The sequence below is a fragment of the Salmo trutta genome, chromosome 28 (assembly GCF_901001165.1).
Source record: "Salmo trutta chromosome 28, fSalTru1.1, whole genome shotgun sequence".
Taxonomy (NCBI): Eukaryota; Metazoa; Chordata; class Actinopteri; order Salmoniformes; family Salmonidae; genus Salmo; species Salmo trutta.
Window position 1 is genome coordinate 39445773 of NC_042984.1, and position 213096 is coordinate 39658868.

Below are 213096 nucleotides of genomic sequence, written 5' to 3' on the forward strand. Positions count from 1 at the left end.
AAACAAAGGAAACAGAATAACAAACCATTACACAACTAAACTGAGAAAAACTCAGGACATTAAAGAAGCTCTCTCTCTCTCTGAGCAACTAACACAGAACATAATAAGGTTTCTCAGCAACAACTAACTAAGTACATACCAAATTCTCTTTCTGAGAAACATACATACATACATACATACATACATACATACATACATACATACATACATACATACATACATACATACATACATACATACATACATACATACATACATACATACATACATACATACATACATACATACATACATACATACATACATACATACATATCCCTCTGCCATCAACCTCCTCTCTCAGCAAATATCTCCCTGCAATCATCTCTTTTTCTCCCCTGAGCAACAGCACACTGGCTTATATAGCTTTAGGTGGGGTTGTTAATTGGAGACAGCTGCGTCCTGACGAGGGGGCGGGGTCAGCTCTCCAATCAGCAATGGGGCCGACCAATCAGCTGCTTGGAGAACTTCAGGAAGCCATTACCTGAAACACACTCACAAATATACAAACTACAACACAGAAACTGGGGAACGTAACACCCCACTTTCAAAATAGGGATGCAAAAAATTATTATGATCCATTTGGTAATTTGTCATTGTCAAATGATTGGTAAAGTAAAATAGATACATCCATCTAATATATGATATGATAATTAACAGACCGCATTCCCCCCCATCACCACAAGCTGAATGGTTTTGCTCACTGGAAAGTGTTGCTTCACTCCCGCCCCACTATTTTGTTTCAGTGCAGTTAGAAAGCACTAGTTGCATAATTTTCAATTGAAAAGGCATCTGAAAAATACACGTTTTATCTATTTTGTTGTGCCGTTGTTGCATCTTTGTTTCATGTCCTGTGGTGTTAGATATCATTTGAGCTGCGTGCACCACCAGCAAATTCATTGCATCATTTCACTTTTCCTGTACGAACCATGATGAGCACGGCATGTTGAGATTAGGCGTCTCTGTTGCACAGACTCTGACTCTGACTCTGAGTAGCCTTCCATCAGCCTACCAAATGTTGCACATCAGCAGAAAACTGCATGTCCGGTAGCTTGTGGACTGTCAATGAGTAGCTTGCAAGGAGATAATGAGAAATAACCAGTATGCCTAATATTACATTATTAAATCTGTGAAATAATTTAACTCATCAAGCTGTTTGCAGGCATTTAACACCATTCTGCATTTTTACCATATATTTTCCCGACTTCAAATCGGTTAAATCACATTGTTAAAATGTTTACAAATTAGTTACAAAAGTAAGAGTCCTGGCTGAGTTCCATATGCGAGCGCACCGTGGATGTTTTGCGGTTAAAATGTAGCCAAGCTGTGTCTGTATGCACCAAATGAAAAAGCACAAGATATTTGTATCTTGATAAAAACAGCTCTGTTGGTGGGCTCCACAAGGGGGCAAAAGGAGGCTTAGCCCCCTCCGTTGAAACTTGTGCCATCTCAGTTTAAGTTTTGTGTCCCTAAATCAAAATAGCAAAAAGGTTCTAATGATTGAGTGGAAGGCTGTCCCCGACAAAAAAAACATTTGGTCGACCTAGAATCGTCGGTTCTTTCGACCAACATTTTTTGTGCATTTTTCACTATATAAACACACCCAACTGTATGTGTTTTAATAAAAGCAACTATATGTAGGCTACTGAGCTTGTCTGATGCTTTAAGCACACTGTGATTAAATAACTCTATATACAAAAGTATGTGGACACTCCTTCAAATTAGTGGATTCGGCTATTTCAACCACACCCGTTGTTGACATGTGTATAAAATCGAGCACACAGCCATGCAATCTCCATACACAAACATTGGCAGAAGAACTGCCTTACTGAAAAGCCCAGTGACTTTCAACGTGGCACCGTCATAGGATGCCACCTTTCCAACACGTCAGTTTGTATAATTTCTCCCTTGCTAGAGCTGCCCCAGTCAACTGTAAGTGCTGTTATTGTGAAGTGGAAACGTCTAGGAGCAACAACGGCTCAGTTGCGAATGGGTAGGCCACACAAAGCTCACAGAACGAGACCGCTGAGTGCTGAAGCACGTAGTGGGTAAAAATCGTCTGTCCTTGGTTGCAACACTCACTACCGAATTCCAAACTGCCTCTGGAAGCGACGTCAGCACAAGAAATGTTCTTCGGGAGCTCCGTGAAATGGGTTACCATGCCCGAGCAGCCGCACACAAGCCTAAGATTACTATGCGCAATGCCAAGCGTCGGCTAGAGTGGTGTTAAGCTCCCCGCCAATGAACTCTGGAGCAGTGGAAATGCGTTCTCTGGAGTGATGAAAAACGCTTCACCATCTGGCAGTCTGACGGACGAATCTGGGTTGGGGAAGGCCCTTTCCTGTTTCAACCTAACAATTCCCCTGTGCACAAAGTGAGGTCCACACAGAAATGGTTTGTCGAGATCGGTGTGGAAGAACTTGACTGTCCTGCACAGAGCCCTGACCTCAACCTCATCGAACACCTTTGGGATGAATTGGAACGCCGTCTGCGAGCCAGGCCTAATCGCCCAACATCAGTGCCCGACCTCACTAGTGCCCGACCTCACTAATGCTCTTATGGCTGAATGGAAGCAAATCCCCGCAGCAATGTTCCAACGTCTAGCGGAAAGCCTTCCCAAAAGAGTGGAGGCTGTTATAGCAGCAACGGAGGGACCAACTACATATTAATGCCCATGATTTTGGAATGAGATGTTCAACTAACAGGTGTCCACATACATTTGGTCATGTAGTGTAATTAATAAACAACCCATTTTCATTAACAACCCATTGATCTGGTGGAAACGTCATAAGATAGCCCTACCTGGTTTCTTCTTATCCCTTGCACAAATACCCTACAGCTATGTCCTGAGCTCACTAGAGCAGGAAACTCTGAGGGCCCAGAATATTTTATGCAATGTTGCAAGTTTGGACCCAAGTTCCTTGCAGACAGGCCATGCATAGCCAATGTGATTTATAGGATATTTATTTTTAATCAGGATTTTTTCTACCTGCAGGCTGCAATGTTTTTATTTGTTAGCTTAACGTAGGCTATTTTAACAAAGTTGTCAATGGCAATGGAAGTTACTTTTAGAATTTTGATTAACCACACGATAATGATTTTGAGATACAAAGACTTTATTATAAATTAAATGAAACTGTTCCACCTAAATGTGCATATAAAAATCTGAACTGGCATGTACATGGGTAGAAATGGTCAGATAAATTGGCTCTAGGTCATGGACAGCCCTAATGGAAACTGAGGTGTGAGCACATGTTAAAGACAGGCAGCTGTTAAGAATTCATTTTCCACTTTGACAAATGTGTCCAGTCAGCACAGACGAAGCGTGCTACACCCAAGAAAAGCTCAACTAATCCAGCTGGCATTTGAGGGGGATCTTACAAGAAGATTTTGGGGGAGAATTGAATGATCAATTACTCAGGAAGTTCAACAGATCGTCAAGGAGGCTGCAACTCTTCCGAAAAGGTACGAAACAATTTAGCTGGTAGATTTTGATCAACATATTGGTAGTATAAAGCCAGTGGTGTCATTCTCAGCAAAACCCTAGGGTAAGGAATGGCAAAATGACTTATTTAGCCAGCCTTTTATTTTCATTGCCAAAACCAACCTTGTCATGGTGCTAACCTTTCACTTCTTGGTCAAAAGCACTCAATGGTCTCGGCATTTGAACTTTTCTGTTTATTGTGGTATAGGGTGATAAAAGCAGAATTCAATATCATTATAATGCATAGGCATGTTTCATTATAGAAATAGATAACCATAAAAATAGAATGTAGGCTTTCTTGGTAGCCTATTGCTTTTCGTGGTTGTTAATGGAACTGTGCGTATTGGAAACGTGTTTGTGGTAGGGCCGGCATTGCTTAATTGATTGAGTAGGTGGGTCGAATTTGATCCACAGAAGTGTATTGTGCCGTATCGCAACATGTTGCTGAACTCATGAGCTGCATCCATGTTTGAAATAGGCCTACAGGTCTAATTATTTGGCAAGACAGCGGTGCATGACTGTGTCTCACTGTGGTAGGCTGTGTTTTGGTTATTTGCATTTGCCATTCGTTAACTGTTTTTTGTTTACTGTTAATGTAACTAGTCTAAATATAGATTGTGTTATGCCTTTATCGATCTGATATTTTGTTTATAGGCCGATAGTAGGCCTACCCCTGTTTTGTTCTGTTCACATTCATTTGTTTGCATTTGCAGTTGTGTCGGTATTCTAAGCCAAACTGCTATTCAGTATTTTTTGTTTTGCATGAGTAACTAGGTTTCTACTTTCAGCATTTAGTTTGCATTATTTTGGTGACACAGCTGTGTACGGCTGCATTCACGTAGGTAATTGACCTATTACAAACAGCCTATCTGGTAGCCTATATTAATTTCCAAAATGGCCTTTCTTTAGTGTGTAGGTCACTGTCCATTGTGCTGATACAGCATAGCGGAGATGGGCTACAGATTTGGCAGCAACCTGTCACTTCAAAAGCTCACAATGTTCTCGGAATTTGAACTTTATGTTTATTGTGGTATAGCGTGATAGAAGCAGAATTCAATATAATTCCAACGCAAGACCCCAAAAAATGTTTTCCCCCCTCACCGATTTCAACTGCACCCTTAATCACTTTATCCTGGCGATGGGTCTGTCTGCTTGGCTTGGTAAGTAATATCGACTGGTAATATACTCCGTTTCACGGAAACATGGCTCTCTCGGGATATGCTGTCGGAGTCGATACAGCCACCGGGATTCTTTGTGCATCGCGTCGACATATATAAACATCTCTCCGGGAAGAAGAAGGGCGGGGGTGTATGTTTCATGATTAACGACTCATGGTGTAATTGTAACAACATACAGAAACTCAAGTCCTTTTGTTCACCTGATCTAGAATTCCTCACAATGAAATGCCGACCGTATTACCTCCCAAGAGAATTCTCTTTGGTTATAGTCACAGCCGTGTATATTCCCCCTCAAGCCGATACCACGACGGCCCTCAAAGAACTTCACTGGACTTTATGCAAACTGGAAACCATATATCCTGAGACTGCATTTATTGTAGCTGGGGATTTTAACAAAACAAATTTAAGAACAAGGCTACCTAAATTCTACCAGCATATTGATTGCAGTACTCATGCTGGCAAAACTCTAGACCACTGTCACTAACTTCTGTGATGCATACAAGGCCCTCCCCCGCCCTCCCTTCAGCAAATCTGACCACAACTCTATTTTGCTCCTCCCTTCCTATAGGCAGAAACTCAAACAGGATATACATGTGACAAGGACTATTCAACGCATGTTCCGGGTAGCCTCATTGAATAATATCGATTTATACGCTGATTCGGTGAGTGAGTTTATAAGGAAGTGCATAGGAGATGTTGTACCCAGTGTGACTATTAAAACCTACCCTAACCAGAAACTGTGGATAGATGGCAGCATCTGCACAAAACTGAAAGCGCGAACCACTGCATTTAACCATGGAAAGTTGACTGGGAATATGGCCTAATACAAACAGTGTAGTTATTCCCTCCGCAAGGCAATGAAACAAGCGAAATGTCAGTATCGAGACAAAGTGGAGTCGCAATTCAACGGCTCAGACACGAGACGTATGTGGCAGGGTCTACAGACAATCACGGACTCCTAAAAGAAAACCAGTCACGTCACGGACACCGACGTCTTGCTTACAGACAAACTAAACACCTTCTTCGCCCGCTTTAAGGATAATACAGTGCTACCGACGTGGCCTGCTACCAAGGACTGTGGGCTCTCCTTCACCGTGGCTGACGTGAGTAAGACATTTAAACGTGTTAACCCCCGCAGGGCTGCCGGCCCAGATGGCATCCCTAGCCGCGTCCTCAGAGCATGCGCAGACCAGGCTGATGCGTTAACAGACATATTCAATCTCTCCCTATCCCAGTCTGCTGTCCCCACATGCTTCAAGTTGGCCACCATTGTTCCTGTACCCAAGAAGGCAAAGGTAACTAAATTACTATCGCCCCGTAGCACTCACTTCTGTCATCATGAAGTGCTTTGAGAGACTAGTCAAGGATCATATCACCTCCACCTTACCTGTCACCCTAGACCCACTTCAATTTGCGTACCGCCCCAATAGGCCCACAGATGATGCAATCGCCATCACACTGCCCTATCCCACCTAGAGAAGAGGAATACCTATGTAAGAATGCTGTTCATTGAGTACAGCTCAGCATTCAACACCATAGTACCCTCCAAGCTCATCATTAAGCTTGAGGCTCTGGGTCTCAACCCTACCCTGTGCAACTGGGTCCTGGACTTCCCGATGGGCCGCCCCCAGGTGGTGAAGGTAGGAAACAACATCTCCACTTTGCTGACCCACAAGGGTGCGTGCTCTGCCCCCTCCTGTACTCCCTGTTCACCCATGACTGCGTGGCCACGCACGCCTCCAACTCAATCATCAAGTTTGCAGACCACACAACAGTAGTAGGCTTGATTACCAACAACGACGAGACAGCCTATAGGGAGGTGAGGGCACTTGGAGTGTGCTGTCAGGAAAACAACCTTTCACTCAAAGTCAACAAAACAAAGGAGATGATTGTGGACTTCAGGAAACAGCAGAGGGAGCACCCCCTATCCACATCGACAGGACAGCAGTGGAGAAGGTGGAAATTTTTTATTTCCTCGGCGTATACATCACGGACAAACTAAAATGGTCCACCCACATAGACAGTGTGGTGAAAGCGCAACAGCGCTTCTTCAACCTCAGGAGGGTGAAGAAATTTGGCTTGTCACCTAAAACCCTCACCAACTTCTACAGATGCACAATTGAGAGCATCCTGTCAGCCTGCATCACCGCCTGGTATGGCAACTGCACCGCCCATAACCGCAGGGCTCTCCAGAGGGTGGTGAGGTCTGCACAACGCATCACCGGTGGCAAACTACCTGCCCTCCAGGACACCTACAGCACCCGTGGCACAGGAAGGCCAAAAAGATCATCAAGGACAACAACCACTGAGCCACTGCCTGTTCACCCCGCTACCATCCAGAAGGCGAGGTCAGTACAGGTGCATCAAAGCTGTGACAGAGAAACTGAAAAATAGCTTCTATCTCAAGGCCATCAGACTGTTAAAAGGCCATCACTAACACAGTGAGGATGCTGCCTACATACAGACTTGAAATCATTGGCCACTTTAATAAATGGATCACTAGTCACTTTAATAATGCCACTATAATAATGTTTACATATCTTGCATTACTCATCTCATATGTACATGCTGTATTTTATACCATCTTGCCTACGCAGCTCGGTCATCGCTCATCCATATATTTATATGTATATATTCTTATTCCATTCCTTTACTTAGATTTGTGTGTATTAGGTAGTTGTTGTGGAATTGTTAGATTACTGTTAGATATTACTGCACTGTCGGAACTAGAAGCACAAGCATTTTGCTAAACTCGCAATAACATCTGCTAACCATGTGTATGTGACCAATAAAATTTGATTTGCTGTATAGTGGTTTTACCTTCCATTGATAACGGGTAGGATGTGAGAGCAGTGGTAGCCAGAGGAAAGGACAATGCCGGTGTGTAGGGGTGTGAGGTCGCTGAGAGTATTGTTGTAGTAGAGGCTGTACAGGCCGTCTATGCCATAGGACACATGAGGAACTCTGTAGCACTCAAAGAGCAGCTCTGACATCATCTGGCGACTGTGCAGCGGGTTGCAGGGCGCCTCTGTGAGCACTATAGGATGTTCAACACTGCCCTAAAGAGGGGAGAGAACGGAGAGAAACCACATCAGATGTGCTTGAAGGAGCAACTATCTAGTTAGCTACCTTTATCAGTAAGTTATATTCAAGACTGAGAAGGCAGAACGGTCTAAACAGGACATGCAACATAGGAAATTGTGCAACATAACTTGAACACCTTACCTCATTCACAACTCCGAGGTGGCTGAATATGTAATCGAACATCAGCTCCTGTATCTCGAAGTTTACAACCACATTTCGGTCAAACTGGCTTTTCAGGAGCCAGCGCACCGGCTCGAGGTTAGAAATGTCATTGCCGATTTGGGTTTCACTTCGCGCTGCCCCTCTGCTCCTCGCCGCCACGGACTTGAACAGAAGCCGCGGTGCGCCTAGTTCGTCCCCTTTGCATGCCCAACCGGCCCTTGTTTGAAAAGAGCCGTTATCTATTATTATCGGAACTGGTGATGGTTGTAAGCATTCGGCAGAAATCTCGAAAATCGGATCGGGAGAGGATTTGTAGTCTTGAAAATAAAATATTTTGCATGTTGTGTCTATTTTGGAAGTCATTTTGAAAGGGTGTTACTACAAAATACGTCCGACTAGAAAGCTTGTACAAGAAACCAAGAGTTCCGCGTATCTCTCGTTACGTTTTGACAACGTAACAATTATTAAAGGGGCAGTCAGAAGTTGGTACATCAATTTTTTGACTTATAAAATAATTGTACCAATTGATTCTTAAAGAATATAACTTATACACGCCTCATGAGCTTAGTTTAACTGCTGTACCCCATCAGAACCCAAAATATAAGCTTATTTTACTCCAATGTTTGTAAACAAACACTGTATAGCATAAAAACATGGTTAAACTATACTTTTGATATCATGGATCCATGCATCCATAGCCCTGTCTATGAATTTGAGAGTGATTACATTTCTCCAGCCCCATCCCTTAGTTTTCTACTGAAACAGTGGCGGGGTACCTGTTGTTATTGTTTAAACTGCTGATTGGCCCTTCAATGTTAAAATATGTATATAGTACATCCTCTATTATAGTAGATCCCCTAACAACTATTGTTGTATTACTATTTAATGATCACTTGTGAAGTCTACTTCCTGATATTTTTATTTTGTTGTTTTATATGGATGGCTTAATTTATCTACAGCAGACCTTTTTTTTGTTGCCTCTATCTCCAGAACAGGTTACTGTGAGTACAGCCTGTGTGTGATAACCAGTTATGTATATAAACCTTGGATTACTGATATTAGCCATTGAGAGGCTTTGAAACCAACAGTCGGCCATATTGGCACTCCCCAGTCGGTGCAGTCCACCATAGGAATGAATGGAATTCTACAGTATTTCAATTAAATGTTTCAATACATGTATTTAAGTATCTTTGTTGTTGTAGTGGGAACAGTAACATTAGCAATCTCAAAAAAGTATACTTTGGCCTCCCGAGTGGCACAGTGTTCTAAGGCTCTAGCTGTGTCACTAGAGATCCTGGTTCAAGTCCAGGCTCTGTCGCATCCAGCCGCGACCAGGAGATGCATGGAGCGGCGAACAATTGGCCCAACGTCGTTCGGGTCAGGGTTTAGCTGGCAGGGATGTCCGTGTTCCATCGTGCACTAGCGACTCCTGTGGCGGCCGGGCGCAATGCACACTGACACAGTCGCCAGGTGTACCGTGTTTCCTCCGACACATTGGTGCGGCTGGCTTCCGGGTTAAGCGGGCATTGTGTCAAGAAGCAGTACGGCTTGGCTGGGCTGTGTTTCGGAGGACGCAAGGCTCTCAAAACTTTGCCTCTCCCGAGTCTGTATGGGAGTTGCAGTGATGAGACAAGACTGTAACTACCAATTGGATACCACGAAATTGGGGACAAAACGGGGTAAAAAAATAAATAATAATCAATTAGATATATATTTTAGCTCACATAATACAATTTAATATAATTTAAAAGTATGCATTAGGTGTCATTTGGCAAAAACGAATGTAGACATTAATAAATGCATTTCTATAGCTTCCAAAATATTTTTTACTATTTATTTTTTATTTTTTTATTTAACCTTTATTCAACCAGGTAGGCTAGTTGAGAACAAGTTTTCATTTACAACTGCGACCTGGCCAAGATAAAGCAAAGCAGTTCGACACATACAACAACACAGAGTTACACATGGAATAAACAAACATACAGTCAATAATACAGTAGAAAAAAAGTAGATATACAGTGTGTGCAAATGAGGTAAGATAAGGGAGGTAGGGCAATAAAATGGGCCATAGTGGCGAAGTAATTATGATATAGCAATTAAACACTGAAGTGATAGATGTGCAGAAGACGAATGGGCAAGTAGAGATACTGGGGTGCAAAGGAGCAAAATAAATAAATACAGTATGGGGATGAGGTAGTTGGGCTATGTACAGGTGAAATGATCTGTGAGCTGCTCTGACAGCTGGTGCTTGAAGTTAGCCTCCAGCTTCAGTGATTTTGGCAGTTCATTCCAGTTATTGGCAGCAGAGAACTGGAAGGAAAGGCGGCCAAAGTAGGAATTGGCTTTGGGGGTGACCAGTGAAATATACTTGCTGGAGCGCGTGCTGAGGGTGGGTGCTGCTATGGTGACCAGTGAACTGAGATAAGGCAGGGCTTTACCTAGCAAAGACTTGTAGATGACCTGGAGCCAGTGGGTTTGGCGACGAGTATGAAGCGAGGGCCAGCCAACGAGAGCGTACAGGTCACAGTGGTGGGTAGTATATGGGGCTTTGGTGACAAAACGTATGGCACTGTGATAGACTGCATTCAATTTGTTGAGTAGAGTGTTGGAGGCTATTTTGTAAATGACATCGCCGAAGTCGAGGATCGGTAGGATGGTCAGTTTTACGAGGGTATGTTTGGCAGCATGAGTGAAGGACGCTTTGTTGCGAAATAGGAAGCCGATTCTAGATTTAATTTTGGATTGGAGATGCTTAATGTAGGTCTGGAAGGAGAGTTTACAGTCTAGCCAGACACCTAGGTATTTGTAGTTGTCCACATATTCTAGGTCAGAACCGTCCAAAGTAGTGATGCTGGACGGGCGGGCAGCTGCGGGCAGCGATCGGTTGAAGAGCATGCGTTTAGTTTTACTTGCATTTAAGAGCAGTTGGAGGCCACGGAAGGAGAGTTGTATAGCATTGAAGCTCGTCTGGAGGTTAGTTAGCACAGTGTCCAAAGAAGGACCAGAAATATACAGAATGGTGTCGTCTGCATAGAGGTGGATCAGAGAATCCCCAGCAGCAAGAGCGACATCTTTGATTTATACAGAGAAGCAAGTCGGCCCGAAAATTGAACCCTTTGGCACCCCCATAGAGACTGCCAGAGGTCCGGACAACAGGCCCTCCGATTTGACACACTGAACTCTATCAGAGAAGTAGTTGGTGAACCAGGCGAGGCAGTCATTTGAGAAACTAAGGCTGTTGAGTCTGCCGATAAGAATGTAGTGATTGACGGAGTCGAAAGCCTTAGCCAGGTCGCTGATTACGGCTGCACAGTATTGTCTTTTATCGATGGCAGTTATGATATCGTTTAGGACCTTGAGCGTGGCTGAGGTGCACCCATGACCAGCTCGGAAGCCAGATTGCATATCGGAGAAGGTACGGTGGGATTCAAAATGGTCGGTTATCATCAAAAAGAAAGGAGGACCAAGGCACTCTTCATATAATTGATTAAAATGCTCCCTCTTCAAATTAGGATTAATTGGAAAAGCTGTTAAACAGAGAACATTGTATTATTTCTTTGTACACCCGGATGAAGGCCATGCAGCCGAAAACGCGTCGGTTTTTGAAAAACATTGTTTCTATTGAACATGCCATACTAATAAAGGCATTTTAATCAATTATATGAAGAGTGCCTTGGTCCTCCTTTCTTTTTGAAGACCAACTCAACCCTTTTACCAAAGAGCACCTTCTGTCTACCAACATTTACTATTGTGTACCCTAGTAGCGCTTCCCTTCCTCCTCTTTCTACTAAATGGTCGGTGATCAGTTTGTTAACTTAGCTTTCGAAGACCTTAGAAAGGCAGGGTAGGATCGATATAGGTCTGTAGCAGTTTTGGTCTAGAGTGTCTCCCCCTTTGAAGAGGGGGATGACCGCGGCAGCTTTCCAATCTTTGGGGATCTCAGACGATGAAAGAGAGGTTGAACAGGCTAGTAATAGGGGTTGCAACAATTTCGGCAGATAATTTTAGAAAGAGAGGGTCTATCCCAGCTGATTTGTAGGGGTCCAGATTTTGCAGCTCTCTAAGAACATCAGCTCTGGATTTCGGTGAAGGAGAAATGGGGGAGGCTTGGGCGAGTTGCTGTGGGGGGTGCAGGGCAGTTGACCGGGGTAGGGGTAGCCAGGTGGAAAGCAGGGCCAGCTGTAGAAAAATGCTGATTGAAATTTTCAATTATAGTGGATTTATTGGAGGTGACAGAGTTTCCTATCCTCAGTGCAATGGGCAGCTGGGAGAAGGTGCTCTTATTCTCCATGGACTTTACAGTGCCCCAGAACTTTTTGAGTGTGTGCTACAGGATGCAAATTTCTGTTTGAAAAAGCTAGCCTTAGCTTTCCTAACTGCTTGTGTATATTGGTTCCTAACTTCCCTGAAAAGTTGCATATCACGGGGGCTATTTGATGCTAATGCAGTATGCCACAGGATGTTTTTGTGCTGGTTAAGGGCAGTCAGGTCTGGAGTGAACCAAGGGCTATATCTGTTCCTGGTTCTACATTTTTTGAATGGGGCATGCTTATTTAAGATGGTGAGGAAGGCATTTTTAAAGAATAACCAGGCATCCTCTACTGATGAGGTCAATATCCTTCCAGGATACCCGGGCCAGGTCGATTAGGCCAGGCCAGGCCTGCTCGCTGAAGTGTTTTAGGGAGCGTTTGACAGCGATGGGGGTGGTCGTTTGACTGCAGACTCATAGCGGATGCAGGCAATGAGGCAGTGATCGCTGAGATCTTGGTTGAAGACAGCAGAGGTGTATTTGGAGGGCAAGTTGGTTAGGATGATATCTATGAGGGTGCCCGTGATTACGGATTTGGGGCTGTACCTGGTAGGTTCATTGATAATTTGTGTGAGATTGAGGGCATCAAATTTAGATTGTAGGATGGCTGGGGTGTTAAGCATGTCCCAGTTTAGGTCACCTAGCAGCACAAGCTCTGAAGATAGATGGGGCAATCAATTCACATATGGTGTCCAGGACACAGCTGGGGGCAGGGTGTGGTCTATAGCAAGCGGCAACGGTGAGAGACTTGTTTCTGGAAAGGGGGATTTTTAAGAAGTAAAAGCTTGAATTGTTTGGACACAGACCTGGATAGTATGACAGAACTCTGCAGGCTATCTCAGCAGTAGATTGCCACTCCGCCCCCTTTGGCAGTTCTATTTTGTCAGAAAATGTTATAGTTAGGGATGGAAATGTCAGGGTTTTTGGTGGTCTCCTAAACCAGGATTCAGACACGGCTAGGACATCCAGGTTGGAAGAGTGTGCTAAGGCAGTGAATAAAACAAACTTGGGGGAGTGCCAAGATGGAGGCAGGGTTCAACACAGTGCTTCCTACCAGTCATTTAGCGTTTACAAGTCATCGTTGATAACCTGCTGTATGACCCATAACATTTCATTTTTACAGTAGGCCTTCTGCAGTAAGGACTCCGTGAATGAGTGTCTACCACCAGAGGGGGCAATGAAAGCTGGTCTGCTGCATTAGAGTGTCTGAATGAATAAGCATCAAACAAAGCATGAATTTGTCTTTTGGACATTCAGAATTAAGTCCAAGTAGACATGAGCTCCTCCTATCAATCTATTCTTAGGTTGATATGATATACTATCCCTATCAACCCAATTTCTGAAAAGGCCTTGATTTAGTCTGGTCTGGCACTGGCAGTATTACTGTCAATTGACTAGACAAAGTGGAGCCTCAGCTGGTGATATAGGGCACCCTTGGCACTGAAAGGAGACACTCCACCACCAAAGGCTCTGGCCCCTATCACTCCAATGGTAAGGGGTCACATGAAGAACCTCTATCGTTCTACCCTTCTGAATCAGCATCAGCCCATATACTATGCTGCATCCTTTCAGCAATACCGTACCATGAGCTAGTCAATAAGAGGGGTACTTCACATTCACCTGTGCATTTTTCATGCCACCGTTGTTCTCAAACCACAGAATTATGCTCAAGGGTCTTACCTATCAGAGCATGCATGCATCATAATATCATTTCATTTAGAGACAACAGGCGTATTCTCTGTGTAATCAAACAAATGGTGGATACATTTTATATTTATTTCAGGGAAGGGACTTGATTGGTGGGATACCACATATTTGGGAGGAGGGAAGGCTGAAGCATGATGTTGTGCCACTGAATCAGAGGCACAGTTCACTGCTCAGACACAAAGCTCGAAGACAGGCAGTATCCTCTGATGCTACTGAGCAGATCTAGGTCATCTCCCACACATGCTCCCAGAAGGCAAGACGTGACATTGTACCGCTGTCCCTAACACGGAGAGCTCTTGCTTGTTGTGCATGTCATACTGTGATGAACAGCAGAGGAATTAATATGCTACATCCGCTTTGGGACTGCCATGATGCAGCTCCTCCATTTTGTCGGAGCAGAAGACTAGTTTTCAGTGGCAGCACAGGGTAGAGAGATCCTAATTAGCTTGTCATATTCAAGTGTTCCTGCAAGACTCATTAATGACATTTATTGGGTTATTGTCATGTTACTACAACGTTAATCTTATCAGTATTATAATATAGTTGCGGTAGTAGAATAGCAATAGCTGAAAGACTTGTTTTCTGCTGCAACTCTTTTTGCTCAGATCATGAGATGAAATGGTGAAATGTCATTTTGAATCTTTGTGCACTCAGGACTGGTGAAATAGAAAGAGAAATCCTCCAACTATCTGTGACATTAATGAATGAGGTGGAAGGGAACACAGTTTACATAATAGGGTGAGGCTTGCATGGAGATTCCAACTGCTGCCTCTGATATCAGAGCCACAGCAGCAAACCTAAACACTCCTCCATCCCTGCTCCCCCGCACACACAGAGACTGTCACTACCTCTCTTCTCAGTCTGAAGCCCTGTAAGCATAACAGATATTTTTAGGCCGTAGAGTGATTAATGTGTTTATGCACATGTCACTTTGCATGCGTCCCTGGCTGTGTAGAGTCTGTGTGCATACGTGTAAGTTGTGTTCATGTTTCATAGTGGATCCAAGTAAAGAATTAAAAATTATATGTGTGTGTGTGCCTGTGTGTTTATTTATTCCTATGTGAATTGCATGTCATTGTCAACCATTTTGTATAAGCAGCAGATTGCAGTTTTCAATTCTAAACAAAAATGCTCTGTTTTTTTCTCAATCCAGGAGACTATATTTTTTTCTTAGATCCCTCCCTGTTGTTAGGGCTTTAGATTGGTTCGAGTGGCTTCCCTCTTCATCCAGTGGGATTTTCAGACAGACAACCTGAGTTCCTTTTGAGTCTTGCCACCCAATTATTGTGGCCATGGCAACTATCTGAGACTTTTGCCCCCAGTTGGCTGTTAGCAGGCTATACGCCAACAGTATCTTTCCCCCTTCAGACATCCCTCTCTCATCTTCGCTGAATTAATCCTCGCCTCTGTAACCCGAAGCTAAATTGGTCATCACAAAAACCAATTTGATGCCATCTCAGTAATAACATGTCTGAAGATCAATTTCTTCTGAAGTTCCAAATGTGCAAATACGGATAGAGAACAAAATGTTTTTGTGTCCAGATTTGTTTGCACATTTCACTGAATTCAAACCCGTGTTCCATTATGAAGGTGCAGTTGCTGTTAATGTGAATCCAGTTGGGGGTGGTGGTGGTGTGTGTGTGACATTTGCAGCCTATCCTCTGTCCCAGTATTAGCCCAGGGTTTTGCACATGATGGGGGAGGGAGGCTTAGTCACTGAGATGCCCCAAGGACTCTCCCGGGAATATTCTTTCCTCACTATCCTCCACTAAACACACACACACACACACACATGTGCCTCCACACACATATAGAGATTAGCCCTATCTCACAAGGATGGTTGAGCCACACGCACACACACACATGTGCCTCCACCCACATATAAAGATTAGCCCTATCTCCCAAGGATGGGTGAGCCACATGCACACACATAGACATACACATACACATACACACACACTGTGCATGCCTGAACACAAATGGCAGCATGGCAAAGCAGCCTATGCCAAGCATGAAAATATGTGGAACTTTCCCTGTCCTCTGGGTTGATGCTAAATTTAGAGCTTTCATTGTCTTTCACGTTTTTGTCTCTTTCTGTCTTTTACCAATGCACGATTCAACACGACCAAAATGGCAGTTCCGTCTTTCAGAAGGAAATATTAGAAATGCTTTGAAGTCCTCTTCTTCAACCCTGTGCTAGAGCACATTTTGCATACGCAGTCACCAAAACCTGACGACAGTAATACTGCAATGCGTTGTGACATGTCGGAACTGAATACGAAGGAAAATATGAGGTGCCTCTTATCATCTGAGGGATTACTGTTGGAGGCATCAAATGTTTCAGAGATTTATCTATTCTTCTTAATTTTCTTCAATATTTCAGCATTTTAATGTCATATCGTAATTTGGGAGTTATAAAGCAGACGCACATGACATGAGTGTTGAATCAAACTAAAATGCCATGCGTATTCCAGACACCCGACATAATATATTAGCCATTTGGTTTCCAGGCCACCCAACCATGAGGAATTGAGTCATTCTGAGTAGGCTACATTGGAAATATAATGTACAACTACAGGGTACATTTAAAATGTACTAGGCTGTTACAGACGGTTTATAGCAAACATGCGCAAATGCAAAGCGCTAGTCTGGGTAGAACTACCAGTCTTTTTAGCTAACATTCCACTCTTTGTAGCCATCTCTTTGGCATATGACACCGAAGGAGTCAGTGAAACGTTACCTAAAAAGAATGGTACTAGCAAGGCCTGTCCAAGGTTCTGCAATGTTGAAACGAGTTGAATTTTCTCATGCCGATGCATGCGGCTCATTTTCTCTAATTTAGCAGCTGAAAATTGAATTTATTACATTTTAAGTATCTGACTCCATGAACAAAACTGTACTTAGGCTACGCAGGTGTAGCAGGTAGTAAGTAGCCTATTATCAATGAAAATGCTCGGACAACAAATAAGAGACAATATTAAAAACAAGTTTTGTTTTGCTATAAATTAGGCTACATTAAATATATATATTTTTAAGTGCATTGGCTACTTGGGTCAAAGGGGCATGAAACACCAACTTTGGATCCAAATTCGTATAGCGAATAAACTAAAACACAAAAATAAATAATCTAACGAATATACTAGGCTTTGATATTTAAATATTTCATATTTACTCCTTAAACATTACAGTGATTTTACACCTCTGATTTTGTTTTTGCATTAGGAATAAAAAGAATAAGACAGTGTGTGTGTGAGTTATAGGCCTATGAATGGTGCGCAGTGCAACTCCCTAATGTCTGATTTTGAAACGAACATAAGTGTCTGCAATTATAAACTAGACTTATATGAAACGTATATTACCTCTGCCGAATCAATACAATCATAACGAAAAATATTGGAACAAATTATGAATCAAATTGGAAAACTAATTTGATTTTTTTTTTTATAATTAAGCCTAATCAAATATGCAACATTTGCTTAATCGAATAAGTTAAATATTTGGTATAAATGAAGCGTAAGAGCTAGCATCCATGCCTCTGGTAACAAACACCCTTTTCTCCTTCCAAAATCTCAAAGTAATCTCTCTCTCTCACTCACTCACGCACTCTCTCTCTCTCTCTCTCTCACACACACACACACACCGCTTCAGAACCATGAGGGGTTTGTGCATGCTGAGCAAGTCATTGCATTGGCAGTCTATGAGGACACGTGCCTAGTCCCCCTCTAAGATTCTACCGCTTGTGGTTTGCACTTGTCACGGCTATAGCAAAACTGAGCGCAACATCAAGACCAACACTGACAACTGCATGGAGAGGTCACAAACAGGGACATTCGATCACATTAAGCAACATGATCAATTTGAATTAGGAGGAATTGTTTTACTTCGATTCTTCTGATGCCAAGAAAGTGACAGGGGGGATTTGAGAGTGACATGGATAATCAAGACCAACAGACGGGATTTTAAACGACAGCCTGTGTGGACGTAACCGTTGGGCAGCCGTTAAGAGCAACGTCGATACGTCTTGGCAACAGGCATGATTATCTTTCTCTCACAGCAGCAGCAGCAGCCAAAATAGCTCATAACCACACTGCATGTATTTATTCAACAATTTGCAAATTTGATCCAATTGATATCTTGAAGATTCACATTTTATCTCACAATGGCTCACTTAATTCGACACAAGCTCGGCAACAAGCTGACCAATGCAGCCAACACAGTGTCCAATAAATCGCAGGCCAAGGTCAGCGGAGTGTTCGCCAGATTGGGCTTCCAGGCCGCTACAGATGAAGAGGGTCTGGGGTTCGCGGACTGCGATGACTTGGACTATGACTACAGGCAGGGGATGCAGATGGACATAATGCAGGGCGACGGGGAAGGGGGAGAGATGGACGGAGGAGACGAGTTGACGGAGGGAGACAGCCACTACCAGAGAGATGGCACCGGCCCATCATCCTCCTCCATCAAGAGCACTGGGGCGTGTAACGAGTTGGCGTCAGAGGTCAAACCCAAAATTACGTCTTGGGAAGCGGGGTGGAACGTCACCAATGCCATTCAGGTAGAAATGATTTGAAGAATGACATGAACATATTGTCACTATGTCAATGTAAGCCTTTTGTCAACAATCGCCTTGGAATATACGCCGTACATAGCATTTCAGAGCGCAATGCATTACGCTATATCATTCAGAAGACCCCAATTTCCATTCTACAAAAAACCGAAACAGACCTTTAAAACGACTATAATTTTTCACATTCACATGTAAAAATAGACTTTCATTTATTTCTTGCAGATAAATGAATTGGCTTATTTTATGGCTTCTTATTTCAAAATCCCTCATTTAAAACAAGTGATTCCTAAATATATATATTTTTAAACATAAACAATGGCAGTTGCCTTCATTTCATCAGACGAGGATGTCAATTAAATACGAAGCATTTGAGATGTTAAAGGGAAATATGGATCTATTCTAGATAGCCTATTTCCTATCAGTAAAAAACAGACCGAACTCCATCTGGAATGAATACAATTATTTGGATTAGCCTCAGGCACAATAAGGACCATTTCATTATTCTTGATAACATTTCACAGTGGATTATATAAAATAAATCCGGTCTTGGTGAGGAAATATATTAGTTTTTACATTTTAAATTAAATCAACAAAAAATAAGCATCATTTCAAATCAAATTCCAATTCTGAGCCTGCACGCTTAGTGGCCTGACAGCTCTATACTTTTTTTCTCTCAACTTCAATCGTTAAATTTGGGGTTTCACACATGTAGCCATGTGATTATGCAAATAAATGTTGTTTGTTATAATTATGCAATTTTGAATGTCATTCTATTCTTGTATATGTGGTGTGGGGATTCTGTCACTTCGTTAAGACCATGACCCTTATGACAACTGTGCTTGTGTATCCGCAGGGGATGTTCGTCCTTGGTTTACCCTACGCCATTCTTCACGGAGGATACCTCGGACTTTTTCTCATCATATTTGCGGCCGTTGTATGTTGTTACACCGGAAAGATTCTTATTGCGTGTCTGTATGAAGAGAACGAGGATGGAATTCTGGTGCGCGTGAGGGACTCCTACGTGGACATCGCCAACGCGTGCTGCCAGCCACGGTTCCCGTCTCTGGGCGGGCATATCGTTAACGTTGCTCAGATCATTGAGTTGGTCATGACCTGTATCCTGTACGTGGTGGTCAGTGGCAACCTGATGGTCAACAGCTTCCCCAATCTGCCGGTCTCGCAGAAGGCCTGGTCTGTAGTCGCCACGGCCGCCCTCCTGCCTTGCGCGTTCCTCAAGAGCCTCAAGGCTGTGTCCAAGTTCAGCTTGCTCTGCACTATCGCGCACTTCGTCATCAACATCCTGGTAATAGCCTACTGCCTCTCCAGAGCCCGCGACTGGGCCTGGGACAAAGTCAAATTCTATATTGATGTCAAGAAGTTCCCCATCTCCATCGGCATCATCGTCTTCAGCTACACGTCCCAGATCTTCCTGCCCTCGCTGGAGGGGAACATGCAGAGGCCAAGCGAGTTCCACTGCATGATGGACTGGACCCACATTGGAGCCTGCGTCCTGAAGGGCCTGTTCGCTCTGGTGGCCTACTTGACTTGGGCAGATGCCACCAAAGAGGTCATCACGGACAACCTGCCGTCCACCATCAGAGCGGTGGTCAACCTATTCCTTGTGGCCAAGGCCTTGCTGTCATATCCGCTGCCATTCTTCGCTGCTGTAGAGGTCTTGGAGAAGTCTTTTTTCCAGGATGGAGGGCGCGCCATATTCCCTGACTGTTACGGGCCGGGAGGAAGGATTAAGTCCTGGGGACTGGGCCTCCGGTGCGTCCTGGTGGTGTTCACGTTGATCATGGCCATCTTTGTCCCTCACTTCGCACTCCTCATGGGCCTCACCGGGAGTCTTACCGGCGCCGGGTTGTGCTTCCTTCTCCCAGCCCTCTTTCATCTGAAGCTGATGTGGAGGAAACTTTTATGGCACCACGTGTTCTTTGACGTCGCCATATTTGTCATAGGGGGCATATGCAGCATTTCTGGTGGTATTCACTCGGTAGAAGGGCTCATCGAGGCATTCAAATATGGAGTCGAAGAATAAGAACATTCTCCCTCTGTAGCCCATACCTTAAAGTTGGTCATACTCTCATCAGTCGTTGGCGCCTAATGACAGACTGATTGACCGCGCATAAGGGATACTGTGTAATTGTTTTACTTCGTTTTTTGGTTTTGCCTTCTTGATGACAATGTGCAATAATAAACTTTATGATCATAGTGTAGAGTATTCAGTGCTGAAATGTTGTGTTAACTAGGAAGGGGGTAATGCAGTGTCCTTGGAGAATGGATCATCTCTGCATGTCATGCAATGTTTGATCAGGCAAGGTTAGCACAACCCATGTGAAAATGAGCGGTGCATAGGCCTCACTTATGTGTGTATGTGTTGATATCTGCATCGAGAATGAGTTTATTAGCGTTTTATTATACGGTTTCTAGCTGCTAAAGAATTAGATAACAATCTCATGCCAGATTCTGTCGACTTAAAGATAAAACACGCTCGGGGCACCCACGTGGGATGGAGCTATAGGATAAATGTAGTTGGTTAATCCAAACATTTCGATTCGTTTTCAACTGTACTTGGTTTTTGGTGTTTCAAGTGTCATTATGGATGAAGTGAATTATTCCAGTGCAAACCAGTGGCTCTAAATGTTTATATGAAACCATCTGTCTTCTGTAGTCTACCTATCTGTTGAACGTGAATTGTGCTTTCATTGAATTAATCATGACGTATAAGAAAAGAGTATGTGTTGAATTAGTAGAGAAATGAATCGAATATTTTATGCGTTATGTTCATATCTTTGGATTCATTATATGTCTATAATTTGTGCACGCTCGTGTTTGTGCGAAAAAAATAATCTATGGGTGAATAAAATCTATCTTTTTATGGATGAATATAGACAGTTTTGAAGGCTTTCTGTAAAACGGTCAAATGAAAGCAGTCTGTGGATTAGGAAGGCGGTATGTTGTGTGGAGGAGGATTCTGCTAGTTAACAGGCTCACTCACCCCACATGCACATGTGCATTGTCTGCCTGTATGCTTAGACTCAACATGCATTCAACATTTACTTGAATCATTTTGTAGCCGTAACACACAATATATTTGATTTAACCTTTATTTAACTAGGCAAGTCTTACAAATTCTTATTTACAATGACGGGCTACCCCGGTCAAACCCTAACCCGAACGACGCTGGGCCAATTGTGCGCCGCCCTATGGGACTCCCAATCACGGCCGGTTGTGATACAGCCTGGAATCGAACTAGGATCTGTAGTGACGCCTCTAGCACTGAGATGAAGTGCCTTAGACCGCTGCAAGTTACAATAGTAACAATTCTAATCTGAATGAAGATGTACTGATATGGGTCCCACATGATGCTTGTGAAAGTTCTGATGCTCTTATAGTTAGGGGGCCAGCATTTGATAGTTTGGGGACCTCAGTGGACCCCAAGGAGTCATCAGCATACATTTTAAAAATACAAAAATTAAAAGACATGCCCCCAGATAGCATATGATAGCAAAATGTGTAGAATTGCCAGAAATTAGCTTTACAAATGCAAACATTTCTCTCAGCCTCATGCCAAAAGGTGTAGAATTGCAGGAAATTAGCTTTAAAACTGCAACATCATCTCACATCTCACATTTTCTCTCATTTTCTCTCAGACCACTCACCAAAGAGGATAGGTGTTCAACAGTTTCACTTTATAATGAAAAAGGAAGCTATGATCCCTTATTGATGTCACCTGTTAAATCCACTTCAATCAGTGTAGACGAAGGGGATTAGATAGGTTAAACAAGGATTTTTAAGCCTTGAGACAATGGAAACATGGATTGTGGGAGAGGGTGAATGGGCAAAACAAAAGATTTAAGTGCCTTTGAACGGGGTATGGTAGTAGGTGCAGGCGCACTGGTATTAGTGTGTCAAGAACTGCAGTGCTGATGGGTAATTCACGCTCAACAGTTTCCCATGTGTATCATGAATGGTCCACCACCCAAAGGACATCCAGCCAACTTGACACAACTGTGGGAAGCGTTGGAGTCAACATGGGCCAACATCCCTGTGGAACACTTTCAACACCTTGTAGAGTCCATGCCCTGACGAATTGAGGCTGTTCTGAGGGGAAAAAGGTGTGCAACTCAATTTAAGGAAGGTGTTCAGTGTATAAATATCACATGATTTGATCGCAGTGTGAGTCCCAAATCAGAACTACAACCATCTAGACTAGAGCTAGGAATCAACTTAATCAACAGCCTGAATTTAACATGGATTAAATAGTTTTTTTGGCACTGGCTTACACACAATACCCCATCATGTCAAAGTGGAATTATGTTTTTCAACTTTTTTGTTTTTTACAAATAAATAAAAAATGAAAAGCTTAAATGTCTTGAGTCAATAAGTATTCAACCCTTTTGTTATGGCAAGTCTAAATAAGTTCAGGAGTAAACATGTGCTTAACAAGTCACATAATAAGTTGCATGGACTCACTCTGTGTGCAATAATAGTGTTTAACATGACTTTTGAATGACTACCTCATCTCTGTATCCCACACATGCAATTATCTATAAGGTCCCTCAGTCGAGCAGTGAATTTCCAACACAGATTCAACCACAAAGACCAGGGAGGTTTTCCAATGCCTCGCAAAGAAGGGCATCTATTGCAAGATCGGTAAAAAATCAAAAATAAAACATTGAATACCCGTTTGAGCATGGTGAAGTTATTAATTACACATTGAATGGTGTATCAATATACCCAGTCACAACAAAGATAAAGGCATCCTTCCTAACTCAGTTGCAGGCGAGGAAGGATACCACTCAGGGATTTCACCATTAGGGCCAATGTTGACTTATAAACAGTAACAGAGTTTAATGGCTGTGATAGGAGAAAACTGAGGATGGATCGACAACATTATAATTACTCCACAATACTATAAAGAAGGAAGCCTATACAGAATCAAAAATATTCCAAAACATGCATCCTGTTTGCAACAAGACACCAAAGTAATACTGCAAAAAACAGGGCAAAACAATTACATTCTTCTCCAGATGTGGAAAGCTTTTAGAGACTTACCCAGAAAGACTCACAGCAGTAATTGCTGCCAAAGATGCTTCTATAAAGTATTGACTCTTATGTAAATTAGATATTTCTGTATTTCATTTTCAATACATTTGCTAAAATTTCTAAAAACATGTTTTCACTTTGTCATTATGGGATATTGTGTGTAGATGGGTGGGCTTTTTAATTTTATTTAATCCGTTTTGAATTCAGGCTGTAACACAATAAAATGTGGAATACGTCAAGGGGTGTGCATACTTTCTAAATGCACTGCATACAGCATATCTCTTATGCAAAGCACTGATAACAAAAACATTTTTTATTTGTGATCTCTGAATATAGTTTTATTGTAACTAAAATGTTCATGGCATTATAGGAAAGCAGTGCTATTTCAGAGGAACAACCCAGCTAGCACATAACGTTCTGAGAACCATATGTTTCTTAGAGCTTGGTGAGACCGTGGTGGTCCTATGGTTTATTTGCACACAACCTTCCCACAACTTTCTCGGAATGGTGCAGGATAGTTGTTTGGCTTTGAAAAAATTTCAGCACATTTAAGGAACTTAACAAAAATACATTATTTTCTTGGCGTTTCATTACTTTAACAGAATGTTTCCTAAAAGTTCAAACATGGTTACATTTCATTAACATTTTGGCAATGCTCTAAGAAAGTTCTCCAACTGGTTTGACATTAGGAATGCTCTAAAATATTTCAGAGAACGTTAAGGAACAACATACTTCTGTGGGAATTTCAGTACTTCAGCATAACGTTTCCTTATGGTTCTATTTAGAGTCATGTTCTGAAATTGTTCCAAAAACGTTAAGAAACAATATTCTTCTGTGGAAATTTCAGTTCTTCAGCATTACATTTCCTGCAGGCTTCCTCATGGTTCTATTTAAAGGATAATTCTGACACTTTATAACCAGTTATTGTGCTTTTAGTATATATGCAGTACCGTAAGATTTGATACATTTTGATGTTTTATGGTTTTTGTTAGTAATACTGCACGATTCCTTGTTTTTGTTATTTTGAAGCTTCTTTATTTCCCTTGTCTACAGCATATTATATTTCCCAGGGGGCATTTCTTCACGCATTATGCAATGCTCTGCCTCGTTAGCCTGCAATTAGCTTAGCTAGCTGGCTATGAAGCCCAAATGAAGCTTAGTCTAAAAATGAAGCTTAGCCCAAATGAAGCTTATGTCATAAGTTATGAGTGCATTTCACATTACTTTTGGGTTGTAAATATATTATAAATCTTGCATGAATGTCATACTAAATACATGTTAATGTCATTGTCACGAATTAATTAACTGCAATACAGATAGATACTAAGTAGGTAGTTACAGTAACTCTGTGTTATGCTTAGTGTATCTAGCCAGTAAGCATGCTAGTTATCCTGACTGCTACATCCGAAATAATAGTATTTGCAACAATAACAGCCAAGTTTCATCTTAGCGGCTGTCTTATAAACAACAGTCCAAACAACATGAAACATTAGGCCTAGCTAAATAGCTAAACCTGCTGCATCTGAAATAAAGTGTTTTCAACTATGACAGTGACTTTCCAAGCATCCATCCAACAACACTAGATGCCTATTGGATATGGACGAAGCCATCAGTGACATCACCCTATTGTTTTCTATGAAAATGCTCAGTGGTGCGTTTGATGATTAAGAAATGTAATTTCAGTGTGTCGCCATCTTGCTACATGGAGGAGTTATTGGAAACATTGCATGCGCAGTTTGAGCGACTCCAGGAAGTGATGTTGTATTCTACCCCCTCTCAAGGAGTATCTCAAGTTGAAGGCCGACCAAAGTACTGCAGGCTGCCATTAGCAACTAAATTGTCCTTATAACTTTGTATGTGTGTGGTTTTAAAGTAATCGGTTCAAGGACATACACTACATGACCAAAAGTATGTGGACACTTGCTCATCAAACATTTCATTCTCATTCCAAAATCATGATCATTAATATGGAGTTGGTCCACCTTTGCTGCTATAACACTTTTCTGGGAAGGCTTTCCACAAGATGTTGGAACATTGCTGCGGGGATTTGCTTCCATTCAGCCACAAAAGAATTAGTGAAGTCTGGCACTGATGTTGGGCAATTAGGCTTGGTTTGAAGTCGGCGTTCCAATTTATCCCAAAGCTTTTCGATGGGGTTGAGGTAGGCTCTGTGGGCTCTCTCAGGGCTCTGTGCAGGCCAGTCAAGTTCTTCCACACCGATCTCAACAAACCATTTCTGTATGTATCAAGCTTTGTGCACGGTGGCATTGTCATGCTGAAACAGGAAAGGACCTTCCCCAAACTGTTGCCACATTGTTGGAAGCACAGAATTGTCTAGAATGTCATTTTATGCTGTAATGTTAACATTTACCTCCACTGGAACTAAGGGGCCTAGCCCAAAAACAGTCCCAGACCATTATTACTCCTCCACCAAACTTTCCAGTTGGCACTATGCATTGGGGCAGCTAGCGTTCTCCTGGCATCCGCAAACCCAGATTTGTCCGTCGGACTGCCAGATGGAGTGTGATTCATCACTCCAGAGAACACGTTTCCACTGCTCCAGAGTCCAATGGCTTTCCACCACTCCAGCCGATGCTTGGCATTGCACACTGTGATCTTAGGCTTCTGTCCGACTGCTCGGCCATGGAAATCTATTTTGTGAAGCTACCGACAAACAGTTTTTGTGCTTTGAGGGTGACTGTTGACGTGTGCAGAGGGTCCCTGGTTCGAGCCCAGGTAGGGGCAAGGAGAGGGATGGAATCTACACTGTTACAGTCAATGGTTGTTAGTCCAGGACTAGGCTTAATCTGTATCTGGGAAACGAGCCCTGCATGGATAAATAAAGAGATGCTAAATGTTGACATCACTCTTTTGCAGACCTGGAAAATGTCATGAAGATGTCAGTGTTATCTAGACCGAGCGGGAAGTTCTGTAACATATGCAGGAATAAAAGCACAACCCTAGTCCACTATAGTAGGCCTATTCATGTTCATATTGACCATATATACCGTACATCGTCAAATCACATCATCACGGAATTACTTTACCCTACAAAACCATTGTGTAAGCCTAGGCCTAATGACTGGCCTGCTGAAATAGTTACCTGAACCACTGGCGTTTGTGGCAACCAAACTGGAGGGCATTGCTGATTACCCACCACGCATTACATGGTTAACCCTATGCTGAAGGTCCAGCAGGTCTGTATCTCAGTCTTAATATCTATTAGTTAGGGTTATTCCATGGGTAACCCTGTGTTGTTGTATGTTGTCGAACTGCTTTGCTTTATCTTGGCCAGGTCGCAATTGTAAATGAGAACTTGTTCTCAACTTGCCTACCTGGTTAAATAAAGGTGAAATAAAAAAATAAAAAAATAGTGTATATTTTAAACCATTATTCTATATTTGATAGTAGTTTCATACTGTAGGCTGGGAAGTGTGTAATTATGTTTAAAGTACCTGTCCAGTGTTTCCAGATTTCTATGAAATATAACCTAACCTATAATTACTTACAATATGAGTGAAATAGTTTTCCTTAAAAAACAAGTATGTTAAAAGGAGATTGTGTTGGAATGGTGTGGGTGTACCCCAACAACAGAATGGTATGGGGGTATACCGGTCATAAAATTATATTCATGCGAGTAGACCACTGATTGGCCTAAGGGCAAAGAAATTCCAGCCTTTAGCTATGGCCACGTAAGAGTAAAAATTAACAGTATATCGATAAATACACAGCGTAAACTTTTAGTACTTGCCCACATCTTAGACACCCTGTTCATGAAACAATAACATTTTTTTATTGAGATCATTTCAGTGTTAAGTACTTCGGTTTGACATTCTCGGAATGTGTACTCATATATAGCCATTGTTTTCAAAATGTTCAGCGCATGACACTTCATTCCTGAAACAAGTGACTGATATCTGGAGTGCCACTCAGACTTCACCCAACATCAATGCAACCCTGACACAAGTGGGACAACAGTTTTTAAAAAGGGAGTTTGGGATGTTAAAGGGGAGTGTATCTGAATAGGCATATGTAGAACTGATTCTATGGCGTAATAATGCTGCATTCATAACCAAGTGGGAAGGTGGTATTTAACAGATGACTGGGAAAAATCCACTTGAAACCCCCACTAGTGGGGGAACTGTCATCCTCGAGCACCTTCTCCCACATGCTGACCTCTGACATCGCCTACTAAGGAAATTACCTCAATAACAGCATTTAAAAAAAAAACACCAATTTGTTTATATGACAGATTTTAGTTTATGGTTGACGCAGCTTGTTGGCCATTAGCCAATCTGCGTTTCTCAAAGCATGTGAATGCATCCAACACATGACTTTACAACGGGTAATTACAACCGAACACAGCACGTCACTGCTGGCGGGAGGAGACTGGTGAGATGAACCACTGCAGTAGGTTACGCCACTAAGAGCTTAAAAACCACAAATACTGTCAGATGACACCAAATGAGGGGGCAGAAACAATCCTGGTAGGTTCAGGATCAAATGTGATTTGTTTGTTTTACTCATACTTTGATGACATTTTAAAAATGGGTTGTTCGAGAATGCACAGAGTTAAAAACCAACAGTCACTCCTGTCCAACGATCCTGAATATACCCCGTCGTAGTGGCCACCGTTAACGTTCACTGACTGCACCCAACACTACTACAGGGCCACTATTCATAAGGTTGTGGAAATCACATACTGTTGTAACTGTTGAGAACCATTTGGGAGAATTGAACAAACGTATCCACACTTCTGAACATAGCGAATACAATGGTGGTACTCTTGTTACTTGGTAATAATACGTGCAATAACAATGAGTTAAAGAAATTGAAATTCACGTTGTCATTACTGAATATATAACAGTAACTTTACAACACCCCACAAAACAGACCCACAAACATATTAGTTTCTCTTCTCAGTAAGTTAATTGTAACCTGAAAATGACTGCTAGCCTATTTATGGTTGTAAATGCATGGCTGGCATAGGCAACACAGAATGATGTTCAAGTGAAACTTCAAGTGCCAGAGAGGAAACCAGCTCGCTGCAGAATAACAATAAGAGGGCAGGAGGAGAATAAATAAACCTGATGACCTGTAGGCACGGTGTGATTCAAAATGTTAGAAGACCAGAAATCCCATGAGCCTCGAATGCAACCCGGTTCAACCCTGTTCACTGCTGCGTTCATAACCAAGTGGGAAGTCGGAATATGCCACATACGACTTGGAAAAGCCACCTGAAAGGCCCACCGACTGGTAATTACTAGTGGGAAACAATCCTGAGCTCCCAAATGGAGACTTCTGACGTCACCTACTAAGGAAATTACCTCGATAACGACAATTAAATGCAACAACATTTATAAAAATGAATCTATTAATATGGTTTTTGAATACTATAATTTGTTTGCAAACATGATAGCTGTACTTTTAGTTTAAGGTTTACGCAGCTTGTTTGCCATTAGCCAATAGGCTTGTCTCAACAAGTTCAAAGCATGTGAATGCATCCAACTGGTATTTAAGACTTCACAACTGGTAAATTCCCACCTCCCATTTGGTTATGAATGCAGCATGCCGTCATCAGCTTCTCTCTGTGTACCCTGCTTGTATGGGCAGTCCGCTGAGGGAAGGATGCGTTCTTGTGATAGAAAATTAGTGGGCCAATACAGGAGGTGGCTGTGCTGGCAGATTAGGGAGAGGTCTCCCTTTTCAGGGGAAATGTCTGAGGTCCATTGAGATGGCGGCTGATCATTTCTCTGCGACTGCGGCTGCCATGGGGATGCGGATTGTGGCCTGTGCCGTTGCTGCCAGCTCCTCGATCTCTGTGTTTAACCGCCTGATGACCCACTCCATCGCCTCTCGTCCCTGAACAAAATACCAAACACACATGGGGAAGTTATGGGCTGAACATGGCCATACATGGATGAGATCGTTTTATCTCATACTGTTTCCATTCAAATATTCCATCCAGGCTGCAGTTGTAAAGTGAGAGGACTTACTTTGCCTGCGTTTGCCGAGATGGTTTTGGCCATGAGCCCCTCCAGGTAACTGCTCAGACTAATTCCTTTCACAGAGATAAGTGCCTCTTGTGTCAATATGGTCCTAAACATAAGGACAAACAGAAGAAAAAACAAGTTTAGCTGTGAAACTCAAACCCATTTATCAATTTTGCTGTATTTAACCTTTAAAAATCAACCCATAAAAAAAGTATATATAATCTTACTTTTTGGGATCCTCCGGATGCGGCCTGTATGTTAACTTCTCGTCCACAGATACTATGTTAGTACATGAAATCTGAAAGCAGAGGAAAGTACATCAATGTCAGTTTACAGGGCTAAAGGTGGAGTTAACTACACTATCCACACATGTACACTGAACAAACATAAATGCAACAGGTAAAGTGCTGGTCCCATTTTTCATGTGCTGAAATAAAAGATCCCAGAAATGTTCCACAAGCACAAAAAGAGTATCCTTCTCAAATGTGGTGTGCAAATTTGTTTACATCCCTGTTAGTGAGTATTTCTCATTTGCCAAAATCATCCATCCACCTGACAAGTGTGGCATATCATGAAGCTGTTTAAACAGAATTATCATTACACAGGTGCACCTTGTGCTGGGGACAGAATGCGTCAGACGTTTCAAGTTGAGGGGGTGTGCAATTGGCATGCTGACTGCAGGAATGTCCACCAGAGCTATTGCCAGATAATTTAACGTTAATTTATCTACCATAAGCCGCCTACGTCATTTTAGAGAATTTGCCAGTATGTCCAACTAGCCTCAACTGCAGACCACGTGTAACCACGCCAGCCCAGGACCTCCACATCCGGCTTCTTCAACTGCTGTATCATCTTGAGACCAGTCACCCGGACAGCTGATGAAACTGGGTTTGCACAACCGAAGAATTTCAGCACAAACTGTCAGAAACCGTCTCAGGGAATCTCATCTGTGTGATTGTCATCCTCACCAGGGTCTTGACCTGACTGTAGTTCGGCATCGTAACCGACCTCAGTGGGCAAATGCTCGCCTTTTATCGATGGCAATTTGAATGCACAGAGGTACCGTGACGAGATCCTGAGGCCCATTGTCATTGCATTCATCCACCGCCTCATGTTTCAGCCTGATAATGCACAGCCCCATATCGCAAGGATCTGTACACAATTCCTGGAAGTTGTAAATGTCCCAGTTCTTCCATGGCCTGCATACTCACCAGACATGTCACCCATTGAGCATATTTGGGATGCTCTGGATCGACATGTACAACAGCGTGTTCAAGATCCTGCCAATATCCAGCAACTTGGCACAACCATTGAAGAGCGGGACAAGATCACACTGGCCACAATCAACAGCCTAATCAACTTTATTCAAAGGAGATGTGTTGCGCTGCATGAGGTAAATGGGTCACACCAGAGAGACTGGTTTTCTGATCCACGCCACTACCTTTAAGATATGTGACCAACAGATGCATATGTGTATTCCCAGTCATGTGAAATCCATTGATTAGGGCCTAACAATTTCATTTCAATTGACCGATTTCCTTATATAAACTGTAACTCCGTAAAATCTTTGAAATTGTTGCACGTTGTGTTTACATTTTTGCTCAGTATACATCCGACAATAGGTTTGAACTCACATTTGTAGATTGCAGCTCAAAAGTCTTTTCCTTGGGGTCCACCACCGAATGTTCCTGGATGTATGTGTTGGTTCGTGTTATACCAATGAGCTGGGATAAAACAAAAAAAAACATGACATCACTGTCAGTAACATGTTTGACATCAATGACAAAACAATACATCCTCAGATCTGTTGATCCACAAGTTAAGGTTAAAGAAACATTTACCCGACAACTTCATGCGGTCTTGATTACAGAACACCAGTGTGAACCGTCAAGCTGAGACAAGCTTCAGTAAAAGGTCTAGCAGAGCTGAGGTCGTGGCAGTGCGCAATCATGTAACTACCACAGAGCTGTACAGACAGCCAACTGTTCTGAGCATTACCCACTTCCCCAGTTCACTGGAATGAGCATCATTCAATGTTTTGCCTAGTCTAACAGCAAGCCTACACATACCGACTTAGCCCCTGAACTAAACCTAACTGCTCCGATTCAATGTCAACATTAGTACACGCAACTTCTGATAAATGCAATGGATTTGGATTGTTGCGTGTGCAGAAAAGTATATCAATATCTACAGCAGTGAGAAGACAATGTATCCTCATTGAGACTGGTGACCTGCAATGCACTTATCAGGATAACCATATCAGCGGCAATATTGAGACAGGCATCCAGTGTGCTGAGGACTTACAGTCTTGGCCAAAGAGGGCAGTCCCCATTCTGTGCTGAGCAGTCTGTTGCTGTATAACCGGCCCTGTGTGTCCACATGTCTGTTCAACACATCCACCCCTACCACGCCAGGGTTCATTGGGTTGGGATACTTCTGCATTGCCGCCTTGGTCACAGTCTCCCACGGGTGGCTGTGGGGGGGGGGGGGGGGACGACAAAACAGGAAATCAATATTACTGTAATACTATCATAATGTGTGCATTTCATAATCTTACCACGTGGACATCCTGGTGTGCGCCAAAATGAATTCATTTGAAAACCTGTCCTGACATTTATCTGACTGAATTCCACGGTGAAGGAAGTTTCTGATGAACTCCAACAACTGAGTGGAGCAGAGACCAGGCTTTGGGGAATTCAGCTCTGACTAGCGATTAGCCCAAGGTCAATACTTATATTTTTTAATATATTATGAAACATTTACCTTGTACCCATGTTTGGCCTCTGTAGTTACATGCCTTGTTTGCTGCAATCCATACTTTATCAATAAATGTTAATCAAATACAACCGTCGAACTGTGGCACATTTGCACCGAGTCGTCATCTTCGAGCAACAGCAACGAGCAAACTGTCAATGGTTGTATTTGTTTAATGTTTATTTAAAAAGTAACGACTTAAGCAAATCAAAACAGACACGAAACGAGAGAGGACAAACATACGTAAAAGGTAAGCGTTTCAGAATTGACATTTTTTTAAGTATTGACCTTGGGCGAATCGATGTAGTCAGAGCTGAATTCCAAAGCCTGGTGTCTGCTCCACTCCATTGGTGGAATTAATCAGAAACATCCTTCCCTGTGGAGTGCTTTAGCCAGCTAGACATTGTACTGTGGGATGTGGATTATGAAATATTCATTATGGGTTCAGTAATACAAGTAAATGTACTTGGTTCGACCATGTGTCCTTTTTAATGTACAACAGAAGCTTTGTTTACAGTCGCATGCTAGGTTTCCATCTAATTGGCAACATGATTTATGCAAATATTCTAAAATGTGCATTTATCCACCACAAATGAGTTTCCATCAAATTGACTTGATGCAGATAAAAAAGCTGTGCGTGATGACGTAGTACACATACTTTTTGCAGTTAAATTCCCATGTACTGAATAAAAAACACAAGTTAAATGGGGCTTCGCATTTTCAACTCCATCGATGGTTCTCACAACAAAATAATGGTGTTATATAGCGAGTGTTGGTATTGGGAGGTGCACTCTAGCCAACAGGTTGCAGATAGAGTGCGGGTAGGCCAGCCTACATTATGAGATTATAATGGACAAAAGAGCAAGATTATTTTGTATTTGTCAAACAGGCAGCCAAGCATCGATGATCATGTCACCAGAATAAGACCCGCGATATTTATTGGAAAGGAACATCAGTGGAGCTCAACATGTGTCACTTTAACCTGTGAAGGTCTTCCTAAATGATTTTATCTGCCTAATAAACTGCATGCTTTCCCGACTAGTCGTTGTGGGAGGACCACACATTGTCGCGTGACTCCAAGTTCTTCGATATTATGGCTATTATATCAATATTTCTCACATAATTCATTTTAAAGATAAGGGATCTTTTTGAATTTTGTCGACATTTGGAAAGTTTAACGACAAAATGTTCCCATCAGTCCAGTAATTTAAAAAAAACTAAAAAACAAATACTTTACTTGCATAAAATGGTAGGATACAAACCTGGTTAGAGGCATAAACTCCAAGAGTATTAAGCCCTGGTTATTGGGACATAAGAACCATGATCCCACCATTGTGCTTCCAGTATAGTAGGTAGGTAGCTAGCTGGAATAGAACGCCCTTTATTCGAGTCAGAGTAAATGCCTGGTTTTTGCATTTAACAGGGGCAGCCAAACTGAAATGTTATGGCTTTTAACTGCCCCCCCTACGATGATATCGGGGGAGAGACAGTGGATCTGTCCGTTATTCACGCTTTCTCAGACAGCACTGGGACGATTGAGGACATTTGGGTGAACATAATTACACCGATTGGCTCAAGGTGGGAGCTAGTAATTAACTTAAATGTGTTAGTCACACTATATCTCAATTGGCCCAAGGGGTTGCGCTGCATCATTCGCGGGGTACGTCATGTTTAATTGTGCCATGTTTTAGCTTTCATTCCATGTTGGCTTGGACTGTTGCCATTCTTATTATGCCTCAGTGACCGTTACGTAATGAGAGAAACACCTTAAACGCTATTTCTATGCAGCTACGACCGGAAGTGACTTTTTCCATTGCAGATTACGAGAACATAATGAATTCGCAATACCTTACAAGTATAGGCCAAGCACCCGAATCCGGTGACATTTTGACAGTTAACCAGTTCGACCACAGCTGGATACTTCGACTGGAATGCATTGACATAGTTAATTAGCTACTTGTAATGTGGCTAACTAGCAGCGTTAGCTAACTAGCTAGTATTATTTGGTTAGTTAAAAATAAAAAATAAAACAATAGCTAGCTACAACAATGGACAGAGTTTAATGTGTTGGCTAGCCAAATAGCTTGTTAGCTAGCTAGCTATAACGTTAGCTGCTCTAACTAACACTCGATAACTTGTAATGGCAGCAGGCTAGCGTTAGCTGGCTAAAGTCAAAGAGCTGGCCGGTTGGGAGCCTTGCTACCACTACCAGCGCTAGCATGCTACAAACGTAAATAAGCAAGCAAGATAACACAATATCAAGCGTATTTAAAATAAGCACTTTATAAATACTTATTAATAAATTACTCACTTGAATATGTGTTCGGAGGTCCAGATCTTCATGTTTTGTCGGGGCTTGCGAGTCGGCGACTTATGACAGCTTGACCTCAGCTGTGAAGGAAGCGACGTTGCCTACTAGTGGCAAAATTATGGTCCGTCCCCCTCCACCCACTTCTATAAAAAAATTATCAACCAATCAGAGTAAAACATGACCGAATAAACTGCATTGAAATCTCTGGAATTTTTCTGACGCGTATTTTTGAGTGCATCTTATTTCATACATATCTCCTTACATAACGTGAAAGGCTGTGCCTACCAAATTTAACGGGCTGTCAATCGCAAAGCACAGACAAAGTCCCGCCCCAGAAAGCGAGTCAAAGCTAGGTTACAAGAGAAGATTGCGGAGAGAAGGCACATATAGAACAGTGGGTTAGTTATACAAATCTTTGGAGAATGTTAAGACACAGATAGAAAAATGAGCTAGAACAATGCGTTAGTTATATAAACAAAATATTTGGTTAAGAGATATTAATGAAAGGAGGAGATGGGGATCCCATTGGTTAATGAATGGAGGAACGTATAGCACCCCACCCAGCAGACTGTCGACCAATCGCGTTCACGTTGTCATGCTGCGTGACACGGTTGCTAAACTAATCCTCACGCAATACGTTCTCAGTCAGGGTATACATCGAGAATCCTGCCTATTTTCTTCGAAAGTGCATAATATCGCGATTCCAAAGCTATACGATATTACAGAAAACAGGCTAATTATCTGATGTCTCTGAAAGGATGTGTAATGTTGTACTTCTTTTTGACGAAATTATTCGTCTTCGTTGAGGTTTAACTGCGGTTGGCATCCAATATGTTGCATTACCGCCCCCAATTTAGATCCATTACACTTTGTGATACAAAATGGGAAAGGGGAACGCACTGTTCCTAGGCTGTCATTGTAAATAAGAATTTGTTCTTAACTGACTTGCCTAGTTAAATAAAAGGTTAAATATGTTTTTATATAATACATTGCAAGTTGAGGAATTTTCACAACAGTAGCCGGGCTATAAAAAGGATATTGTCCTGCTAATAGGAAACATTTGCATGGTGGCCTACATTCTTTATTGTAACCACAATGTCACAATTTGTATCTACCTTTCCATTTACTTTTAGAGTTTGGGATTTACAAATGTGCGCTTTTAATTTAATTACATTGTTTTAGTTCGAACGTGCAGACTTTTTTTCTTTAAACTATTGTAGGATGCTAAATAGTTGACCAGTTGCAATTGTAAGTAGGCCTAATAAAAAAAATCCTAGTTCTATTAGGCTGTTAAGCCTCATAGCCTACCTCAGCCAGTTAAGTTATATAGGTCTAGGCTCTATCTCCATCTGTTGGTGTGCAACACTTGCTTAAGTTAGCTATATTTTCAGCACCAGCCACCTCCTGATTACGCTGCAGTTGCCACCAGTTTTTTAATTTGAACCTTTATTTAACTAGGCAAGTCAGGTAAGAACAAATTCTTATTTACAATGAAGGCCTACCCCGACCAAACCCGGATGACGCTGGGCCAATTGTGCGCCGCCCTATGTCACTCCCAATCACGGATGAAGCCTGAATTCGAACTAGGGACTGTAGAACAGCCTCTTGCACCGAGAAGCAGTGCCTTAGACTGCTGCGCCACTCGGGAGCCATGACCAATATATACAGTTGAAGTCGGAAGTTTACATACACCTTAGCCAAATACATTTAAACTGAGTATCACAATTCCTGACATTCAATCCAAGTAAATAGTCCCTATCTTAGGTCAGTTAGGATCACCACTATTTTAAGAATGTGAAAATGTCAGAATAATAGTAGAGAGAAGGATTTATTTTAGCTTTTCTTTCTTTCATCACATTCCCAGTGGGTCAGAAGTTGACATACACTCAATTAGTATTTGGTAGCATCACTTTTAAATTGTTTAACTTGGGTCAAACGTTTCAGGTAGCCTTCCACAAGCTTCCCACAATAAATTGGGTGAATTTTGGCCCATTCTTCCTGACAGAGCTGGTGTAACTGAGTCAGGGTTGTAGGCCTCCTTGCTCACATACACTTTCAGTTCTGCCCACAAATTTTCAATAGGATTGAGGTCAGGGCTTTGTGATGGCCAATCCAATACCTTGACCATGTTGTCCTTAAGCCATTTTGCCACAACTTTGGAAGTGTGCTTGGGGTTATTGTCCATTTGGAAGACCAAGTCCATTTGAGACCAAGCTATAACATCCTGACTGATGTATTGAGATGTTGCTTCAATATAGCCACAAATTTCCTACCTTATGATGCCATCTATTTTGTGAAGTACACCAGTCCCTCCTGCAGCAAAGCACCCCCACAACATGATGCTGCCACCATTGTGTTTCACGGTTGGGATGGTGTTCTTTGGCTTACAAGCCTCCCCCTTTTTCCTCCAAACATAACAATGGTCATTATGGCCAAACAGTTCAATTTTCGTTTCATCAGACCAGAGGACATTTCTCCAAAAAGTGCGATCTTTGTCCCTATGTGCAGTTGCAAACCGTAGTCTTGCTTTTTTATGGCGGTTTTGGAGCAGTGGCTTCTTCCTTGCTGAGCGGCCTTTCAGGTTATGTCGATATAGGACTCGTTTTACTGTGGATATAGTTACTTTTGTACCTATTTCCTCCAGCATCTTCACAAGGTCCTTTGCTGTTGTTCTGGGATTGATTTGCACTTTTCGCACCAAAGTACATTCATCTCTAGGAGACAGAATGCGTCTCCTTCCTGAGCGGTATGACGGCTGCGTGGTCTCATGGTGTTTATACTTGCGTATTATTGTTTGTACAGATGAACGTGGTACCTTCAGGTGTTTGGAAATTGCTCCCAATGATGAACTAGACTTGTGGAGGTCTACAATTTTTTTCTGAGGTCTTGGCTGATTTCTTTAGATTTTCCCATGATGTCACGCAAAGAGGCACTGAGTTTGAAGGTAGGCCTTGAAATACATCCACAGGTACACCTCCAATTGACTCAAATGATGTCAATTAGCCTATCAGAAACTTCTAAAGCCATGACATAATTTTCTGGAATTTTCCAAGCTGTTTAAAGGCACAGTCAACTTGGTGTATGTAAACTTCTGACCCACTGGAATTATGATACAGTGAATTATAAGTGAAATAATCTGTTTGTAAACAATTGTTGGAAAAAGTGACTTGTGACATGCACAAAGTAGATGTCCTAACCGACAAACTATAGTTTGTTAACAATAAATTTGTGGAGTGGTTGAAAAACGAGTTTTAATGACTGCAACCTAAGTGTATGTAAACTTCCCACTTCAACTGTATATATTTTTTTCTCACAGAACATTAACCATTTGTAGGTAGATAAGTGTGTAGGTAGATGTGGAAAGATAGATACAAATGATTTGTTGCAAGTTGGGGGGGTTCACACCTAGCTCAGCTATTCGACAATTCTTTAGTAAAGGCTGAATAGTCTATTGTTCAGCTAATAGCCCATCCTGCTACGCTTGTGAAAAACTAAAATAATACTTTTTCCCCTTTCCACATGTTAACGAATCCAGTTGATGAAGTGTTTTTAGCCACAATCGGCCCCAACCCCAATTAATACATTTGGGCACAGTCAATAGCGTGCTGGACTTTGGGCTAGAATGTTGAGGGTTTGAAAACTGTTTGCTTCATTACATTATTATGCCTGTCTCAGAGCAAATACTCCCATCTCATTCCTCACATCAGTACATTTGTGGGGCATGCTGGCAGGATGTACTGTTTTTTGTTCTGTATATATGAATTACATATCAGCCTTTACTTAAATCATGTTTCTAGTCTATTGCATAGTTACAATGTGTAATCCTTTTTTTATTTAACTCGGCAAGTCAGTTAAGAACAAATTGTTATTTTCAATAACAGCCTAGGAACAGTGGGTTAACTGCCTTGTTCAGGGGCAGAACGACAGATTTTTACCTTGTCAGCTCGGGGATTCGATCTTGTAATCTTTCAGTTACAAGTCTAACGCTCTAACCACATGGCTACCTGCCACCATTGATGGGGCAGGAGTGTTGAAGTGTATAATTGTAATACATACAGTTGAAGTCGGAAGTTTGTAGTAAGTTTGTTTTTAACTGACTTGCCTAGTTAAATAAAGTTTAAATAAAAAATGCAATAATTTAATGGAGGTAGGCCGTGAACGGCATCACACACCAGTACAGTAGGTGGCGGTGTATGCACTCAAAATTTGGATGCGATCCGCCAACCAAATCCCAAAGAAGACGAGTCAACGCTAACGACGTCATCACGCACATTTCCGAGTTGTCCTTGAACGAAACATCGCTGGCAAAATGGTTGCATACTGGAGACAAGCTGGCCTTAGGTAAATGTATTGTATATTTAACACAATATTACATTTTGCTTGTATTCTGATTGTAAGGTGATGCACTTAAATTATGTAGTTACTAAATTGCATATTTGCTTGAGAGCTCTGGTGTGATGGATATGACTATCCAGCTAGCCGGAATGCTATCATGTTCAATGAACTTGACAAGCTAGCTAACGTGTTTTCCGTGAGTTATATCAATTGGTGTGGTACCACTCTTTTTGTTATACGTATCGTCGTGGTTTAAGAACACATGACAATTAATGAAGTATAATTCAGATGCTAGCCTCGGCCTGTTGGCTAAAGTGTGATTATCTGTGTCCTCTGCAGCTACATTCGCTTCTCTGCGATCTGCGCAAGTGCAGTGCGTGCGGCACTGAAACCCCAGTTCAAAGTCGAGGCACTGAAGGTTGCCGAGTCCAGCGTCAAAGTCTACGTACCAAAGGCTGTAGCATGTAAGTGTTGAAAAGACAAATCAGAAATCACTGCAGTATTTGGGATAAGAGGTGGAGATGCTGGACTTCAATTCATCTACCACCCACTAACGATCACACCATCTTGCCTCATCTGCTCTTGCTATCACGCCTGATACATTTTTTATACTTACTGCAGTTGCCAAGTAAGCGTCATTACCATAGACCTAGAACACTACAGAACTGCAGATTATCAACGCGCCCTTAATGCCCATAGTGGGACAACAGCTCTATATCAGATTGTCTATGGTTATTTCTCTGATAATCTGCAGTTCTCAACAAATAGCTAGCTACCATCACTAGTTCATAGTTTCTAAGATCAGTTTAACTTGACATGCTTTATCTTGCAGGATCTGAGTACGTCATCATGTAATGGATGTTCTTCGGGGCCAAGAGGATTTGTCACTGTCCCGGCGAACATATCTTTGTGATGGATGACAACGCAAGGGTTACATCTAGATTTGTCGAGAAACGGAAGACTTAACAGAATGGATTTTTCCCCTTTAATTTGTAATTAAGAAAATGAAATTAAACTTCCATATAAAAATAATTGTCTGCTAGATTGCTAAACTCCTGCCTTACCTGGCAACATTACCTGTGAGTGGCTCATAAAAAGTGAACACATGTAAAAGTTGGCTAAAAGCTCTGAACTTGGCCTTGTAGTTCAAATATTTTATTTATTGAATTAAATACTGTACATGAACTACAGTGTGAAATGAGAATGAATACTTTTAGATTAGCTTTTCAGTGGAACGAAACAGGGTCGTGTTCAGTGTGTAAAGTTACAGAATGTTGAGAAGCATGTGTGTTCTACATAATGTATTTCTATCAGCTTTATACAAGACATTTGTGTCTATGATGTTGCAACTAAACTTCAATTAAATTGTTTAACATTAGGAACACTTCTGATTGGCTTATGGTCTTCTGTTGTAAAATCATAAGACACTGAAAGAATGCATGCATTGTACAGGAGTACAATCAGAAGTGCAACTCCAGGGGTATATTCATTACATCTTGCAATGGAAGCTGTTTGGTTTTTAAACGAAACAGGGAGGGACCTACCTGAATTTGTCCAATAGAAACTAGTTGGTTAAAATACTTTTTTGAGTGAACGGTTTCTGTTGCAATAATTTTGCAACAGAATCGGCGCGATGAATACACCCCAGATAAGAACCAAAAGCCAAATCGTCTTCATAACAAATGTCATCATGCTCTTTAGTCGCTCTTCTCTCTGGTAATCTTGATCATGGTCTCCGGTGAGCGATACAGGAAGATGAGCTTCTCAAACAGTGTTTCCTCCAGCTCCATCTCGCCAGTCTCTCGCACAACAAAGATGTCCGTGCAGAGCTTCAACACTCGATCCACACACGGCAGCTCCTCAAACATAATGGAGCGGGATATCCCGTTGAAGAATTCCCTGACAAACTTCCCGACGACCAACACCACAGACATGTACAGGCCCACGATTCTGCCGTAGCAAGGTGGAATCAGGTTGAAGGTCGAGGCCAGACAAGCAACATTAGCATATGGGATTCCATGGAAAAGGGCAGAAAGAGACTTTATTTAGCAGTGAGAACAAATCAAGTTAAAGGAATAGTCCTATCAAAATGTAAATAGCTTTTGGGGCAGCATTGCGAGGGTTTTGTTTTTTAACCTACCCCTGTCCTGCAAGAGCATCCAGGCTTGGGGGGCTGACTTTGTCGTTGAACACCACTATCTCAATCTTGTGGCAGCTGCTCTGGACGTACCCCTGTCCAGGAGTGCATTCCTCCACAATCCACCACTGACCCACCTCTGCACTTCCATTGTCTTCTGCGCGCTGTAGTTTGAGGGACAGGGGCCAGAAGAAAGCAAAAGTCTGCAGGTCCTCAGGCCGATCCGAGTGTTCTGTGGTGTTACAGATGGAACAGGGAAGATTTGAATAAAACAAGAAGCAGAGACCATGACATTTTTAAGATCCCATCGTAATACAAGCATCTGCATTTGTTATGTTGATGTTCTATACCAGGGGTATTGAACTCTTACCATAAGAGGTCCAAAGTTGAGTTTGAGTGTTCTATACAGTATGATGGTTGGATAGAGGATCACTAACCTACTTTCAGACGGGTGGCCATCTTGGACACAGGTCCTCCGGAACCTCTGAGGAACTTGGGCAGGAGAGACTCAATGATCCTATCAGAGAGAATGAATGAGTGTTGTTGAGTATATCAACACCAATATATAATAAGCGTTGTGATCATCTCTTTTATAGTTGGGGTTATTCTGAATGTAATAAGTTCCTTTACATCTAGCTTTCAGAGTTAAGGTTATGTTATTGATGTTATGTAATGTTGACTGTGAACTCCAATAACATTTGATGATATAGTGAGAGTGCTGTGATGATTGAGACTCACACAGAGTCACTGCGTGTCCCTTTGAGCATCTGAACTATCTGATCCCTCAGGGCCCGGTCCTCATACTTCACAGTGTGTTCCCCCACGGTCTCCACGTTCATCGACAGAGACGCATTCCTTGGGAGGAGGGGCACATGTACACACTCACAGAGTGAAATAACAACCACTATCACTCACTGGTTACGTCTAGTTGTTTATGGCCGTATCATATGGCGTATGTTTATGGCACTAATCATACGGTCTTGGCAGTTACACAAAAGTAAAAAAAGCCGGTCCTTGAGCCTCAACGGTGTTCCACCCTGTTCACGTATAACCAACCCAGAGCCCTATCCAACCCTTGTTAGTAGCTGGTCCTGCTACACTGCATGTACCTGAGTAGTACCCATCGCAGGGTGATGTAGATATGGGTGGAGTTGCTGAGTTCATGGATCATAGCGTCACGGCTGGCAGGGCTGATGCTCCACAGCAGACTGGCATCACTCTTGATCTTTGCAATGACAATGTCCTCGGCCATGTAGTTCCCAAGGAACTGCATAGCTGACTAAGAGAGAGAATGAGACAGAGGTAGAAAGAGAGAGAGAGGAGTACATCAGAGGTCCTTAGGGTTGATTCCACAGCCCCTCAAACGTGCAACTTGTTGTAGCGAGATGGAGAACACTTACCGGGTGAGTGGCATAGAGGTTGTTGAGCCGGTTGAGGCGTGCAACTGAGTATGGTACCAAGTTCTGCTCCTGGGCACTCATTGTGAACAGTGGCTGTGAGAAACACACACAGAAAACAAACACCAGCACTGACAGTTTCACAGAAGAAGAAAAAACGTTACATAAAACAGCGATTGTGAGCTGATGGGGCCATCGCAAACCTCATATCCTGCTATGCTGAGCTGAAAAGAGACATCTAGAGGCTGATTGGTCACTCCAGCCACTGACTTGACCAATGACATGAAGAGGAGGGGGAACCAGATGACGCTGATGAGGAAGAATATGATGAAGCCGCCCATTCCATACTTCACCACCATTTTCTTCTTCTGCCCTGGGATGTGTGGGTATTTCTGTACAAATTCATAGTTCAACACAATTTCAAATCAGTTCAAGTTTAACACACAATTGTTCTTGATACAAGAATACTTAGTATACTCTAGTGTTCATAGACATCAAACAAACACGAAGACAGACAAACCCCTTAAATTCTACAGTGATTCACCATCGACTATCAATCAGATATACTCTACAGAGATGAGTTGGGAAGTGTCAACTGCTACCAGCCTATTGGCAGTTCGGCATCCCCGTTACCTTCTCTGACTCCCTCCAGCACTTGAGTATGAAGATGTTGGCATAAATGTCCTCGACACAGATCCAGCTGCCCAGGCTGAGGGTGGTGTCGGTCCAGACCCAGTCCATCACGGCACGCAGCTCTATGAGGAACGGAACCAGGCGGAACCTGAGGTGGAGACATGGACAACCCAATGCACTGGTATTATGGGATTATCTAAGACCCTTACAAGGAAATGAATGGCTTTTCAACTTGCCTTTGCTTATCTATCATAGAGCATCGACTGTACCCTTGAAAAAGGAATAGGTTGAGGTAATTGTAGTTCTTGGTCAGGAAGTTTCCCAGCACACAATTTGGGTAGCCACACTTGATCTGGTAGGCGGAGAGGCCAAAGTAGATGCACTTCACAAAGTACCATAACTGTGCCACCTGGTTCATGTTGAACCTCCTAGAACACAAGAGAATGACAATGAAAAAGATAAATTAAGCAGCTCCTTTTTTACATGTTTATTTACACTATAGTAAACATGAACTCTGACCTCTCAGTCACCCCAGGGAGTATGAAAAACATCCAAAAGTGGATACCAAACACCAGCACCACTTGGAAGACACATTTTCCCATTAGGGTTTTGCGGAGGTACAGAGCGCGGTCCACTATCATGGTGCCAAACTGGATGAGCAGCATGACCAGGAAGGCCGATGGGACCTGGTCCTCCCCAAGAGCATCTGTGATGTCAGCACCAGCACTGTGTTTCTGTTCCGACACAAAAAGAAAGCAGTGAAAGAAATCCAGTAGAAACAAATAGGCCTAATAGCTTTCCAAATACAATTTTGACTCAAACAGGCACTTACCCCAAAAGCCCAGTATCCAAATATGATGACAATGAAGTTGACCACGTCAATCAGAAACATGAGAGCGTAGACGTCACACACTGGGCTGCACTCTGGGTGAATTATGTCATAGAAGAACTGCCTGATGGGTAGGTATATATGTAGGGCACTGCGAAGACAAAAGACGACCATGGCTGAAAATATTTGTTCATTTTTAAACCAAAAATCAGTACTTAAAGATACATTCATGTCCAGTCAAAAGTGCTGCCTCCTGGACTTGTTTTTAAACTGCCATTTATCACTGGAGATGTGTAATTAAAGTAACAGAACACACCTACAATACATATCAGTACATGATAGTGCACTAAATGCTCACACTTCAATGATAGCAGCTTTAGCCTCCAGCATCCTTTCTCTAATCAGCTTTTTGATGCTCTCCGTCCTGGTCAGGGGAACTTTATTGTGGTGCCTCTTCTTCTTGGAGTGGCGCTTTGTGAGCCGCGTATCACCTGCAAGAATATCCCATCCACATCAAGAGACGTTCGTATATTCAGGTTGGGTAACGTTTCACATCTGTCCAGGCAACACCCCATTTCAACTTCAATACGCTTTCAAACAAACAAGATGTTTTCAGCACTATGCTTATGCTGCTGAATATATGTACCGTTTGTCTCAGTGGAGTTGGCTTTTCCACATCTGCAAAACAAGGACGCAGTCGAGGCCTGGAGAGGGAGGCAGGGCAGTCTTTGCATTGGCTCGTCCCCTTTTTTTTCTTCTCCACTCATCTTCATCTTCTCTGTCTTCTTCTTTAATTTCTTGAAGAAGTCCGGCATCTCCACCTCTTTGTTATCCCAAAGACCGTGGCACTACGGAGAGAAGAAGAAAGTATTGAGAAGTTGTGCTTTGGTATATTCTATATGATGTAACACAGAAACCACCATTCCCGTCAGTACCTTTAGAATGGAGCGATGGAAGAACAGAGCCAGCATTTGTATCAAGTCAAAGAGAACATAGCCATATTTCTTCTCTACCCCAATGATGTTGGGCAGAGCAAAGGGCCGGTCTGCATTGATGCCTCGGTAGACCGAGGTAGTCCAGGGGAAAAAGCCAAACTGGAAAAAATACTTGACCACCACAATCAGCTGGAAGAGATAGGAATCATCAATCAACCAACCAGCCAATCAACATATCACTCCGTTAGGGGTGCCTGCTGTGCGTACCTCTGTGTAGATGATGGCAGTCATCCAGAAGCGCTTGGTTGGGCGTGGCACAGACAGCATGGCCCAGAGGAAGATAAGGATGGGCAGGATCAGGCTGAGCAGGGAGGCAGACACCATGTGGTTCAGGATGATCACAAAGTAGCACAGCATCTCTGACTTCGACACCATGGTGTTGTACAGGGCAAACACCAGTCTCAGGTGCCTCGGGAGAGACTGGAAAAACTTATCAGACTCTTCAATTTCATCGTTATCAAACATGCTGCAATAGAGGGCAAAAGCAGTATGTGAGTATCCTGAAGTTTAAATTAAATTTGTGATACTCAACTTTAATTTACTACGAGGTAATGTGACACAACTGAATGGGTCCACTTGACTATACCACAATTGTAACCAGAAAAAACACAAAGTCCCAATCTCCCATGACTGACTTGTTGAGCAGCAGCTCACTAGCTGTGAGGTTCCTGGTCTCACTCAGAGGCTGGGGGGAGTCTGGGAAATCTTCGCACTTCTCATCACACTGGAGATAGTCCAGTGAGATAAATCCTGAAAACATCACAGCTTTTTCACCCTCTTCCTCTTCTTCCTCCCTCCATTCCTCCTTCTCCATTCTATACTCCTCTTCCGCTGTATACTCCCCCTCCTTTTTACATGCATCCTCTCCTTCACTGTCCTCCTTACCAGGAACAGTATCGTCATGGCTGCTGAAAAATGTAATTATAGAAAGATGGATTCAAAGACATTATTAAGATAGGAGAGTTTATAAAGGTATATAGAGAGTGAGTAGATATGAAACAATATATACAGTAAGTCTGGTATACAGAGTAGAGAAAACAATAAGTGCATAAGTGAAGTCACCACTTAGATAATTCATTTGATGACACAGTAGTAGCAATACAAGGATATAACATCTATAGAAAGACAGGAATACTTATGGGGGAGTTGTTGCTGTATATATTCAGAGCCATATCCCTGTAATGCTTAGAGAAGATCTTATGTCAAGTGTTATTAAGGTGTTGTGGTTGCAGGTTCACTTGGCACATCTAAAGCCTTTTCTTTTGGGGTGTTGCTATAGGCCACCAAGTGCTAACAATCAGTATCGAAATAATATGTGTGAAATGCTTGATAGTGTATGTGATGTAAACAGAGAGGTCTGCTTTCTTGGGAACCTGCATATTGACTGGTTTTCATCAAGCTGTCTGCTCAAGAGGAAGCTTCTTACTGTAACCTGTGCCTGTAATCTGGTTCAGGTTATTAATCAACCTACCAGGGTGTTTACAAAACACTACAGGAACAATATCATCCACATGTATTGATCACAGTTTTGCTTATACTTTGGAAGTTTGTTCTAAAGCTGTGTCTTTACCCACTGGATGCGGTGATCCCAATATAGTGGCTATATCCTGTTAGAACTGTTAAGGCTCCATGGATTGATGAGGAATTAAAAAACTGTATGGTTGAAAGAGATGGGGCAAAAGGAGTGGCTAATGAGTCTGGCTGCACATCTGACTGGCTGACTTACAGAAAGTTGAGTAATTATGTTACTAAACTCAACAAAAAGAAGAAGAATCTGTATTACGAAGCCAAGATCAATGCTAAAGAATGATGGGGAAAAAACCTTGGAGTACTTTAAATGAATTTATGGGCAGAAAGATGGCTTATTCATCACAAAACCATTTGATGTTGCCAATTATTTTAATTATTATTTAACTGGCACCCAAGTGGCACAGCGGTCTAAGGCACTGCATCTCAGTGCTAGAGGCATCACTACAGACCCTGGTTCGATTCCAGGCTGTATCACAACCGACCGGGATTGGGAGTCCCATAGGGCAGCGCACAATTGGCCCAGTGTTGTCCGGGTTGGGCTGGGGTAGGCCATCATTGTAAATAAGAATTTGTTCTTAACTGACTTGCCTAGTTAAAAAAAGGTAAACAATTGGCAAAGTGGGCAAACTTAGGCAGGAAATGCAAACAACGAACAGTCAGACATTGTTCTCATGCATAAAAAAACTAATAATGAAAAAAAAAGCATTGCAAGTTGAAAATTGTTTGTGTGGGAGAGGTGAAAAAAGTATTATTATCGATCAATAATGACAAACCTCCTGGCATTGACAACTTAGATGGAAAGCTACTGAGGATGGTAGCTGACTCTATAGCCACTCCTATCTGTCATATATTTAATATGAGCCTAGAGGAAAGTCTTTGTCCTCAGGCCTGGAGGGAAGCCAAAGTCATTCTGCTACCCAAGAGTGGTAAAACAGCCTTTACTGGTTCTAACAGCAGACCTATAAACTTGCTGCCAGCTCTTAGTAAACTATTGGAAAAAATTGTGTATGACCAAATACAATACTATTTCCCTGTAAACAAATTAACAACATACTTTCACCATGCTTATAAAGAAGGGCACACAACATGTATTGCACTGAAACAAATGACTGATGATTGGTTGAAAGAAATTGATAATAAGAAGATTGTGGGAGCTGTACTGTTAAATTTCAGTGCAGCCTTTGATATTATTGGCCATAACCTGTTGTTGAGAAAACGTATGTGTTATGGCTATTCAACCGCTGCCATATCGTGGATTCGGAGCAATCTAATAGAACTCAGAGGGTTTTCTTTAATGGAAGCTTCTCTAATGTCAAACATTTAAAGTGTGGTGTACCGCAGGGCAGCTCTCTAGGCCCTTTACTCTTTACTATTTTTACAAATGACCTGCCACTGGCATTAAACAAAGCATGTGTGTCCATGTATGCTGACGATTCAACCACATACGCATCAGCAACCACAGCTAATTGTAACATGTACACTGGGAGTCAGGAAGCAAGTACAGGGAGTGACTTTAATAATAAATAACACAAGGAACAAAACAAGAAACACGAGTAGCATACAGACATGAAACACTGAAACAGAAACAATAACACCTGAGGAAAGAACCAAGGGGAGTGACAGATATAGGGGAGGTAATCAAGGAGGTGATGGAGTCCAGGTGAGCATCATGAGGCGCAGGTGCGCATAACGATGGTGGCAGGTGTGCGTGATGATTAGACAGCTGGCGACAACGAGCGCCAGAGAGGAGGAGCGGGAGTAGACATGACACTAATGAAGTCACTGAAACCCTTAAAGAGTTGCAGTCTGTTTTTGGAATGGATGGCCAGTAATAAACGGGTCCTGAACATCTCTAAAACTAAGAGCATTGTATTTGGTACAAATCATTCCCTAAGTTCTAGACCTCAGCTCTAGACCTCAGCTGAATCTGGTAATGAATGGTGTGGCTGTTGAACAAGTTGAGGAGACTAAATTACTTGGTGTTACCTTAGATTGTAAACTGTCATGGTCAAAACATATAGATTCAATGGTTGTAAAGACGGGGAGAGGTCTGTCCATAATAAAGAGATGCTCTGCTTTTTTGGCACCACACTCCACAAATCAAGTGCAGGCTCTAGTTGCATCTTATCTTGATTATTGTCGAGTCATATGGTCAAGTGCTGTAAAGAAAGATCTAGTAAAGCTGCAGCTGGCCCAGAACAGAGTGGCACGTGTTACTCTTCATTGTATTAAAACTATGCATGCCAGTCTCTCTTGGCTAAGAGTTGAGGAAAGACTGACTATGTCACTTCTTGCTTTTATAAGAAACATTAATGTGTTGGAAATTGCTAGTTGTTTGCATAGTTAACTTACACACAGCACTGACACACACACTTATCCCACCAGACATGCCACCAGGGGTCTTTTCTCAGTCCCCAGGTCCAGAACAAATTCAAGGAAACGTAGAGTATTATACAGAGCCATGAGTGCATGGAACTCCCTTACATCTTATATAGCGCAAATGAACAGCAAACCTGGTTAAAAAAAACAAATAAAGCAACACCTCACGGCACAACGCCTCTCCCCCATGTGACCTACTTGATGTGTGTATGTACTGACATGTATGTGGAACTGATAGATGTACACACACACACGACATGTTAATGCTTTTAAACGTAGATACATTGTTAATTATTTTGTCTGTAATGATCTTTTCGTTATGTGTTGGACCACAGTAAGACTAGCTGTCGCCATTGGCGCCGTCCAATGGGGATCCTAATAAATCAACAACAACAAAAACATCACCTTGGTGGAGGGACTTCGCTGTCAAATGAGCCAAGGTCCAGGTTGGCAGTTTTCAGTAGTTTCCGTCTGAGTTGCTCAGCAGTTGGCTGGAGTCGAGGAGGGTCATCCAGCTCATCCAGAGTGGGCTGTCGAGACCCCAGCAGGGTCTCATCCGTCACGCAGCTTTTACATGACGACAGGGAAACATGGTGACCATCCTGGTCTTATGAGGCCATTTATAAATCCTCCATATAGAGGTTATAATGCAGAATAACATAATAATAGAAAATACTACTCCATAATTAATTCAAAAGTAATCCGTTCTGTATAACACATGCAGTCTACGTACGGAATAGAAATGAATTTCATGAATTCACTAATCATGACTATACTGTAGGTGTTACATCAATGCAGACCTGGACAAGCTGCTACCCCAGGAGATTTTGGAATGGGCGTGTTTCAGCTTTGAGTAACCTCGCGGTGATGAGGGTACAGGTGGTGGGGAGGAGATGGGGAGAACTATGTCATCTTGGTCTTCCAGCGAGCCCAGAGTGTTCTGCCTAGACATCCAGTTCTCATAGAAGCGCGTCACGCTCTCCTGTGACACTTCTTTCCCCTGTAGAAGGAACAGGGGAAAAGATTGTCTTTTATTTGTATCATCACTGCAGGCAGGACATCATTAAAGCAGAGTTCAATTGAGTGACGTCAAATAAAGTATCCCCTGCAATACACAAAAGCATCTTGGAGAGTTAGAGTGGATGAATGTTTCTTTCACCTTTTTCTGTTGCTGGCCTAGAAGAGCCCTCTCAAAGCGCAGCACTTTGGTGATGTCCTGGTTATCTTTGCAGAAAGAGTTAAGGCCCTCAGTGACATCATCCAAAAGGGACAGGATAAACACCCATAAAAACTTGAGTGAGTAGATGATCCTCTGAAATATATTTTCTGTGAGAAGACAGAGTCGTTAGAAACCTATCAAGTTAGAAGCAGTGCAAGGACTGAGTTAGTCTACTGTATATCCATGAAGGGTCTGTGGAGGTGGAATGTTTACCTTTCTCCTCCTCTTCATCGCTCTCTTCCACCTCCAACTCGTCCAACTCGTGAGACTCGGCTCTCTCAATGCCTTGGATCAGACAACGACACAAAATAATACATGACTTATTCTGTCTCTATGACAACATTATGCAAACAGCCCCATACAAACGAGCCCCTCTTACCTTGCTGTCTTTGCAGCTCTCTCTTTGCCCTCCTCTTCTCCTCATTTTTCATCTTGTTTTCTTCTTTTTTGTGCAAATCCAGGGCTGCTTTGGAACTTGTGGCCCATGCCTCATAGGCTATCTGTGGAGAAAGGAGGCATACAGTTTGACATCACATTCAAAAACATCTACAAATACTATTTTACTAGTCTTTATAGTTTGTCTTTTATGGCCCTCGCCTGAAAAGCAGATTTCTTCTTTAGTGGAGCCTCTTCCTCTTTCTTTTCCTGGACATCCTCCTCTTCCTCTTCACTGTCACTCTCAAAAAGATGGTAGCCACAGTTGTTCTCAACTGAGGGGAAACGACAGAAGTGTCAGACAACAAAGACAAACTCCTATTTATACATCCTACTTTATACTGTTGCAGTATATAAATGGTTTTGATTACTTGAATCAAAAAGTGTGCATTTATAATGAGATGAAATTAAACCATATCCTATTATATACACGAGGATTCAGCACCCGATCTAATAAGGTGGAATCAAGCACGTTGTTTATCTTCTCAAGCCATATCCATCCCATTTCCCCATTCAAGGTTCTTTCTGTAACTGACCAAATCGGAATCATGTTAGTTAGATTTATGGAACACTTACCGCCAGGCCGTGAGACCCATGGTTTCCACCATTTCCCCCGATCGTTCTCAGCCTTCTCACTCTCACCTGGAAAACATATTCACCCATTCATCCCGACATCATAAATGTATCCGTTCATTCGGTGAGAATGACAAGAATAATGATCATGATGAGCTGAGTCTCCCACCAACTTAAAATGATGTAAAGCAATTTGAGCACAATTTGAGCACCAACTCTAGTAGGGGGAAATACAAAGATCCGATCAAAGAGTATATGTTCAAGAACTGACCCTCCGTCAGTGGTTAAGGACAACTTCCACTAGCTAGCCCCATGTTGCTCACCCTTTGGCACTATATCAGCAGGGTGCGTTGCTGCGTCTCCCTGGCCAGGCTTACTCTTATGTTTGGATTTGATCTTCTCCATCCTAGAGGAAGGAATCAACACAGTGAATTCAAACAATGCAACAATAGCAAACCCATTAGACTGAAAACTAAATGAGAACAAACAAACTGCTGTGGCATAAGTCTTACTGCTTCTTCAACGTCGCCACAGACTTCCTCTCCATCTCCAGTCTGGCAGCAACCAGTTTCTTCAACTTGGCTTCAAAGAGCTCAGCACCCCTTGAAATATGAGAGACAAACAATCTATGAAGTCCTACTTTCAGTTGGTACCATTCCATAGATAAACATGACTATTTCCAATAGTACCAAAGTATTCTAAAAACATCTAAAATCATTGATAGGGAAGTGGTCAGTAACTAAATGATGATGATTGTTATTATTAACCTGGAGGCCAGGATCTTGGAGGCCCTGAGGTCAGACACCACATACAGGAAGTAGTAGCTGAGGAAAACCCTTCTCTGAGCCAAGAGCACGGTGAAGCAGATCGCATCCCACACAATGCCCGCCTCCCCCTCCGGCAGCTCACACTCATCATCAGGAGCAGCTGGGAACACACACACATATACACAACTGAGAAAACGCGCGCGCACACACACACACACACACACACACACACACACACACACACACACACACACACACACACACACACACACACACACACACACACACAGTGTGTTAATCGGTATTATCAGTCACACTTACAGACATCATAGCCTTTGACTGTGCAGACCATGCTGAAGGCCTGAATGAGCCAGCAGCCATTCTTCAACAGGCTGTCCAGATAGGCACACGAGCCAAGCTGTGGACACACATACAGCAAGACAGATAGCACAGAGGAGAGAGAAGACTGGACTTGAGACAGTGAGTTTGTGAAGTTTGTGAAGCACTAACACAGAACAGGCAGTTAGCATTGAACAGTGGTTAAAATCGACTGGGTTATTAGCATAGTCTGTGGTACGCTATGCATAATACAGTATATGAATGAAAAAACACTTTCAGCAACGAGGATAGGCTAGCCTAGGAAATTAGTAATTAGTTCGCTAACGTACAGATAGCAGGTTCTTCATGCCAATGACGAAGCAAGTGTATCCGATGAGGCAGTCCCAGAGCCTGAGGATGTATCGTACGGGCTTCATTAGCAGGCTTCCTCCAAACAGCATGAAGTAGAAGCAGGCTACCAGGTAGCCGAGGCAGAAGATGTTGATGCGGGTGGTGCCCGTGATGAAGATGAGGCACAGCACTAGCCAGAAGAAGTAGCTGAACACAAAAACTTTGGCGATGTCCAGATAGGACCTGAGGTAAGGAGAGACACATACATATCCATATAACCATATGAGTAGGTCCAAGATTTATTTCCAGACCATGTGACCTGACTGGAAAAAAACCCTAGTTCTAAATTCAAAGTTTTCCTAATCAGGCCACACTTCACGAAAATGATAAAGCAGTTGTCTAAAGCCCACGCTAGCGAAGAGAGCCCTCTGACCTGCAATGGAGGAAGTTGTTGACGGGAATGCACTGGTTGAAGGAACGCGGGTCCAGGCTGCGGCTGATCTCCACGTTCTCCCCTGCCATGAGGCGCACGGCGGCCCGGTTCTCCTCCTCAAACACCTGCCACTGCAGCGTGGAGCACAGCAGCAGGAGGTGGTCGTCTGGACACACAGCAAAACAAAATGGCTGCCTTGTTCACTTATGTAGGAGTTACTGATTGATGGTGTCTGAAGGGATTTACAGTACACACTATATATAGTAGACAATGGCCTGAATCCTTGAGATATCCATGTGACTCATACTTTCACGTAAATCAAGAATGAATGCCAATGCGAGATTTCCCCACAATTTGTGAATTTGGAAATGGCTGGGATGAACACAAAGAGACTCACAGAGGATGAAGGAAGGGGCGGGACGCATGGCAAAGTCAGGCAGGTAAAGCCACTTGATGAGGTTGGAGGTCAAAGCCTGACTGGAGGTCCTCCATGGATAATCTGACAGAGAGAAGAGATTGAGAAGTTACGCTGAACAAAAATATAAACGCAACATGTAAAGTGTTGGTTCAATGTTTCATGAGATTAAATAAAAGATCACAGAAATGTTCCATAAGCACAAAAAGCTGATTTCTCTAAAATGTTGGGCACACATTTATTTGCATCCCTGTTAGTGAGCATTTCTCTTTTGCCAAGATAATCCATCCACCTGACATGTGTGGCATATCAATATGCTGATTAAACTGCAGGATCATTACACAGGTGCACCTTGTACTTGGGAAAATAAAAGGCCACTAAAATGTGCAGTTTTGTCATACGACACAATGCCACAAATGTCTCAAGCTTTGAGGGTGCGGGCAATTGGCATGCTGACTGCAGGAATGTCCACCAAAGCCGTTGCCAAATAATTTCATATTCATTTATCTACCATTAGCCGCCTCCAATGTCGTTTTAGAGAATTTGGTAGTACATCCAGCCGGCCTCACAACCACAGACAGCGTGTATGGCGTTGTGTGGGCGAGCAGTTTGCTGATGTCAACTTTGTGAACAGAGTGCCCCATGGTGGCAGTGGGATTATGATATGGGCAGGCATAAACTACGGACAACAAACACAATTGCATTTTATCGATGGCAATTTGAATGCCCCATGGTAACGAGTTCCTGAGGCCCATTGTTGTGCCATTCATCCACCGCCATCACCTCATGTTTCAACATGATAATTCATGGCCCCATGTGACCTATACACAATTCCTGGAAGTTGAAAATGTCCCAGTTCTATCATGGCCTGCATACTCACCTGACATGTCACCCATTGATCATGTTTGGGATGCTCTGGATCGATGTGTACGACAGCATGTTTCAGCAACTTGTTCCAGCAACTTCGCACAGCCATTGAAGAAGAGTGGTACAACATTCCACAGGCCACAATCAACAGCCTGATCAACTCAATGTGAATGAGATGAGGCAAATGGTGGTCACACCAGATACTGAATGGTTTTCTGATTCAGACCCCTACCTTTTTTTGAAGGTATCTGTGACCAACAGATGCATGTATGTATTCCCAGTCATGTGAAATCCATAGATTAGGGCCTAATAAATGTATTTAAATTTACTGATTTCGTTATGTGAACTATAACTCATTAAAATCTTTGAAATTGTTGCATGTTGCGTTTGTATTTTTGTTCCATAAGGAGTTTCAGAGTAGGAATGCTGATCTAGGATAAGTTTTGTCTTTTAGATCATAATGAATAAGATTGTTGGACAGATCCTAGATCAACACTCCTACCCTAAGTCACTTTGTAGATACTGGCCCTGAAAGTTACTCTGGTGTAAGGCCTATGTAATATGCAATCGTGTGTGAGAGAAAAATTGCAAGATTATGTTATAATACTTTCACTGCATCAAATGGTTGTTTTATGCAACAGAATAGAGGGTTCTTATTACTCTATTGTGACTGTGTGAACTGAACGTGGGCCTCTGCGAGATAACACTGACAGGAGATTTACGATGTGTTTGGGGATACTGCATTCCAGAGCATGAGTTAATGTTTCTGTTCTATATGGTACCAGGGAGAGATGAGCCCTGGGCCAGACCTTGGTCTCTACACAATGAGATACTGTCTGCTGTGAATTATTAGTATCTTTCACACAAATCTTAACCTTGTGACCCATTCCATACATCTGTTGTTTGTCATGAACATCCAGGAGGATGGACTTTGCTATAAAATGCTGTGGCTCAAATCCGCTCGATGAGTTCTCAGTAATCACCTCCAGGGGTGATTACCAAGCAGCTCCATTACTGCAGTAATTAAATAATAAAGTTTGATTGTCTTGAAAAAAAAAATCTAAAAGTCTTTCCTTTTGTTTACAATAATTCCACCACAAGTTTCACTCAAATCCTAATCACACTTTAACTATGGTGAAGAAGACGGTTCCCACTAAGCATTTACCGTCAGGTGATGTCATTTGGACGTCTTTTTTTGCTCCTATTTGGACCAGGTGGTCTTTTTTAGGTATTTTTTTAGTGCGCATGGACCGGCCTTGATTTAAACGCCTACTGACGTTGATTTTTGGTCCTGTCCGGACCGGATCAAATCTGAACCAATCATGGACGTCTATATTTGGTACTGATTTGGTCCGGTCCAGACTGGCCTTGATTTGGCCCAAATATAGGCATTATTGATTGATCCACTAGGGTGCTTGCTTTTTACTCCATGACCAGGGTTTGTTATTCGCTACATTGGTGTCAGAAATGGGATGGCAGCCATGACCGTGAAACATCATGACTGGTAGCCTAAGCATTATAGTGGAATCTCCTTCAACTAGCCCAGAATTCCATTGATCTTGCTATTAAGTACTGTAGTGAACGAGTATAGACCTACACTTCCCATTAAGCAATTACCAACGGCAAAGTCTTTTGGGCATCTTTTTTTTGGCCATGTCTGGACTGACCTTTATTTGGCACAAATATAGACCTCTAGGTTTGGTTCAGATTTGGTCCGGTCCAGACCGGCCTTGATTTCAACGTCCACATACGTCCGGTCCAGCCTATATTTGGCCCAAACATAGACATCTATAATTGGTTCAGATTTGGTTTGGTCTGGACCGGACCAAATCTGAACCAAACACAGACATCTATGTTTCACAAGTTAGGACAGCACAGTACAGTATGGTAGAGCACAGCAGAGTACAGTACATTACAGTACACAGCCCAGTAAAGAAAATTAGAGTATAGTACAGCATAGCATAGTATAGTACAGTAGAGTACAATACAGTAGAGCACAGTAGAGTGCAGTAAAGTATAGTGTACTGAATTGTACCCTACTCTAATGTACTCTACTGAACTAAACTCTACTGAACTGTACCGTACCCTACTGAATAAAACTTGACTGTCCTGTATCGTACCATACCGTACCGTACTGTACTCTACTGTGCTCTACTGTGCACTACTGTGCACTACTGTGCTAAACTGCCATACTGTAATGTGATGTTAAAACTTGTGAAATATAGCCAAGACGTCTATGATTCATTCAGATTCGGATCTGCTCTGCACTGACCAAATGTGTACTTGTTTGGGGGCGGAGGTCATTAGAATAATACTCAGCATGCTTTGCAAGTGTTTGTCTTTACATTTACATTTTGGTCATTCAGTAGATGCTGTTATCCAGAGTGACTGACAGTCAGTGCATTCAACTAAGGTAGATAAACAACAACAACAACACAGTCATAGCAAGAAAATAAAATAATCTGTAACCGTTCCTAGAATGTTGCTGTAGATGAAGTGGCGTGTTGGTCTATTCTGTAAGTTAGACTAATTTCAACATCAACGCTGCCAATTTTAAAGCTTTTTTAAAAGCTAACATAAGTACATGCGGCAGATGGGAGCAATAATAAATATTCTGTTGCGTTCTTCAGTTGGCTCCTCTTTCCTATATAATTGTGATATAATGCTCACGTCATTGAGAATGTATGTGCAGTTGAAATTTGTCCATAGAATCAATGACCGGAAATACATATTTTCAACGTCCCCATAAGATGTCTCTTTGACATCCGGAAAATACTTATTTTCGATGTCTTGAAAAGACACCTGAAAATACGTCTTGTCAACATCCATTTGCGACCTATTTTCGACGTCCGGAAAATACATGTTCTAACCTTCCTTCAGCACCTGAAACGCATGTGATGTCAGCGTCATTTTGTCAGCGTCATTTACCATTTTGCTTACTGGGTTATCTCCAGATATCTCTCCTTACCGACACAGAGAGCGGGAGGGATGCCGATACAGAGCAGGTACTGCAGCACCATGAGGCTTGCAGTGAAGCAGCAGTACTTAGGCCACACCTCCCCCATGGCCTTCCTGCGTCGTCGTGACAGAACGGCCATCAGAGCACAGGAGTGCAGCAGCGAGTAGAAATCCATCCGCTGGCCAATCACATTCACCGCCACCACAAAGCACACCTGAGGGACAGGAGGAACATCTCAAAGAGCTATACAATCACCGTGACATGATGATACTACAAAAATGAAAACATATAGATCAACGGCAAAGACAACTATAGATAACTTCAGAAACTGTTTTTCAAATTAAAACACTACAAAGATCATACAAATCTCAAATGGAAGTCAACAGTAAAAGAGGCTATTGCAGCCCCAAGAATGGGTTAGAGCTACTGTACCTCCAGGCCAAACTTGTAGAAGAAGTAGTTGATGAAGTATTTGATGCAGGGCAGGATGCCATGGTCCAGGTGCTGGCGTGTGATGCCCTGGAAGATAATGCTGAAGGTGGGGACCTTGAGGTTGTTGTGAAGGCGGTAGTAGAGCTGGTGTCTATGGACCGTCACCTCAAACACCAGCAGCCCCAGCACAATCAGGTGGTTCTGACATCAAAGAAAACACAACCAAAAAACACTCAGACTACTGAACTATAGAACCACAGATCAATGAAGCTACCACGCTAATAATAGAGAGGATGTTCATTTATATGTGCCGTATTTACCAATATGCATTAATCTGTTATTAATATGCATATATCTCAAAATCTCTCTTTCAATTCATTTCACAGTTATACAGCAGGATTGACAAATGACGTCGATATTACTAAATAACCACAGACACTGAGTGAAGAGCTTGTCTTACGCTGAGACAGGGCAGGATCCTGTCTTCACACTTGCGCAGCGCTCCACACCACATGGCTGGGTCAACAGGCTTCACATACAGCACAGACCTCCTCAGCAGCTCTGCCATGTTCCCCCCCAGCCCTGTCCCGTTAGCTGACACCAGGCTCTGACACACAGAGACACATACTACTGTAAACGTAGATAGTCACACATGCGCAAGCATTGCACACGCACACACAGTCCATTGTATCTAAACAATGACATAATCCCCTTGGGTGTCAACCTTTACTGAGTATATATTGTTATGCCTGTGGAATAATTAGTGGATATTTGGTCAGTGTTTCGCATGCTAGCGGTAAGTGAACTCACAGCAGTGCAGTTGGAGGAGTACTCCAGAGGTTTGATGACCTTGAGCTGGTACAGCATCTTACACACCACCATGACACAGGCCCAGACCGAGGACACACTGGAGGCGATGGGGCGGAGCCGGGGGAAGGGCAGGGCGAAGGTCCACAGAACCAGGAACATGAAGTTCATCAGGGACACCTGGGGCACAAAGAAAAAAGAAAGAAAACAAAGGTTTAGTGCAGACCCTCTACACTGCATAACATATTAGGTGGTAAAATCAGGCCAGTGTAAATGCAGGAAATACAATATAAAAGGTACATAAATGGGGTCAAGCTGCAATGAGAATGTGGAGTTCAAGGGTCACATAAAGACATCTGACCTCTTGTAGGGACACCCAGATGATGCCAGTGGAAACAATCTTGAGGCTGTGAACCTCCAGCAGCCTCCAGCCCATCTCCTGAGCCCGCTGGAAGATAGCCAGAGCCTGGAACAGCAGCAGGCTGGCCCGGTCCAATATCAACCCCCACTGGGTCAGACGCTCCTCTGGGGGAACTGACGGACACAAAAAGGACATCAGACTCAAGGTCAGATATAAGATCTGAAATGCTGTGCTAGATTTCACAGACTTTTGTTAATGTGGCATATTTGCTTGTACTGTCTTTGTGCTGTTAAAATGTACTTTTCGTACAGTAAATTAGAATCAGAATCTCACAGTCTCAGTGGCACACACCTGTTCCCTCCTGCTCCTCCTCATGTTTCTCTGATGAGGCAGACAGGCCATCACTCTCCAACGTGTCCTGACTCCCCACACGTTCTGACTCCCCACTCGTCTGCTCACTCTGCTCCTTCGCCATCCTAGCAGAAAGAGGGTAGGCAAGTCCATCGTGGATTTAGTCATTTTAATACATTATACTGTATAATAACATTATATATGATGCCATACATTGCCTTTTTTCATCCATGTAAAGGAAGAAAGTGTTTTAAGAATGTACCGTTTCTGTAGCTTTTCAATGTTTTCTTTCATTCTGAGGAAAAATAAACATCAGTTAAACATTGCACTTACAGTGGTAAAAATGTATTCCATGAAATTATCTGAAAAATATTTATTTTAAATTACTCAGAATTAATGACGGACTGATGGAATTAAATTATATATCTGCACACTCAAATGGTGCTGCTTTCTCTGTATAATAACGCCAACACATTATCATAACATGAGATGAACATATTTGTACACTCCTTACTTTGATTTTGCCTAACTAAGATTGTTTAAGATGACTCAAACTCTGAGCAATCCACTTTGTGAAGCATGCCATTCATGGAGACAAAAATACAGCTCTTACATGTCAGCTATCACATTGACTGAGTTCCTCAGCTCCTCCTCTCTGGGTGAAGAGATGGACAGAATGGATGAGACACAACAACATAGAGATGGGTGGAGAATGACAGACAGCTTGTTTTTCCCCCAAAAAAGGAAAGAACACCCCAGCCCAGTATTAAACCATTTTTTTGGGACCAATCAGATCAAAATGTTCAATATCTCTCTGCAGCACAGGAGGTTGGTGGCGACTTAATTGGGGAGGACGGGCTCATGCTAATGGCTGGAGCGGTTTGATACCGTTCCAGACATTATTATGAGCAGTCCTCCCCTCAGCAGCCTCCACCACCATTGTACATATTTTTTTTATTAAGAAATTGTATGTCTCTAAAAAATACCAGTTGACATGAAAGAAACACTTCAATGGACTAATATTTCCCTCCTCCCTGATATAAAGCACATTATCCCAGTGGTTGCGATCAGGTAAGCTGTCCCACCTGGTTGGTCCATGGTGGACAGGTACGTTGTCCAGGTTGGTGAGATCCAGGAAGTCCTGGTTGAAGTAGTGAAGCTGCAGGATGCAGGCCAATAGGAAGGCTGCAGGGAGGAGGATCCGAGCAAACAGCTCCACAGTATCATATTGCTCCAACCCGAGATCACGCAGACTAGAGGACAGAGCGGGACAGGGGCAGCACTGAGCGAACAGATATAGGATCTTCATTTGAGCCAGTTTGCTATAGTAGGAAATGTGAATTATTATGTGGATTATGTGGACACTTTTTGTAGGGGTTGATACATTTTTCTTTAAGTTTCAAGTCTGACAAACTTAAAAGAAGCCTTTTTAAAACTAAAATACACTACAAGTTTGCATTTCCTGCTGTGCGGGAAAAATCGCAGCAACAAAATAGTGATAAAATTAAGATCCTACTACATCTGTGTAAGAATAACTCAGTCACAGTATGCAAAGACACTGTGAATCACAAATGTTCCTTAGCCATGGACCATCAGGGAGACTTCTAGACATAGGGTACAAGATATGAGTAATTTTGCGCCAAGGAATGAATCAATTAATCAATTAACAATGCAGTAAATCAAGGTCTTGGGATGACTACAACAATATGGAGGCATAAGCAGCGTTGTGAATGTACAGGGTTGGCCACAGTGCCACCATGCCCACTCACCCTTCCTCAGACATGCCCATGATCTGTCTGAACAGGCCAGAGACGGTCTTGAACTGGTACATGTAGATGGCAATCAGGACCACCATGGAGTAGCCCACCACCACCGCCCAGAAGTACTTCAGCACTCGCCTCCACACGTCACAACGGATCTGAGGAATGGTAACATAGATCCCATGATGCTAATCAGGTCAAATCACAATGAAATTTGTCTAGTAACCGAGGGAAATCAGAGGGTACGGTTGATCTTTATAAAATAACGTATTTTACTGTTAATATTGCTCCCCAGGATTTTTGGTATACCAATGATCATAGCGAGCAATATTAACAGTAAAATACGTTATTTTATAAAGATCAACCGTACCCTCTGATTTCCCTCGGTTACTAGACAAATTTCATATGACAACAGGCGACCACAAAACAAGTTGCCTTTTAACACCCATCTATTTTTATTGAACCTTTATTTAGCTAGGCAGGTCAGTTAAGAACAAATTCTGATTTACAATAACAGCCTACACCGGCCGAACCTGAACGACACTGGGACAATTGTGCGCCGCCCTACGGGACTCCCAATCACAGCCGGTTGTGATACAGCCTGGATTCGAACCAGGGTGTCTGTAGTGACGCCTCAAGCACTGAGATGCAGTGCCTTAGAACGCCGCGCCACTCGGGAGCCCATCTATCATCAGTGTCTTGAAATATGAATTTCAAATTCAACATTTATTTACATAAGAATGCCTACATCTTTTACTCAATTGCTGTTTATTTCCCCTCAGTCTGACAGTATGTGAAACAGCAGTGCTGCTAGCACTGATAAACATCAGGTTCATATTGGCTTTCTTACAGTATGTGCGCTGTGAGGTAGTAGCTAGGCCATTAGGCAGCTGTAAGTGGTCAGCGCTAAAAGGTCAGCGGAAATACAAGATGGGGAGGGAAACCAGGAAAATGGCAGCAGAAATGTTTAGTGTCTGTGTTTACGAGGTAGGATCAATATTCATAACGGAAGCTCTATTGATAAGAGTTTAGAGCCATTGGCTGTTGTTGAGGTCTTGGCTGCAAGGCCGGGTGGTAAATGTGTCATACCAATAGTGAGGTCAGTGATTAGATATTTACATAGTCAGAGTCTGATTAATCTTTTGGTAAACCCACTAATATAACTATTGAATGAAACTATTCCACAGCCGCTACTATTTTTATTTGACACAATCTTATCTTTCACAGAGTACATTTTTTTCCCCTTCCCTTCTGAAAAACATCCGACTGTTCATAGCGTCTCGTATGTGTGATTTACCGTTTACATTTTAGCGCACACGTTTATCTAGATCGACGTACAGGAGCAATTAAGGTTAAGTTCCTTGCTCAAGGGCACAATGACAGATTTATCACCTGTCGGCTCAGGGATTCGACCTTTCGGTTACGGGCCCAATGCTCTTAACTGCTAGCCTACCGGCCACCCTGAGATGTGTGCTATCTGGAGGAGTTAAGTAATCTCCGTTGTTCACTGGAACATGGACAGTAAAGTTGTATTGTATGTCATGTGCAGCATACACATCACCACTGACATACACGACAACACTATCTAGGAGTCACATACATGAGGCCCACCTGGTAGAGGACGACGCAGAAGAGGAACAGCACGATGTAGAGGATCTTGTAGACCATCACCTTCCCGGAGAAGCTGACCACGAAGAACATGGAGCAGCAGAACAGGATCCAGTACTTCACCAGGGTTCCTTTGACCGCTGAACCCAGCATCTCCATCATGGGAGAGCTTTCACCTTCATCCGCTGAGGGAGAGGAGGAACACAACGTAGAACATGTCACCGTACCTGGGTCAAGGTTCAAACACCTACGAGTTAGAGCACTGTTAAGTGAAGCTTGTTATAAACACCTAGGAACAACATCATATCCATTTCTAATGCATCGTAACTGAATTAGAGAACGTGACTTTATTGACGTAAAGCCATAAAGGATGCTTATAAAGAGAGGAGTCCATACGTGGGAGTACTTTCACTTCCTCCAGAGACTCGTCAGACTCCTTGAGATCCTGCTCTTCCTGTTTCTCCTTCTGTTGTTGGCGGAACAGCAGCCAAAAGCTGAAGGTGTACAACACCTTGCCTCCCAGGTGGATGCAGGGTGCTGGGTAGATGGCCATGTCAAAGTCCACCAGCACGGCATGTGGCAGGCCAGGGTACAGCTCATCCCGCCGCAGCCTCAGGCCGCTCAGGAAGGAAAGCAGCAACAGCAAGGTGCCGTACACCGCCAGGAAGGGAGCGCTCATCATGGCGTAGCGCCGACGGTCACGTATCATCCAGATCACACACGACCACACCAGCAGGACGAACGTCAGCCAGCTGTTATAGGTGATGCTCCACACCTGAGTGGTTGAAGGAACACAGGAGGCATGCCACACATCTTATGGTCATACCCATGTTCCCGTTCAAAGACTGCGAGGTAATGTGAAGGTAACGTAGCTCTATTCAGTTAGGCTTTTAAAGGAATTGTTTTCAGAGAGTTAATTGTTCAATGACTAATGTCTACACCAAAACCGTAATAGCATCGTGGAAAGGAAGTGGTTTACCATCATGATGATGAGTGCGCTGATGTAGCTGTGCTTCATGATGAACAGGCCAAACACAGCCAGTCCACTGGGGGCAGGATGGGTTGGCACATTCTCTTCCTCGCTTATAGACACCTGACTCTGTCCCTCACTCCTCCCCTCCCTCATAGACACCTCACTCCGTCCCTCCCTCATAGACACCTCACTCCTCCCCTCCATCATAGACACCTCACTCCTCCCCTCCCTCATAGACACCTCACTCCTCCCCTCCCTCATAGACACCTCACTCCCCCCCTCCCTCATAGACACCTCACTACTCCTCCCCTCCCTCATAGACACCTCACTCCTCCCCTCCCTCATAGACACCTCACTCCGTCCCTCCCTCATAGACACCTCACTCCGTCCCTCCCTCATAGACACCTCACTCCTCCCCTCCCTCATAGACACCTCACTCCGTCCCTCCCTCATAGACACCTCACTCCTCCCCTCCCTCATAGACACCTCACTCCTCCCCTCCCTCATAGACACCTCACTCCGTCCCTCCCTCATAGACACCTCACTCCGTCCCTCCCTCATAGACACCTCACTCCGTCCCTCCCTCATAGACACCTCACTCCGTCCCTCCCTCATAGACACCTCACTCCGTCCCTCCCTCATAGACACCTCACTCCGTCCCTCCCTCATAGACACCTCACTCCTCCCCTCCCTCATAGACACCTCACTCCGTCCCTCCCTCATAGACACCTCACTCCGTCCCTCCCTCATAGACACCTCACTCCTCCCCTCCCTCATAGACACCTCACTCCTCCCCTCCCTCATAGACACCTCACTCCGTCCCTCCCTCATAGACACCTCACTCCGTCCCTCCCTCATAGACACCTCACTCCGTCCCTCCCTCATAGACACCTCACTCCGTCCCTCCCTCATAGACACCTCACTCCGTCCCTCCCTCATAGACACCTCACTCCGTCCCTCCCTCATAGACACCTCACTCCTCCCCTCCCTCATAGACACCTCACTCCTCCTCTCCTTCTCTTCCTCACTACTCTCTTCAACCTCCTCCGACTCTGAGAGAGGAAAACAGCAGAAGATGGAGTTTAGGAAAGATTTTATACCGTATAATTGTCATATTTTAAGGCTATGTTGTATCAGTTTCTACACTAGTGATGAAAACGTATTCAATATTCAACTCCTACCATTTATTCATGACTGGGTAAGATCAAAATATCCAGGTGGATATAAAAAATGACTTCCCATAAGTCAAACCTTTCGTCTATAACCGAACATTGTGGTAATCCTACCAAATAATGGACCTTGGAGTAGATTTGACTTGGACATTGACAAGGCTGGCAGGTACATACCTTGTGAGGGTGACAAGTCTATTCCTTCATATTGTGGTGGAGGGTAGCAGTTAGCATACCCTGCCCCTGGTCCTCCCAGCAGTAACCCCATCTCCTGTCCTCTCAGATCATGCCATGAGCTGCTCATCAGTAAAACCATTGGCTGCAGAGGAAAAACAGTATACTAGGAATTCTGGCTTTGAAGAATGGTGATGCGCACCGAATGTACGGTGTCTAACCACACAGAATGTACCTCCTGCACCCCCTCATCTGGCATGTAAGTTTCATCATCCGTACTGGTCAGTAGCTGCAAAAGAAAAAAGAGAATTGTTCCAGAAGTCTGTAGAAAATCATGATGGTTAAACTACAGGAGAATGTAGAAGAAAAATAGAACTGTAGTAGATTTCAACACCTCCAGTCTGTCTCCTGAGATGAATAAGATCTTGGAGAAGCTGGGGGGATCCTCAGGGATTTCTACTGGACTCTCAGACTTCACCAGAGTATCCTAGCAGAAATACACAGACGGCACCATGAAATGACTGACACACAATTAACACTTCCAACAAAGGATAAACCAGCAGAGTTGTATTTCATCCACAAGACATTGACAGCGTCTGACATGGCACCCTATTCACTATATAGAGCCCTACCCCCATTTACAGTAGTGCACTATATAGGGAATAGGGTTCCATTTCAGACGCAGCTATTCACTATGAAGGTCTTAGTTGCATTAGAGTCTCAGTCTAGGTAAAGTACCTCTTCTTCAGTGATGTAGACCCACTTGTGCAGCAGAGCCACCAGTGTGTAATAAAGGAGCAGCAGCACCATGGGGTTGATGAAGACAGGCCAGCTGACATCTGCCTGCAGACCCAGACTGTATGGCTCAGTCCCATTGGTCCGGATGAACGCTGTCATACCAAACAGCCTGAACAAAACCAGAGGGCGATTAATCTTTTGGGACAGACCACGTAAACAAAAATGGTACCGTAGATCTCTCGTGATACAACGGAATGCGTGAGATAACGAGCAGTATTAGTTCCGGTGCTTCGGACAAATCACGATTTCCCAGGTATTAGCTTCTTTCAAATTTCGGAAGGGGAGGGGACATTTTGGCCCATAGACTTGTTTGCTCTTTGTTCCGGTTCCGATCTCTTCTCTTAACACATATGGACTCAGAACTTAATCGAGCATCTGACTAATTACAAACAACATTCACAGTAGATAGATCAACTATATACTGAAATTGGAAGACGAGTGTGTATCAGTTTATGACATTTAACAATGATTTGTATATGCTTGTGTCCAGTGTAATAGAGTGTGTAATTATTTGGTATTTCGACAAGTATGAATAAATGCAATCTGTTTTTCAGTGGCTGTTTTTCAGCCAGCAAACCAATATAGTTCAAATGACTGTGTATCTGCACAGTCAGCATCCAGCCAGTGTCCAGCGTTGCTACATCCTGGTCCTGTGACCCTACCTGGCGTAGATGTCCTGTGGGGGTACGATCTGTTGGGCCAGGGGCAGCTGGTACAGGTAGAGGCTCAGCAGGTGACCAGCGCTGAATATAGCCATCATCACACAGAGGGTACTGAAAAACAGCAGGCTGAGGGAGCGGAGAAAAACCCACCACCACACCAGGCCCAGGAATGTCCCGAAATACACTGCCGAAGTCAGGGAAGGTAGGGCGATGCCTGGTACAGGGGGAAGAGGACCAGTCAAGAGGAGAAAGGAGAAGATTATAGTACCATGCGGGAGCAGATATTAAATGTGTCTTGTTTTGCCTGAGCTGGACAGCAGAGAATGCTGAGCCAATGCAAGACTTTAAGTCTGGCATGCAAGACAAGTACGTGAGAGTACAAAGTGGCAGCCCTTTGAGATGTACCTGCCAGCCCCAGTAGTATGGTGACCACTACTTTCCCTGCTGTGTTCATGATGGCGGACAGCAAGAGGCGCAGTCCAAGGGCAAATGCGATGAACTTCTGGACAATCTGAGGAGGGGTTACCGGCGCCGCTGTGATTTCATCTGAGCTGTCACAGGACGAGCCGTCTGTGACATCACTTTCCACTTCAGACTCTGAGTCGGACATCTCCACATCCTGCTTTGTCAAAAGAGCACAAGTTTGATGGACAAGAAGTTGGTGTTGTTTCATAACACTTTATTACTTTCTAACAGATTCATGCTGAAGGAGGACCATGCTCAAACCACTAGAGTAGAGGTGCTGACATACTGCGCGAGAAGGTGAGGCGCCCTACCTTCACATTCTTGAAATTCTTTACAACATATCACCATGTATGATGTACTTTTCTAAAGCTCTCGGGTAAAACAATAATGGTAAAACTATACTGTGAATTGAACAGAAGTGGCAGAAGAAATTGGCCATGTGGATACCTCAGGGTCAGAGGGTTTGATGCAGTTCTCGTGGACATTAAGTTGTGGCACGAGGCACAGCAGCTTCCTGACCAGGCAGAGTACGAAGAGCCCAGACAGGAAGAGCCCCAGATCAGGGGCTAAGTGACGAAAAGTGTTCCCTGCATCCACCAAACTGAACCTGGGGACAGAACACAAGACAAATCTGATGAACAACACCCGCATTAGAAACACCACCAAAGTCTGCTTTAAAAAAAAGTTAAAAAAATGTGGCCCTACCGTACAATGCCCAGATGGTAGAGAACATTTTCCCAATATTCGTTCTCTGTTGAACAACACAAATATTTCAGATAGAAATCGAGTTTAGTCGTATCAGCAAAATGCCAAAGCAACATCCACCCTCATCAAATGTTCATTGAATGAGTAAGTAATACGTTCATCATACTCTCCATGTATTGAAATGCTTAAACAAACTTCTTCTGCCTCTATTTTGAGTGGTGTTCAGCAGCATCTCTGAGTAGTCTGTTAGTGGCTCAGTGAGCTGATAGAGGCTGGTGTTATCTTACCATCCTGAGGTACGTAGGCAAAAGTGATCTGCATGAAACACTGGAGAGCCAGAAACGTCACGCTGGTAGAACAGATGAGCAGCAGGAATGTCCCTGTTTTTCCTTTACAAATACAAGCCCAGAGACACAGATTAACAGAGGTCGAATATCATATATTTTCAATTTCTTTGAGAAACAAAACATATTTCTTCCTTCCAACACGTCAAAGACACATACAAGGCATTCAGATCAGACTGTCTGTGTTCTGTTATCATCCATATGGGGACCACTACATACTTTTTATGGCCTTTTTCTACTCCATTTTCCCCTATCTTAATGGCTGAGGATAGTGGTGGAGTCTACTGCGGCAATGCAGATCCCATTTGTCTCTGTATTTACAGATAGTGAGCTGTGCATGGCTTCAATATGGAAAAATATATTATAGTTTAGTTTGTAATCAAATAAAATGGGAAACAAGCTATATGTTACAGGAAAAGAACATACATGTTTCTAAATACGACTCTGGCTCGCACAAGCCAAGGCTCGTTCAAGGCTTCTTACTTTTGCTTCTAAATATGAGGGTCGCTGGCATCATTTCATCCCTCTTTTCATGATGGGCATATGGACAAATGGAGGGGGTTTACGCACGTCCAAAGAAATAATGATTAAAAAGGGGGAAGTCCACTCACCGTTTTTCTGCTCCCAAACTTGATATTTTAATAAAGCTTTGGTGATTAATATTTATTTCAAAGCAGTCTCATGAGACAATCCATTTATTGATAGTCTGCTATTTGGCGAATGCATTGGGCAGGTAAAAAAAACCCAGCCTTAATTGAGGGGAGAGACTATGCTTGGTTTTTAATCAAATTAAACGAAAAACAATAAATATTTTTTTAGAACAACAGCAATATTTATATATAGAATGCGGCCAGCAGCGTGATATCATAAATTGCATCTATTGTTCCGTGGCAGTGTGTGCACACGCATGTCTATACAAAATACTAGGCTCCTGTCAATTGTATCATTCATTACCTATGTGCGAGGCACATTCTAAAAAAAAAAAAACGCTGTTGATATGGCATTATGGGAGGACTGAGTAGTTTGGAGGAGCGTGTCTTTGATAATCGGACGAGTGGTGCTTTCTGAAAATGGGGATGGATTGTCTAATTGAACCAGCGAAATGAAGTATGCAGTTATGTGAATTGTGAAGCATAAAAAGCATGAGGACAAGGCACCCTCAGTAGACCATTTAAAACCCCTTTATTTATAGGCTACTTGACTAATGCATGGCCAGGATATGCCAAGTTGTTAACCAGCTTTGATTAAGGGGAGGGTAGGCTATACTTGCTTTTTATATGAAATTAAATTAAATGGGGGAGTGCAAATGTTTTTTTATGTTGCTAAATACCAGATTCACGGATGCAAAAGGCACACCTCTCATTCCAAGCGCACTGTGCATCACGGCAGGATAGGCTGCGCTTCTACTCTCAAAATCCATGCCATTAGCAACTGCGTTACTGTTAAGGCCTGCTTTGGTGGGTTTTAAAACGTACCTTTAGCGCTGCAGGATAATGCCACGTTTGCGGTTGTTTTTAAGGACACACCTCAAATATTGCCACCTCAGCGCAAGTGGCTAGTGTTAGACAGGTAAATTGCCGAGCCTGGCATAAGGGGTGGAAAATGTCAGTGCGCCAGTTTTTACACGACGAAACTGCAAACTAACTTGCGCCTCTTTATCGCCAGCTGAAATAGAGCCCTTTGTGTCTTACAAGCAGTTTCTGTGATCAAGAGTCTACTAAAGTAGCCAACATGGAACTGGATTCGCCCGAACAGCAAAACAAACTCAATAAAAAAGAAAACACTTGTATTTAAAGGAAAATCCCACTCAAAACTATATTTTGGTATTCTATTAGTTCACTGTTGATACAATCTCAAAAAAGGTTTGCCTGTCAGCAATCAAGTTTTCAAGATAGCCAATGGAACTTCATAGAAAATACAGAAAGTGACACAGTATGATGCATTTGATGTGGTGTAAAGTAACTTTATCGTTTTTTGTGGTACTTCACTTTACTATTTATATTTGTAACAACTTTTACTTTTGCTGCACTACATTCCTAAAGAAAAGATGTACACAATAATAGTTAGGTTTCGCATGCTCAGGCAGGACAGCAATATGGCCCAATTCCCACACCTATCCGTTTAACCTGTTGTCATCCCAACTGCCTCAGGTCTGTCAGTCTCACTAAACACAAATACTGCATTTGTAAATGATGTCTGAGTGTTGAAGTGTGCCTCTGTCTGTCCGTACATTTTAAAAACAAGAAAATCATGCCCTCTGGTTTGCATAATATAAGGAATTTGATATATAGCATCTAATTTAACTTTTTAACTTTTACTCAAGTATGACGATGAGTACTTTTTCCTTCACTGGCTTTTTGCATCATATGATACAAAACATATCATGTGACACTTTCCGTATTTTGAAACGTTCTACAGTGCATTCAGAAAGGATTCAGACCCTTTGGCTTTTTTCACAATTTGTTACATTACAGCCTTATTATAAAATGTATTAAATTGGTTTTTCCTCATCAATCTACACACAATACCCCATAATGACAAAACAAAAACAGGTTTGTAGAAATGTTTGCAGTTTAAAAAAATGTAAAAAATGAAATGCATTTCCGTAAGTATTCAGTATTTGGGGAGTTTCTCCCAGGCTTCTCTGCAGATCCTCTCAAGCTCTGTCAGGTTGGATGGGGAGCGTTGCTGCACAGTTCATTTCAGGTCTATCCAGAGATGTTCCATCGGGTTCAAGTCCGGGCTCCGGCTGTGCCACTCATGGACACTCAGAGACTTGTTCCAAAGCCACTCCTGCGTTTTTTTTGGTTGTGTGCTTAGGGTCGTTGTCCTGTTGGAAGGTGAACCTTCACCCCAGTCTGAGGTCCTGAGAGCTCTGAAGCATGTTTTCATCAAGGATCTCTCTGTACTTTGCTCCGTTCATCTTTCCCTTGATCTTAACTAGTCTCCCAGTCCCTGCCGCTGAAAAACATCTCCACAGCATGATGCTGCCACCACCATGCTTCACCGTAGGGATGGTTCCAGGTTTCCTCCAAACGTGACGCTTGGCATTCAGGCCAAAGAGTTCAATCTTGGTTTCATCAGACCAGAGAATCTTTTTCTCATGGTCTGACAGTCCTTTATGTGCCTTTTACTGAGGAGTATCGTCCGTCTGGCCACTCTACCATAAAGGCCTGATTGATGGAGTGCTGCAGAGATATTTGTCCTTCTGGAAGGTTCTCCCATCTCCACAGAGGAACTCTGGAGCTCTGTCAGAGTGACCATCGGGTTCTTGGTCACCTCCCTGACAAAGGCCCTTCTCTGATTGGTCAGTTTTGCTATTAGACTAGACTCAGCCAGCTCTAGGAAGAGTCTTGGTGGTTACAAACATATTCCATTTAAGAATGATGGATTCCACTGTGTTCTTGGGGACCTTCAATGCTGCAGGACATTTTTTGGTACCCTTACCAAGATCTGTGCCTCGACACAATCCTGTCTCGCAGCTCTACGGGCAATTCCTTCGTCCTCATGGCTTGGTGTTTGCTCTGACATGCACTGTCAACTGTGGGACCCTATATAGGCAGGTTTGTGCCTTTCCAAATATATGTCCAATCAATTGAATTTACCACAGGTGGACTCCAATCAAGTTGTAGAAACATCTCAAGGATGATCAATGGAAACAGGATGCACCTGAGCTCAATTTCGAGTCTCAAAGCAAAGGGTCTGAATACTTCTCTAAATAATGTATTTTTTACTTTTACTTACATTTGCAAAAATGTCTTAAACCCTGCTAATGCTTCGTAATTGTGGGGTATTGTGTGTAGATTGATGAGGGCATTTTTTAAATGTAATCAATTTTAAAACAAGGCTGTAATGTAACAAAATGTGGAAAAAGGGAAGGGGTCTGAATTCTTTCTGATGCCATGTTTTTACTAAAAAGCTTTTCTTCGTTTCTGCCCTCCCAAGTAAAGGCCGGTCAATTCTGCTTCAGTATGATGTGTTTAATCTCTGCACCATCCCCCAGCCACTCAAGCCAGGGGTGATATCATATTAGCGAGACAAAGAGATGGATGAGGTTCTACGAGGAATCGAAGAGAAAAGTCCAGCATGCAAGAAAACCATTTTACAAAAGCTGACACCACAACTTTTAATTCGACTATATAATTACTAGGTTATACATAATAGATAAGACCATACCGGCCACATCCCTTTACAAAGTACATGACCAATGCTTTAATTCAGCAACTTTATTGATCAATCTAAAATAGAATGGACATGTTGTATGTTGATCAAATTGAGTTGATGAATCACACACACACACGCACGCACGCATGCACGCACGCACACACACACACACACACACACACACACACACACACACACACACACACACACACACAGAGGTCACCAGTGGTCGTCCGTTCCCACATTCCATGGCTGAAGTCAAACGTCATCAGCTTAGATTAAAATACCTTGCAACTTGGAATCAAATCCACCCTATTCTTTATTGTCTGCTACTGTACTTGGGGTGCCATTTCTAAACCAGTGGTGTTCCTCTGAAGTCTTACCTTGCATGGAGGTGAGAGAGGGGTTTGGCAGCAGCGGAAGGGTGAGAAAGAAAAGGAAATACACCACAGACAGACCATTGTACCGGAATGATGACGCTACGGAAAGAAAACAATGATTTTACATTGATGTTAATCTGAATATAATATCGAGGTATGATTTTCATTTCTTGTCCTTGATGCTGTATTTGATGAGATTTTTCATTATGTTGAGTCTGTCCTACTGAAAATCCAAATAAATACAGATGAAGAAGAGCTGCTAGAAACAAATAGCCTACAGTATTATCCATCAAAGAGAAAGGCATTGGTAATAAAATACTATGATCCATTGCACCTGCTAATTCAAAATGCATTAGTTGGACTGAACAAAACTCCATCACACAGTAAACAAGTTAACAGCTAAAAAAAAAAAACAGTGTGGCTTCTTAGACCAACAATGGCAATAAAACTGACAAGAAAATCACGGGTCATGGTTTTAACATTCTTAATCTTTTACCAATACAAAACACTCAAATGAAGGAAAGTATCATTTAACGATGATTGTATTTTTTTTCTTATTGAAATTACTTGAAATCTTGATTTTCTTTACTTAATTCTGAACTAGAACATTTGAATACTTACTGAATGTAATGACACCTTAACATGTAAAATGTCTTACATTTTACAATACAATAAACATACTATTCAACAACTTAAACATTGTATTCCCCATTACAGTTTTACAGCACAAGTTACTCAATTACTGCATGATCACAATATATAATGTTTCTGTGTCCACTCAAAGAATTACCATCAGGGGAAACAAGACATAATTGATTCATCTGCATATTCCCCCAAACAACATGTCTCAAATAATTTTTTGGGTGTTTTCCAGAAAGCATCCAAAATGGTGCTTGTAGCAATATTATTAGATCACTTTATAAAGACAGAATCTCTCAATGTAACTAAAAGTCACTACTATGACCTCAATAACTAACACGTCCACAGTCCTTCTGCATTGGTGACTGACACTTGAATTGTTACTGTACATTCTTCCAGCCCCATAAGAATAAAATGTCAAAGAAAGGTCAACTTACCTGCAAGCAGAAGAAGAGGTAATACTAAGTTATAGAGAATCCCCACCACAATATCCCCCGCCATGTCTTCTTAGTGTGTGAGAGACACCCAGCACTGTGAAGACAATCTACTCTCTGGGCTGCTTGTGGTTGCAGGTACCTCCCATCTGCTCATACATCTATCTCCCTAGACCAGGCACACTGATACACTAAAAGAATGATCCTGAATGGTCCTGAATTAGAGGTGAAGTCAAAAGGAAAGAGTTCCAAGACAAGAGGAGCGAAAACCAAATGGTGTTCATTGGTTTTGGATGCAGATGTGTGTGACTCCCTCTCTATCTAATTTATATTTCACTCTCTTATCCCCCATCTCCCCCCCCCTTCTCCCCCCTTCTCCCCACCCCGCTTTAGTAATGGCCTGTGTCCCAGCTGCAGAATTATTACCCCGATAAGGAGGGAGGCTCCAATAGGAATCTCAATAGATGACTTACGATGAAGTTGTCCAAGAGCCCTGGAGTCCGCAGTGTCATTAAGCAGAGAAAAAACACACTTGCAGGTGGCTAGACAATTTTTTCCCTTTGTGGCGATTTGTTTGTATTGTCAATTACCGATACAGAGACCAAGCTCAACAATATGGACCCTCAAAATATAGGACATTGATGTGTTTTTCATAGGTTGTTTTTTCAGCACTTGGCTGGCCTGTGTATTTTATCACAGCTCATCATCATTTTCTGCTGGCGAGGGAAAGTTTATCTAATATTCATGGCTGTGAGGCCATTAAGAGCCAGTGACTGCAGCAGAAGCGTATGGTGAACACAGCACATTGTCTGTCGGGCAGGAGTGGGAGGGAACACAGGGAACTAAGCTACACATCCAGTAAAACATTATTTTTTTAAGGGAGACATTTAATCAAGTCATTATATTCAATTAACTTGCACCTTCAAATAATCAGATACATTTGGTGCCATTGTCTGGTAGTTCAGGGATAAAGAAAATCAACTGGAACAGTACCATCTAGTGGTCAGAACCTGTTAATATCAGGATGGAGGATGGGACGTAAACCTAACAACTTCAATTAATAATTTCTCTAAACTGGTGAAAAAAACATCACCAAGTTCATTTTTACAGAATACATTACATATGACGAAGAAACAATTCTCTGAGCCTCTTCATAATATTTGTCATACATAGAGAACTTCTACGTTAAAAAAATATATTTAACTAGGCAAGTCAGTTAAGAACAAATTCTTATTTAAAATGACGACATGGAAACAGTGGGTTAACTGCCTTGTTCAGGAGCGGAACGACAGATTTTTACCTTGTCAGCTCGGAGATTTGATCTAGCAACCTTTCGGTTACTGACATAACATTCTACCCACTAGGCTACCTGCCGCCCCTCTATATACTATATACTCATTGTTGGTGTGGGACTGGCGTGGTGTGTGGGTGTGGTTTTTGACAATGTTTTTCGATTCCTCATGTCTAACACATTGTTAGAAAAAAGTTTGGTCCAAATCGGATGTTAAGTACTATATTTATTGAATATTACAGTAGCAAGAAAAAGTATGTGAACCCTTTGGAATTACCTGGATTTCTGTATAAATGGGTCATCAAATTTGATCTGTTCTTCATCTAAGTCACAACAATAGACAAACATAGTGTGCTTAAACTAATAACACACAAATTATTGTATCTTTCTTGTCTATATTGAATACATAATTTAAACATTCACAGTGTAGATTGGGAAAAGTATGTGAACCCCTAGGCTAATGACTTCTCCAAAAGCTAATTGGAGTCAGGAGCTAACCTGGAGTCCAATCAATGAGACGAGTTTGGAGATGTTGGTTTGAGCCGCCTTGCCCTATAAAAAACACTCACAAAATGTGAGTTTGCTATTCACAAGAGGCATTGCCTGATGTGAACCATGCCTCGAACAAAAGAGATCTCAGAAGACCTAAGATTAAGAATTGTAGACTTGCATAAAGCTGGAAAGGGTTACACAAGTATTTCTAAAAGCCTTGATGTTCATCAGTCCATGGTAAGACAAATTGTCTATAAATGGAGAAAGTTCAGAACTGTTGCTACTCTCCATAGAAGTGGCCATCCTGCAAAGATGACTGCAAGAGCACAGCGCAGAATGCTCAATGAGGTTAAGAAGAATCCTAGAGTGTCAGCTAAAGATTTACAGAAATCTCTGGAACATGCTAACATCTCTGTTGATGAGTCTACGATACGTAAAACACTAAATAAGAATGATGTTCATGGGAGGACACCACGGATGAAGCCACTGCGGTCCAAAAAAACCATTGCTGCACGTCTGAAGTTTGCAAAAGTGCACCTGGATGTTCCACAGCGCTACTGGCAAAATATTCTGTGGACAGATGAAACTACAGTTGAGTTGTTTGGAGGGAACACACAACACTATGTGTGGATAAAAAAAGCCACAGCACACCAACACCAAAACCTCATCCCAACTGTAAAGTATGGTGGAGGGAGCATCATGGTTTGGGGCTGCTTTGCTGCCTCAGGGCCCGGACAGCTTTGCTATCATCGACGGAAAAATTAATTTCCAAGTTTATCAAGACATTTTGCAGGAGAATGTTAGGCTATCTGTCCACGAATTGAAGCTCAACAGAAGTTGAGTGATGCAACAGGACAACGACCCAAAACACAGAAGCAAAATCAACAACAGAATGGCTTCAACAGAAGAAAATACGCCTTCTGGAGTGGCCCAGTCAGAGTCCTGACCTCAACCCGATTGAGATGCTGTGGCATGACCTCAAGAGAGCAGTTCACACCAGACATCCAAAGAATATTGCTGAACTGAAACAGTTTTGTAAAGAGGAATGGTCCAAATTCCTCCTGACCGTTGTGCAGGTCTGATCCACAACTACAGAAAACCTTGGTTGAGGTTATTGCTGCCAAAGGAGGGTCAATCAATTATTAAATTAAAGGGTTCACATACTTTTCCCACCCTGCACTGTGAATGTTTACACAGTGTGTTCAATAAAGACAGGAAAACGTATAATTGTCTGTGTGTTATTAGTTTAAGCAGACTGTGTTTGTCTATTGTTGTGACCTAGATGAAGATCAGATCAAATGTTATGACCAATTTATGCAGAAATCCAGGTAATTCCAAAGGGTTCACATACTTTTTCTTGCCACTGTATATGAATCCTATGAATAAAATGTGGGTGCAATCAATTTGCTTAATTTCTCAGAGATTAAATTATATTTCAACAAAATGATGTTGCAGGAATGCTAATCCTATATTTTTCTAACAACAGAAACAATTATAGAACAATCTGAGATGGTGGGTGTTATACCTCTGTCCAGGTGGAACGACCCTGGTCCATCTTCAGCTCAGTGGGCTTGTCTTATTTTTTATTTGTTTTAAATGATCATTATTTAGCTAATAATCGGGGGACTTAAAAGGAAATAGGCGAGTGGCGTTAGAAACACCAGTGCCAATTTCTGGTCCAAGTCTGACCCTGACTTTCTAGTAGAGGAGGTCTAGAGGCACTTCAGAGTAAACCGATCATGGTGTTCATACTGTAAGCACTTGTGAAGCTCTAAGGGGAAACTAATTGAACTGTATATCCTTCAGAAGGAGATTCATTTCACTGTTAGTCAATGATCGATAATTGCAGATATTGCAGGGACAGGGCATAGGAACAAGACCCAATGCTTACTGTAAAGCTGCATGCAAGAGTGGGTCTGCCTATAACATGTCTGCAGCACCATGTACTGCATGTAACAGCACCAGTGTAATCATACCACATAGACACTTCATAGACAGTGCTCATCTCCCATAGAATCCTACTATTAAACGTAGTATCTCCCATGTAAAGTAAGGTTTTAATTTATCACTTACCTGCATTGTGCTATGGAGTAAGCAAACTGTAGCATCTTTCAGTCAAGAGATAGCTTATCAAGAGTTAGTTATTCACTTACCGTGAACTTAACTACCTTGCTGAAACGGAATTCGTGTAATAAACCAAACTACAGAGTAACATAATCAACTGTACTTGAGTGGCCGCTCCGGATCAGAATAACTCCTGGAGGTAAAGTCTTCAACCCAGGAGAATCCCACTAAATTACTTTCAGAAGAAGATTTAAATTGATTATGTCAATAAATGCTGAGCACGCAGCTAATATTTCATTGACAGTGCAGTTTATATGTGCAGTGAGTAGACTGAGAGAGACATTAGTGCATGTGGAAGGAAGCAGGAGGCCAAAGGGCCATACAGATGCTTTGGTTGCTATAGTACTGCTGGGAACTGTCCCCTGGACATAGGAGTCATTCTTAGACAAAGTTAAAAAAAATAAAAAAAATTAAAAGAGTAAGTAGCATTGACTCTTAGACATAATGGCACCATTAAACAATTATTTTAAGGGAAAAGGAAATTAACAAAACATTATTTAAACATGACTTACATCAAGGTTCTTATGCATTAAATACAGTTGAAGTCAGAAGTTTACATACACTTAGGTTGGAGTCATTAAAACTTGTTTTTCAACCACTCCACAAATTTCTTGTTAACAAACTATAGTTTTGGCAAGTCGGTTAGGACATCTACTTTGTGCATGACACAAGTCATTTTTCCAACAATTGTTTACAGACAGATTATTTCACTTATAATTCACTGTATCACAATTCCAGTGGGTCAGAAGTCTACATACACTAAGTTGACTGTGCCTTTAAACAGCTTGGAAAATTCCAGAAAATGATGTCATGGCTTTAGTGCTTCTGATAGGCTAACTGACATTATTTGAGTCAATTGGAGGTGTACCTGTGGATGTATTTCAAGGCCTACCTTCAAACTCAATGCCTCCTTGCTTGACATCATGGGAAAATCAAAAGAAATCAGCCAAGACCTCAGAAAAAAAAGTGTAGACTTCCATAAGTCTGGTTCATCCTTGGGAGCAATTTCCAAACGCCTGAAGGTACCACGTTCATCTGTACAAACAATAGTACGCAAGTGTAAACACCATGGGACCAAACAGCCGTCATACCGCTCAGGAAGGAGACGCGTTTTGTCTCCTAGAGATGAACGTACTTTGGTGCGAAAAGTGCAAATCAACCCCAGAACAACAGCAAAGGACATTGTGAAGATGCTGGAGGAAACAGGTACAAAAGTATCTATATCCACAGTAAAACGAGTCCTATATCAGCATAACCTGAAAGGCCGCTCAGCAAGGAAGTAGCCACTGCTCCAAAACCGCCATAAAAAAGCCAGACTACAGTTTGCAACTGCACATGGGGACAAAGATTTTACTTTTTGGAGAAATGTCCTCTGGTCTGATGAAATAAAAATAGAACTGTTTGGCCATAATGACCATCGTTATGTTTGGAGGAAAAAGGGGGAGTCCTGCAAGCCAAAGAACACCATCCCAACCATGAAGCACGGGGATATCAGCATCATGTTGTGGGGGTGCTTTGCTGCAGGAGGGACTGGTGCACTTCACAAAATAGATGACATCATGAGGAAGGAAAATGATGTGGATATATTGAAGCAACATTTCAAGACATCAGTCAGGAAGTTAAAGCTTGGTCGCAAATGGGACTTCCAAATGGACAGTGACCCCAAGCATACTTCCAAAGTTGTGGCAAAATGGCTTAAGGACAACAAAGTCAAGGTATTGGAGTGGCCATCACTGACCTTAATCCTATAGAAAATTTGAGGGCAGAACTGAAAAAGCGTGGAGAGGCCTACAAACCTGACTCAGTTACACCAGTTCTGTCAGGAGGAATAGGCCAAAATTCACCCAACTTATTGTGGGAAGCTTGTGGAAGGTTACCCAGAACGTTTGACCCAAGTAAAACAATTTAAAGGCAATGCTTCCAAATACTAACTGAGTGTATGTAAACTTCTGACCCACTGGGAATGTGATGAAAGAAATAAAAGCTGAAATAAATCATTCTCCCTACTATTATTCTGACATTTCACATTCTTAAAATAAAGTGGTGATCCTAACTGACCTAAGACAGGGAATTTTTACTAGGATTAAATGTCGGGAATTGTGAAAAAAACGGAATTTAAATGTATTTGGCTAAGGTGTATGTAAACTTCCAACATCAACTGTATATACACCTGTTCTGAAAGGCCCCAGAATCTACAACACCATTAAGAAAGGGGCACCACCAAGCAAGCGGAACCATGAAGACCAAGGAGCTCTCCAAACAGGTCAGGGACAAAGTTGTGGAGAAGTACAGATCAGGGATGGGTTAAAAAAATAACTGAAACTTTGAACATCCCACGGAGCACCATTAAATCCATTATTAAAAAACGGAAAGAATACGGCACCACAACAAACCTGCCAAGAGAGGGCCACCCACCAAAACCCTCGGACCAGGCAAGGAGGGCATTAATCAGAGAGGCAACAAAGAGACCAAAGATAACCATGAATGAGCTGAAAAGTTCCACAGCGGAGATTGGAGTATCTGTCCATAGGACCACTTTAAGCTGTACACGCCACAGAGCTGGGCTTTACGGAAGAGTGGCCAGAAAAAAGCCATTGCTTAAAGAGAAAATAAGCAAACACGCTTGGTGTTCACCAAAAGGCATGTGGGAGACTCCCCAAACATATGGAAGAAGGTACTCTGGTCAGATGAGACCAAAATGGAGCTCTTTGGCTATCAAGGAAAATGCTATGTCACCCCGAGAACAACATTCCCACAGTGAAGCATGGTGGTGGCAGCATCATGCTATGGGGATGTTTTTCATCTGCAGGGACTGGGAAACTGGTCAGAATTGAAGGAATAATGGATGGTGCTAAATACAGGGAAATTCTTGAGGGAAACCTGTTTGTCTTACCTTCCAGTAGGACAATGACCCTAAGCATACTGCTAAAGCAACACTCGAGTGGTTTAAGGGGAAACATTGAAATGTCTTGGAATGGCCTAGTCAAAGCCCAGACCTCAATTCAATTGAGAATCTGTGGTATGACTTAAATATTGCTGTACACCAGCGGAACCCATCCAACTTGAAGGAGCTGGAGCAGTTTTGCCTTGAAGAATGGGCAAATATCCCAGTGGCTAGATGTGCCAAGCTTATAGAGACATACCCCAAGAGACTTGCAGCTGTAATTGCTGAAAAAGGTGGCTCTACAAAGTATTGACTTTGGGGGGGTGAATAGTTACGCAAGCTGAAGTTTTACGTTTTTTTGTCTTATTTCTTAAATATTTTGCATCTTCAAAGTGGTAGGCATGTTGTGTAAATCAAATGATATAAACCCCCCAAAAATCTATTTTAATTCCAGGTTGTAAGGCAATAAAATATGAAAAATGCCAAGAGGGGTGAATATTTTCGTAAGCCACTGTACATCAATGTTGTTGTCTGAGGCTATCCGGAACATATCCCAGTCCATGTGATCAAAGAAATCTTGAAGCGTGGAATCCGATTGGTCAGACCAGCATTGGATAGACCTGAGCACGGGCGTTTCCTGTTTTAGTTTCTGTCTATAGGCTGGGAGCAACAAAATGGAGTCATGGTCAGATTTGCCAAAGGCAGGGCGGGGGAGGGCTTTGTATGCATTGCGGAAGTTAGAGTAGCAATGATCCAGAATGCAACCAGCTCGTGCCGTGCATTCGATATCTGATAGAATTTAGGAAGTGTTGTTCTCAGGTTAGCTTTGTTAAAATCCCCAGCTACAATAAATGCAGCCTCAGGATGTATGGTTTCCAGTTTACAAAGAGTCCAGTGAAGTTCTTTCAGGGCCGACGAGGTATCTGCTTGGGGGGGATATACACGGCTGTGACTATAATCGAAGACAATTCTCTTGGAAGATAATGTGCATGTTTGCATGTCTGCATGTCTGGCAGACATATCAGTGTGGATGACGGCTCACCACCTCAAGCTGAACCTCGGCAAGACGGAGCTGCTCCTCCTCGCGGGAAAGGACTGCCCGTTCCATGATCTCACCATCACGGTTGACAACTCCCTTGTGTCCTCCTCCCAGAGTGCTAAGAACCTTGGCGTGACCCTGGACAACACCCTGTCGTTCTCCACTAACATCAAGGCGGTGACCCGATCCTGTAGGTTCATGCTCTACAACATTCGCAGAGTACGACCCTGCCTCACACAGGAAGCGGCGCAGGTCCTAGTCCAGGCACTTGTCATCTCCCGTCTGGATTACTGCAACTCGCTGTTGGCTGGGCTCCCTGCCTGTGCCATTAAACCCCTACAACTCATCCAGAACGCTGCAGCCCGTCTGGTGTTCAACCTTCCCAAGTTCTCTCACGTCACCCCGCTCCTCCGCTCTCTCCACTGGCTTCCAGTTGAAGCTCGCATCCGCTACAAGTCCATGGTGCTTGCCTACGGAGCTGTGAGGGGAACGGCACCTCCGTACTTTCAGGCTCTGATCAGGCCCTACACCCAAACAAGGGCACTGCGTTCATCCACCTCTGGCCTGCTCGCCTCCCTACCTCTGAGGAAGCACAGTTCCCGCTCAGCCCAGTCAAAACTGTTCGCTGCTCTGGCACCCCAATGGTGGAACAAGCTCCCTCACGACGCCAGGACAGCGGAGTCAATCACCACCTTCCGGAGACACCTGAAACCCCACCTCTTTAAGGAATACCTGGGATAGGATAAAGTAATCCTTCTAACCCCCCCCCCCCCAAAGATTTAGATGCACTATTGTAAAGTGGTTGTTCCACTGGATATCTTAAGGTGAATGCCCCAATTTGTAAGTCGCTCTGGATAAGAGCGTCTGCTAAATGACTTAAATGTAAATGTAAATGTGGTCGGCAGTTGATTGTAAGGAATTCTATGTCAGGTGAACAAAAGGACTTGAGTTCCTGTATTTTGTTGTGATTACACCATGAGTCGTTAATCATAAGGTATACACCCCCACCCTTCTTCTTACTGAAGAGATGTTTGTTTCTGTCGGCGCGATGCATGAAGAAACCGGGTGGCTGTACTGACTCTGACAACATATCCTGAGTGAGCCATGTTTCCGTGAAACAGAGAATGTTACAATCGCTGATGTCTCTCTTGAAGGCAACTCATGCTCTAATTTCGTCCACCTTGTTATCTAGAGATTGGACATTGGCGAGTAATATGCTCGGAAGCGGTGGATGGTGTGCTCGCCTTCTGAGTCTTACCAGTAGGCCGCTCCGTCTGCCTCTCCTGTGGCGACCGCATTGTTTTGGGTCGGCCTCTGGGATAAGATCCCATGTCCAGGGTGGAGGTCCGAACAAAGGATCCGCTTCGGGAAAGATGTATTCCTGGTTGAAATGTTGGTAAGTTGACATCGCTTTTATATCCAATAGTTCTTCCCGGCTGTATGTAATAACACTTGAGATTTCCTGGGATAACAATGTAAGAAATAATACATAAAAAACTAATAACGGCATAGTTTCCTAAGTACCTGAAGCGAGGCGACCATCTCTGTCAGCGTCAATTGAGATGGTTTGGAATGAGTTGGATCACAGAGTGAAGGAAAAGCAGCCAACAAGTGCTCAGCATATGTGGGAACTCCTTCAAAATGTTGGGAAAGCATCCAAGGTGAAGCTGGTTGAGAGACTGCCAAGAGTGTGTAAAGCTGTCATCAAGGCAAAGGGTGGCTATTTGAAGAATCTCAAATATAATATATATTTTGATTTGTTTAACACTTTTTTGGTTACTACATGATTCCATATGTGTTATTTCATAGTTGTGATGTCTTCACTATTATCCTACAACATAGAAAATAGAAAAAATTAAGAAAAACCCTTGAATGAGTAGGTGTTCTAAAACTTTTGACCAGTAGTGTATATTTTTACAAAAGTGGTGCACTGAGCCTTTAATAGTTTAATATTCTTGTATTAGTGGACCGATATAGCCGTCTACAGAGCCAGGATGGGCAAAAAGATTTGTCAACCCCCCCCCCCCCCTCCAGCGAGGAAAAAAAAACACAGCACCCCCAAACTACTTCCCGCGGCTATGGAAAATAAGTTCACAGGACACAGTGGGATTTCGGTCATTCCTAATCGTTGCATGTGTTACAGGCTTTGTTTTTCTAATTTATATCTTGAGGTAGGACGTCAGCAAGTTAGGCACATCGATTGGTCAATCTATCAATCAAATGTATTTATAAAGCCCTTTTTACATCAGCAGATGTCACAAAGTGCTAAGCAGAAACCCAGCCTAAAACCCCAAACAGCAAGCAATGCAGATGTAGAAGCATGGTGTCACCTCATTAGTGTGTGTTACACCTGTGCTGGCTTGTCTTCTTCTTCTTTGGGATTGGGTTGGCGGATCGCATCCAATGTTCAAGGTGCATACACCGCCACCTACTGTACTGGAGTGTGAGGCCAGTCACAGCCTAACTACATTAAATTATTTTCACTAGGAATGTAGTGAAGTAAAAGTTGTCAGAAATATAAATAGTAAAGTAAAGTACAGATACCCCAAAAAAATACTTAAGTTGTACTTTCAAGTAATTTTACTTATGACTTTACACCACTGAATGTAGGAGAGATGAAGTTGTGTGGAGTACGCTACGGTTAGGGCATACAGGTTTGAGTGCCATGTTGTGCATGATAGGGCGACATGAAACAGGTCTGTGTGATGAGTGTTTAGTGGAGAAAACAATGGAGCATGTGTTGATATTTAGTGAATTCTATGGCACACATTTGTGGTCCTGTGTGGCTCAGTTGGTAGAGCATGGTATTTGCAACACCAGGGTTGTGGGTTTGATTACCCACGGGGGACCAGTACAGAGAAAAAAATGTATGAAATGTATGCCTTCACTACTGTAAGTTGCTCTGGATAAGAGCGTCTGCTAAATGACTAAAATGTAAAAAAAAATGTAGATAGGCTGGACAAGGTTGGGTTTTGGGTGATGTAGTGGTGGGAGGAAACGGGAGGGAAGTGGTGTCTTGGGCTGTATTTCACTTTCTTAGAGCAACAGGACTAATGAAAATTATGTACTTTTTTCCTGACACCCAAAAGTACTCGTTACATTTTTAATGCTTAGCAGGACAGGAAAATTGTGTGATTTACACACTTATCAAGAGAACATCCCTGGTCATCCATACTGATGATCTGGCGGACTCACCAAACACAATGCTTCGTTTGTAAATTATGTCTGAGTATTGGAGCATACCCCTGGTTATCCATAAATTTAAAAAGAAAGAAAATGGTGCCGTCTGGTTTGCTTAATATAAGGAATTTGAAATGATTTATACTTTTACTTTTGATACTTAAGTATATTTGGCAATAACATTCACTTTTGATACTTACGTATATTTAAAACCAAATACTTTTAGACTTTTACTCAAGTAGGATTTTACTGGGTGACTTTTCAAATGTTCTATTAAGGTATCTTTATATTTACTCAAGTACGACAATTGGGTACTTTTCCACCACTGCCTACATCCCATACTCCCACCTCTACCTTTACTGACTGATGCACACAATAAAATTGCCTCCCCTTCAGTGGCGATTTTAGCATGTAAATCTTGGTGGGGAAAAAATGTAAATAAGTGGGATGCATGCCAGCAAGTCCACTACACAACACAACATTAAACAATACATGAATTGCACTATAATGGTGATAAACTGCGCCCACAAACTGTTAGGGCCTACATAAAGCTGTCCCAACAGCAGTCCCAACATCTTACCACTTCTATACCTGGCTATCAGCGGAGCCTTGTCTGGCAGGGAAACAGTTAATTCAGCCTCATTTACTGCCTTTTAAAGAAACATAGCTGATATGGCTGACTTGCTTAAACAAATATGGTTTCTAATGACAATTGAGATGTACAAACTATGGCATAAGGGGACGACAAGCGGATAAGAGGCAATCCGTGATTTCGATTAAGACATTAATGAGCGAGCTAGGACGGACATAACATTAGTCAATATAACTATTTGTTTAGCACTTTTGGAATGTACAGCGACAGAATACAGAACATGGGCAGTTCTTACAGTGCTCTCCCTGTACACCAAGTCAGAACCGTAGGATAAATAAAGGGGACATATAAGCAGACAATGAACTCACTGAAGTGTAGTAAAGAATTCGCATTTCCGAGTTAACAGTTGTTTTGAGTGCGACACAAATCATGCTTCATTGACAGCATGGCCAATGTTCAATGTTTATCATTTTAAACTTGGAAAAAAGCCCCTTAATCCCAGATTTGGGACCACACAGCCACTGTCACTGATTCCTTCCAAACCACTCGTTGAATTTGCGATTTCCAACTTGTTGTGTAATGTTTATATGTCCAATGGCCGATGAGATACGTTTTATCTATAATTTCTCTTCATTATTTCTCTTCATATGACAGGATTAAAAAGGATTTGCCAGTAGATTCTTAACTTGATTCATGATGATGAGTGCTAGCTAAGATTGTGAAAGTATGATGTTGACATGATCAGTCCAATCAAAGCTACTGTAAGTATAACGTGATTTGACGTCATTTTATCTGTGGCCAATGACCTTGAGCCTTCTTGCATGGGCACTTCTAATGTAACACCCGAAGGGATAGAATTTTCGAGGTCTCCTCTTACACTTGGCAGTGACGTAAAGTCCCCATGAGTGACAAAACACTGAGCCAATCACAGCGCGACGCTCCGTATTTTCTGCTGGCTTGCCCCACCGCCACAGAAGCACAGAAAGCACTGAGCTAGGCTGAAACACCTGCATTTTGGAGCTGCCTTACTCAAGAAAACAAAATAGTATGTATGCGGCTTTATTAACTCAATTATATATATTATTTTTACATTGTTTGCAAACTGATATGTGACACATATTAATGCCAAAATAACATGCAAAACAGGCAAGCCCCATGTGGGGCTCACAACAGGTGGGGCCCGCTCTGAATGATGGGCAAGCCCCATGTGGGGCTCACAACAGGTGGGGCCCTGCCCTGAATGATGGGTCGCCACTGCTCCCCTTACTTCTAGCATCACACTCCCTTTGCAAAAGATTGAGCCCTTTTGCCCGGATCAATGACTTCTCTGCGGCACAGTGGGACCTGAATATCTACCCTGCTGGCTAGTCATCTCGTTAGTCAGAAGGTGATATTTAATAGTCGCTGGCCCAGTGTTCCAGTTAGCTGGGCAGATGTGGAGGGTTAACACCTTTAATTGGCTCTCCCTATTTGATTTCCAAAAAACAATTCTTTATTCCATATTTCCTGTTTTCGTTTAGCTCCACTTTTTGGTTTGCTTCCTGTCTAAGTTTGATGTGAGTTTTAATTTTGTTCGCAAACTCTTGGGCAAATTTAGTGGGTCTCATGGTGGGTCTCTTTTAGGTTCCAGTTGTTGTTGCTAGTCAACTTCCAGTGCACACCCACATGAGTGTTTTTCAGAACCCCTCCTAGATCCCCACCTGTTTCATTTTGGTTTTTAGTGACCCTTTGTTAGTTCCCCCTTCAGTTTGAGCGACAATTTCTTGTTTCTTGCTGGGGAATGTAACACATGTGACATAAACTGGATCATTTCACTTACACCACTATTTACATAGGATTTATGAACAGGCATAAGTAGTCTATATGTTATCCATATGGAGCATAACACAGCATTATTAATGTTTGCGGTAAAATGTTACAGAAAGGGACTCCCATCTGTTCTGACGATGGACCACAGTTAGTATGAAAGTTTCTCTAATTGACCCCAAAGCCCAACAGAAGAACAGGTCAGCAGCGCCAATACACCCCCAGAGTCCACCTCAATTCCTAGAGGATGGGGGATACATATAAGATCTCACAAGGGTTTTTAGGGCCTTTCAGTGAGTGTCCACTCTGGAGCTTATCATACACTCACCGCCAGAGAAGTCCATCCACCCATGCTCATGATAGTATCAATAGGCATGTAGTGGCTAACCTTCCTGATAACCACTATAGCACAGGTGCGGTTGCAAATGTTCATAAACGTGTGCAGGACATACCGCTTTACAAACATAGATCTTTGGTTGGGTCTTTTACCCATTTATTAGGAGCAAAATACAGCAATTGTTCCATAGTAGTTACTGTAGCGCATATCATAGTTCCAAAGATGTTAAAAAACTGATGAAACAAAATGATTGTCATATACATAGGTGCAGTGAAATGTGTCAGCCATTGTATTATGGTGCCCCTGGAGCATATTAGGATTAAGTGCATTGCTCAAGGGCGCATCGACAAATGTTTCACCTTGGTAACCTTTCGCTTACTGGTCCAACGCTCTAACCGCCCTAAAAAAAGGTATATTGTCATGTAAGCATTTATAAAGACTTCAGAACTGGCAGTGGACATGCTAAGTGAACTGTGCATCTTTACTATCTGGTTAACTGTGTGCCTATTAACGTGTCCAGTGACCCATGACCCAACATAGTGTGCCCTCTAGTGTACAAATTAAGTGGAACAATCAAACACAGACAAACTATAGACAACACAACAACCAAATAAGTTAGCCCAAATCTCTCCTACAAGGCATACACTTTTGAGGGATAAAATTCATTTACAAATAATGCAAAATGTGGTGAATTTAATACAAACAAGTGTACAATATTAAACGATAAACAGTCTTTCTCAACCCAATTCAAGATATCTAGTCGTCTTCCATAAACTCTCTGACAAATGAATTTGCACATTACATCATGAATCACTGGAGTAAGGGTAGAATATGGTGTGTTTATGGACTTTTACCATATACTGAAACTGTATTTCTACAATAAAGCGTGAAAGCTACTAAGGATGTGAATGTTTACAACCAAGTTATTGCTGCCATCTAGTGCTGAGAAGATGTGACAGCAACAGAGGCTAAAGCTATCACAGATCTCTAGGCAACACATTATCACAACGCAAGGTGACCACGGCATAGAAGCCATGAGATGTTGATGAATGTGAACACCGGCACATCAAGAACATACTACTAGAGCATCTCTGATTCAAATAACTTTCAAACCACTGGGGATGATGAAACTATTTATACTGAGATTCTGAGTCAATACGGAGAATGTGGACAGGGAAATATTTGATGACAGTCTATATACAGAGAACTGCCCAAATGGAATTCCAGGAAGACATTGAATAAAGCAATCCAAACAATGACACACCCAAGAGACTATTTGAATCTCCAAATACAGCCCACTAAATGAGTTCATGATAGAAAGCATGAGTCATACTCAGATTTGGAGATCTGAGGTGATGAAGTTTTAGAATGTGACCAGGGGGTGTCAGTGAAAGGCTTTTTCACGTGGGTAAGAATGTTCCCCAAATTGGACACATGTTCAATCCCAAATGTAGCCTACGCCATACTCAATCAGAGTATACAGTTAGGATTAGAATAAAACTGGGATTAGAATTCAGAATACTCATTCGATAGTTCCATCCTGAAGTGGCAGAACTCCATCCATCTGGTCAGCCTATATGTAACCCGGGATGTACAGATCAAGACAAGGAATTTATCAGGTTTCAGGGCATTCCATTTCATTTCCAGCCCAGTAATAAAGAATAAATTAGGATTATAATCTGCAATTGAAAAAACACCCCTGTCTACTCAGTGCAAAAATGACAAGGCCTACCAACCTCATATTGTCCTAGGTTTTAGGAGCACAAACAAACCTGCTTTCGTGGTCCCGTGGGAATAATAATAATAAACTACTGGAAACGTGTATTTTATAATCAATGGGGTAGGCTAATATAGTGCCACTGCGCGTCCAAACATAAAAAAAAAAATATTGAAAGAGAGTGACTCCGGTGGCCCCGTGTTTTAAGGGTATTGGGTCACAATCTGTTCTTTCTTTGAAGAGGGCGCCGTTTTCTCTGCAGAATTTCGCCATGCTGACGTTCTGTGGAGTCATGTGATGAAGCGCTGGTTCTTCCCAGGGTTCACCGAGCGCTGTTTGCCCCACCCCATCTCTTCAGCGCTGTCTATCTCATACACTGTTCCCGAGGAGAAAGGGACAATTTATACCTTCAACAATTGCTTACACCCGTGTTTAATCTTCCACGATCAGTCCAGGAGGGAACTGTCTTCATAGTGGAAGGTGTTAGTACAACACGCGTTATTTATGCATGTGTATGCACGTGTAAACTCTACCGAGTACCTACCATTCGAATTCAGAAGGGATATAAAACTGAGACTGACAGCGGGCTATACCTGCAAGAAACGGGACAATTCGAAGGATTTTCGTTTTTTCGTCATGTTTAAAAGAATCGGAACCCATTTAAGAATGTGTCGGGGGCTATCTGTGCGTTATTAGGAGCCTTGCTGATGTGAGGAGGGATACAAATTTCAGCAACAAAAGAAAAGACAGCGAAGGGCCTTTGGATTGAGGAAAAACCAGCAAGGAACAGCCATCACAGAAACGGGGGAAAAATCACGAAAATTGAATTATTTTGGGGATCGAAACTGAACCGGACTCACCGTTTAGATCGAGGATCATATTATGGATATAAAAAATGAGTTAAATGAAGACGGAAGCAAGGAAAATATTACACATGTAGTTCGTTAAGTGTAAATCTTTTTTTCCCTCCTGTCTACAGTCTCTGCGCGTAGAAAGGCCGCAGGAAATACGCCTTTTCCCAAAGAGATGTTTATTCTAACCCGTGTCAAAAAGATCCGGGTCAAATTTTACAGTCGAGTTTTTGTGCTATGCCGATTTTTCGGTCTCTGTCACAGGCAACAGTGAGACGTGAGACCCGTGCCGTTCGCGAGATGAAAATAGGCTATTTATCCTCTCTTCAATTGAACGTGAAAGAGGCAAAACCCTCAATCAACCTTTAAACCTGTGGATGGTCATCTATATCGGTATATAAAAGCTGTACGTGAAGAAGGAAAAGCCTAGTAGAATTGACCAAACTGAGAGGACGGCCTAGGTGTCGTCATCAACAGTATCCTGCCCTCTTTGACAGCAATATCAATTGAAAATACGCATTATATACACATACTAACAAACGCAATAGGACAACGTTTTAAAGCAGACGTTAGTTCGACGTAACATCAAACAACAGACTGTATACATGTCGTTAACATCGTTCTCAATTCCGTCGGTCAACCGAGAGATCTAGAATAGTATTTTTCTTTTTTCCTTCTTCACCTTCCCCTGGACCCACTTTTCTTGCGGGAAGATGGGTTGTTTGGGCAACAGTAAGACTGAAGATCAGCGAAATGAGGAGAAGGTACAAAGAGAAGCCAACAAAAAGATAGAGAAACAGCTTCAGAAGGACAAACAGCTATATAGAGCAACTCACAGGCTACTACTCTTAGGTAAATGTGAATGGAATCTGATGTGTTGCAGGCAAGGCCTCAATGGCGACACAGTTTCTAATCCTATATTTGATGTGATATAGGATGTTGTTTTCTCTGTAGGCCTTCCTGCTACACAACACTGATTGTACTTTTTCAATGTGACATGGTGTATCAAAAGATCCTCTAACCATAATTGAAGCCTACTTATTGCAGCATTGTTTTTTCCCCACATTTGATACATTATGTCGTAGGCCTGTGTGATTGTAACAGCTCCTGCCTAATCTATATGAAACATGGGTGTTGAGCCTCTACTTGTGGGTGTGCTATCAGAACCACTAGCTGCTTGAGAACTTTCAAATCCATAGGCCTGTGTGTTTTGAGGTGTGTGAAATAATGCAAGGTGAATTCACACTCTGAGCATTTCTACCACTGACACTTCTCTACTCATGGTACTGTTATCATGTGAAAACAGTCAAAAGGTCCTCTTTTTAAAGGATATTTGATTAGAAAATGCCTGAGACCTAGTGTATTGAATGTTATACCAGTATTTCCGTTGGAGAGGAAGTTGTGGTAACTAAAGTAAGCAGAACAGAACTCATTTTAACCATGACTTCTACAATGCTGCTTTATATAGCACTGTGCTCTTTCCACTTTTCTATGATATGGCCATTTTTGTTGTACCATTGTCAAGTTTTCAGATGTTGGCCTATTTGTGAGTTTGAATTCTGTCAGACGGTGGCGATAGACATCCGACCATTAACCGATCATGATAAAGCTCTTACCATTTGATATTACTGCTATGGGGAAAAAATATTTGTCATAAATCTATTTGAAATGTAGAGTATAGTTGGCACCTTTTTATGCTTGATTCACACTATAGGGTCAAGCCGAGCTGTACTGGACTAGCCTGGTTATGCATCTACCACTGGAACGTGCTGGTAAGGACAGTGTTAAAAGACAATATCAGAGCCAGTACAGTTCAGCCCCATAGGAATTGGAGAGGATCTGTGATAAAGAACGTCCTTAGTTATTCTCACATGGGAAAGTTCACAAACCTAGACGAGTCGATCAGACTTGATAGAGGTTTTACGCCTTACTTTGTGTTAGCAGTACACCCCTGGTTATAAGTGAAGCTGTTAATACTGTTGTATTGTTAGATTTCAACAGGTTAACATTTCACACATTTATTGACATTTATACTGTATGTGTGGATTCACCAAACATCCCACTATTTGAAGTTGTTGGTCTCAGACACGGGTGGTCTCACGCTCAAAGGTAGAAGTTGACCCTAACCACATCAGTTTATCCAACTTAAATCCCGACCTTAACCAACTGGAGAATGCAACTATATCTGACCCGAGACCAGAGGTTAAGGGCAACTTTTTCCCAACTCCTGGCCTCTGTTGCTGTGGTGTGAGACCTCAGTCAAGAGGCATAATAACCCATTTCAATTAGAACTCTTCTGATAATGTTTATGTCACAGATTTAAAATGCTGAACTATCACTTTCAACATGTCTCTCTTTACAACATTTTTTTTTATGCATCACATTCCAAATTGGCCATCCTCGGTTGGCTGTTGGTATGGGGCGATGCGCTGTACTCTCTGAAATGTGTCTAACCACATCTCTCGTTCGCTCTTTCACTGTCTACCTCTACACAGGGGCTGGTGAGTCAGGGAAGAGCACCATAGTGAAGCAGATGCGAATCCTACATGTGAATGGCTTCAATGCAGAGTAAGTATGGTTTCCTTCTCCAGACTACGCTCCTCAACTGCCAATAAAGATCAGGGATTGAGACGGCCAGAGGGATTGTGGGAAAATCCCAGAGGAACCAAGAATGAAAACAAACATTCAAAACACCAACTTGACCCTTATTCATCTTTCATCCATTGGTCTTTCGATACCTGAATTGTATAGTACACACACTAGATGCACCTGTGCAAGAGCACATGACGGGAGGGTAGTTATAGTTCCCTCAGTTTGAAGATCAGTGCTTCAATAGCCGCTATGACTTACTGTCGAGGTGTCTCGTCCTTAAGCTATTTTTAAAGTATTGACGGAAATATTAGATTGCGGTTCAAGAGTTATCAGTCCGATTGCATGGACTTCCAAAAATGAAAAGCTAATGTAGAGACGAGGGGTCAAACTTCCTTTGGAACAAACTCTGCGCGGTTCGAGCCCTGGTTGGTGACTGGTGCTTTAAGGCCTTAGTGCATTGGTTGGTAGAGGTTTAAGCCCAGGTGAGTAGGTTGGTTGGGGGTTTAGGCCTAAATGTGGAGATGGGTGAGGGTCCATGCCTCCGCAGAAGTCCCATGTAAGTGCCCAATCAGAATACAATGATTTGAAAAGACAAAAGTCGCATTTTTGTCTGATTGTGTTCAGATCCGTCTGACCACCTCGTTATCATTGTGTGTATATTTCACCTCAGTCTGGATGCAATCAGGCTACCAAAAGTGCAAACAATGGGCGACCTCATCAGCACTCCGCCCACAAGTCTCAAGAACTTGTTTTGGTAGCGAGAGGCACCTAGCGTGTGAGGAATGTGTTTGCTGGCTTCTTGAATGCTAGCCAAATAGCTACTATTAGTTATGCTAACCCCTTTGCAATCCCTTTAGCTTTGCTAGCTGTCTTGCTGGTTAGCTAAAGATGTTAGCTGGCTAGTTAGCTACAGTAGTTAACTATTGCCATCAAGTAGTTGTTATATTTTGCCCTTTCCACCGTTTGCAGAATGCATGCTGGCGTTTGAATATAACGCTGGAAAATTTTTATCTTGACACAATGTGGACACATTTAAATGTAGGTGAAGACAGATGATGTGTTTGGAATTCCATGATCAGAACTCCATGATCAGAATACAAAAACCTGATTAACTGTCCGGTCTAGACCCAGCCTCTGTGTGTTGGCAGTTTGGGTTTTAGTCCCCAGTTTGTGGGGTTAGGTTTGACGGTTCAGACTCTGGTGTGGTGAGTGGCTTGGGTTAAATGAGCATATCAGCACCTAAGGCACCCAGTATCGTGTGACCCATCTCGTGACTCCATAACACTTACAACGTGTGTGTGTGTGTGTGTGTGTGTGTGTGTGTGTGTGTGTGTTCGCTCAGATCATCACTTGGTCACATCCTAGATCCAGGGTGTCAAACATACGACCCAGGGTAATTTAACTAAAACATTTTAATAATAATAATAAAACAAATTCAATATACTTTTAAATGGCTAAAACCAAATCGAAACTGTGTAAAAATGATAATGGACCTACATTATTACCGTTTCTTGACTGTCCAGCCGCTAATAATCACCAAAATTAAAGCTAGACAATCAAGGAGTATCGAAAATTCCAAAAACAATGAATTTTGACGGCGAGGAAATATAACCAATTTTCAGTGCGGCCCTCTGGACCTCGTTGAAGACTGAATGCGCCCCCCCCCCCCCCAGGCAAAATAGGTTTGACACCCCTGTCCTAGACATTTCAAACATTAATTGATTAGTTGGTTGTGTCTGTGTTGTGTTAAGTTAGCTGTACTGTATATAACTTAAACGTATGGATTGTATTTATATGGTATTTGCAATGGATAAAACGCAGGGCGGTGTGGTGTGTCTGAATTTCCTGCATTATGATGTTTTTGCATTCAGTAACTTTCATTGATGCGGTTCTAGGCCTAATAGCATGATGGCTCATCCATTTGTGAAACACTGGACCAAATATATTTTGCTTATTTTGTCTTTGTACATTCTTTGATAAAGATAGACACGGATGTATACACGAACACATGCTTCCTACTTCAAGTTATTGCCTATTCTCTCTCCACACGCACATACAAGCGCGCACATGCTACTTTGTAATAGCATGTGATTTTGAATGACCATCATGTTGAAAATGTAAACAAGGCCTTCTCAATCTAACCCTCTTGTTTATTGGGTTAGGGGTGTGTGTCTGCGGAATACAGACCCACCTGCTGGCTGTTACCTATTCTCTTGACCTTTCTCTCCCTTCTCTCGCTCCCTTTCGATCCCTCTATCTGTCGGTCCACCTCTTTCACATTCCCTCTCTTGCTCCCTGAATGCTGTTTTGTGCTTTTGATGTAAACTAAATATCAGTGGTAGTGCACAGTCTGTGATGGGCGCTGCTCAGCAAAACGGTTGTTTTACAATTTAGTCGTACATTGAAACAGTCTAGAAATGGGCTGTTGCAGCTCAGATGCCACTCTTACAGTTGGGGTCATGTTTGACATCGGATCATTTGTAGCTAGCGTAGCAGATAGAGTATTTTCATTGGAGTGCAATGTAGACACTGGGAGACTGTGACTTGTTTTTTTAAAAAATATATGAGTTTCACATATTTGAAGATGTGTTTGTCAGTCATGAATAATGGCAGGTTCAGAAGGGATGACCGTGAGGTGTAGAGCATGTGCCAGCTGTTTCTAGACTATTATCCACATACATTTTAGTTTTTGGTTTGCTGTATCAACAATGTATCTGTTGTGTATGACAAAATGTACATTGTAATTTACAACATGGAAGATTGAGCTTTGATGTTTTTGTGTTTTTTTTTTTTTTTCCTCGAAGGGAGAAGAAGCAGAAGATTCACGACATCAAGAATAATATTAAAGAAGCTATTGAGGTAGGTTTTCGGTTTGAAGCTTTCATATCACTGTGGATAGGTATTATAAACAAAATCTAAACAGCTAAGCATGAATCATCAATATTTTATCAATTATTATTGAATATAAGATACCTTGAGACAATCCTGTGTTGTCACTCGATCTGTATTGATTGTGTGTTTGTGTGTGTGTCGCTCTTTAGACCATAGTAGCGGCTATGAGTACACTGACGCCTCCCGTTCAGCTCGCAAGTCCACACAACCAATACCGGATCGAATATGTCCTCAGTTTAGTCAGTCAGAAGGACTATGAATTCACATCTGTGAGTATGACAATGTTTCTACCACCCACACACAGAACATCATACATTGTCATTGTCTTTTCATGAATGTACAGTGTATACACGCCTGTGTGAGTAAGCACATTATTTCCTTGTGTACCGTGCATGTGCACATACAGTATCAGTCAAAGGTTTGGACACACCTACTCATTCCAGGGTTTTTCTTTATTTTTTTTTACTATTTTCTACATTGTAGAATAATAGTGAAGACATCAAAAGTATGAAATAACACATGGAATCATGTAGTAACCCAAAAAGTGTTAAATATATTTGAGATTTTTCAAAGTAGCCACCCTTTGCCTTGAAGACAGCTTTGCACACTCTTGGCATTCTCTCAAGAGCTTCCCACACCTGGATTGTGGAACATTTGCCCATTTATTATTTAAAACATTCTTCAAGCTCTGTCAAATTGGTTGTTGATCATTGCTAGACAACCATTTTCAGGTCTTGCCATAGATTTTCAAGTATAATTAAAAACTGTAACTCGGCCACTCAGGAACGTTCACTGTCTTCTTGGTAAGCAACACCAGTGTAGATTTGGCCTTGTGTTTTAGGTTACTGTCCTGCTGACAGGTAAATGAATCTCCCATTGTCTGGTGGAAAGCAGACTGAACCAGTTTTTCCTCTAGGATTTTGCCTGTGCTTGACTCCATTCCGTTTCTTTTTTATCCTGAAAAAGTTCAGAATCCTTAATGATTACAAGCATACCCATAACATGATGCGGCCACCACTATGCTTGAAACTTGGGAGAGTTGTACTCGGTAATGAATTGGATTTACCCCAAACATAATTGTATTCAGGTCAAAAAGTGAATTGCTTTGCCACATGTTTAGCAGTATTATTTTAGTGCGTTGTTGCAAACAGGATGCATGTTTTGGAATATTTTTATTCTGTATGGGCTTCCTTCTTTTCACTCTGTCAATTAGGTTAGTATTGTTCTTGATCCATCCTTAGTTTTCTCCAACACAGCCACTCTGTAACTGTTTTAAAGTCACCATTGGCCTCGTGAAATCCCTGAGCAATTTCCTTCCTCTCCGGCAACATTGTTAGGAAGGACGACTATCTTTGTAGTGACTGGGTGTATTGATACACCATCCAAAGTGTAATTAGTGACTTCATGCTTAAAGGGATATACAATGTCTGCCTTTCAATTTTTTTACCCAGCTACCAATAGGTGCTTGTCTTCACGAGGCATTGGAAAACTTCCCTGGTCTTTGTGGTTGAATCTGTGTTTTGAAATTCACTGCTCGACTGAGGTTACTATACAGATAATTGGATTTGTGTAAACATTTCGAAAAGCATAACTCCACTTTGACATTATGGAGTATTGTGTGGAGGCTAGTAAACCAGAAATGTCAATTTAATCCATTTTTAAATTCAGGCTGTAACACAACAAATTGGGGGGGGGGTCTATGGGTGTGAAAACATTCTAAAGGCACTGTACTTGCTGTTCATGTTCCCTTAGGAAGGCCCATCCAGCAGTCCCTGTTGCAGGTGCCAGCCTCATGGTACTGGTAGCTCTGTGGGATGTGGTACAGTACAGTAGTAATTAGCAGGTAGGGCCTCTATGGGATGCCTGTTAACTAATGGACTGCACTGAGGGAAGGCCTGGAGGCCTCTGAGTACCACTGCTTGACACTGATTGTGCCTTTTAACGCCCCTAAATATCTCTCTGGGACCCACGTGTCAGAGGCACACTGGGACCCACACCTGAACAAACAGTGCTTTCTGGTAGGATTTCGCTGGAAGGGACGTCGGACTTTCTAACAGTTAAGCAGGTAGCAGGTTTCTGGATAAGTCAAAAACATAGTCCATTGAATTGCATTTCTAATGCATTTATCGATGCTTTGGGAACTTTGTTTTACACATTGATCACAGGAACCTTGTTAACGTTTTTTGATTGAATAGTGTGCACCACAATGAGTTTTACATACCCCTAGGACAGACGACAACATGTTGTCGCTCATCAAAATGAAAACAACTGATAGGTTAATGCTTTGGATATATTTTGTTGTTATTATGTGTTCATTTAGGTCCACTTAAGAGTCTTTGGCTGATACAAAGTGATCTGTTAGAGTTGAATGGTTGCATCCCTACCATTGCACCATAGAAGATTGCTTTGTCTTTCTTCTGGGCCTAACAGACCTGCCATAACATCTCTGAGTTTGGGTGTGTAGGGCCACATGTGAAGGCGATGTGGTTGTCTGCTGCCTTGCTCTGTGGTGTTTGGATATCTCTGATTTAGAGTCCCCCAACTCTCCTCCATCAGGAGCTAAGGTCAGACAGTGTAACTCTCTCTCCCTCCCTCCACTCTGGCACCCCCCAGGGCAGAGAGGAAACTGGTTCTACTGGTCACCTGATCTCAGAGTACATGTAGAAAAAAAAGAAAGGATGAGGAAAAGGCGAAGGCCTTTAGATCTGGGGGTAGAAGTGGGGGTTTCTGGGGGTAGACGCAGGGGTAGTTTGTACAGTTATCTACTGTCTGGGCTATTCACTTCTAGTTAATTTCATGTTTTAAGATGACGTCTTTGTTGTGGTATGGGGTTTATTTTCGGACTGCTGATTTCTCGACCGATGATAATGGAAGAAGTCATATAGGTTGTCTAAACGGCAATAAAATGTCAGTTTTCTAAAATGCAAAGCTACCAGGGAACTCACTTCCTTTCCCATGTCTCTCGCTACATTGAAGATACTGTAGTCGTGTTGACCATAGAGTTGGAACGCTAGTGAGGAGGTTCCCATTCAGCCACATATTGCGCAAGGTTTTTTTGTAGCACGTGCTACGTTATAGATTGTCGTTTAGAAACCAGGTAAAAGCAACCAGCCATGGAAACGGAGCCATGGCCTTCTGATAAACCTCAACTTGACAATTGTCCCTTTGCTTTAAAAAAAAGTTAAGGCAAGATCAAGCTCCCTGTGATTGTTTTTTTTGTTGTTGCAAAAACAACATTTGTGTATTTAAGAAAGGCCATACCAAAGGATGAAATTGATTATTATTATTATTTTTTTAAAGGAAATATGGATGAAGTTGGCAAATATTTCCTTTCTTTTTCGGCATTAGACCTGCCTAATTCTCACTTAAAACATTATTTTTATGTGTAATAGGCTAAGTCACATCTTCTGTTAACATCTGACTCCAGAGTATCTATTCTTGCAATTTGTAGTCTTTGACATTCCAGATTTAGATATAAGTAGTTTCGGATATAGTGGACTACTTTTTCAAAGTAACTTTAGTTAATTAAACTTTTTTTTAAGGGTATCCTTAGTGTAGCTTCACTTCTTCCAGAGTGAAGTAATTGGCAGCTTGGTAAACTGTATTTTCAGAGTAGCTTCCCGAACACTGCAAGCCGGTGAGAGACGGGAAACAATATAACACTGAGTTGTAGCCCCAAAGGATTCTGGTTTGGCTGCTGTAATGCAATAAGGAGTTACCAGAGGAGTTATTTTTCTCTTAAGCGCATGACTGATGATAAAGGAGGACTCTGTTACTAAGACACATAATGAGTGCTCTTATTATGGAGTGGATGCAGGGATTTCAGGTAACCCAAGCCAGACAAAAAGTGGGACAAATATATTGGGCAGCGAAACCTAAATGGTGTGTGTGTGGCCCAATTGTTCCACAAAAGTCCAGTTGTCCACAAGCATTTATTTTATACATGACACTGTTTCCTGTTTACCTTCATGGTCCAAATGGAGGAGGATGAAGGGAGATTTGAGACTATCTACCTTTCCATGTGCTTTTTGGCCATCTGAATGTTGTTTAATGGGCGGGTCACTCTTGTCCTTGATAAGCTATGTGGACATTCCCACTTTATGCAAAAGATATCAAACAAGGATGTAACAGATTAGCCATTAGATATGAGTTGACTCCCCTGTTACACCTGCACCACTTTTGTTTGCCGAGTCAACGTAATGAAATATGAGTAATTCAATATTATATGGGATTTTGATTTAATTATTTAGGGTTAAGTCCGTGATACCTGCCAAAGATGAGACAATTGACCCTCCCAAGCCTGTCGACCGTACGCAATCTTAATTTCTTCTCGTTGAAGGAAATGCTGAAAAACATGCCTTGTTTTTACTTTAAGGCAAAATCTGTAATTTCAAAGGCCTAACTATGTCACTTGGTTTTTTCCTATATTGAAGCTCCCCTTGGCCGTTACCCTCACTGGCCACAGAACCTGTTCTCCAGTCAATAAATGCCAGATCCCTAATAGGTGTGCTGCCCCATTGGAATGTAATTCTTCCCACCCCTATTTACCTTTTCTACATGTACCCACGCTCTAGCCAAGCACAAAGCACACAGCATGTGGTGTCAACAAAAGATGCCGCACATCGCAGTGCCCTCAAACACAGCATGGATGGACAGGGTCCTCTTTTTCGACCTGCTTTAATTCAATTGATCCCGTCTCTCTTTTCCATCTCACATACTCTTTCTCCCTTTTATCTCTCTCTTTTCAGGAGTTTTATGAAAATGCGAAGACTCTCTGGCAGGACGAGGGCGTGAAGGTGTGTTTTGAGAGATCCAATGAGTACCAGCTGATCGACTGTGCGCAGTAGTAAGTATGCACTGCCCTTATACAGGCCTGTGCTGTTGGGGGGGGGGGGGGAGGAGGGAGGAGTACACCACTTAACCACAGTGACTGGAGCCTCAGAGTTAGATCTGTTATGGTGGTGTTTAGGGATACACGGCCCGATGTCTAGTTTAACGCCGATGTGCAAAACCGATGTCAAAGCTGACATGCATACCTATATAACGTAGGTAGATGACGTAATGACGCCACAAAAAAAATACAGAGCTACACGTGCAACACAGCATTCCTAACCTAGCCCACAATGTCAGCTGTGTGGATCGATTTTGAAGTTTCAAAGGAAGATAACAAAAAGGCCATATGCAATGTTTGTGCTGCTATTATTTCCAGAGGAGGACATTTCAGCAGGACAACTCAAAGGCGAAATCAATTAACGGTGAAATAATGGTATTCATTGCCCATGACAATCAACTGTTCTCTGTCGTGGATGATGTTAGCTTTCGCCGACTGGTCGAGCCCCAGTACACACTACCATGTAGGAGCTATTTTTCAGATGTTGCCCTACCGGAGTTGCACAGTATTGTTGAAGCGCACATCCATTAACTACTTGCAATGGGCGTCACTGCTATTAGCTTCATGACTGACATTTGGACCAGCGATGTCAGCCCCATGAGCATGCTGAGTCTGACAGCACAGTGGGTCGATGATGATTTCATACTGAGGAAAGCCGTATTGCATGCTCAAGAATGTGCTGGTTCTCATACCGCTGCTGCCATTTCAATGGCATTTGAGAACATGTTTGAAACATGAACACACTCCTAGCTCCATTCGAACAACTGACTCGAGAAATAAGCTCTTCAACTGCGTCTGCAGCAGATGTGATACCCTCTGTCATGTCATTGAAACACCTGCTCAACAAAACTTCCAAAACAGACCGTGGGGTTAAAACGTGTAAAAGTACTCTACAAGAGGCTGTGTACAAGTGATTCGGTGGCATTCTCTCTGAGCCTCTTTACTGTGTCGCCACCATGCTCGATGCTAGGTACAAGGACCGCTACTTCGATGCAGACAAGAAACAGGGTTTACGTGAAATGTTAGACACAGCTGGACAAGATGGAAATGGGCACAATGACAGTGAGCACCGACGAAGAGGTGCATGAAACGACTGAACAAATGAACAACGAAACAGCACAGCAAGTATGTGAAAGAAATAGGTTTTGATTATGTTTTACTGGTAATGGGGACATACGTAAATGCACACACACTGACCAAAAATAACTTTTTGGTGTGTTTTTCAACTATTTAACTGTACTAGAATGCTTGAAAGGCCGCAAAAAAAATGTAATATCGTTATTTGTTTTTTTGGCAAGGAAAATATCGGTATCGGACAAAAATGTCATCAGGGCATCCCTAGGGGTGTTTGATTTTGAGCTGATTGTATAAAAAAATCCACGTTGTGCCAATGCTTGAAGAAACACTGCTGTGTATTTGATTGTGTTACTTAACAGTCTAGGACAACCCCTTCAGGTGGTTCAGATGGTCCGGTCCAGTTTTGGTCCCTCCCTCTCTCCCGCTCACTCTCTCACTCCTCTCTCACTCCTCTCTCACTCCTCTCTCACTCCTCTCTCACTCTCTCACTCTCTCACTCCTCTCTCACTCCTCTCTCACTCCTCTCTCACTCCTCTCTCACTCCTCTCTCTCTCTCTCTCTCTCTCTCTCTCCCTCTCCCTCTCCCTCTCCCCTCTCCCCTCTCTCCTCTCTTTCCCTTTTCCTTCTCTCCCTGGCTACTCTCGTCACACAAGATTTTGAGCTGATAGTCTATTTATAGAGCCTGTGGTTCTGTCTCTATGGCAACCGTGCTGGAGGCCAGGGAGCTATTTTAGAATCTGCTCTGTAATGTCAGACTCTACTTTCTCTCTGTGTTTGTCTTTTGGGTTCAGGCCGGTGGGCTAGGTCAGGTTTGTGAGTGTGAACCTTTGTGGAAGGAGAGCTTACAGCTTTTTACAACATTATTCTATAACGAGCAGGAAAGGAAAAGAGTAAGAGTTCATCTTCTGGAGTCTGCATAGTTATCGCTGGCCATCTTTGTTGCCATAACAACAAAGAATGGTAAATGTGCACACACACACACACACACACACACACACACACACACACACACAATCTCTGTGTTTGTCCTAGTTAGAGCTGGTTGTTATGGCCTAAAAATCATATCTACATTATTATTTTTTTTTATATTTATGGATGATCCACAATCTATATCTAGATTTAAATGTTTTCTCTAAATAAGCATTGTTGTACAATTTAAAGGTCAAATACACTGCATTTCAAACAGTCAGCAATAATCTATGGAATTCAGGGTTTGAAGTTATAAGCCTTCCACAACTACAAGACCCACTAATTTAATTAGTATATCATAAATAGTTTAACCTGTTTTTGTGTGTGCAATAATCACTGATCTGGCTTTCAAGTCTGTATATGAAAATGCCCTTATTGTTATACATTTAACTAGAACCATGCATAATGCACATTCACCAGTAATGATTCACGTTTTGTAGCAGGCATTAGGCTATAGAACATTTAAAACAAGTCTCATCAACAATCTCTCAAGCCCCTGAGCTAGTGATTAGCCAGCTAATCTTTATATTTCAAGTTGAGCCAATTCGGATATATGTGCTAAGCCGACAAGGTTGAAGGGTTGAATTATGAACACACGATTGTTATGAACGTTAGCCTGTCCACTTTGTTCAGATGTTGAAATCAAGTTGCGTACCTTATTTCTCAGAATGAGAATGAGATGTTTGCGTAGTTGAGACATAAAAAGGATGTAGTTAGAAAAGTTAACATATCCTCGATTACGGTAAAATAATGTCTCAATGTGTTTTGGTGTCCATATAACCGATTTCTGTTGGACCAAACCTGAAATGCAAATAGCCTGTTGAAAACCGCTTGTCAGAGAGGAATATGTGATCTCTTAAATTTGTTGGCGTGAGAGGCGAAGGGAGGGAGGGACTTGGTGTGTGTATGTAAACCATAGAGGAAGAGGCGAAGCAAAAAGTCTTAAATAAGGCCAATGATTTTCTATGACCTTATTTTGGACATAAGCTTGTCGCCTCTGCCTTTCGGACTCCCATTGTTAGGGTGGAGACGTGCATCTCGTCATATTAAGATATCTGGTGTAAATGGGAAGGTGCACAGAGGAGCGAAGGGGACGAGACCAAGAAATACGACATGAGTACAAAGCGGACATAAACGCTATTAAAAACGAAAAAAAGAACATCTCGATTCTTGCGATACAGGCATTTGGATTGTCGCGCCAAAACATATACATTTAAAATGAATTCGATATATCACCTTGTTCTAGCCCTCTAGTTTCTAGGTCTCTCCCAGTGAGTGCCGACTCATTCCTGCCATGTCTCACCTGTAGTTAGGCCTGCCCCATTCCACCCCACCATGTCACATTCCTGGTTATCCAGAGGCTCGGCATTCCTCTGTGTTAAGTACGCTTGTGAGGCCAGGCCAGCATTCGTCTGTCACACACCGTTTGTGACGTTCAGTTGTATTAGCCACGCTATAGGTGCTGTTTAAACCCAAGTGAAATATCAGTTTTTTACTGAATGGGACATTAGTCTCAAAGTCAGTATGAGTACAGGACTAGAACCATTGCCATTCGTATAATCTGTCAGTGTCTCTACAAATGTCTATGCTAGTGTTTCTCTCCACCCCCTGGTTCCTGACCTGGACCAACACTGGTCCCGAGGATGTTAATAACTGGCTGCTCAGTTAGTTAGCTGACACTGATTTAATCAGCTTTCAAGTTAACTAACGGACAACAATATTTAATGTACATGTTGTTAAATAATTCTACATATTCCTAATTTACTCTTTCTGCAAGTGCTGGATTTTCACCCACAGCGGCGAAATCCACCAGTCACGGTGATCTTACCTCCAACACAGATGTCCACAGATTAACTCATCTTTCTCAGTATTGTGCCATTTTGCTAGTTCCTTATACAATTACATCCCTCCATTTTACTGTGATGTCTTACGAGGGTCCTGAACCTCCCTATTTGTAACATTTTATACTGATATTGCCCTAAAATAAATACTTTATCCAAGAGTATAATAATGAGATTTCCCATTGACTGGTCACCGTTTTTCAGATCCCCTAACAGTACAGTTTTCACATCCATCTGAATCCTGATATTTTGACATAACAACCATTCTGTGACCTGACTCCAAAAGCGAGCCACCGATGGATAATACCAGAAAAGATGCTCTATTGATTCTGTTTCCTCGTGGCACAAGGCTAACTTTTCAATGCCCCATATATTGAGCATTCTTTTTGTAGCAAGTATTTTATATAATAGCTTAAATTAAAACGAATGGATTGATGTGTCAGTTTTATTTATCAGATAATAGACCAGATGCCAAGGTATTGGGACATCAAAAACCTGTTCCCAAGCAACATTGCTGTCTCAAGTCCTACTTCTCAAGTCCTAGTTTTTATCTAAATTGGCCTCCGAAAAGGAAGGAGTGATGGCTTACTGCAGGTTAGTCTCTCCCTAGCACAAAGATAGTTGGAGAAACACAGGTCTATATAATGCTATTGAGCTCAGTGGTCTCTACCTGTCCCCACACAGAAAAGCTTCCCATAAGGCTCACCCACTGCCCCTACTAACTGTTGATGAGAATTCCGCCATTTTGTCCTGTTCATCCTTCTGAATCTCTGTTTCTTTCTTCTCAGCTTTCTAGACAAGATTGATATTGTGAAGCAGAGTGACTACACTCCCACTGATCAGGTGAGTTTCCGTGGTCTCAATGCCGCCATTACCAGAGACCCAGGGATACATCTCAAATCTAATTTTATTTGTCAAATGTGCAGAATACAACCGGTTTAGACCTTACCGTGAAATGCTTACTTAGTTAAGAAAATATTTACTAAGTAAACGAAAGTAAAAAAGTAACACAATAAAATAAGAATAACGAGGCTATATACAGGGTCTACCGGTACCGAGTCAATGTGCAGGGGTACAGGCTATTTGAGGCAATTTGTACATGTAGGTAGGGGTAAAGTGACTATACATAGATAATAAACAGAGAGTAGCAGCAGTGTAAAAACAAAGGGGGGGTGTCAATGTAAATAGTCTGGGTGGCCATTTGATTAATTGTTTAGCAGTCTTATGGCTTGGGGGTAGAAGCTGTTAAGGAGCCTTTTGGATCTAGACTTGGCACTCTGCGGTAGCAGAGAGAACAGTATGCCTTGGGTTACTGGAGTCTTTGACAATTATTTGGGCCTTCCTCTGACACTGCCTAGTATATAGGCCCTGGATGGCAGGAAGCTTGGCCCCAGTGATGTACTGGGCCGTATGCACTACCCTCTGTGTAGTGCCTTACGGTCAGATGCCGAGCAGTTGCCATACCGGTCAGGATGCTCTCGATGGTGCAGCTGTAAAACTTTTTGATGATCTGGGGACCCATGCCAAATCTTCTCAGTCTCCTGAGGGGGAAAAGGTGTTGTCCTGCCCTCTTCACGACTGTCTTGGTGTGTTTGGACCATGATAGTTTGTTGGACACCAAGGAACTTGAAACTCTCGACCCACTCCATTACAGCACCTTCGATGTTAATGGGGGCCTGTTCGGCCCGCCTTTTCCTGTAGTCCGCGAACAGCTCCTTTGTCTTGCTCACATTGAGGGAGAGGTTGTTGTCCTAGCACCACACTGCCAGGTCTCTGACCACCTCCCTATTGAATTTCTCATCGTTGTCATGGTGATCAGGTCTATCACTGTTTCGTCATCAAACTTAATGATGGTGTTGGAGTCGTGCTTGGCCACGCAGTCGTGGGTGAACAGGGAGTACAGGAGGGGACTAAGCACCCACCACTGAAGGGCCCAGTGTTGAGGATCAGCATGGCAGATGTGTTGTTGCCTTCCCATACCAACTGGGGGTGGCCCGTCAGGAAGTCCAGGATCCAGTTGCAGAGGGAGGTGTTTAGTCCCAGGGTCCTTAGCTTAGTGATGAGCTTTGTGGGCACTATGGTGTTGAACGCTGAGCTGTAGTCAATGAACAGCATTCTCACATAGGTGTTCCTTTTGTCCAGGTGGGAAAGGGCAGTGTGGTGTGTGATTTGAGATTGCGTCATCTGTGGATCTGTTGAGGTGGTATGTGAATTGGAGTGCGTCTAGGGTTTCCGGGAGGATGGTGTTAATGTGAGCCATGACCAGCCTTTCAAAGCACTTCATGTCTACCGACGTGAGTGCTATGGGCGGTAGTCATTTAGGCAGGTTACCTTCACTTTCTTGGGCACAGGGACTATGGTAGTCTGCCGGTATTAGACTCGGTCAGGGAGAGGTGGAAAATGTCAGTGAAAACACTTGCCAATTGGTCCGCGCATGCTTTGAGTACATGTCCTGGTAATCTGTCTGGCCCTGTGGCCTTGTGAATGTTGACCTGTTTTAAAGGTCTTGCTCACATCGGCTACAGAGAGCGTGATCACACAGTCGTCCGGAACAGCTGGTGCTCTCATGCATGCTTCAGTGTTGCTTGCCTAGAAGCGAGCAGAAAAGGCATTTAGCTGGTCTGGTAGGCTCGCGTCACTGGGCAGCTCGCGGCTGGGTTTGCAAGCCCTGCCACATCCGATGAGCATCATAGCTGGTGTAGTAGGATAAAACATTTAGTCCTGTATTGACGCTTTGCCTGTTTGATGATTCATCTGAGGCTATAGCGAGATTTCTTATAAGCGTCTGGATTAGTGTCCCGCAGATGTTGCCTGTAATCCATGGCTTCTGGTTGGAATATGCATGTACGGTCACTGTGGGGACGACGTCGTCAATGCAATTATTGATGAAGCAAGTGACTGAGGTGGTATACTCCTCAATGCCGTTGGATGAATCCCGGAACATAGTCCAGTCTGTGCTAGCAAAACAGTCCTGTAGCATAGCATCCGTGTCATCTGACCACTTCCATATTGAGCGAGTCACTGGTACTTCCTGCAGGAGGATAGAATTATGGTCAGATTTGCCAAATGGAGGACGAGAGATGTATGTGTCTCGATGTGTGGAGTAATGGTGGTTTATTTTATTTTATTTTTTTCTCGTTTCATGTGACATGCTGGTAGAAATGAGGTAAAACGGATTTAAGTTTGCCTACATTAAAGTCCCCGGCTACTAGGAGTGCCGCTTCTGGATGAGCATTTTCTTGTAAGCTCGTTGAGTGCGGTCTTAGTGCCAGCATCGGTTTGTGGTGGTAAATAGACGGATACGAGTAATATAGATGAGAACTCTCTTGTTAGATAGTGTGGTCTACAGCTTATCATGAGGTACTCTACCTCAGGCGAGCAATACCTCTAGACTTCTTTAATGTTAGACATCGCGCGCCGGCTGTTATTGACAAATAGACACACACCCCCGCCCCTCGTCTTACCAGACGTAGCTGCTCTGTCCTGCCAATGCACGGAAAACCCAGACACCTTTATATGATCCATGTCATCGTTCAGCCACGACTCAGTGTAACATAAGATATTAGTTTTTAAAGTCCCGTTGGTAGGATAGTCTTGATCGTAGATCACCCAGTTTTTTTTTCCCCAATGATTGCACGCTGGCCAATAGGACGCATGGTAGTGGCAGTTTACCCACTCGCCGACGAATCCTCACAAGTCACCCCGACCTACGACCCCTGTATTTCCGTCTTTTCTTAATGGGAATGATGGGAATTTTGGCCTGGTTTCGGGAAAGCAGTATGTCCTTAACGTATGACTCATTAAATAAAACAATTTCGTCCAGTTTTGAGGTGAGTAATTGCCGTTCTGTCCAGAATCTATTTTCTGTCATAAGAGACGGTAGCAGCAACATTATATACAAAATAAGTTAAAACAATGCGAAAAAACAAACAAAATAGCACTGTTGGTTAGGAGCCTGTAAAAATGGCAGCCATCCCCCCTGGCACCATTATAAGGACACCCTATTCCCTGTATATTGCACTACTTTTGGCCAGAGACCTCAGTTGGAGAGACATGCCTACTGTACTCGATCATCAGCGTTTCATAATATATTGATAAATATAAAGCAGATGAATGACTCCAGTCTTTTGTCATCTCTCAGGACCTACTGAGATGCCGAGTGCTCACCTCTGGGATCTTCGAAACCAGATTTCAGGTGGACAAAGTAAATTTCCAGTGAGTATAACCCAGGGTTATCGTCCCATTCGGTTATTAGTACAATACTCGAAGAGAAATCTCCAACTCTGCCCTGCAGACGTTTAGGAGTCCATACAGTGCAGCTAACATGTGATTCATCACTACGCCACAAGGTGGTAGTGTGTGGTATTTGTCTCACTTTGCCATTTCTTCAACAGCATGTTTGATGTTGGTGGTCAAAGGGATGAACGTCGGAAATGGATCCAGTGCTTTAATGGTAACATTTGTTTTTCCATTTGATCTGGCCAACCCAATAGAGAATAACTCACAATTCAGATCTGATTTATAGATCATGTTTAGTCTAGAAGGGTCTTAGTCTGTAGCCTCGTTCCTCTAAAGGTTTCCTGTATTTTCCTACCATCGCTTTTCTGCTATGACTGTGTGTTTCGAGCTTAGGCTTAAAGCTTAAGTGCCTTTTGAATGTGTCACTGATTGCCGTTTACAAAACCAGTTTGTCTGTGTCCCTCCTCCCTCTGTCTTCCCCACAGATGTAACAGCCATTATTTTCGTGGTGGCCAGTAGCAGCTACAACATGGTGATCCGGGAGGACAATCAGACCAACCGTTTACAGGAGGCTCTCAATCTATTCAAGAACATTTGGAACAACAGGTCACACACACACACACACACACACACACGCACACGCGCACGCGCACGCGCACGCGCACGCGCACGCACACGCACGCACGCACGTACGTACGTACGTACGTACGTGGCGGTCGGTGCCGTTCAGAGTGCTCCTTTTTTTCCCCTATTAAAGCATATTGGATGACTGTCATTCATATTCCATTCACCCAGCTCAGGTTTAGGCTACTACATGATACTCAAATTCTCCCTATACCCATCATGAGGTTGCTACAACCTAGCCTACAAAATAACGTTTCTAACGTAGGTGCACAGGTCGAGAGACAAATTGGAGTAATCAAGGTGGCAGACAGTGAGTGACACATTCAGTAACGCCTCGCATACTGTTGCCTGCATCTAACTAATTTGGGGGTTAATCATTAGTCCACTTAAACAAGAGTTTCTGTTGGACAAATTCAGGTTAGGTCCCTCCTAGGACTGTGGCGGTCATGAGCTTTTGAAAGCCGGTTATTGTCGTGCAAAAGAATGCCAGTCTCACGGTAATTGACTGTTAGTGAATGTAAACACGTTTTGGTTGTGGAAGAGCGAAAAAGTAGGGAACTTGTCTGTCTGTTCTCGCATCTACACGCTCTCCTTTCACCTTTACCCACAACTTGTGGACTTCATGTATTTCTATTTCAGCTTTACAATCATTTTAAGGATCTTCTGATTTCATCTCTTCAGTTTGTATTGGAAAGAGAAGGGTTAGTAGTGAAGAGTGGCGCAGCGGTCCTAAGGCACTGCACCTCAGTGCAAGAGGCATCACTACAGTCCTTGGTTCGAATCCAGTCTATCACATCCGGCTGTGATTGGGAGTCCCATAGGGTGGCATACAATTGGTCCAGCGTCGGCCGGGGTAGGCCGTCATTGTAAATAAGAATTTGTTCTTAACTGACTTGCCTAGTTAAATATAGGTGAAATTTAAAATAATAAATAAAATAAAAAAGCGATATCTAATCAGGATTTTCTTTGGTAGTCACTAGGTAGAAACATCTAGCTCGCTCAGCCAGCCATTGGCTAGGACAGAAGGCCTCTGCCATTCAACTGTATTAGAGCAGAATTTTGTAGTGACAGTCGAATGAAATATTCATATTTTGATTTGCAATGGGTGGGCCCGTAAAAAGATAGAACAAGTAGACAGATATTTCACCGGCATCCGCTTGGCGTTTCCACTCATTACCAAATATGGCAGTGGGAGAAGATGGAACGCGATGGATTTTGGCCAACATTGTCATCGATTTAAAAAGAAAAAAATTGGATCTCAATACAGTTTTCTGTTCCCAAAACTAGAATCTGCTATGAACAGATTGCAAAAGGTTTAAAAAAAATGGTGTTTTAGGAGTGCAAATGTGAATTGAGTTATTGCACATGTGCACGTCACATAATAGGCGTTCCCTAACAGAAATATGCAAATGGGGACTAGAACGCGCCAATAAGATCTCGCTAGCTCCTGCTTGGCTCAGTTTTGCCCACTTTGACTCATTTGTTCCAATTGGGAAAGACAGGCTGTGGTCTCTTGTTTTAGTTATAAGATCTTTGACGTCACTACTGAGAGCACAAGAGAAAGTAATCAGTGGCGCAAGCAGTAGTGTCCCCACGCTAAAAGCCAATTTATGCTTGATCCGAAAATGTGGTCGGAGGCTTCGTATGGAGGGTGTGATGCAATTGCGGAGCCTCCGGAGGCACGTAGAGGCAAAATCAAGCTCCATACCGCATCGCCATCGCACACATTTTGTAACAATGTGGCGTGCTCCGCATTGACATGATTGGTTGACGGCAGGTGGGGGCGGTACGTCCTGTATAAACACAAAGCTCTGACATCTGTGGAGGCTGCATGATCGCAGTAAATGCCACTTCAGATGTCGGATTGACAATGCAGAGCCTTTTACACTAGTAACATTAGCTAGCTTGTGTTCTAGTAGTGAGAAGATGGTGGCTGCAGCAGCTGTTTTCAACTTTAAGGTGGATGTTGTTGCTAATTTGTTAGCAACACCCTTTTCAAAATAAACTGAAAAGTTTGAAAGTTAATGTTTAGTTTTTTTTGTTTGATGCAACGTATTGGAAGATTTTTGTTCCATCTGAAGGCGTATGTCCTATAGTCACGATTTTCAACTGTATTAATGTTATAGTCAACAAACTAGAACTAAGGCGTTAGTATACCCAAAATCCAATCCATGTGTACAATCACACAGTACAGTGTACAGCAAGCAGTTTAGTAGTTACACCGGGGGCCCCGGTGGCAATAAGTTAGTAAAAATGAAAGCTTACCTTGACTTGGAGTTGCAGTGTTGGATAGTCTTAGCCAGCTAGCTAACATAAATAGCATTCCTCTCTGTTTGTCAGGTTGTTGACTAGGCCAAATTAGATGCATTTTCTAACTAAAAGAAAGAGAAATTAAGAAGAAAACATGCAAAGCAATATAGCTAGCTAGCTCTGCTGCATCTCCTTAATTTGACAAAATGAATTTGTTCAAAACTCTACAACTGTCTTTCTGAGTCAACTACTCACCGCACTTTATGCACTGCAGTCTTAGCTAGCTGCAGCTTATGCTTTCAGAAGTAGATTCATTTCTGATCCTTTGATTGGATGAACAACGTGTCAGTTCATACTGCAGCTGATAGAGCTCTGATAGGTTGAAGTACGTCCCCCGAAGTCGTCATAATTACTGTGTAAGTCTATGGAAAGGGGTGAGAACCATGAACCTCCTAGGTTTTGTATTGAAGTTAATGTACCCAGAGGAGGACAGAAAATAGCTGTCCTCTGGCTACACCATAGTGCTACCCTAGAGGGTGCTGTTGAGGATAATGTAGACGTTCATTGCAAAACAGTGTTTTAATCAGTTATTTGGCGAAGTGAATATATTTAGTAAAGTTTTATCTAAAAAGGACAACTTTTTTCCCTTTTTACTTATGAAATTTACTGAGTAGGATGGTCCTCCCCTTCCTCCTCTGAGGAGCCTCCACTGACACACACAGAGAAACGCACACAACCCGTAACACCCACTATCCACGAACAATGAGGATTCATTCTATTCCTCTGTTCTATTAAAATGCTCTCATCATAAATCTAATTTCCTAGCCCTAATGGACCACTGATTGCTTTCTGCCAGTGTATTTACCCAGCATCTCTGTGTGTTTGTCTCTTTAGGTGGCTACGGACCATTTCTGTCATCCTATTCCTCAACAAACAGGACCTGCTAGCAGAGAAGGTGTTGGCTGGGAAATCAAAAATCGAAGAGTATTTCCCAGAGTTTGCGCGCTACACCACACCGGATGATGGTGAGACACAGACACACACACACACACACACACACACACACACACACACACACACAGACTGCTTCTGATTTTAGCCACAGTAGGTGGCTCCTGAATGTTCTTTCCTGTGGCTGATAAGTAATCGCCATAGGGAACTGTGGCACTGACCATGTGTGATGGTGTACCAGAATCCAATCATAACACTCATCATCAGTCTCTCACGCTTCTATAGCAACACCAGAAGCAGGGGAGGACCCGCGCGTCACGAGGGCAAAGTACTTCATACGAGACGAGTTCCTGGTAAGCGCAGACATTCCGATGTCTCCCCTGCTAATGTTACGTGGAATCTTATGGTATGGAGTACAAAATAGTATCTAATCGCGACAAATGAGATGACTTTCTCTTACTCGTATTCGAATAAGTTAGCAGGAAGGCTAACGTGCAGTAAGTGTTAGATTTGTTATTGAGTCAAGTGGATGATGTACTGATGGTGGTAGTGCACGTTTGTCTCATTGTGCTTCACTGTGATTTTTTTTTTTTTTTTTTTCAGAGGATCAGCACAGCCAGCGGAGACGGCAGGCACTATTGTTACCCCCATTTTACCTGCGCCGTCGACACGGAAAACATCCGCCGGGTCTTCAACGACTGTCGGGACATCATTCAGCGGATGCACCTTCGGCAGTACGAGCTCTTGTGATGGGAAGGGAACTGCAACACAGACTCTGAACCCCGACCTCCGGTCCCACCCTGACCCCCCCGCCCCACTCCCCCTTCCTGGAACCCACCCCTGTCGCCCTGACTCTGTGTGCTCTTGGGGACTCCTGAAGTCAAACTAGACATGAGAGCTACAGCGCAACCTGGAAATTGGTATTGAAATACTGCAAAACACAGAATACATCCAAGCCAGATCAGCTGAACTCCACTGCATTTATGCACTGTGCTCAAGACTTGAACCCATTTCACCACACACACACACACACACACACACACACACACACACACACACACACACACACAGTACGCACACTGACATGGCACCGGACCGTCTTTCTTTCACAACCTCATTTCATATTTTGACGCACACTTAATCTCAATTTACCCATAACTGCTTGCATACAGAAAAAGAACCCCACACACGCTTTTACTCGACTGCATGGTCACTGGTCCTGAACTGAGCAAGTCCCGAGTCTTAGCTGCTTACTGGCTGCAGCCACAGATTGACTGACTCAGTGTTTTCAATGAGTCACAGCCAAGATACCTACCAGGAGCAATTTCAATGACTGACAATGAACCAGAGAAGCATCATGGTGAGCGGGGCTTGGGGGAAGGGAATATTTATGTGAATTTGGTGGAGCTTGGACACCATGACGCCCACAGGATTGTCACATGACTTTGCCTTGTTGGTACAGCAGCGGAAGGAAAAAGGCCAACGTTCACAGAACTCAACAGAGTGCAAAGCCCATATACAGTACAGTATCATATAAGTTAAGAGAAGTTTGATCAGCCCTGTTTCTGTCTCCACGGTTTGTTTTGTCTGTGTAGACTGTTGTGCCATTGTGCCCTGTGTGCTCTCACACACTCACTCTCTCTCGCCTCTTTCACTCCTCCCTGTCCTCTCTTAACTTCACCACATACCATGCACTGTTACTTTACTGGCAAAGCTCTTTGTTATGTTTTTAAAGGAAAAATCCTGAAATTAAAAAAAGAGGAAGATAACAATAAATGGGACACTAATCTTTACTCATGTGGTCACTCTCCCGTCACCCCCCCCCCCCCCCCCCTTGGTTTCCTCCATCTCCCTTATCCCAACTCCCTCCTACCCTACCCCTCCTACCCTACCCCTCCTACCCCCCCCTCCTACCCTACCCCCCCCTCCTACCCTACCCCCCCTCCTACCCTACCCTACCCCCCCCCTCCTACCCTACCCCTCCTTCCCAGGCTCTCTATCTCTTTACTTTACTGCTGAACTATTATTCTTGTACAGACTGTAAAATGTATTATTTTGTACAACTTTATTGAAAAATTACTTTAAGAAGATCCCTGTGCCTTGATCACGACTGTACGTGTATAACGAGCTAAAGTGGGTGTTATACTGCGCTGTATAGATTGGCCAGTTCCCCCCCCCTCTCTCTCCAGGGAAGGGGAACGACCATTTGTAGCTTTGGATTTTTAATTTCCCTCCCCCATCTCCCCTTTATGATTTAAATGTCTATTTTTGGATCCATATACCAAAAAATATATAAATATTTGAAATGTCTATGGATTTAAAAAAAAATAGTATTTTATTAGAATCAAAGAACCTTAACACATTGTACACTTTATAGTGTGCCTATTGTTGTAACTTAAATTCTATTCGATTAGGTTTTGTTCAGGTTTTGTTTCATTAACGAACAACATGAAGGGTGAGTTTATTTACCTTTTTTTTCATTTATAGCTTCAAGGTAAAAGGTAATGACAAATATCCAAATGCAAAACAGTGCTTGTTTCTACATTTAATTTTTTTCTTTTGCTAAAGAAAACAAACAATTGTATTGTTTTGGGGTCCTTCCTAGTGTTGCACAACAGACGGACTGTACAGTATTACACTTTCACTTCAGTGCCCTAGTTTTCATTTACTGTGTACATCAAAAATGGGTCTCTACTTTCAGGAGAGGAGCTCTGCGAAATAAAGGTTTTTGGTGCAGACAGCCACAGGCCCGTCCTTACACACAATCACAACCACAAGGACAAACCTACACCAGATACACCCATGGCATTTCATTCATCCATCTTTAGCCATGTCTTATGTCCACTGTAATTACTTAGCTCTTTAACTCTTCACTGTTATTTCACTGCTTTTCACAGATAACGTTTTACCCTCAGTTCTATTTGACATTATACTGCGTCTATCGCATGCATCACGACTCTATTCAATTCTGTCTTTGTTTCCCATCCAAGGCGATAGAACGGTCATTCACCACATAGCTTCTTTGTACAAATACACAGTTAGTTTATGAAAATATTAACATGGGTATTTGCCTAAACATTGTAATGTTAACCTACACGATGACAATGGTGGATGAATGTATTTCTCATCAGGATTGTAGCTTAGGTAATTACAAGATAATTAACTGCAGTCATTTTATGTAGATGAGGGGACGCAATGTTTCAATTGCATCTATTGACAAGTTAGTCATTAGTTTCAAGGTCAAAGGAAGTGAGAGGAAAGAGGCAGGATTGTGATGAAGAGGGAAGGAGTGCTGCTGGATGAAGAGTTTCAGCTTAACATGAATGTCCCTTGATATGACCATTGTTCAGTGCCGTACTCCTGAACATGAGAACACTGCCAATGACACAGAGAGCAGAAGGTAGGTGTCCTATGTAGCATGATGGACAAGTCTTCTCAATGATATTGAGCAAGATTTACAGGGTGGTTGGCCCATGAACTACACTGTATAACAAACATTATGAACACTTTCCTAATATGGAGTGGATTAAAGGAGTGACATCAATAAGGGACCATAGCTTTCACCTGGTGAGTCTATGTCCTGGAAAAAGCAATGTTTTGTGTTCTCGGTGCAGACTGTTTTTATCTATGGCCTGAATGATTGACGTAGCTTGCTATTCCTGGTGACTGGGTGAGGGCTGGGTTCATGGTCTGTGATGCTCTGTGACACAACCATATCAAAATAGCTTATCCTGTCTCGTAGTGTGGGTATTGAACACAGAGACTGCCATACTTTAAGGTTTGATATATGATATACTATGCATTTAGATAGTATTTAGACAACTTCACTAATTCCACATTTTGTTACATTACAGCCTTATTCTAAAATTGATGAGGAAAACATGTATTCAATCCATCTACAGACAATACCCCATAATGGTGAAGCAAAAACAGGTTTTTAGACATTTTTGCTAAATTATAAAAAACGTATACCTTATCTACATAAGTATTCAGACCCTTTGCTATGAAACTCGAAATTGAGCTCAGGTGCATCCTGTTTCCATTGATCGTCCTTGATGTTTCTACAACTTGATTGGAGTCCACCTGTGGAAAATTCAATTGATTGGACAATTTGGACAGGCACACACCTGTCTATAAGGTCCCACAGTTGACAGTGCATGTCAGAGAAAAAACCAAGCCACGAGGTCGAAAGAATTGTCCGTAGAGCTCCAAGACAGGATTGTGTTGAGGCACAGATCTGGGGAAGGGTACCAAAAAAACATTCTCCAGCATTGAAGATCCAAGAACACAGTGGCCTCCATCATTCTCAAATGGAAGAAGTTTGGAACCAACAAGACTCTTCCTAGAGCTGGCCGCCCAGCAAAACTGAGCAATTGGGGGAGAAGGGCCTTGGTCAGGGAGGTGGCCAAGATCCCGATGGTCACTCTGACAGAGCTCCCGAGTTCCTCTGTGGAGATGGGAGAACCTTCCAGAAGGACAACCATCTCTGCAGCACTCCACCAATCAGGCCTTTATGGCAGAGTGACCAGACGGAAGCAACTCCTCAGTAAAAGGCACATGACAGCCCCGCTTGGAGTTTGCCAAAAGGCACCTAAAGGATTCTGACCATGAGAAACAAGATTCTCTGGTCTGATGAAACAAAGATCGAACTCTTTGGCCTGAATGCTAAGCGTCATGTCTGGAGGAAACCTGGCACCATCCCTACAGTGAAGCATGGTTGTGGCAGCATCATGCTGTGGGGATGTTTTTCAGAGGCAGGGACTGGGAGACTAGTCAGGATTGAAGGAAAGATGAACGGAGCAAAGTACAGAGAGATCCTTGACGAAAACCTGATCCAGAGCGCTCAGGACCTCAGACTGAGGTGAAGGTTCACCTTCCAACAGGACAATGACCCTAAGCACACAGCCAAGACAATACATGAGTGGCTTCCGGACATTTCTCAATGTCCTAGAGTGGCCCAGCCAGAGCCCGGACTTGAACCCGATCGAACATCTCTGGAGAGACCTGAAAATAGCTGTGCAAAGTGGCTCCCCATCCAACCTGACAGAGCTTGAGAGTAATTGCAGAGAAGAATGGGAGAAACTCCCCAAATACAGGTGTGCCAAGCTTGTAGCGTCATACCCAAGAAGCCTCAAGGCTTTAATTGCTGCTGAAGGTGCTTCAACAAAGTACTGAGTAAAGGGTCTGAATACTTATGTAAATGTGATACGGAGAAACAGGGGGGGGGGGGGAGGTATGAAATGTATGCATTCACTACTGTAAGTCGCTCTGGATAAGAGCGTCTGCTAAATGACTAAAATGTAAATGTAAAAAATTATATTTCAGTTGGTGGTACAGTAACTAAAAGTTTGGGAGCCACTTCTCTAGTCTACCACTTTCCACCAATAGATGGTGACAAATCCATGTATGTCACAATCTTACAGCCCTATCTCCATAAGCATTATAATTTAGTTGTTCAAGTAGTCATAGTTGAACGAGATGAAATCTGTCTGAAGGTGGAAGGATTATTATCAACAGGTTATATATGGAGGGTCCAACTTTCAGTAATGCAGAGGCTTTGTGAAACCTTGGTCCTGTAGAATACAGCTGTTAGTAAGCAAGTAAGGTATTACTAAAGGATTACATACAATTTTTATAAATCTTTATATCAACTAAATAGGGCATGCATGAAAGAATGTGTGGACAAAGGCATGCCACACACTCGAATACAAAATGGGTCCCAACAATAATGCAAAATACTGACTGGGGCCATTCCAAAGGCTGTACTTTACTTCTCAGCTTGGTTGTCCTTGCACCATGAATAAGACTGAAGCAAATCAACTTTACACCAAAAAACATGTTTGGGGTTTATGCATTTAATTCATTATTATGATACTACACAATCCATTATATTTTGTTTATTTAATGTACATACAAAACTGTATCCAATTATTGTGGTTACATGTGATGGTCTGAAGCGCCAAAGCAGTTTTTAATGTAGTGTTCACAGCTCAATTCTCCATCCAGCCGTCCACAATCCAAGCCCCCCAGGCTATGCAAAAAAAGTGGTTTTAAATACAAACAGGACGGTTGGTTCTTTAGACAGCTAAGATAGTAGAAACCAAGCCAAGAGAGAAAACACCCCAACCGATAGCTAGTTCCCGAGATGGTCCCTTTTGAGAAGACAGTAATATTTGCTGCTGTGTTTAAGACACAGGAAGAAAGAAAACTATTGAGGTCATTTCCATGCTATTTGTAGACAGTATATGAGAACTTGATTTGAATACAGTGCGTACAAATATAATTACAAAACAATTATGCCTTATATGATACTCAAAAAAGAAAACTGAAGCAAAGCACAAGAACATAAAGTACTATCAAACTATATACAGCGCTATGAGTCCAAACCCATCGTTATATTTTAGTGTACTGTATGTCAAAAATGGATGTTGCATATTTCTCTTACTCAGCTGCAATCAGCTGATACAGGACTTGGATCACTTCCAGGCTTCACTTAAGGTAAAGCCATTTGCTGTCATCTGGAAAAGCTGCATCACTGTTGTTCTCTCTGAAGATGACAGCCATTTCATACTGACCCTGAGGATATCACTCACATCCCAGGCCTTCGACCAAAACGACAAGTCGGTCATTCTGCACTTTCACCTCAGACACGGTCACTAAACGAGTGTGTGTAGAACTAATTCACTGCAGCACGGTGAGACGGTACATCTTCGGCGATATATTGAAAACCAACTACAAGTTTGATTATTGGAAATAAAAAGCAACCTACTGTATTGGAAAGGGGTCTCTTTGGGACAAAACGATGATTAACATCTTATTTTCAGTTACCTCCTAAATCCATTTTCTGTTTTATAAAGGAATCGTTTTTGGATGACATTTACCCATTCTTGCTAAAACTCAAAAGCAGCCTCGCGACTCACAACATACGGTGTCCTTCCCTTAAAAAAGCAATGATTAAAACATTCACACAACATCAGAACTGTCACGTTAATCCTGCAGTAGGAAAAGCCTTGGCCTTACTGGAACACATTGCTACTTACAGATCACAACGTTGACACTTCCCCACACAATCATCTGTACTGTATCTGTGCAAGTAGGAGTGGAAGGACGGAGAATAGAGTGATTTAAAAAAAGGCAAGACGACTCTTGATTACCTTCTTCGCTTTATGTTAAAAAAAACGTCACTACTCAAATAAACTTGTGATGTTGCATTATGCAACAACAACAAAAAGTATACATCCCGTTGTTGTTTTGTTCGGTCCTCCGAGCACGCTGCCACTGGCTGTCTTACAGGACCAATTTCCCGATGATGACTCCGATGACGAAGAACAGCACGCAGAGCGCCAGGACACGGGTACTTAGGCCCTCCTCCTTTGTCATGGCCTGGGAGGAAGAGGAGCGGGGGGAGGACACCATGGACGTGACTTTCCTCTTCCGCAGACCATCGTCCTCCTTGGTAAAGGGGGAGGAGTCACAGGCCAAATGCCAGTCAAACCATGTTGAATATAGAACAGCTGTTTGTTTTTGTTGCAATAACAGTGAAACAACAGTTACTGATCTCAAATCAGTCAATTACCCATCTCAAATAAGAAACGAAAGGCGAGGCCTGTTAAGTCGGCATTGTTACAGATGGTGCAGATAAATGTATTGTGTGGAACAGATCTCAGTGCTGTGGGTCCTAGAGCCATTAGAGACTCACCCTGATCTGTTTGTTCTCTTCCCGTAACCTCTGGACCTCCATCTGCAGCCTCTTGCACTCCTCCGTGATCTTCTTCACCTCCCCGTCATCCAGGGAGGAGCTGGCCGACTTAGGGAGTGAGGAGAGCTCTGGCTTTACGGGGGCGGAGGACACATTTGTGTTGCTTTCACTGCCGCGCTGTGGGGAGGAGTGGCGGAGACAGAACTATGCAGATGAATAACAGAATGGGGATGAGAAACAACATACAAAAAAAAAGGGCAACGGCTGCTTCAGAGACGAAATGGAGATGACAATCATTCAGGATCTGTTTGTGAATGGAATGAAGGTGCTCTTTGTGAACGCATCTTACACTAAAATGAAATATATGAGGGAAGGAATATTAAGAAAAATACATGCAGTTGGATGTAGTGATATGATAAGATATAGTGACGTAGAGTACTTACAATTTTGTCGTTCTCTAGAGGCAGCTCAAATGCACATCTCAACTTGGAGTCCATCAGCTCCTCCGGCTTTGCCTCTTTCCACTGTCGGTGGGAAGGATAGAATGCGAGAAAGAATGATAGAGAGAGAAAAAGAAGAAGAGGGATCACAAGGAAAACTGAATCACAAGGCAACACCAAGATGACCACACCCATGACACTCATAAGACAAGCATATCTTGACAGCACATTTGTCCCTCTTGCAACAACCTAAATAAGTAGAGGACTGAGACAGTAAGTACCAGTCCCTCTGAACTAAAATTGCAGCTTGAATGGACTTACTGTGATCATCAGATCATAATTAGTGACATTCAGATTGATCACATTCCATTTGGACACTTACCACCCCTTCCATGTCAGTCATGTCATACGGAGCAAGCACGGACTGCACCATGAATTTGTGTTTGCTCTTTTCATTGGGATCATAGTCGAAAGGCTGTAGCATAACTGTAAAACAAAGCAGACAGATAAACGCCACTGAGCAACCTCTTAGCAACAGCACAACGTGTTACCTTACTTTGACCAGCTCAACATACTTTTAGTTCCTCTTTTTGAGATTTGTCAGCTACAATAATGTACAATCAAACAGAAAGACACCAACCAGATACATTGACGGAGGTGCCTGCGTCAATGATGCCACTGTTTGGACGGACACAGTATCGACGGGGCGCGGTCGTCTTGACTTTGAAACAGACATTTCTATCTGTTGGGTTGCCTAGCTTCAGGGTGGCCGTGACAACATCTGTAAATGGACCTTGAAAAGATGGAGAGAGAACAGAAAATAGATATCAATACTAGCTAGCTGACTCATCTATTATTATAGCGATCTTGGTTTTTTTTCCCAAAAAGTTGGGGAGGACCATTTTATTTAGATGACCCCACCTATTTTTTGTTATCTTTAGACTTATATCATTAGTTATAATCTCTTTTGTTATGACTAATTATATAATTCTCAAAACCATTAGATGCGGTAAAACGGTCAACCTCCGGTTTCTACCGCAGTATTTCTCAATCAATTCCTGGGGCTCCCCTAAGGGGTGCACATTTGTGTTTCTGCCCATCCATAACATACCTGATTCAACTCGAGATTCCCCAAAAAACACGCCACTTTGAAAGAGCTACGACTGGAAGTGACTTTTTCGTAACCGGTTAGGGGAATGTACGCAGCAGGTTAGTATAATTCACGTAACATGTTAGGAATATTAAGGTTAGGAAAAGGGTTAGGCTCAGCGAAAATGCGCTCAAACCTGCTACGAAGAGTCACTTCCGGTGCTAGCTGTATCGAAGTGACGTGTTCTTAGGGAGTCCCGATTCAACTTATCGAGGCTGAGGGATTGTTGTTGTGTGCTGGGCTGAAACAAAAACGCGCACGCTCAGGGTTAGCCCCAGGAATGGATTGAAAAACACTATTCTCTGTATCCATTCGGGTAGTTTTTTAATGGAAATGTCCCTATAGTGTAGTCCTGACCTTATAGAAAGTATCTAGTTTGCTACCAACGTTAGACCTTTTTTCATTAGTAACTATTGAAATAAGTATTTATTTAGGCTGGCAACAGCTGACTCGCAAACCAGGGAGATCGTGATTATGATAGTAACTGAAAATAGCATGCAACTGATATTGAGGAAATGACCCGGGCCTGCTTTTTCAGTACAGGCTAAACTCGAAAATGACAGCTAGGCATTAGCCTGTTAGCATCGGTAGGTAGAAGACGTCGGTATGCAATGTCGCTTGTCACCCACTCTAGAAACCAAATAGGAAATATGATACACCGTGTGCAGACCCATCTTTTCACAATGAAGTTAACGACACTATTGTTAATACATTACCTAGGAACGATGGTCAAATATTTGCAGACCAAACTATCAGGCCCTGCCCTAGTCTTACCTCTAAATTTCAGTTCGTGTGGTGGCTCAAGCTGGAGGACTTGTTCTTGTCTGGCCATGTCCCAGACGTTCGTAAGCCTTTCTGATATAAATTACCTGGACTATATGTCGCAGCTGTTGTTATTATGGCTATTGTAAATGCTCCTGGTAAGGGATAGCTGAGGATAAATACAAAAAACTTGAACTGCCAACAACAGCTGAAGCTAAGCTAGCAAGCAGAGAGCAGGAAGGAAGGGCTCCGTGTGACGTCATGGGATGGGGCAGGTCTGTGGAATGTCAGCGAAGATCATTTCTGTGAAGTTGTGACATTTTTTTTGCAGGGTTATTTTTAAATGACCTGGACAAATGAAAGAGCAAACCGAACAGCCTCTGCTCTGATATGGCAATTATTTGAGAATGTAAAGTCAATTTCATTTAGAACAGGGGTGTCAAACTGATTTTGCCCCAAGGGCCGCACAGAAAATAGGAGGGTGCTACACTTCTGGTTGTGAACGATCCAGCCTACCTACAAAGGAGGAGCTGTGAACATCAAGTACGACGAGGTGCCCGATGAAGAGCTCCAACATAAGAGGTTGGTGGCACCTTAATTGGGGGAGGACATTCTCGTGGTAATGGCTGGAGAAGAGTGATGCCATTATTATGAGCCGTCCTCCCCTCAGCAGCCTCCTGTGACTGCTCCAGGGCCTATCTATCAGATGCACCATCAGTGCTTCCTTCGCTCAACATGCTACTTTTCTGAACAGCCCATCACCTGAAGTTATGGAAGAACAACACACAAGCGACTTTGAGAATCTACTTGTAATGAAAAGCCAGTGGTGGAAAAAGTACCCAATTTTCATACTTGAGTAAAAGTAAAGATTCCTTTTTTAAAAAGTAACCCGGTAAAATACTACTTGAGAAAAAGTTTTAAAGTATTTGGTTTTAAATGTACTTAAGTATCAAAAATAAAAGTATAAATCATTTCAAATGTCTTATATTAAGCAAACCAGAGGACATGATTTACTTGTTTTTTTTAATTTACTGATAAAAAGGGGCACAGTTCAACACTCAGACATACTTTACAAATGATGCATTTTTGTTTAGTCAGTCCACCAGATCAGAGGCAGTAGGGATGACCTCTTGATAAGTGCGTGAATTACACACATTTTCCTGTCCTGCTTAGCATTCAAAATGTAATGAGTACATTTGGCTGTCATGGAAAATGTAAGGAGTAAAAAGTACATTATTTTCTTTAGGAATATAGTGGAGTAAACGTTGTCACAAATATAAATAGTAAAGTACAGATACCCCCAAAAACGACTTAAGTAGAACTTAAACGTATTTTGACTTAACTACTTTACACAACTGTGAAAAGCCCAATATAAATATTATTAATTATTATTATAAGGGCGGCAGGTAGCCTAAGAGGTGAAGAGCGTGGTTTGAATCCTTGAGCCGACTAGGGGAAAAATATTGATCAAGGCACTTAACCCTAATTACTCCTGTAAATGGCTCTGGATTAGAGCGTCTGTTAATTGACAACATTTTTTATTATTACATTTCCTATCCAGCAGGTGGAGCCCCATGGAATACCACCCACTAGGGAATAATATTACGTCATACAGGCTTAACCAGGAAGTAGGAAAAACAACAATCGGCGAGAAGAGTGACACGATAGCCTGCAGTTAGTGTGAAACGTTTTAAAAGGACATTATTTCCATATAGTTTAGATCCCAGAATGTCCGTGTTTGGGAAGCTGTTCGGCGGTGGGGGGAAAGGAGGGAAAGGGCCGAGTCCACAAGATGCGATTCAGAAACTCCGAGACACAGAGGAGATGTTAGCGAAGAAACAGGACTTTCTAGAGAAAAAGATTGACCAGGAACTCATGACTGCAAAGAAAAACGGCACAAAAAACAAACGAGGTGAGTCGCCAACTAACATCACATATACATCTTCACGATTGTTGTCTAACTTGGCTAGCTAATGAAGCTAGCTACTTAAAGTTCGCCTGTATGTTAACGTTAGCAACTAGCTGGCTAACTAGTCGAGGCAGCTAACTAGCTAACTTTCCGAGCGGCCACGGCTGTCACTGAATGTCAGGTTGCCAAGCTCGCACTATCTCGTTGCCACTACTGTGTTAGAACAGCTACATTTCATTATCCCCGTGTATAGGTGCGTTCTGTGTTAGTGACTGCTATCAAAACTCTGACTACACCATCAACAAGTTAGGGGATTTTGTGTGAGTCATGAATTTGCCTGTTTGTCAAGAGAAGGGAAGGGGCCACCCTTCCATTGACACAGTATCGACTTAATAATGTAATAGATTTGTAAAGCGCTTTTCATTATACAGAATAATCTCAAAGTGCATAACATTTAAATACAAACGAAATAGAAGAAAAAAACCAGACACGGCAACTTCGCAGTTAAAATTGAGACACTAGAATCATAGGGACTCATAGGGACTAAGTTACTGCTTATTAATTTATTTTTTTCACCTTTATTTTATGACTAAACTAAACAGTTACAAGGCAATTTTTATTTTTTTATTTCACCTTTATTTAACCAGGTAGGTCAGTTGAGAACAAGTTCTCATTTACAACTGCGACCTGGCAAAGCAGTGCGACAAAAAACAACACAGAGTTACACGTGGGATAAACAAAAGTACAGTCAATAACACAATAGAAAAATCTATATGCATTGTGTGCAAATGGAGTAAGGCAATAAATAGGCCATAGTAGCGAAGTAATTACAATTTAGCAAATTAACACTGGAGTGATAGATGTGCAAGTAGAAATACTTGTGTGCAAAAAAAGTAAATAAAAATAATATGGGGATGAGGTAGGTAGGTACGTAGTTATATGGGCTATTTACAGATGGGCTGTGTACAGCTGCAGCAATCGGTAAGCTGCTCAGATAGCGCCAACCTCAGAGATTTAAAAAAAAAAAAAAAATTATATTTATTTAAAAAAAAAAATGCAATTCGTTCCAGTCATTGGCAGCAGAGAACTGGAAGAAAAGGCGGCCAAATGAGGTGTTGGCTTTGGGGATGACCAGTGAGATATACCTGCTGGAGCGTGTGCTACGGGTGGGTGTTGCTATGGTGACCAGTGAACTGAGATAAGGCGGAGCTTTACCTAGCAAAGACTTATAGATGACCTGGAGCCAGTGGGTTTGGTGACGAATATGTAGCGTGGGCCAGCCGACAAGAGCATACAGGTCGCAGTGGTGGGTGGTATATGGGGCTTTGGTGACAAAACGGATGGCACTGTGATAGACTGCATCCAGTTTGCTGAGTAGAGTGTTCGAGGCTATTTTGTAAACGACATCGTCGAGGATCGGTAGGATAGGCAGTTTTATGAGGGTATGTTTGGCAGCGTGAGTGAAGGAGGCTTTGTTGCGAAATAGGAAGCCGATTCTAGATTTAAGTTGCTTAATATGAGTCTGGAAGGAGAGTTTACAGTCTAGCCAGACACCTAGGTATTTGTAGTTGTCCACATATTCTAAGTCAGAACCGTCCAGAGTAGTGATGCTATTCGGGCGGGCGGGTGCGGGCAGCGATCGGTTGAAGAGCATGCATTTAGTTTTACTAGCATTTAAGAGCAGTTGGAGGCCACAGAAGAAGGGATGTATGGCATTGAAGCTCGTTTGGAGGTTTGTTAACACAGTGTCCAAAGAAGGGCCAGATGTATATAGAATGGTGTTGTCTGCGTAGAGGTGGATCAAGGAATCACCTGCAGCAAGAGCGTGTGTGTGTGTGTGTGTGTGTGTGTGTGTGTGTGTGTGTGTGTGTGTGTGTGTGTGTGTGTGTGTGTGTGTGTGTGTGAGTGTGAGAGAGATATATATTTTACACTCACACACAGAGAAACGTTGGCCCTAGAATTGAACCCTGTGGTACCCCCATAGAGACTGCCAGAGGTCCGGACAACAGGCCTTCCGATTTGACACACAGAACACTGTCTGAGAAGTAGTTGGTGAACCAGGCGAGGCAGTCATTTGAGAAACCAAGGCTGAAAGCCTTGGCCAGGTCGATGTAGACGGCTGCACAGTACTGTCTTTTATTGATGGCGGTTATGATATCGTTTCGTACCTTGAGCGTGGCTGAGGTGCACCCGTGACCAGCTCGGAAACCAGATTACACAGCGGAGAAGGTACGGTGGGATTCGAAATGGTCGGTGTTCTGTTTGTTAACTTCGCTTTCGAAGACTTTAGAAAGGCAGGGTAGGATAGATATAGGTCTGTAACAGTTTGGGTCTAGAGTGTCACCCCCTTTGAAGAGGGGGATGACCGTGGCAGCTTTCGAATCTTTATAAATCTCGGACGATACGAAAGAGAGGTTGAACAGACTAGTAATAGGGGTTGCAACAATGGTGGCGGATAATTTTAGAAAGAGAGGGTCCAGATTGTCTAGCCCAGCTGATTTGTACGGGTCCAGGTTTTGTAGCTCTTATCTAAACATCTGCTATCTGGATTTGGGTGAAGGAGAAGCTGGGGAGGCTTGGTCAAGTAGCTGCGGGGGGTGCGGAGCAGTTGGCCGGGGTTGGGGTAGCCAGGAGGAGAGCATGGCCAGCCGTAGAGAAATCCTTATTGAAATTCTCGATTATCGTGGATTATCGGTGGTGACAGTGTTTCCTAGCCTCAGTGCAGTAGGCAGCTGGGAGGAGGTGCTCTTATTCTCCATGGACTTTACAGTGTCCCAAAACCTTTTGGAGTTAGAGCTACAGGATGCAAATTTCTGTTTAAAAAAGCTAGCCTTTGCTTTCCTAGCTGACTGTGTATTGGTTCCTGACTTCACTGAAAAGTTGCATATCGCGGGGCCTATTCGATGCTAGTGCAGTACGCCACAGGATTTTTTTGTGCTGGTCGAGGGCAATCAGGTCTGGAGTGAACCAAGGGCTGTATCAGTTCTTAGTTGTACATTTTTTGAAAGGGGCATGCTTATTTCAGATGGTGAGGAAATTACTTTTAAAGAACAAATCAAATCAAATCAAATGTATTTATATAGACCTTCTTACATCAGCTGATATCACAAAGTGCTGTACAGAAACCCAGCCTAAAACCCCAAACTGCAAGCAATGCAGGTGTAGAAGCACGGTGGCTAGGAAAAACTCCCTAGAAAGGCCAAAACCTAGGAAGAAACCTAGCGAGGAACCAGGCTATGAGGGGTGGCCAGTCCTCTTCTGGCTGTGCCGGGTGGAGATTATAACAGCACATGGGCTAGATGTTCAAATGTTCATAAATGACCAGCATTGTGAAATAATAATAATCATAGTAGTTGTCGAGGGTGCAACAAGTCAGTAACACAAGAGTAAGTGTCAGATGGCTTTTTCATAGCCGATCTTTGAGAGTATCTCTACCGCTCCTGCTGTCTCTAGAGAGTTGAAAACAGCAGGTCTGGGACAGGTAGCACGTCCGGTGAATAGGTCAGGGTTCCAGCAGGTCTGGGACAACAGGTCTGGGACAGGTAGCACGTCCGGTGAACAGGTCAGGGTTCCATTGCTGCAGTTGGAACTGGAGCAGCAGCACGGCCAGGTGAACTGGGGACAGCAAGGAGTCATCAAGCCAGGTAGTCCTGAGGCATGGTCCTAGGGCTCAGGTCCTCCGAGAGAAAGAAAGAAAGAAAAAGAGAGAATTAGAGAGAGCATATTTAAATTCACACAGGACACCGGAAAAGACAAGAGAAATTCTCCAGATGTGACAGACTGACCCTAGCCCCCCGACACATAAGCTACTGCAGCATAAATACTGGGGCTGAGACAGGAGGGGTCAGGAGACACTGTCTACCAGACATCCTCTACTGATGGGATGAGGTCAATATCCTTCCAGGATAGTAACCTAATACTGAGTGCCAACAGAGGGTGCAAGTGACTCCTGTCATTGGTCGCGTTCCCCTGTTCAGACGTTGCATGCCTTAACCAGTGGTTGCGTGCGACGTCATTGAGTGTGTTATCGACTGACAGAGTGCTATAACATCGGATGGGGTTAGCTGATACATAAAATACTTATCCAGGTGTTGTAACATCTGGCAGGTGTCAGCAACGCCTGAGCAGAGGAATACGCCCAATGTCTTCAGTAGTGTTCATGACAGGCTAGCGTAGCCCAATAACGGACTAAAGGAGCCTGACGTAGGTCCTTATAGTCCAAGGACCTTACATGTTCTGTTTAGAGGCGAATTTAACCAGTTTTAACACTGTTGCAGTTTCCAGTATTTTTACTTGTTTCCAAAACCGTACCACAAGCGATGCGTTTTAACATTCCCCTGGCCAGACTATCTTTAATAGGCGCTAAATGCAGTTAGCAATTATGAATGAGTTAAACACAGATATGACATAATATAATGGTCAAATATATAAACGCAACATATATCCATTTCAAAGATTTTAACTGTGTTACAGTTCATAAGGAAATCAGTCTAAATAAATAAATTAGGCACTAATCTATGGATTTCACGTGACTATGCAGCTGTTGGTCACAGATACCATAAAAAGAAGTGGGCATGGATCAGAAAACCAGTCAGTATCTGGCGTGTGACCACCATTTGCCTCATGTAGCGAGACGCATCTCCTTTGCATAGAGTTGATCAGGCTGTTGATTGTCGCCTGTTGAATGTTGTTCCACTCGTCTTCAAAGGCTGTGCAAAGTTGCTGGATACTGGTGGGAACTTAAACACGCTGTCATACACATCGACCCAGAGCATCCCAAACATGCTCAATGGGTGACATGTCTGCTGAGTATGCAGGCCATGGAAGAACTGGGACATTTTCAACTTCCAGGAATTTTGTACAGATCCTTGCGACATGGGGGCATGCATTATCATGCTGAAACATGAGGTGATGGCGGCGGATAAATGGCACGACAGTGGGCCTCAGGATCTTGTCACAGTATCTCTGTGCATTAAATTGCCATCGATAAGATGCAATTGTATTTGTTGTACGTAGCTTAAGCCTGCCCATACCATAACCCCACCGCCACCATGGGGCATTCTGTTCACAACATTGACATCATCAAACCGCTTGCCGACACAACACCATACATGTGGTCTGCGGTTGTGATGCCGGTTGGACGTAGGTGGCTTATGGTAGAGAAATTAACATTAAATTCTCTGGCAACAGCTCTGTTGGACATTCCTGCAGTCAGCATGCCAATTGCACACTCCCTCAACTTAAGACATCTGTGTCATTGTTGTGACAAAACTGCACATTTAAGTGGCCTTTTGTCCCCAACACAAGGTGCACTTGTGTAAGGATCATGCTGTTTAATCAGCTTCTTTATATGCCATACCTGTCAGGTGGATGGATTATCTTGTCAAAGGAGAAATGCTCACTAAGAGGGATGTAAACAAATTTGTGCACAAAATATGAGAGAAATAAGCAGTTTTTGCATTTTTAACATTTCTGGGATCTTTTATTTCAGCTCAGAGAACATGGGACCAACACTTTACATGTTGCGTTTTATATTTTAGTTCGGTGTAGTTAGTGGTTATGTATTTACTCACATGATAGTCCTGGGGGTTCAGAAACGCTGTGACCATGTCCATAGTTCCGGGAATCAAACCCATTAATCACTTCAATTCCCCTTTCACTGTGCACAGCGGCCCTGCAGGCCTTGAAAAGGAAGAAGCGGTACGAGAACCAGCTTACCCAGATCGATGGCACGTTGTCCACCATCGAGTTCCAGAGGGAGGCGCTGGAAAATGCCAACACCAACACTGAAGTGCTCAAAAACATGGGCTTTGCCGCCAAGGCAATGAAGGCTGCCCATGAAAACATGTAAGCAAGGGCACACTACTTGTTTATTAGCTTAGGTGCAGTCATACAGGTGCAGTCATACAGCTCTTGTATTTATTAAAATCTCTCTGTTCCCCTGTCCGGTTGTGTTAGGGACCTAGACAAAGTAGATGACTTGATGCAAGACATCACTGAGCAGCAGGAGCTGGCGCAGGAGATCTCAGATGCCATCTCAAAACCTGTAGGCTTTGGAGAGGAGTTTGATGAGGTAGGTGACATTAATGTTCGTTGCACATTGTTCTTTATTTGTCTTATCAGTGCTGTTAGTTCAATAGTTGACCAGATATCACAGAGACTGGGATGTTCTGATTGTCTTGCACCATAGGATGAACTCCTGGCAGAGTTGGATGAGCTGGAACAAGAGGAATTGGACAAAAACTTGCTGGAGATCGGTGGGACAGAAGATGCCCATCTACCCAATGTGCCTTCTACTTCATTACCCTCCAGACCTGGTGAGTCCTTTGGAATATGCAATAAAACAAGCAAATCCTCCATGGGAACATTGTATGCCACGGTTACTGTCCCAACAGAACATGAAATAACTAATTGATCTATTGTAATTTACCACTTTATTGCTATAAAACATTTATATTTACCACATTTACTTAAGTAATTCACTATCTGCATATGTTTTTTTATTTTAGCCAAGGAGGATGAAGACAAGGATGACATGGATGACTTACAACGCTGGGCGATGGCGGCCATGTAGTTGCATTACTGACACCACCTGCTGTAGAGGGAAAGAAAGGACTTATTGAATATCGTTGTTTTGTGTCCGAGGAGAACCAAACACCTTCTAAAACTAGCACTACAAAGGCCAATGCTGTAGGTTCTGTTTCCCTCCCAAAACTAGAGAACGGGTACCATGGCCTTGCATGAAAAGATGAAGTATAAAAGCTATAAACAGGATGTTTGAATCAGAATAAAAAAATACTTCTCAAAATAAGTTTAACATAATCAACACCCGTTCTTGCATTTGGGCAGTTATTGTAATATCACTTAACTGTTCTGTTGCCTTTGTCTGTGGGATGTTATGAACATCACTGACAGACAAATGTCCATTTTAATACATGGGAGTTGCAATGTCTATTTTTCCGACTTAAACATATTTATCGTGTGGCGTAGTGGGTGTGGTCTGTATGTTTTTATTAGTACTTACTTTTTGTTTAATTTCTACCAAAATAGGATGAAATATGAGCACGCGCTCATGGTAACGTTTAGAATGGTCTATTTTCAGGATTGTTATTCTGAAACTTTTTGTTTTACAACTCCAAAGCATCCTCACCATGTGACACTTGTGATTTGAAGGAAATATCTCAATCGTTTATTGTTGCTGGCAGAGCTTTTCTTCATGTGCTAAGCGTGCAATGAGGGAAAATCTTAATACATTACACAGCTTTAGAGAAAGACTAACTCCACCCTGTTGTCGGTCTTTCTGAAAAAGTTTCTTTTGAATTGTATGTTGAAAAAAATGTCAACATATTAACTGCAGCAAAAATAAGATAATGGTTTGTAATGAATAGATTAGTAGGTAGATATAGTATCAACATTTTGGATTTGAGGATTACTTAATTTTTTTAAGCAATGTATTTAAACAAAAATACATAGGAAAAAGACAATTAACAAGGATAAGCATGTTTGCATTTCTATGGTTTATTTATCCAGATGAGAACATTATTTGGAAAATCATTAAAGTTTTGGATTATTTTATTGTGGGTGAGGTTTTTCTTGCTTAGGGATCAGTGAATTCAAAGTAGAAAAGCATTTTATTACTTTGAAATCATTTTTAGGTGTTTGTTTAGTTTAATGTTTTGCAATGTGTCTGATGTTGCTGTAATTTCAGGTAGGGAATTCTGAGTCCAATCATATTTTATTTGTCACATGCTTTGCAAACAACAGGTGTAGTCTGTGAAATGCTTATGGGCTCTTCACAACAATGCAGATTTTAAAATAGAAAAATAATAGAAAGAAATACACAATGAGTTATGATGTCTTGGCTATATACACAGGGAACCAGTACCGAGTCGACATGCAGGGGTACGAGGTTATTGTGGTAGAAATGTACAGTGCATTCGGAAAGTATTCAGACCCCTTGACTTTTTCCACATTTTCTTACGTTACAGCTTTATAAAATGTATGAAACAAATCTCAGTCTACACACAATACCCCATAATGAAATAGTGAAAGCAGGTTTTTAGAATTGTTTTATACATTTTTTTAAAAAGTATTCAGACTCTTTGCTATGAGACTTGAAATTGAGCTCTGGTGCATCCTGTTTCCATTGATCATCCTTGAGATGTTTCTACATCTTGATTGGAGTCCTCCTGTAGTAAATTCAATTGATTGGACATGATTTAAAAAGGCACACACCTCTCTATATAAAAGGTCCCACAGTTGACAGTGCATGTCAGAGCAAAAACTAAGCCATGAGGAATTGTCCGTAGAGCTCCGAGACTGGATTCTCTGGTCTGATGAAACCAAGATTGAACTCCTTGGCCTGAATGCCAAGTGTCACGTCTGGAGGAAACCTGGAACCATCCCTACGGTGAAGCATGGTGGTGGCAGCATCATGCTGTGGAGATGTTTTTCAGCATCAGAGACTGGGAGACTAGTCAGGATCAAGGGAAATATGAATGGAGCAAAGTACAGAGAGATCCTTGATGAAAACCTGCTCCAGAGCGCTCAGGACCTCAAGACTGGGACAAAGGTTCACCTTCCAACAGGACGCAGGAGTGGCTTCGGGACAAGTCTCTGAATGTCCTTGAGTGCCTCAGCCAGAGCTCGGATTTGAACCCGATCAAACATCTCTGGAGATACCTGAAAATAGCTGTGCAGCGACGCTCCCCATCCAACCTGACAGAGCTTAAGAGGATCTGCAAAGAAGAATGGGAGAAACTCCCCAAACAGGTGTGCCAAGCTTGTTGTGTCATACCCTAGAAGACTTCAACAAAGTATGGAATACTTACAGTACCAGTCAAAAGTTTGGACACCTACGCTTTCAACGGTTTTTCTTTATTTTTACTATTTTCTACATTGTAGAATAATAGAAGACAAACTATAAAATAGCACCATATGGAATCATGTAGTAACCAAGTGTTAAACAAATCAAAATACATTTTATATTTGAGATCCTTTAAAGTAGCCACCCTTTGCCTTGAAGACAGCTTTGCTCACTCTTGACATTCTCTCAACCAGCTTCATGAGGTAGTCACCTGGAATGCATTTCAATTAACAGGTGTGCCTTGTTAAAAGTTAATTTGTGGAATTTCTTTCCTTAATGTGTTTCAGACAATCAGTTATTCTGTGACAAGGTAGGGGTGGTATACAGAAGATAGCCCTATTTGAAAAATCCATGAAAAAGTTGGTACTTTTGACTGGTACTGTAAGTAAATGTGATTTCAGTTTTTTGTTTTGTGCTAAAATGTCTAAACTTGTTATTGCTTTGTCGTTATGGGGTATTGTGTGTAGATTGAGGAACAAAACGATTTAATACATTTTTGAATAAAGATATTACGTAACAAAATGTAGAAAAGGTCAAGGGGTTTGAATACTTTCCGAATGCTTTGTAGGTATGGGGTAAAGTGACTTAGGCAACAGGATAGATGAGCAGTAGCAGCCTCTTGATAGTGGATACCACTGATGCATGTACACATAAGGGATGCGTTTACACAGGCAGCCCAATTCGGATATTTTTTTTGACAATTATTTGCATATCTGATACCTATCGGATCTTTTTCCTAATGTGTGAACAGCAACAACAACAAAAACACAAGCTCATCTCTTGACTTCTGAGTTATACCACCTCCATATGTGAATCTGAATCCTGATCATAGAGAATGATAAAGGACTCTAGTGCCAGAAAGCCTGTTTTAGCATGGGCATCGCCATTGACTTTCTCCATTTTGAAGTAGTCAACTGGGTGGGATTTCCTGTCGGTTAAGGAAGGATCACATAATTCCATCCAGGTCATCAGGATGGACCAGCCAATGAATTATACTTGTGAGCAAACATCCCAGTACTACAGGTGACAGTAAATCACCAACTTTAGCTTTATACCTGTTCAAACAACACACTCCTGGTGGCAGTATGCACGCTTTCAGTTTCTTTACCAACTCATAGTAGACAAAGAAAACGGAGATGGCCTCAATGATGGTGCCCATGCACTCACAAGCACCATGTGTGTCCAATAGGCTAAGTTTCCCCTAAAGTAAATTGAAATAAATTTGCCAAAATTATATAATTATTTCTGTCTATACAGAAAGAAAGAAAATCATTCTAAATACTTCACCAGAGAGCATGAGAGCCACAGAGGAATCGAGGATAATTAGCTTCTTTAAAAAAAATAGCTGTTGATTGTTTCAAATCACAAACTTGTAGGCCTATGCCTATTTGGGTAGCCCGCCATTTAGGCAGTGCGTGTGGCAATAGGCCTAGCTGATTAGCTGTCAGTGAAAAGCATTAAAATATATGTGAAGATAATTTGTCTTGAGTGTAATTTAAAATGTTGAGAAGGGGAGGGGTATGTGGCAAAGAATAGGTGGGTCTCTCTCCAGAATGCATGCTCAGCTCTCCAGAATTCTCTCAGCCGTCTCCCGCCAATTCTTGCACATTTGTTGTTTAATTGTGTTAGCTGTTTGCCCTTTATTTTTTATCAAATCCCTATTACATTTGTCACCAGTAGTAAATGTACCATTAATCCCTGTATTTTGGTTACATTAATTTCTGTTAAATAGGCACTCAGGGATCTTAAGCACAAGAAATGTGTCACATATTGCACAAATTGGATTCCTGACATATCACATGTATTTTCAAAAATAATATGATATCACACAAAAAGGATAACATAGTACAAATTGGATGAGTAGTACACAAAAACTAGGACCTGTTTTGGCTAGTGAGCACCACCTTCAAACTACTGGCTGAAATTATACAAAAGTTGGAAAGTGCATCTTTAATGCGTGTATTAATTACAGTCATTTAATGTTCTCATTCTAGGAGTGGATATACTAAATGTAGACATGAATAAATGCATAGCTATAGCTTCCTAAAAATAAATTACAAAGTGGGGGAGTGCCAAGATGGAGGCACAGTGGCTTCTACACAACGCCCCCTGTATCTAAATCTAGTGTTAATATAAACCATTGATGCAGACCCGCAAGCCACTGCTGCCATGAGTTCTGATTTTTTGTGACGCCCACCCCCATCAAAGTTGCCCATCATTGCCTTATATGAACATGTATTTCGGTGAAACTGATTAAGTTTGGTGAAAAAGTGACTTTATGATAGTGTGTGTTGTACTTGAAACAACTGCCTTTTTTAAGATCTGTTTTGAATGTTGTAAGCACATGGAAATGTACCACATAATTGTGAAAATTGCACAAAAGTATTTGAATTTTTTAAAATATCGACAGGGTTATCTTGTCCGCTATTTTCCTGATTAATTAGGCTACTTTGAAAACGATGTCGCAGGTAAAAATGTATAGGTCGCAGGTTACTGGTTTTTGGGCGACTTCTAAATTGCACCACGGCCACCATGGCATTTCTCTTAAAAATATATATACAGTATTTAGCTGTGACCTTCTGCTATCAGGCAGGTGTGAGGCAAGCTGTTGCTGAGTGAGTGGTGGGGAAGGCCTGAGTGGTGTGTATGGGGAGCGATTCAGGCCAGAATTCAGCCTAGTGAAGCTTCTGATACCTCTCACCAAGTCACCTAACATATTCCTAGCGCCATAAGATACCGCCATGAATTAACATGGACTGTCAATGGAGACAAGTTTTTTTCTAACGCGTTCACGTCACGTTCATTTCACGTGCACGTCATATTGATGTAGTGTCCACGTCAGTACACGTGATACTGACACGTCACGTGTCAGTTTGCATGTACGTTTATTATGAAAGATCTCTCCTTGAACGCCTTGAAAACATCTACGTGTACATCATGCGTTCACGTCATGTACACGCCACACTTACGAGTCATGTGTTAGTTTGAGTGTCAATTTAGTTTATTATTAAATATCTTACCATGAACACCTTATAAACGTCTACATGTACATTATTTTTTATATACATTTTTCATTGCCAGAGTATTCTAATCAATTTAATTTGTCGATTTAGCTAAAATATGCATATCACCTCTAAAAAAAGATGGCTAGTTGATATGCAGCCAGCCATGCCTATTTCTCAATATGGACAAGAGGGCTTCTTTATTGGAGGGAGCCCTATTCAGAAACAAGATGTAGCCTAGGTCTCTACTGTCCCGTTCAAAACAACTCTGAAGTCAGCAATCACTGAATTCCGACTTCAGTGCGCTCAAGACAACTGGTAACTCAGAAAAAAAATAGCTCCGTCTGGGAATTTTTTTGGAATGGTCATCCAACTTAGAATTCCAATTTGGAAACTCAGGCATCTTTCTTAGACTTTTCGACCTGAAAATCACTGATGTCATGGTTTTACCTCGTGTTTGAAACCACGTTAATTTCTTGAAGAATTGCATTATGGCCCTAAAAGCACGGAAATAGTGTCCATTGCGTGTATACTTCGTACCTTGGAGAATTTAGTATGACTTCCGGGAACTTTTGACATACTAAATATAGCCATACTATGACCAATAAGTACACTACATACTCCATTTACGTCACAAATAGTAGGTATGAGTATTCGAACACATTCTTTTTTAGGAGAATCCCATTTAATCAGGCTATTCATTTGAGTACAGTTGGGTTATTACGCATAACCTTAGCTTAAACGGAACCAAAAACATCCCAGACTATTTTGATCACAGATAATGATAAAGCCTGAATATTTCAGCTATATTTTTGTCATTCATTTAGCCCACTATCGCCTACAGATTTGATACACATGAAGGCCTATATTTAATCCGGATTTAACGATAGCCTGACTAGGATCCTTTGACTTCTCCCCTCTGCCATGTGTTCCCAATTAGGCTAAATGTAGTCCTATTAATAAGGTTAGAATGTTTTCCGATTAGTGTGTGGTTAGCCCATTGTGATTAATGATATGCACTATCTTCTGCTTTTTGTGATTAAACAGGCATCGGTAAAAAATAATTGTTTTAGATGCTCCTGCATGGGCCATTTGATGTTTCATTTGTTTTCCACAAATGACTATTGCTTTATACCTCACAACGTTTTTAAGGTTACGCCTAGGCCTATTTCTTGTAAATATTAGGCCATGTGTATTGAGTGTAATAAAAAAATGGGAGGGAATTTGTGTGTGGTGAAGACGCACCAAAGGCATGTTTCTGTCTCCCGACAAATGTGCGAATTTATTGTGTCATCGTGTGAATTGTTTAGGCTACCCTATGTTTGTTCATGTTGATCAATTCCTCGTTATCTATATCACCACCAGTAAACGTTCAAAGTTAACTCCAGTCTTTTATAATCTACAATGTTGATTTACGGTCATTTCTGTCATGCAACTCAAGCAGCTACACTTGATCAACAAGATTTGTTTTATTTCATAACATTTACGAATGTTGTCAATTTCTTTGTCGCCTTTTGTTTGCATGTGAGCATGTCTTTTTTTGGTGGTCCTGTCAACGTTGAGTGATCTCTCATGCGTCAGCACGCATAGAAGTAGTGTACTTTGCCTGCTTGCAAATGTGTGCTAAATGTGGGGATGTTTCATAGTATTTCTGATCATCTTAACTCAGCACCCCAATTAACCATTTTATTATTATTTATTTTTTACAGAAAACAACTGAACCACCACCATATAGGCCTTCACTTAGAAAAAAAGGTGGTATCTAGAATCTAAAATTATTATCCTGCTGTCCCCATATGAGAACACTTTAAAGAACCCTTTTTTTGTTACAGGTGCCAAGGTTCCATTCCACAGAGGGTTCTACATGGAACCCAAAGAACCCTGTTGGAACCCCTTGTTTGAAGTGAGTTCAACAAGTTCAACCTGTTCAGTTTACACCATTTCATTCTGTACCCCAACACCTGCCTGGTATTCAAGATATCACCCAACATCGCACCAATACCTTGAAAGTTTTCATCAACCTCTGCTGACTTAAATAGCCATGTTCCAAGAACCTCCACCAGGGGTGACTGTAGCATCCTCAAACGGACAAAAAGGAGACACAAGAGGGCACCACCCTCATTTTAGATCCCAAGGGGTCTTTATTTTCATACGCATTTATGGCATTTCAACATTGACACAGAGGGGCACATCACACTCATTTATTTTCTTGGAACTCCACACACACACACACACACACACACACTACATTTCTCACATTTTAGGCATCCAGTTGAGGCCTTGGATGGATCATGTTGCAGACACAGACAGACTTATGTATACAGTCCTTTTCAGTGTGGCGGCAAATTAGTTGAACAGGAGAAGAGGATGTGCTTGCTTGTGGAGGGAGAGCAGGTAGGTTGAACAGCTGCAGTGAAGCTGATTGGTTGCTCTGGTTCATCACATCTTGACTAAAATAAAGCTAGATTTAGCAATTAGTTTGACATTGCCATAGTTTAACAGCTGAAAAGCCAAAGACATTCAGTATTCACTAAATGAAGTAACCTACCCATCCCCATTTACAATTTAATTCATCAATGAAATAAATTATACTGTAGCACATTCAATGACGTTATTATTGTAGACTATAGGCTACTCCTGTGTCAACACTATATTAGGATACCGTTATGATTTCATTGGTCTTGTCAGGCATGATTTTAGGTCTTCAATGAAGTATGTTGTACCTCGTTTCCCTCAAACAATAAGTTATCAACACAGCAAAAAGTAATTATTTTCAAGTCAACCAAATTTTCCTTATCAACACAGTTGGCCTAAATATTTCCTAACGATAACACAATTTAAATATACTTAATCCTCAATCAGATTAAGGACATCTTGGTCATTCTAGAAAATCGCGTCTAACGCTTGTAAAAAAACAAACAAATGAATGTCTGTGTCGCCGCCATGCTCTCAAATACCATGCCCCTCTCGCACTCTTATGAATGGTCACTGCTATCTGGATTCCTTTGGACGTCCCTACCCTAAACCATAACCTAACACTACACTTAAACCTTTTACATTTTTACTTGATTGAGGTAGAGACATCCCAAGGATTCTGAATAACATGGACCCTCTGGGAAATCCTATGAACTTGTCTATTCCACTGAAAGTCACAGAAACAACTACTATTAGTTGCTTGAAGTAGGCTACTGGGAACTGGTAACAACACAGTCTGTGATTGGCTAACAATGTTTAGATCTGTATACAGCGAGATAAGATACCATCCCATGAGGTGTTGAGGGAAAGCCAGATTGCCTATAGATTAGACATCATCTTTTTTTTCTTTAACCTTTATTTAACTATGCAAGTCAGTTAAGAACAAATTCTTATTTACAATGATGCCTACACCGGCCAAACCCGGATGACGCTGGGCCAATTGTGCCCCACCCTATTGGACTCCCAATCACAGCCGGTTGTGATATAGCCTGGATTCAAACCAGGGTGTCTGTAGTGACGCCTCTAGCACTGAGATGCAGTGCTTCAGACCGCTGCGCCACTCAGGAGCCTTTTTTAGGTTGTGGTTATGATAACAGGAAATACGCATAGCTCAATGTGGCTACATCAGAACGTTGGCTTTCACGGGAAACACTGTATGTTTCTAAAATGTATGGTTGAGATTTAATTAATATAAATATGCACCTTATGACTTGTTAGACATGTTAGTTTCACGTTCAAGGGTAGGAGACAGCATCATTTTATTAACACGCAGGCGTCCCTCAGACGTTAGCAAGGCATTGGTATCACTTCATGTCATTCAGACGTTCAATGATAGGCAACAGCCACATGGTGGTACTGTTGCCTAGGCTGAATTCTGGCCTGGATCACTCCCCATAGGTGTGTGTAATGCGATAACACTGCAGCAGGCGGCATAAGTCCACTATTGGCTGAGTCACTTGAGTGAGAGGAGCAGTGGCGACGTGTCATTCAGCTCTGCCCCACCTGTTTTGAGCCCCACATTTTTAGCTAAAAAGTTTGTCATGTTATTTTGGCATTAATATGTGTCACATATTAGTTTGCAAAACAATGTAAAAATAAATAATTGATTTAATAAGGCCGCATACAAACATGGTCTATTTTTTGCTTTCTTGAGTAAGGCTGCTCCAAAATGCAAGGGTTTCAGCCTAGCTCAGTGCTTTCTGTGATGGTGAGGGAGCCAGCGGAAAATACAGAGCGTAGGGGTTGGTAATGTTCTCTAGTTGCGCCGTGATTGGCTTTGTGTTCTGTCACTCATGGGGACACTACATCACCACCAAATCTAATGGTAGAGCAAAAAAATTAAAGCCCCTTGTTTGCTGCCATATAGTTACATTAGAAATTCCCATCCAAGAAGGCTCAAGGTCACTGGCCACAGATACAGTTATGTCAAATCACGTTATATGTACAGTAGCTTTGATTGGACTGATCATGTCAACATCATACTTTCAAAATCTTAGCTAGAAGTCATCATCATGAATCAAATCAACAATCTACTGGCAAATCCTTTTTAATCCTTGTCATATGAAGAAAAATAATGAAGAGAAATTATAGATAAAACGTGTGGACATAAACATTACACAACAAGTTGGAAATCGCAAATTCAACAATGAGTGGTTTGGAAGGAATCAGTGGCTTACTGCAAGCATTGCAAAGCAATCACTAGGAATAATTAGGGAAATCTGACTTCAGTTAGTTCAAGACAACTGGGAACTCAGGAAAAAACTAGCTCCGACTGGGAACATATGTTTTGAACGGTCATCCAACTCGGAATTGTAAGTTGGGAACTCAGGCCTCTTTCTAGAGCTACGACATGAAGATCACTGACGTCATCATGATTCGGACCTTTTTTTCAGAGTTCCCAGTTGTCTTGAAAGCACCTTAAATCCAAAGAATGCCAGACTTTGATGACAAAGTCTGATGACATCTTCCTGTTCAAGTGAGCACAACACAACAAGGTGAGTCCAAAAATGTATTGTATGCTGCTGCATAAATTATGTAATATGCCAGGGAGATAAAAATACTGTAGCTAAGAAAGTAATACTAAGTGTATGTTATGTAGTAAGCTTTTAGTAGCCCATGTGCATCAGCCTAATAATTTGGTCTATTTTCCCCTCTTAATTTCGCTTACTGTTCTGACTTGCTGGTGCACATGTAGCCTATAACCTGTTTTAGAGAAATGTAATCATTGAATATTGTATGAGCTTTCATTGTCTGCTTATACAGTATGCCCCCTTTATTTATCCTACAGTTCTGACTTGGTGCACAGGGAGAATACTGTAAGAACGGCACATGTTCTGAATTCTGTCTCTGTACATTTAAAAAGTGCTGAACAAAATAGCTATATTGACTATGTCCGTCCTAGCTTGCTCATTAATGTCTTAATTGAAATTACGGATTGCCTCTTATCCGCTTGTCGTCCCCTTATGCCATAGTTTGTACATCTCAATTGTCAGTAGAAACCACATTTGTTTAAGCAAGTCAGCCATATCAGCTATGTTTTTTTTAAAGGCAGTAAATTAAGTTGAACTAACTGTTTCGCTGTCAGACAAGGCTCCACTGATAGCCAGGTGTAGCAGTGGTAAGGTGTTGGGACTGCTGTTAGGCCCTAACAGTTTGTGGGCAAGGTTTGTCACTGTTATAGTTCATGTATTATTTAGTGTTGTGTTGTGTAGTGGCTTTGCTGGCATGCATCCCAAACATTTTTGGGGGTTTGCCCCACTAAGATTTACATGCTAAAATCGCCACTCAGAGGAGACAGAGTAGCAAGTGCACATGTTGTGATAACATTTTGTCAGTTGTAGGTTTGCTATTTGTCATTATGGAGACAACTATTTTATTTTCCAAACCTTTTTCCATAAAGCATATTAGCATGCTAGAAGTAGCCTATTCATTTATATGCCATTTTAGGCTACTATGCCACTTGTGTAGCCTTCTTGGAGCTGGCAAACTGATTTAATAAATCGTGTATAGTTTCAGTTAATTGTTGTTATAGCCTTGTGTTATTATGAAATTATTAATGGCCATGTTTAGTTAATTAAATTGGAAGTTAACAAAGCACTATCGCAATTGCCGATCATTTGTTAGAACACATTAGATTGATGGTAACAATCAGTCAGATTAGGCAACAAGTTTAAAAAAATACACTGGCTGTTGTTGACAAGAATATTAAGTTCATATAGCCAACACATTATTAATATTTAATTCAGTGATGGAAATTATGACCCCATCCTCAGTAGCCTAGTTCAGCAGGCTATTGGAAACATAAGCACTTCTTGAAATCTCCTTGCTATTCATGTTGAATAAATAAGTCTGTCAATTTGAACTAATCAAGCTGCTAAATTGTTCAGTTTACATCTTGCCTACATCTTGCCTAGGCTAATGTAAACTATCTGAAATTAGATGTAGGCCAATCAGGGGCTATAGGCTGCCTCCATCTACTGTGAGGGAAAAACGTATTTGATCCCCTGTTGATTTTGTACGTTTGCCCACTGATAAAGAAAGGATCAGTCTATAATTTTAATGGTAGGTTTATTTGAACAGTGAGAGACAGAATAACAACAAAAATATCCAGAAAAACGCATGTAAAAAATGTTATAAATGTATTTGCATTTTAATAAGGGAAATAAGTATTTGACCCCCTCTCAATCAGAAAGATTTCTGGCTCCCAGGTGTCTTTTATACAGGTAATGAGCTGAGATTGGGAGCACACTCTTAAAGTGAATGCTCCTAACCGCAGCTTGTTACCTGTAAAAAAAGACACCTGTCCACAGAAGCAATCAATCAATCAGATTTCAAACTCTCCACCATGGCCAAGACCAAAGAGCTCCCCAAGGATGTCAGGGACAAGATTGTAGACCTACACAAGGCTGGAATGGGCTACAAGACCATCGCCAAGCAGCTTGGTGAGAAGGTGACAACAGTTGATGCGATTATTCGCAAATGGAAGAAACACAAAAGAACTGTCAATCTCCCTCGGCCTGGGGCTCCATGCAAGATCTCACCTCGTGGAGTTGCAATGATCATGAGAACGGTAAGGAATCAGCCCAGAACGACACGGGGGGATCTTGTCAATGATCTCAACGCAGCTGGGACCATAGTCACCAAGAAAACAATTGGTAACACACTACGCTGTGAAGGACTGAAATCCTGCAGTGCCCGCAAGGTCCCCCTGCTCAAGAAAGCACATATACATGCCCGTCTGAAGTTTGCCAATGAACATCTGAATGATTCAGAGGACAACTGGTGAAAGTGTTGTGGTCAGATGAGACCAAAATGGAGCTCTTTGGCATCAACTCAACTCGCCGTGTTTGGAGGAGGAGGAATGCTGCCTATGACCCCAAGAACACCATCCCCACCGTCAAACATGGAGGTGGAAACATTATGCTTTGGGGGTGTTTTTCTGCTAAGGGGACAGGGCAACTTCACCACATCAAAGGGACAATGGACGGGGCCATGTACCGTCAAATCTTGTGTGAGAACCTCCTTCCCTCAGCCAGGGCATTGAAAATGGGTCGTGGATGGGTATTCCAGCATGACAATGACCCAAAACACACGGCCAAGGCAACAAAGGAGTGGCTCAAGAAGAAGCACATTAAGGTCCTGGAGTGGCCTAGCCAGTCTCCAGACCTTAATCCTATAGAGAATCTGTGGAGGGAGCTGAAGGTTTGAGTTGCCAAACATCAGCCTCGAAACCTTAATGACTTGGAGAAGATCTGCAAAGAGGAGTGGGACAAAATCCCTCCTGAGATGTGTGCAAACCTGGTGGCCAACTACAAGAAATGTCTGACCTCTGTGATTGCCAACAAGGGTTTTGCCACCAACTACTAAGTCATGTTTTCCAGAGGGGTCAAATACTTAGTTCCCTCATTAAAATGCAAATACATTTCTAACGTTTTTGACATGCGTTTTTCTGGATTTTTTTGTTGTTATTCTGTCTCTCACTGTTCAAATAAACCTACCATTAAAATTATAGACTGATCATTTCTTTGTCAGTGGGCAAACGTACAAAATCCGCAGGGGATCAAATACTTTCCCCCCTCACTGTAGCTAAGGAAACCATGGCAAAGTCGAATTACAATCATAAACCCAGATTTTAATCTGTAGCCTATGCCTATTGAAATAAGTCAATCTCTCGCAAATGGGCCATTAAAACTGTTTGTAGTCTTAACATCTGGCACATAAAAAGTCACAATTGCCAGAAAATAGCCCAACATTCGTTTTTTTAAGTTCATCCAAGTGTTTCTTGCTCAGAGATTTCGAGACCCTCTCCAACTTTTATCACTCAAACTCTCCTGTCAGATGTATCTATCAAAAGGGATTTCTTTACAATTATAAACTAGGTGGTACAAGCCCTGAATGTTGATTGGCTGAAAGCCGTGGTATATCAGACGTTTGTGGTATATCAGACTGCATAGCATGGGTATGACAAAACGTTTATTGTTACTGTTCTAATTATGTTGGTAACCAGTTTATAATAGCAATAAGGTACCACAAGGGTTTTTGGTATTTGACAAAATACCATGGCTAATGGCTGTATCCCTTTGCCTCATGCTTAAGAACAGCCATTAGCTGTGGTATATTGGCTATATACCATACCCCCTTGTGCCATATTGCTTAATCATAGCAGTCACGCGAGTTAAATCGACATCAATTGATGGAAAATTATCTGACGAGTTTAATAATTGTGAATTATCTTTTATCTTGAGACATATTCAAATTCCTTTATAATCATAGCTCTAATTATTATTTTGATGAAAACCGAATTATGATTCTAGCGTTGTTCCAAGTTATGTTGATATTCCTTCTTAATTGGCTCGATAACGTTATGGGAAATGGTTTATTGTATAAATGTGGCAAATCAGCACTTGCTGTGTAAAAAAAATTGTTGGGCTAGTATTCAACCTTTTGAGTGGGTTATTTGTATGATCATTCGGCTAGAAATCTAAACTGGACCTGGCAACCCTGGATATCGACCTCATTACGTTCGTCCACGATTGCGCATTGGTAATTTACCGCTGATGCAAGAAGTGTCGGCGAGTTAAAGTGAGACCGATCGGGGGATAAAAAAACTTCCTAGATCGTTCTTGTTCTTTCCGCAAACATGTCAGGAGACGAAGTAAGCTATCACTTTTTATCATGGTGTATATACTATCATCAGTATTGGTCGGGTAGAAAAAGATAAGCCAGTAACGTTAACGTTAGTGGCGATCGTTGTTGAATGACTTTGGCCTCAGCCTACAGTACAAGCCTTTCCCACCAGTATATCAGACAGCAGACCACTCACACACGTTGAGCGCTTGGCTAGTGGGCTAACTAACTAATAAAAAAAATGTGTGACCAAATGTCAGCTATGCTAGGTAGCTAGCTGCAAGTCTATTCCTGTAGTTATTAAGCTTTATTTAGAATTGGGAAACTTATGTTAGCTGTGTGTGTATGTCAATGTTTGTACACATTGTACCAGAACTAGTCTTAGACTGGAAATATAGTGTAATGTATCAACAAACAGCTATTTTTCTTCAATCACACTGGGTCTAAGCTAATCATCATGATCTAATTCTCCCATCAGATGATATTCGACCCCAACATGACCAAGAAGAAGAAGAAGAAAAAGAAGCCTTTCATGCTGGAAGAAGAAGGTGGAGATGGAGTGGCAGAGGACACACAGCAGGTAGAGGCCAAGGAGGTGGAGCCTGATGGTGGGGAGGACAGAGAGTTCGATCTGGACGAGGACGAGGGAAGGAAGAAAGGTAAGAAGGCTCACACCTGACAATGATCTCAAAAGGTCTTTCCTCGAATTCTTTGGTCCTCTCCTTCCATCCTTCACTCACTTCCTACTCAGAATGTCAGATGGAAGTGAGGAGAGGAAACAAGGAAAAGAGGAAATGTAATGTCCCAGTAGTGACTTTCTGCTCTTCTAGACCACTAATCTGTCATGACTGGAACGGAAGAGTAACGCAGTAAGACCAATATCAGAAGTGTTTGTTCAAATCTTTAGAGCAATCCGACGATCTTGATGACCTGAACTTTTTCAACCAGAAGAAAAAGAAGAAGAAGCCCAAGAAAGTGTTTGATAATGACATTGAGGAGGGGATAAAGGTATGATATATACTGTGCATTCGGAAAGTATTCAGACCCCATCCTTTTTTTCCACATTTTGTTTACATTACAGCCTTAGTATAAAATTGATTGTCTTTTTTTCCCTCCTCAATCTACAAACAATACCCCATAATGACAAAGCGAAAATAGGTTTTAAGAAATGTTTGAATATGTATAAAATAAAATAGAAATACCTTATTTACATAAGTATTCAGACCCTTTGCTATGAGACTCGATATTGAGCTTAGGTGCATCCTGTTTCCATTGATCATCCTTGAGATGTTTCTATAACTTGGAGTCAACCTGTGGTAAATTCAATTGATTGGACATGATTTGGAAAGGTACACACCTGTCTATATAAGGTCCCACAGTGCATGTCAGAGCAAAAACCAAGCCATGAGGTCAAAGGAATTGTCCGTAGAGCTGCGAGAAAGGATTGTGTCAAGGCACAGATCTGGGTAATGGTACCAAAACATTTCTGCAACATTGAAGGTCCCCAAGAACACAGTGGCCTCCATCATTCTTAAATGGAAAAAGTTTGGAACAACCAAGACTCTTCCTAGAGCTGGCCGCCCGGCCAAACTGAGCAATCGGGGGAGAAGGGCCTTGGTCAGGGAGGTGACCAAGAACCCGATGGTCACTCTGACAGAGCTCCAGAGTTCCTCTGTGGAGATGGGAGAACCTTCCAGAAGAACAACCATCTCTGCAGCACTCTACCAATCAGGCCTTTATGGTAGAGTGGCCAGACGGAAGCCACTCCTCAGTAAAAGTCACATGACAGCCCGCATGGAGTTTGCCAAAAGGACCTAAAGGATTCAGACCATGAGAAAGAAGATTTTCTGGTCTGATGAAACCAAGATTGAACTCTTTGGCCTGAATGCCAACCGTCACGTCTGGAGGAAACTCGGCACCATCCCTACGGTGAAGCATGGTGGTGGCAGCATCATGCTGTGGGAATGTTTTTCTGCGGCAGGGACTGGGAGACTAGTCAGGATTGTGGGAAAGATGAACGGAGCAAAGTACAGAGAGATCCTTGATGAAAACCTGCTCCAGAGCGCACAGGACCTCAGACTGAGGCGAAGGTTCACCTTCCAACAAGAAAACAACCCTAAGCACACAGCCAAGACAACGCAGGAGTGGCTTTAGGACAAGTCTCTAAATGTCCTTGAGTGGCACAGCCAGAGCCCGGACATGAACCCATTGAACATCTCTGTAGAGACCTGAAAGTAGCTGTGCAGCGACGCTCCCCATCCAACCTGACAGAGCTTGAGAGGATCTGCAGAGAAGAATGGGAGAAACTCCCCACATACAGGTGCACCAAGCTTGTAGCGTCATACGAGCCTGTAATCGCTACCAAAGGTGCTTCAACAAAGTACTGAGTAAAGGGTCTGAATACTTATGTAAATGTGATATTATTATTTATATTTTTATACATTCCCCAAAAAATCTAAAAAACATTTTTATTTTTCATTATGGAGTATTGTGTGTAGATTGATGAGGGGGAAAAAACAATTTAATCAATTTTAGAATAAGGCTGTAACATAACAAAATGTGGAAAAAGTCAAGGGGTCTGAATACTTTCCAAATGCACTCTCATTTACGCTGTGTGTGTACCTGGAGTGGAGCCATATCTATGGGAGCCATATTGATATTGAAGTTAACTGCCTTGTGTTTATTTCCAAGGCTTTGTTACGCCGCATTTCTTTCTAAATCTCTATTTTGAGCTGAGTTTTGTCTAGGGTTGCACATTTTGGGGAATATTCAGAGGTGGAAACTTTCCGTGGGAGTATATGGGAATTAACAGGAATATATAGGAATTAACAGAAATATATGCAAATTAATATTAATACCATTTAAATGTAGATGTTTTTTGCATTGGATATATTTACCATATCATATGGAGACAGAAACATAAACATTTAAACTTGTCGTAAGTAGAAATAATTGCAAATTATTAAATCCTTCCAATAGAAATAAAAAAAACAATTTAGTTACAAATTTAACTTTAATTAAATGAGTTGACTCTTCACATGGGATGATTTCACTGAACAACAAAAGAAAGGGAATATTGAATGCTCCCCAATGATCCATCGCATCTCCAAAAACGTTTTCAACATACATCTGTAAAATGATAGTCTAGAAACTAAAGATTTGATTGTCTTCTCCCTGGACCTCCTCAATGTCCACCTCTTGAACATCAGACTCTGAGGCCTCATCTTCACTGTCACTTTCCAACCTTGTTGAGGATGGCTCGTTGTCAGGCTCAAAAAGCCTCAAATTTGTCCGGGTGGCCACCAATTTTTCAACCCTTGTATTGGTCAGCCTGTTGCGTGCTTTGGTGTGTGTTCACAAACAAGGACCAGTTGCGCTCTGAGGCGGCCGATGGTGGGATTTGGAGGATGATGAAGGCAACAGGGTAAAGCGCCTCAGATCCACAATGTCCCTTCTACCAGGTGGCTGATGAGATACAGTGGCTTGCGAAAGTATTCATCCCCCTTGTCATTTTTTCTATTTTGTTGCCTTACAACCTAGACTTAAAATATATTTTTTGGGGGGTTTGTATCATTTGATTTACACAACATGCCTACCACTTTGAAGATGCAAAATATTTTTTCTTGTGAAACAAACAAGAAATAAGACCAAAAAAAATGGAAACTTGAGCATGCATATTCACCCCCTCCAAAGTCAATATTTTGTAGAGCCACCTTTTGCAGAAATTACAGCTGCAAGTCTCTTGGGGTATGTTTCTATAAACTTGGCACATCTAGCCACTGAGATTTTTGCCCATTCTTCAAGGCAAAACTGCTCCAGCTCCTTCAAGTTGGATGGCTTCCGCTGGTGTATAGCAATATTTAAGTCATACCACAGATTCTCAATTGAATTGAGGTCTGGGCTTTGACTAGGCCATTCCAAGACATTGAAATGTTTCCCCTTAAACCACTCGAGTGTTGCTTTAGCAGTATGCTTAGGGTCATTGTCCTACTGGAAGGTGAACCTCCATCCCAGTCTCAAATCTCTGGAAGACAAACAGGTTTCCCTCAAGAATTTCCCTGTATTTAGCGCCATCCATCATTCCTTCAATTCTGACCAGTTTCCCAGTCCCTGCCGATGAAAAACATCCCCACAGCATGATGCTGCCACCATCATGCTTCACTGTGGGGATGGTGTTCTCGGGGTGATGTGAGGTGTTGGGTTTGCGCCAGACAGAGCGTTTTCCTTGATAGACAAAAAGCTACATTTTGGTCTCATCTGACCAGAGTACCTTCTTCCATATGTTTGGGGAGTCTCCCACATGCCTTTTGGTGAACACCAAACGTGTTTGCTTATTTTTTTCTTTAAGCAATGGCTTTTTTCTGGCCACTCTTCCGTCAAGCCCAGCTCTGTGGAGTGTATAGCTTAGATTGGTCCTATGGACATATACTCCAATCTCCGCAGTGGAGCTTTGCAGCTCCTTCAGGGTTATCTTTGGTCGCTTTGTTGCCTCTCTGATTAATGCCGTCCTTGCCTGGTCCGTGAGTTTTGGTGGGCGGCCCTCTCTTGGCAGGTTTGTTGTGGTGCCATATTCTTTCCATTTTTTTAATAATGGATTTAATGTTGCTCCGTGGGATGTTCAAAGTTCATCCCTGATCTGTACTTCTCCACAGCTTTGTCCCTGACCTGTTTGGAGAGCTCCTTGGGCTTCATGGTGCCGCTTGCTTAGTGGGGTTGCAGACTCTGGGGCCTTTCAGAAGAGGTGTATATATATACTGAGATCATGTGACACTTAGATTGCACACAGGTGGACTTTATTTAACTAATTATGTGACTTCTGAAGGTAATTGGTTGCACCAGATCTTATTTAGGGGCTTCATAGCAAAGGGGGTGAATACATATGCACGTACCGGTTTGAGGTTTTTTATTTTTGAGAAGTTATTTTTTTCATTTCACTTCACCAATTTGGACTATTTTGTGTATGTCCATTACATGAAATCCAAATAAAAATCTATTTAAATTACAGGTTGTAATGGGGAAAACACCAAGGGGGAGGAATACTTTTGCAAGGCACTGTATGTTGGCACGACTGCCATATTGCATCTCTATCCCGATGCCATTGTTTGGAGTATACTTCGCCAGACTGCCAAGAACATTACTCTCATCCAGGCTAAGGTGGCGAGACATGGTAGTGATGACACCATAGGCCTTGTTGATCTCTACACCAGACAGGATGCTCTTGCCAGCATACTTGGAGTCCAACATGTACGCTGTGGCGTGTATGGGCTTGAAGCAGAAGTATTCACGCTTTTTTATGTATTTCAGAACTGCAGTTTCCTTTGCTTGGAGCAACAGTGAAGGGCAGTACAGATTTCTTATCTTACATCTGCAAGCAGAGTCTGAACATCAGACAGGATGGCATCGTCTCCCTCAATCCGTGCAATGGCTACTGCTATAGGTTTCAGGAGTTTCAGGCTACTTACCACTCTCTCCCAAAATACATCATCCAGGAGGATCCTCTTGATGGGGCTGTCCATATCGGCAGACTGTGATATGGCCATTTCTTGGAGAGACTCTTTCACCTCCAGGAGACTGTCAAACATGATGACAACACCACCCCAACGGGTGTTGCTGGGCAGCTTCAATGTGGTGCTCTTATTCTTCTCACTTTGCTTGGTGAGGTAGATTGTTGCTATAACTCGACAACCCTTCATATACCTAACCATTTCCTTGGCTCTCTTGTAGAGGGTATCCATTGTTTTCAGTGCCATGATGTCCTTGAGGAGCAGATCCAATGCAAGAGCAGCACAGCCAATGGGTGTGATGTGAGGGGAGGACTCCTCCACTTTAGACCAAGCAGCCTTCATGTTCGCAGCATTGTCTGTCACCAGTGCAAATACCTTCTGTAGTCCAAGGTCATTGATGACTGCCTTCAGCTCATCTGCAATGTAGAGACCGGTGTGTCTGTTGTCCCTTGTGTCTGTGCTCTTGTAGAATACTGGTTGAGGGGTGGAGATGATGTAGTTAATTATTCCTTGCACACGAACATTCGACCACCCATCAGAGATGATTGCAATACAGTCTGCTTTCTCTATGATTTGCTTGACCTTCACTTGAACTCTGTTGAACTCTGCATCCAGCAAATTAGTTGATAAAGCATGTCTGGGTGGAGGGGTGTATGCTGGGCGAAGAACATTCAGAAATCTCTTCCAATACACATTGCCTGTGAGCATCAGAGTTGAACCAGTTGCATGCACAGCTCGAGCAAGACATTCATCAGCATTTCTCTGACTATGTTCCTCCATTGAGTCAAAAAAAACTTCTGATACCAGGAGGACCATGTGCTGTTGCTATCGATAAGGTGTCTGATTCATCATTTACACCTCGAATAGAAGTAGAGGGACTTTTGTCAGAGGTTTCTTGTTGTGAGCGCTGAGGGAACTTTATGCACTTGGCCAGATGATTCTGTATCTTTGTTGCATTCTTCACATATGATTTGGCACAGTATTTGTAAATGTACACAGCTTTTCCTTTTAAACTCAGGACCCTGTCTTTCATAGATAAATCGTAAAAATCCAAATAACTTAACAGATCTTCATTGTAAAGGGTTTAAACACTGGTTCCCATGCTTTTTCAATGAACCATAAACAATTGATGAACATGCACCTGTGGAACTGTTGTTAAGACACTAACAGCTTACAGACAGTAGGCAATTAAGGTCACAGTTATGAAAACTTAAGACACTAAAGAGGCCTTTCTACGGACTCTGAAAAACACCAAAAGAAACATGCCCAGGGTCCCTGCTCATCTGCGTGAACGTGCCTTAGGCATGCTGCAAGGAGGCATGAGGACTACAGATGTAGCCAGGGCAATAAATTGCAATGCCTGTACTGTGAGACACCTTAGACAGTGCTTCAGGGAGACAGGACGGACAGCTGATCGTCCTCGCAGTGGCAGACCATGTGTAACAACACCTGCACAGGACCAGTACATCCGAACATCACACCTGCGGGACAGGTACAGGATGGCAACAACAACTGCCTCGAGTTACACCAGGAACGCACAATCCCTCCATCAGTGCTCAAACTGTCCGCAATAGGCTGAGAGAGGCTGAACTGAGGGCTTGTAGGCCTGTTGTAAGGCAGGTCCTCACCAGACATCACCGGCAACAATGTTGCCTATGGGCACAGACCCACCGTCACTGGACCAGACAGGACTGGCAAAAAGTGCTCTTCACTGACAAGTCGCGGTTTTGTCTCACCAGGGGTGATGGTCGAATTCGCGTTTATCGTCGAAGGAATGAGCGTTACACCGAGGCCTGTACTCTGGAGAGGGATCGATTTGGAGGTGGAGGGTCCGTCATGGTCTGGGGGGTGTGTCACAGCATCATCGGACTGAGCTTGTTGTCATTACAGGCAATCTCAACGCTGTGCGTTACAGGGAAGACATCCTCCTCCCTCATGTGGTACCCTTCCTGCAGGCTCATCCTGACATGACCCTCCAGCATGACAATGCCACCAGCCATACTGCTCATTCTGTGCATGACTTCCTGCAAGACAGGAATGTCAGTGTTCTGCCGTGGCCAGCGAAAAGCCCAGGTCTCAATCCCATTGAGCACGACTGGGACTTGTTGGATCGGATGGTGAGGGCTAGGGCCATTCCCCCCCAGAAATGTCCGGGTAACATCTCACAGCAAGAACTGGCAAATCTGGTGCAGTCCATGAGGAGGAGATGCACTGCAGTACTTAATGTAGCTGGTGGCCACATCAGATACTGACTGTTACTTTTGATTTTGACCCCCCCCCCCCCCTTTGTTCAGGGACACATTATTCAATTTCTGTTAGCCACATGTCTGTGGAAATTGTTCAGTTTATGTCTCAGTTGTTGAATATTGTTATGTTCATACAAATATTTACACATGTTAAGTTTGCTGAAAATAAACGCAGTTGACAGTGAGAGGAGATTTCTTTTTTTGCCAAGTTTACATTAGCTGCAGTGAAATGTCTCCACACATCAGATAGTGCCCGTGGCATTTTCCTGTGAAGATTTTTTTTAAATATATACAATTCCATGTACAGATAAATAGTTAAGTAGTTAGATTAAAAAACTCCTTTGTAAGATAAATGTTTTAAAATGAAACATGTATGGAAACAGGTGAATTAACACTCCTCAGTTAGCAGGCTAAAACCCACATGGTAGAAAAAACTAACTAGCAGAAATTGTTAACAAGTTAGAAATGATTTAAACACACTTTGCTGTAGGCTACTATTTACTAGTTAACAAAAAATTATGTATGTCATAAAAAATATATTCACCCCACCCAGTATTGTAATCAAAACTTACCAGAAAGCATGTAGTCCTTGGCTCAGACAGTGTAGTAGTGTGGGCTCAGTAGCATCTCATTAGTGTGCAAGATCTTGAGAATCAGCTGCACATGTGATGGAAGAATGCACTGTGCATGCAGAGGGTTGCAATTCCATTGAATTGGGGATAGTTTAACCAAAATATGCCACAAGACCTAGAATTGCCTTATGTGTATCCCACAAAAAAAGGTTCACTGTTATCAGCTAACTTTTTGATGAATTTAAGCAAAATTCCTGGGCTTAACTACCCTTGGAAAATTTCCGGGAAAATGCTGGAAATTTACCTGAAAGTTTCCGACCCTTTGCAACCCTAGTCTTGTCACATCTAATTAAGTTTTGCTGACAGGTTCTCCCAATCTATTAAAAACAGGAGCTGAAAATTGAAGGAGAGCAGAGCGAGGCAGCGGAAGAGGACGACCTGGATCTTCAGTTGCCAGCAAAGAAAAAAAAGTCCAAAAAGGTTGACTTCCAGGAGGAAGGAGAGATACTTGAGAAGGATGATGGTATGGGATGGCATTTGACCTTGTAGTAATTATTCACTTAAGTGACTGACATTGTCTTGAGCGTTGTTGAGATTCTTGGGTAATGAAATGCGCTATACAAATTAAGTGTATTATTAATATTATTATTATTGAATGCTCATATCTGTCTTATACTTTCCTTTCAATGAGTGTAATTGTATCAGTTAAAACATGACCATGTGGTCTTTTTGCTTGAGCTCTCGAGGACGATGAGGGGAAAAACAATGATGGCATCTCATTCAGCTCCCAGTGTGGTCCGGCGTGGTTAGGGACAGACAGAGACTACACATATGACGAGGTAGGCCTACTTACTTCAATTCAGTTCAGATTATTTTAAATAATATTGCAAAGGGCATTTGGTTATATTGATTCAAGGCATGCCACAGTCTCAGGCTGTTGGTGCCTTCAATTCTAGTTGCGGCAGTTTGAGAGAGTCTGATGATCATATTGTGATGTCCTCCTCAGCTGCTGAACCGTGTCTTCAACATCATGCGGGAGAAGAACCCTGACATGGTGGCCGGAGAGAAGAGAAAGTTTGTTATGAAGCCCCCTCAGGTGGTCCGAGTGGGCACCAAGAAGACCTCGTTTGTCAACTTCACTGATATCTGTAAACTGTGAGTCAAACATGTCTACTTCACACATTTTACAGCCTTTAGGGACTTGAGTTTCTATATCCTACAGGAGAGCTACAGCATATGATGATTGAAGTGTGGTAGTGTTTCTTAGTTACGGTAGTGTTGCTTAGTAGTATATTTGACTGTGCATTTAACTGTCATTTATTCTCTGTAGGTTGCATCGTCAGCCAAAACATCTTCTGGCATTTTTGTTGGCTGAGCTGGGGACAAGGTAAAGTGGCCTAGTATTATTGTTATTGCAGATTTTGCAGTAGAAATCTTAATATCCAGACATCTGTTATTAAGTCCTGTTTTTATGAATGACTATTACATTTATTTTCTTTGCAGTGGCTCCATAGATGGAAATAATCAGCTTGTGATCAAAGGAAGATTTCAACAGAAACAGATTGAAAATGTCTTGAGAAGATATATTAGTGAGTAGGAATATACAGGAATCCATATTATATTGGTGACCTAGAGCAAAATGTGTAAAGAATAGTTGTAGAGGCATATCATTTAGTTATCCTTCCCTTGTAGCTACTATAGACATATTTGCGTGCCTCATCTTGGCTTTGTGTTTGACTTGCAGAGGAATATGTGACGTGTCACACGTGTCGCTCCCCTGACACCATCCTACAAAAGGACACCCGTCTCTACTTCCTCCAGTGTGAGACCTGCCACTCACGCTGCTCCGTGGCCAGCATCAAGACTGGCTTCCAGGCTGTCACGGGCAAGAGGGCACAGCTCCGTGCCAAAGCTAACTAAGGCCAACCCAACCCTGGCTTCTCCCTCTCTGACCCGCCGGAGCTTTGGATGCCCTTGATAACTGGACTTTTGTTTGGAGTCTGAGAGGGTTTGTTGTTGTCGCTGCATTATGTGAGAGAGAAAAGCTACAAGCTCTGAGGCTCGAAGGTCTTGCAGGTCATAAGGAGCAGTGCGCAGATGCATAGGTTTCGCAGGCAAACCCCCAATTTTCTGTTTTCTCAGCTGTGGCAGATTCTTTCAGAGCTTCCCTATTCCCTCCAAGTGAGTCTTCTTCCCACATTTCTTCAATCGTATGTAGCCCACATATCGGATCATAAAGACAAAGCTGTTATGACAAAGTCATTGATATTGGCTTTCCTTTGGTTGAAGCATAGTGGTGTGTAAACAAACATTTTAAAGTTGCATTCCAAGAGCTAGGTTTCAGTATCGAAAAGTATGTACCCTTTTTGCACCCGAGCCATACTGTACGGGCCTGGTTACGCATCCACCATAGCTGCATTAACTGCTTGCTTCAAGCCAGTAGAGTTTCAGCAGGATATTGTGAAAAGGGTAATGGATAATCCGTTTTTCAGCTTGTATACCCTGCTCTACTGCTTTTACAGGCTTATCTGAGATCTGTATACTATCATAGCAGACTGTCAGTGGGTGGAAATAGCTGGCTGTCCTCTAGTAAGAGTACATTAATTACTTTCAAACTGAGACTACAGAATATGTGGGACAAACGACAATGACATCTATTTATTGTGTGCGTGCGTGTGTGTGCTTTTATGGCAATTACAAGATGTTAACTTTGACTTCCGTTCTTCTACACTTAGGAAACACATTCTTCTGCGTGGTCACCTGGTATTAAAGAAGGTTGTTGATTTCAAATAGCAAACAAGAAACGTACAAGTTATTCACATGGTATCAAAGATACTCCGGATTTGTTCAGAAAGCATATACAACGTCTCTTTCAAATTGTTTTCAACCTGATTTTTACGAAAATAAAATATTTAACATTCTCCCATCACTTGTTTTAAGACAGTATGTTTTCAGTTGCCTTATTGATTTTCTTGAATCGGTAACACCCAGAGAAATGTTTATAATGCAACTTATCATTGAAAGGGAGCAAAACTAGTTTTTATATGAAAACGGGTGGAATTAGAACAAATTAATTCTAGGTAGTCATAGGATTTAGATCAAAATACGTTTTACATGTAAACATGTTTTCATTGTGAGGTGTGATCATCTGAACAGCGCGACTGCAATGAAGACTACCTGGAACGCAACCTAAATTGCCGACGCATGTGCAGTGAATGCACTTCCTATTCCGCTCACCGCGCTGCGTTTTCTTCTTTAACCAAGCTTATTTTCAACGTTAAAAAAAAAAGGTAAACAAACTCGATATGTACACATTTGAAACTACTGCATTTCCCTGCGATAAAAGTAAGCTGTTTAGTATCACAGTGGCGGTTGATATGAGGCTTGGGTGCAGATGTATTGCTAGCTATGTGAACAACATGATGGTTTGTGAGCAACCTCCATTCATTTAGCTAGCCACTGAAGTCCAATAGCTAACTGTCCTCTTTCATTATTATCATTTATGTATACTATCACTAATGCATGTGAAGGTTAATCGAATAACTTCACATTATTGTAATGCTGTTTATTGTGTACCATTTCATATTAGTAACCGCGTGTTGGCTCAAGACAATCCGACGTCATGAGCTTGTTTGGGGCCAGCACTGGGTTTGGCGCAGGGGGATTCGGAGCGGCAACCACGGACACACACAACCCAATGAAGGTAACTAGCTAGAAAATAGCATTCCCTTTCAGTAACCTGCTTAATGATCAGTCTGACTATTAGAAATGATTCTGAGCGGTATAATTCAACTTGAATGATGTGTGATCTCATATAGGATGTGGAAGTAACCTCACCCCCAGATGACAGCATCAGTTGCTTGGCGTTTAGTCCCCCTGCCATGCCAGGGAACTTCTTGATAGGGGGGTCCTGGGCCAATGATGTGAGTCAAGTCATTAAGTTCCACTTGAAGTGTTCCCTTCAGACTTATGCCTTTTTGTTATGAGTCTAAAAACCATTATTTTTGTAACACGTGACTGTTTTCTTACATTTTTCCAGGTGAGGTGTTGGGAGGTACAGGACAATGGGCAGACAGTCCCCAAAGCCCAGCAGATGCACACGGGTCCAGTCCTTGATGTCTGCTGGAGCGAAGTAGGCCCCCTCACATATCACATATCTTTACGAACCATATAAGGTCTTTGAATGAAGCTTTACTTATTCGTTCCCTTGCTCTCTCAGGATGGAAGCAAGGTTTTCACTGCATCTTGTGATAAGACTGCCAAAATGTGGGATCTCAACAGCAACCAGGCAATACAGATCGCACAGGTAAATATTTCAGTCTATGAACACTGTTTTAAGTGTTATTTTTCAATTGGTAGCTTCATCACCTCTGTGCAACTGAGGGGAATTGCTTCCCTTGAAAACATAATGAAAAGTTATGTTGAACCTAGATCAGATTAGAAATGGTATTGGTTTGTGTTTCCTCTTAGCATGATGCTCCTATCAGAACAGTCCACTGGATCAAAGCCCCCAACTACAACTGCATCATGACAGGCAGCTGGGACAAAACTCTGAAGGTAAGAAAATGTATTGTGATTGGAAACAATCCTTGTTCCAAAATGACTATCTATTTTATATCATAGTTATTATGTAGTGATACAGGGCATACAATAAATAGAGCCAAACAGTCCTTTATCCCAGTGGCAGTAAGGCTCCTGAATGACAGTCTGCCCTACAGTTGACATTGATGTTGACGTTGTACTGATGTGTATATTGTGTACAGTTAAATCATTGTGAAACACCCATGAATTGCACTTTTTCTATTTTCATTGTATTTATTGTCTGTTTTTGTATTTATGCCCATTGTATGCTTGATGATATGTTTTAAAGTACACAGTGCCACAAACAAAATGTCCCTGTGGGGATAATAATGTAATTATCTTGCTCACCTGTGTTTGATTTGCTCTTGTAGTTCTGGGACACCCGTTCGCCCAACCCAATGATGTCCCTGCAGCTGCCGGAGAGGTGCTACTGTGCAGACGTGGTGAGGACCTGGTGCTAAAGCTCCAGTGATTTAATATTCTTTAAGTGGTTTTCTATAATAACTCTGAATAGCGAGGACCGACCAGTGATTTTGAATTGTGTTCAGCAGTTAAATGTTCAAAACATTTCAGATAAAAGTCTGCTGTGTCCTGGTTTTATAAGCCATGTGTTGTCTGCTGATTGGTGAGCTGACTGCTGTTGTTTCCAGGTGTATCCCATGGCAGTGGTAGCATCGGCAGAACGAGGTTTGATTGTATATCAGCTTGAGAACCAGCCGTCCGAGTTCAGGAGGATAGACTCACCACTCAAACACCAGGTGACTGGTTTCACATACCAGGTGACTTACAGGTCTCCCTAAAATAAGTCTTCCTGGATAAATAAAGGCTAAATAAAAAAAGACCAATACATTTACAGGACTGTCTACTACACACTTTTTCTGCCTCGCACATATTACACTCACCTTTTCGCAGTGCGCGGATTCCATTGATTATCAGTTATTATTGAGTAGTTAATGCCTGTGGTGTACACCCTAACACCACCTCTTCCGTCTCCCTGTATCAGCACCGCTGCATAGCCATCTTTAAGGACAAACAGAACAAGCCTGCTGGATTTGCTCTTGGGAGCATTGAAGGGCGGGTCGCCATTCACTACATCAACCCTCCTAACCCGTGAGTGCCACAAAGCGTGCTTTTCCTTACAAACTGTGAGAAAGACCTTAGCTATCACCCAGGGCACCGTACTCGCCACACTGTGTGTTTTTGTGTTGTAGAGCCAAGGATAACTTCACCTTCAAGTGCCACAGGTCGAATGGAACCAACACAGCCACACCACAGGACATATATGCTGTGAGTGCAGCTTGTGCTCTCTCCACCCTGCGTTCATATTAGTTTGGCTACAGTCAGTAGGAATCGAAAGATGTTGGGGTGTTTTTTAAAGCAAAAAGCTTGCTGTTTCTGATCAAACAGGTGAATGCCATCTCCTTCCACCCTGTCCACGGTACACTGGCGACTGTTGGGTCTGACGGTCGCTTTAGCTTCTGGGATAAAGACGCCCGCACCAAGCTGAAGACCTCGGAGCAGCTGGACCAGCCAATCACAGCTTGCTCGTTCAACAACAACGGCAACATCTTTGCCTACGCCTCTAGCTATGACTGGTCAAAGGTAACATTGTCTCGTACCTCATGTTATGATTGGTTGATTTTTTTTATTTTTTTTAAGACTCATTCTATTCCTTTAAAATGGCCAGGCAATATTTTGAATAAGTTCAATTGATACATTTTGTGTTAAACCTCAGGGGCATGAGTACTACAACCCTCAGAAAAAGAACTACATCTTCCTGCGTAATGCTACAGAGGAGCTGAAACCTCGGAATAAGAAATGGTGAGTCAGACTGCCTGTGATTTTCAACACATCAATCGCCTTTGGGCACCTCTATGGTGACCTTTACAAGACATTCTATGCTTAAGAAATCTAGAACCACATGTATATTGGCAGACAAGCAAAGACTTGAAAGCAGCAACAGACTTAATTACTTTTTGTATGTTTGTACATTTTCTCATGTCTCTAGATTTGTCCTGTCTCTCCTGTTGTTTGCAAAATGGAGGTTTGTCAAACGCACACGTCATGCCCGCACGACTCTGTTCCTATCCTGTGCCAACACCAATGGTGGAGCTGCTGCTTGCAAAAAGACCAATCACTGGAGGTCTTTCATCTACTTGGCATTGGCCTGGCTCTCTGTCCCAGCCACATGCATCCAAATAGGGGTTGGAGAGTGAGGAGATGATATTGTTTTGTAATATCTGATATTTTATTTTCTATTGTCAGTAGCTAGTTTTCCATTGAATTGGTGACAGATTTTTCATGTGAATATTCTTAAATCTGCTAAAACAAAATCTGAAAACAATATGTGCATTTTTCCACCGGAGATGTTTCCATCCAATTGATTTGTTGTGGGTAGAAGGCTGTGCTTGATGACATAGTGCACATACAAATAACTTTTGTGGTGAAATTCCCATGTACTAAATAAAAATTACAAATGAAATGGGTTTCCATCGCATTTTCAACTCTTGATGGTTTTGTCACAAAAATGTTTGTTTATATAGCGAATGTTGCCCTAGGCACGTGCGCTCTAGCTAACAGCTTGCAGATACAGTGTGGGTTTAGCCTACTACATGATAAGATTATTATGGTCAAAAGAGCAAGATTATTTGTATTTATCAAACGGCAGCCAAGCATAGACCATGTCACCAGAATAAGACCCTCAACATTTATTGGAAAGTAGCCGCCCTGTGAAGTTTATCATAACTTATTTCAACGCATGACTCCCAAGTTTACTTCGATATGATGGTTATTATATCAAACTTTGCGCATAAAGCATTTCCACCGCCATTACTCGCATACTTACGTTTACAAACAAAATATGCCACGTCTAGCATATTGTTTTGTCGACATTTTAAAAGTTTACCGACAAAGTTGCTGTTTCCATCAGGCCTGTCATTAAATGTTTTATCCAACGTACTTTACTCACATAAGGTTGGATGGAAACCTGGTAACTGATACCATGATTGCATGGTAATGTTTTTTTCTGCTCTGTTACATTGTTGTACAATTTAATGACATTGAAGAAGGAAATAAATTGGTAAATAAAGACAAGTTAAAATGTTCTTGTCCGACTGGTTTTTTGCAACACATTTTTTCATGCTCATCTATTTTGCACGTGCACATACCCAGTGCAATGGGGCACAATGTTTAGAACACTAAGCAAATAGGAATGCATAGATCCAGGGTTGGGTAGGTTACTTTTTAAATGTAATCTGTTGCCATTACTACTTACCTGTCCAAAATTGTCATCAGTAACGTAACTTGTGGATTACCCAAATTTAGTAACATAATTTGGTTGCTTTTAGATTACTTTCCCTTTAAGAGGTATTCGAAGAAGACAAAAATGTATGTTACCAATTGAACGACATCTATTGCAGGATAAATCAATGTTAAAGTTTACATAGCTGGCAATATATGGACGTTAAATTTTACTTTATGGGTAGGTTATGTAGGCTTCTAACCAATCATCTTCTACTACATAAAATAATACGATTAAGTTATAAATTATATCTTTACATTAAAAACCAAAGTCTATCAGAATTCCAGTCATTCCAATAAATGTTACACCCCTTGATCTTCAAGAATAGGACTTGGAAATATGAAAGTATAGATTAGACAAATTGTTTTACCTGAGCATAACCCAAAAATGAAGAATTTATGAGCCAGCCCTACTCTGTTGTTTATGATTTGTTGTCATGGACTGATTGGGCTCATTGATTCGAGTTGAAAAATAAATGTTGCGCTCATGGAATGGCATGCTTTGAGCACTACTGAAAATTGCTATTTACTAGTGAAAAATGAATGCCATATGCTGCATTTGCTATAGGCCTATTGTTTACCTTTTTGTTGGTGACACTTTGATATCTTGATAATATGCAGCTGTTTAAAGGGCAAATCCACAGATGAAACAGTAACAAAACGGGCGCCCCGCCTCTGTTTTGGTAAAAAGCTGAGGGATGGTTATGAGGCTATACAGTGTCGTTTACATTTACAATGTTTACAAACATTGGACAAAAACAAGCTTATATTTTGAGTTCTCATGGAGTGTGACAGTTGAACTAAGCTCATGAGGCATTTATAAGTTATATTATTTAAGAAACAATGGATACAGTGGTAAGAAAAAGTATGGGAACCCTTTGGAATTACCTGAATTTCTGCATAAATTTTGATAATAAAATTTGATCTGATCTTGATCTAAGTCACAACAATGGACAAACACAGTGTGCTTAAACTAATAACACACATTATTGTATCTTTCTTGTCTATATTGAATACATAATTTAAACATTCACAGTGTAGGTTGGAAAAGGTATGTGAACCCCTAGGCTAATGACTTCTCCAAAAGCTAATGGGAGTCAGGAGTCAGCTAACCTGGAGTCCAATCAATGAGATGAGATTGGAGGTGTTGCTTAGAGATGCCCTGCCCTATAAAAAACACTCACAAATTTTGAGTTTGCTATTCACAAGAAGCATTGCCTGATGTGAACCATGCCTCGAACAAAAGAGATCTCAGAAGACCTAAGATTAAGAATTGTTGACTTGCATAAAGGTGGAAAGTATCTCTAAAAGCTTTGATGTTCATCAGTCCATGGTAAGACAAATTGTCTATTAATGGAGAAATTTCAGCAATGTTGCTACTCTCCCTAGGAGTGGCCATCCTGCAAAAATGACTGCAAGAGCACAGCGCAGAATGCTGAATGAGGTTAAGAAGAATCCTAGAAAGAATGCTAACATCTGTTAACGAGTCTACGATACGTAAAACACTAAACAACAATGGTGTTCATGGGAGGACACCACGGAAGAACCCATTGCTGTCCAAGAAAAACATTGCTGCATGTCTGAAGTTCGCAAAAGAGCACCTGGATGTTCCACAGCGCTACTGGCAAAATATTCTATGGACAGATGAAACTACAGTTGAGTTGTTTGGAAGGAACCAACAACACTATGTGTGGAGAAAAAAAAAGGCACAGCACACCAACACCAAAACCTCATCCCAACTGTAAAGTACGGTGGAGGGAGAGTCATGGTTTGGGACTGCTTTGCTACCTCAGGGCCTTAACAGCTTGCTATCATAAACTTGGGAATTCATTTTTCTGTTGATCAAGACATTTTGCAGGAGAATGTAAGGCTGTCTGTGTATTGAAGCTCAACAGAAGTTGAGTGATGCAACAGGGCAACGACCCAAAACACCAACGTAAATCAACAACAGAATGGCTTCAACAGAAGTAAATACGCCTTCTGAAGTGGCCCAGTCAGAGTCCTGACCTCAAGCCGATTGAGATGCTGTGGCATGACCTCAAGAGCGGTTCACACCACACATCCCAAGAATATTGCTGAACTGAAACAGTTTTGTAAAGAGGAATGGTCCAAAATTCCTCCTGACCGTTGTGCAGGTCTGATCCACAACTACAGAAAACCTTGGTTGAGTTTATTGCTGCCAAAGGAGGGTCAATCAATTATTAAATCCAAGGGTTCACATACTTTTTCCAACCTACACTGTGAATGTTTATATGGTGTGTTCAATAAAGACAAACTATAATTGTTTGGGTGTTATTAGTTTAAGCAGACTGTGTTTGTCTAAGGGTTCACATATTTTTCTCGCCACTGTCTATATGTGATTAATGTATAAGTCCAAAAATGGATTTAGCAACTACAGCTTGCCCCTTTAAGTCTATCAAGAGTGTGCGAGTTTGAGCATGTGTCCATTAGGCCTATGGATAAAACATTTTTATCAATTATTAATTAGATTGAGCAACAAAAGACCCACTTTTATTCCACAGGCTGGGATCCGCACTATGCAGCTATGGCAAGAGCGCATTTTTCACCGGCTTTCCACTGGTTTCAAAAACAATGATTGATAGGCAGTTAACATTAATGAATTCATTGGGGTCAAATACACATTTAGATTTGTGAACATCCATCCGCAACAACCACAATCCGTAAAAATCAAATAGCTAAACGAGAGAGCAGCCGTGTGATTCACATCAATGCGCTTTGTAGATATCAATAATACGTGATATCCGTATAGCAGTAGACTACACCACTGCTGTCGTCCTGACCTCCAAGCGTTTATTCAAGTTGGATAATCTTTGGATGCCGACAGCAGTCGCACCATTGGAAGATATAGCTTGGACTGTAGCCAAACCTATTCCTGCTCTTTTCCCGTGATCCATCAAATACATTTGGTGTGTCATCATAGCGGTCTGACTTGTGGTCAGCCATGCTCAGATGGAACAAATTTAATCTTGCGTCTTTTTTCAATGTTGATTTGAACATTATTGAGAAAACAGTGTCATATTTTGTTTCCCGCAAACATCCTTTCTGAATTTAAAAGTAATCCTCGAAATAATCATCCAGTTTTTTAAAAAAGTATCTAATCTGATTACAATGTTTTTTGCTGGTAACATATGGTATACTGGGCTCCTGTAACTAATCTAAAGATATTCATTATTGTTGAACATGTTGCATTTTTACCCTGTTTTAACAATTTCGATTTCTATTACCTGTTGAGGATCTTATCCCGATCTTATCCCGGTATTGGGATTCATTGTCATGTGACCATGGCGGGGAATTCAAAACTGCAAGAGTAATCATTTCAAAAAATCAAATAATCAACTATTTTCCTGCATTTGAAAGATATATCTCCTAAATCTAACCACGCTGTCCGATTTTCAGAGGCATTACGGAGAATGCATAAAGTTAGGTTATGTGAGGAGAGTACATTGACAATAGCTGCGTGTAATGTTTAGCCAATTCAAAGAAGGGCATCAACAGACAGAAAACTAGCTAGAATTATGCACTTACCTTTGACAATCTGCATCAGATGACACTCATAGGACATTATGTTATACAATACATGCATTTTTAGTTCCATCAAGTTCATATTTATATCCAAAAACAGCATTTACAGTCGCGGTGAAATTCAGAATTTTTTTCGGCTCGAATGCACCCAGTGAATCCAGCATTACAAATCACGGAATTACTATTCGAAAACATTGGTAAATTATAATATTGTCATTCAAAGAATAATATATTATCATCTCGTAATTGCTACCGAAGGGCCAGATCTCAAAATAACTTTACTGGGAAATCACATTTTGTATAAACTGGGTACTATGCTAACAACAATAAGCTATATGCTAAGCTAAGCTAAGCTATACCGTTAGCATTAGCATCATCTAATATCGATAATAACATTCTAAATATCCCCTTACCTTTGATTATCTCCATCAGAAGGCGCTGCCAGAGATCCCAGGTCCAGAACAAATGTGGTTTCTTTTGACAAAGTTCATAATTTATGTCCAAATAGTTAGCGTTCAGTAGGCTCCCACAAAATGAGGTGGGCAGTGTAAAGTCACGTCGAAAAACTAAAGAAAACCTAGTAAATAATCTATTTACGTTTGTTTAAACATGTCAAACGTTGTTTAGCACTAATCTTTTGTTCCATTTTTAACGTGAAACATCAGTAAACATCAGTAATATTTTCACACAACCTATCAAGTGTCTAGAATAAACGATAATGACAAAGGCACTCTTCTCAGATTCATGCGCAGGCGCAAAAAATGAAGTGATGACGTGTCAACTTGTAAGCTTTCTAATTCGGTGTGTATTTATCACAGATGCTTCAAACAACTTTCTAAAGATCGTTGACATCTAGTGGAAGCAGTAGGAGTTGCGAACTGAATCCTTTCTCACTGTGGTATCTTTAAAACAATGACACTAAATAGTACAGCCACAAAATTCTCATTTTTTTTTATCTATTTTTCTCAGGTTTCTGCCTGCAATATGAGTTTTGTTATACTTACAGACACCATTCAAACTGTTTTAGAAAATTCAGAGTGTTTTCTATCCGAATGTGTTAATAATATGCATATCCTAGCTTCTGAGTTGGTGTAGGAGGCAGTTAAAAATGGGCACATATTTTTTTCAAAATTCTCAATACTGCCCCCGTGGCCCGTAGAGGTTAAGGGATTTCTATTAAAGGGTCACGTATTTGGTTTGCGTCAATGTGTACAAGTCCCAATATCTCAATTCCCCTTGTCTATAGTAGGCTACTAGAATACAGAACTAAACTGCTCTGTACGATAGACTGAAAAATACTGGTGGAAATTCAGTTTAGTTCTATGTTCTAGTAGCGTACTACTACAGACTACTAGGGATCCTGAGAGTTTGGCCGGGCTAGGCCGTCATTGTAAATAAGAAATTGTTCTTAACTGACTTGCCTAGTTAAATAAAGGTTTAAAGAAAACAAGGATAATTTAGAGATAGTGGGACATGCAGACCTACTGACAGGTTTAGATGAAACCATTTTCACAGTCTTTTGCAGCATTGAGACGTTGGTTGGTACTAGGAAACTCGGAAATTTGCGACGTGCTAAATGGTTATTGTTATAGTTATACACGTGCCGCATTCAACGAATCGGCAACTCGGACATTCCCGAGTTTCCTAGTTCCGACTAGCATATGAACGCTGCATAATGACATTGACTCTGGAGTGTGAATTCGTGTATTCTCGCGACGATGATTCTTGACGTCACGTCTACATAAAACAACCGAACTCAGCGATTTCTCTTTCGTTAACGGCATTTTGTTATCAGTTGGTGAAGCCATCCGAGGATCAATAGTCATGCCCCGTGTCTATGTTGGAAAACTAAGTTATCATGCTCGAGAGAAAGACCTTCAGCGGTTTTTCAATGGCTACGGAAAGCTCATGGAAATTGATCTGAAAAATGGGTAAGTTCAACAACACAGGGCTGGAAAAGCTAGCTTCATAGCTACTTGATTTCGGTTAGCTAGCTCTCCCAAAACATATGTGAAATAACTACCTACATTCACATTTGACTTTCATTTATGTTGCTATTCGTGCATGTAATAGCAACTAGGTAACATTAGTGGTTATTAGATTCACATTGGCTTTACTAAAGCGTTTAATGTTTTGTAAAGAACTTGCCTAGTTAGCTAGCTAACGTTAACGTGTTCAAAATGGCTGCCTGTTTGGCTTCACTGCAGACCGTTCTTTTTTTTGTGCGCCATGTAACTAACTGTTAGCTACCCAAACGTTAGCCAATTAGCTTGTTGCCTGAAAGAGCCTTTAATGCACAGGCAATGAGCCCACTAATTTATTTATTTAACCAGGTTTGTGGTATAACGTTATTTTTAAATGAGTAGGGGTTAATTAGTATCACCGTCTTCATACTCATTCGATTTGCAGTCATTGCTACCCGAAGACAAGCTTATTAACTTAAAAATATATATATTTTAGATATGGCTTTGTAGAGTTTGAGGACAATCGCGATGCGGATGACGCTGTGTATGAACTGAATGGCAAGGAGTTGTGCGGGGAGCGTGTGACCGTGGAACATGCAAGAGGCCCGCGGCGCGACCGAGATGGATACAGTGGTGGCGGGGGTGGTCGAAGTAAGTACAATCTATTTCAATGTTCCCTCTGCCCTTTCCCACTGGATCAAGGAAATGTGAATGTGGACCGTATACACACAGACCTGTGATCCTAAAGTGGAGTTTGACCTAGCTCGCCAATACTCAATGGTTTCACCATTGCCATAATAAAGTATTTAATGTTAGTATAAGTGTCACCATTGAGTATGGTCCAAGTTTGACCCAACTTGGCGCAGACAACTACTGTTTGTTTAGATGTAATGAAACCATGTTTCTAGTGTTTTCTTTCCTGGTGGAATTGTAAACACATGTAAACAACTGTATTTAGCTAATATGAAGTCACGGCTATGTAGCCTAGCTGTATCGTTAAATACCATTACATGTGAATTGTATTTTACGTTTGATTTCAGCATTAACAAAGTCCTTGATGTTTCAATTTGAAAGAGTCCAGCTGCGGGCTGAGGCTGAGTCCGAGTCCATAGAGGCTAAGATGACTGGCTAAGATGAGACTGCCTGTCCCGTTTGGCCTTGGCTTTCACCTTACAATGTGTGTGTGACCTATGCCCCTTGACCCTTGGCTGACCTAACCGGAAGCCATGATGACAGCATCCTTTTGCCAATAGACCAGGGGTGATGGTGAGGATTCCCATTGGTTTCTATGTTGAAAGAATAAGTGGGGCGGCTAAGTCAAAAACATGTTACCGCTCGCTGTAAGTGGGCAAACCAACTGAATTCCCCCCCAGTTTGACAACCGGTTAGGCAAAGTCATGGGGAAAACTTATTTAGCGTTATGTCAGTTGGCACTCACTAAATGTGATACCATTTTGACAGTGACTTTGTTGGCGCCTCTATTTGTCTTTCAGGATTCAAGGGTTTGTAAGAAGAAGAACATCAATGTCGATTTGTTTGTACGGCTAAAGAATTGCACTTATTAAACGTTTGTCAGACTGGCTGTATGTTGCTGGTAACAGATGCAGTGGTGGTCTTTGCAACAGCAGTGAACTACTTCAGAGGCGGTACAATGAGGAGAATATAAACTGACATCCACTAAGACAACAAATGCCATGGCTTTTAGACCTCAGTCACTTATTAAGAGGTTCGTCTTGAATGGGTCCAGATGGACATCTTACAGGACCTAGGTTAAACATTACCACGCCATTTATCCTGGTAGCTCTGTTCTCTGTTTATGGTCTGATCCACTGAGTGAAATGCCTATATGCCACTTTGTTTTGCTGACTATTTGTATAACCTGTCATTTTAAAGGTAGTAGTGGTTACAGCAGCAGCAGAAGCCGCACTGGCAGGGATAAGTATGGGCCACCTGTCCGTACCGAGTACCGGCTGATTGTTGAGAATCTGTCCAGCCGCTGTAGCTGGCAGGATCTGAAGGTGAGTTGTTGGGACAGTTTTATATTTGTAGGTGAGGGGCAGGCACTAAAAAGAAACTGCCAGTTGCTATCCATGGCAGGCCATTTGTTTCTGGAAAATGTGGGAAATATTCTGCGGGGTGACTCTGCATCGGCCTCTACAGGATTTCATGCGCCAGGCTGGAGAGGTCACGTACGCTGACGCCCACAAGGAGCGTACCAACGAGGGTGTCATCGAGTTTGGCTCGCGTTCGGACATGAGGAGGGCCCTGGACAAGCTGGACGGCACGGACATCAACGGGAGGAAGATCCGCCTGGTGGAGGAAAAGTCTCGCCGCCGCCGCTCCTACTCTGGCAGCCGCTCCAGGTGAGGCTCTACACACCGCCCTGCTCTTTATGAGTAGTTTAATTTCTCATCCAACCTGCTGCTTCCCATGTGTTGTCACTTTAAAGGGATGAGTGTTACATTTGTATTCTTGTTCCCCTCTGCAGGTCTCGCAGCAGACGTCGCTCTCGTAGCAGGAGCAGCCGCTCCAGGACTAACTCCAGGTCCCGGTAAGAATGCCCACCTGTCTACAAAGTGACGGTTCAGATTGTTTAGACTCGTTGTTATACTCATTGACCAATTGTCCACCCCCTGTAGATCCCATTCTCGCAGCAAGAGACGTCGCTCTAGATCTGGAAGGAAGTCCCGTTCCCGCAAGTCTCGTTCCCGTTCTCGCACCCGCAAATCCAGATCCCGCTCCGACAAAAGCAAGTCCCGTTCCAAGAGCCATTCCAAGGTGAAATCTGAGCGGGATTCCAGCAGCCCCTCCAAGGAGAAGTTGGCTAGCAAGAAGTCCCGTAGCCGCTCGGCGACCCCCATGGGGAATGGGAAGGAGGAGCCGTCCTCTCGCTCCCCATCCCCAGCAGCTGACCGTCGCTCCAAGTCTCCGGACAAGCGATCTGTCTCCCGCTCCCCATCTCGCTCCAGGTCTAGATCAGCTTCCCGAGATTAAAGGCATTGCCCAGTTTGTTTCATCCACATGTTCCCCATTAGAGCAATCTGGATGTATAGGAGCAGCTTGATTTAGCAGATCTATTGCAGTACCAGGTTAATCAAGGCTTGCTCAGTTAATCGGTGCTGTCTTTGGCACTTAGAAATCTAAACCATGATCTTGACATTGTATTATACATGGCTTGAGAATGATTTAGTCATTATTGTGTGTGGGGGGGGGGGGCACATTGTAGATTATAGCTGCTATGTTTTGTACATGGAGGAGCTTGTCTGAATGGCTTTGTATTGAAAACAAGTCATAACTTTTCTTTTATTTCCTTAATTATTTGTTTTCCTCCCTCCGGTCTGCTTTTGCTTACCTCTGGGTGGTGTTTGACATTATTTTTCATGATTTGAGTAATTTCACCTATTGAGCCCAAGGTTTGTTTTTGACACCCTACAATGTATGTGCTGTACATCTTGTGGACATACACTTTTTTGGCATCGAGATTTAACCAGGGATCGTGGTACAGATTCCAGCCTCTCCCACATGAGAAGCCGGTCTGATTACTTGTAACCATGTCAATTTTTTTATTGTACATTTAATAAAAGTTGTTATGAAAATTGCTGTGTCGTGATTTTTTGTTGTTGCTGCCATGACACAAAGCGCTGCTTTTTATCGTATTAGGGCCTAAACCTACAGAAACGGGGTTGTATATGTAAATGGGTTCTTTCTTACGGTGAAATGGTGTACAGTGTTCATATAATAAATTGTATTGATGTGACCAAGTAATTCCCGAAACATTTTGGTGCTGTCATTGAGTTGGCGCTATACATTCTTCTGATTAAATGAACATGGTTCTGCGCATGCGTACAATTCTGATCCGCAAGAGAAACCTCTGGTAAGCGAAATTGAGTCATTTCAAATTGATCAGCTGATAAACATTTATAATGCTTTGACATGCATGTAATAGGGCGCTCCAGAATCCTGAAGTTATAACTTGCAGATGGTTTGATGCTCATTGTCATTTTATTGTGGTTGGTATTCAGCATGCATATAATTAGCCATAAAGCTATTTCATATCGCAAATTTTATTCAATATATTCTGTCATATTTGATAGTTATCAGCAAAACTATAATGGGCTAACGGTCCGCAACAATAAACGGGATTGTATTATTGTTGTCGCTGCATGCCATGAAGCGATGCCGTTCATTAGACATTTTGCCAGGATTGGTTGCTTTGTACATTTTCACAAATTGTGAGTTACTATTTTTTTCTCTCATAGCTTCAAGGATTTATGATCTTCCGCCATTTTACAGCGGAATTGCTGTGTTTTGGTAAATTAATAATATAAATCGATTTTGCTTTGTCTACTTTCCCTTGCTATTCTAAGAGCAGCGTTGTCAAAAAGCATCGACAGAAATGTCCTAAGAACTAATTGTTTTTAAATAAAGTACATTCGGATTAAGGTTTTTCTCCAATGCTGTGAAGTGATACTAAAAGTGATTCATAAAATTGGGAAGGTTTCTTAATCCCCACACAGCATTTATTTATTCTTAAAATTAGAAAAATGACAGCATATATGTATAGGGAATTGTCCCCTATATTCAGATGTTTAATAGTAATAGAGAACATAATACTGTGGGTGCAGGGGATGGATGATATGGGGAATACATCTGAAGCCTGTAATCCTTCTGATATTCAGGCCCCTTAGCACTGCCTTCCACTGTTTCCTCACCCTGTCACTCTAATCCTAAGAAATATGTGACATTTTTATGATCTCTTTTCAGAGGCAGTAAGTGAGGTCTGCGATGAGTGCCAAAGTTGAGCTGGATTTCTCAGCCAAAAAAGCAGATCCCACTCCCCTCACTGACTCCAGTGATTCCCTCTCCAATGACAGCCTGTCGAAGAAGACACGCCCACAGACCACCACAGCACTCATCCTGCCAGGTGAGATTTGGCCACAATGACACTTCTGGAACTATGACACTCAATACCGTACTGTTATGAATTACACCCTGAAAAATGTTCAACTCAGAGTTATGCTGCACAATGTCCTAAATGTTGACAAACCAGAAGGGGCATATACTACCCTCCAACTAGTCTCACGTAGCTACATCATATCTTCACATTCGCTCAGAACTCAGAAGCCTGCCTCTTCTCTCCCAAGCCCCAGCCCCTGCTCCTAGTACCCAGAAGGTGGAGGTCTCTCTGGGTGTTGCTGAGACAGGTAATGGAGCCATAGCTGGACAGGTGGAGACCCCCACTCTAGCCCCCCAGGTTGGGGGGACCTGTAGTATCGTCCATGTGCTGGAGTGGAAAGAAGGGATGGCCATCTTACCCAGCAGCAACCTAAAGGTGAACGACCATTGTATTTTATTTTAAGCATAGGGTTCTCTAATAGTAAGCATTGTTGGAGTAAAGACGTACCATGTGGGCACGTTGTTAAAATATGTTTCTTTTTCAGTTCTGTGTGAGTGACTGTGGAACACTGGAGATGATCAGCCAAGGGAATATCAGCAGCGCTGAACCAATAGTAGTGGTGTCTGGAAAAATACCTGACTCCGAAAACAGGCCAATGAAGAAAACAGGTAGGCTACTGAAAATTAGTCATACTGTGTGTTGTCTGCAGCTTAACAGTCTCTTAACTAAATTGTAATGGAAATGAACTAGCGTGCTCAAACATATCCTCAAAAACAATTTGCAACCCTGTATGCAGTCCTTTCCTAATCCTAACCGGACATAATGCCTCCATTGTAGATGTGGCGCGTCCTCTCAGCACTGTGGGTGGTGTGGCTGTGGATCAGGAGAGGCCCATCAAGACTGTGCCTAAGACCCAGGGAGGGCCAGGCCAACAGGAGAGCTGTTATCCAGTGGCACAGAGAACCTACCCAGAGCAACTACGCAGGGAACCCATGACTGACAAGTAAGTACTGAAGCGTGAAGCCTATCCACATCAAATTCATGTATGAAAACATCCTTTTACCATAAAAAAGCATTTTATCATAGCCTTTTATGCTAAATGAAAATCAAGGATGTATCATACGCATACAGTGGATGGTCAGACATAAAAACAAAACTACAAAAAGATTTTAGCCTCCATGCAGAAGATGTAATGTAGGTCATAGCCTAAGGTGAAGCTTTGTGTAGTGGACTCAACTGTTCTCTTATCTATTCCTTAGTGAGGTGGGAGGTGCCGAGAAGATTCCCGGGGGCAGGGTAGCGTCTCTGGACCCTGAGCTGCTGAAACCCATGAAGAAGAGGAAGAGGAAGGACTACCTGAGTCCATCGGAGGAAGAGTCTGAGCTGGATGGCATGGTGGGAAAGGCTCGAGTGTCACTCTATCCCACATAAAGCATTCACAATTTAGTAGTATTTTCTTTGTAATAAGTAAATGACCTCGCGTGCATGTGATGGCCATATGCATCAATCAATTATTTTGTTCAATACTATTCATGGTGTAGGTACTATTTCTTTGTTGCAGTAAATCCATGTGTTGTATTCGTGATTCTAGGATTATTTGAAGACAGAAAGCGGACACAACAGAGCGGGTGAGAATCAGCAAAAATGTAAACCCATTTGAACCATATATTCAAGTCAAGTTTCGGTCGTATCAGATTTCCAATATGCTTTGTGTTGTGTTTTCTGTCTGTGTACAACAGGTACTGGTGAAGTTAAGATGGAGCTGTGGACATGGGGACAGTATCTGGAGGAGACCAAATCAGTGGCAGCTCCAGCCAAACTCTTTCAAAAGGTGGGTTTTATTAACTTTCGATACATACTAAATGATAGGGCCGGGACGATACCAGTATCGCGATACTCGTTAGTATCGTAGCAAGGAAACAAAACACAAAGCGGACTAAACTTCTTTAGGAAAACAGCGCTAATGTTGGAAACAAATATCATTATGTTGTCATCCAGAGTCACATTTATTTATTTTCCAGTCTATAGCACACAATATTTTACATCCTGCAGGTTTATAAAGGACCAAAGACTTTGGTCTGATTTCTGCTTTCATTTTTGCCATGGAAAAACAATTGCGATACTGGTATTGTCACAGCCCTAGTAAATTAGAGAACAAAAGTTAATATTCTTTGCAAATTAAATTGAGTGTGCATGTGTGCGTGGATGAATGTGTCTATGGCTTTTCTCATTATAACCCTCTGTATTTTCAGTCTCAGAGGGTCCCACAGTGCAAAAGCAGCTTCCGCCAGGGCATGAAGTTAGAGGGCATCGACCCGCAGCACCCCTCCATGTACTTTGTTCTGACTGTGGCTGAGGTACTGTGTGCAGCGCTGCTCAACCTACAGTCGCATGCTCTTTGAGGTTTGCTTCTACCTCTCTCCCTGTCCTGACTGTTTTGTTTCGTACACACTATGCACACCCTGACTGTACACACTGATTAATCCTCAGAGAGAGAGAGAGAGAGAGAGATGGATCCACATAACTGAGGGAAAGACACGGAGAGAGAGATTTGGGGAGACACGGTTTGACTTCTGTCTGTCTTGTCCTGTTTGTAGATTTGTGGCTACAGGCTGCGTCTCCATTTTGACGGCTACTCAGACTTTCATGACTTCTGGGTAAACGCCAATTGCCCCGACATCCACCCGGCGGGATGGTGTGAGGGCACTGGACACAAACTGTACACCCCCAAAGGTCAGAGTATACTAGGCTTTGGTTTGTGTTTGGGCTGCAATTTGGACTCGGGATTTGTTTCCTGTTCACATTTTGATTATGGCCCATATCATTTGCCCAAGCACCTAAGGATCTGAGTCATAAAGTCATTAATGAGATTTCCCTTATTAGAGTAGTGGTCCAGGGACATGTCCATATCACATGTTTGTGTCTGTGTGTGCCACAGGCTGCAAAGAGGAGGAGTTTTCCTGGGCCAGCTACCTGAGAATGAGTAAAGCCCAAGTTGCCCCCAAAGAGGTGTTTTCCAGCCCTGGAAGAGTAAGTCTAAGCACGACTCTTATCTTCAATCAGTGGCATGCATCTACCTGAAGTAATTAACTGTAAGCAGCTAATGTGGTGTGTTTGTGTTGGTGGCCCACTGGTCAGACTGATACGGAGGGTGATTTCGAGGTGGGCATGAAGCTGGAGGCTGTCGACCGCATGAACCCCTCTCTCATCTGCGTGGCGACTGTGACCGACGTGGTGGACGACCGCTTCCTGGTTCACTTTGATAATTGGGATGACACGTATGACTACTGGTGAGGCCATTTTTCATGTTTTTTTTCACGGCTTCTCTAAATCATAAACTGTGCTGTTTTAGTAGCCGTTAGGCCATGACTTATATTCTAATCTGATTAGTTGATGTTGAATCCCCATACAGGTGTGACGCCAGCAGTCCATACATCCATCCTATTGGCTGGTGCCAAGAGAGGAGCCTCCCTCTCACGCCACCTCAAGGTGACTGACAAAGTTGTAAGAAATGAATGTAGTTCTAAATAGTAAACGATAGGGAATACGGTTGCATTTCACACACACCTTTGAACTGGATCCCATGTGCCCTGTCTGTCCTGCCAGGTTACCCAGACCCGGGCAGGTTCTCCTGGTCAAGGTACCTGGACGAGACTGGCTCTACCGCGGTGTCTGCCGAGGCCTTTAAAGTTGTGAGTACATCACTGAGGATTTGTTGCAATGAAAACCACCATACACTGCTGTCATTTTAGACATTGATGAATACGATTGACTTGACTTGATTCCTTTTGTGGTCGGGTAAAGTGGAGTTGTGAACATAACGACTGTTTTGAGATTAACTATAGGGACTGATTTGAGGTCAGGTGTTAAGTGCCGTTGTGTGATGACGATGTGACCCTCCCCTCCGCAGCGTCCTGCTCATGGCTTCCAGGCTCAGATGAAGCTGGAGGCAGTGGACAAAAGGAGCCCCGGCCTGATTCGGGTGGCCACAGTGGAGGAGGTCGACACACACCGCATTAAGGTCAACCAGCAGTGTGCATGTCTCATGGTTTTCTGTGCCAGTACCACTACTACACTCCCATAACTATGCCATATTATAAACTGGGTGGTTTGAACCCTGAATGCTGATTGGCTGACAGCCGTGGTATATCACGTATACCACGGGTATGACAAAACATTTGTTTTTCCTGCTCTAATTACGTTGGTAACCAGTTTATAATAGTAATAAGGCACCTCGGGGGTTTGTGGTATATGGCCAATATGCGTCTTGCCTAAGAACAGCCCTTAGCCATGGTATATTGGCCATATACCTCACCCATTCGGGCCTTATTGCCTAAATATACCATACTCCCACAGGTCCATTTTGATGGCTGGAGTCATATGTATGATGATTGGATGGACTCGGACCACCCTGACATCCACCCGGTCAGCTGGTGTGAGAGTACGGGTCACCCGCTAAAAGTGCCCCCCGGTGAGTCAAACAAAACCCAACACCTTGGTAACAGCTACCATACTTCACTGACTCTACTTCACCTTGATATGAGTGCTTACATGGTCTGTTTGGCTTGTGTGCGTGTGTGCTTGTGCTTGGGTGCGTGTGTGTGTTTTTTTATAAGGCCCCAGGAAACCTGCAACCACAGGCCAGTCCAGTTTCTCCTCCATGCCTTGCAAAGGAATCAGCCACTCCAGATCCACCAAGTACAGCTTCCATCACAGGTCAGCAACCCCCAGACATAGGTATTTGAATCGCCTATGAAGCAGTAAATGGAAGTGGATATGTGTTCCATACCAATGCTATGATTATGTTATAATGGAGTCAACCCTACTGTTTGAAACAGGAAGTGTCCGACACCCGGATGTGATGGCTCGGGTCATGTGACTGGGCGGTTCACCGCACATCACTGTCTGTCAGGGTGCCCACTGGCTGAGCGAAACCAGGGCAGACTCAAGACCGACCTATCAGATACAGAGGGGAGCGGAGCAAAGCGGAGCATCTTAGTCTTTGGCCAAAGGACCAAAAAGTCCCGGTACCATGGCAGGTAAGCCTCATGTCAACAGTGGCTAAGGCTGTTGTATGACGTCAGACTCAGGAGTCATAGTGGTGTATTGATCTGCCCGCTGTAGCTCCCCCGTCTCACCAGTGTCTCTCGTTCTCTATTGTTAGGATTGGCCGTCCCCCTAAGTACAGAAAAATCCAGCAGAGAACATACCAGAGTGAGTCTCACAGCTTTAAGCTTTGTACACAGTACAGATATCTATTTATGTCTATGGCCGCACTCTGATTCTCTATGGCAGCTCCGAGTTTACTGCATCCATACAGTATTCTGTGTGTATGTGTAGGTACCATATGTGTACATGCATTAATATGTGCGTGTGTTTTCCTGTGTTGCAGCGATAGCCACAGAGGGTATGTGCCCGTCTCTGTTCATGTCTGCTTTGTCAGCCCACCCGGACCGAACCCTGTCTCTGTGCTGGGAGCAACACTGCAAACTGCTGCCTGGCGTCCAGGGCATCAGCGCTACACAGGTGGCAGCGTGGACCGTGGAGGAGGTGAGAGCTGTACTACTCAGCCCTATTTATCTTTGGCTGCGACAAACGGTGGAGCAGAGTACTATCAGTCACTCTTCTTCGTGTTCTGTGCAACAGGTCTTTGGATTTGTCCAGAATCTGACCGGTTGTGAAGAGCAAGCCTGTGTCTTCAAAGAGGAAGTGAGTACAATGTTAATTGATAAGTTAAAAGTCCAATGCAGCTGTTTTTATCTCAATATCAAATCCTATCTGGATAAGAATTAAGTACCTTACTGTGCTTGTTTTCAATTACAAATGGTCAAAAAGAAACAAAAATAGCTTCTTAGACAAAAACAATTTCGCAAGCAATAATTTTGCTAGGACTGTCAGAGAGGGGCCTAATTGGAGGAGCCTAATGGGAGGGATGTGTAACCAGAAAACTAGCTGTTATTGGCAGAAAGGAGGGCAAACTCTTTGTTATTGGTCTAGCAACTTATATCGCCTGGTGATGTCACTAGGCGGTCCAAAAACCCCACTCTGCCAAACAAGTGCTTTATCATCATTTTCACAATTTAAAAGTATTATTCCAACCTCATAGTGTGGAAATGTATATAAAACACAGGAAATGACTTTTTTGACTGCACTACCCTTTTAAGTTTGAAGTATTGAAACAAACTGGAGCACATTGAAAACAACTAAGTTAAGTAATTTAAGCAGGGCCGGTTCCAGGCGTAAGCATTTTCTTTTTTTTAGGAACTCAGTCTGGGTCCCAATTTACTATTGAGAGTAAGAATAGTAGAATACACCAGGTGCATTGGTTGGTTGTGCAACAGCAGTTTTTCTCTTATGTCAGTCACTCACAGTCACTCAATTACCCATGTCAGCTACCAATTTTTAGATTAGATAGCTGTCTAGACTAACTACCAAACTTGTAATAATCATGGCTGAATACCGACTGGCACATTCCCAGGAGCCCTGACCTCCAGGGGGCAGCCATTGATTTTGTTAGTCATTTTCACTCAGATATCATATTAATATGGCATAAGTCATTATAAAAGGTGTAGAATTGCAGGAAATTAGCTTTAAAACTGCAACATTTTCTCTACGCCCCATGGCAGAATGTGTAGAATTGCAGGAAATTAACTTTTAAACCTTTACATTTTCTCTCCACCATCAAGAGGGGGGGGGACACAAAAAAATGTACGAGGTGGGGGGGCCCCCAACCAAATATCGCTTAGGGCCCCGAAACGGCTAGAGCCGGTCTTGCATTTAAGTTGTATTCTGTTGTCCTCTATTGTTTTTTGTTTGTATGATAAAGCATTTTATATACCTGCTTCTTGTATATTTCTTCTCAGATGATTGACGGGGAGGCCTTTCTATTACTGAAACAGACTGACATCGTCAAAATCATGAGCATAAAGCTCGGTCCCGCCCTCAAGATCTCCAACGCCATTTTAATGTTCAAGAGTACTGACGAAGGCCTCAAGTGATCCCGCCCCCACTCGGCCAGAGATTCAGTGACTAGTCATCATGTGCCAAATTCATCCAGAATCCTACCCGTTATGTGTTTGGTGTTCAGTACCCATCAGAGAGAGAGAGAACAGTAGAGGGGTGTTAGTGGGGGAGAGATGAAGAAAACAGGGAAAAGGCATAATTGAAGTTTTCTGTACGGTTGCTTCACTGCTCATGCAATAACAGGAGTCAAATCAGATGGATTCTTACCTGAAAGTGTAAGGAGCGTCGAAAGATATACTTATTTTGATTTATGCAAAATATATGGAATTATTTATGTGGGATTTAGTTAGATAAAAATGTGGATATTTTACTGCCATTCTTTTTCCCAGATTTGAAATCCAGGGTGATTTTATGCTGCTGTTCTTATAGTTGGTCACTAGATAGAGCAAATGGTCCGTTTTGAATACCAGAAACGGTTCCAAGTTTCTCAAGCACTTACAAATCTTATGTGACAAAATATGAACTTTGTTTGGAACATTTCAAAAAGGAAATATCAAGATATCTGGGGATGTATTGTTTTATATCAGTTTTATTTTTTATGTCAGCTTCTACACTGTATTTAAATAGAATGTTACAAGGGCTTCAGGATTCTTAGAACTATATTTCTCTCTGGTGGGCAAACTGTGTCAAGATATTCTTGGGTCAAAATCATTCATTCCATATGAACAAATAAATGTCCAGTTCAATCTCTTACTTGTCTTGACTTCAGTTGACTGGTGATGATGAAGTAAATTGAATTCAAAATGCGCCATGCGCTACCAACTGAGCCATACACTGACTTAATGTTGCATGGTATACCAGGTAATATCATGGTATCAAAATGTCATGATAGGCTACTTATGATACAAACATTTTTGAATAATGTACAGTATCATATGATACGATGGAATTTTTTCCGCCCTGCAGATCTAAAGAATATGCTGGCGCTGCTATAAAATGCTTATAATGTCAGTTGTGTTCTTGACCCTCTAAAAGTCTAAGCCTTGGTGGCATAACACATTGAATAACACATTCATAAATGGCAAAAAAGACAGTCAAAAAACTAATCATTAGGAATAAGGTTTTGAAGTGTCTGTCCTATATCTACATAGGAGAACTTTTTTTGGACACATATTTAAGGCCTTGTTTGTTGGCACAAAACTACCTCCATACTTCCATTAATTTGTATGTGTTACCATCAGATGAGTCCTGTGACAAGGAGAACACCATCTTGTTCGTGAGAGTCCCCACTTTCCATGATGGGGTCATATTAGTTTGTAGCCCAAACGGTTCAGACTAGTGATGAGCGGTTTGAATCAGAACCCACAGTATCTGCGGTCATAACTACGGTACAGGCGGGTTTTAGGTCATTAAATATTGTGTGGATGAAGGGCGGACGGGTTGAATAATATGGAAGAGTATTAGTACCAAGTGAAGAGATAAACAGCGATGAGTGGATTTATTTGTATTTTTTCACGATAGCACTTTAAAAAAGTGACAATATTTCTAGAATAAAGTGGCAATATTTTGAAAATAAAGTAGAAATTATTTTGAGAATAAAGTCGAAATGTGTAGAATGAAGTCTCAGTTATATTTCAAGATTTAAGTAGGGGATTTGGTTAACTGCATGTCTCCCTGGCTCCCTGTTGCTGTTCGTGCCACAGTTGAAATGCCTGCAGTTAGATGACCTGGTGAAAATATACTTTAGTAACAAGTAAATCCTTTCTCTTTTAGCACATAATGACTATATTATTATAAGTAGGCCTATTAGGAAGAGGTTATGCCACATATTCTTTTTAGGATTTACCACACGGACTCGGATGAGATATTTCATCCAAGTTCGTGTTATACAGTCGTGGCCATACGTTTTGAGAATGACACAAATATTGATTTTCACAAAGTCTGCTGCCTCAGTTTGTATGATGGCAATTTGCATATACTCCAGAATGTTATGAAGAGTGATCAGATGAATTGCAATTAATTGCAAAGTCCCTCTTTGCCATGCAAATGAACTGAATCCCCAAAAAACATTTCCACTGCATTTCAGCCCTGCCACAAAAGGACCAGCTGACATCATGTCAGTGATTCTCTCGTTAACACAGGTGTGAGTGTTGACGAGGACAAGGCTGGAGATCACTCTGTCATTCTGATTGAGTTCGAATAACAGACTGGAAGCTTCAAAAGGAGGGTGGTGCTTGGAATCATTGTTCTTCCTCTGTCAAACATGGTTACCTGCAAGGAAACACGTGCCGTCATCATTGCTTTGCACAAAAAGGGCTTCACAGGCAAGGATATTGCTGCCAGTAAGATTGCACCTAAATCAACCATTTATCGGATCATCAAGAACTTCAAGAAGAGTGGTTCAATTGTTGTGAAGAAGGCTTCAGGGCTCCCAAGAAAGTCCAGCAAGCGCCAGGACCGTCTCCTAAAGTTGATTCAGCTGTGGGATCGGGGCACCACCAGTACAGAGCTTGCTCAGGAATGACAGCAGGCAGGTGTGAGTGCGTCTGCACACACAGTGAGGCGAAGACTTTTGGAGGATGGCCTGGTGTCAAGAAGGGCAGCAAAGAAGCCACTTCTCTCCAGGAAAAACATCAAGGACAGACTGATATTCTGCAAAAGGTACAGGGATTGGACTGCTGAGGACTGGGGTAAAGTCATTTTCTCTGATGAATCCCCATTCCGATTGTTTGGGGCATCCGGAAAAATCTTGTCCGGAGAAGACAAGGTGAGCGCTACCATCAGTCCTGTGTCATGCCAACAGTAAAGCATCCTGAGACCATTCATGTGTGGGGTTGCTTCTCAGCCAAGGGACTGGGCTCACTCACAAATTTGCCTAAGATCACAGCCATGACTAAAGAATGGTACCAACACATCCTCCGAGAGCAACTTCTCCCAACCATCCAGGAACAGTTTGATGACAAACAATGCCTTTTCCAGCATGATGGAGCACCTTGCCATAAGGCAAAAGTGATAACTAAGTGGTTCAGGGAACAAAACATTGATAATTTGGGTCCATGACCAGGAAACTAACTCCCCAGAGGCGGGTGGACAAACAAAAACCCACAAATTCTGACAAACTCCAAGCATTGATTATGCAAGAATGGGCTGCCATCAGTCAGGATGTGGTCCAGAAGTTAATTGACAGCATGCCAGGGCGGATTGCAGAGGTCTTGAAAAAGAAGGGTCAACACTGCAAATATTGACTCTTTGCATCAACTTCATGTAATTGTCAATAAAAGCCTTTGACACTTATGAAATGCTTGTAATTATACTTCAGTATTACATAGTAACATCTGACAAAAATATTTAAAGACACTGAAGCAGCAAACTTTGTGGAAATTAATATTTGCGTCCTTCTCAAAACTTTTGGCCACCACTATACATAGTAGAGATAGGTGGGTTGTCTGTGTATGCAGGTGTGTGTGTGTGTGGGTGGGGGGTATAACACACTCGTTCAAACAAGCGTCTCACACACACACACACGTTATCTCCAAAGCAATACCATTCTGCCATGGTGCGTTGTCAGACTGCTAAGAGACATGGAGTTGTGTGTATCAGTCCCCATCACGGTGGTTCTCGAATTCGCTACAATCCCCTGCTTATGCTCACACCATGCACAGTATGTTTTAGAGAGTAACAGCTAGGCCAGCAGCCTATATGTAGAAACAAAGGTTAAATTACAAATGTGTGCGTAATGGCATGGTGTTTCCAATGAAGTGGCCTCAAAGGCCTATGCTTATTATCTTGTGAATGTAAGTCACGGATTGCGTGGAATAGTATTGCGAGTCCCTGTCAGGGCCCCAAACCCCTGTCACAGACCTTGTATAGCCACAGGGCAGGGGTTTGGGTAAAGCCCCATCTGAGACAGTCATTTTACGTTCCATTATAACTTAACAGCCAACAGGTCTAGCCACTTGCCTCTAAGGTGAGCAAGTGGTAGTCTATGTTAATGGTATAGCGGAGACAAATAGCCTATAATGGAGACGATACCCCTGTTTTGGGATAAGCTATGCATCCTTCATTCTTCCCATCCTTGAAGACATCACCGATAGATGGAAAGTAAAGGAGATATGCCAGGCTACCAACCAAGTAATGTCAGATCAGTGATTATTTCTTTATTGCCTATCATCATTTATTTAATATTCCTATATTTGGATCAATGATTATTTCAAGAAATCAAATCAGTTTGTCACGTGCGCCGAATACAACAGGTGTAGACCTTACAGTGAAATGCTTACTTACAGGCTCTAACCAACAGTGTAAAAAAGGTATTCGGTGAACAATAGGTAAGGAAAGAAATAAAAACAACAGTAGCGAAGCTATAACAGTAGCGAGGCTACATACATCCACCGGTTAGTTGGGCTGATTGAGGTAGTATGTACATGGTTAAAGTGTCACAAAATCCTTCGTGCTGTTGAAAGGAGGACCAAGGCGCAGCGGGAATATGGATACTCATATTTTAATTTCAAAAGAAGGAGTAAAGTATCCACTGAAAAAACAATAAACACAACAGGGACAGTCTTACAGGCATACAAAAACGCAGTGCAAGAACAACCACCCACAACCCCAAAGAAAAACACACACCAATATAGGACTTCCAATCAAAGGCAACTCAACACACCTGCCTTCAATTGGAAGTCCCAATCAACAACACAAACATTCCCAACACAAACATGCCACGTCCTGACCCCAAAACTAAAACAATAGCTCCATCTGCTGGTCAGGACATGACAGTACCCCCCCCTCAAGGTGCAGACCCCGGAATGCACCTACCAACAGAAAAACACCAACAAAAAACCCATAAACAATAACCCCTAAACAATAAGGGAGGGAAGGGAGGGTGGCTGCCGTCACCGACGGCACTGTGCTACACCCTCCCTCCCCAACCCACCTATCCTGGAGGTGGCTCAGGTGCAGGACGTGGACCTCGCTCCACCTTCGGCGTCGCCCACTTTGATGGCGCCGATAGCTGCGCCGGGCAGACGGGCCACTCGGGCTGACCCTGGCAGACGGACCACTCGGGCTGGACCGGGGAACAGGAGGGCCCCTCGGGCTGGGCCGGGGGGCAGGAGGGCAGGAGGGCCACTCGGGCTGGGCCGGAGGGCAGGAGGGCCACTCGGGCTGGGCCGGAGGGCAGGAGGGCAGGAGGGCCACTCGGGCTGGGCCGGAGGGCAGGAGGGCCACTCGGGCTGGGCCGGAGGGCAGGAGGGCCACTCGGGCTGGGCCGGAGGGCAGGAGGGCCACTCGGGCTGGGCCGGAGGGCAGTCTGGCCACTCGGGCTGGGCCGGAGGGCAGTCTGGCCACTCGGGCTGGGCCGGAGGGCAGTCTGGCCACTCTGGCAGAACCGGGCAGTCTGGCCACTCTGGCAGAACCGGGCAGTCTGGCCACTCTGGCAGAACCGGGCAGAACCGGGCAGTCTGGCCACCCTGGCAGAACCGGGCAGTCTGGCCACCCTTGCAGAACCGGGCAGTCTGGCCACCCTGGCAGAACCGGGCAGTCTGGCCACCCTGGCAGAACCGGGCAGTCTGGCCACCCTGGCAGAACCGGGCAGTCTGGCCACTCTGGCAGAACCGGGCAGTCTGGCCACTCTGGCGGCTTCTGACTAGCGGGCGGCTCTGGCGACTGTTGACTGGCGGGCGGCTCTGGCGACTGTTGACTGGTGGGCGGCTCTGGCGACTGTTGACTGGCGGGCGGCTCTGGCGACTGTTGACTGGCGGGCGGCTCTGGCGACTGTTGACTGGCGGGCGGCTCTGGCGACTGTTGACTGGCGGGCGGCTCTGGCGACTGTTGATTGGCGAGGCTGGGCTGACGCACTAGCCTCCTGATGCGTGGGGCTGGTACCGGGCGGACTGGGCTGTGCGTCCGTATAGGCGAGATGGTGCGTACCTCAGCGTAACATGGCGCCCTCCACCTCATACGCACCTCCCTGTAGTCACGGGTAGCTGGCTTACGGCTCTTCCCTGGCCTGGCCAAGCTACCCGTGTGCCCCCCCCCAAAAAAAATCTTGGGGCTGCCTCTCGGGTTTCCTACCCAACCGTGTTCCAGCATAACGTTCCCGATGGTTCCTCTGTCCAGCTGCCTCCACTCTCCTGAGTGCCTCCACCTGTTCCCATGGGAGGCGATCCCTTCCGGCCAGGATCTCTTCCCAGGTGTAGGCTCCCTTGCCGTCCAGGACGTCCTCCCATGTCCATTCCTCCCTTTTTCTCTCCTGTCGCTGCTCCTTCCTCTTCCGCTGCTTGGTCCTGGTTTGGTGGGTGGTTCTGTCACAAAGTCCTTCATGCTGTTGAAAGGAGGACCAAGGCGCAGCGGGAATATGGATACTCATATTTTAATTTCAAAAGGAGTAAAGTATCCACTGAAAAAACAATAAACACAACAGGGACAGTCTTACAGGCATACAAAAACGCAGTGCATTAGTTATGTAAAAAAATTAGTTATGTTCAAATTATTTCATACTCCACATTTAGGGGTGCCACAAGGGGGTCCAAAATTGTTGTCACAGGGGCACTGCACTGAGGTCCTGGATGGCAGGCAGCTTAGCCTCAGAGATGCACTGGGCCGTACGCATTACCCTCTGTAGTGCCTTGCGGTCGGAGGCTGAGCAATTGCCGTACCAGGCAGTGATGCAACCAGTCAGGATGCTCTCGATGTTGCAGCTGTAGAACCTTTTGAGGATCTCAGGACCCATGCCAAATCTTTTCACTTTCCTGAGGGGGAATAGGCTTTGTCGTGCCCTCTTCACGAATGTCTTGGTGTGTTTGGGCCATTCTAGTTTGTTGATGATGTGGACACCAAGGAACTTAAAGCTCTCAACCTGCTTCACTACAGCCCCGTCGATGAGAATGGGGGCATGCTCAGTCCTCCTTTTCCTGTAGTCCACAATCATCTCCTTAGTCTTGGTTACGTTGAGGGATAGGTTGTTATTCTGGCACCACCCGGCCAGGTCTCTGACTTCCTCCCTAAAGGCTGTCTTGTCGTTGTTGGTGATCAGGCCTACCACTGTTGTGTTGTCTGCAAACTTAATGATGGTGTTGGAGTCGTGCCTTGCCATGCAGTCGTGGGTGAACAGGGAGTACAGGGGGGGACTGAGCACGCACCCCTGGGGGGCTCCAGTGTTGAGGATCAGCGTGGCAGATGGGTTGCTACCTACCCTCACCACCTGGGGGCGGCCCATCAGGAAGTCCAGGAAAGGGAGAATCCATCCATGACCATGAATATTTTCAAACAGCTCCTCAGATTAGCTGGTTTGCGCATGCAGGCGTGGTCCTTGAGTTGCATCTACTCCCACAGTCACTTGCGTAAAACCCCTGCTTCATTGTTAATTCCTCCCCGCCATTGGATAGGCCTAGAATGTACTTTCACTTGCCTGCTGTAATGTAGGATTAGCCTAGGTTAGGGTACTCAATCTAGTGGGACCCTATAGGTTTATATGGGCTGGAAAATAGTGGTGTTATAGCGAACTTGGAAGCAGCTTGACATGGGACACATACACTGAGTGTACAAAACATTAAGGACACCTTCCTAATATTGAGTTCCACCTCCCACTCAGAACAGCCTCAATTCGTCGGGGCATGGACTCTACAAGGTGTCGGAAACTTCCAAAGGGATGTTGACTCCAATGCTTCCTGCAGTTGTGTCAAGTTGGCTGGATGTCCTTTGGGTGGTGGGTAGGGATGCACCAATATGACATTTTTGACCGATACCGATATCCGATATTTTCCTTGCCAAAAAGAATTGACACCGATAACCGATGTTTACAATTTTAGCGGCCTTTTTAATAAGCATTCTGGTACAGTTAAAAAGTTGAAACAAAGTGTCATATGTTCATTTGTTCAGTTAGGAACAGAATGTTTAATAACTTCTAAATGAGAAATACTACACATCCATTAACGTATTTGATCGCACAACAGATATTCATGACAGAAATATTTTAGTTGCCCCGCATTACAAAGATGGTTAAGTGGTTGGTGGCTCTTCTTACTATCCAATCTTGACTGTATGGAGAAACGTAAAAATGCATGGAAAGAAATATTGGTTCAAACTAAAATGCAGTTAATCATTTTAGCTTTAATGGATTTTGCCGTTGAGTTGTCTCGCTGAAATGTTCTTACTCTTTCAAATGACTGGTCAACTTGAACTTGTTTAGTTGTTGGAAGTGTGCGCTTCTTTTTTTCTGCTTTTATTCTAGGTAGTCGCTGAACGTCTGGGGGTGATGCACATTCAAATGAGTAATTAGGTTTGTGGTATTGAAAGATTTCACTTTCTCCCCTCCTCGGGAAATAATAGCAGCACAAATGTTGCATATGGCCTTTTTGTTATCTTCCTTTGAAACTTCAAAATATATCCAGGAGTGTGAAGGTGAATGGAAAGGCACTGGAGCAACGAACCCTACTACAGGGGCTGAGTCACTGGCTTACTGGTGCTCTTCCATGCCGTCCCTAGGAGGGGTGCACCACTTGAATGGGTTGAGTCACTGACGTGATCTTCCTGTCCGGTTTGGCGCCCCCCCCTTGGGTTCGTGCCGTGGGAGAGATCTTTGTGGGCTATACTCGGCCTTGTCTCAGGACAGTAAGTTGGTAGTTGAAAATATCCCTCTAGTGGTGTGGGGGCTGTACTTTGGCAAAGTGGGTGGGGTTATATTCTGCCTGTTTGGCCCTGTCCGGGGGTATCGTTGGACGGGGCCACAGTGTCTCCCCACCCCTCCTGTCTCAGCCTCCAGTATTTATGCTGCAATAGTTTATGTGTCGGGGGGCTAGGGTCAGTTTGTTCTATCTGGAGTATTTCTCCTGTATATACTCTCTCTCTCTCTCTCTCTCTCTCTCTCTCTACCTATCTCTCTCTCTCTCTCTCTACCTCTCTCTCTCTCCTTATCTCTCTCTCTCTCTCTCAACCTCTCTCTCTCTCTCTCTCTCTCTCTCTCTCTCAACCTCTCTCTCGACCTCTCTCTCAGGATTACCTGGCCTGATGACTCCTTGCTGTCCCCAATCCACCTGGTCGTGCTGCTGCACCAGTTTCAACTGTTCTGCCTGCGGTTATGGAACCCTGACCTGTTCACCGGACATGCTACCTTGTCCCAGACCTGCTGTTTTCAACTCTCTAGAGACAGCAGGAGCGGTAGAGATACTCTGAATGATCGGCTATGAAAAGCCAACTGACATTTACTCCTGAGATGCTGACCTGTTTTGATGTCCCTGGAATGAGTCGATGTGTCCAAACGTTTGACTGGTACTGTATTGATGGGATGTATAGACATTATGGACAGTATATGGATAGAATATATAGTATATAGAATATGTAGGATAGAATAGTATATGTACAGCAATAGTTAAATAGGACAGGCCTTAACTAGAATACAGTATATACATATGAAATGGGTAAAACACTATGTAATCGTTATTAAAGTGACCGGTGTTCCATGACTATGTACATAAGGCAGCAGTCTCTAAGTTGCAGGGTTAAGTACCACGTGGTAGCAGGCTAGTGACAGTGATTAAAGTTCAGGGCAGGGTACTGGGCGGAGGCCGGCTAGTGGTGTCTATTTAACAGTCTGATGGCCTTGAGATAGAAGCTGTCTTTCAGTCTCTTAGTCCCAGCATTGATGCACCTGTACTGAGCCTGCCTTCTAGATGGTAGCGGGGTGAACAGGCCGTGGCTCCGGTGGCTGAGGTCCTTGATGATCTTTTTGGCCTTCCTGTGACACCGGGTGTTGTAGATGTCCTGGAGGGCAGGCAGTGTGGCCCCAGTGATGCGTTGGGCAGAGCGCACCAACCTCTGGAGAGCCCTGTGGTTGTGGACGGTGCAGTTACTGTACCAGATGGTGATACAGCCCAACCGGATGCTCTCAATGGTGCATATGTAGTTTGTGAGGGTCTTGGTGGCCAAATCTCTTCAGCCTCCTGAGGTTGAAGAGGTGCTGTTGGGCCTTCTTCGCCACACTGTCTGTGTGGATGGACCACTTCAGATTGTCAGTGATGTGTATGCCAAGGAACTTGAAGCTTTTCACATTCTCCATTGTGGTCCCGTCGATGTGGATGGGGGCGTTCTCCCTCCACTCTCTCGTGAAGTCCACAATCAGCTCCTTAGTTTTGTTTCAGTTGAGGGAGAGATTATTTTCCTGGCACCACGCCACCAGGGCCACCACTCCCTCTGCTCTTCCTGGACATCTATTCCTCCATCAGTTTTTTAAATATAATTTAGCCTTGATGGCGGGGATGTAGACCTTGATCAGTCTTCTTTTGTTGCATTTGTACATTTGATACATTGGAGCAGTGTGCAGAGTGAGCAAAGTTGATACAATGTATCAATTCATCCCTGGTATAACCAAAAGCACAGGCCAGTCTTAATGCCAATTTACGCTTAATCTGAAAATGTGTTCACAGGCTTCATGTGGAGGGTGTGTGTAACGGGGTGAGTGACTGGTTGCCGGGAAGTCAGGCGCAGGAGAGCAGAGATGGGTGATAACAGGAGAACTTTAATATACACCCTGGCCCAAAGGCACAAGCGAGGCAGCACAAAGCACAACCACGGTAACATGAACCGGATTAAACAAAACAAACAAACCTAGGTTTGAAACAAACCTAGCGCAAGTCAGCCTGTAGCGTAACACCCTACACAAAGAACAATTCCACACACAGACATGGGGGAAACAGAGGGTAATGTACATTTAGTCTGATGAGAGAATGTGAACCAGGTGTGCGGAAAACAAGACAAAACAAATGGAAAATTAAAGGTGGAGCGGCGATGGCTAGAAGACCGGTGACGTCGACCGCCCAACGCCACCTGAACAAGAAGAGGGACCGACTTCGGGGGAAGTCGTGACAGTGTGACGCAATTGCGGAGCATCAGGAGGCATGCAGAAGCCAAATGAAGCTGCGTCCCATGTCGCTGTGCACCTCTCAAATTTTGTAACAATGTGGAGGGATCCCTATCAGAGTATGTAAGCGGAGCGGAACTGGAGCAGAGCAAGGAGTGGAGCGTGCCCAATTGAACTGGAACCTGGAGCAAGATTCCCAAAGGTTGGAGCTTTGGCCTTCTTTGCCCGCTCCAATTTCTCTCCAGTAGCGCTCACATCAAGAGCTCAGGGCATGCCCATCATGCATTTGTAGTCTGCCTGTGTGCTGCTATAGTCCCTTGCTTAAGCTACTGTCATGTAGTTCGCAAAATATTCTCAGAAAGAAACTGATAAAACACACAGGTGCAAAATCAAGGTGACTTACAGAGATGTAGACCAAGAGCAAGAGAGGGAGTGGGGTGATGTAGTGTCCACAACTAAATAATCATTGTGGAAGGCATGATAGTGTACTTACTTCATGCATATGCTAAAGAAAGGAACGAGGTGGGTAGCTAACTAAGTGTGTCATTGTAGCAAAGTATTTATAAACAAAAAATCTGATCTCTTGAAAGTTTCCTTCATTATTGTTCTATTATCTATATGACAGGCCATAATTGGCCCAATAGGCCTGGCTTTCCGTTTTGATTGCATTATTTTGCCACTAGGCCTACCCATATATATATATATATATATATATATATACAGTACCAGTCAAAAGTTTGGACACACCTACTCATTCAAGGGTTTTTCTATATTTTTACTATTTTCTACATTGGAGAATAATAGTGAAGACATCAAAACTATGAAATAACACATATGGAATCATGTTGGAACCAAAGAAGTGTTAAACAAATAAAAATATGTTTTATATTTGAGATTCTTCAAAGTAGCCACCCTTTGCCTTGATGACAGCGTTTTGGTCTCTGCAGTCACTCCGCAGTTATTGACTCTCCCCAACAACATCCTTTTCCTGGCTGCTATTTCCTCCAACATCACTTCAAGCTCTTGTTTGCTGAAGTTTTTATTGCGCTTTCCTTGGTTATCCATTTTTGTTTTTTGATATAGCTAGTCTGATGGCTATAATGTGAGAAATTACTTTTATTTTTGTGTATAAAGGGTTCTCGATGTAGAAAATAGACAAAATAAAGAAAAACCCTCGAAAAAAAACCCTTGAATGAAAAAACTGCATAATCTCCCAGCGAGGCAAGAGTGGTCAGAAGGGTGTTCAGCATCCCCAGTTGCTCTGTGAGCACGGAGAGGATATTTATTCCTCGCTGCTTGCCTACTCTCCAGTCACCATCACATGAGGCTGAAGCCACAGTCTTTTCTAAAAACTAATTCAAAGGCATTGTAGACTGAGCCTAATAAGCCATTTTTCATTTAATTTGGATTTAATTCTAAGTAAGTCGCATCCGAAATGCACAGTTTATAGACTATAACGATTTAATACAACTAAATGTTGTTAAAATTCTGATCGCTTAATGTCCCTGACTCCATACAAGCCTAGTGTGTTACACTCAGAAATGATTCACAATGTATTTATTTTGTAGGCTATAGCCTTGAAATAATATAAATAATCGTTGCAACGAAATAATATAGCCTAAATAATGATTTTATGTTCCTTCTTAGGCTCCCTGTCTGGCTCCTGACCTAATTAGTGTTTATATGGTGTTTAAAATGACATGTAGCCGATTTGAAACGATGTTAGCTTCTTACATTCACCTTTTCATGTTTATTAAAATATTTTTCACTCAAATCATATGGTTTGATTTCAAAACCTCAAAACCAAATGGTAGGTCCAAGTAGTCACAAAAATAGATGGATGTTGTTACAATTGGGATTGAAACAACGTGAATGAATGAATGAATGGACAGAATTTGGAAAGGCAGTTTTTTTTCTTCTGTGAGTGCTGAGCGGTTTTTAGTGGAGCAGTTGGAAAGGACGTGAGCGCTGGAGCAGTGAGCAAGCGCCGCTCTATGAGCGATGAGCGGGATACGCGACGGCTCAACTCTGCTCAAATACTCTGCTCCGAATTGACATGATTGGTTGACGGTAGGTGGGGGCGGTAGCCGATGTCCTGTATAAATACAAACTCACTTCCTTAACAAGTTCCTTCGCTATAGCTCTGGTCTTCTCCTTTTAGCGCAAGAAGTATGAAAGCTCTGGAGGCCACTTCAGACGGCGGATTGACCAAGCAGAGCCAATAACTAGGCTTTGCACGTTCGCTGTCACGCAGCAGTGACAGAGAGGAAAAAAGGTTCGTGACAGGCATGCTTGCAGATTTGCAGAAAATAAAACTCCTTCTCTAGCTCAAACGGTAAAAATATTTACCTTTTTATCTTCCTGCGCAATTTCACGTGCATTTGATAGAATTTCACAATGTCGCCGGCAGTTTTAAAATTCAGCCCTGGCATTTCAGCCCCCCCCCCTTTTCAGGGTAAAATTTCAGCTGAACTTTGAGAGGACTGTTGCCTAACTACTTTTAAAAAGCGTGTTTCTCTCGAAGATCTACAAAACTAAAGTAATTACCCGGGTTAGACTGAAAGATATAAATACATTTTGTCAAACCTGAGAGGCTCTCCATGCTCATTAGTTGCTTATTCAACATATTTTCTGCCACTTCACTCAATCCAGTTTTAAAAGTATCCCCTTCCTAGCTGTTTTACTAAAACCAACCTGAAATGTTCCCTTGGCCAAATATTCCCAGATTGTCATAAAACAGCCATACACGTGGTCTCGTTTCTGCATCTCCAAATTTTGCGCGAGGTAGAGGAGTATGCGCTTAAATTAGCTCATTCGGTGCAGCGGGTGTAGCGCTGCTGGAGCTCACCTAAACGTTGCTCCCAGGAGCTCCGCTTCTTCTCACAACGGTGGTAGGTGCTCGTTTAGTAAAGTTAGATCAAAGCTGAATTAATGTCTTAGATCAGATAAGGATTCATTAGTATTCTACATAACACATTCCAATATAATAGCATAGTATAACGTTATTATTACACCAAAAACACCACCTTATTTATTTCTTGTGAGATTTTTGGATGGTTAGCTGAGTAATCAAGCCCCGACGATAGTGGATATCCATAAGGCTAGTTAATTATGTGACCCCAACTAGCCTTGCTAGCTGTGGCCCTAAAGTACAGGACAACAATAGCGCTGTGCTCCGAGCTGCGACAACAACAGCGCTGCGCTCTGAGCTTCGACACTTGACTCGAGCCAAGGGACTTCGGTCAGTCAGTCGATTAGACCGCACTCCACCGACCGTACGCACCTGCGACAGGTAGGCTTGAACTCCGTTTTAACATTTACTGCAGGTAGGTTGAGAATGTACACAAATGTACTGTAAAATGTAGCCTTTTATGTATTTCTGGTTGGTGGTGACTGCAGGTCTGGTCCTTGCCATTCTGCCGCCATAGGGGAGACCAAAAAATGTCGCCCCCGCAAAATTAGAATAGTCCCAGTCCCAATGAGTTTGAAAAGACATCTAAAATAGTATTTTCCAGACATTGAAGTTAGGTTCAGTTTAAATTCTGAATGAAAGGTGAAAATGTATTTTCCATATGTTTAAAATGTTTCATATGTTCCATATTGTCCATGTTTTTCATATATTTTCCATATGTTCCAGATGTACCTATTTTCCAGGACATTGAAAAATAAGTATTTTCCGGACGTTGAAATCAGGTTAATTTTTGGTTGTGAATGAAAGTTTAAAATACTTATTTTCCGAATGTTGAAAATATGTATTTTACAGATGTTGAAAATATGTATTTTCCGAATGTTGAAATCAGGATCATTTTTGGTTCTGAATGAAAGTTGAAAATAAGTCATTTAAAGACGTCTATGTTTGTGCCAAATCAAGGCTGGTCTAGACCGGATAAAATATGAACCAAACATAGAAGCCTATGATTGGTTCAGATTTGGTCCGGACCGAACCAAAAATCCATGGATGTTGAAATCAAGGCCGGTCTGGACCACAAAATCTGAACCAAACATAGAAGTCTATGATTGGTTCAGATTTGGTCTGAACCCGATCCAAATCCAATGTCCGTGAATGTGGAAATCAAGGCCGGTTCGGAACTGCACCAAAAAAAAACACCCAAAAGGCTTTGATGTCGGTCGGTGCTTACTGAGGAGTAGCCTACAGTGTTGTCTGAAATTATATTTTATGAATGCCCATCTATGTGGTAAGCCTACTGTTTGTAAAACACAAAAAGACGACGGATCGTGCTTACTGGGGTGTAGCCTACCATGTCAGCCCACAATGGAATTGTATGAATGCCCATCCATGTGGTAGGCGCACCGTTTGTAAAACGGCTTTATTAGTCCTGATTCTTGTGACAAATCAACTTGGCTATTTACGCTCTGAATATCAGCTACCAAACTTTATCAGGAGTTATCGTGAGCCTATTTGCAATGTGTTTACACAGCGGGAAATGCAGAAGTATTTTCTTTTTCGCTATGATCAGCTTGTCAATAATTGATGGATACAAACTTGAAACCACTGATCATGACAATGGGGTGAAACTCCTGCACAGCAGTTGTGATTGTCCATTCCATATTGTCCATTTTACTTTGACCTGTCCTGTTCTTAGGATATGTTGTTTGTTAACATGACAGCTCATTTTTTATTTGATTGAGTGCCATTTAGGTTAGGCCATTTGATCAGATAAGCCTGCATGATTACATTGTCATACATTTCATCTCCAGCCTGTAGGCTACAGAAAAGACCACATATTATTTCTACCATATCCTATATCTGCTACATTATTGATGTTCGATAATTTTTTTGACAGCGCTGCAGAGATGCATCTCTCCAACAGCACCCTGGAGAGGCGCGCTGGGAATGGACAAGCAAAAATATTTTGCGCCTTTGACAATGTTTGACACTGCTTATCAAAGGGGCGTCATCAGCGCACACCTAAAAAAGCTAAATGCCACTGGTTGAGAGAAATTGTCATTGTTTTGGCGCAGAATTAAGTGAGGTTTTTGGAGGTGCGTCTTGGTGAGTTTATCTCAGAAAATGCCGCCCTCGTCAACCTTCCGCCATAGGTGGCCGCCTAATCCTGCCTAATGACGGGGCCAGCCATGGGTGAATGTTTGAAATATGGTTTTATCAAGTTGGAAAATGTTCTCCAAATACTCGAAATAGCCTTGTAATCACTCGAGGAGTACAATGGTAAACCGTAATAGGCTAGTAGTTTATTTATGACCTTTGATACAGTGCATTCGGAAAGTTTTCAAACCCCTTGACTTTTCCCACATTTTGTTACGTTACAGCCTTATTCTAAAATGGATTAAATAAAACAATTTCCTCATCAATCTACACACAATACCCCATAATGACAAAGCGAAAACCGGTTTTGAAATTTTTTTTGCCAATTTTTTTTATAAATATCAGAAATACATGATTTCTATAAGTATTCAGACCCTTTGCTGTGAGACTCAACATTCAACTCAGGTGCATCCTGTTTCCATTGATCATCCTTGATGTTTCTACAACTTGATTAGAGTCCACCTGTGGTAAACTCAATTGATTGGACATGATTTGGAAAGGCACACACCTGTCTATATAAGGTCCCACAGTAGACAGCGCATGTCAGAGCAAAAACCAAGCCATGATGTCGAAGGAATTGTCCATAGAGCTATGAGACAGGATTGTGTCGAGGCACAGATGTGGGGAAGAGTACCAAAACATTTCTGCAGCTTTGAAGGTCCCCAAGAACACAATGGCCTCCATCATTCTTAAATGGAAGAAGTTTGGAACCACCAAGACTCTTCCTAGAGCTGGCCGCCCTGCAATACAGAGCAATTGTGGGAGAAGGGCCTTGGTCAGGTAGGTGACCAATAACCCGATGGTCACTCTGACAGAGCTCCGAAGTTTCTCTGTGGAGATGGGAGAACATTCCAGAAGAACAACCATCTCTGCAGGACTCCACCAATCAGGCCTTTATGGTAGTGGCCAGACGGAAGCCACTTCTCAGTGAAAGGCACACGACAGCCCGCTTGGAGTTTGCCAAAAGGCACCTAAAGGACTCTCAGACCCCGAGAAACAAGATTCTCTGGTCTGATGAAACCAAGATTGAACATTTTGGCCTGAATGCCAAGTGTCACATCTGTAGAAAACTTGGCACCATCCCTACGGTGAAGCATGGTGGTGGCAGCAGCATGCTGTGGGAATGTTTTTCAGTGGCAGGGACTGGGAGATTAGTCAGGATCAAGGGAAAGATGAATGGGGCAAAATACAGATCCTTGATGAAAACCTGCTCCAGAACGCTCAAGACCTCAGACTGGGGCGAAGGTTCGCCTTCCAACAGGACAACGACCCTAAGCACACAGCCAAGACAACGCAGGAGTGGCCTCGGGACAAGTCTTTAAATGTCCTTGAGTGGCCCAGCCAGAGCCCAGACTTGAACCCGATCTAACATCTCTGGAGAGACCTGAAAATAGCTGTGCAGCGACGCTCACCATCCAACCTGACAGAGCTTGAGAGGATGCTAATTTCTAAGAACATATTTTTGCTTTGTCATTATTGGATATTGTGTGTAGATTGATGAGGGGAGGGAAAAACTATGTAATCCATCTTAGAATAAGGCTGTAGCGTAACAAAATGTGGAAAAAGTCAAGGTGTCAGGCGGTGGTTAACTGGTGCAGTGAATCAGGCGCAGGAGAGCAGAAATGAGTGTACAAGGTATTTAATTCCACAACAGCACTAGTATACAGACAATACTCAAAGTGCGGAGAAATACCGGTCACTCGAAAATAACGGGCGTAAATACATAATCCGGCAAACATAACCAGCCGACAAGTACCGCCATGAACAAATTAATAAACGCGCACACTAACATGTGGGAAACAGAGGGTTAAATAATGAACAAGTAATTGGGGAATAGAAACCAGGTGTGTAGAAAACAAAGACAAAACAAATGGAAAATGAAAAGTGGATCGGTGATGGCTAAAAGACCGGTGACGTCGACCGCCGAACTCCGCCCGAACAAGGAGAGGGACCGACTTCGGCGGAAGTTGTGACACAAGGGGTCTGAATACTTCCCAAATCGACTGTATGTGTGTATTTTCTATGCTGACAGAATAGGTCTGCTGAACGTTTTCATAGTTTGACAACACCCTATTTGTAATTTGTGCTTGTATTTACACAGTGGTATAATTTGAGAATATAAGGCCTATAATAATCCCAAAGCCCTAATTAGAGGGTGATACACATGACTGTCGAAATAGATATCAACCTTCAAATGGGTTTCTAACTTTCCACACATCTACTGTAGCACATCACAATCTACTCTTGAGGACATATGGCTGTTTATTCAGTAGGCCTAAAGGTTAAACATTTCTTAAGACCATAGAAGGAACATTTCAAAACATTCAGACATTCTTGGCAAGTGACCGTGTGTGGGGGAGATTGAAATTGGTTTGAATAATGACCTAAGCAGTCCCGCACACATTTGTGGACATGGGAAAGTAACATTTGCCATGTAAAAGTGTCCACTGATATGTACTCTCCAAAACAACAAATATCCTTTGTTGTGCCTGCCTGCGCTGGGTTTCAAACCAGAACTACCAGTTTGTCAGGGTCAAGCTGGCATAGGGGGACCAGCAGCAGTCACACACTTCTGTGGGGTGCTATCATATCATGATGTTCCTATCGTGTCCTCTTTGTAATGACAGGTCTGTGAAGCACTGATGTAGGCTCCCCGGTGGGCGAGGAATGGACCAAGACCATGGCAAATTGTAATCCAGTGAGTGTTTCAGTCTGTAGTGTGCTGTGCTATATAGTCAATCAAGGATTGAATCCTATTTTTGCTACTGGTTGTTTACACTGCTGTGCTCTATCAGTCATCATTTTTTTCCTACTTGTCTTCTAGCTTAGATCACCGTCCTCCACCCTCAGTGAGGTCAACCTGGGACCCTCGGCAAACCCACAGTATGTACAGTATTAAGAGTAATGGGTTTCAGTGATTCGTAATTCCCCGTAGAACTGACATCTGGTAACCCTTTACCAACAGAATTGTGATCCTGATGCCTTCATTAACAAAACTATTTTCACCTCGATGTGACGCCATACATCAGCTGCAACCACGAACATACACTGCTGTACTTTGCTATTGAGACTTGGGGCTCTTTTCAATCCGCATGGTGGAAATTCAGTTTTACAGCGTGATTGAAATTTGAAGGCATTGTTCCCGCTTTAGCGGAGACTGTATTCGCGATAAACACCGCATGTGTCGGCTCAATCTGAAATGACCTTTACGCTTCAGCTTCACCCATTGAATGGAGCCCTTGACCGAACATGCTATTTCATGCATCATACCGGAGTCATGTTGCGAGACGGTTGTCTCTGCCATAACCTGTCGTGATACGTGTAATGTCAATCCGTATGACACAGATATCTGTATCATTATTCCTGTCTTGTTTCAGTGCCAAGCCCACTGACTTTGACTTCTTGGCTGTTATTGGAAAAGGGACCTATGGGAAGGTAAGACAGACTACACTGCTGTCTGTCTGATAAACGGCTGCATGCCTTCATCAATGATTAACTTTGTCTATGCAGGACTGTTAAGGTTACCTTGATGAAAAGGCCAAAACAAACCAATGAATGAGGATAAGGTTGTTGACAAATTGTACCCCGGATGAGTAGCCATTTTTAATTTGTCCAGTTAATTTGCAGTCCTTTTTCATTGCGTCTATGACTACTTTCTCTCTATGTTTTGTGTGACTGTTAATCAAATATGTTATTTGTGTGTACTTCATTGACCTTCGAGATTGATTTAAGATATGTTTATGATAAGAGTGTCATATTAGTGAAGTTTTGAGTAAACAAACAGAGATTTATCGGCAACCACCCCGCATCCAGGTCCTGCTCGCCAAGCTCAAAGCTGACAACAAATTCTATGCGGTCAAAGTTTTACAGAAGAAAGTCATCCTGAAGAAAAAGGAGGTTGGTCTATAAACTTTTAATTTAGTTATTCATTCTCCCAACCAACTCACATATAGGTTATTTATTTTCTGTGGTAAAGGTCCATTAAATTACACCAATAAAACCCTTTATGTCAGTATATATTCAACGTGTGTATGAATTTCACTGTGTAGCAGAACTGGTTTAGCCTAAGTCTGTCGTGTGTTTCTAAGAAAGATAACATCTAATCTAATCTGAAGTGTGTGCTGTCCTTTGTACTCTGACAGACTGATTATACAGCCCCCCCAGTCTCTATTGTGTGTTTCTTACAAAGTGTACATTCCCATAAACATTCCCATAATCAGAACAGTTTTTTCCCCTTGGTTTTGTATCACTTGATAGTTATAAGCAAGTCTTGGACTTTATTAGCTACTTACAGACACACGTTATAGCTGTCTGACAGACCTAGTCAGACGTGTGTAGACGGCTGCACTTGTGACTCAAAGCAGCATAAATAACACTGTGGACCTTTTAGGAAAGAGGTGTCTCGCTCTCTCCCCACTCTTTCTGTGTATTGTCTCTTGTCTCGCGCTTGGGGCTGAAGCAGTGGTGCTGACAGGGGCCTGTATTCGGCTGTGTCCTGCCCTCTGCCTCGTGTCCGCTGGTTCAATGCTGCTTTGTGTCCTCTAGCAAAAGAACATCATGGCAGAGAGGAACGTGCTGCTGAAGAGCCTGAAGCACCCTTTCCTGGTGGGCCTCCACTACTCCTTCCAGACCCCAGAGAAGCTCTACTTTGTCCTGGACTATGTCAACGGGGGAGAGGTAGCTAGCTAATGGCCCTGGGTTTCCTGAAAGGTTGCATATGATATGCAAACGGCAAAAGGAATGGACTGTAGCAATGTTCCTAATAAGTCATCCTTTATTTACAGTACCAGTCAACAGTTTTGACACACCTACTCATTCAAGGGTTCTTCATTATTTTTACGATGTTCTACATTGTAGAATAATAGTGAAGACATCAAAACTATGAAATAGCACATATGGAATCGTGTAGTAACCAAAAAATGTTAAACAAATCAAAATATATTTTAGATTCTTCAAAGTAGCCACCCTTTGCCTTGATGACAGCTTTGCACATGCTTGGCATTCTCTCAACCAGCTTCACCTGGAATGCTTTTCCAACATTCTTGAAGGAGTTCCCACATATGCTGAGCACTTGTTGGCTGCTTTTCCCACATTCTGCGGTTCAATTCATCCCAAACCATCTCAATTGGGTTGAGGTCGGGTGATTGTGGAGGCCAGGTCATCTGATGCAGCATTCCATCACTCTCCTTCTTGGTCAAATAGTCCTTACACAGACTGGAAATGTGTGTTGGGTCATTGTCCTGTTGAAAAACAGTTGATAGTCCCACTAAGCGTAATCCAGATGGGATGGTGTATTGCTGCAGAATGCTGTGGTAGCCAGGCTGGTTAAGTGTGCCTTGAATTCTAAATAAATCACAGACAGTGTCACCAGCAAAGCACCCCCACACCATCACACCTCCTCTTCCATGCTTCACGGTGGGAACCACATGTGCGGAGATCCTCCGTTCACCTACTCTGCGTCTCACAAAGACACGGCGGTTGGAACCAAAAATCGCAAATTTGGACTCATCAGACCAAAGGACAGATTGCCACCGGTCTAATGTCCATTGCTCGTGTTTCTTGGCCCAAGCAAGTCTCTTCTTCTTATTGGTGTCCTTCAGTAGTGGTTTCTTTGCTGCAATTCGACCATGAAGGCCTGATTCGCGCAGTCTCCTCTGAACAGTTGATGTTTAGATGTGTCTGTTACTTAAACACTGTGAAGCATTTATTTGGTTTGCAATCTGTGGTGCAGTTAACTCTAATGAACGTATCCTCTGCAGCAGAGGTAACTGTGGCGGTCCTGATGAGAGCCAGTTTCATCAAAGCGCTTGATGGTTTTTGAGACTGCACTTGAAGAAACCTTCAAAGTTCTTGACATTTTCCAGATTGACTGACCTTCATGTCTTAAAGTAATAATGGACTGTCATTTATCTTTGCTTATTTGAGATTTTCTTGCCATGAGATGGACTTGGTCTTTCACCAAATAGGGCTATCTTCGGTATACCACCCCTACCTTGTCACAACACAACTGATTGGCTCAAACGTGTTAAGAAGGAAATAAATTCCACAAATTAACTGTTAACAAGGCACACATGCTAATTGAAATGCATTCCAGGTGACTACCTCATGAAGCTGGTTGAGAGAATGCCAAGAGTGTGCAAAGCTGTAATCAAGGCAAAGGGTGGCTACTTTGAAGAATCTCAAATATAAAATATATTTTGATTTGTTTAACACTTATTTGCTTAATACATGGTTCCATATGTGTTATTTCCTAGTTTTGATGTGTTCTCTATTATTCTACAATGTAGAAAACAGTAAAAGTACAGAACAACCCTTGAATGAGTAGGTGTGTCAACTTTTGACTGGTACTGTATATTAAAGCTGGCAAGCTATGGACAGCACAGAAACAGCAGAGCAGTGTGTCATAGCCCTGGGCTTAGTCACACTTTACTCCCATTGAATCATCGGCTCAGTCCAAAGTCTCTGTCACAGTATTATGATGAGTTAATAATGTAGTGGTAGTAATGTGACACGCTTTGTCAGAGCCCAGGAGAATGACAGTTAAAACAACAAGACATAACTGTTTTCTTTCTACCTCTATCTCTAACCTCTTTTTTTCCCTCCCTCTCATTTTCTCTCGCTCTGTCTTGAAGATCTTCTTCCACCTGCAGAGGGAGCGGTGCTTCTTGGAGCCGAGGGCTCGGTTCTATGCTGCTGAGGTAGCCAGTGCCATCGGCTACCTTCACTCTCTCAACATCGTTTACAGGTCAGACAGTTTTGCAAAGACACATTCACGTAGAAGCAACACATTATTACGTACACTTTTGAGGGTCAGTGTAATCAAATATCTTTGTTTGTTTGTTTGTTCTTTTGTAGAGATCTGAAGCCAGAGAATATTCTCTTAGACTCTCAGGTAAGTGTTGACTCACAAGTGGATGTAATGTTATTGGATTGTTTTCAATGTCTCAACTCACTTCCTTCTCATCTTAGAGAAGATGGGTTCAAGATTTCGCAAAACACTATCATACGCAGGCCCGTAAGTTCCTGTAAGATTGATTGGGAAGGTGCTTAAAACGACGTGTGTTCCAGGGCCACGTGGTGCTTACGGACTTTGGGCTGTGTAAAGAGGGAGTGGAGCCGGAGACCACCACGTCCACTTTCTGTGGAACCCCTGAGGTGAGGGATAGCCCTGAGATTGTGTCTGTGCTCAATGATATGTTAAGGATAACATATGTCTAATGGTCACTTATAGCTGTATATATCCATCTGTCTATTTCTCTCTCTCTCTCTCTCTCTCTGTAGTATTTGGCCCCTGAGATTCTGCGTAAGGAGCCCTATGACCGCACTGTGGACTGGTGGTGTCTGGGAGCTGTGCTCTATGAGATGATCTATAGTCTTGTACGTTTTTGAATCTCAGCCACCCAATGCTTTTACTTGCGGCGCATAGTTAAATGTACTATAGAGGAACAATGGGTGAAGAGGAACAATGGAGATGCGCATGCTCATCCACGGAAGCTAAGAACGTTAACAACTTTCAAGTTAAGAACACTAATAACAACATGGAATAAAATGAAATGTATTCTACAAGATCAAATATCACTCCCTAAAAACACACCCTAAAAAACACAATCGTTGGATAGCTTTTTAAGAATTCACTGATAAATTGGTGCACATGGAAAACTAAAGGCATATAAATCAGAAATGACTTGGTAATAGGAAATACATTTATTTCCATGACACGATTAAAAAAGCAATTTTGGATTGACCAATGTAGATATTTTCAAATACATGCAACTTCAAAGTTTTATATCACAACATTTTTATTAGGAATCAAAGCAATCTTGAGGGAATCCTATTTGAGTCAGAAAATGGTATTCATATGGTAGGTAAGCTATACAAAACCTTGCAGAGAGCATATACAACTCACAATATCTTAGAAAAAATCAAAACTATTGGAACCAAGACTTAACTGATAACTGATATTGTCACAAGATGGAGGAAATGTTGGAACATAACTAACAGTTAAACGAAAAAATGCGCTTAATCCAGTATAAACTAATGTATGTCATTTATTATACATTTATTATACAAAATTCACATTCTACAGCACAAGGGAACAACAGCAGTCATGTCTTAAGTGTAAAATGAACAAAGACTCAATAATCCAGGCCTTCTGGGAATTTGATAAAGTCCAAAAGTTATGGGCAGAGTTAGAAAATTGGCTGTCAGAATTATTACGATGTAAATGTACTTTTAATCCGTCTGTCTACATATTACAAGACGTGGCATATGAGGGTGCAGTGAGGTACCCGATGGGTCGGACCATACTTTTCTCGTCAATCATCTTGAAAAAAATGTATACTTAAAAACTGGAAATCAACACAATGGAAAGGTAAAATGCTTTAGTATCTTAATTTTTAACGTGCGTGTGCGACGGTGAGAATCAAAATGGCGCAGTTTGAGGCCATGTGGCGGAGAGCGATGCGGGTGCTAGAGATGGAGGTGTGAGCTTGAGGGTCAGGGCAGGTGTGATGTATAGTCGTTTGTATGTGTATGTTTAGTATTTTTAAAGAAAAGTAGTACTAAAATAAAATCGTTTTTGAATCTTATATAGCTACTGTACTTAGCAATCTAAGGCCAATCCAAATATTATTTCCTTGTGCAGCAAATGTCCAAGACAATTATGTTACCAACTTCAGGAAATGTTTCTGGAGTAGCTGGTGGCTACAGTGTCTCTCCTCCGTTCTACTCCGTTTCTAGCCTCCTTTTTACAGCCGGGACATGTCTGAGCTGTATGATGGTATCCTGCACAAGCCTCTGCCTCTGCCCCCAGGGAAGTCAGACGCTGTCTGTAGTCTGCTCCAGAGCCTCCTGCAGAAGGACCAGCACTGCAGGCTGGGAGCCATCGACGACTTTGTGAGTGGCTGACTAGACCCTCACCATGGACCATGGGTTGCATCTGAAATGGCACCCTATACCCAATATAGTGCACTACTTCTGTGCCATTTCGGAAGCAACCCCATGCCTTTGCCGGTTACTGTGTTTCGCTAATGTTCACTCGGTTATACATCGCTTATATCTTGTATATGATTCTTGTTTTACTTTGCAGTTAGAAATCAAGAACCATGTGTTCTTCTCCCCGATTAACTGGGATGACCTGTACCACAAGCGGATCACTCCTCCGTACTACCCCAATGTGGTGAGTTGTTGGCACAGTCCATAACATTGGTAGACAATTAGAATCAGCCGCGGGCCAATTTTTGTTAGAGTGGATGGTCGGGGGGGGGGGGGCAGAACATAATCATTTGTACACTGCAAATTGACCACAACTAAGCCCAAAAAGAGATTGTATTTGAAAAGAACACTCATTTCATACCTTGATTACATTGAGACATGATCACATCTCTTTTTTTGTTGTTGGTGGGAATACATGGGAACAGATTTCCAAATTAATGATTTTTTGGGGATGATTTGCTGGAGATTTTACTGTCTTTTTTGACCAAAAACGAAGCCCCCCCCCACTTTTGAGGGCCAAAATAAATTGCCTGTTGCTTACCATATTCTCTAACCTTAACGGCTATATCTCTAAAACCTTCTCTCACTACCTTTTTTCCCTCGTTTTAACCTTCACACTGTCCGTCTCTTTTTTTTCTATCACTTTGCTCAATTCCCTAACATGTCCCCTCTCTCCTCCAGAAAGGGCCAGCGGACACGCAGCACATAGACCCAGAGTTCACCAGAGAGATGGTGCCTAACTCGGTGGGCCGCACCCCTGAGCTGAACGCCAGCACCAGCAGCAACAACGCCTTCAATGGCTTCTCCTACGTCTGTGGTGAAGAAGACAGCTTCCTCTAAGACAAGGAAGAAGACCCCTCACAGCACCACCACTGCCTGAGCTCGAGGTAGAAGTAGAAGTTACCCCTAACCACATATCTAGGATTCAATTCCTCAACCCCAAATCCTAACCTTAACCTCTAAGTCAGGAGGTGAAAAAGATATTTGGCCCTTGATCAGTTAGTGGCAACCTCGATCAACTTCATTGGCCACAGCCATAGAAGTGGAGCACATTGAACAGAATGCATTTTTGTGTAGGCTATGCACAGTGCATGACGCAGCAGGCACTAATGATATCTGTGAAACTCTAGTCGAAACCATATTTCTGCTCTTTAAGTGCTGTTTTTAATACAAACATGGTGGACCTTCCAAACATTTGTTATTTTAAATGAAATGTGATGATTGTCCAACAATACATTATTGATTTGAAAACATGCTGTTTCTGTTATCACTGACTTTGTGTAGATTAGATTAGAGGCTTGACTCTATTGTTGCATCTAGGCATGCTTAAAGGGATAGCTCACTCAAATTACAAATTTCCTTTCCCTGTCAGCAGTCTATAGAAAAGGTTTAACGGCAATTATAGATGATTTGAACATGCGTGGAAAATGTGCGTATCAGTACCATGACTTGAATGGGATTTGTGCCACAAATGCCACAAAGTCATGGTACCGATATAAGCAATCTATGGAAAAGGTATGACAGCAATCGATGCTTTGGTTTTATTTCCCTGGCACTGTTTCTAAATGTACAAAAGCTGAAGAACATCCGCACATACAGGTATTGTTTTTGCCAGTGCTTGGAGTTAAAGGGAAACTCGTGAAAAATGTAAACACTGCACACTGCTGTTCAACCCTTAGGTCTACATCAGGCATCCAATGTTTTAGCATTTGTGGAACAAATCCTGGTATCGATATTAGCACTTTTTGCACACAGGTTCAAGTCATGTATAAGTGACTTTGTTGAGCTTTACAATCAATTTGAGATACTTTCTCATGATTTGAACATGTGTGCAAAAAGTGCTAATATCGATACCAGGATTTGTTCCACAAATGCTAAAACATTGGATGCCTGATGTAGACCTAAGGGTTGAACGGCAGTGTGCAGTGTTTACATTTTTCACGAGGTTCAAGTCATGTATAAGTGACTTTGTTGAGCTTTACAATCAATTTGAGATACTTTCTCATGATTTGAACATGCCGAAAAAAATGCTAATATCGGTACAAGGACTTGGATGTGATTTGTTCCACAAATGCTAAAACCTTAGCATTTGGAAACATTTCCAGGGGAAATAAAACCAAAGCACAGATTGCTGTTATACCATAGACTGCTTACAGGGCAAGGAAATCAACGTGTTATTTTGTAATGTGGGTGAGCTATCCCTTTAACAGCAACATAAACCTACGCCATCTTCTTACAACTGTAAAAGTGCGTGCCATGGTGTTCTTAACCTTGTGGAACAAGCCATATGATTGTGTCAACACGACGGGTAACATTCGACTGTTGACTTATGCCAGCACCGTGTTAAAGGTGACTGATGCGCAATGATGTATGTGTACATAAAAAACGTTACAATAAATAACTATCCCTATGTTTACCGTGTCTTGCGTTGACAGATCTTCCATCTGACTGAAGTGTGAAACGAAAACTACCGTTATGAAGAAATAATTACTACAAACATATTTTCTCAAAACATATTACTTTCATCAAGCAAAACATACAAAGGTAGCGTTTAAAAAGGCTTTATGCAAATGTAACATTTCCAATATCAACAGATGTCAGATCAACTAAATGTGTTCCTAAAACTGAAAACAGTTTCTAAATCAATCAAAAACAAGACAAAAAGGCAAGACAGGGATCAGTTACTGACAGAGTACATGCTGAACGGCTCATCGCATTTATTTCACGCTGCTCGGAGGACATGCGTGTGTTTTTCCTGTTTTTGGGATGTATTGTGAGTGAGTGTGTTTGACAAAAAAAAAACTGAATGTGTTGCGCATTGTGTGTAAAGTGTGTGTCCATCCTATTTTTTTTTGGTGAGCGCGCTGGCTGAGAAGAAAGCCGATTTTTTATTTTTTTATTTTTTTTATTTTTTTATTTCACCTTTTTTTAACCAGGTAGGCAAGTTGAGAACAAGTTCTCATTTACAATTGCGACCTGGCCAAGATAAAGCAAAGCAGTTCGACAACATAAAAAACACAGAGTTACACATGGAGTAAAACAACATACAATCAATGATACAGTAGAAAAAAATAAGACTATATACAATGTGAGCAAATGATGTGAGATAAGGAAGGTAAAGGCAAAAAAGGCCATGGTGGCAGAGTAAATAAAGTATAGCAAGTAAAACACTGGAATGGTAGATTTGTTATTTGAAGAAAGTTCAAAGTTAAAATATAAATAATATGGTGCAAAGGAGCAAAAATAAATAAAATAAATAAATAAAGTAGGGGAAGAGGTAGTAGTTTGGGCTAAATTATAGATGGGCTATGTACAGATGCAGTGATCTGGGAGCTGCTCTGATAGCTGGTGCTTAAAGCTAGTGAGGGAGATAAGTGTTTCCAGTTTCAGAGATTTTTGTAGTTCGTTCCAGTCATTGGCAGCAGAGAACTGGAAGGAGAGACGACCAAAGGAGGAGTTGGCTTTAGGGGTGACCAGAGAGATATACCTGCTGGAGCGCGTGCTACAGGTGGGTGCTGCTATGGTGACCAGTGAGCGGAGATAAGGGGGGACTTTACCTAGCAGGGTCTTATAGATGACCTGGAGCCAATGTATTTGGCGACGATTATGAAGCGAAGGCCAGCCAACGAGAGCGTACAGGTCGCAGTGGTGGGTAGTATATGGGGCTTTGGTGACAAAACGGATGGCACTGTGATAGACTGCATCCAGCTTGTTGAGTAGGGTATTGGAGGCTATTTTGTAAATGACATCGCCGAAGTCGAGGATTGGTAGGATGGTCAGTTTTACGAGGGTAAGTTTGGCAGCATGAGTGAAGGATGCTTTGTTGCGAAATAGGAAGCCAATTCTAGATTTAACTTTGGATTGGAGATGATTGATGTGAGTCTGGAAGGAGAGTTTACAGTCTAACCAGACACCTAGGTATTTGTAGTTGTCCACAAATTCAGAACCGTCCAGAGAAGTGATGCTGGACAGGCGGGCAGGTGCAGGCAGTGATCGGTTGAAGAGCATGCATTTAGTTTTACTTGTATTTAGGAGCAGTTGGAGACCACGGAAGGAGAGTTGTATGGCCTTGAAGCTCGTCTGGAGGGTTGTTAACACAGTGTCCAAAGAAGGGCCAGAAGTATACAGAATGGTGTCGTCTGCATAGAGGTGGATCAGAGATTCACCAGCAGCAAGAGCGACATCATTGATGTATACAGAGAAAAGAGTTGGCCCAAGAATTGAACCCTGTGGTACCCCCATAGAGACTGCCAGAGGTCCGGACAGCAGGCCCTCCGATTTGACACACTGAACTCTATCAGAGAAGTAGTTGGTGAACCAGGCGACGCAATCGTTTGAGAAACCAAGGCTACTGAGTCTGCCGATGAGGATGTGGTGATTAACAGAGTCAAAAGCTTTGGCCAGGTCAATGAATATGGCAGCAAAGTATTGTTTCTTATCGATGGCGGTTACGATGTCATTTAGGACCTTGAGCGTGGCTGAGGTGCACCCATGACCAGCTCTGAAACCAGATTGCATAGCGGAGAGGGTGCGGTGGGATTCGAAATGGTCGGTAATCTGTTTGTTGACTTGGCTTTCGAAGACCTTAGAAAGGCAGGGTAGGATGGATATAGGTCTGTAGCAATTTGGGTCAAGAGTGTCACCTCCTTTGAAGAGGGGGATGACAGCAGCTGCTTTCCAATCTATGGGAATCTCAGACGACACGAAAGAGAGGTTGAACAGGCTAGTAATAGGGGTTGCAATAATTTCGGCAGATAATTTTAGAAAGAAAGGGTCCAGATTGTCAAGCCCAGCTGATTTGTAGGGGTCCAGATTTTGCAGCTCTTTCAGAACATCAGTTGAATGGATTTCGGAGAAGGAGAAATGGGGGAGGCTTGGGTGAGTAGCTGTGGGGGGTGCAGTGCTGTTGAATGCAGTAGGGGTAGTTAGGTGGAAAGCCTGGCCAGCCATAGAAAAATGCTTATTGAAATTCTCAATTATAGTGGGCTTATCGGTGGTGACAGAGTTTCCTATCCTCAGTGCAGTGGGCAGCTGGGAGGAGGTGTTCTTATTCTCCATGGACTTTACAATGTCCCAGAACTTTTTAGAGTTTGAGTTGCAGGAAGCAAATTTCTGTTTGAAAAAGCTAGCCTTGGCGTTTCTAACTGCCTGTGTGTATTTGTTTCTAACTTCCCTGAAAAGTTGCATATCGCGGGGGCAGTTCGATGCTAATGCAGAACGCCACAGGATATTTTTGTGTTGGTTAAGGGCAGTCAGGTCTGGGGAGAACCAAGGGCTATATCTGTTCCTGGTTCTAAATTTCTTGAAAGGGGCATGCTTATTTAAGATGGTGAGGAAGGCATTTTTTTAAATAACCAGGCATCCTCTACTGACGTGATGAGGTCAATATCCTTCCTGGATACCAGGGCCAGGTCGATTAGAAAGGCTTGCTCGTTGAAATGTTTCAGGGAGCGTTTGACAGTGATGAGTGGAGGTCGTTTGACCGCTGACCCATTACGGGTGCAGGCAATGAGGCAGTGATCGCTGAGATCTTGGTTGAAAACAGCAGAGGTGTATTTAGAGGGCACGTTGGTTAGGATGATATCCATGAGGGTGCCAGTGTTTGCTGCTTTGGGGTTGTACCTGTTGGGTTCATTAATAATTTGTGTGAGATTGAGGGCATCAAGCTTGGATTGTAGGATGGCTGGGGTGTTAAGCATGTCCCAGTTTAGGTCACCTAGTAGCATGAGCTCTGAAGATAGATGGGGGGCAATCAGTTCACATATGGTGTCCAGAGCACAGCTGGGGGCAGAGGGTGGTCTATAGCAGGCGGCAACGGTGAGAGACTTGTTTTTAGAGAGGTGGATTTTTAAAAGTAGAAGTTCAAATTGTTTGGGTACAGACCTGGATAGCAGGACAGAACTCTGCAGGCTATCTCTGCAGTAGATTGCAACACCGCCCCCTTTGGTCGTTCTATCTTGTCTGAAAACGTTGTAGTTCGGGATGAAGATTTCAGAGTTTTTGGTGGACTTCCTAAGCCAAGATTCAGACACAGCTAGGACATCCGGGTTGGCAGAGTGTGCTAAAGCAGTGAATAAAGCAAACTTAGGGAGGAGGCTTCTAATGTTAACATGCATGAAACCAAGGCTATTACGGTTACAGAAGTCATCAAAAGAGAGCGCCTGGGGAGTAGGAGTGGAGCCAGGCACTGCAGGGCCTGGATTCACCTCTACATCCCCAGAGGAGCAGAGAAGAATGAGTATGAGGGTACGACTGAAAGCTATAAGAATTGGTCGTCTGTGACGTCCAGAATAGAGAGAAAAAGGAGCAGGTTTCTGGGGGCGATAAAATAGCTTCAAGGTATAATGTACAGACAAAGGTATGGTGGGATGTGAGTACAGAGGAGGTAAACCTAGGCATTTAGTGATGATGAGAGAGATATTGTCTCTAGAAACATCATTGAAACCAGAAGATGTCATAGCATGTGTGGGTGGAGGAACTGAGAGGTTGGATAAAGTATAATGAGCAGGGCTAGAGGCTCTACAGTGAAATAAGCCAATAAACACTAACCAGAACAGCAATGGACAAGGCATATTGATGAGACGCCGACACCGATGAGCAGCGGGACCACTAAGATGGCCAGGAAGATGCCCAGTGCCACACCAGAGGGAGGAGGAAGGAATGCCCTGTGCACACTGAATGTAGTGGTCAGTGTATAGTAGCTGCAGAAACACAGAGACAGTAAATATCATCAGAAATATTACAAGATCAATGACAATCCAGTTTTAATGTTTACTATAGAATATGGCATATAAATAGCATACTATGAACATTTCTTATAGGTCTCACTCCACTGGATATGAAAATATTCCAGTACCGTATTCAACCTTCAGTTGATGTATTACAGAGTACAGCCTGGTAACTAAGTAAAGTAGGTACAAAGCAAGCAGGTACAAAGCAAGCAGAGGGATGAATGTATGAGATATTAATGAGGACAAGGATGATGTATCTGCATTTTATAAGTTGAAAACGTTGGACGAATATCCAATTCAAATGTGGGAAATTAGGAAAGATCCTCCCTCAGGATGCAGGCTATATGACTCTGCTTACAGTGCATGGGGGCCTCTAGTCTACAGTGCTGTGTCAACAAATTCCTATTGACCATTATTGATTGGTGATAAAGTATGAATTCAATTGAGTTGCTATAGAATGTGTACATATATTCCTGGTCCAGGCTGTGTTGGGGTTTGGTTTATTTTGCTGTTGGCTCAGCAGAGAGGTCCAGTTCTTGGGCTGGGAGACCCACTTGGCCTCCTGGCCCGACTGATGGTACTGGTAGTTATGCATGCCGTTCACTTCAAACATCACAAAGTCGCCACTCGCCTGCTCCACAAGCTCATTACCGTTCCAGCTGCAATGGAACAAAGTGGGTTTGATGTTGGCTCAGGATCAAAACCAAGCAGCCATGTTTACCTGCTCTAGAAAAGGCTGTGTGATGGGTTGGCTCTGGCACTGTTGCTCTGTGACGGAGTGCCATGCTTGTTCTAATGATCTTTGTGTGTGTGTGCGCCATGTAGTTATATCAAGGGTCTGTCTGAACTCCACTTCACACAGAGATGACAGGTTTTCTTACACTGAACGATGTATAGAGAAAAGGGTTGCAGAGAAAAGGGTTGCCAGGGTTACTCACAGCTCCATGGAGGGTATCCAGGGGGTATCGTGGTAGACCAGCAGGGGGCAGAAGTAGTCTGTGATGCTGTAGTAGGAGATATACAGGTCACTGGAGGCAGAGCTAGGCCTGAACAGGTGCAGAGGTTCATACATACTTCTTAGTGGAGGAGGGAAAGGTGGTGGAAGAGGAGGATAATGAATGAAATACTAGTGGTTATAACTGCACATGACATGACAAAAAAATATATTTACGGAAATAACCTTCTTATAACTCTATAATACCTTTCTTTGTGGAAGCCTTATGTTCCGCAAATTAAAAAGATAAAAAACCCACTTTGGCATCACAAGCATTTTTTGTTTATTTAACATTTCTATCAAGCGTGACAGTCTAGAATCTAGTTCCATCAGTGATCTGTAACAACCTCACCGCACAAGCTACTTGAGGATGACGTAAGAGAAGTTGTCCTGAAGCTGCTCTTGAGTGGACGTGCCCTTAGTGCAAGTGGTTATGTTCCTGTGGCAAAAAAAAACTAAAACGACAGAAAGGACCAATAAGTTTGAACACTTAGCTCTTACAGTAGTATCGTTCAGAAATGTTTTGAATGTTTTGAAAATAGGAAATACATCATGAGGATTTATCCCTCACCTCAAAATTCTGGTATGCTTTCCAGGAGGGCATCCAGTGAATGTGAGCTTTCTAAAACGGGAAAAAGTGAATACAATAGTATGTAACTCCACACTGGAGGGAGATAGCTTGTCTCCATGGTGTATACAGAAAAGGCTTACACGTCCCCACGTTAACTCATACACGTTAACTCATACACATTATCGTGACTGTTAGAGGGTTGGGTTTCTGACCAGGGGGTTGAGGTCTTTGCAGGACACGTCTCTTCCCATCAGGTCTACTATGATGGTGGAGAGGCTTCCTTTGCGTGGACTGGAACAGACCCAGAGAAAACACCATACTGTCTTTTTCACCAGCTAGAACTCCTATTGCCAATTTGTGTTCTTACCTCGGCTTGAGGGCTCAATCTGCTGCCTCCATAAATGCCAGCTGCTTCAATTCAATTTACTGCCATTTAGACATTCTGTCACGCCCTGACCATAGAGAGCCTTTTTATTCTCTATGTTGGTTAGGTCGGGGTGTGACGAGGGTGGGTAATCTAGGGTGTTTATTTCTATGTTGGCCTGGTATGGTTCCCAATCAGAGGCAGCTGTTTTTCGTTGTCTCTGATTGGGGATCATATTTAGGCAGCCATTTCCCCACTGTGTTTTATGGGATCTTGTTTGTTTGTGTATGTGCTTGTGACACTACGACTTCACGTTCTTTGTAAGTTTTGTTGTTTTGTTTCTAGTTTCACTTAAATAAAGATGTGGAACTCAAGACACGCTGCGCCTTGGTCCGCTCATTTTGAAGATCGTGACAGAAGATCCCACCAAACCAGGACCAAGCAGCGTGCCCAGGAGGACATGGGAGGAAATCATGGAGGGACACGAAAGCCTTCCTTGGAAGCAGACGCAAGTAGATAAGGGAGGTTAGCGACGACGCCAGGGTTCGCGGCCACAAGGAAAGCCCAAAAAACAGCCCCAAAATGTTTCGGGGGGGAGGCACACGGGGTGGTCAGCGGCGCCGAGGAGTGAACCAGAGCCAGTCTGGGAGAAGATGGAGAAATTGGAGGAGAGTGAACGGGGGGAGTCAGAGACCGTCAGTGAGTTGATGGAGAAATTGGAGGAGAGAGAAAGGAGAGAGTTGTTGTGTTGGTGTATGATGCACGACATTCACCCTAAGGAGCGTGTTATCAGTTTGATGCCACCTGAGCCAGCTCTCCGCACTCGCCTTGAGGAGCGTGTCATCTGTCCGGTACCATGTGTGCCGGCTCTACGCACCAGGTCTCCAGTGCGCCTCCACAGCCCAGTACGTCCCATGCCAGCACCCTGCACTCGCCGTGCGAAGT

The 213096-nt window shown here is 42.6% G+C and overlaps 12 protein-coding genes across 21 annotated transcripts in view; 8 read left to right on the forward strand and 4 right to left on the reverse strand.

Moving 5' to 3' along the window:
- The window catches only part of actr5 (actin related protein 5), a 16883-nt gene extending 8555 nt beyond the window's left edge, over positions 1-8328 (reverse strand). The window contains exons 1-2 of the mRNA XM_029719988.1: positions 7927-8328; positions 7522-7760 (exon numbers count right to left, since the gene is read on the reverse strand). Coding sequence (XP_029575848.1) covers positions 7522-7760; positions 7927-8310 — 623 coding nt within the window. The 5' untranslated portion in view covers positions 8311-8328. The remainder of the gene's footprint in view (positions 1-7521; positions 7761-7926) is intronic.
- Positions 8329-17596: 9268 nt separating this feature from the next.
- Positions 17597-21661, forward strand: LOC115166203 (vesicular inhibitory amino acid transporter-like). Its single transcript, XM_029719989.1, has 2 exons — positions 17597-18518; positions 19384-21661. The coding sequence occupies exons 1-2, from the start codon at positions 18123-18125 to the stop codon at positions 20569-20571; spliced, it is 1584 nt and encodes a 527-aa protein (XP_029575849.1). The 5' UTR covers positions 17597-18122; the 3' UTR covers positions 20572-21661.
- Positions 21662-27352: 5691 nt separating this feature from the next.
- LOC115166204 (PRELI domain containing protein 3B) lies at positions 27353-34781 on the reverse strand. Its single transcript, XM_029719990.1, has 6 exons — positions 34641-34781; positions 31880-32048; positions 31210-31299; positions 29803-29873; positions 29579-29681; positions 27353-29444 (listed from the first exon to the last, which is right to left on the reverse strand). The coding sequence occupies exons 1-6, from the start codon at positions 34670-34672 to the stop codon at positions 29328-29330; spliced, it is 582 nt and encodes a 193-aa protein (XP_029575850.1). The 5' UTR covers positions 34673-34781; the 3' UTR covers positions 27353-29327.
- Positions 34782-39843: 5062 nt separating this feature from the next.
- On the reverse strand, positions 39844-69167 carry LOC115166382 (piezo-type mechanosensitive ion channel component 2-like). The gene is made up of 52 exons (XM_029720288.1): positions 69152-69167; positions 67765-67866; positions 67478-67523; positions 67220-67379; positions 66713-66929; positions 66308-66521; positions 65586-65754; positions 65242-65334; positions 65083-65136; positions 63511-64434; positions 62928-63306; positions 62535-62716; positions 60933-61081; positions 60249-60416; positions 59777-59818; positions 59426-59458; positions 59164-59288; positions 58813-58985; positions 58455-58631; positions 58105-58251; positions 57645-57845; positions 57222-57426; positions 53369-53470; positions 52972-53137; positions 52538-52781; positions 52191-52287; positions 51870-52029; positions 51615-51704; positions 51426-51508; positions 51106-51171; positions 50692-50804; positions 50474-50594; positions 50308-50379; positions 50035-50201; positions 49676-49875; positions 49281-49442; positions 45602-45874; positions 45174-45432; positions 44907-45095; positions 44618-44819; positions 44330-44462; positions 43975-44122; positions 43662-43876; positions 43412-43570; positions 43143-43290; positions 42713-42901; positions 42513-42605; positions 42222-42391; positions 41851-41967; positions 41550-41629; positions 41116-41344; positions 39844-40925 (listed from the first exon to the last, which is right to left on the reverse strand). The coding sequence occupies exons 2-52, from the start codon at positions 67796-67798 to the stop codon at positions 40673-40675; spliced, it is 8592 nt and encodes a 2863-aa protein (XP_029576148.1). The 5' UTR covers positions 67799-67866; positions 69152-69167; the 3' UTR covers positions 39844-40672.
- Positions 69168-89197: 20030 nt separating this feature from the next.
- Positions 89198-113868, forward strand: LOC115166205 (guanine nucleotide-binding protein G(s) subunit alpha). Of its 2 annotated transcripts, none has more exons than XM_029719992.1 (12): positions 89198-90603; positions 92247-92319; positions 95148-95202; positions 95385-95504; positions 99984-100081; positions 104802-104856; positions 108155-108228; positions 108408-108466; positions 108738-108858; positions 112021-112151; positions 112363-112430; positions 112681-113868. In XM_029719992.1, the coding sequence occupies exons 1-12, from the start codon at positions 90465-90467 to the stop codon at positions 112825-112827; spliced, it is 1140 nt and encodes a 379-aa protein (XP_029575852.1). In that variant the 5' UTR covers positions 89198-90464; the 3' UTR covers positions 112828-113868. The 2 variants fall into 2 exon arrangements, with proteins under 2 accessions (XP_029575852.1, XP_029575853.1); XM_029719993.1 differs by lacking the exon at positions 89198-90603 and adding an exon at positions 91459-91523.
- Positions 113869-117916: 4048 nt separating this feature from the next.
- On the reverse strand, positions 117917-122398 carry LOC115166206 (vesicle-associated membrane protein-associated protein B). Of its 2 annotated transcripts, none has more exons than XM_029719994.1 (6): positions 122141-122398; positions 120857-121009; positions 120599-120702; positions 120220-120300; positions 119777-119980; positions 117917-119529 (listed from the first exon to the last, which is right to left on the reverse strand). In XM_029719994.1, the coding sequence occupies exons 1-6, from the start codon at positions 122196-122198 to the stop codon at positions 119365-119367; spliced, it is 765 nt and encodes a 254-aa protein (XP_029575854.1). In that variant the 5' UTR covers positions 122199-122398; the 3' UTR covers positions 117917-119364. The 2 variants fall into 2 exon arrangements, with proteins under 2 accessions (XP_029575854.1, XP_029575855.1); XM_029719995.1 differs by having other exon boundaries at positions 119777-119953; positions 122141-122397.
- A 1332-nt stretch (positions 122399-123730) lies between these two features.
- Positions 123731-131612, forward strand: LOC115166207 (charged multivesicular body protein 4c). The gene is made up of 5 exons (XM_029719996.1): positions 123731-124040; positions 129707-129884; positions 129996-130110; positions 130228-130354; positions 130547-131612. Exons 1-5 carry the CDS (start codon positions 123857-123859, stop codon positions 130609-130611), a joined length of 669 nt encoding a protein of 222 aa, XP_029575856.1. The 5' UTR covers positions 123731-123856; the 3' UTR covers positions 130612-131612.
- A 13272-nt stretch (positions 131613-144884) lies between these two features.
- Positions 144885-156258, forward strand: LOC115166210 (eukaryotic translation initiation factor 2 subunit 2). The gene is made up of 9 exons (XM_029720000.1): positions 144885-145035; positions 145486-145666; positions 145915-146015; positions 153720-153852; positions 154068-154168; positions 154336-154484; positions 154660-154716; positions 154833-154918; positions 155074-156258. The coding sequence occupies exons 1-9, from the start codon at positions 145021-145023 to the stop codon at positions 155247-155249; spliced, it is 999 nt and encodes a 332-aa protein (XP_029575860.1). The 5' UTR covers positions 144885-145020; the 3' UTR covers positions 155250-156258.
- A 213-nt stretch (positions 156259-156471) lies between these two features.
- Positions 156472-160396, forward strand: LOC115166208 (mRNA export factor). 3 transcript variants are annotated; one of them, XM_029719998.1, is made up of 13 exons: positions 156488-156618; positions 156917-157032; positions 157148-157252; positions 157369-157461; positions 157549-157635; positions 157800-157886; positions 158282-158353; positions 158561-158689; positions 158914-159020; positions 159122-159197; positions 159318-159512; positions 159646-159731; positions 159919-160396. In XM_029719998.1, coding segments are annotated over exons 2-13 (1119 nt in total). In that variant the 5' UTR covers positions 156488-156618; positions 156917-156951; the 3' UTR covers positions 159920-160396. The 3 variants fall into 3 exon arrangements, with proteins under 3 accessions (XP_029575859.1, XP_029575858.1, XP_029575857.1); XM_029719997.1 differs by having other exon boundaries at positions 156488-156615; XM_029719999.1 differs by lacking the exon at positions 159919-160396 and having other exon boundaries at positions 156472-156619; positions 156919-157032; positions 158561-158668; positions 159646-159735.
- A 6068-nt stretch (positions 160397-166464) lies between these two features.
- Positions 166465-170313, forward strand: LOC115166212 (serine/arginine-rich splicing factor 6). Its single transcript, XM_029720006.1, has 6 exons — positions 166465-166684; positions 167214-167368; positions 168611-168735; positions 168878-169080; positions 169206-169268; positions 169357-170313. Exons 1-6 carry the CDS (start codon positions 166578-166580, stop codon positions 169709-169711), a joined length of 1008 nt encoding a protein of 335 aa, XP_029575866.1. The 5' UTR covers positions 166465-166577; the 3' UTR covers positions 169712-170313.
- Positions 170314-170477: 164 nt separating this feature from the next.
- On the forward strand, positions 170478-179328 carry LOC115166211 (lethal(3)malignant brain tumor-like protein 1). Of its 4 annotated transcripts, none has more exons than XM_029720001.1 (22): positions 170478-170727; positions 171482-171641; positions 171862-172049; positions 172159-172282; positions 172452-172617; positions 172874-173009; positions 173206-173242; positions 173354-173445; positions 173867-173971; positions 174212-174347; positions 174553-174644; positions 174753-174904; positions 175027-175103; positions 175221-175306; positions 175525-175635; positions 175971-176085; positions 176231-176351; positions 176453-176653; positions 176779-176828; positions 177007-177164; positions 177261-177323; positions 178478-179328. In XM_029720001.1, exons 2-22 carry the CDS (start codon positions 171503-171505, stop codon positions 178610-178612), a joined length of 2484 nt encoding a protein of 827 aa, XP_029575861.1. In that variant the 5' UTR covers positions 170478-170727; positions 171482-171502; the 3' UTR covers positions 178613-179328. The 4 variants fall into 4 exon arrangements, with proteins under 4 accessions (XP_029575861.1, XP_029575865.1, XP_029575862.1 ...); XM_029720005.1 differs by having other exon boundaries at positions 176231-176330; XM_029720002.1 differs by having other exon boundaries at positions 170569-170591.
- A 12214-nt stretch (positions 179329-191542) lies between these two features.
- LOC115166213 (serine/threonine-protein kinase Sgk2) lies at positions 191543-205905 on the forward strand. 3 transcript variants are annotated; one of them, XM_029720009.1, is made up of 13 exons: positions 191543-191767; positions 197125-197195; positions 197322-197380; positions 197875-197932; positions 198311-198394; positions 199043-199174; positions 201130-201242; positions 201353-201389; positions 201566-201652; positions 201779-201874; positions 203237-203392; positions 203586-203675; positions 204173-205905. In XM_029720009.1, exons 2-13 carry the CDS (start codon positions 197178-197180, stop codon positions 204329-204331), a joined length of 1089 nt encoding a protein of 362 aa, XP_029575869.1. In that variant the 5' UTR covers positions 191543-191767; positions 197125-197177; the 3' UTR covers positions 204332-205905. The 3 variants fall into 3 exon arrangements, with proteins under 3 accessions (XP_029575869.1, XP_029575867.1, XP_029575868.1); XM_029720007.1 differs by having other exon boundaries at positions 191543-191707; XM_029720008.1 differs by lacking the exon at positions 191543-191767 and adding an exon at positions 191887-192724.
- Positions 205906-213096: the final 7191 nt, after the last annotated feature.

Coding starts and splice junctions, on each gene's coding strand:
- LOC115166204 (XM_029719990.1), bottom strand. CDS start 34,672: ATGAAGATCTGGACCTCCGAACACATATTCAA. Junction 31,300..31,879: donor TGCCCTCTTTGGCCAAGACT/GTAAGTCCTCAG, acceptor GTTTTATCCCAG/CTCATTGGTATAACACGAAC. Junction 29,874..31,209: donor TTGAGCTGCAATCTACAAAT/GTGAGTTCAAAC, acceptor CTCTGCTTTCAG/ATTTCATGTACTAACATAGT.
- LOC115166206 (XM_029719994.1), bottom strand. CDS start 122,198: ATGGCCAGACAAGAACAAGTCCTCCAGCTTGAGCCACCACACGAACTG. Junction 121,010..122,140: donor ACACGAACTGAAATTTAGAG/GTAAGACTAGGG, acceptor CATCTTTTCAAG/GTCCATTTACAGATGTTGTC. Junction 120,301..120,598: donor TGACTGACATGGAAGGGGTG/GTAAGTGTCCAA, acceptor TCCCACCGACAG/TGGAAAGAGGCAAAGCCGGA.
- LOC115166382 (XM_029720288.1), bottom strand. CDS start 67,798: ATGCAGATCACTTTTGCCTACGTACCTCAGGATG. Junction 66,522..66,712: donor CATACTACTGGGGCTGGCAG/GTACATCTCAAA, acceptor CCCCTGTACCAG/GCATCGCCCTACCTTCCCTG. Junction 49,443..49,675: donor TGGGGTAGCAGCTTGTCCAG/GTCTGCATTGAT, acceptor GTCATGTAAAAG/CTGCGTGACGGATGAGACCC.
- LOC115166205 (XM_029719992.1), top strand. CDS start 90,465: ATGGGTTGTTTGGGCAACAGTAAGACTGAAGATCAGCGAAATGAGGAG. Junction 108,859..112,020: donor AAGAACATTTGGAACAACAG/GTCACACACACA, acceptor TTGTCTCTTTAG/GTGGCTACGGACCATTTCTG. Junction 112,152..112,362: donor CTACACCACACCGGATGATG/GTGAGACACAGA, acceptor ACGCTTCTATAG/CAACACCAGAAGCAGGGGAG.
- LOC115166207 (XM_029719996.1), top strand. CDS start 123,857: ATGTCCGTGTTTGGGAAGCTGTTCGGCGGTGGGGGGAAAGGAGGGAAA. Junction 130,111..130,227: donor TTGGAGAGGAGTTTGATGAG/GTAGGTGACATT, acceptor CTTGCACCATAG/GATGAACTCCTGGCAGAGTT. Junction 130,355..130,546: donor TTCATTACCCTCCAGACCTG/GTGAGTCCTTTG, acceptor TTTTTATTTTAG/CCAAGGAGGATGAAGACAAG.
- LOC115166203 (XM_029719989.1), top strand. CDS start 18,123: ATGGCTCACTTAATTCGACACAAGCTCGGCAACAAGCTGACCAATGCA. Junction 18,519..19,383: donor ACGTCACCAATGCCATTCAG/GTAGAAATGATT, acceptor GTGTATCCGCAG/GGGATGTTCGTCCTTGGTTT.
- LOC115166211 (XM_029720001.1), top strand. CDS start 171,503: ATGAGTGCCAAAGTTGAGCTGGATTTCTCAGCCAAAAAAGCAGATCCC. Junction 172,050..172,158: donor TACCCAGCAGCAACCTAAAG/GTGAACGACCAT, acceptor TTTCTTTTTCAG/TTCTGTGTGAGTGACTGTGG. Junction 174,348..174,552: donor CAAACTGTACACCCCCAAAG/GTCAGAGTATAC, acceptor TGTGTGCCACAG/GCTGCAAAGAGGAGGAGTTT.
- LOC115166208 (XM_029719998.1), top strand. CDS start 156,952: ATGAGCTTGTTTGGGGCCAGCACTGGGTTTGGCGCAGGGGGATTCGGA. Junction 157,033..157,147: donor ACACACACAACCCAATGAAG/GTAACTAGCTAG, acceptor GATCTCATATAG/GATGTGGAAGTAACCTCACC. Junction 158,690..158,913: donor TGACTGGTTTCACATACCAG/GTGACTTACAGG, acceptor TCCCTGTATCAG/CACCGCTGCATAGCCATCTT.
- LOC115166210 (XM_029720000.1), top strand. Junction 154,169..154,335: donor GAGACTACACATATGACGAG/GTAGGCCTACTT, acceptor TGTCCTCCTCAG/CTGCTGAACCGTGTCTTCAA. Junction 154,717..154,832: donor TTGGCTGAGCTGGGGACAAG/GTAAAGTGGCCT, acceptor TTTTCTTTGCAG/TGGCTCCATAGATGGAAATA.
- LOC115166212 (XM_029720006.1), top strand. CDS start 166,578: ATGCCCCGTGTCTATGTTGGAAAACTAAGTTATCATGCTCGAGAGAAA. Junction 167,369..168,610: donor TGGTGGCGGGGGTGGTCGAA/GTAAGTACAATC, acceptor GTCATTTTAAAG/GTAGTAGTGGTTACAGCAGC. Junction 169,081..169,205: donor TACTCTGGCAGCCGCTCCAG/GTGAGGCTCTAC, acceptor TCCCCTCTGCAG/GTCTCGCAGCAGACGTCGCT.
- LOC115166213 (XM_029720009.1), top strand. Junction 201,243..201,352: donor TCTCTCAACATCGTTTACAG/GTCAGACAGTTT, acceptor GTTCTTTTGTAG/AGATCTGAAGCCAGAGAATA. Junction 203,676..204,172: donor CTCCGTACTACCCCAATGTG/GTGAGTTGTTGG, acceptor TCTCTCCTCCAG/AAAGGGCCAGCGGACACGCA.